General features: G+C 40.9%; 1 protein-coding gene and 1 non-coding gene across 4 annotated transcripts; one reads left to right on the forward strand and one right to left on the reverse strand.

Annotated features, from left to right (window-relative positions):
* Positions 1–3,742: 3,742 nt before the first annotated feature.
* LOC124555814 (protein lap1) lies at positions 3,743–154,698 on the forward strand. Of its 3 annotated transcripts, XM_047129881.1 has the most exons (16): positions 3,743–4,082; positions 17,695–17,758; positions 54,038–54,187; positions 59,646–59,781; positions 64,538–64,827; positions 80,930–81,004; positions 87,658–87,783; positions 99,798–100,017; positions 101,853–102,146; positions 103,455–103,663; positions 117,109–117,243; positions 124,983–125,367; positions 127,713–128,851; positions 137,264–137,344; positions 140,835–141,054; positions 154,195–154,698. In XM_047129881.1, exons 3-15 carry the CDS (start codon positions 54,044–54,046, stop codon positions 141,012–141,014), a joined length of 3,414 nt encoding a protein of 1,137 aa, XP_046985837.1. In that variant the 5' UTR covers positions 3,743–4,082; positions 17,695–17,758; positions 54,038–54,043; the 3' UTR covers positions 141,015–141,054; positions 154,195–154,698. The 3 variants fall into 3 exon arrangements, with proteins under 3 accessions (XP_046985837.1, XP_046985838.1, XP_046985839.1); XM_047129882.1 differs by lacking the exon at positions 17,695–17,758; XM_047129883.1 differs by lacking the exons at positions 3,743–4,082; positions 17,695–17,758 and adding an exon at positions 21,548–21,656.
* Positions 35,678–35,752, reverse strand: Trnat-ugu. The gene has a single exon. It is a non-coding gene; the product is annotated as a tRNA-Thr (tRNA).
* Positions 154,699–288,358: the final 133,660 nt, after the last annotated feature.

Here is a 288,358-nt window from a genome sequence, read left to right on the forward strand (position 1 = left end):
ATACTGAGCTGTTATCAGAATCGCACGTGTCAAAACAAACCACTAGCTGACGACAGTTTAGAATCTCGAACGTTCGTAAAAGTCGATAGGTGTGTTAATCGACTAAAGCGTGTTACGTCATAATGACGTCACATCATATCCAGGTTGGGTGAACTTAGCATCCTCCTCTTTATACACTGAAACTCCAAAGAAATTGGTATACGTCGTTGTTGTTGTGGTCTTCAGTAATGAGACTGGTTTGCTGCAGCTCTCCATACTACTCTATCCTGTGCAAGCTTCTTCATCTCCCAGTACTTACTGCAACCTACATACTTCTGAATCTGCTTAGTGTGTTCATCTCTTCGTCTCCCTCTACCATTTTTACCCTCCACACTGCCCTCCAATACTAAGTTGGTGATCCCTTGATGCCTCAGAACATGCCCTACCAACTGATCCCTTCTTCTAGTCAAGTTGTGTCACAAATTCCTCTTCTCCCCAATTGTATTCAATACCTTCTCATTAGTTAGGTGATCTACCCATCTAATCTTCAGCATTCTTTTGTAGCACCACATTTCGAAAGCTTCTATTCTCTTCTTGTCCAATCTATTTATCGTCCATGTTTCACTACCATACATGACTACACTACATACAAATACTTTCAGAAATGACTTCCTGACACTTAAATCCATACTTGATGTTAACAAATTTCTCCTCTTCAGAAATGCTTCCCTTGGCATCGACAGTCTACATTTTATATCCTCTCTACTTCGACCATCATCAGTTATTTTGCTCCCTAAATAGCAAAACTCCTTTATTACCTTAAGTGTCTCATTTCGTAATCTAATCCCTCAGCATCACCCGAGTTAAGTCGACTACATTCCATTATCGTCGTTTTGCTTTTGTTGATGTTCATCTTATATCCTCCTTTCAAGACACTGTCCATTCCGTTCAACTGCTCTTCCAAGTCCTTTGTTGCCTCTCAGAGAATTACAATGTCATCAGCAAACCTTAAAGTTTTTATTTCTTCTCCATGGATTTTAATACGTACTCCGAATTTTTCTTTTGTTTCCTTTACTGCTTGCTCAATATACAGATTGAATAACATCGGGGATAGGCTACAACACTGTCTCACTCCCTTCTCAACCACTGCTTCCCTTTCATGTCCCTCAACTCTTATAACTGCCATCTGGTATCTGTACAAATTGTAAATAGCCTTTCGCTCCCTGAATTTTACCCCTGCCACCTTCAGAATTTAAAAGAGAGTATTCCATTCAACATTGTCGAAAGCTTACTCGAAAGTCTACAAGTGCTAGAAACGTAGGTTTGCCTTTCCTTAATCTTTCTTCTAAGATAAGTCGTAGGGTCAGTATTGCCTCACGTGTTCCAACATTTCTATGGAATCCAAACTGATCTTCCCCGAGGTTGGCTTCTACCAGTATTTCCATTCGTCTGTAAAAAATTTGCGTTAGTATTTTGCATCCGTGACTTATTAAACTGATTGTTCGGTAATTTTCACATCTGTCAACACCTGCTTTCTTTGGGATTGGAATTATTATATTCTGCTTGAAGTCTGAGGGTATTTCACCTGTCCCATACATTTTTCTCACCAGATGGTAGAGTTTTGTCAGGACTGGCTCTCCCAAGGCTGTCAGTAATTCTAATGGAATGTTGTCTACCCCCGGAGCTTTGTTTCGACTAAGGTCTTTCAGTGCTCTGTCAAACTCTTCATGTAGTTCGTATCTCCCATTTTATCTTCATCTACATCCTCTTCCATTTCCATAATTTTACCCTCAAGTACATCGCCCTTGTATAGACCCTCTACATACTCCTTCCACCTTTCTGCTTTCTCTTCTTTGCTTAGAACCGGGTTTCCATCTGAACTCTTGATATTCATACCAGCGGTTCTCTTTTCTCCAAAGGTCTCTTTAATTATCCTGCAGGCAGTATCTATCTTACCCCTAGTGAGGTAAGCCCCTACATCCTTACATTTGTCCTCTAGCCATGCCTGTTTAGCCATTAAGTATGTGTATTCAAATAGAGATATATGTAAACAGACAGAATACAGTGCTGCGATCGGCAACGCCTATATAAGACAACTAGTGTCTCGTGCAGTTGTTAGATCGATTACTGCTGCTACAGTGGCAGGTCATCAAGATTAAAGTGAGTTAGATCATGGTGTTACAGCCAGTGCATGAGCGATGGGACACAGCATCTCGGAGGTAGCGATGAGGTAGGGATTTTCCCGTATGGCCATTTCATGAGCGTACCGTGAATATCAGGAATCTGGTAAAACATCAAATCTCCGACATCTCTGCGGTCGGAAAAAGATCCTACGAGAATGGGAGCAACGACAACTGAAGAGAATAGTTAAACGTGACAGAAACCTTCCGCAAAATGCTGCAGATTTCAGTGCTGGGCCATCAGCAAGTGTCAGCGTGTGAAGCATTCAACGAAACATCAGCGATATGGGCTTTTGGAGCCTAAGTCCCACTCGTGTATCCTTGATGACTGCATGACACAAAGCTTTAAGCCTCGCCTGTGCCCATCAACACTGACATTGGACTGTTGATGACTGGAAACATGTAGTGTGATCGAACGAGTCTCATTTCTAATTGTATCGAGACTATGGACGTGTACGGGTATGGAGACAGCCTCATGAATCCATGGAACCAGCATGTCAGCAAGGGACTGTTCAAGCTGGTGGAGGCTCTGTAATGGTGTAGGACGTGTGCAGTTGGTGTGATATGGGACCCCCGATACGTCTAGATACGACTGATGAGTGACACGTACGTAATCATCTTCTCTGATCATCTGCATCCATTCATGTCCACTGTGCATTCCTACGGACTTGGGCAATCCCAGCAGGACAATGCGACACCCCACACGTCCTGAATTGCTACAGAGTGGCTCCAGGAACAGACTTCTGAGTTTAAACACTTCCGCTGCCCACCAGACTCAACAGATATGAACCCTATTGTGCATATCTGGGATGTCTTGCAATGTGCTGTTCAGAAGAGATTTCCACTCCGTCGTACTCTTACGGATGTATGGACAGCCCTGCTGAATTCATGGTGTCAGTTCCCTCCACCACTAATTTAGACATTAGTCGAGTCCATGCCACTTCGTGTTTCGGCACTTCTACGTGCTCGCGGGGGCCCTACACGATATTAGGCAAGCGTACGAGTTTCTTTGGCTCTTAAGTGTATGTGCCAGATAGCTTTTTACTCTCCGTTCTATCCATGGAATATGACGTAAAGTGATATGTTCTAAACCGGAATAAAGAGACACGTCATTCAAAATATAAATTATTTTAATGCAATCTGCGTTACCTCCGGTGATTATTTCTTGTCTTAATATCGTAGCAGTTCTTAAGTTGTTTTGTGTATCCCAGTATGAAGAAGACGCTCCGGACTGTGATCTGATAAAAATTTGTAACTAGGCACACGGTACATAAACTGACTTTCATGAACCACATTTAATACACTTCTTATGGATGCTGTCTTTCGCACATCTCTCCATAATTTCTTCTCTCATTATTTAACATTTTACAACAAAATTTCTTTCCCAGTATATTTTATGACTACATTATATTTTAATAATTTTAAAATGAATAATGGATAAAGTAACCCATGACTATGAAAATAAATTCCCACGGTAAAGGAAGAAATATACAGTGAAATTAATGCGTGTGTGGTATACAAACTTTGATACCTTGCGCATTGTTTACTTGTTGTTGTTAGTAATAATCTTTGGAGAAGCGGTAGGATCCAAATAAACAGTAGAGACTGGGAGTTTGACTTGAGTGAACGAGTAAGACAGTTATTGGATTTGTTGTTGTCGGATATTTTTCTTATGGTGTGATTCAGCCCCGTGAAGTTTAGTGTTAATCGTTACTAGTTGCAGTTAGACATCATTGCGATAGACCACATATGATGCATTTATTGAAAACAAGCGCGAAGTCTTCAGGATGTGGATCCGCCCAAATTATTTTGAAGGTTCAGATATTGCTCAACGTTTATATTTGAGCTTAGGATTCTTACTTGTGGGTGGATCCTGCCCCATATTGCTGGTTTTGTCATTGATCAGCGGTAGTAACAAGTACGGTAAGACTTTTACCATTTCTTTCCTATATTCAGCTTAACAATACTGCTTGGTTCAGTTGCGATTTGTGTATCGGACTCTTTGAACTGAGACGACAAAGTTTCTGAGTTATTGAGGTGAAGGTACATTTATTTTTACTTCGTGTTTCTTGAATCAAATACATCTCAGTTGTTGCAAATTTGGTAATTTTAGAATGCTTTTTATTATTATTTTTTATTATTATTATTTTTTATTATTATTATTTGATACGGAGCCCAAGAAATGGCGTAAAGTACAATATTGTCTCGAAGTAACATTTGCAGCATCTCGGTGATACTGGTTGTTGTGAATACATCTGTTAAATGACTTTGAACCGCCGTAATCATTTGAATCACTTTGCACAACCGTGTTTTACAGTATAATCATTCACTCAGCTCTTAATTACAAATCTGAAGTGGGAAAAACAGAAAGGACACTGGGAAAAGGAGTGTAGATCAGGAGATACAGGGGAAAATGGGTGAGAATACAAGGACACAAATGGTGTGAAACGAAGTGCCAGGTAACAGAATATTTACGATAAATGTGTAAGGATTTCAACAAAGATGATCAGTAGTTGATAGCTGGGGAAGCTGTAAACTGCCTGCCAAGACTCCTAAGATCCAGCATTGGGTTGACATGGGAAAATTAAAGGCAGTTACTGAGCACACAAATGTGGGTTTTGTGGAGATTCTATGGCGCCATGAGCAGTCATCAGTTAAATCAGGTTTCATTGAAATAGGCTAAATATGTAGCTGACTGGTTTCTTCAGGTAAATGCAAATTCTGAAATTGGTGCTGCCCCAATAGTTGCTATTGGGAGATGAGGATAGCCTATTCATGGCCTACACATGAGTAGTAGGGGCAAGGAAACATTAGCAAATCCATTAGCAGAAAATACAATGGAACCTAAAAGCCCACAAAGGCAAATCCCTGTAGTTATTGGAGTCAGGTGAGAAATTGTATTTAGGTCAAATTCAGGCAGATATTGTGAAAGGAAATTAATATGACTGAGATTCCCAGTTCAGCTTATAATAATAAGAGAAAGAAGGTGTAACCAACTTGCTTTGTCTGAATGTTAGGAGGGGGAGGGATTAAAAATGAGATGTTAAAATTGTATGTCTGTTTGAAGACCATATTGCTGCAGTGAGAGAAAATTTTTTGTAAGTGGCTATAAATTAGCTGCATATTCATGTAGCTTAGATCCAAAATGGGTGAAGGAGTTGTTGTCACATTTTGAAGAAAGGAACATAAACATGAGAATGTAGAAATAAATAAATTCTGCATAAATCAAGACACACAAGCATGTGCTTGTGAGTTAGTATTGGGAAATTTAATAATTGTTTAGGTTACAGTATACAGCTCTCTACTGGATGATTCAGAAATTTTGGTGACAAATGTTGATGGTTTGTTGTGCTGTCTGTTACACAGGAGAATGCGATTATTAACTTACAACTTTAACGTAAATTTCTTGAAGGAATATGATAAGAAGAGTGATCTAGATGTGTTATCAGCCACATATAATTTCTTGTCTCATAAATTTCCCTACCCAAGTTGCTCAAGATATTAGTACCCTTATAGAGAATGTATTAATTGATATGGAGAAATTAAAGAGACACATGCCTATCCTATGGTAAATGAATTGTCAGGTAATAATGTACTTAGTTGCATTACATAACTTAGCCCCATGTACAGACCAGAAAAACACAATGAAGTTAGTGGGACTGATTAATGACTAAACTACTGAATATTTTGCAGAAAGCTTAAAAATTATTGACTGGAGTGAAGTTTACAATGAGCCTGATGCCAGCTCCAAAATCAACATACTTCTTAATGAGTTTATATTCATTTTTGAAAGAAGTTATCCTAAAAAGATAGTTGAGTGTAATAAATGGAAGTCATTGAATCAGAGCCTCTCCACAACAAAAAATGGACATATATCAAATAGCCATTAGAAGTACTTTTATATTATAAACAGTACAGTAACCAGTTAAGAAAAGTCAAATATCCAGGGGTATGCACATCTTGCCTGAAATTAGCAGCTCAGACAATAAGATCAAATCAGTGTGGAATATTGCTAAAAGAGGGTCAGGGAAAAAGCCATAGATGATGACATTTCTTCTGCTAAAGGGAGTGAGATCATTGAGAAAGACAGTTCATGTATAGCAGATATTTTTGATAAATACTTTTTAAAACTATTTGAAAAATTGGTTAAATAGTTCAGAAGAGGAATCAAAACAGTACACCATAAAAGCAATATAGAGACCATTTTGTGAGATAAAAATCTCACATCCCCATCTGAAATGAGGTAGGTCATCAGGGCCGTTCATGTAAAGGTGTTTTCCGAGGTAAATTGAAATGTGCAATTGTTAGACTTCTCAATAAAGAAGACTGACTCCATGCCTATCAGTAACCAAGTAGTTCCATGAGTAACAGAATGACACTCAGTGATTGTTTTCACACTTTAAGCATAGAAAAGACCAAGAATCATAATAAGAGACAAAAAATTTAATACTGTATTTTCTACATAAGCCAAGGAACGCAGTTTATTTAATTTAATAGTATAAGTTTCATTCATATAGTGAGACGTAAAAAAAACGTTCTGGTAATTGAATGATGTAGTTCAGACACTCATATTGTTCCCATTTATAATGCAACAATAATTCAGCTCACCCATTTCCTAAAAAAAATTCACAAAAACCATGTTATGAAGAGGAATAAATGGGAAACAAAATGGCATAGAAGATACATGCATTAAACTAATATTTTACTAACAAAATTTTAAAAAAGTTCTGGTAGTGGAATGACTCTTAATAGTAACGGAATGACACTTTCACTTGAAAATTACATTTTATTGTGCACTGCTGGTTGGGTAGGGCAAATGTAGTTATTCCATTTGCATCATTCATTCTAATAAATGAAGTTTTGTTACCATCTTCAACATAAATCATCTGCCCCACAAAAAATCTTCATCTGTTTCTTCCAGCATAGGAAACCAGAGCAAAATCCCATTGATGGAAGGCTGTATGATGTTAATTCCTGTGAATTTTCTTTCACTGAAGATCGTTTTTTGAAATTGTGCACAAACCTCTGGGGACATAGTGAGTAATGCTTGCACTCAATAATATTTGGAGCGGTAGTTGTAACAGCATGGAGGGTTTTGTTCTGGTCTGTTGGAACTATTCCCATCCACATTTGATCTAATTCATCCTTATTCTCTGGAATTTGCAAGTCAGAGATATAAAAACGTTTATGCCACAACATCTTTCACATGCAATTTTTGCAAAGTCCTCAGCACCAGATAGTGTGTGTTTCCCAGCCTTGCAGATATTGCCGACTGCATGCTTTACAGTTCCACCAATCCCATCCATGAAACATTTGCCATGTGATGTGACTAAGAAGTCCCATGAAATATTTATTCTATAGGTTTCTTTGAAATATGTCAAGTTGGCAAACAGGAAATGCTGCTTAAATTGACTGGCTGCACCATCACTCTTGAATGTGACAGATTATACCTCTGGGTACATGGATATAATGTGCTGTACAATCTTACTTAGGTAGGGATACACTGAATATTTATTATGATCAAGTTCATCACTAACAACAGCACAAGAATATCCATTGTTTTGTGGGTCCCAGACATATGCTGTAAACAAAGTGACTTGTGGTTTTGACCAATGGGTGCTCTGGACTTCATTCTGCAGTTGAACAGTAAAATATTTTGCAAAATCTACTTGCACCAAGATGTTCTTGTTTGTAGAATTGTTTTTGTTTTCAGAAAAATTTGATTGTTGTCTTTTAATAAATGTATGTTGTAAGAATTGGGGTAGCATGTTTGAAAGATCATCAAGACTCTGACCAACAGTACCATGAATCTCTTTCAAAGTGATTTGCCGGTTCACTGTTTGCCATTGGGCCCATTTGATCAGCTTCTTCATTAAGTTTTCATCCAAAGAATACTTATCTTTCAAAGATACATTTGCACACTTTTGACATCATGCAAACTTCTTTCTTTTGATGGCAGACTATTGTGCTAATGAAGTCAGAAAATGTGGTTTACACTTTTGGAACAATTTCGTTAATAACTGTCTAAAATAGTTTTACGTTCTTGTGGTAGCTGCACACACACACATTGTGCAGTGTACCTTGCAAGGTGCACACAAACGTTTGTCTCAATGCACAGAACTTGGACAAATTTTATTGGCTTGTCTGGGAATTCCTCTTGATATATAGCATGTGCTTCTTTCAATGTCATGATCATGTACCTGTTATGGACTTTGGTTTTTCTACTTTCCTTATCCTTCATTACCACATAATCTTTCATTCCAGGAGTTTGCCATGAAATGTCATCTCGAACATAAAAAGTAGCAACAGCTTCTTCTGTGCCTGGATTTAGGTGTTGAATCTGATTTTTCTCCTGTTGTTATTTTACTAAAACTCCATGAGAAGCAGCTAATTCCAAGACAACTTTCTTGCATTTTCTTGGACTTCTAGGTAAACAAGTTTCCACACATTTAGCTGTTTTCCTTAATGTAGCTGGAGATTTATATGGACTATTGGTGTAGATGATGCAAGCATGACCACCATTGCCTTCACTGCTGCCTCTAACTTTATTTTTAAATTTTCTTTGATTAAGTTTCTCTTTTTCCCAATGCTTCTTCAGTGGAGCAGCAGCTAAACTTTGCCATTTCAACCTTTTCCTTTCCCTGTCCTTTCTCTTAATCTCATCGCTTAACCCTTTCTGCTTGAGTCACTTCCAGTATGCTCTCATTTTCTCAGCTGATGTGAGAGGCATGATAACAACTGTAAAAATGAAATATTTTGTTTGAGAATTATTGTGGAAATAGTGTAATTGCTACAAGTAAACCAATACCTATTTTAAATAAAAAAATTCTATTCAACATGGTGATCTAGCTACACAATACATAAAAGTGTCTCTTATTATTTAGGCATAATACATAGTGACTTTCAAAGACATCAACATTGTGTTGAGGTACATAGGAAGTCAGTGACTTTTTTTTCTATTGGCAGGATTGAGTTTTTCTTATAATTTGGCATTGCCATCACTTCCCAGACATGGCATAGGTTATGGAAGAAGAAATACTGCTTATCAAAATAATTAGCCTAACTCTATTCTGTATGTAATATGCAGCCATTTAGTCATTTCATTGTAATCTTTACTAAAGAAACTTATTAACTCACCTTTCAGCAGATACTGTTCATACTCACTGAGTATGTTTCTTCTGTCTGAAAAGTACATTCTTGGTTTTTAGGACTTCTCCACTCCCCCTCCAGTTTTTACTAACACTAGCTGGCCGAAGTGGCCGAGTGGTTTTAGACGCAACAGTCTGGAACCGCGTGAACGCTACGGTCGCAGGTTCGAATCCTGCCTTGGGCATGGATGTGTGTGCTGTCCTTAGGTTAGTTGGGTTCAAGTACTTCTAAGTTCTAGGGGAATAATGACCTCAGAAGTTAAGTCCCATAGTGCTCAGAGCAATTTGAACCATTTTTTTTACTAACACTATAACCAACATACAAAATTGGAGTATAGCCAGCATATAAATGTATTTGACCTACATCGTAAGGCATGTCAGTCAAATACACTTATAAAGTTATTGTCATTCTGTCACCCCATTTATGTCATTGTGTTACCGCATGTGTGTCACTCTGTTACCATTACAAAATGTTGTTTATAGTTAATATTTTTTTCTTAGCTGTGAGACGTTTATCTGTCTCATGAATCTGCATTTGCATGTGTATCTTCAGGATCATAGAAAAATGCATTCACTCTGAAAAACAAATTTCAGGATTTTTTTGATAATGGGATGACAAGAGATAACAACAAAAAATAAATCAGCATGGGAAATTTGCTGATTAAATAAAGTCAATATAAGCTATCAAGATGGCTGGATTAAGATAATTGTAAAGTTTTTCACATATATTCTGTTAATATATTACTTTATGATGCATCATCATAGTACTTCTAAAAACGAATTTCTTAGAGGGTCCAGAAGCTGAAATTTTAAGGTTTGTGTACATGTTCTCATGGAACAGCCCAACTACCATCAAGCTTCTTAGAGGGTCCAGAAGCTGAAATTTTACGGTTTGTGTACATGTTCTCATGGAACAGCCCAACTACCATCAAGCTTCTTAGAGGGTCCAGAAGCTGAAATTTTACGGTTTGTGTACATGTTCTCATGGAACAGCCCAACTACCATCAAGCTTCATTTGATGGTAGTTGGGCTGTTCCATGAGAACATGTACACAAACCTTAAAATTTCAGCTTCTGGACCCTCTAAGAAATTCGTTTTTAGAAGTACTATGATGATGCATCATAAAGTAATATATTAACAGAATATATGTGAAAAACTTTACAATTATCTTAATCCAGCCATCTTGATAGCTTATATTGACTTTATTTAATCAGCAAATTTCCCATGCTGATTTATTTTTTGTTGTTATCTCTTGTCATCCCATTATCAAAAAAATCCTGAAATTTGTTTTTCAGAGTGAATGCATTTTTATATGATCCTGAAAATACACATGCAAATGAAGCTTGATTCCATACATTTATGATGCATCATCATAGTACTTCTAAAAACTAATTTCTTAGAGGGTCCAGAAGCTGAAATTTTAAGGTTTGTGTACATGTTCTCATGGAACAGCCCAACTACCATCAAGCTTCATTCCATACATTATTTTTCTGGGTATTTTGAGGAAGTAATGTAATTCAGCATAGACAGCAATGTAATTCAGGGTTTTTATTCACCTATGTACTAATATGATACATAGTCGATCACACTTTGGATTTCCAAAAGACTACTCTTCCATTTCAGCAATTTATGCATTTATTGGACACATAATAAAATCTTTAAGTAATAAATGATCACTCTTTGGTATCTTATGTGGGTTACTGAAGGCAGTCATAATACTCCATTATAGAAGGTTTTTTTTATGGAATACACAGTTCAGCACATGCCTGTTTTTATTTTTATTTAAGAATCACGATGTATAAAGTAACCCTACACTGTTCAAGTACTACAAAAAATGATGTCCTGTGATTTGCGTTACAGTGGGAGTCCCACAGGGTTTGACCACTGGACCACTACTGTTCTTGCTTTATGTTAATGCTCTGACATTTTATTTGAATCAGGAGGCATTAGTAGTTCTCCTTGCGTATGATTATTTTGAAACCAAACATAGAAGCATCAGTGGAGAAAATAGTAAATGATGTTCTTGTGAATATTACAGACCGGTTTTACGTAAATGAGGTGGATTTAAAAACTCTTCCAATTTTGTACTGTTCAAAAAAAAAAAAAAAAAAAAAAAATCCTATCTCCTTTTAATCTAGTATACCAACAAGATATAATAAACAATGTGGAAAGTTCAAAGTTCTGAGGTGTGCATACTAATGAAAAATTATAGGCTGACAGGAAAAAACATTCAGGAGACCTGCAAAGACATAAGTTTGGCTGCTTTTGCCGTAAGAATAGTTAGCAACTTTGAGGATATGAAAATCAGTAAGTTAACATATTTTGTGTATTTCCATTCACTGATGTCTTCTGGGATAATATTGTGGCTATCTCCTCCCTTAGGCAAAAAGGATTCATTGCACAAAAGGAAGTAATTAGAATTACATTTGGAGCTTGCTCATATGCATCTTGCAGGCATCTCTTTCAGCATCTGGGTGTATTGATCATATCCTCATTTTATGTTTATTCACTTATGAAATTTATCAACAATAGGCCTACATCTGAGTTTGAGAATAACAGAGATATTGATAAGTGAATCACTGGAAGGAAAAAAGATATGCATTACCGTTTAATGAATCTATCTTTTGTGCAGAATGGGGTGAAATATGCAGCTATAAAAGTCTGACAATTTCTGAAAGCCAGTACAAGTGTTTTCAAATGTAGGTTAAAGATGTTTCTCCTTGGCATCTCATATATCGCATAGCTTCTTCATAAAGGGTGTTTCACAATTACTATTACAGATGTCTGCGCGTTGTGGAAGAGGCATAGTAGCTAAAGTTTTGATAAGAAACCCATGCCCTGAAATGTAAGATTTTTGCATCACTTTCCAATTTCTCACTTCACAGTAACAGTGGTGACCATGAGCTCTTACCTCTGTGCCCTACAGGAGCTGCTCCACTTGGCGACCCTAGGTGTTAATTGCACGAGGTGTATCTGTGCCACATGCTTTAATACACAAGGTCCACAAAACCTGGTGGGCACCTGTGGAACTCCACAGCCAACCCACCTAGTTGCGAATGTACCAGTGTCTTGCTGCTGTTATTGTAGTCATACGAAAATAGTATGTGATGGACTGAGCTGATCCAGAAAATGTTTGCAATACATATGCGTTGGGCAGCTCTACCATACCTTGGAGTGGAAGATATAAAAGTGATCCAATTTCCAAACTTATTTTGTATCCAAACTGTACATTTCGAGGTGTGGGTTGTTCTACATCACAACATTTATCATGAATATGAGCTAGAGAACAAGTAACTATCAGTGGTGCAGCATTTCACTTTGATGAAAATTTATGAGAAATAAAAGTGCTTTACACCATGTACTGGACAAGGCGGAAACATATGTAATTAGCACACCTGGGTAGCTGTTATGTGTAATCACTTGCTGGTATTTTCATGTGCTCAGCAGTCTCCTTCGAGCCTCTGTGCTGCTCCCCATCTGCCAAAATCAAGTTTGCAAACAGTGCGCTACTGGTTTTCATCTGTGGCCGGTACTTATTAGGCTTGCACTCCAACAATTTCTTTCAGATTTGAATAACATTTTTTCATTGGAGAATATCTTTTTATATGGAACAAGAAATTTGGTGAAGTGAAACCTGGGCTTAGAGGATGGGTAAGCAGCCTGGTGCAGCATCCTGGATCAGGTTCTGCTTGCATGTCTTGGATAGTTTTAGACACCTTTAACAAATGAGTGAATATTTAATTTACCTCCATCTGTATGAAGTAAGAAGGCTTTGCTGTCTATTAAGAGTAGAATGGGACCAAGGACAAAATGTGTGGCAAACAAGAAGACATTTCTTGCCTTTCATAAAAAGGTGGATCACATAGCTACGCTGCTGGAGTTACCTAGGGTACTTTTCTGTTTTAGTTGGTTAGTTTGATCCCTTAATAATTTTTGCAAAAAGTGCTGTGATGTGGTGCTAACTAATTAAAAAAAATGCAGTTACAATTTACAGGGTGTTTCAAAAATGACCGGTATATTTGAAACGGCAATAAAAACTAAACAAGCAGCGATAGAAATACACCGTTTGTTGCAATATGCTTGGGACAACAGTACATTTTCAGGCAGACAAACTTTCTAAATTACAGTAGTTACAATTTTCAACAACAGATGGCGCTGCGGTCTGGGAAACTCTATAGTACGATATTTTCCACATATCCACCATGCGTAGCAATAATATGGCGTAGTCTCTGAATGACATTACCCGAAACCTTTGACAACGTGTCTGGCGGAATGGCTTCACATGCAGATGAGATGTACTGCTTCAGCTGTTCAATTGTTTCTGGATTCTGGCGGTACACCTGGTCTTTCAAGTGTCCCCACAGAAAGATGTCACAGGGGTTCATGTCTGGCGAATAGGGAGGCCAATCCACGCCGCCTCCTGTATGTTTCGGATAGCCCAAAGCAATCACACGATCATCGAAATATTCATTCAGGAAATTAAAGACGTCGGCTGTGTGATGTGGCCGGGCACCATCTTGCATAAACCACGAGGTGTTCGCAGTGTCGTCTAAGGCAGTTTGTACTGCCACAAATTCACGAAGAATGTCCAGATAGCGTGATGCAGTAATCGTTTTGGATCTGAAAAATGGGCCAATGATTCCTTTGGAAGAAATGGCGGCCCAGACCAGTACTTTTTGAGGATGCGGGGACGATGGGACTGCAACATGGGGCTTTTCGGTTCCCCATATGCGCCAGTTCTGTTTATTGACAAAGCCGTCCAGGTAAAAATAAGCTTCGTCAGTAAACCAAATGCTGCCCACATGCATATCGCCGTCATCATTCCTGTGCACTATATCGTTAGCGAATGTCTCTCGTGCAGCAATGGTAGCGGCGCTGAGGGGTTGCCGCGTTTGAATTTTGTATGGATAGAGGTGTAAACTCTGGCGCATGAGATGATACGTGGACGTTGGCGTCATTTGGACCGCAGCTGCAACACGGCGAACGGAAACCCGAGGCCGCTGTTGGATCACCTGCTGCACTAGCTGCGCGTTGCCCTCTGTTGTTGCCGTACGCGGTCGCCCTACCTTTCCAGCACGTTCATCCGTCACGTTCCCAGTCCGTTGAAATTTTTCAAACAGATCCTTTATTGTATCGCTTTTCGGTCCTTTGGTTACATTAAACCTCCGTTGAAAACTTCGTCTTGTTGCAACAACACTGTGTTCTAGGCGGTGGAATTCCAACACCAGAAAAATCCTCTGTTCTAAGGAATAAACCATGTTGTCTACAGCACACTTGCACGTTGTGAACAGCACACGCTTACAGCAGAAAGAGGACGTACAGAATGGCGCACCCACAGACTGCGTTGTCTTCTATATCTTTCACATCACTTGCAGCACCATCTGTTGTTGAAAATTGTAACTACTGTAATTTCGAAAGTTTGTCCGCCTGAAAATGTACTGTTGTCCCAAGCATATTGCAACAAACGGTGTATTTCTATCGCTGCTCGTTTAGTTTTTATTGCCGTTTGAAATATACCGGTCATTTTTGAAACACCCTGTAAAACAAAATTATATATTTATATGGCTACATGCTGGTCATTTACAGAATAGTATTAGAGTACTTATTTTTGTATATAGATAGAACTGGCAAACCATAAGAGATTTTCTATGCCTGCACATTACTTGTGAATGTGACTGACCATGTATAGGCCTACATGATATGTTTCTGTTTGTGGATGTGCAGGCCATTTTGAGGGTACTGGCTTAAATTTAATAAAAATGAACATATGGCCTATAGTTTTTGTTACTACTCCTATTTCAAGTGAAAAACAGAGTTAAAAACAAAGTAAACATTTTTTTTCCCTGCTATACTACACATGACATTGGCATTTAGTTAAATATTTATGGCATAAAAATAGTTTCCAAAATACGTGGATTCAGATTATGCACAAAGATTTTTGTGGCTGCTTGGTCAACCTCTTTCTGGTCCACTGGCACATTTAGGTGTAAATAATAAAGGGAATGTATAGTGTCAATTAAAAGGTTGTGCCAAATCAAGGCTTGCACCTTTATTTCCTTGTAATTGTGAGTGATTGCGTGGACCATTTATACTATCTGAGCACACCGTCAGGCTTGACTTGTAGTGTGAAGTGGTGACTTGCCTAGTTTGTGTCAGATTGTAACACAAAATTAATGACATCGCTTTTGGCACCTGAATTGATTTTGACCTTGGACATATTTTAGGGTATTGGTATAAAAATTGATTTAATTGTAACTGACAGTATGTGATAACTTCTGTTAGTGCATAAATAGTAGGCCTAGTTATCCAGCAATTGATCTAAAAGATTTAATGCAACGGCAAAGTTTGCAAATATTAATGAAAGTGCATCATATTGCAGGGTGGGTTATAGATGGGTAGGCCTACTGATGGAATTGTGCAGGTGTGTTATAATGTTGGTGTGGGCACACAACAGTGCAGTCATTAGTGCACCTTCATAAATAAATGTTAGATGTATAAGGTACTGGTATAAAATATGAGAAAAGCATGAAAATCGTATAATTTATCATTGATTGATTAAAATCATTTTAGGAACTCCATTTTCCTTTGTAGTAATTTAGATGTGAGTTGTAAGTTCATACAAATATTATTTTTAGTTGTGTCTCACAATTTTGTAGGTATGTGTCTTGCCAAGATATTGGCTGTCTTTTTATCAGCGAATGCAGTGCATCGTGTCAAAATGTAATGTACTGAAATTTGTACACTGGATGCATTGCATATTGTGAGTTCTCTATTCACAGGAGATAGGAGTGTGTTGGGAGGGGGGGGGGGGGGGGGGGCGACGGCAACATATGCTCTGGAGGCATATAAGGGCTTACTACTTCCAACTGTTATACCAGAATGAGATGTGACTTCACTAACTGCTGTTTGATGTTTCTCACATTTTATCATTTCTTCTTCTACTCACTTATTAACCTCAAAGTTAAACATGACTGTGCAACAGTGACTTTCTGTATCACCAGATCTAAGACTACGAAGATTAGTGTAGATAAATATTCACACTGTCACCTTCCAGTGTAACACAGATGTCCGGCTACACTGCAGATCAGTCAGTCACAACAACCAATATTCCAAAAACTAATACAGATGCAAAAGAAATGTTGTCAGTGTTCTGTTGTCCTTCCATTTCTGCACATTATGTCACTCGCCACAGTATCATTACGTTATGAGACAAAGGTGGCATCTAATATCAGTAAGTTTAGTTGACCTCAATTGTTGGGAGGTATGCTAAAATTTATGTGTAATTTGATGCTTATGAGCACATTCTTTATCATTTGATGAGAGCTGATGTGGTTTTATTGCATCAGTTCCAAATATTGTTGCTTTTGCTGCTTCATTAGTACCCCCTTGTACATGAAATGCATTTCTTTAGGCATAATTTCAGTCTCATGAAACCCCGTTTATTGTACTGACAAAGCTGGTACAAGCTGGGCAGCATTTTTCTGCAAATCGTTCTGTTAGAAATACCATAGTTCTGTGTGGGAAAACAAAGGCGATGCCTGTATCTTGGTAGTTAAAAGGATTATGGAAACACACTGGTTATTAGTTTGAGTCCCTTGTTGACTATTCATCAGTATGAAAATAGCTCATTCCAATGTTAAATGTATTAAAAGTACATGCACCAAATTATGGTTTGTAGTGGATGCAGTTGATTACTTACCATTTTCCACTAAAATGTGCAGTCTGGTGATGATGGTTGGACTGAGTGTTGATAGCCTGTGGAACAGGTTAGTTATTAAATTAGTCCCCTGTTTTGTAGAAACATGTGAACTTTCATTACAGTTTATATGAAGGACCATTGATAGTCCTCTTGATATTTGTTGCCAAGGAATTTGATTGATTGTACTAACAAAAATTGTTTCATTGCTCAGTCACTTGGTTTTAAAAATATTTTTGTCCTTCACTTAGGAGCAAAGTTTCTGTTACTGTCCTTAAGTGTCTTATCTCATATGGAAAAAAGAAATCACCTTTGTAACAAGTATCTGTGCAACAGTGCTCTGCACCAATCTTTCATAGCCATGTCATTGTAAGTGCATGTATACAATTTCTTCCTCATCAATTACACATCACTACAACTGTAATTGCATCTATCTTGATAGCTGTCTTGTTATGGTCATGCATTTTGTACTGTTTGTGTATCTTGGTGATATATGTACTTAACAAAAATTAAGAACCATTAAGGATTTATATATTGTTTGATGTTCTTATTTTGTTGTATAATTGTTTGAAAATATTGGTTTATTCATATTCTGTAAATGTGAAAATCACTTGGTGATAACAGCCATGCTGTTTCTCAAACCAGAAATGGGCAATTAGTACTTCACTTGAAACATTTATTTGTTATGTAGATCACACCATATGGCTGTCCAATTGACCCAGAGGGCCAACAGGAAGATGTGGCGAGTAATGTGTGTAAGTGCCTGATGCCCAAATGTCAAAAAAGGAGGTGTTGCCTTCATTTGTTGCACCTACATTTATTCTGTTTTAATGCTGTTATTCATCCTGTTAGCTACATCCAGGTGGCAAGCAGCATGCTGGACTTTGTATATTATCCTGTTAACAGCTGGGTACTGGTTTTTGCACATTAGACATTTTTATGTGGAACAATATATATTAAAAATTTCTATATGCTTGTAATGGGTGATCTGCTCCTTGCACAGTCTTTTAGAAGTTCTTTCTCTCACTCTTTCCACCTAATTTTGTAGGTATGCATGAAGTATAATATTTTTAATATGACTAGCATGTGGTTTTCCCTTATTAACTCAATGGTGTTTACTGTTTGGTATGAAATTGCGACTATTAGATCACAGTTGTTATGGTGCATCAACCTCTTATTGTGCAGTTTCGAAGTATCCCATATTATTTCTTTATAGGAATCAAAGGAAAACTGTTGCAGGAGACTGTACAAAAGTAAGAAAACGAATAGAGTACACTTTAAAAGTTTTCTTGGTAATGTGTGGTTACATAATACAAAAAAGAGTGTAGTACTGACTTCAGAAGATGCAAAAATTGAAATTCAGAAAGTGGAGACATCAATCCTCCTATCGATAAATGGGCACAGATTATGGTGACCAAGTGGTAACATCCCATGGAGATGTTACAGTGGCAACTCACGGGATTTTTGTTTAGGAGAAGCTAATTCAAGTTGCAATCTCTCCACATAATTTACATCTTCTGTTGTTTCCATAAACCATTTCAGCAGATACCAGAATTTTTCCTTCATAAGAACCATATCCATTTTTTTCACATGTAATGAGTCTGTGTACCTTTTCTTCTGATTATAATGGTGATAAAACTTGACCTGTGTAAGTAAAAACAAAATAAAGAAAGGTGTAATAATGATGCACCACTCACACCAACAGGAAGGATGGAACAAACACTGAAATGGGAGAGAGATATAAGCATGTGGCTGTAAATGAAAAACTGGTAAATATGACATGAGAATTGGGTGGAGGTATTACAGATTTTTCGTGCTGCCACCAAAGCTAATACAGAAATAGTGCTAGCTGAGTTTTTACAGACAGAGGAAGGAATTGGCCTTATCCTTTTTTTAAGGAGCCATAAGTTCTTTAACTTGTATACTGAAGACCACTATGGAGAAAATACTTTCCATATACTGGAGCCAGTATACCCATTTTTTGTGCCTCGTGCTAAGCATCTATGAAAGTAAATATAGCAAACATTAAAATATTTCATGGAATTTAATTTGAAAATGCTTTATTGATATATTCAGTATGCATATTGCATATTTGTTACAAATTACACATTGTTTCTCAAAAACCACCTGTTCATTAATGGCTAATTCTTTTCTACTGCACATTGTACTGTGTAACCAGTGTTTTTTTTAAAAAAAAGGTGACTGTGTACAAAACACCAGTTTCCTGAAGTCTTTCAGATTGTACTGATCTGGGATTGGGGATCCAAAAATAAAGTTTACAGATAGTACAGCATTCTTTGCTGTTATTCTTTCACTTTTCATAGGCTGAGCTTGGAAAGAATGACTTCTATCACTTTATGTTCCCCACAGTTAATTTAATATTTTCCTTATAAGCTCAGTGTGAATCTTCTGTGGAGATGTAATACTTGTTTATTTCCATCACTAACAGCCAGTTATTGTAATTTTGGAAATAATTGTTTCAATTTTTTTAAAAAGTATGAAGCACTTCAAACTTCTGAAATGAGTGGTACAAATGAGTAATTGTATTTCCTATACTTTTTTTACATTCAGTGTTAATCATCCAACTTGACAGATCCACTTATTTCAGCAAGTTTGAGGCTAAATTATGCAGATTTTTTAAAGCACAGCTTTCATGTACAAATGAATTCACAGCATCCTATTAGTGGTTTGACACCTAACACTGACGTCACTTCCTGCGTAGTGAATATGATTTTTTTTTTTTTTTTTTTTTCGTTGGTGGGCCAAATTGATGTTTAGCAGAAAATTCATGCCTATTGGAGACAGTTGAAGCATATCACAGCCTCTGAAAGAGTGTTTCATATATCCTTCTAATGCCTCAATTTGTAAGAACTTGGCAAAGAATATCGTATTTTGAGGTAGATCATGTAGATCTGTTTTTTGCAGTGAGTGACTCCCTCCCATTCTTTTCCCTCAATTTCATTCTGTCTGCATTGGTGAGGGTAGATTTCTGTGTTTTCTGTACTCTATGTGTACAGATGTTGCCTCTCGGTGACATTTCTGTCATCTTTATAATACTGAAGCATACATCATTGTGTTTAGTGAGTTTATAACAATTAAATTTGAACAACTGATGGTCAGACGGTATTTTGTCACCACTCAATATTGTTTAACATTGGACAGTGTCTTTTAGAAAAATTAAATGTGTGTACATAAACTTTATCAATACAGTTATAAGTATATTCTAGTGTGCACCCTTATCAATACTCCCTTGTCTAATTACCCAGCATTCCTTTGGTTTTCCATTCATGGAGTAGTATGCATGGTTCTTAACATTGTATTGTCGTTAATGCTTGTCTGGTTCGAAGTTGGTGTGTCTTTATAGTTGTCCTCAATTCTGGACGAAACAAAAGTTTGTTGGGCAATTCCAGGGTGTATAGTAGTACAAGGATGTTTGTTATTTCTTGTTTAGGTAATAATGTGTTGTTGAGTACCAAAATTAATTTCAGGTTGTTACTAGTTCTACCCACTGTCCCCACACAGTGCCGTCTGATGCTATTAATGGCAATGGACAAAGATGGTAATCATTTTCCCACTGACTGCAACAATTCTACAAATGCTACAAGATTTTAATAGAAACTAAAGTCATGTTTCCTATAATATTGTGAAGTTCTATGCAGGGCTGCTTGTTGAAGAGTGTGTGCTCACATTTAAAGGTGATATATGCTGCTGCTGTATCAGTTCCCATTTTATGACATTTTTAATGACACTCACTTTCTGCTCTAATTATTGTTCTGCAGTAATCCAAGAATTTTTTAGCAATAGTAGATTCAAATGACAACCTGATACATGTCCTTTTCCATGACCATGTTGAAACAGTAAAAGATGAACTGCTGGCATTGTAATGGACAGTAGTGGTGCTGAGTATTGATGTCCATGTTTTATTATTTGTCAGGCAGACAGTGACTATCCCCACTGGATATTCTTTTTGATGTTACACAGAGTGAAGTTTTTCCCATAGTTTATAATATATGTCAGACGTTGACAGGAAAGTCATGTATGGTGTGGATGATGTCCAGCGGAAAATATGTTGCCTCTGACCTGGCAAATTAAATTTTAGTTTCACTGTGAACTCGGGTAAAGCACCAACATTAGTGTTGTGGGTTGCTGGCCAAAAATATGTTGTATTACAAATGGACAGCAGTAGAGCCGACCAATGTGCTCTGTGCATTTGCTGTGGGTGAAACTGTAGTTCAGGCATGGCAATGTATAGCTCGAGAGACATTCCTCTCCAGTGAGTGCTGTTCCCCTCCAGTTCGACACGTGCAGTGGTGTCACAGCCATGGCGTATGACTGTCAGTCATTGTGAATCGTGACCTCTGTAATACCAACACCCTGTACCTAAATACCAAAAGAAATACACTACTAAAACATTGTTTTTTATTTTGTTTCTTGCTCCCAACTCTTATATCTACATTAAAGTGATATTTAAATACTTAGGTTACATTTATTTAACTTGGTCTTTACATGTTCTAAATTTCGATTTCAGTTTGCTTGGTAGCAAAAGGAAGTGAGTCTTTCAACGACTCATTGGAGACTACTGCATTGAGAAAATTTAATGTTCTTCATTGAAGAACATGTATGTTGATTGGAAAAAGATATTTTATGAACAAGGTCTGTAGTTTTTAAGTACTGATCTTATGGCATAAAAAAGACATCTGTTTCTGTTCTGGATAGTATGAGTAGATGATTTTGTAATCTGCAAACTTCTAGTTGAGGATCACGTCTAATACTTCCAAGACTAATTTTCATTGGATTATTAATGAAAATGATATCCAGCTTTATACACTTAAAATCTTTAAACAACTATGAAACTTACTGGAAACTTCACTAATAATGGTTGTAAATCTTGAAAATTTTACTTCCATTTATTTTTGTTTCAGTTCACAGCAACTCAGAAAATAACAAAAGTTTTCATTGTTGTAATTTACACCAGAATCTGTTTATACCTGTAAACATATCACAAATACTGCTTTTCTTTCCTTGCAAACATAAATTCGTATTAATTAAATCATTTGTAAATGTAAAATATGTTAGAAATGCAAATTCTGATAAACGAAAAGCCTTCAGCCTATTCTCAAATTCCGTAGCATCTGATTTTACTTCTCTACTCAAAAACTTGAAAAGTTGTGTTCTTTGTAAGAGAGAGAAAGGAGAGCAAGATAAACATCTTCCTGCACACAACCAGTTAATTTTAGAATGAAGAGGTATGTCTCTGTATTCTATGTCAACTTCTACCAAAAATTGTTTAAATTTTTGATGAGATAATGGTCAATTTCCTAGGTGTATTATATTCAGAACTTTTATTTCAGCTTTTGTTGCAAACTGTAACCTTATATTTTTCCCACACAGTGCTTCATAATGAATAATGCAATAAAAAATCAGTATTCTGTTTTTCCTTAAGTGACCAATGAAGCCATATTCGCTACCGATCACAGCTTTTGCACCATCAGTACAATTTGCAAAATATTTTTTAAAACCACCAATTTTGTTAAAACACTTTTTAAAACCACCAATTTTATAAAAATATTTTTAATTACATAAAAAAATATCCAAATGAGCATTAGAACTAAAGCGAGTAACTCTTCATGTACAGCAAAGTCATCCATTATTATGAGCAAAAAAAAAAAAAAATTAGCAGTAGACTAAGATCTGTCCAATAAGTGCTGTCATGCACGACCCCCCCCCCCCCCCCCCCCCCACACACACACACATGGAGGGAGGGAGGGAGAGATAGTTAGTTTCACATATCAAGAATTCACAGTGTTACATAACAAAGGAGCTGTTTTAAAATGTACAGTGGCATCATTGTAACCAAATGCTTTTGCCATTTCTGTTGCAGACTCTTTCACAAGTAAGACATCACTGAAGCACTTCTGACCTGTTGCTAATTTTAAGCCTACGACATACAATAATCTTTAAGATTTCAGAGTTCGGGCTTTTTAAGTTGTCGACAAAAGGCCATCATTCCTCATGAGAGTAACATCCATGTGTTGCTTCACAGAATGAAGAGAAATGTCAAGCAAGGTTCCTACCTTTGTTTTGTATTACCCATGGTTTTCGTATTAAACATGGTAATGACAACCTAAACAAAAATTCAATGTTAGGAAAGTAAATCTGGGCAAAACACGGCAAACAAGTGAACTAACGAAACAGCAATGCATCTTCCAAGTCGAAGAGGTGCTGCCCCACTTGATAGCTTCTAAACATATGAGCCAAAGGGTGCAGCCAGGCCATGGCAACACCGCCTGAGTAAAGTTGGAGGAGGAAGTGTGCATTGAAGGGGAATATTTCATGAGCCACGCTTTGCCAGGCTTGATTTAGTTATTTCAGAATAAATCTGCTTCCGCGTCATTGATGATCTGCCTTATATACTTCTACCCTCGCATTTCTTTTCCTTTACCATGCCATCAGCAGTGACTCATTGTAGTATGTACCCAACCATTATCTCTCTTTGTTCCATTGTGTTTTCTATTAGACTTGTTTCCTCATTGACACATTGGAGGACATCTTCATTCCTTGTTCGATCAGTCCATATGATCGTCTATAGTCTCCTGTAGCACCACATTTCAAAGGCTTCTAATCATTTTGTTTCTGTCTTCTTAGTTGTCCATGTTTCGCACTCATTCAAAGTTGTACTCTAAACAATCTCGTGCTCCAGTTTAATCCACCCATCATGGCCCCCAGCTTACCTTAGTTTTCTCTTTGTTTATGTGCATATTATAATAACCCTTAGCTTGCACATGTTTTGTTTTATTAAGCACCTAACTCAGTTTCTGTTTACTTTTGGCAACTACTGCTTTGCCATCAGTAAATCATACAATGTTGTTTTCTGTCCATGACAAATAATAACTCCTGCATTGAGATAGTCCTTTGCTCCTCTCATTGCCTCATTTATATACAAATTGAATATTGATGGTGATGATTAATGATCCTAGTTTACTTTTAACCTGATTTTGGTCTCTTGTAGCAATCCATCAGTGAAGACTGCTCCAGTTTGCTTTACACAAAGAAAGGGAATTATCCTTCTATCCCTGTAGTTGACATCACACTGCCTTTGACTGGAAAACATTTTATTTCATTTCACATTATCAGAATCCTCCTTCAAATCTATAAATGCTATCTTCTTCCTGTATCTGCTCTCTATCATTAACCAAAATGTTAAAATTGCTTCACAAGTGCCCCTGCTCGTTTTAAAGTCAAACTGAGTCACCCATAACCTACTTTCAGTGGTTTCTTCCAGTCTATAATAAATGTACTTGTGATTATTTTTTATGTATGCGAGATAAGACTGATCCCGCAGTAACTTTACACATCTATCCACATCTGGCAGAACTTGCCCAGTTACATTAATTTCATTCACAAGCTTGCATATTTTCTCCTCTGCCTTTTGCACTGATGACCACAAGAATTCCTCTGGTATTACATATATTTTCCAGTTCATGCAAAACCTTTTAAAATTCAGGAAATGTTGCTGCATGTTTCCACTCATCTTATTGCACCATTTCTTACTTTTCAATTGGCCTAATTTCTCCTAGGTAACAATAAAATTTCAGCACCTATTATTTCTGTCTTCTAGTCTTATTTTTCTATTTCCATCACCCAATTACATTTATTATCTACAACTGTTTGGCTATTCTGAGCTGCCTAAAGTGTTTCTATGTAAATTAGTCTGTATTTTCACCATTTTTGTAATTCCAGTTTCTCATCTGTTATCCATGGCAGCCTCTTTTCTGCCTTCTTCAATCCTAGTACTTTCTCAGTGGCATTTACACCACTTCTTTCAACAACATTCCATTGGTTGTTCTCACTAATAAATCCATGAAGTGTCATTATTTCTTTTGTCACACACCTTTCTGTAGTAGGCTGATTTTGTAGTTCCTTCAATGTGCCTAGTTCCAGTGTTTCAGCTACTTTGCCTTTAATGTCTAGAATTTCAATTGGTATTAAATTAGTACTGGGTTATTTCAGCTATCAGTGTCAGCACCTGGAAAAACTCAAAGTTCTTAACATCTAGTTCTTAACTTTAATTCATGGCTGTTATTTTCTCAACAACTGTAGTGTGTTATATATTTGAGAATAAAATTCAGTCAGTAGCTGCACAGTTATTTTTATTTCGCTTTCAAGAAACATATATAAAAAAGACATTACACATAGCTCCACATAAGCTATTCCTGACATCAATATGCAGAATGAGAGGGATCCAACTGACAAATTTATCAAATCTGGGGTAGATAAAATTCAGTGTAATGTATGTCCAAGTTTTTATATATGACAGACAGGGAGAGCATTTAAGACCTGTTTTTCTGAGCAGCTGCTCAGCAAAGATGGTGCAGGTCCAGATATTTTTTTTAAATCAGAACATCAAAAAATTGAGAAACACGCTCTTCCTCTTCTATTGTTGCTTGACATGGAAATTCTGCACATAGTTGACAAGGGCTACAAAACTAACCTTTTGGACAAGTTTGAAATATGTAAACATTCCTACCTTAAATCTAAAGATTATTGAATGATCAGTTTGCACTGGAAAATGGACACTATCTCTTATAAAATGGTGAAAATTAACCCAGTCCTTTCAGATATTAATGTCAGCAATAACTTAAGTAGGACTATGTGAAATGTCTTTCAAATGTACAGAGTTATTACAAATGATTGAAGCGATTTCACAGCTCTACAATAACTTTATTATTTGAGATATTTTCACAATGCTTTGCACACACATACAAAAACTCAAAAAGTTTTTTTAGGCATTCACAAATGTTCGATATGTGCCCCTTTAGTGATTCGGCAGACATCAAGCCGATAATCAAGTTCCTACCACACTCGGCGGAGCATGTCCCCATCAATGAGTTCGAAAGCATCGTTGATGCGAGCTCGCAGTTCTGGCACGTTTCTTGGTAGAGGAGATTTAAACACTGGATCTTTCACATAACCCCACAGAAAGAAATCGCATGGGGTTAAGTTGGGAGAGCATGGAGGCCATGACCTGAATTGCTGATCATGATCTCCACCACGACCGATCCATCGGTTTTCCAATCTCCTGTTTAAGAAATGCCGAACATCATGATGGAAGTGCGGTGGAGCACCATCCTGTTGAAAGATGAAGTCGGCGCTGTCGGTCTCCAGTTGTGGCATGAGCCAATTTTCCACCATGTCCAGATACATGTGTCCTGTAACGTTTTTTTCGCAGAAGAAAAAGGGGCCGTAAACTTTAAACCGTGAGATTGCACAAAACATGTTAACTTTTGGTGAATTGCGAATTTGCTGCACGAATGTGTGAGGATTCTCTACCAGCCAGATTCGCACATTGTGTCTGCTCACTTCACCTTTAAGAAAAAATGTTGCTTCATCACTGAAAACAAGTTTCGCACTGAACGCATCCTCTTACATGAGCTGTTGCAACCGCGCCGAAAATTCAAAGCGTTTGACTTTGTCATCGGGTGTCAGGGCTTGTAGCAATTGTAAACGGTAAGGCTTCTGCTTTAGCCTTTACCGTAAGATTTTCCAAACCATCGGCTGTGGTACGTTTAGCTCCCTGCTTGCTTTATTCGTCGACTTCCGCGGGCTACGTGTGAAACTTGCCCGGACGCGTTCAACCGTTTCTTCGCTCACTGCAGGCCGACCCGTTGATTTCCCCTTACAGAGGCATCCAGAAGCTTTAAACTGTGCATACCATCGCCGAATGGAGTTAGCAGTTTGTGGATCTTTGTTGAACTTCGTCCTGAAGTGTCGTTGCGCTGTTCTGACTGACTGATGTGAGTGCATTTCAAGCACGACATACGCTTTCTCGGCTCCTGTCGCCATTTTGTCTCACTGCGCTCTCGAGCGCTCTGGGGCAGAAACCTGAAGTGCGGCTTCAGCCGAACAAAACTTTGAGTTTTTCTATGTATCTGTAGTGTGTCGTGACCATATGTCAATGAATGGAGCTACAGTGAATTTATGAAATCGCTTCAATCATTTGTAATAGCCCTGTATTATATATAACTTCCTTTATATACCTTAGCTGTACTTTTTATATGCTTTTGTTCTCTGCTGCTAGCACAGCTTCACTGTGTAAATAATGTGAGATATTGAATGTAAATTATCACTCTGTGGTTATGATTATCACATACAATATGTACATTTTTGGATATGTCATGTCATTATCCTTCTGTGAAGAAGATAACGATATCTGTTAAACCAATATTAAATAAGTTTTTGCAATACACTTCATATACTTTACATAGGTGTATGGCCAAGTTCTTATGATATGTATTATCCCAAATTGTGTAGGCTTCTGTAGATGTCAGATTAATTTGTTGAAACAGTAAAGCAAAATAAAAATTGCTCTGCAACTGACTAATATCTAAACCTTTGTTTTGCTAAAATGTAGTCAATCTGAGATCATCTTCGATCCACTGGTGTATTCTATGTATATATCATTGTCTTTGGATGATAATTTTTTTTTTTTATGTGGTTAACTCATAGCCTGCACAGAATTATATTAATATTTCTCCTCTCTCCTTTCACCTGCTTAGACCAAACTCTCAAGTTATTTTCTGTTTCCTACCTTCACCTTTGACTGCCTTCCAGTCTCCCATTGTGATCAAGTTCTCATATACTTTGACGTATTTTACAGGTTTTTTAATATTGTCATACAGGTCTTCAATTTCATTGCCATCTGCATTTGCAGCTGACATTCATAATTGTGTGATTACTGTGTCTGTGACATCTCTTGAGTTTTCTTTCTGTTTGGTGCAGTTAACCCATTAAAGGATTCCTTATGTGGTGCAAAAAAATTAGTGTTCAATATTAGAGGACATTTCATCCAAAAAGGATAAATTTATAGTGCCCAATTCCAGTGTTGTAATCAGTCCATTGTGTGGACATTGTTATGTGTTCTTGCAGTTGTAGGCCTTTGACAGTACAGGAATCCAACCCCTGATGCTTGAGCTGTGGAGTTCTCACAGATTCTATGGAATATGTATCTGTCTAATTTGTGATACTGGGAGTCTTGGCAGTGGGTAACAAATGCAGTGCAACTGCTGTGGGTGGATGTTGTTTGTGGGACAATCTTAGATCAAAGTGATCTACAATGAAATGGCTAAAACTTTCATTTTCTCCTACAGATTGGCTGAGGTGTAACTGAAAGTTTTTTCAAGCAATGTCCAACTTTCCCTGCTAGTGAGTATGCATGGTAAACTTCTCAGTTACCTCCTTGGTAAGTATTTTGTCCTGAGAGCATGTATCCTACAGTATTGTAACAAATCTTCCCTCCAGCACTCAACAAAAACACAAGTCTGGAAGTTATCTATACACTGAAGGATCTATAGTCAATGATTGTGTTGGTTACACACTTGTGCATGTTGTTGTGGATTGACAGTGATCCTTGTGAGTTTATGCACCATGCATAATTTCAAGTTGGCAACCATTGCTAGGGCTTTACAAGACATATAAGCTCAGAAAAGTTATAATAAATCTTCTTTTGTGTTGTCACTCCATGAAACTTTGCTTGTCAATGTTATCATTAGTATGGCCTAGTGTCATGTATTCCTGTTTCACTGGTCAAGGTATGTGGTTTGGGCACCAAGATTACATAACTATGGGTGCTGACTCACATAAATATTCCAGAGGAAAAAAGTTACTGACTGAAATAAAATACAATTTATGTTAAAAGTTCTTTTACATGGCGTGGCTAGCCACTGGTACTCCAAGACAGGCTAAGAACAAGTTAGGAGATCACTGCTTTCTGGTGTATTTTTTTTATAGAATTTATTGCATACTATAGATACATGTTGGCCATACATATTGCCTTTCATTTTATGACATGACATTGATCTCTGTTTACTTGTGCTCAACTGTCCATGTCAGTAATTTATGCAACATGGAATGTGCTTCCTCTGCTCTAAAAATTTAAGAAAGTGGGCAGCGTATTGGTCACACAAAAAGGAAGATATTAATACAGGTATAGTCCAACATACACCATATATCACTTCAAAACTGTGTCAAAGTGCAGTTACAGCTATAATTCTTCCAGATCAAGTTTAATTAACATTGTCTTGGAGCTACTCACACCATCAGATCTTTAGTATAGCGAAAAAGTTTTGTGTTAATAAAGCTTTGATTTATGAGATTCAGTTTAAAATCATGTTGTATTGGAAGTTTGTCCGTCAGTTCTTTGTGTAATTTAGAATGATGGGGCCCACAGATATGACAGGAGTGGTTGATTTACATTTAGGTTGCCCAGCTCTTACCTTTTTAAAAAATACCTACAGAACTTTTTAAATAAAAGCTGAAATACTATCTGCTGAGAAATATGAGAGAGAAATGTTTTGGCACATTCCTCACATGATCAAATATTGGCTGTAACTCTTTAAACAGACACTGAATGCTGTCTGACATTGCCTACACTGTGTCACAAGCAGTGAAATCAAAAAGCATACTAGTGTCCTTTCTAAAAATAAGTACAATGTCACTGATTTATCTCTGACACTGGGAGTGCTCTCCTAATGCACATATTTTCCTTCTCTATGACATTAGTGCCTGTAAGTGGTATCTCATGGTTACTATAACTACAGTATTGTCAAAACTTGTTGAAAGGGTTGATATTCCAACAGTGAATATATCTGCAAATTTATTAAGGATTTAGTGGCACCTGTGTTGTGCTGGGATATAACAGAAATAGCTTTAATGTAAAGCTCTATTGTATGTTCATTATCCTTTTATAGAATAATTTGGATTTGATGAATGGGTATGCACTGTATTGCGTGGTAAAAGAAGCATCTGGATTACAGCTAAATTGACACACATTGCTGCCACATATCCACTTGTTTATAAACATTCACACTGAGGCTGGTAATATTCACTGATCAGCCTAAACCATGTGACCACCAACCTATTATCGACATAAACCCATCCAGGCAATAGCAGCATCACCTGGCAAGGAACGACTACTAATCAGACACACACATGGTGCATGTAGTATCAGTGAGTGTGCTGTTCGTGTGTATTATGGGGAAGGCGTGATATCCATTTGAGTTGACCAAGGGCAGATTATGATAGCCAGTATTTTTGGCATGAGCATTTCAGAAACTGCATGACTTGTTGGGTGTTCGAGGAGTGCTGTGGTGAGTGTTTTCAATATGTGCCAAAACCAAGGTGAAACCACATCCACATGTTGTTGGGTTTGGTGGCCACCCCTCATTACAGATATTGGATGTCATGGGCTGGGCAGACTGGTAAAACATGACATATGGCAAACTTTGGCAGAACTAACATCAGAATTTAATGCTGGGCAGAGTGCAAGTGTGTCTGAACACACAGTGTACCGAAAACTCCTGACGATGAGCCTTCACAGGCAACAACCCATGTATGTGCCAGTATTAGCACCACAACATCAGCAACTATGACTGGAATGGGCACACAACCATTGGCATTGGACGTAAGCACAGTGGCAGAGTGTTGCATGGTCTGATAAATCCTGATACCTTCTTCATCATGCTGATGGGAGGGCACAAATCCATCATCTTCCAGGGGAACAGCTCCTTGACACCTTTACTGTGGGACGGGGATGAGCTGGCAGCAGCTCCATTATGGTCTGGGGAACATTCACGTGGGCGTTGATGGGTCCAGTGGAGCTCGTGCAAGGCACCATGACAGTCAAGGAGTATCGTACACTGGTTTCAGACCACATACGTCCCTTCATGTTTCCCATTGGCAGTGGCATTTTTCATCAAGATAATGCACCATGTCACCCGGCCAGGAGTGTGATTAAGTGGTTCTAGGAACACAACAGTGAGTTCCAGTTGATATGCTGGTCCCCATTTCACCAGATCTGAATCTGAAGGAACATATCTTCTAGTACCTTCCGCCACGGAAGTCGAACACGCGCAAAACAAATGGACGTGGTCAGTCCATAGAGGGCTCCACCTCAGCGGCAGCTATTCCGCGCAGCAGCTCTCGCGCAGCGAGGGCGCCACCGCTAAGCCACGTGCAGACAGCGGCCAATAGCCGCTCCCTCCGGTTTCGTATATAGGGACCCGCTCCGCCCTAGTCCAGCCAGTCTGGTACTCGCTCTGGATTTCGTTTCTGTCTCGGCGGTACTGCGTTCTGGTCGTTGCTCGTTGTTGACATTTGCCTGGCTCTGGTTCCGAGTGGATTTACGTTTGGTGTTTGGTGTTGTGGTTTCCACAAACCTCCGTTATTTATCTCTTCCTTGTTGTGTCGCTCATAGTCAGTCGTGGTCGGTTCTTGTCAGTTGTCGTTGGTCTGTCGTCCGACTCGTCCTGTGTTTACCCAGTGGTGCGTGCTCCACCACCGGCGGCTCCCCCGTCTGGCGGCTCCGATCCGCAGCTCAAGGCATTCCCGCTGTTGGTTGTGGTTACTACACATCTGGAATGTGATTGAATGTGGTGTCAGAGCTCATGGGCCCCTGTCATAGAATTTAGGGGAATTAAGTGACTTGTATGTGCAGATGTGGTGCCCAACTCCTTCCAGTGACCTACCAAGGCCTCATATCTTGCATGCCATAATACGTCACCACTGTTATCCATGCCAAAGATGGACATCCCTGCTATTAGGTAGGTGATCATAATGTTCTGGCTGATCTGTGTTGGTACAGGTTTTGGTAATTGGGTTGTATAACGTCCTTCACACATTGGTAATCATCATTTATCTGTGCTGTAAATGGATATCTAACAGGGCTCTTATTGGCATCTGATGCGTGCAGCCACCATTGTTGTTTCTATGACTCATATTATGCAGAAAGTTTGACAGGGCAGCATAGTAGAATCAACCTCTTGTGTGATAGATACAGGTATGTCATTCCATCCTGCTTCAACTTTGTTCATCAATCATAGTGGCTAGTGAGTGGTGACATGCCAATGTCTCTGCAACCCACGACCTGATGTTTTCACTGGGTGAGAGATATGGAGAACAAGTTGTAGGTTAGGACATCATGAGCGCCATGCAGTCTTGGGCTGTCTTCTTGTAAGATAATGTCACAAATACCCCAAAGATAGGGCATAGCCACTGGCCCTAACACTTCAAAAATGTAATGGCTGCTATCAAAATTACCACTATGTTAGTCAGAGGCGATCATATTTTGTTCCCAATGGAAGCCCGCACCATCATGGCAGGCAATGGCCCTGTATGATGATGAAGAATGCAGTCCAGTAACACTCATTCTCCTTAGAAGCTATACACATGGATACATAAATTGTGGTACTGTATACAGAAATGGCGCTCATCCAAGAATGCATTGTGGTGCCACTCCTGTGAACAGTGCTGTTGTCGGGTGCACTACTGTTAGCCTGCTTCTCGCTGTTGCTGCGTAAAGGGAAGCTGCAACAGCAGTTGCTGTACTGACAGTCTGTGCACTCCAGATGTCATCGTACTGTCCTTGTGGATACTTGCCTTGCTGCAAAAAAGCTCATTTCCTGACTCAAAGTATGTGATGTGACTGTACGATGTTGCATGGGCGAGCAAACAATATGTCTATTGTCTCGGGTGCTAGATGTGTAAGGCTGTTGACATATTGCATGACAGTGAATGTGGTTGCCCTGAACACACAGATTCCAGGTTTGCATGGCAGTTGCGGGATCCTAGCCTGTATGACCAGCAATATCGTGGAATGATAAACTGCAGCCTCAATAGGGGACACTCCTGCCACTGTTAAATTCCGTGTGCTGGTAGACATTCTCCCTTCTTATTTAAGGCATAAAATGATATTTCACAAGCCTGCAAAACTCAGAGGAAATTTCCTAGTGAGAAACCTGCTGTGTAATCTTTCCTTATACGCATAATGTATGTGGCTTTACCCCTTTGTACTTTGTATGGTTGTGCTGAAATACTAATAGTTCACATATTCAAGCATGTAGGACACTTCATGCCTGTTCCATGTTCACTGAATGCTGTGTTCATGCTGTTGGAGTTTTATTGGTCAGCTGTGTATTTGCCCCACCATTTTTGCTTGGGATAAAATTATGAAATCTTGTGTGTGGCAGTCATATTATGTAATTGTACAGAAACAGGCCTCTACAGTAGTAGACAGACGAGAGTCTCCAAGGTTTTGCTGTTCTATGGAATGCTTCAAGTTTTTGCTGGTGTTATTGTTTGAGGAATTCAGTGAACATACCCTCTGTACTCCAGTGTTATCTTCTATGAACATGGTCTTTTATTATATGTGTAATAATAATAATATAATCTGTTCTGTCATACTTGAGTAAGTCAGAAAGGTTTATTCCACAAATTTATCTTTTTTGTGCCTCCATTAGGCTGGGCTCTCATTATTTACAGTCTTGGTAATAGTGTGGAGTGGTGGTAAACGTAAATTACTGTACATGACAATTTGAGATGTGTGTCTAGATGGTTGGCATAGAGTGGTGGTCTCTTGGAAAACTGTGCTGTAAAGGTCCACAGTGAAGTGAATCATATTACATGAATGCTGACTTTTAACTTCGTGCAGAGAGAAAGACTAAGACTGTGCTCACTTACTGAAGAATGTCACCATGCAGACACGTTCAACACATGCTCTGTGTGTAGTAGCAGTAATACACAAGACTGCATTACATATTCCGTCCCAGGTTGTACAGCTGTCTCGCACAAATATTTCTAGCTTCAATTTCTCAAAATGCACCTAAATAGTAAGACTCGTTTTTTCATATTACTAACTGTTGGGAAAGGGGTTCTTAAACACTGGAAAATGTGAAGAGATTAAAAACATTGATTTCAAAGAATTTACACCATAGAGGTAAGTGAAGACTGTAATAAGGTGTTAAATGCACACCTATAAAGTCCAAATTATAATTCATTTGTGTGGTAATGGAAAGTTGTGGAGAATTTAACTTGCATTATTTTATTGTTGAATGGGGGCGTTGGAATTGGGGTGTAATGTTGGGCAGTTTATTGAAATCTGACAAAAAAAAAGTGAGCCCCAGAAGGGAATAGAACGCAACTTCATAGGTTGAGAGAACGTGAGATATAATTTCAATGATTACAAAACTGAGTCAAATTTACAAAGAACTTAGTGATATGAGTCTACTTATCAGTATGTTGTTTCACTCCCTTGGCCCAGATGTAGCCACCAATATCTGTTAGAAGGGGTTATAAAGCCATTGTATCCTCTTCTGAGGCAAGCTGACCCACAACTGTTGTAATTGAAATTAGAATTATATTAATACTGTCAGCTGCTCATGGGCATTCATATACACTCCTGGAAATTGAAATAGGAACACCGTGAACTCATTGTCCCAGGAAGGGGAAACTTTATTGACACATTCCTGGGGTCAGATACATCACATGGTCACACTGACAGAACCACAGGCACATAGACACAGGCAACAGAGCATGCACAATGTCGGCACTAGTACAGTGTATATCCACCTTTCGCAGCAATGCAGGCTGCTATTCTCCCATGGAGACGATCGTAGAGATGCTGGATGTAGTCCTGTGGAACGGCTTGCCATGCCATTTCCACCTGGCGCCTCAGTTGGACCAGCGTTCGTGCTGGACGTGCAGACCGCGTGAGACGACGCTTCATCCAGTCCCAAACATGCTCTATGGGGGACAGATCCGGAGATCTTGCTGGCCAGGGTAGTTGACTTACACCTTCTAGAGCACGTTGGGTGGCACGGGATACATGCGGACGTGCATTGTCCTGTTGGAACAGCAAGTTCCCTTGCCGGTCTAGGATTGGTAGAACGATGGTTTCGATGACGGTTTGGATGTACCATGCACTATTCAGTGTCCCCTCGACGATCACCAGTGGTGTACGGCCAGTGTAGGAGATCGCTCCCCACACCATGATGCCGGGTGTTGGCCCTGTGTGCCTCGGTCGTATGCAGTCCTGATTGTGGCGCTCACCTGCACGGCGCCAAACACGCATACGACCATGATTGGCACCAAGGCAGAAGCGGCTCTCATCGCTGAAGACGACACGTCTCCATTCGTCCCTCCATTCACGCCTGTCGCGACACCACTGGAGGCGGGCTGCACGATGTTGGGGCGTGAGCGGAAGACGGCCTAACGGTGTGCGGGACCGTGGCCCAGCTTCATGGAGACGGTTGCGAATGGTCCTCGCCGATACCCCAGGAGCAACAGTGTCCCTAATTTGCTGGGAAGTGGCGGTGCGGTCCCCTACGGCACTGCGTAGGATCCTACGGTCTTGGCGTGCATCCGTGCGTCGCTGCGGTCCGGTCCCAGGTCGACGGGCACGTGCACCTTCCGCCGACCACTGGCGACAACATCGATGTACTGTGGAGACCTCACGCCCCACGTGTTGAGCAATTCGGCGGTACGTCCACCCGGCCTCCCGCATGCCCACTATACGCCCTCGCTCAAAGTCCGTCACCTGCACATACGGTTCACGTCCACGCTGTCGCGGCATGCTACCAGTGTTAAAGACTGCGATGGAGCTCCGTATGCCACGGCAAACTGTCTGACACTGACGGCGGCGGTGCACAAATGCTGCGCAGCTAGCGCTATTCGACGGCCAACACCGCGTTTCCTGGTGTGTCCGCTGTGCCGCGCGTGTGATCATTGCTTGTACAGCCCTCTCGCAGTGTCCGGAGCAAGTATGGTGGGTCTGACACACCGGTGTCAATGTATTCTTTTTTCCATTTCCAGGAGTGTATATCAACGGGGATAGGTAAAATGTGTGCCCTGACCGGGACTCGAACCCGGGATCTCCTACTTACATGGCAGATGCTCTATCCATCTGAGCCACCGAGGGCACAGAGGATAGTGCGAGTGCAGGGACTATCTCGCGCACGCCTCCCACGAGACTCACATTCTCACCTTATATATCCACACACTATGTCCTTAGTGTCCCACTCCAACACACTCATTACTCGTGGAAGACATTCTTTCCAAGTCCCGTAAGAGTTCGGGGAATATGTGTGCATCTGCACAGAAGAAGAAGGTCATGGCCGGTATTGCCAGAACTATATATTTATATGGATACGGTGTGTGTTCTTTCGGACAAGTCCAAAAGAACAGACACCATATCCATATAAATATACTGTTGTAATTGGTCAGATATCCTGGACACTGGAACTGGGACAGGGTTGACATCCGAACTGGCCCCCCTATGTGTTGTATTGGGGAATCTTGCTGGCCACAGGAGTGCCTCAACATCACACAGACAGTTCATAGAGATGTTCCATGTTTGGACAAGCATTGTCCTGTTGAAAATGGCACCACAATAATGTTGTGTGAGAGGAGGTAACTCATGAGGATTCAGTAAGTCCATTACGTACCAACGTGCCATCAGAGTTCCCTCAGTCGCTACCAGCCGTTACTTGAAGTCACACTTGATGGCTCCCCACTCAATGACACCAGGAGTAACACCGCTGTGCCTCAATGAAACACTGTAAGAATGGGACCTCTCTCCAGGTTGCCACCAAACTTACCGACAGTGGTCATCTGGGGTAGTACAGAACTGTCATTCATTGCTGAACACAGTGCAATTCTATTTGTCACCAGTCCGTGCTTTATGGTCAGGACACCACTTCAAACACAGCTGTTTGTGTCGTGTTAATGGTAGCCTTGCATGGGACTGTAATTCCCTAGTCTGGCCACTGTTAATCACTGACAAATGGTGCAGGATGATGCAGAATGTCGCAGGGAGCCCATTACATGTTCTCGGACGGCAGGTGCAGATGTGGAGGGCTACAATATACTTGGTGCACAATATGCCAATTCTCCTTTATGGTGATTATATGTAGTCGACTAGAACCTTGATGCCGAGTGTGGCTGCCTTTCATTCCTATGAAGTGCAACGTAGGATCACTGTCACACCTGAATGCCACACAAATCTGGATCTTGCATGACTCATTCAGTTGGCAAACTGGAATCACACTATGAGGCCAATTTCAAATTTTGTCAGCTGAAGATAACACTGTCTCACATGAGTGTGTGGCATCTCCATGTGATGCTATTCACACCCATTAGACACTCTACCAAGCCTTGTAATAACACTAGTGCACTCTGATGGCCGTTTTACCTGTCACAGAAAATTGCAACTGTAATCATTTACGAGTAAACCACCGCCAGTGGTGTGTCTGTGTACAAAGTTACATCAACATTCAACAGTGTTTTCTGGTTGTTTCAATTTTGCTATCAGGCAGTGTAATTACATCTATGTTTAAAATTCGTGTATTCTAAAATATGCAGTTAAATGAAAACTGAAAAGATGAGTTCGATTTTTTCTCTATTTTCTTTTTTGTTCATTAAGAAAATATAGAAAGCAAAAATATTTTTTATTATATATTGGTGTTAACCGAAAGAAGTGCTGCATTGTTGTTGTTTTTGTTGTGGTAATAATAGTTGTTGCAAATGGGCAGATTGTGAAAGATTGCTGATGGGATTAATATACATTTACGAAAACAAAATAAAATTGCAGGCAGATTTCAGTGCAATTGTGTACTAATTATATAATTATGAGTTTGCCATACTCTGTGTTCATAGTGCTTAAAGTGAACAGTGCCATATTCTTTGCTCTCTCTCTCTCTCTCTCTCTCTCTCACACACACACACACACACACACGCGCACAGAGAGAGAGAGAGAGAGAGAGAGAGAGAGAGAGAGAGAGATATGGTGATTGGTGATTACAAAACAGAGGAATTCTAAACTGTCTGTACATGGGTGACAATGGAAAACTATCTTTATGGCCATATATATATATTTCCATGTAGTTCTCAAGTGCTTTTTACGTCATTCACAGTAACATGTGCTATATTCGTAATGGAGAACTCCTGTAACCTTAAGCTGCAGCTGAATAACCGAGTGTGTTTAATACCATCTAAATTGGCTATGTCCTCTCTCTACCGTTGACTTCCTGTTTGAAGCTTGTACAGGCTTCGTTCACTCAATTAGTCTCACCCTCATATCATCTTTATATCTTCAAGTCCCACCATAAACTGCAAATCCACTGTCACTCAAATACTTTTTACCGTATTTACTCGATAATACAACGAGGTCTTTTCCCAGATTCTCGATTCGAAAAATACAGGGTTGTATTATATTCGTAGATTGAACAATTGCTGCTGTGATTAACATTTTTACCTCGTTTAATAGAGTACATGGAGATCGTCTTGCATTTGCAGATGAAACTTTGTCTATTGAGGTCACATGCAAATTTATTTTAAAGAATTCGTAAGGGCAAGGCTGAGGAAATTATGCTCGCGTTAGAACAGACTCAAGATTTCCCGATACACCGAAGCGCTTGATACAGTGTCGATGGGCTCGACCACGTGGCATTTGACTCACGCGGCGCTTGTGCCAGGGATACGCGAACTAGTCACTATAATATACAATCTACTGCTATGCTTAAGACCTCACAAGAGAAAATAGCTCTAAATTCTATCATCTTATAAACTTTTGTTGTATCTGAACAGCTTTGTAACAAAAGTTCCCATACTTGTATGGATACCCTGTACAAGCTTTAATGCTGCTATTTAAATAAAGGTAACATTCGAAAGCGGAAATGTTCTTCAAAAAACATTACGCGACTCTAAACCCAGGTCAATATTTTATTTGATTATGAGAGACTGTAATGATTTAGTAAGTATTAAGTGGTTGCAAATGAGAAATTCGGTCGCGTTTAACATATCAGAATACCCGTTTACCTTACCAGCTTTATAACAGGTGATGGCGACATTCAGATGAAACAAGAAGGGAAATTAATGTGAAATCTCTAATAAACGAAATAAATCATATTAAACTGACTAATTGTTGTTGCGACAATAAATTACAGCAGCAAAATGCGTCTTGGAGATAGTACCTACAGACGTCACTAGATCGCAGGACCAGCGGAAGTTCTCATATTGGACTGAATCTTTATTGCGATATTTTATTTATGTATGAGTTGCTGTTGTTACATATGACTTGCGCCCCCAGAAGATACTGCAGTCCCGTGTTTCACAGTTGCTGGAGCACAGTGCCACGGAAGGGTCGGAGAGGAGCGTTGATTGCAGCCTGGCTGTCAATTCGATTGAGGGTGGAGAGTAGTTAGCGGGCAGTAAATTACGTCAATCTTGACAAATGTGGGCATATATAACGCTTACTTCGGCTTTTTAGGAACATCTAACACGTTTGAACTGTAGTTTGCGTGTCTATTTGCAGTCGGAATTGAATTGCCTTTAAAATTGGACAGATACTCAACAATAGTATACCTCTCTGCTGGAGACTGTAAAAGTCTAGATTATGTGATTCATGCGCTCACCATGACGTCTTACGTACGACGGGAATGAAGGGGGCGGGGGTGTCAACTACTAGTTCTACGCAGCCAATGAGAGAGTGGCCGACGGGCGATTTCTTTGGTAGCAAGACACATTGCAACAAACGTCAGTATTCAGATAAAAGCAACTGTGTGCGCACGTTCCACGGTAAGCATACCCTCAGAAATTGCAACATATTCGGAAGGAAAAAAAGTTGTTATTTTCATTAGTTAGTATATGTTAAAAAAATTTCTCTAGAAACCTCTTGGGATAAAAAGGGTGGTCTTATAATCAGGGCCGTCGTATAGTCGGGTAAATGTGGTATTTTCTTTCCGAGGTACAAATTCCCTTTCCCCTTCCGCTATGGCCTTCATGTTTTATAACTTGTGTTTCTTTATTGTCATAACTCCTATCCCTGGTAAACAACTTTCGCAAGCTGTCCTCACACAGGACGTAAAAGCGCTCGAGGACAGGAGCGTGGTCGAGTTTTGTGACGTCACAATGTGGAATTTCACATTCTACAACATTCCAGAGCATGAAAGACTGAAAGGGACAAGTCCTATTTTTGTTTCGTGGAGAAGAACATGGCCAATGAGGTGTAAGGTCTCATTCTAGTCACAAGCAGAACTTTGGGGAAACGCCATATTAGATTTCATCATTTTTCAGACGAAGTCCATATTTCGTGGGTTTTGCATTATAATGTACGCCGTATGAATATACTCTGTTTCAAAGCAACACCACATTAAGGATCTCTCGAAAATGCGTTGTTTTTTATATAGTTTGTTTTAACAAAATAATGAGAAATGTCACATAGGTGGTTAAAGAATTTAAAAATGATAACATTGCCCAAGGAGGCTGTAATCTATTTATTGCCCATACTGATAGCTTAATTTTGACCATTTGTCATTTTCAAGCACTCACCACAAGTCTTAAGCTCCACATCGTATTTGACTAAATAGCCAGTACATATGGAATGGCACACACAGTTTTCATGTGGTGTGTAGCACAGATACAATCCAGTAGTGCATTAGATATCATCCGCATTGGTAATTGACATAATCTAGTGCCCTATTGGATTATATTTGTGCTACACACACACAAGAAATTGTTGTGTGCCATGTGTACTTGCTATTTTGTCAAATATGATGTGAAGCTTGATGCTTGTGATATGTAGTTGAAAATGACAGATGGTTGAAATTAGCTAACCGCATAGACAATAAATAGATTACAGCCAGCTTGGACCATGTTTTTGTTCTTAAAAAACTTCAGGCTGTGGACCTCAACAAGAACAAAAGTCTAAAGAAGTTCCATATTTAGTTGTTTTTGTGTTATAACTTGCATATTATGAAAGTATGCCATTTCAAGACAATGACACACAGAAAGTTTATCAAAAATGTTTCATTCTCAATATGATCTGTTAGAATTTAATGCCAGTTTATAACATATGAATGGTTAAAGCTTTTAGAAATTTACACTAATAATAAAACTGTAAAACTGTTGTATCTGTCTGTCTGTGCTAATCTTTAAAATGACTGGACCAATTCTTTTTGTATTTGAGGGTGATTTGGATTCCCCACCTAGGCCAAGTATCAATAGAGAGCACTTGTCAGAGATACTCGGGCTCCAGTCGACAGCCGCAGCTTGTGCTTGCATGGAGCGCAGCTGCTGCGGGAAGCACGTGAGGTTGCACAATCCTCTGACTGCTGTTTAACAATATGCCGCAGCCCAGCAACGGTGGCCAGTTGCTCAGTATTCACTGAAGTCTCACGTGTGTGCCATTGGATAGCAGAGTATTTTGACCTTGCCCGATTACCGTTTTGTGATTTGGACTTTATCTTGGATTGTGATACATGCTTAGATGACTCGGTTACACTCTGGACTTGGGTTAGTTGTTAATCCATCATGTGATGTCTGTTGTGGGTCACCACTGCAACCACTTGTTTCATTCCACTGGCCTCCTTGTTGTGACCAGTGCAAGTAATCACGAAGTGTGCTTCTATCTACGCAGATTAGGATGGAAAGGTTTTCATGGGGTTTTCACAGGTAATGTGAGCATATCTTGTGTCAATGTATAGGCTTTATTGCATCAAAATCACATCGCAAGGAAAAAAGATGTCATGTTTTAAAGTTTTATCTAAAATCATTATGTCTGTCTGTCTGAACACGCTAATTTCCAAAACCATGAGATGAAATTTTATGGGGTTTTCACAGGTAACTTGAGTGTAGCTTGGGACAATGTACAAGCTTTATTTTATCAAAATTTGACCATGAAAAAAATCATAATTTAAAGTTTTAGGAGTCTACTCAGTTTAATAGTTCAGATGTTTACCTTAGTGATGGTATAGTAAACCAAAGAAGCTTCAGTGACAAAAGTATTTTCGGAAGTTTACGTCAGTGCCAGAGTTAAGCACTGTAATCTTATCTTTATGAATACTTGGCTAGGAGATATGGATGTACTGATTTCACTGGGTGTATTAAAAACTAAATGAAATCACTTTGCTTGTTTTGATAGGTTTTATTTATATTTTACTTCTTGGCTAGGAAAAATGAATTTATTGACAATGCGATCCCCTAACGGCACTGTTTTTACCAAATGAGATACGGAACCCTAAAAAGTGATTGTCTCCAAGGCTCTCCTTAAACTTCAGTGTGCAGTTAGGTCTGTAAACAACGAAAGATTAAGTCACGGGTTTCTCATTTGGGAATTTCATTGGATATTGATTGTTTGTGGGAAAATCACGTTGTGCCCATGTGAGAAGAAGTCATGTCTGTCATCTGTCATCCAAGCTCAGTTCCATTCAGTGTGCACTGGGATTGGAGCCATTGTTGTTTTCCGAGATGGTAGCTTTGTGTACTAAATCTTGCACATTGTATTCCCCCCAAATGTCTACAAACTGAATCATGCATTCTTCCTATTATGCTATACTGTATACATTAATTTCCTTTCTTTGGTATCTGTAATGGTGTCATTTATTATTTATTTTTATTTATTTATCTATCAGGTTCCATGGGACCATACGAGCCAGAATTACGTGGCCATGGCACGGGGTGGCAACGTAGTTTACAGAGTACTGTTTAGAAAATTTATAAGCAAAGAAATTAAATAATTAATAAAACACACAGAAGCTGTGAGGGATTATACAAATAAATAACATATTAAAGAGAAAATTTCTCAGCTACTGCAGTGAACTCCTGTAGAGGATAGGAGGAGTGAACCGCAAGGAAAGTGTGTAAATTGTATTTGAATATTTGGTGTTTGTCACTCAGTTATTTCAGTACTACTGGAAGTCATTTGCAAATGAAACCTTCTGAATAATTCACAGCTTTTTGTACAATGCTTAAAGAAGTGTGATACAAGTGAATATTGTTTTTCCTTTTAGTGTCACTAAATGAAATAGCATTTTCTTCTGAATGAGTCAATATTGTGAGCAACAAATCTCATGATGGAGTATATGTACAGATATGATAGAGCTAGAATTCAGAGACTCCTGATCAGCATTGTGCACAAAATGTGCAAACTGGCATAGCAGATCAGTGAATCTACACTTTTCTGGGCTAAGAACATTATTGGTGAGAGCACAAAGTTGCTGCAAAATAAAAACCATATGAGGTAAGAGGCTGAAAGTAAGCGAAGTACACAAGCCTCACCCTTTCTGTGTCGGATAGGGGAGGTTGTTCTGATAGTGAAAATAGCAGCATGTAGTTTCTGCATAAGATCTAAAATGTGGTGCTTCCAAGAAAACCTTCCATCTAGCCTCAGTCCTAAGAATTTAAAATAGCTGACTTTACCGACTGTTTGACCACCTTGGAACAGTAAAATTTTGTTTTTACAAGAGTGTCGTATAAAAAACTATAAAAACCACATAAGTGGAGAAATGTACGAGACCATAAATAAGTAAAGCCATATATGCAATAAATGAAGTCTATATCATGTCTGAGAGCAGTAATAGATGCTTAAAGCCAGTGTTGATTTTTGCCTACGATTTCTTATAATAAAAATTTCCACGCAATTGCAGCTAATGATATTAGAAAACTATGTATTTTTGACTCTTACTCTGTGGAAACAGTGCATAATTCAATGGTTGTGTTGGTTGAATCTGGCTGTTTATGGGAGGGCTTGAAAGACATATGCTAAATAAATGCTCTCTGTATGAGACTGATTCAGTTTGTTTATAACTTTCTGAACAACATACAGTAGTGATTCTGAGTGGCATGGATTTGACGAGTCCACAGGCGGTTTGCAGAGATATGGGGCTTTAGATGTCTATGCACAGTTAACGCAGTTCCCATGAATTATAGACTGGTGATTTGTGCATGGAGCTGGCGCGCAATGATATTCTGGATGTGTTCCATTTGGTACAGATCAGGCAAATTTGATGACCAAGACGTCAGTGTTGGTTCACTGTCATGCTTCTGGCCATAAGATGGTGACAATTATCCTGCTGGAGAATACCATCCTAGTCAGGAATGGATAACATTTTAATAGCCTCGTATAGGTTGAGAGCATTACAGATATTGTAACACCTCAGACTGAAACAGAATGGGGAAGGAAATAAATGGTGTCTATCTGAGAGGAACTGTCCCAACATTTTCCGTAAGTGATTTAGGAAAACCAGTGAAACATGAAATCAGGAAAGCCCGACAGGTGTATGAACCCCACTACCTCCAAATGCGAGTTTACTATCTTAACTGTTCCACGTATGTCCATCATTTCTCGCAAGGCTGATAACGTCAAAACATTGGTGGGAAAGCTTCAGTGGAGTTTTTTTTAATGAATAGAGAGTAATTAGAGGCAAGTTCTAGATTTGAATCATGCAGTTGTACATTCTTGGATTGTTCAGGTAGAAGTAAATTATCTACATAGGGTGTGCTTGAGAAGTTATGATTGTTTTCTATTACTGGCCAAATGGACATTTTTAGCTTGTTAGAAAAGGTAAAAATTAAGCTAAAAATTCCCGTAATAACATTTCATGAGGATGTTAAAATCATATGATATCCTTATATAAGAACTTAATGAGTAAAATTTAAAGTGTATGATCAACAAGTTTTCATGGAAACTGCATCAGGAAATTATATAATGTAATGTTGATTGCAATTTAAATAATGGAGGAATGAAGCTCCCAGGACACACTGTTAATCACCCTCTTTGATGAACACAATTGTCTTCTAGAAGCACGTAGATGATATAGAACTGCTTCCAAGCATTCACGTGCACAATCCCCACTGATGATCCAACAGAAAGGCAGAAAGGAGTTATCATGCTTGATGTGTGACTGAGCACATCATGATGAAGTTGCCTGGTTTGTTGGTGTACCAACAAGGACTGACAAATGTGTCTGCAAGAGGAGGTATGCCACTCACAGCCATGTAACATGGCACATGAACGATTGTAAAAATATCTCAACCAGTAGGGACCAGCCTTGTCAATGACAATTGCTTTTCAGTGCAACAGGAGTGTAATCCAGGTAACTATTTTACAAGTGAGAATTTGAAGGGAACTGCATTCAATAAAAATTTAGAGTCTGGTACCTTCCTAAAGGCCATCACTCACAGCGGCACATGAAGCACCAGGTCTACAATGGGCCAAACAACACAGACACTGGACAGTGCATGACTGAAGGTGTGTAGTGTGGTCACGATTTTGTCTTATTTCAAATAATTCACAGTGTAAAGTGCAACAAAAGTGTAATCGTGTGTTTAACCTGCAATAAGTGTACAGTGTAATTCAGACGAGAGGTGGTTCTACGGTATTTCCGCAGTGGTGACTTGGGCCTCCCATTCAAGTTACCGTAACGTGAACCAGGATGTTTATTTCAACATTCAGCATAAACATGTTGTGATCCAGTGTTAACTCAATTCTCATTGGATGCTAGAGCTGCCACCTCAGTCAGATCATAAGTTTTACAGCTTGACCTATGTACTATAATTTTGCTTCGGTCTGTTCCAGTGTTGACATATTTAGCATTCTTCTGTAGAGAAAGAAGAAATTAGGGTTTAAAAATCCATTGACGATGAGGTCGTTGAGAAGAATCATAAGCTCAGATTAAGGAAGGACTGGAAAGGAAGTCAACTTTGACCTTTCAAGCTAACAATCCTGGCATTTGCCTTGATCAGTTTGGGGAAATAATCGAAAATGTAAATCTATATGGTGGGATTTCAACCATCATTGTCCCGAGTGGGACTCCAATGTTTTTCCACTGAGCCACATTCAAGTGTCAGCAGTAATTTTGGGCATTAGGATGATCTTCAATTCAACTTTTAACTAATTGCAGACATTCATGCAGGGTGCACACAAATTACTACCACAGGCTCCTCTTGTGCTTGGTTCTCCTGTTTCTGTTGTTGCATTACAGAGACAGGTTTTATAAGTATAAACCCACCTAATGGGTGTATGTTAAGCATGCTCACTGTAGTGTAGTGGGTAGAGAGGCAGAGTTGTGAAATCAAATGTTGTTGGTTTGTGTCTGACTGTCTCCAAATATTTTTTTGTTCACATTTGTGTTTTGTAAAAAAGTATGGGAGTTTTTGTTAATCTACTAGAAGTATGACCTGCAATATTCCATGTTATGTACATATAAGAGTGCTCTCTCTCTCTCTCTCTCTCTCTCTCTCTCTCTGGAATGAGTTTGTTCAATCTTATTACCATGGCAGGGAATATACATCAATGAATTGTAGCATTGCTTTCTACTGCCTGATTCAATCATAATTCAGTATTTATTTATTCATCCAAAAAGCTTTCCAGATTGTAGGACACACAGTTCCTTTATAAATATTGTGTATAACTGTATGTACTGTTGTGCAGCTGAATAATTGTACTCTTCACATTTAAATCTTTTGAAGAGTTCTACCAAGTAAGGTCAGGACAGAGAAGGCTAGCTCTGGGCTGGTGTGCAAATCGGAATGTCAGCAGGGTGTACCACCGATGCAACAGATGTTAGGTCATGAGGTGAACATTGCCACACATTCTCAGCATGAGGAATGCAGAAACACTGATGTTGCAGTGCTACATAACAAGGCACTGTGCAGTAACAGTACATAACTTCAATGCCAGAACACCACTGCAAAGGTAAACATAGGCAGATAAACCTGAACTCAGCAAACCAGAATAATTATTAGATTACTACAGTGAGGTGAGGAGTACTGACAGAACTGATAAATGAGGGCAAATGCGTTCGTACACCCAGACCAACTGCGTTGTAGGTGCAGGTTGCACCCTTTAAATAATGAGGCTTTCAGAGCTCAAAGAGATGTAGTTGTACTGCCATTCTGTCCATGTTGCTGGAATCAGGAAGAAGGCCTGTGTTGAGTTTCAGTGAAACCACAAGAAGCTGATGGTCCACCTGCTTGCTGACTTTGACACTGAGACACAGCCAACCTGATGCATACCAGAATTGTGCTCTGCCATTCCTGTCTACTAGGAGATAGCACATGAGAAGGCTGGTATTCAGCCAGCCCTCTTCCACTACAGAGATGATCTGCAAACTGACATCTCCACACGAACCAGGCATGGTGCGTTCGCACAACCTGCTGACTGACTCGTGAAAATCTGCTGCATTCTTGGTTGATCCATGGCAGATGACCAGGGCCTATTCTTCGCGATGACTGACATCATTGACCACAGTTGGCTACCCTCACCTTAACGCGCGATGGTCTGTATATGAGAGTGCTGAGGTTGGAGCTGCACTGTATCGCTGCATGTCGGGGCAGGAAATGCGTTCTCGGCCCTCTGCTGCCACCAGCACAGCATACAACCACAGTTCACTGCCCTGCAATGCAACACTACATCTCGCTTACAAGGCATCTGCAAGATATCGCACCTTGCTGATAAGACATCAGTACTTCTCCTCAGTGTGCACTTATACCAGCCCTCCAGCTGCCACCATGAAGACACTGTACTATGAACTCAACAGAATAAATAAATGATCTGCAGATACTACTGTGTCACTAAGGTCTCCTGGCATAAACTGGAACACTCGCCCACACTTCATGCCCAGCCTCCTGTTTACAAGGTGAACGCAGCTCCCCTGGTCACAACGTTGGTGTCAGAAGTGGCTTTCACCTCAGCACTTTGGGGGAAGTAAACCTATATTTACAGCATCGACCATCATCAAGCTGCACCAGCAAAATGTGATGTGGTGAATAAATGTATCTGTTTGTGTCATGTCAAATTGCATAGGCATCAATAGCTCTCTTAAGGCGTCATCTCTTAAACCATTAGAGCCTGTGGAATTGTCATTGTTGAGAGGGAATGTTAGGGAAACTTACTTAACACCAGTTCAGTGTAAGTTTTGTAACCTGTCAGCTCATGAATTGCCGTGTACCAAAGCTGTACCATTCATTTGTAGTACTTGTAGACCAATTGGCACAGGATTGTTGTGAGTCTTGTTGGGTGATGATGCACTGAAGGGGATAGTGTGTAATTACTGTTTATGTGCTGAACATGCTGCATCTCTATTTCTCTTGTTGTTGTTGTTGTTAATGGCAGTGGTAAATTACGCAAAATGCCGGACACACATTCTGCTACTACGGGTGAGTGTGTTACCTCTTTAATGGAATAAGCACAGGCATTGTCAGGATTGAATTCCCTGCAACAGCAGTAAAAAGAGGAGGTACGTAGACAGGTAGAATTTCTACAAGCTGTGGTTCAACAATTGCAGTTGGGGTATGAGGAAAGCCATTGCATTAGCATCTGTATACATCACCCCTCTTGATCCCTCAGCAGCTTCATTAATAATGCTTATTTATGGCAAGTCAGCAGAGGACATAACTGCGTTCATTGACAATGTTAAAACTGATGTCACAATGAGTGGTTGATCAAATGATATTACTCTCCGTGTGGCCAATTTATGATTGGTGGGTGAAGCAGAGACATGTTGCTGTGCCATGAGGTTCTTGGTAAGGCAGCAACATTCTAGCAGTTAGCTGATGGTTTACAACAACGTTAGCAGAAGCAGAAAAGCACTAGGTTTTTCTGGAAAAAATTGACTACATCAACACAGAAACATAAGGAATCAATGAAAACCTTTCCAGATAGGATCCAGAGGATCAATGTACAGACATACCAGCTGATGCAAAACACAGAAGTGGTTAGAGTCTTGCCATGGGAAGCTGAGAACAGGCGTCTCTATGTTTTTCTGTGTGGTATCCCCACTGAGATGTTACATGGGATAAGGATGGAAAAGCTCAGAGTGTAGGCTGTGGCTCTTCATGACACAATTAGAGGAGATATTCGTTGCTACAGACCACATGTGGATCACTGTGTTTTTTTCCTGCAGAAGTAATGTGCTGTGAATGTGGATGTGAAGGTCACATACAGAAGCAGTGTCAGCAACCTGAATGCAATAAGTGTGGCCAAGTGGACACACAACAAAGGATTCTGGGAAGTGTAGACAGCAAAAATAATGTCAACAGAAGTAGCCATTAAATGCAAATGGGAATATTTCAACCATTGAAAGGTATTCTGCACAAATAGATGCACGGATGGAATGCTGCTCGTCAGGCTTTGCGAGAGGCAAGGAACATAAATTTCTGGTAGACACAGGAGTGCTCGTCAGTTGTCCATCAGTCTGGACCTTATGGGCAGGAAGAGACTGGTGCCCCCACGTCACAAATTTCTCAGAGTGCGTGATAATAATATACAGTCATTGTGTATGACATTGCTCAGTTTCAGTATCGGAACTAGGGATGTTCTTGAGCATATGAAAGTGTTACAAGGTGTGAATGAGGGGTATTTGGCAATTCTTGGGCTAGATGTTCTTGACAGACATCATGCTAAACTGCAAATACATACGCTAACGATTGGTTCCCATCATAAAATACCAGTAGGTACAGGGAAGTTAATGTGAGTTTCTATTGTTGTTGATTTACCATATGGAGCATTGTGTGTGTGGTAGAGCCATTGAGGAAAAATGAAGAATTAAACAAAATGCATAGTTCTATTTGCAGTAGCACAGTACATGTAAGTAATATTAATAGTGAATTTATGGTTCCTGTAAGCTTCGATATCTTCGACATGGATATGGTTGTTTGCCAAAGGACATAATGATTGCTACTTTTAAAGTTGTTAAATGAAGAAGATATAGGTAGGTCATGTGATGACCAGGACAGCAAGCAAACAATCAGTGCAGCAACGTTACATGAAAAGGTGGGTCACTTGTGAGGCAGTGCTCGGCAGGCAGTGGAAGCTTTGCTACTATGTTTACAGATTTATTTAACACAAATGTCCCTTTACTAGCAACACTGGTTACCCAGTGCCGCTGCAAGTAATGATGGGCCTGTTTACCTTGTGACATAGCAAAGTATCTTGAACCTTAATGGAGGAGTTTATAGAGCAGCAATTGCCAGAAGGTATAAAAACATACAGTAGTAACCCATGGGGCACAAATGTCGTCATCGCGCCGAAAAAAGTCAACAGGTGGTAGCAGGAAGTACATATTCTGTGTAGTTACCACTGCCTGAATGCAAAAACGGTGACAGATCTGTATCCCATCCCCAATATTACAGCAATGTTAGACAATCTAGGACACTGCCAGTACTTTACAACAATTGATCTAAGAATTGGATATCACTAGCTAGAAGTAGTCCCAGAAAATAGATCAAAGACTGATTTTGCAGTCCCATGGGGATATTACCAGTATAAAGGTACACTGTTCAGGCTGACAAATGTGTCAGCCACATTCCAGAGGTTATTAGATGGAGTCTTGTGTGGTTTAAAGCTGAAAACTTGTTGGGTATACTTGGACAGCATCATCATATTCTTGAAGCATACACCATGGCATGTGAAATGTATTTGAAGATGTAGACTGTGATCCACATATCTAACGCTTATCAAAGACAAGTGCCATTTTGCATAAACACAGACAAACTACCTTGCTCATGTGATCAGCACAAAAACTGTTCAAACTGGTCCTCGTCTAACAGAGGTGGCCCAGAACTTCGCATTGCCACAAACCACAAAACAACTGAAGTTATTACTAGGTTTATGCAGTTATTATCACAAAAATTTGTAAATAATTTTGCACAGATTACAGAACTTTCAAATCAGTTGAGGAATGGCATGAAATTCCAGTGGTCAGCAGAATGTCAAAGAATGTATGAAGCACTGAAGGCAGCATTTGTATCTGAACTAGTACTGGTCTTTCTTGCTTTGAGAAGAAATGTATCCTCTCCTGTGACATCAGCAATGGGACAGCTGGTTGTATTTCGAGCCAGAATATGGATGAGTAGGAACATCCAGTAGTGTGTGCAGAGTGTAACGACTCCACTATGGAAAAGGAAATGTTCAGTGTTATATGGAAAAGCATACCCTTTACACTGTTGTATATATGGACGAAAGTGTAAGGTTTTCGTGGACCACACACAATTAAAGTGGTTGTTGTGACTGAAAGATCCATCAACCAGGTTAATGACTTGGGCACTCAAATTCAGTTAACTTGATTATGAGGTGATCTGTAAACCATGTGGAAAACACAAATGTAGGTACACTGAGTAGGAATGTTGCGGTGCTGAAAAAGTGTAATAGAGTGGCAGAGAGAAAAAGCAGCTGATGAAGACTGTCAGGCATTTAGGTCTCAACCACAGTCCGTGATGCATCTGTGGAATGATGAAGTATTGCAACAAGTGCATGGCCGTGTATTGTCAGGTCATGGCGGATGCCGAACAGTAGACTGAAAAGTAGCAGAAAAGTTCTGATGGCGAACAAGAAAACGTGATGTTGAGCAATACATGAAGGACTGTGTGCCTTATGCACAAAGAGCTGATCTTAGTCATCAGACAATCCCTTTGCAAAGAATACCAGAAGAGTTTAAGCCCTTTCAAATGATTGAGCTCAATATGTTAGGACTTTTTAATAGGATACACGCTAGAAATAAATATGTACTGACAATTATAGATTATCCTTCAAGGGTCTTGGCAATGGTAGCAGTTCCTGATTAGCAGATTAATAAGTAGTCCAGCTGGATACTAAAATTGGGGGTGCCTCATACGTTAATTACAGATCAGGGTATGAATTTTTTATCAGACTAGATGAAGCAATTATCATGTACTTCTTATCCAGAAATTATGGACAAGTTCATTCCATCCACAAACTAATAGGAGAATGGAATTTTACAATACCAACTCTATAAAATGTTGATTTATTATGTTAATAGCTACCATACTGACTGAGATACATGTCTACAGTACATAGTTTGTGCATATAACTCTACAGTACGTACTGGTGCTAGTCTGCCACCTTTCAGAGTGGTGTACAGTGGAAAATGCTATCCCCCTTTGATATGATAATTCCTAAATTAAGACTAAACTGCAAATTGCTTAGAAAATTTGTAAGAAGATTTCAGAAAGTAAACCAAGCCACTACTATAGCTTTGGAACTACAGGAACAGGCCACACAATGGATGGGGAAAATTGCCACGGTATTGAGTGGGTCAATGGGTATTTGTCTCACATCTAAGGGAAAAACAAACACAAAAATCTTAAATAAGTCTGTGTCCTCATCAAGTCATTGAGATGACTTCTCCCGTGAATGTTAAAGTGAGATTCTGGGTAAAACGTTTATTGTCTGTGTACATTAGGTTGCAGAATAGCTTGGTAGGTGATACCGAGCGAGGTGGCGCAGTTGTTAGCACACTTGACTCGCATTCGGGAGGATGACGGTTCAACCCCGTCTCCGGCCATCCTGATTTAGGTTTTCCGTGATTTCCCTAAATCGCTTCAGGCAAATGCCGGGATGGTTCCTTTGAAAGGGCACGGCCGATTTCCTTGCCCGTCCTTCCCTCAGCCGAGCTTGCGCTCCGTCTCTAATGACCTCGTTGTCGACGGGACGTTAAACACTAATCTCCTCCTCCTTGGTAGGTGATTCCTTCCTGTCCCCCCGCTGCCGCCAGTGCAGCACATGGCCATGGCTCACTGGCCTGTAGGGTGATGTCATGTCTTGCTAATGTGGCATCAGCACCTCTTCACGGTGTTCACTTACACCCTGCCACTTACCACCCCAGTGAAGAGACAGAATAACTTTGTAAACTGAATATGATAAATAAATGTTCTGGAGATACTTTTGTGTCACTGATGCCTCTGTGTGTAAATTAGACCACTCACCGACAATCCGTGACCAGCCTCCTGGTCACAATGTGATCCTAGTGCCCCGGGTCACAACAGCACACAAGCATGTACATATGCTTGCACTACCTGCAGTAGGGTATTTTGCACTTTCATGTTTAACATCTTGTATCTTACATGTCCTAAATTTTCTGCTAATGAATAGAAGCAGTGATCCAGTAAAAATGACCTTAAGGTTTCATTAAAGAGTGAGAAGGTGAAGTAATTTTTATATTATGTGGAGGACTGTTGTACATTTTTAATGGAAGATTTAAAAACTGATCTCGCTACTGGCTAGTGGTGGAACATTCCATTTTGCCTTGTATCATGTTCATGAACATTGAAGTTTTTATTTACGTATTCTATAGCCAGAATAAAATGGCTAGCATATGGAGAAGAAAGGAACTGTGTGTTTTGATAGAGCTAATTTAGCAGTTTTTGGCACATCCGTTTTCATGAACAGACTGTGATTTCCAAGCCGGATACAGCTTAAAACTGTGGTTGGCGAGCAGTATGGTTGCAAATTGTGATGAGGAGCATGTTGTGTGTGATGCACCATTTCGTTTCTAAGTGTGCATCAACCCCAGTAGAAACCATTTCTGGTATTCTTCACAGAGAGAAACATGTCTCATGTTAGAACAGCTTCTACATTTGCATTTACATCTACATCGATACTCTGCAAGCCACCATACGGTGCTTGACAGAGGGTACCCTGTACCACTTCTAGTTATTTCCTTTCCTATTCCACTTGCAAATAGTAAGGGGGGAATGACTGTATATGTGCCTCTGTAATGGCCCTAGTTTATCGTATCTTATCTTCGTGGTCCGTATGTGCAGTGTATGTCGGCGTCAGTAGAACCTTATCGCAATCAGCTTCAAATGCCAGTTCTCTAAATTTTCTCAATAGTGTTTCTTGAAAAGAACATCGTCTTCTCTCCAGGGATTACCGTTTGAGCTCCTAAAGCATCTCGTAACCGTTACATGTTGTTCGAACTTACTGGAAACAAATCTAGCAGCTTGCCTCTGAATTGCTTTGATGTCTTCCTTCAATTCGACGTGGTACAAATCCCAAACACTCGAGCAGACTCAAGAATAGGTAGCACCAGCATCCTATATGCGGTCCCCTTTACAGGTGAACCACTCTTTCCTCAAATTCTCCCAATAACCTGAAGTCGACCATTTGCCTTCCCTACCACAGTTTTCACATGCTCATTTCATTTCATATTGCTTTGCTACGTTATGCCCGGATATTTAAACAACTTGACTGTGGCGAGCAGGACACTAGTAATACTGTATCCAAATATTACAGGTTAGTTCTTCCTAATCATTTGCATTAACTTACATTTTTCCACATAAAGAGCTAGCTGCCATTCATCACACCAACTAGAAATTTTGTCTAAGTTGCCTTGTTTCTTCATACAGTCACTCAACTTCGACACTTTACAGCACACCACAGCATCATCAGCAAACACATGCTGATTGCTGCCCATCCTGTCTGCCAAATCATTTATGTATATAGAGAACAGCAGCACTCGTATCACTTTCCAGTGTGGTGGCTGTCTATTTAAATTGTGTGTTTAAATTGTCTACTTATCCTCATTCCCGTTTCTCTTTTGACCTACCTTTGAGCCCCATCCATCACCTTTTTATATTAATGCTTTGTAGTGTGCAAATATGTATGTATATACCTTTTTGCTCTACAGTGAACAATGCCCAGCTGGTTCAACTGCTGTAGGCAGCAAGAGGAAGAAGTTAGACGGTTGGATTTCCAGCACTGTGTACTAAATGATGTTCCAGCACAGGTGTTTGCATTTGAAAGGACATTGGAGGAGCTGTATTTGGATTCTAATAGGGTAAGTACAATTTGCAGGGCAAGTCTAAGGAGAAATGAGGGAATTTAGTCAATTTTGGAAATAATGTCTCAAGAATAAATTATGAATTGAGAGAAGAAACATCCCATCCCAACTACCGTAGCCACTATGGGCCACATTACCCAAACTGATCACACACAACACAAGAAAGGATGAATAGTGTAATGCCCAAAATATACATTTTCAGATAAGCGAGTGTGCCTAAAACCCAAAGGAAATTATTAATTATACAAGAAAATTTTTTCTGTCTCTTCATCAGTTAATACAAATGACTCGGACACAATAGATGGGGACAGCAATATGGAGACCAGTACAAAATGTTCCAATACCAAATCACTACCTTACCCTCTCTGACTATGATGACAACAATTAGAAATTTTAAAGAAATATGAAGTGGCTTAATAACTCAGGATATTTTACCTTCAAAAAATGAAACTGACCTGACAACACCAAAAGTTATCTTGAGGACCTGAGATTCTTCAAACAGCTTTTAGAATGCTCTCTCAGAAAAATGGCCACGAACAAAAGCATGAAATTTTTATAAACTGAAGGCTTTCATGTCCAGTTATCTGGTAAATCTTTTGGGTTGTATGGCCATGTTCCAAGAAACATTTTGGTCCCTGACATTTTGTCCATATCTGCGCTGGACTTTTATGGAGGTGCCTCTGGCGATGGTGAGTCTTGCCAACACAGTGTTTATGTCACCAACTCGTCAGTTGGCAAGACAGCGTCATGAGGATCACCTACAATGATGTCCAGCGCAGCTCTGGATGAAACATCAGGGACTGAGGTTCCTTTAACCACATCCATACAAGCTGGAAGACTCACTAACTACGAGATATTCACTTCCTTTTCACTTTCTTGAAAAGAGAGAAAATCTGTGAACTACATCCAGTGAAGCCATTAAAAGTAGTTACCAAGGGACTTCTTACAGACATGTCTCCTGAAGTAATACAGAAATGTCTTGTGGCTTTGGATAATACAGGGGCAGCTAAGTGTTTTTACAATCTACACAGTTGACTCCATCTTTAAGTGATAGTGAATCCTGTAGAACCACTAAAGGCGTAACACAGTGTCATAATTGCCAGCTATGTTTCCTCAAAGCCAAGAACTGAAACTTTCACTCCAAATGTGTCAAATAAGGACAGGACCATAATTCAATTGACTGAAGATCAAGCAAGCTTATTCTAGTTGCAAGGTCCATCACAAAACAAAGTACACAAAATGTCCAACATACTTAGAAGTTCTTTATAAGGACAAGGAAAGAAGAAATAAACCATTTACAAATCACGACAGGATGGGCTAATATCGCAAGCTCGTGCAGCTTCATCTGACCGGAAGCAGTTTCCTGTGCTGCCTAGGGGAGACTCGTTGCTTCTAGATTTTACACTCTATGCCACAACCAACCAATCTGCTGCAGCTCTATCACAGTAATGTCAGCATTCTGTTAGCAACGAACAAAGATTTCTTCAGAGGAATCACATCTTCACAGACAAACAATGATTCATATTTCTGTGCTACCTACAAGCATAGTGCCTGATGTTCAATTAATTGTAGGCATAATTTCCAAATGCAATATTCCAAAGTTCTCTCTACTATTCTGGAAACATCAGCCCAACTCCAACAAACCACTAACCTCTTCATTTAAATTACCATCTTTTTTACTGCAGCCTAAAACTTCCTCAGTGGTACAGACAAATAGACCAATACCTACAATGAACTCTTAATGTCAATGACATTCTTAACCAACGCTTAGAAGTTGAGAAATTCCTTGATACTCAATACTCATCATGTGTGCACTGATCTCATAAATGAAACTCATCTTCACACCGATCAGAGATTCTAGTTAGAAACTATGTTGCCTATGATAGAGAGACTTAAAAAAAAAACAGGGTAGCCCATGGAGAAGTACTAGAATCAAACCTCATAACAACAGAAGCAACAGCATGTGAGATGTGCGTTAAAGATAAACAAATTATCCTGGTTGCTGCTGCTTATAATTCTGCAACAGGGCTACAGCTTCTAAATAATGACCTAGAGGCATTCACTAACTCTGGAAAGACCATTATAGATAAAACTGTAGCTCTAAACATGTCTGGCACTGCAGAGCAACCAGTAGAAAATGCAAAATTCTTCATATTTCCAGTGAAGACTCTAGAAATACTACAATCATTGCACCAAATGTTTCCAATAACTTTTATAATAACCATTTACTTTAACCCTACTTCTGGACATTTTCTCACTTACAACATCCTGTGCCTAAACTGAGCTATCAGTTACAAATGATACAGAATTTGAGCACAATCATGTTATTCTTACTCTGGGGGGGGGGGGGGGGGGGGGGGGGGACCCATCTCACCACAATGTTTGCAGAGCAGTGTTGTAGTCACCTCAAAAATGATCCAACATTCCAGCTGAAAAAAGACATTAGAGGCAGTGCTGGCAAAACTCCCCAGATACAGTGGACCAACAAAGAATGAATAAATTATGCAGACACATTAGAAATCACCTTCAACAGTCATGAGACTTACAACTTTTTGAAGAGGAACAACATCCTGGGACATTTTGGCAAACCAGAAAAGCTAGGAAGCAGCAAGAATACAAAAGATCTTCATAGATGAAAAGGGGAAGTTAATAACTTGCAGGATAGCCTGAAGCTGTTGCTGATTTCCTTTTACTCCATCTCCCTCCCTCCCCTCAATAACAATGCAGAAAGTGACAATCATGAGGACACTACAATCAGAAAAGTTTTAAGAGCTTTTAGTGTTCATATATCATATCATTTCTGCAATTTAAGCCAAAAACTGTAGGCATGTCAAAGCCTTGGGTGACAATAAGGCCCCAGGAACTGACAATAACAACCCGTTAAAACTGAATCATCTACCTCCAAACAGTGTTGTTTTTCTCACCAACATCTACACATCATATCTTCTTCAATTTTACTTCTCTAAATCTTGTAAACTAGCTTGATTTGTAATGTCACTGAAACCAGGAAAGGAGCAGCTATTTCCACACAATTGTAGACTTGTTTCTCTGTTAAACTATTTTGGTAAAATATTCAATTAATTGTTCTAAAATTTCTGCAAGAATTGATAAATTCCAGACAAATCATCTTCCTACATAGCTTGGATCCTGCGAAAAGCACAGCTCTATTCATCCAGCAATGAGATTCCTGTAATACATCATCACAGCCTCTTAAATAAATAAAAAATTAAAAAAACACTTGTGCTTTATTCTTGGATATTGAAGGGGAAAAGAAAACATTTGATTAAATTTGTCACAGTTGACTAATTTTCAAATTGCCTCAGTACTATTGCCTACCGCATTTATTCAAAATTCTCTCTTAATTTCTTTTAAATGGGTAGTTTTAAGTACCCATTCAAAAATCAAATACTTAGCCAAGACAAATGAAGCTGACATACCTTAAGGTTCATTTACAGTCCCAACCCTGTATACCATCTATACTGGTGACAGATCACAACAACGAAGAGGTTGGAGATGACACAATTACTTACAGAGGCAGCTTGAACCTCAAATACATTGCCTGCAACTAGCAACAACATCTGGAACAAAACCACAGTATGTATCAGTAAAACACAAGCAATTATCTTTACTATTAAAAGAATAAATCAAGGGCATTGGAGTTGTTACAGATGGAAGAGTTCTACCAGTGTTAAATTCCTAAACCTCAGTAATGACTCTGAACTTTCATCAAAAATGCATCAAATAAAGTTAATGCACTTAATATTAGTAATATACTGAGAATTATTACTAAATTTCATCTTGTTATGACTAACACATGTCTGATATTGCAGACACCAATTTGAAGACTGTGGAAGTCATACAGAATAATTTTTTACATGTCACCACTGATGCTGCCTATTAGCTACCTAACACTATATACAGGAATCCACATCCTTAAAATTCATGAAATCATCCACTAAGACCAAAAAGTTTCCAATCAAAGATACGAATTTCCTAAAGTGATTCTTACTTGCCAAATCAGCAGATTGCCTTTAAATCCTACAGAAACACAATAAAATAACACTTATCATGAAATACGACCTCATTTTTGTAACCTCTCCAGCTCAGCCATGCTGTCCTGTTCCAATAATCTTAGTGGGTCTTGAACCTGTCATATTGTTCCGTTGGTTGGTAGTGAGTCTCTTTAGGACATATAGGATACATCTCAATAGTAAGTGCTAATTGGCTGATAAAAAAGGTCATATTATGAAGTCCATACTCATAATGTTTGCTCATTTTTCTTCTTAGTCACTGTTACCCTTGATGCAGTGTTGACACCATAGGATAAACTTTTTTAAACTTGTTGCATGGAACTCTGCTGCCTATGGTTTCAGACAGCCAAGAATTGCACTTTTCAGGACTTAAAGGTGGTGATCATTGTGTGCAAGATTAGTGCTATGAGGTAGGAAGAGGTAAGTGGATTTGAACTGTTCCCACAGGAAATTTTGACTAATCTGAAAAGTATGGACACAGTGTATAACTGTACATTGTCATGAATGAATCTTAACAGTTCCATTCCTCTGCTTTCTGTATTGCCATATCTGAATAGCCCATTTTGGTTTTGAAGATATTTGTCACAACAGTTTACATGTTGTTGGTGTTATGGTATCCACCACAAACACAATGCTTGGTCATGAAAGAATGACATTTTGTTGCTTTTCACTTTTACATGTAGCTGTAGTTGCTTTCCACATGGTTTGAGCTGCAGCCCCAGCACAATAGTGTAGTGTAGTGTAGAGAGAGAGAGAGAGAGAGAGAGAGAGAGAGAGAGAGAGAGAGAGAGAGAGTGTGTGTGTGTTATAGCTCTGAAGAATGCTTCAGAGGAGGCTTCGTGTGTGTGTGTGTGTGTGTGTGTGTGTGTGTGTGTGTGTGTGTGTGTGTTATAGCTCTGAAGAAGGCTTCAGAGGAGGCTTCTTCCTAAAGCCTATCAGTGAATCAGTGACAACTGTTTCAGGAGTTATTGCTTTTACTCTGTAAATTATTGAATTAAAGAAAGCGGGTAGTTTGAGGTTTTATTTATTAAATTGTGATAGGTCATTTGTGCATGACTGCAGTTTTATTGCTGACAGAGAAGAGATATTCTGATACAGGAGGAGGGGAATTACCATGCAATGTTGTTGTTGCTGGTGGGAACTGAACTGTATGCACTGCTGAAAATTTTATGGTGCAGTTCTGTTCCAGTCCCATACTGCTATCCAAGTCTGTGATATTGATGGAGAGCCTTGACAGGTATATATTTCTTTCAGAGGGATTGGGAAATTGTTCAAGAATGATAGCATTTCTGCTGAACTTTTTCGGTAAATACGTTGTGTAGGCTATCAGCTTGTGAATTTTGCCTTATATTTGCTGGCCATTGATTACTCCACCTTAAAAATTTCTGAGACTGTTTGTCATATTTCTCATTGTCTCCTTACAGATTTGTGACCTTCCGAGACCATTGTTTCATTGCCATGGGTTGAAAGTGTTATCCCTCAGTGACAATGAAGTACAAGGATTACCACCTGCAATAGCTTCCCTAATTAACCTTCAGTACCTGGACATCAGTAGAAATGGTAAGTATAGTGTTTAATATCGCTTAGTAATAGAAAAATCTGGGCAATTGCAAATAGGACTCGCTCTCTTATGTTCTGTACAAACTTAATGTATATTTGTGTTTGAAGAAAAGTTGGCGTTTAATGTTGTTACCAAAATTCTCGAGAAGTATGTGACTGATTTACTTCAGATTTTTGCACAATACTCTAATAAATGTTTGGATGGACATAGGCTACAATTTGTTATAATATATGGCATACAAATATATATTTAAAATGTACAAACACAAGTTGATATTTAATATTGTTGCCAAAAATCTCAAAAAGTTCTTGACTGATTTACTTCAGAGTTTTAAATGGAAAGAAAATGCTGTACTGTGATAATGTGCAGTGCCGTTTCTATGACAGCAGGACATTTAAACCATTAGTCAAATTGTTTCTCCACATACAGTGTGAGTCAGGAGGAAAGGTACATGTTTTGACGGATGATAGCATTAGTGATTCTGAACAAAAAACTTGATGTGGATATATGCCCTATGCCAAATGTTTTCCAAAATACATCACATTTTATGTACATTTCTGTTTATTTTCTGTATTATTCATTGTCATTGTTTACAATGTACCACAGTAATATAGAGGCAGTTGAGACGAACATTTTGATACGGGACGCTTGTGGTCTATCAAGTCAGAAAACTACCTCAAACTGACCAACAAAAAGTACCTAAGCTACAGCGCAAGCGCTTCGCATGAGATTTTCAATATTCTCGCGATCTCTCCACACAGACTGGTAGTCTAGACAAAAAATAAACAGGAAATTGTTTGGGGCAAATTTAATTTAGTTTAATTGTGTACTGAGACACGTTTTCGTTGGAGTGTGTGGTTTTTGAGTTACTAAAGAAAAACGTACAGAAATGATATTAAACATATTCTATCTCGGAAACCATTCGCGATAGGGCATATGTCCATTTGAAGTTTTTTGTTCAGAATCACTAATACTATCACATTTCAAAGCATGTACCTTTCCTCCTGACTTACCTTATATATTCTTCATCCTTATGCAGTATTATGAGAAGGAAAGTTGCTACTCGCCATGTAGTGGAGATGCTGAGTTGCAGATAGGCACAACAAAAAGACTTACAATTAAAGCTTTCAGCGAATGGCCTTTGTCAACAATAGACATGCACAATTCCCCCCCCCCCCCCCCCCACCTCTTCCTCCTCCTCCTCCTCCTCCTCCTCTCTCTCTCTCTCTCTCTCTCTCTCTCTCTCTCTCTCTCAAACAACTTTTCTAATCAACAGGGGCTCATAACTTTTAAGGTATGCATTTTAAAGCACATGTTGTTTTGGTCTATTCTACCGCTTCCCAAAATATGGAAAGCAAAGAGCTTGCAGTAGAAGAGATTTGTTTAACAGTATTGAAGATCAAGAATTGGCCATAGGTCTTAAGGTATGCGTGTTAGAGTCCATGTTTACTTGACTTTTTTGTTTCGAATGATCATTCCTGCCATATCTCTGAATATTGACAATCACTTCTGAAACATACTGTATATAATTTTAAACAAAAATTGTATTAACAGCTGTGTGCTGTTTTGTTTTCTTCATTGCTGTTGGTTTCAACAGAAAACATGAAAGTTGTATGTATGACTTATTGCCTTATGATTAGAATACTACTACAGAATCTGTGTCATGTGAAAATTTGTAATCCTACCCATTTGTAGGTTAAAACTGTGTGGAATACTGTTATTTGAAGCTGCTATCCTCGGAGATCCAGAGTAGATCTCTTGCACCCCATATACCAATCATACCAACTGATTTACCCAATTATTTTTGGCAACTTCTGTGCCAACTCAAACTTTAATTGACTATTACAATAAACAAGGCTTAAGGTCAGCAAGAGGGGGGAAGCAGAGATGTACAGAGACAGGTGGGGGGGGGGGGGGATGGACATACAGAGGGGGCAGGAGGAAAGAGGAGTCGAGAGAGTAGGGGGAGGAGGGGGTGGAGAGAGAGAATGGGAGGTGGTGGTGATGGACTGGGGGGGGGGGGGGTGTATCAGGAGATCAGGATGCAAGGACATCCACCCAATTCCCATGCATCTTTAGGAATTGCGAAGCATTCTTGAACCCGCAAATTATGTATATAGACAATTAATAGTAATTTTCTGTGGCTCAGTGGCCTGCTGCAGATCCTTCTATTGGACACCAACTCAGTGACTTGTGTGTCCTTAACCGACCTCAGTTACCTAAATGGGGAAAAGGGGACCTATTGTTTAAAGTGGAAACTAAACCACATGTTGTTTCTGGCAACTACTCACATCATAATGAGGTGAAGGGTAGGTTAAAATGAACACAGAAAAATCTGTCATCCGACCGAGATTTGGTCCCTTAACCTCTCAGTTTCCAGGCACACACTTCACCACTAGATAATCAGGCTTGACATGTATATATTTGATTGGTGCATAGGTTCATAGCATTTTTCTTTTGCATGGTGGTACTCCAGTTGCTGTGGGTTTATTTATCAATTATTATTTTCAGAATGAGATTTTCACTGTGCAGCGGAGTGTGCGCTGATATGAAACTTCCTGGCAGATTAAAACTGTGTGCCGGACCGAGACTCGAGCTCGGGATCTTTGCCTTTTGCAGGCAAGTGGTCTAACATGTGAGCTACCCAAGTATGACCCACGCCCCATCCTCGCAGCTCACAGTTTGAATCTGGCAGTAAGTTCCATATCAGCGCATACTCCACTGCAGAGTGAAAATCTCATTCTGGAAACATCCCCCAAGCTTGGCTAAGCCATGTCTCCGCAATATCTTTTCTTTCAGGAGTGCTAGTTCTGCAAGGTTTGCAGGAGAGCTTATGTAAAGTTTGGAAGGTAGGAGTCAATGTACTGGCAAAAGTGAAGCTGTGAGGACGGGACGTGAGTCTTGCTTGGGTAGCTCAGATGTTAGAGCACTTGCCCGCGAAAGACAAAGGTCCCAAGTTCGAGTCTCGGTCCGGCACACAGTTTTAATCTGCCAGGAAGTTTCAATTGTTATTTTGTATTTGTAGTTAACTGTTGCTATTTGAGTTTACATATTGTCATATGGAGATTGTGAGCAGAGCTGTGGACACTAGAAAATGGAGTTCCAAGTGGAGAAATCAATACATTTCTGACATATTCTTCTGCTCGAGTTCAATAGAGGGGCGACAGTAGTGGAGACAGCTAGAAACATTTACATCTTGTATGGGGGAGAATGCCATTGGACAGAGCATGACAATAAAATAGTTTTCTTGTTTTAAGAAAATAGTTTTCTTGTTTTAAGAAGGATCGTTTTGACATTAGTGACTCTCCACTTGCAGGAATACCTTCAGGTTTGATAAATATTGTTTAAATGGATTAGTCCACAATGATCCATGTCAGTGTTCTCAAGAACTGGCAGATGTAAATAACTGTGATCTTACCACTGCTGTGCAACTGTTACACACATTGGGTAAGGTCCAAAAGTTGGGCATATGGATACCATGCACTCTAAGCCAAAATCACAAAAATCAGCATCTCTGCTTGATTGTCGTCAATTGGCTTGTGAATGTGACCATTCCCATCCTGTATCATTACTGGTGATGAGAAATGATGTCTTTATGCTAACATAAGGAAAAGAAAGGAATGGTTGAACCCAAACAAAATGACAACTTCCCACAAAAAGACCCTCGTGCATCCACAAAAGATAATGTTATTCATCTGATGGAACAGTGACGGTGTGGTGTGCTATGAATTGCTTGCCCAAGGTGTAACCATCACTGCTGACATTTATTCTCAACAACTGAGATGTCTTGCAGACACAGTCGAAGAACAGTGACCAGGAAGACAACATGAAGTGATGCTACTCCACAATAACGCCCACCTGCATTCTGCGGCACTGACAAAAACAACTACACAGGAGTCTGATTGGGAAGTCATTCCACACCCACGTTATTCACCTGTTCTTGCACCCTCAGATATTTCAACTTTTTCATTCTTATCAAACAACCTTCAAGGAACTTCCTTTCCAAATGAAAATGTGCTCTGAATGTGGCTCGATGAGTTCTTTGCCTCAAAACCACATGATTCCTACAGTCACGGAATTGAAAAGTTACCCCAACATTGGCAGACTGTTGTAAATAGTGAAGGATAATCTCTGTTGTGTTTATTAAACTTACAGAATGATGCTACGAACTCGTGCACCAACCCAGTAGATAGCTCATCTATAGGTTTTGATGAATGATTTTGAGAGTTTCAAAATATGTGACATACATGGCCATATCTTTTGATTGCATTGACTTAGAAGCATAATTTTTTTACACCACCAAGGAACTGTAGACCTTATATCCAACATAAATTTCAACTTGAGACCTCCATACACATTTGTGAGAAAAAGGTCTCTTATAAAATTGACAGACGGACGGACGGACAGACAACAAAGTGATCCTATAAGGGTTGTGTTTGTACCAGTTGAGGTACAGAACTTAAAAAATATGCTCAATATTGTCTGTAAGCTGCTTACGACTATAAATGCTTTTCATCACATTTGTATTTAACTAAAGTGACTCTTTTGTTTCTTTCTCACATTTATTGTTGCCCGCAACATACAGTTATCACTAAATGAAGATTTTTCCCTATAAAACTTCCCGTAATCTTACGTTTGTATTTGACACTAGACAACCAGTTCATTGCTGTTTAAAAGTTTCATAGAAGTTGTAAAACAGATCAGTGTCCTCAAACTACAGAAATTAATAACTGATTTATTGTCTCTCTTTTTCAGCTCTTGGAGATATTCCAGATAACATAAAGGGATGCAAACATCTCAAGTATGTTGATGTTAGTGTCAATCCTCTAGAAAAGTTACCAGAAGGCTTCACACAGCTTATTGCACTAGAAGAATTGTACCTGAATGATACATATCTTGAGTATCTGCCAGCCAATTTTGGGCGCTTAATGAGACTGAGGATATTAGAATTGAGAGAAAACAATCTGAATACCCTTCCAAAATCAATTGTTCGTTTAAGATTCTTACAGAGACTGGACTTAGGTCAGAATGATTTTTCAGATGTTGTAAGTATCTTATTTGTATTATTCAATAAGTTTCTACTTCTGGTCTTAGATATTGTTAATTGTGGAGTTTTTTTCATTAAATGAAAATGTTTTACTTGCTTTCTAACCTATATGGTTATGTATAGAATTTCATCTTTGTTATAAAATGGAACTTATTTGAATATTCAAATAACTTATAATTTTCAGACTTATATGCAGTATGATTTACAAGACATACATAAAATCCAAACTGACTACTGATGCTGAGCATGATTGTCATGAAGGAATGGAAGAAGACAGAGGACCAGGAAAGGAGAATTAGAGTATGGAAACTGAAGGAAAAGGGAGTCAAAGAAGAGTATCAGGAGATTATAAGGGAGGAGGATGAACCAAAAGCAGGAGAAAAAGAATGGGGACAATTTAAAAGTGTTGTGGTAGAAGCTGCAGTAGCTGTATGTGGAAGGAGACACCATGGTGGAATGAGAGAGTCAAGGAGGTAGTGGGAAGGAAGAACAAGGCTTGTAGACTGTGGTTCTGAGAAAGGACTGAATTAGCAAGAGAGCAGTATAAGAAAAAGAACAAAGAGGCAAATAAGACAGTGGCTAAGGAGAGAAGAAATTGGTTGGAAGAATGGACAATGATGATGAAGGTAAATAGCAGAGGGAATAAGAAGTACTATATGGAATGGTCAAAAGTAAGAGGTGGTTTGAGAGAGTATGGAACAATGATAGATAGAAATGGGAATGAGGTTAATAACAAAGAGAGAATGAAGACAATGTGGAAGTAGTACTTTGAGCATTTACTAAATCCAGATGAACTTTGAGGTGAGGATAATAGACTAAATAAGGTGGTAGAAGAAGTAAACTTTTCCGGGGAGGGGGGGGGGGGGTTTGTAGAGTGTAATGACCTGACATGGAAAAAAGTGGAAATAACACTGGACACAAGATGAAAGGTGGAAGGGCACCAGGTATGGACGAAGTAAGAGTCAAAATAGTGAAGGCAGTAGGGGAGGTTGGGAAACAGTGGCTGTATTGTGTGATGAGAAGAATAATGAAGAAGACTGTAAGAGGATACTGATTGCCTCCATATTCAAGAAAGGGAGTAGGAAGGATTGTAGAAACTACAGGAGAGTCACACTGATACCACTCTGTGCCATGGTGTATGAAAAGATCCTGGTGAGCAGAATCTGATAAAGGATCAAGAACAAATTTAGAGAGGAACAGTGTGACTTCAGACCTAGGAGGTCAACTGTTGACTACATATCTGCAGTTTAACAGCTCCAGGAGCCCCACTATGAATTTGGCAAAGACTTCATGATGGCCTTGCTCAATATAAAAAAGGCATTTGAGTGTGTATGTAGAAGAAAGATCTGGGGAGCACTAGAAAAGAAGGGAGTGGAAAAAGAGACAACAAGTAGAGTGGATGAGATGTACTGTGGAAGTCTGAGTTGAGTGAAAGTGAGAATTGAAAGGACGGATTGGTTCCAGCAAACAAGTGGTGTGAAATAGGGCAGTGCATTGTCACCTCAAGATGGCTTAAAGGCTGAAGAAGACAAGATGAAAGCAGTGGTGTTCACGGATGACTTGATGATACGGGGAAACAGGGAGGAGGAGCTTCTGTAACAGCTGGATGTTTGGGAAGAAACTGTGAGGCAGTGTGGGATGAAATTTAATGTAAGGAAATATGAGATCCTGGTTACAACTAGAAAGTATGATAGACCAACTAGCTGAATTGAAGAAGATGGAAAATGTCAAGTACTTGAGAAGTGTGATAGAGGAAAATGGAAGAAATGAGAAAGAGATCAGTAAATGTGGCAGACAGGCAGAAGCATTTCTGTGAAGTATTAGGAGCCTGTTTAGAAACAAAGACAACCCACAATAAAGAAAAGTATATAAAAGTTACTACATCCCGGTATTAATTTATGCATCTGAAATATGGGTAATGGAGAAAAGAGTAAGCATGTGAAATGAAGTTCCTCAGAAGTAGGAAAGGGGTAATGAGGAGAGATAGGAGGAGGAACGAAAGGGTAAGGGAAATAGTGAAAGAGAATAGGAACACTTGCAGAGCAGGACTAAAACATCTAGGCTAAGATGGTATGGGCAGTTAAAGAGAATGGAGAACAAGAGGATTCCAAAGAAGATACCCGAAATGGAGATATAAAGGAAACAACCAAGAGGAAGACCAAGGGATAGTGGCTGAAAGGTGTGGAGGAGTGTGCTGAAAAAGAGAGACAAGGACTGGACCAGAGTGAACACAGAAAGACGCTCAGAAAACGGGACTAGATGGCGAGGCTTATGGACCAAGCCTGGGGCTGGAAACTGTTTGAGATTATGATAACATAAAATCTATGAAGATTGCAAATGAAAGTGCAAACAACTTCAACTTTTGAGATTAACTGACTTCTAAATTTTTCTAGCAAGTCCATGCAATTCTCTCATTATATGACAGGCAATTACATAAGATATATTTTGCGTTAAAGCTTCAGAAGAGGCTCATGCGTCCATATCCTACAATTTGGTTCTTTGTTAGTAATTAAAAACTTCTGTTAGGCAAGAATAAATAAAATTACCGTCTTCAGATGACTGAATGTGTTAAGTTTCATCTTCTTTTTTTTTTGGGGGGGGGGGGTTATTGATGTGAGATTGATATAAAGGAGGAGTTAAATTTGACAATGTTTTCTTCCCCTTCACTTTCGATGGTTAAGCAGTAGGCCATTGAATTTAAACTTCATCATGCATCCATTGAAGATGATGAGCCCACAAACGTCCAAAAACTCTCACAAACAAGTTTGTAGCAAAAATTCACATTGCTACACTCAGTGATTTTGATTGAAGGTACACAAACCTAATAACATTGCAGAGTCCTCAACAGACCATATCCAGAATGATTTTACTTTTAAGTTCTGGGTATATCAAAACTTCCTGTTTAATGTGTGCATTGTCTGTTAACTGTAGGCTTAAAAATCATCACCACCACCATCAACCATTGTTGTTGTTATGGTCTTAAGTCCTGAGACTGGTTTGATGCAGCTTTCCATGCTACTCTATCCTGTGCAAGCTTCTTCATCTCCCAGTACCTACTGCAGCCTACATCATTCTGAATCTGCTTAGTGTATTCACCTCTTGGTCTCCCTCTACGATTTTTACCCTCCACGCTGCACTCCAATACTAAATTGGTGATCCCTTGATGCCTCAGAATGTGTCCTACCAACCGATCCCTTCTTCTAGCCAAGTTGTGCCACTAACTCCTCTTCTCTCCAATCCTTTTCAATACCTCCTCATTAGTTATGTGATCTACCCATCTAATCTTCAGCATTCTTCTGTAGTACCACATTTTGAAAGCTTCTATTCTCTTCTTGTCCAAACTATTTTTTTTCGTCCATGTTTCACTTCCATACATGGCTACGCTCCATACAAATACTTTCAGAAACGACTTCCTGACATCTAAATCTATACTCGGTGTTAACAAATTTTTCTTCTTCAGAAACACTTTCCTTGCCATTGCCAGTCTACATTTTATATCCTCTCTACTTCGACCATCATCAGTTATTTTGCTCCCCAAATAACAAAACTCCCTTACTACTTTAAGTGTCTCATTTCCTAATCTAAAACCTTCAGCATCACCCAACTTAATTCGACTACATTCCATTATCCTCGTTTTGCTTTTGTTGATGTTCATCTTATATCCTCCTTTCAAGACACTGTCCATTCCGTTCAACTGCTCTTCCAAGTCCTTTGCTGTCTCTGACAGAATTACAATGTCATCGGCGAACCTCAAAGTTTTATTTCTTCTCCATGGATTTTAATACCTACTCTGAACTTTTCTTTTGTTTTGTTTATTACTTGCTCAATATACAGATTGAATAACATCGGGGATAGGCTACAACCCTGTCTCACTCCCTTCCCAACCACTGCTTCCCTTTCATACCCCTCGACTGTTATAACTGCCATCTGCTTTCTGTACAAATTGTAAATAGCCTTTCGCTCCCTGTATTTTACCCCTGCCACCTTCAGAATTTGAAAGAGAGCATTCCTGTCAACATTGGCAGAAGCTTTCTCTAAGTCTACAAATGCTAGATACATAGGTTTGCCTTTCCTTAAGCTTTCTTCTAAGATAAGTCGTAGGGTCAGTATTGCCTCATGTGTTCCAACATTTCTACGGAATCCAAACTGATCTTCCCCGAGGTCGGCTTCTACCAGTTTTTCAATTCGTCTGTAAGGAATTCACGTTAGTATTTTGCAGCTGTGACTTATTAAACTGATAGTTCGGTAATTTTCACATCTGTCAACACCTGCTTTCTTTGGGATTGGAATTATTATATACTTCTTGAAGTCTGAGGGTATTTCGCCTGTCTCATACATCTTGCTCACCAGGTGGTATAGTTTTGTCAGGGCTGGCTCTCCCAAGGCTGTCAGTAGTTCTTATGGAATGTTGTCTACTCTGGAGGCCTTGTTTTGACTCAGGTCTTTCAGTGCTCTGTCAAACTCTTTATGCAGTATCGTATCTCCCATTTCATCTTCATCTACCTCCTCTTCCATTTCCATAATATTGTCCTTAAGTACGTCACCCTTGTGTAGACCCTCTATATACTCCTTCCACCTTTCTGCTTTCCCTTCTTTGCTTAGAATTGGGTTTCCATCAAAGCTCTTGATATTCATGCAAGTGGTTCTCATTTCTCCAAAGGTCTCTTTAATTTTCCTGTAAGCAGTATCTATCTTACCCCTAGTGAGATAACCCTCTACATCCTTACATTTGTCCTCTAGCCATCCCTGCTTATCCATTTTGCACTTCCTGTTGATCTCATTTTTGAGACGTTTGTATTCCTTTTTGCCTGCTTCATTTACTGCATTTTTATATTTTCTCCTTTCATCAATTAAATTCAATACTTCTTCTGTTACCCAATGATTTCTACTAGCCCTCGTCTTTTTACCTACTTGATCCTCTGCTGCCTTCACTACTTCATCCCTCAAAGCTACCCATTCTTCTTCTACTGTATTTCTTTCCCCCATTCCAGCCATTTGTCCCCTTACGCTCTCCCTAAAACTCTGTACAACCTCTGGTTTAGTCAGTTTATCCAGGTCCCATCTCCTTAAATTCCCACCTTTTTGCAGTTTCTTCAGTTTTATTCTACAGTTCATAACCAATAGATTGTGGTCAGAGTCCACATCTGCCCCTGGAATTGTTTTAAAATTTAAAACCTGGTTCCTAAATCTCTGTCTTACCATTATATAATCTATCTGAAATCTGTCAGTATCTCCAGGCTTCTTCCATGTATACAACCTTCTTTTATGATTCTTGAACCAAGTGTTAGCTATGATTAAGTTGTGCTCTGTGCGAAATTCTACCAGGCGGCTTCCTCTTTCATTTCTTGCTCCCAATCCACATTCACCTACTACCTTTCCTTCTCTCCCTTTTCCTACTACTGAATTCCAGTCACCCATGACTATTAAATTTTCGTCTCCCTTCACTATCTGAATAATTTCTTTTATTTCATCATACATTTCTTCAATTTCTTCGTCATCTGCAGAGCTATTTGGCATATACACTTGTACTACTGTCGTAGGCATGGGCTTCGTGTCTATCTTGGCCACAATAGTGCGTTCACTATGCTGTTTGTAGTAGCTTACCCGCATTCCTATTTTCCTATTCATTATTAAACCTACTCCTGCATTACCCCTATTTGACTTTGAATTTATAACCCTGTATTCGCCTGACCAAAAGTCTTGTTCCTCCTGCCACCGAACTTCACTAATTCCCACTATATCTAACTTTAACCTATCCATTTCCCTTTTTAAATTTTCTAACCTACCTGCCCGATAAAGGGACCTGACATTCCACGCTCCGATCCGTAGAATGCCAGTTTTCTTTCTCCTGATAATGACGTCCACTTGAGTAGTCTCTGCCCGGAGATCCGAATGGGGGACTATTTTACCTCCGGAATATTTTACCCAAGAGGACGCCATCATCATTTAACCATACAGTAAAGCTGCCTGCCCCGGGGAAAAATTATGGCTGTAGTTTCCCCTTGCTTTCAGCCGTTTGCAGTACCAGCACAGCAAGGCCATTTTGGTTAGTGTTACAAGGCCAGATCAGTCAATCATCCAGACTGTTGCCCCTGCAACTACTGAAAAGGCTGCTGCCCCTCTTCAGGAACCACTTGTTTGTCTGGCCTCTCAATAGATACCCCTCCGTTGTGGCTGCACCTACGGTACGACTATCTGTATCGTTGAGGCACGCAAGCCTCCCCACCAACGGCAAGGTTCATGGTTCATGAGGAGGCATCAACCATTATCAGACATTTATCATCCATTGCTGGATATAGGCCTCTTCCATACATTACGATCTTCCCTGTCTTGCATCCAAGTTTTTCTTGTTTGTTTCTTTATGTCAAATCCATCTTTCATCCAGTCATCCTCTAGGTCCTATCACAAGGAATCCAACACAGAATCTCTTTATTACATCTCCCATCATTTCATCTTGCTATATACCAGTCCCATCTCCATTTCAGTTTTGTAATAGCCACTGTCACATCCTCTACTCCTGACTGTCCTTATCAAGTATCAGTTCCATAAGCTTTTACTGACAGTATGTACTGGTTGTAGACTTCTTGTTAAAGGTACATTGGGAAATTACTTATGAATACAGCATGCAGTTTACCAAATGAACTCCAAGGCACTTGTGTGCTTGTCTTCATTTCTTTTAAGTGTCTGTCCACTTGTCGTTTCCAGTTTCCTGAGTTTACAAATCCATCAGCTGTTTATAACTTCATCATTAATCTTTACCATTCCTCTTACTGGCATACTGATTGTGCATTATTTTCATCTCACTATAATTAATGAGTATGCATTCTTCATCCCATTTTAATGGTTTGAAGACCACTTCCAAGACAACAGAAAACAGTTTTGTTGGAGTCCCCTTTGCCCTTGTGATGTAGTTGAACACAAACTGTGGCCTAGTTGTACATAATCTTCAACCACCTGATTTAGGTATATTCTACCCTGTGGTGCAAACAGCATGATTTTTATTGTGACCGAGTCAAATGCTTTCTCAGAGTCAGTAAACCCACACAAAGTGTTCGCTGATATTTATTGCTTCTATCTATAACTTCACTGATAAGCTGTAGAGTGGTCCATTGTGCTATATCTACTTCTAAATCCAACTTATTCTTTTGCCTGCTTAAAGTTTAATGTTGTTTATAGATGTTTAGTAAGTATTTTTCTAAAAACCTTATGTACTGCTAATGAAAATGTATAGTTCTTCACATCTTGTAAATTAGTGTGGTTGTGACTATCTGGCTTTGTTCTTTTTATGCAGACATTCTGAGAATAACTGTGGAAGTTCTGCTTTCACCACTTCACCCCTCCCTTTTATCATTTCTAATATTATTTCATTATTTCCTGATTCTATATACCTAATTCTTCCTACTTCTTCTGGTAGTACTTTCAGAATGCGCTCAGTTTCATACTCTATTATGTCAGTGTTAATTTCCTTAGTTGTGTTAAACAAATTTTTAAAGAAATTTCAAACACCATTAGTGTGGTCTCTCAGTTCATCGTAACAGAGCTGTCTGATGTACTGACTCATGTGATTTGATGTGTATCCTGCATAAGTGTGTGTTACATTTTCTTCATACTTTGGTTGTTCTCTATTGTCTACCTTATAGTCCTGTTAGAAAGTATAACATTTTCTCATAAATATTTCTGAATGCTTTTGTTTAGTTCAGTTTGTTATATCTGACTTCAAACATCATTAACTTTTAATTCATTTCTCTTCTTCATCAACCGTCTTGTGTCCTCAAAAATTTCTTTTAAGCGAGCCAGAATTATAGAACAGAAAGAAGTCTCTTGGGACTAAATCTGGTAAATAGGATGGATGAGGAACCAATTCAGAGTCCAGTTCATGCACTTTCACCATTGTTATCACTGATGTGTGGGATGGTGCATTATCCTGGTGAAAGAGCACTTATTTTGTGTGCCAACCTTGGTCTTTTTTCAGCCAAAGCAAGATTCAGATGATCCAACGATGAAGCATAACAGGGTCCAGTTATAGTTCTGCCTTTTTCCAGGTAATCTATGAGGGTTATTCCTTGGAATTCCCAAAAAACATTGGTCATCACTGTACCAGCTGACAAAATGGTCTTTGCTTCCTTTGGTGCACTTTCACCAGCCTTTGTTCATTTATTTTGACTGCCGTTTTGACTCTGGTGTGTAATGATTCCAGGTTTTATTAACAGTCTCAGATTGGCACAAGAAGTCTTGCGGATTGCAGTTAAACATTGTCAGACATTGTGTTGAAATGTTGTGCCGGGTATGCATTTGGTCAACTGTGAGCAATTATGGCACCCACCTCACATACAGCACCTTTGTAGTCAATTCTCCATGCTGGATATTATGCACTCTCTCAGTTGAGATGCCTGCAGTCTCAACAATCTTACAAATTTTTATTCAGCAGTCTTGCATTACCATATCATGGATCTTGTCAATGGTGTTCTTTGTGATGACCTCAATTGGATGATTGGAGCGTGCTTCATTATCAGTGGTTCTCCGACCATTAAACCAGAAGTAAATGGTTTTCAGTGATAGTGCAGAATCAGTGTGAACTTATCCATTTCTGTTTTTATTTGTGCTGCAGTCCAACCCTTCAAATGAAAATCTTTAACAACAGTGTGAAATTAAGTTTTCTCCATTTTCAGTTGCATTGACACGCTGGCCAGTTCAGTTGGCTGTCAACAATGAACTGTACATCATACATTGTTGAAATTCCTTATACAATCCTTGTTATAAAGCTTACTAACCATGAAGGCACAACAAAAATGTTCCATTCTATCATTAAAATATATCAGACTTACCAAACTGTCCTCATATTGCACCTCACAAATAGACAAATTGAAGGATACTGTTCCAGTTGAATGTCCACAGCGTACAGAGGAAAAAGTCTTAGATTATTATTGTAGAACTGTATGACATGTATATCAAAAGTGTATCCACATCTGCTTTATAGAATTTAACTCTCAATCTTACATATTGTTCTTAAACATGAAGAAATTACTGTGTATGTGAATATCCTCAAATGAATAGGCTGAATTTGAGAAAAATGCTAATTTCCAAAAGACAGATGCTTGCTTTTTTTTATTTTATTTTTTTAACTGAGGTCATTAAAAAGTAATCTTTTAAGATGCAAGGTGACTATGATAGAGAGGTGGAATGAGCATTATATGATGAAACTTGGAAATTCTCCCAGCAAGCAAAGGTTGCACCATTACCTTACAAACTTTGCTAGACTGTTGATGACAATCTACAGGAGCACCACATCACTCTCAATTGAACAAAGTACCGTGTGACAGAACTACCTCTGTGTGACCTACCCTTAGTAGTTGTTAGGGAATTTCTGATGATAGCAGACAAAATTCTTATTGTAATTACTCCTTCACCCTTATTAGATTGCACGTATTACCTATTCAACAATAATGCTACTTGTAGTTTTTTGAGCCTGTTTTATAACGGTGGGTACTTGTGTTTTCCAAGTCGTGAGTGTTATTTGTTTCATGTTTAAAAGCATGACGCCATGTAATGTTGCCTTTGTAAAAGATATTTATCATATGTGACCGTAACTGGTTATGAGTAAATAATTTACAAGGCAGCACTGTGTTCATTATACATCTTTCCAAATATGTTGACAGTGTTAGTTGTCTAAAGATAATGTTCTAATTGTATTTGAGACAGTTACAATAAATATTTTAAAAATTTATACAGTTGAAACATTTCTCTTGACATATGTCATCCATTATCAAAAACCATGTTCATTGTATCACAAGCCATCTTCATCCTTACTCTAAACTTCATCATCTTTCAAGGCCTGAACTGCAAATAAATCAGGCGGTAGCTACTGGAGCCAAGTTACCTTTTCCTATGCCATCTTTCTCATAGATGTCATGGAAGAAACATCTTTTAACTCCCAGGAGCTTTGTCCCCTGCTTAGTGTAGATGTTATTTGTGGAGTAGTTGAGCCTTTCTTAGTCTTGAAACAGTCTGTTCATTCCTGCACATCTGTTTCATTTGTTTAATCAACCATCTGATTTGGAGTGGAGAAAGCCCCGCTTTATTAGTAATAGGATATACCATGCAGTGAGAAACTTATTCTGAGAATAGTATAACACTCAAGTGCTGATGTTGATTTATTTAGCAATACCAGACAATTTTAAAAACAAATATTACAAAGATAGTAAATAAATAGAGTTGTCTATGAACATTATTATGTAAGCATGTCACTGTGCAGTTCATTGTACATGTTAGTTAGCTTTCTTTTAACTATCACTATTTTTTATGTATAGTGCTAACACACATTTATTTATTATTTCATGCTGGCCTTGATGTATCTCATGTAAGTGGGTCAGTTTCTGTACCTTCTTTTTACTTCAGAGTGAGAATTAATATTTTTCCACCTGTAGTTACAGTTTTGTGCACACAGGGAAAATTGCTTTCTATCCCCAGTAAATCAAAAATAATTTGTATTTGCATTTCTTGTGTTGAAATTACAAATTACTCACATCAGAGTAGCATTGCAACTTATACACTACTGAAGAGCTCCAAGCATGGTGTTATACAGTGCCCAAGTTGGGTCACATTAGTCTTTCAGGCAACATTAAGCCCATTAGTACTCCTTTTTATTGTTATTTTATTTGTTTTGTACTTCATTTACTTATTTTTATTTATTCCTGAAAACATAATATTGTTACATCATAACCAGAATCAAGTCCAAATCTGAAAAACAGTGTCATCAATGAAAATCAATATTTAGCACAGAAAGCACTTCTATTGTGAACAGAAATGTACAGTAAAAATGGAACTGAACTACTCAAAAGAGATTGCTGCTATTTTACAAACATCGAATATTTTAGAATATACAAATGTAAGAAATTTTTAGAACCTTCCAGAAGTTATAAATATTAAATAACAAATAATTGCTGGTGGTAGAGTTCGAATTGGTGACCAACAACATGCCAGTGTGTGATGCTAGTTGCTATGCCACACTTCATACAACACAGATCACAGCATTGCTGCCACTCCTGGAGAAACAGCAGCCTATTGTTTCAGAAGGTCTCATTGGAGCTGATCACAACACCCTGGATCTAGATCTTACCAATAGTCCTCTGTATGGCAACACTGGTGAATCCTTAGGTTCTGTTAGTGTTGGTACATCCTCTTCATTGTGATGAGCTTTGGAGGTAGTCCCTCCTGTTGAAGTTTTGCAGTTGTAGAGCTGGTCTTCAGTTTCCTTGGACGATAAGCCCCCATTGTCAATCTGCTCATCATGAATGCAGTAGTACTTCATACAGAGGACATAAATGATATCTGCATGCTTATATCTTCTTGATGAGGGCTGAAAGGGTCATAATCTTCAACTTTGTTTGTAACATCTTGCAAGCTATGAAGGCTAAGATACAACCCAAAGTACCGGTTTAGTAACTTTTCCAAAAGTCACACTTTCAGTATAGACATAAAAATCCATGCCAAGTGTACTGGGCTGTATCTTACTGACCGGTGTTTGGCGTTATAGAACTCTTGGTATTTTTCCTGGAAGTTAAGGGTCCATATAAAAGCCACCTGTCTTGATTCTTTGCTCCTGCTGATGAAGTGATCCTGAGGATCATCTGATTGAAATGGGGACAGTGTGTCTGTTGCCATTTTGACCTTGTGGCCATTGAGCAGAAAGGATGGTTTGAAGCCTGTAGTGCCTTGCTTTGCTGTGTTCTTTGTGAATGTAAAAACAGGCGATACTGTGTCTCAATCTCTCTGTTCGACATCAATGTACATCGAGAGCGTATCTGCCAATGTCTTATTAAAGCGTTCTGTGAGGTCAGTTGTTTGTGGATGGTAGACAGTTGCCATCCTGTGGGTGATGCCGCAGTGTCAAAGTACAACTGAGACTAGCCTAGACTGGAGAACTTTTCCACGATCAGAGATCATCACACAGGGTGCTCCATGCGTCAAAATGATGCCTCATACAAGGGACTTGCTAATTTATAGAGCTTTGGCAGTTGGCACAGCTTTGCTAACAGCATATTCAGTGCAGACTGTTATGCAATGACTCTTATTTGTTGACTTTGGGAACCTCCCAACAGGTTGATTGCAATTTGGTAGAATGGCACTGCTGCAGGCGGAATTGCTATTAGATGTACCAGAGGTAAATTGCGGCACATCCTTCTGCCTGTGGCATTCCTTACAGTGGCTCACATAATGTTTTAACTGGTCAGTAGAGACCTGGCTGGTGATACCTGTGTTTGATTCTGTCTAAAGTATTAATGACTCCCAAGTGACCAGATGTTGGAGTGTCAGAGAGAAACAACAGGAATGATCAGATTATAGTACCTCTTATACAGTGTTCCATTTAGTATTTAGAATCCTCATTTGGCTTGTTTCTCCTTCTTCAAGGCTTCTATCGTTTTCGTCAGTGGTGGGTCTTCTCTCTGTTCAGAAGCAGTGACATTTAGTGCAGCAATGACTGTGATTTCATCCACACTGCTGTGTTCCACCAGAGGATTCCTTGAAAGGCAATTGGCATCACTCTGTTTAGATCCACATTTGCATACCACTGTGACACTGTAATCCTAAAGCCTGATCACTTCTCTCGCCAATTGACGTGATGGGTCCTTCAGGCTAGTCAGCCAGCATAGCGAATGGTGGTCTGTCACAAGGGTGAATGGTTTGCCAAATAAATACAGCCAGAACTTGCCTCAAGTAACTACAAGACACCCTTTCTCTGTTTTGGAGCAGTTCATCTAGTACTGAGAGAGTACTCTGGAAGTATATGCTATCAGCTATTTAGCACCTTCATAAATTTGGACTAGAACTGCACCTATCCCATACTCACTAGAGTCACTGTTAATGTCTGTCTCAGGATTCTCTTCATTCAATTCAAGGACTGGAGAAGATTTTAGTGCCTTATTAAGGACAAAGAAAGATCTTCCTTGTGTCTTGTTCCATGGAAGTTTAACGTCTCCCTGCAGTTGTACTTGCTATGGATGTGCCTCGGTACAGAAGTCCTTTATGAATTGCCAGTAGTTCGAGCTCATTGTGAGAAACTCCTCATATCGAGAATGTGCCAAGGAGCCACAAAATCTGTGACTGCTCTTATTTTCTGCAGATCACTTGTCTCCATTGTCATTCACTAAATGCCCCAAGATTTTTACTTCTTGGGTGGCGGAGAGACACTTTTTTGGATTTAGATGGTTTCTCTAATACTCACTTAAATGTGGGATCAACAGCAGTGTGCTTTAGGCCCTTATGGATTTCAGCACCTCATTTGTATTCTAGTCAAGTGACCATATTGGCAGACATTACTACCTGGGTTTAATCATTTCCACAAACGGCAGTTCGTGTTTGGAGTTGGTTGTATGCTGTGCAGGAATCAGATTTTATTCACAGTGTAAACATGAACTATGTTGAATCTATTTTAAATGCTGACAGAAAAGGAAAGTTGTGAGAACACGTCGTGAGTCGTGCTTGGATAGCTCAGTTGGTAGAGCACTTGCAGCAAAAGGCAAAGGTCCTAAGTTTGAGTCTCAGTCCAGCACACAGCTTTAATCTGACAGGAAGTTTCATATCAGCACAAACTCCACTGCAGAGTGAAAATTTCACTCTAGAAACAGGAATGTAAGTTACCGGGAAAAGTTAGTCACAAAGGAACTAGGGCCTCCATGAACAGATCCTTTGATTGAGAGAGTAATGAAATCAAATAAGCATGACTACAAGCGAATATTTAACAACAAAGTGTCTAGTTAGCACAAGTTGTTGTGTGTATGCAACCTAAGAATATCTGATTTTCAGCCTGGAAATAAATTCGTGAACTAATTCATCTTTTAGGGATTTTGTACATTTGTCCGAAAAAATGGAAAAACATGAAAACTCCCACTCACACAAAAATGCAAAACAGAGAGTTGCAGAAGCTTACTTATGATCACTTTCATATCATGGAACATAGTCTTCTTTTGCTGATGACAATAAGTATTCGAGATTACGGGAGAGGGAGCCCCCTGAGTCGACTAGAGTCTGGACAGGCTGGTCATGAGTGATAATGTCAGTGAGATCTCCTGTCATCTTTGTGACTCGTCCATGGAGGATTTTCATCTGTGGTGGTCTCGCTTAGTTTTCCTAGGCGAGTGGCTGGTAACTAAGTAGCACAATGGGGAATGGCTACAGCATGTTGGGGAGTGATCTCATCCAGGATACAGTGATGCACTTCATCCCACATGTTGACTATATTCTTTTGCACATGACTGATGTGAATAGAACAGTAATTGCCTTGCAGGTTAATAGTCATAAAATACACATCTTCTTTCTCTGCAGTAGTGTGTCCAGGGCATCCACCGCAGAAACACAGGTGTGTTCTCCTCCCTGCTTCAAATGTCTGTTCTTCTGTGGGGTGTTTTGGGTACTTTGGGTGTACCTGCATGGGCCGGATACTGTGTTGTCATTTGATGGCTATGGCGTAAGTCCAAGTTGACCATGCACATTCTTCATGCCATGTTCAACTGGTGGTGGAGATCAGCGCTAAAGATTCAAGTCTATTTTTGTACTCGGTCCAAAATTTCTGCATGGTCAATACTTGTTTTCAGGAGGTATAATTTTAAGTACTGCCAATAGACACATGCATTAAAATAGATTATCTATCCTTCCATCTGGAATCATAACTTCTTTTCTCATGGAGGAAAAAAGGGTAGGTTAGAAAGTAGAGGCAGTACACTCAGACCCTAAGATGAAAGTATTGAACAGCAGTTTGGGGTTCGTGTCACATGCCCTCCTTTTTAACCTTTTGCGACTTATCCTACTTTCTTTCTGGAAGTTAGAACTAGCAGTTCTTGGTATACCCACCGGATTCCTGTATCTCAGACGAGAAATGTTTCGTGGGGAAGGGTCAAAGTAATCTGTGACTATGCCATAAGCAGTGTCAATGTCACATACATTGAGTACAGCCTTTGGAGGCATAGCTCTCCTTGTATGACCTTGTAGGCTCATGAGTCCAGTCATATGCTAGCTCTAGCCCGGATTCCTGTTTACCTCTGTCTACATTCATTTGCTTATGCATTGTTCAGTTTTGAAGCTGTTGCATGCTTGCAGTTCCATGTTTGACCCTGAATGTTTTTTTGGACCCTCTGCTCATGGTCTGTGGGACAATCGGTGTTTTTTGCAGAAGCTATGTGCCATGTTTCTCCCCACTCGTCCTGAGCATTTTGCAGATGCTATCGTCTCGCTACATGAGATATAACAAGTTCCGAAAGCTAGCATAGTTTTTTTCTACTTTTATATGTTTCTGTTGGCAGCACTTAAAATTTCACGTCCTTAAGGTAAGTACAACCATCCATTCTGTCTTTTGGTTAATATTTTAGTCATTAAATTTTCATTTCACTAAACAATACTATACAGTTGTGAAACATAGGACTGATAATGAAGAGCAACTCAGTTGAAGCACTAGCTTAATGTTTCTGCTTTAGATTTTCCTTATTTTTTGCAATTCATGGTTAGGTGAATGGTGTTCCGCAGCAATCTTTGTCTAGCTGAGTGAATATTCTGTGTCTAATTATTTTAATACTAAATGTTAGGAAAATTAAGAAGATAATTAATCTTTATTTCCCTTTGCATGTCACTTACTTCTACCCATTTTTTGTTGCCTGCTGAAGCTAAATGATGTTCAGTTCATTGTTTTTAACACATTGGAAATAAAACTAAAATTTTAGTTTTAATAATTGCAACACAAAGCTGTGTCTGTCAATGCCTGTCATATCCTATTCTCTGTTACCTCTGCTGTCTTTATGCATATTTTTATTTCGTAGTCTTGACTTGAAAATTCGCTTTCAGAGACTCTAAATTAACATTTAACTAGGTTATACTGCTGTGACTTCTGCCCAAATAGTTGTCCTTTGTGAATAGCAGCTTTGTGCCTGTAGGATACATACCAAGCAAAGTAAAGTTAATGTAACTCATGTATGTTTTTAAGTTTTTTTTTTATTTCCATTTTAATAAACATGTATGTTTCTACTTTTATATTAAGATGATGTATAAACATGCTGCTGTGACGTCTCCTCTCAGAACTCTGTCTAATACTTCATCACTTTTTAATTTTGTAGCCAGAGGTAATTGGAAATCTACCTAATATTACTGAGCTGTGGGTGGACAACAATAGAATACGATCAATCCCAAAGGTATGTTTTGAAAAATATACATACTAAAAATATATTTACATTTTTAGACACCTGTGATAATGTTATTGTTATATTAACTTTTAAGCTGTTCTCTGAGCTGCAGCAGAGAACATTGTTGTTATTTTATGTACATATTTTGTTTTGTATTGAGCAGACAGTAGAGTTGGCATCAGTTTGTGTTTAATTATTCTCAGACCATTCATGCATTTAATAGTACATTTCTTCTATATGGTACATTTTGCCAAGATGATAATTGTTTTATCATGTGGTGAGAGGGTAATTTAAAGATGCAAACTGATTATTATATAATATAAACAGCCTCCATAGGGAATTTTCTTCTTACATGCTAAGTCAGTTATAGGAGGACCTACAGTTTAATGTGGTACAACTCATAAATTTTTACATTAACAAACATTGCCGTAGATGAAAGAAGTGACAAGTGACATTTGAAAATCCTAAGGGTGACTTGCTATTGAATCCTGACCTTGGATTTGTTGCATGTCACTTTGCCAGAGAGCCACAGAGATGCACCTTGTTGGTTATGAATCTGAAATCCACAGGTTTCTGATCTAGGGGATCATCAGTGCTTCCCATTCTGTGATAAGCTGTGTGCTTGATTTATTGGCCATGGGTGGTCACGAAAGTGACGCATCATGTTGTATAGAGGATGGAAAATTTTGGTCTCACTGCCTGTTTTGTAAAGGTGATAGAAACATCACTGTGACAAATTTAAATATGTGATGAATGAGTACCCAGGTAAAGTGTCCATAAGCTTACAATGTTTGTGATCTGCATCACAGTCTTTCTGTCACATGAGGCCCAGTCAGGGCAGAGTTTTTTTGTGTCTTCCTGCACTGCATTGGCCTATGGTGTACCCAGAACTACTACTTGTATAATATCTGAAGAGAGTAACAATGTCTCATATAAGTGGCACAAGAAAGCTGCAGAGAAAGAGAGAGAGAGAAAATTGGTGAACAACTCCATCAAACAAGTGACCTACAAGTGCTCGTTTTCCCTTAGGGGCTTAGGATACACTTTCTTGTGCTGTGTAATTGTAGCTCTTGACCTTGACCACTTCCTCAGTCCTAGCCAGACTAGGAAAGATGATACTTCCCTTGAAGTCACAATAGGATTCCAGTTAAACCAGCTGTCTTAAGAAACTGCACATAAGAGGCCTATAGAAGGACTGTGAATTGATCATTAGCTTTCATGAGTTTTAGAGATAAACAATTTTATTAACTGGTGCCAGTTTACATTCAGATAGCATCAGTCCATAATTGACAGTTATACCCTGTAGGACAGTTACACTCAACTCTGCCTATGTGAAAATCACCTAGTAGGCACTTTTCTACTGTAACTTGTGTTGTAAATTTCTATTTGACCCACCTCCAAAGAAAACGAACTAATCTTGCAGGCTGTTCGGAACCAGAGTGATAATTATACAAATGTGTTGTCAGTAGTACATTATTTGTTAATAAATGTAGTGGGCTATTCAATACCACTGAGCAAGATGGTGCACTGGTTAGTACACTGGACAGAGTCCATTGGGAAGTTCACAGTTAAAATCTGCATCCAGTTATCCAGATTTAGATTTTCCATGATTTCCCTGAATAACTTACAACAAATACCAGGATGGTTTCTTTGAAAAGAGCATGACTATTTTCTTCCCCAAACCAAGCTTGTGCTTTGTCTCTAATGATCTTATTGTTGACAGGATGCTAAATCCAGATCTTCCTTCCTTCTTATTACTATTAGAGCACAATTTTCTGTATAAAATTGAAGATTCCTATTGATAACCCACACTTAACTAACAAAACAGCTGATGCAATGATTTATCCTACCCAGGATGTAGAGAAGTCAGTCCCTAATGACTTCGATGTCCATGAGATGTTAAACCCTAATCTTCCTTACTTCAGAGAAGTAACTAATATATCTATTGAAGCTTTAATTAGTTTATTAACTCTGTGGAGATAGGCCGCTTAGAAGAATACCGAGTGTATAAAACCAACCATTTATGCCCTTATTTAAAGTGTTACTGGCACATATGTAATTCTTCGAGAGTAATGCGTACTGAAAAAAGACCAAGCTTTAAAATTTGTTTTTTCTGTTTACTTTAGTTCATTGATAGGTTAAAAATTTTAAAATAATGATGACAAAGTATATCATTAAACAGGACATATTTGTAGCAGAATTACAGAAAACTGTAAAACCTAACAAGTACACACTCAAATTACTGCCAATACAATTATGTATGTTAATGTTTCTTTTGAAATAATTCCAGAAATTGATAACAGAAGCCAGCACAGTCAAGGGACAAATGGCAAGACATCCATACATTCTTCTCATATGCAGTGAACCCATTTTTTGAGTGACAGATGGCTCGCACGTCGAGAAAGTCATGGCCTGACCCATACTCAGACACAATCTTTTTAATACAAAGTTGTGGCTTGAGCTGTGTTAATTAAGTGTTTCACTTTACTGTGTGGAACTTTGTGATCACTGCAATGATGTTCTCTGGCTCAGCTGCCTGAATCATGCCATGTTTTATTGTGAGCTGATGTGAAATAATTCTGAGTCTCTGTTTGCTTCTTACAATAATAAGCCCATACACTGTGCACTGCAGCTACAACTCATGAGCCCATGTTCATTACTGAAAAAGTTTTAAATCTCAGCTTGGTTTGCCCATGAAAACCTCTTAGTAACATTTAAAAAATGTGAAATACAAAACCATATTACCTAAAACCTGACTGATGTACATCGTGTTTGTGGAAATGCTGGTGTGATGATAACTCCACCACAATGAGCTCAACCCTATACATTCCTGAGGATGACTACAGTTATCACGCTTTCATTAGTGTGTATAACAAAAAATCGAAGGGTTTACATGCAGTTCATGTTCTTTGACATTAACATCTTATTTGACTATGCTTTATTTGTTACTATACTTCATTAAATTGAGCATTAATTAACACTTCCAGCATTCCTTTTAATTCAAGTGTCATGCTAAAGTTTTGTTAATGGAGAATACTTGGTGAAATATGAATAATGGAAGGAGTAAACAGTTGATGTGTTGAGTACTGGGGAAGCAAGACTGAAAATGTTGGTGAGCTTTTGGACTCTCTCTCTCTCTCTCTCTCTCTCTCTCTCTCTCTCTCTCTCTCTCTCTCTCTCTCTCTCTTCCCCCCCCCCCCCCCCCCCTGGCTGATGGCTAGGGGAGAGAGGTAGCGAGTGCCTGGGATAGGAGTGTGGCACCAGTGAGCTTATTCTGCCACAGGCAGGAAGAGCTGTGGTGCACAATGATGTGGAGGAATGGAGTGGGAAGGGGAGGTCGAGCAGAAGAAAGAGGATGGACACTGCTGTGATAGTAGAAGGGGCATAAGAGGACAGGGGAGGGTCGGTGTGGGGGCATGGAGCTTGGTGTGGGACAGTAGCTAGTGCAGATCGAGGCTAAGATGATTGTATACATATTCTGGCTCAATATAAATAATTTAAGTTCCACTGGAAATTTTTTGCATAGTATGTTGTAAGGCAATTTTCATAGAAATTGTGGTTTTTAAACAAAACTACAATAAGTATGTCTGCAGCTCGTGGTCTCCCGGTAGCGTTCTCGCTTCCTGAGCACAGGGTCCCGGGTTTGGTTCCCGGTGGGGTCAGTGATTTGCACCTGCCCTGAGATGATTGGGTGTTGTTGTGTCATCATCATCATCATCATCATCATCATCCATCCCCATTATGGTCGAAGGAAGGCAACGGCAAACCACCTCTATTAGGACCTTGCCTGGTACAGCGGTGCGGGTCTCCCGCATCGTTCCCCTACGCTCTGTCAAGAAGTATGGGACTTCATTTCCACAATAAGTATCATATATATCTTCATAATTTTTTTGTTTGATGGTAGTCTTTAACATTTTAAAACAGCAGTGTTACATGAAAAAATGCATTTTTAGATTTGTTCTACTAATATTCTGAACATTAACCAGACATTAGCTATACAGATACAGCTTGTTATGCAAAGTTTGTGACATCACCAAATGTTACTTAAATACACAGTGCCGTCCTTTGATATCAGGTGTACTTTATTACCTGCTTCCATATCTGTTTGTGCACTGGCACTACCAGTCGCTTTTAATAACTGTGGTAGTAGTAACCACTCTGTTGACCAGCATGCTATCCATTCTCTAAGTTACCTTCCTGCTGGTGTCATCTACTTCCTCTGCCAGCAGTTGCCATCATTGCTGCCACCTGCTTCTACCGCTGGAAACATAGCATAACATCTTCAGCAGGTTACGTTGTATGTTGGAATCTTTATGTTGGAAACATCTCTCCTGCAGGGCAACAAACATTTGTCTTGGTATGTTCACACGAGGAAACAGTAAATGTGTGGTGCTGCATTATTAATACTTGAAGGTTCACACAAATAAAATGAAATCATCATCATTGTTGGTGGATGGAACTTAGTATAGAACAACTGGCAGGAGTAACTTGCTATGGGACCTGAATATGGAAGAAGGTTTCCATAACCACTTGATGTCATCTACCACTTTTGAATGACTGGCAAATATGGTAGCACCATTTGTTTTGAAAAAGACACGAATTTCAGGAAAACAATTACAGACAACCCAAGACTCATTGTTACTTTTTGTTATTTGTCAACAGGAGACTCATTTTAGAGCCTTGCATATTTACTTCACATTTTGAAGCAAGCTATATCTCAAATAAATAGTATCTGAAATGTGTTGGGCACTGGTGGAAGTCCTGAAGGATTATGAAGAACATTGTTAAATATGCATATTATCTAATTATTCATTTGGTATGAGTTCTCACAAATCATCGAAAATTACTTCCAGAACAGTGTCATGAGAGGGCATCTACATGACTTGTTGATTCAGCTAACAGATCCACACCCACTGTCAGCTCCAAACTCTCAAAATAGTTGAGTTGTTCTTTTATGAGAACAGCATTGAGCTTTGCCATGGCCTTTGTTCTCTGCACATGTGGCAGTTTTTGTGGCATACATGCTGGCTGGAGCTGCCCCATTTGTCTGTATACTGATGATCCTGTTTTTTGGGAAGCGGCATTATAGGCCCCGTTATCTTGCTTCCCACCCACTTGTCTTACTTTCCTCAGTGGAGGAGACAAAGTAGAAGGGCTGGTAACACCCCCTTCATTTTCTCCTTCTAGCAATTTTTCTAAAACTTGAAACAGTATTTACTTTTTTAGAAAAGACTGTAAATTTTACTGAAAACACCTGACGTGAAGTAGCATGTGTGTTCTGACAGATACTTTACTTCTCCCATTGTGTGGGAGCAATTGATGGGAATCATATAATCCTACAGTGTCCTGTTGCTGGTAGCAGCAGATTTTACAATTACAAAGATTCATTTATCATTATGATACTTATGATTGATGCTTGCTACAACCTGTTGTACACACATATTGACTGCTAAGAAAGCATTTTAGATGATGCTGTATTCAGGAACATGACCATAAGTGAACTGAATCAAAAAAAGAAACTGAATTTGCTATAAACTGAATGCTTACCTGGAGGGACAAAGCTGTACCATATGTTTTCATGGCGGATTATGCATTCCCTTTACAGGGAAACTTTATGAAACCAAGCCATGGGAGACATGTTCAAGGTTCAAAAGAAAGAGTTATTAATTACTGGTTGTATAAGGATATAATAGTTGTAGAGAATGCATTTGGTATCAAAGCTTTGGTTTTTCATGTCTCCTGGAAAATCTGTGTTGTTGTGGCAACCTGAGAGTTGATCCCAGGCACATGGGGATTAGCTGACACTGCATCAGTTTTTACTACACCCCCAGGATATACCATGGATGGCTAGTAACACAAACAAATAAATTCGAGACGAGTTTGCAAATAATTTATAAGCCCACAAGGGCATGTACTGTGGCAAAATAACTATGGATGAATGTTTCTGCACAGTATAAAATACAAGTAAAGAGAAGCAAGTGTAATCTTTGTACCTCTTTGTCCACAGTGTCTCTAGTTTCCTTTGGCTTGTGAGCATCATCAAGAAATTGTAGGAGTGGGTAACTGAACCAATTTGGTTTGTACACAGAGTCTGCACCACTGTCTGATGTTTTGCTCTTTTCGTGTTGATACACAACAAGAGACCATATTCTCTTTTCTTAGCGGTGTTTGTCAGTACCAGATGTAGAAGCAGTTCTCTACAGAGCATCTCGTTTTTTACTGCTCTTGGACTGCTTGTATATTCTGCAACTGACTTTACAATCTGCATATGCCCTGTCTCAAAATTATAAATGAAAATCACAGAACTATGGATGTTCTCCAGTATTATTTATCGTGTTAACAATCTTTTGCCTCCAGATTATGGAGGAACAGGACTAGTTACACAAAAGTAATTGTGATTCATACAAAAGTACATGTCATAATGGTCTATCAGAGAAACATACAGCAGAGAAACATGGTTCCTATTTGGAATAATTATTTTTTCTGGATTAAGGGTTGTTTTTAAAACTTAAATCTTTCTTTTGCATGACTAAAATTACCAATGAGCATTTTATCCATGTGCTGCATTTCTGAGAACTTTCAGGTTCCATGTAATCTTGACTTTGAACATATTTTTAGTAAGTAGCCAATTTTGTATGTTACTAGTTTGATTTAATTTTCAGATAATTGGAAATCTGAAAGACCTTGTTCACTTCGATGCCAGTGGCAATAACATAAAATGGATAGCATCTGAAATAGGACACTGTACAAAGCTTGTTGATCTGACACTTTCATCAAATGAAATAAAGGTAAAAAAATATTTAGGTTCAGGTAAATGGAAACTGTATTTTATTCTTTATGAGATTAAATCAGAAAAGCAAGGGACCAAACCATTTGAGTCGTGCTGCTACAAACAAGTACAAAAGAATTATAATGTAATGAAGATTCTAGTCATGCAAATGGACAGCCATTAAGATGACAATATTTGACTTACTTTATGATAGGCATATGAATCTTTGTAAGATAAAAAAAAAAGACAGACAATATTATTCATTGTGTAATTTGCGCTGGAGTTAGTCGTGACCATATTATTAAATAAAACTTTCCTTATGACAGAACTATAACCTACATGTAAGTGGAACAAGACATTTGTAATAAGTTATTGTAAAATGATAAGTTTTGTTGTAAACTAAAATTTAAGATTTTTAGAAAGAGCAAATATTTTTGAGATATTACTTCTTAATCTGAACTTCTTAAAGTGGATGAAATGTGTACCTGTGGTGATGCCACCTACAAATACTGCAACAGTCATTGAGTAAATACAAAAAACGGAACCTATAAAATCTGCACAATATACTGTTATTTTAATTACATAGTTTTAATGATGATGAACTTTTTTTTAAAGAAGAGTAAACTACCATTGGTCTGTTTATTACTGTATTTATCTTTTTTGGTATCTCCACAATGGCACAAAAGCCAAAATAAAGTGCTATGATAAAAGTTCTTACACCAATAACATGTCATATCTGTTAAGGCAGTCCAAAGCAGGTAAACAAGACTGACTCCTGCTTTTAAATACGTGCCTGAGTGAACTAATATATTACTGCTAAGCAGATCCGTCACATCTAAGTGGATTTTCCCCCACAGCTCAAATATTATGATGAAGAATTTGTTGAATATGGCACCATGATTTCCACCTCGTTTGTCATTCATATTTTTTATTCTTGTTAAATTAGCAGTTTTCCAAGTGATTTTACAGTTTACACCAGAAACTTTCTATTTTTAGTGCTTTTGTATTAACATTTTTGGATTTTGCAATTTGACTTATTATGTTGACTCATTTGTTAATACCATTGATATATCAAATGCTGTCAGTTCATTTAAGTGGCATAGTGGTTAAGGCACTGGACTCACATTCAGGAGGTGCAGGCTTTGAATTTCTCTTTGGTTAGTCAGATTTAGGTATTCCTTGATTACATGTATTGATAAAGACAAATGCCGGCATGGTTCCTGTGAAATGAACACTGCTGATTTACCTCCCCACCCTTGTCCAGTCTGAGCATGTGCTATGATTCTCATGACCTCCTTACTGTGGAGAGATTAAGCTCTATCTGCCTTCCCTAATTCTTAAAGTAGTGAAATTGAATGTATTCCAGAATGAAACGAAATAACAGACTCTTTGTGACTGAATCACTTCTTTGTAACTAAGTCTTATTAAAGCTTGTACTTCAGTGATATTACTTATGGTTCAAATAGTTTGGCATTACATTTGCATGCTTTCTGGGCACACTTTGAAAAATGGGCAGCCTTAGTTTCTGACATAATCATATCGTCAACACAATTCTTATGTTTGAGTAATAAGAGTGTGTTTCAGCATCTCAACTTTAGATGCGTTTTCTCGTGTAGGAACATTCAAGGTATTTACGTGAAGTATAATCATATTTTGGAATTAATAGTTCTTACTTTCCATGCTTGCAAAGAGAAATTGGAAAGAAATTCCACATTATGCACGGCACACTTTGTTTATTTTCATTTTACCCATACATGTTTCAGCAATTTTTGTGCTATCTTCAGTGGGTTTTTGTTAATTATTATTATTCGTTGTGAAAATTTTTGTGAGTAGATAACATATTGTGAAGATTCATATGGAATTCAGCTCAACTCTATTTCTGTACAGTGTGTTTCTAAAATGAATGTAAAAAACGAGAGGGCCGTTAGAATGGGTCATAACAAGCAACTTTCCTGTAGTAACCCATGTCAACATCCCTTAGCATTCAGCACAACATGTCATTTAGCAGGGTCACCTGCCACCAGGAAGGGAGACACACAACTCGCCATCCAAGTCAAAATGGTAGCAGGTATTCTGGACAGGACAACACCACAAGGCATCCTGCAGCATTTGCTGGGATTCCAACATGCATTTGGCAGCTAAGGTGCCTGTCTGATACGATATCGCACAGAGGGCTGCACATGTGCATGCTGCAGAGTCTGATTTGCCCTGTGTCAGTGTGTCAACAAATGGGGGCACTCTTGTGTTTGGTACTGTGCAGAGCAGACAGAAAATGAGTGATTTTCTTGGTAGGAAAGGGCAGACATGCACTGTATTATGGGGCAATGGATGAAAATGCTCTCACGGTGCTCTGTGGTCACTCAGCGGTTTCCGAATTGTCAAGTGCCAGATCCACACATGTTCATTGCCATCCCTTGGTCCCTAAGAGACAGGTGCACTTGAGGTGAATTGTCTACTTACAAGTTATTGTAATGGTGCATGTGCATTTAAGTCCTACATCAAAACCCAATGCATTCATTTTGTGATGCAGGTGTGAAGGCGGGACAGACGTGGTTGTTAACACACAGTGTGTGCACCAGAGTTTAAAGAAGAACTGCAAAAAACACATCTTATAATGGTCTGCAATTTGTGTCACAGGAGTTTGGAGACTTTGGCATTTGCAGAGGTATTCAGCACCTGATTACCATCCTGTTTCACCTGCTGTCTAACTCTATGGTGGACCACTTCATGCATACATTTGAGACCCATATGAAGAAGTCCATGTTTGCCTCATCCCAAGATGATGGACAGTTGAGTTTTTTGGCTACATAGTGGGCAATACTGCTTAATGGGTGTAGTCCGTTGGAACTTGTGCATGGGCACCAAAAGCATGGTATTTTGGATCTGTTGCACTCAGAGTTGCTTGCCCCGGACTGTTGTGGTCTGCCGTGTTTTCCTCACAGTGCTGCTGCTTGGGCCCGATCTTTTGGATGAAAGCAGGGATGGCTGCTGGGTGTATGCAAGTCAGGAGCAGCTGATCTGTCACTCCAACCAGTAGCAGGTGTGACATGTTATAACCTTGACAGCACCGCCTCCAAATCAGATGGACAACAGGGTCAGATGTGGCATTGTTCTGGTGGAGGTTTTGCTCATCTGGGGTTCACTTCCCCGGGCTTGCAGTCAACCTGCCATCGGCTAGTATAGTCATAATTGTGTCAACATTGGCAATTCTGTGGTGTTGTCACACCTGGATGGCTAGTGAGAATAAAATAAATGGGTATAAGCTATTCCACTGTCTGGTGTGTGTGGAATGAAGATGATTAGCACCCTTACCATCTTCAGAAAATTGAAGCCCTTAACCCAGAAGATTTTCTGTGTCCCATTGGCTTCTGACATTGGTTTTTGCAGAAGTGTGCCCTTCGACCCGAATTCCCACACATTGTCCTTTTTATGGATGAGACATCCTTTACTAGGGAAGGTGTGTTCAACAGCCATGTGAGCATAGTAAAATCCACACACCACCTTTGTTCGTGGTCAACAAGAGTGCTTTGCCATCAACGTTTGGGCTGGTTTGCTAGGCGATAATCTGATCGGTCCATGCACGATTCGCCGCCCAGCCCCGCTTCCCACCCAAAGTCTGGATGCAAACAGACACTTAATCTTCTTAAGGAACACTGCCAGAGTTATTTTAACATGTCCCACTCACTGTGCAACAGTGTATGTGATACCAGCATGATGGTACATCAGTGCATTTCACTCATGCAGTGGAAAATCATTTGGATGAGAACTGGATAGGATGCAGTAGACCAGTGTCATGGCCTACACATTTACCCAAATTGATGCCCCTTAATGTTTCATCAAGACAGATGAAGAGTTGACAGTGTGAATTATTGCAGCCTTTGATGCAATCCCCAGTTCACCAGGGGTGTTTGAAAGAGTGCGACGGTCATTGCATGGTGTGCCATCAAGCAGAAGAACGTTATTTTGAGCAGTTTGTGTAGCTGTTTGAAAATATAGGTCATGAAACATCAACCCAACCTCTCTTTTACCCCACTGACACAAAGAAATTGAAAATGTTGCCCTGCAGACCTGCTATTGAGTTGATTCAGATTATGGGTTTTATGGCTACCTTCCTGGCGATGCACGATGCTGTTAAGTGATGCTTAGTGGTGAACACTAAAGGATGCAGACTTGGGTTGCTGTGTGAGAGTTGCTTATTATGACCCACTCTGTCATCCCTCTAATATTTTATATTCATTTTAGAAACGACCTGTATACAAAGGAGTGATAATTGGGTGTGTAGTATATACATTAGTATACATCCATAGCCAAAGATACTGATTACATAGTTGTGCCATAAACTATGTATGTTAAGACTTAGGCCTAAAATATTAATTTGTAAAATAAGAATTATATTTTGCGTCATGTTGAGCTATCAGTTTTTCAAACTGAAAATCTCTCATTGAGGAAGGTGTCAAATGTCTGTGGTGAACAGACTGAGAAATTCTTGCCTGGGTGCTGTTAATGTGGTCTGTGAGTGTTGTGAATTCTCCATCTCCCACAAGATAACAAAAGTCTTTGACTGCTAAATATACTGCCAACAATTCAGGACTGTAGATAATAATAGTGACGTGTGTCGGTGAGAGACCAGGACAATATTATAAGTAGTTCAGATGTTACTTTTGCAGGTGGTGTAATGAAGCACCTCTAATGCAGTCAGGAGTATCAACCATCAAAATTAAGGGAAGAACTGTTGAGGGATGAGTAAGCTGAATTGCTTTAGATAGTTCATCTTTTAGCTTCTTGAATAATTTTTCTGCTATTTCAGTCCGTGGAATAGGGCAGTTGTCCTTTTTCGTTGTATTTTTGCACAATTTAAACAAAGTTTGCTGGGTTTTTGTTGTATGTGTAGAATTTCACTAGCCCTAAAGAAAGACGTATTATGCTACTCTACTGTTTTACAACGAGGTATGTCTTTGATTATTTTCTCCTTTTATTCTCACTACCCACCCAGGTGTGACAACACCACAGAATCGCCAATGTTGACACAATTGTGACTGTACTTGCCAATGGCAGGTTGGCTGCAAGCCCAGGAAAGTGAACTCCAGAGGAGCAAAACCTCCACCAGAACAATGCCACATCTGACCCTGTTGTCCTGCTGACTTGGAGGCGGTGCTGTCAAGGGTCTAACATGTCACACCTGCTACTGGTTGGAGTGATGGATCAGCTGCTCCTGACCTGCATATACCCAGCAGCCATCCCTGCTTCCATCCAAAAGATCAGGCGCAAGCAGCAGCACTGTGAGGAAAACACGGCAGACCACAACAGTCCGGGGCAAGCAACTTTGGGTGTAACAGATCCAAAATACCATGCTTTTGGTGCCCATGCACAAGTTCCAACGGACTGCACCCATTAAGCAGTGTTGCCCAGTATGTAGCAAGAAAACTCAACTGTGCATCATCTTGAGATGAGGCAGACGTGGACATCTTCATTTGGGTCTCAAACGTATGCATGAAATGGTCCACCACAGAGTTAGACGGCAGGTGAAACAGGATGTTAGGTGCTGGATACCACTGCAAATGCAAAAGTCTTCAAACTCCTGTGGCAGAAATTACGGACCATTATCACATATGAGAGTCCAGGGGCAGCCCTAAATGGCAAAAATTACTATCAACTTGTGACACCGACTATAATGTGGAGGACAGTTTGGTGATGTATAGGAAATTTGACAATGCATCAATCACCAATGACAACATGGTTCCCAAAAAAAGGACCTGCAAAGTCGACATGCACACTGTCCCAAGGGTGCTCCAGGATTCACCAAGGGGAAAAAATGACATGGCAAGACAGTCTGGTTTTGTGCACAAGCCATGCAAGTCCACACAGAATGTCCAGTACTGTGGTTTATCATGGCCAGTAGATGTGATGATGTGCTGAAGCATTCATACGAGTTGTACCCCAAAGCGACGCATGCAGCAGCTGAGTTTGTGAGGATGCAGTGCAAGAGGGACAACCAATCGACAGTTTTGCTAGTCCATGGCGAGCATGAGGACCCCCTGGACAATAGTGAGTCGATCACATGTGAGAAAAAATGTATGTCATGGTGAAGGTGCCTCCAAGAGAGCACACGTAGGCCACTCCACCTGGACAGCTGAAACGATTTTCCGAAGAAGCAGTTTGCCAGCCATGGTGTCTGAGATCTTCTATGCCATTAAAGGAAAAATCCATCAAAATGTGCTACAAGTCATCATCCACAAGGTGAAAACGAGAACTCCTGGTTCGGTCCCACTGGTAATTGTGACCATGCGTACACATTTGCATGCTGGGCAGTTGACACAATCAAGTGTTATAGCAATAATTACTGAGAAATAGCGCCCTTCTCTACTGTTGGTCAGTGGTCCTATCCAGTAGCTTGGAATGAAGACTGAATAAGGAAACTATTGGCTTGTGATGGTGATGAGTAAGAACTTTTCCCCATTCGAGAAAGAACGAAACTTTTTGATTGCAAAAACGATAGCCAGTGCCTCCTTTTCCATCTGTGAATAATTATGTTACACCACAGAAAGTGCTTTCAGTGCATAAACAATGGACTACCCGGTGTCATCCGAGTTCTGATGCGGCGTGACTGCACAAATGCCATACTGGGGTGCATCACAGGCCCGAGTTAATGGTTTACCACACCTATATAAGCCAAACAGGGAACGAACCCCAAACACTGCTTAAGGGACTGAAAAGCCTTTTGACATTCCGCAGACATGACAGATTTGTCACCCTTTTGGTGAAGCCAATTAAGAATGGCTAATGCTGGTGTCCTGGGGAATGAGTGTAGCGTAATATGAAATCTTGCCAAAAAAGAATTGGAGCTCTTTCTGGTTCTTGGGCACCAGCAAGTTGACAATGTCTTTCACGTGCTCATCCACGCAGATGAGGCCGTCTTTGCTAAGCACATGACCTCAAAATGCAGCTTTGGGGGGAAAAAACTATTTTTCCAACATGCAACAAAGGCTGTTCTCCAGAAGATGTTAGAAAACTGCCTGTAGTCTGTGTAAATGCTCCTCTCGCATGGAACCTGTGACCCATATGTCATTGAGGTAGCTTACACAACAAAGATTGCCTTAAATGAACTACCCCAAATTGATAAATTCTAGTCGCTGAGCGGATTCCAAAATGCAAATGATTAAACTGATAAAGCCCAAAGGGGTTGTTAAGCACTAAGAAATGCAGAGAAGTTGTGGTCCAATGGCAACTGGAGGTGTGTGTCGCGCAAGTCGATATGTGAAAAATACTGCCCTCCCCGGCAACTTTGTCAACTACTCCTCCAGCTGCGTCATCAGATACAAATCCATGAAATATTGTGCCTTGAACATCTGTTTAAAAATGCCGCAAAGGCGCACAGTGTGTCTAGTTTCTGAACTGCCACCAAAGAGGTGGCCGACTGACTCAACAAAATAGAAGACATGATGCTGAGGTCCTGCCAACAGCCTTGACCTTGTTGCGCATCATGAAGGAAATGGCATGGGGGCAACAAAATTTAGTTATTGCAGGCGGCTTAAGGGAGGTGTGTACCTTGAAATTTTCTGCTTGGGCCAAGGTGTTCTCAAACAACTGTAGTTAAGAGTCCAAATCTTGAAAGGTGGACTTGATGAGACCCTAAATGTGCTTCATAAACTCTCTGGAAACCAAAAACAGAAAAGGCATTTAAACAAAAAATATTTTGCTTCAATGGCGAATTCACCACTAGCAGCATAGGTTGCCTTTCCACATTCTTATGATGTGGAGAGATGGAGGATTTCCCCCCCTCAAAGGAATACATTGTTTACTATAAGACACAACATGATGTAGTGATATTTGCAATGCAGGGCAGCCCAAAAGCTTCTGTGTATCCAAGTTAATTAGGCTGACCTGTAGAGGACAGGTGCACGGCACACAGAAACACGTAATAGACACACTTAACATTAGCTTTTGAGCTCTCTGTTTTTTTTTTCTAGTAAGAGTACACACATTCAGACACACAACCACAGACACTCAAGTGTACGTGTTTCCGAGCATCACGCACCAATCCTCTATAGCTAAGTGGTTGCCTTTCCCTTATTTTACATTTTTTTCATCCAGGAATTTCCATTATTGTTATTAATTAGTCTAACTTTCATTCTTATATCTACCTGAAACTCAGATGGTCGCTCATCCTTTACCGACAACAGCAGAATATGCTGGGGCAATGCTTGTGGGGTGTCATAGGCAGCCTCCGAGTCCAGGCCTCTGACGACTATCTTGCAGCTCGCTGGCTGTCACAAACAGTTGCTAAATGACATTTTTTGTGTCAGACCCCACATGTGCCCTCCATGTATGGGCAGTCCTGTTGAACATGTACCAAATGACAATCTGAGCAGGACCACTGGCTTGCCTACTGAGCGAAAACAGGTGTGGAAAGAGACTGACACAAAGAACCTGAAAAACATCACGAGTGAGGATTACGACTCCTCAGTTTACACATACTCAATGAGCCTGACATTGGTGACAATGGGCAGCACTGTAACGTTACCGCACTTGAGTTATCAACATGTGTCATGTCAGTGGAAGATATGGTTGCCTGGCTCACCGCACGGGGTACCGGGAAGTTTTTACTGTGCATGTCTAACTTTGCCACCTGCCAATTGTCAGAAAGTTTTTCCTTTGCCACTGCTATAATATCAAATGATCCAGCAATCTTAGCAACATTGGCTAAAGAAGGGTAGGACAAAGTCAATGCCATAGTTTGTACCTCCGGGTCAGGTGTTAACCATATGATTGTATTCCTAATTAGTGAGTCCACATACGAGGTAGCACACTGGGGCCACTTAAACCAACAGTAGTGTGAGAACTTGTGGGTCAGCAACCCACACCACATATGACTGCCCGGGGCACTTGTGGTGTTGGTTAAACTGTAAATGTGCCACCAACATGTGTGTTTGATGACCAAAATACTGCGTGAGCAACGAACAGAGGTCACCAAAGTTAAGTTCTTCCGGGTCAGTTAAGGGCTTCAGATTCTGTACAACCTCCTATAATCCCCAACTGCTGGACAATAACAAGGCAGCCTTATCAACTGGACAGATGATACGTCTTACCTGGCAGTACAGCAAGAATGGGTGCATGTAATTCTCTCACCTTTCCATTGAAGTCGGTGAATGGGGTCATGGGACAACATGGCATGGATATCAAGTAATTGTGCATTATGTTTGGGCAGTTCCTGCATCTGCTCCAGCTTTTGGAGGTAAAACTATTACTGCTAGCATTGCAAAAACACCGGGTCTGGGTTGATTACAAGCCCGGATAGCTGAACCCTATAAGAGGCAACAAATGTCGATGTGCAGGTCAATCTACAGGAGAGCAGAGACTCTGAACACCATGTGCAGAACAAGCACGAAGGGAAACACAACACACGACCGGGGCAAGAGACTTACATCTGACCACACGGAAACAGACCACTGCATGGGGCGAAGGCACGGTCCGTGGCCATTCAAATTAGCATTAGAACTGCCGGGCTATGTGTGTTGTCCCTGGCATGTAAACATCTAGGTCAGTGGCTCTGTCCACACACTGTCCGTGAGAGCATTCTGTACTATTCCACTGCAATAACCACACCAGCTCTTCTGTATACATCTCAATGTCTGCTGGTCGGAGTACTAAATATTATAAATGTGAAAGTCGTTGGTGTGACACATGATAACCCAAGAATGATATCTCTTTCTTGCCAAAAGTGCATTATCATGTGTTAAATTTAAGTGATATTCACCCAGCCACTCGAAAAGCTGTTGCATATTTGTTAAAAGTTCTTCCTCTGATGCTGAAGCCACTAGAATATCATTGAAGTAGGAATACACATAAGGCAAATAATGCAAAATGCTATGATGGGGAATGTTGTGCTGCATTGTTTAGACCAAATGGCATTTTCAAAAATTTGGAAGTCCCAGTGGTGTAATCACAGTTGGTTTAATCACATTTTCTGATGCAACAGTAATGTGGTGGTAAGCTTGAATAAGGTCAGTTTAAGAGAATATATTTCTGTTGGAGAGATGACAGTTGAAATCTTGTAAAAGAGGTATTGGGATTAGCCTGTCACCATGACAGCATTTAAAACTTGATAATTTCCACAGTGACACAAAGTTCCATCTTTCTTTGAAACAAGTTTGAGAGGACTAGATTTGGTCTTTTAGAAAGACAAGATATTCCAAGGTTGATCAACTCTAGAAATCCTAATTCTGCTTGAACTAATTTTTGTTGGTTATAAGCATCTGGCTTGTGCATGCACAGGAGGTCCGGTAATTGTGATCATGTTTTGAACATTAACTTCAGGAAACAGTAATTAGGTTTCTCTATGAGAAGGTTAAGACATATCTTTAGCAGACTCCTGATATTTGTGCTGTGCACCAATCAGAATCACTAAACTGCCAGTAGGTACTTCCGCAAAGCCTGTGCTAGCGATTAGAGCTCGTTGGTCAAGCAACTTTTTGGGCTTTATCAAGCAACAGAGCATATTAGCTCAAAAACTCAACACCAGTGATTGGCTGATAAACATCTGCAAGAAGAAATGGCCATGGAAATCTTCTTTGAAGGTCTGTTTTCAGACTCGGTACTTGTTCACCATCTGGGCATGTGTATTACATAACCATTTGCAGCTTAGTGTTGCTGTTTCGGAATTTTTTTGCGATCTAGTACTGTTTTTGGCAGTATGGAAACATCCAGTTCTGGAATCACCTAAAAATTGAAGATTTTTTGTGTCAATTATGAATAAACAACGGGACAATTTAGCCTCCTGACTCTATACCATGTCAAGTGGAAAGCATTTTAGGTCTCCATGTGGGCCCTAGCAGACGGTCAAGAAACAAATGAGCATGGTGGTGTGCGTTTCTTCATACTCTGCTTGAATTTATAATTGTATCGACGAGAAAACCTGTGATCTTGAGATAGTGGTGAAACAGTTTTGGTACTATATATAAACTGACTGAGTGTCGTGTTCTCATAAGAGACTTTGTTAGCTATAGAAACCATTGCATCTAGACTTACATCTTGATTAGCTGCTAGGATAGAATGTTCATTGGTTGGTAGTTGTTGAAGGAGTACAGTTCTTAAAAAAATCATTGCTTAATTGTGTTCTAACAAAAGAGCACTTCTCTGTAAGCAATGCAGATGGTTTTTGTCTCCTTGTTCTACCTCAGTTAGAAATTATTTTACTTTATATGACTGATTCCTCAAATTCTGAGGAGTCGGGGTTTTAGGTTTGTGTATGAGAAAGCAGACAAAGATGATATGGAATCAGAAATTGGGCATCCCTAATGACTCAGTGTCGATGGGCCATTGTACCCTAATCTTCCTTCCTTCCGAAATTAGCTCAGCAACTCTGCTATCTAGTGGTCATGAAATGCAGTGATGTTCTGTCATATCGTTTCTTGTATTTGTGATAACAAATTGAGGTTCCGCTTCTAAAAACCATATTTTTCACATTTTCCCACCAGAAAGATCACAGCCTTAAATTGATACAGTAAATTTGAATAATGTTTGTGATTTTTAAATACTCATCTCTAATTTGTGTCAACAGTTGTGGTTCTGGGTAAAATAACTATTTATTTAGCACCACTTTTTGTTACACAGAACAGCAGCACAAAACTATAATGAATGCACATATCTTTTAACGGTAATATTGCAGTGGATAGACAATAACAAAGAACTAAATAATCAAATGTGCATTCATACTTTGTCATATTTTGTTACATCATTTGCGGTTACAGTGACATGTCTTCAATACTACCACATGTTTCCATACAACATGCTCAAATATTTTATTAAATGTCATTGACTGAATTACTAAACTAGGAGTTAGAGATATATCCTATAGTGTTGTCTTGTTTTGTATACACTGTGTGATAATAACAATTTATAGTCGTAAATGGTTACACTGAGGTAAAATGTCAGTGAATTTATTGTTTGAGATTACCTATTCAAATTGTGCTATATGTGAACTGTGTTTTTACCTTTTTTCATTAACACAACTCTTACATGAACCTTAATTTTTAGACTGTCCCTGAAACCCTTGGGAATTTGAAGGCTTTAGTCACCCTCAAATTAGATGACAATGAACTTGTAGGATTGCCAAACAACATGGGCAAATTATCCAGTTTGGAAGAGCTGATTGTGAGTCAAAATGACTTAACAATGCTTCCAGCTTCAATTGGACTTCTGAGGAAGCTTCACATTCTGAATGTAGATGATAACATTTTACAAGAACTTCCACCAGGTAATGTTGTGAAGGAATTTAAGTAAAACTTATTTAATGCTAATTAATGAAAATTAATGTCTCAACTACTCCCTGTTTCACTCCTCACACCACTTTTTCATGAAGCTGTATCTGTAATTGAATGTGAATTCTCCCTGTGAGTCTTCCTCTTCCAAAACACTAAAGTTTATGTGTAAAATCATTGTGTTTTATGTAGTTATAAAATCTGTTCAAGTAAGCCTCCATTTTTTCTGCTGTCCCGTGGACACATAGTCCAAGGCTACAGAATTCATTTCATGACTGTGAGAATATTATAACAAGTACAGTCTGTTCTGTTTTTATAGTATACAGTGAATATTTTATGATATATGAAAAATGTTAAGAATTTATTCAGATGTTTAGTGAAGCACTAATCATCCATTTTAATATGTTAGATGGACATGCAGTTTCATTGAGTGCAGACTGTAGTAATCGGCCATTTTAGAAAACGATGCTCAAGCCGTCAGTCACGTCGCAGCTATATGATGAAGGGCATTTAATCTTTAGATAGGGGTCTCCACTGTCTCTATGGCATATTTTGTGGACCTTTCTCCAAGGGGAAGTACTTGTTTTTAGTTCTCTTTTCTTCCGTTGATTGGGCTTACTGTATAGTCACTTTTATTTTTATTTACATATTGGTGTTCTAAAGCTATGACCTGGGTGCTTATGACCTCAGTTTGTGTTTGAGCTCTAAAACAAAAGAAAAAAAAGTGCAACAGGAGAGATTTTGATAAGAGACAGTGCACATTTTTTGCCATTTACATTTTCCTTTTCTCTTGGGAACCTGTTAAAAATAAAGGCTACAGAACAATACACTACTTTTTGTTAGTTAGTTTAGGAAGCAAAATTGTGGTCAAATGATTATTGTCGCATGTTTACTGTGTATGGTACAGTAGCTTCTCAGTGGTACAGATACAAGTAGCACTTTGAGGTCCAGTCACGTAAAAAAAAAAAAAAAAAAAAATTGGGTCCAGAAAACCAAGCCATTTATGCCATTATTTATAATGTTTCTGGCACATTTGTATAAAACTTATGAATGAAAGTAACTTTCGCTTGATGTGTCACTGACAAGTAACATAGCTATGAAACTTGGACCATACTGCTACAGCATAGCACAGAAGCTAACTGAAAGGAGGACATAGTGATACAAACAGAATTGATATTTTTGTTCAAAGACAATAATTACACTGAAGTCATGGTCATATATGAAAGTTCTCTGGACAATTACAAAGGGTTGGACATGGTTCTTAATATGGTGTGTGATCACCACGGACAGCAATACATGCTCTGCAACCTGCTCCCATGCTGCTCACAAAGTTGATAAGGAGTTCGTGTGTTAGGGCATTACAATCCTCCGCCACTGCAATTGGCAGGTGCATAGGGATACTGCAATATGTCTACCCAACTTTTGCATCCCACATGTGCTTGATGTGGTTTAAGTTGGGGGAATGGGCAGTCCTGTCCATTTACTGAATACCCTCTCATTCCAAGAGCTCCTCCACCAGAACTGTTTGATGCATTTGTGCATTGTCAGACTGATTCCTTTGGATATCCATTTGCATTACAAGAAATAATGAACACATTGTTCAATAATGAGATAAACACTTTTTTTTTTTTTTACAGACATTATGATTATTTGCATAAGGGAAACTGGTTTTCCTAAGTGACACACTATTCATGAATTTGGAGGAAACTAGTAAGATACCTAATGGATTGAAAAATATGTTTTGGTAATTCTTGTGGAGTAGTTGTTTTCTTGTAACATGTGTTTGGTGTGTGAATACTGTGCTGAAATAGTTAAACTTTTTTAATTTTAGAAATTGGAAGCTGTTCCAGCCTGTCCATATTAAGTGTGTGTGGAAATAAACTCCATCACATCCCTGCTGAAATTGGACACCTGTCAAAATTGTGTGTATTGAATTTGAGTAAAAATCGTCTGAAAAATTTACCTGTTTCAATTCTGAATCTCACACAACTTAATGCTCTGTGGCTATCAGACAACCAGAGCATGCCTCTGCCCACTTTGCAACAAGAAATGGACAGAGAGACTAATCAAATGGTTTGTGTGAATTTTATGTTACCACAGAGCTCCCAGAAATATCACATTTCAGGTGAGTTTTGACTTCATATACAGTATGTAATTGTTTTTATTTTATTTTAGAATGTATTTGACATAGATCATTTCATTTTGTATTTGTAATGTATGGATGATGACAACCCCCCCCCCCCCCCCCCCCCCCCCCCACTCCTCATTCCCGTACAATTCCTTCAAGATCTTTCGTACCCCACCCCTCTCTTTCGCTAGTTCCATAGAATTCCTTCAGTGGCAGTGGTGATAAGGAGAGTTTTTCAATTGGAGTTTGCAGTGGAATTATAACAGTAAAATATCATACATTATTTGTGTTACTGTGCTTGATGAATGTGGAGTGTACAGATTCAGTGTACCCATCTCTCACTCAGAAATTGATAGTTCACTAAATTGTAATATCATAAACACACGAAATATTCTAATTTGGACCTTCTGCTTTCCATGAAATCCTGGTTTCAAATATTCTCCGTAAAACTGTACAGTCCACTGCAATTGAATTGGAAGATACTAGTTGCTGCATTGAGGGGGCACAGTCCTATGTTGTGAGTACATTGATTCAAGGAAACCATCAGTAAATGCCATGGCCAACATGTTAATGTTTAAAAAATTCCACAATCATATATTGTTTCAAAGACTTTGCATAAGATGAATGATATTTAGAAAGAAGAGAGTGCATCTAGATATGAATGACATTATGGAGGACATAAGCATGAGTGACAACAATATAAATCCTCACAACTGAATAAGGGTAGCTGCCAACTGAAGCAGAAAGCATTTCTTTCATAAAACATCGTCCAGACATTGTTTTTATGTCTACCCTTGTGTAATTTTGTGTGTGTGTGTGTGTGTGTGTATTTCCTTTCTTTCCCTCTCTCTCTTTTTTTGGGGCAGATAGAGAATGACATCTCGGTTTCACTTTTTTCTATGAACAACTGCAGTAAGAAAAGTACAATACTGTAATGATCATGAATCTGCTTATTCTGTCATTTACAACAAACAAAGTAGTCTGTTGGCAAAGCTATGATTGTCCTTTGCATCATAAAATAATGCACAATCATTTCGAAATGGATGTAAATTGTAAATGGATGTTCATCAATAGACAACATACAAATACCCACTGATATTAAGAGAACCTTTTTCTAGTATTTAAATAAATATTATGCAGTATTGCTGGAAATTCAGTTAAAAGATGAAGTGCTTTTGGAATAGAGTTTTGGTTTTGTGTGGTGTGGCATAAGCAAGTGGTTTGATGGAAAATATCACTCATAAGTATGTACTTGTCTCCCTTTGTCATTTTATGTTGTTATCTATCCACATTATTATATTTCAGAGATGGAAAGAGTAAGAATACAGGAAATAACCAAACGACCAGATACCAAAACAAGGCGGACAAAACAACATATAAGCTTTGCAGCAGATGCAGTTGCTGAAGAACCAGGTCGCCTGATGCGAGCCCCAACTCCATACCCAAAAGAACTACGTGCAATGGCTAAGCATGCTAGGGCAATTCAGCAGATCCAAAAAAAGACTGAGAAAGAGGTGAGTTTAAAGTTTACAGTGCTACTATTTTTAGTACTGTACAGAAAGGGAATAAAATTCTTTGCAGTTTATTCCCTCTTGTTGAAGGCCACATAGCAAAGACCAATGACACATATTCAAAGGGAGCATTTTTGGCTGTAGTAAACCTTTTCTCAAGTATAGCGTGATGCTTCCATTGTTTTGATCATTTAGAGGGCATTTAACCCCAAAAAAGAACATGAATTTGAAACTTACAACTGTAATTAAAAACTACATCTACATCAACATGGCTACTCTGCAGATCACATTTAAGTGGCCAGCAAAGGGTTCATCAAACCACCTTCGTAATAGCTCTCTATTGTTCCAATCTTTAACAACACATTGAAAAAAATGAACACCTACCTCTTTCCATGTGAGCTCTGATTTCCCTTATTTTATTGTGATGATCATTTCTCCCTATGTGATTCGAAGTCAACAACATATTTTCACATTTGGAGGGGAAAGTTGGTGATTGAAATTTCGTGAGAAAGTTCCGCCGCAACGAAAACGCCTTTCTTTTAATGATGTCCACTCTAAATCCTGTATCATGTCAGTGACACTCTCTCCTCTGTTTTGCGATAATACAAAACATGCTGCTCTTCTTTGAGCTTTCTCAATGTACTCTGTTCATTCTGTCGGGTAAGGATCCCAGACCATGCAGCAGAACCCCAAAAGAGGATGGACAAGTGTAATATTAGGCAGTCTCTTTAGTAGATCTGTTACATTTTCCAAGTGTTCTATCAGTAAAATGCAGTCTTTGGTTAGCCTTCCCCACAACATTTTCTATGTGTTTTTTCCAATCCAGGTTGTTCATAACTGTAATTCGTAGGTATTTAGTCGAATTTATGGCCTTTAAATTTGACCGATTTATCATGTAATTGCAGTTTAACGGATTCCTTTTAGAATTTGTGGATGACCTCACACTTTTCATTATTTAAGGTCAATTGCCAATTTTCGCACCATACAGATATATTTTCTGCGTTGTTTTGCAATTTGTTTTGATCTTCTGATGACTTTACTACATGATAAATGACAACATCATGTGCAAACAACCTGAGATGGGTGCTCAGATTGTCTCAAAAATCATTTAGACTGATAAGGAACAGCGGAAGGCCAATAACACTACCTTGGGGAATGCCAGAAATCACTTCTGTTCCACCCAGTGAATTTCTGTCGATTACTATGAACTATGACCTGTCTGACAGGAAATCGCAAATCCAGTCACATAACTGAGATGACATTCCATAAGCATGCAAATTGACTACAAGCTGCTTGTGAGGTACACTGTCAAAAACCTTCTGGAAATCTAGAAATGTGGAATCAATTTGAAATCCCCTGTCATCAGTCTCAACACTTTGTGTGTGTAAAGAGCTAGTTGTGTTTCAAAGAGCAACGTTTTCTAAATCTGTGTTGACTGTGTATCACTATACTATTCTCTTGAGGTAATTTATAATGTTCGAACACATTATATTTTCCAAAAACCTGCTGCATATTGATGTTAATGATTAGGGTCAGTAATTTAATGGCTTACTCCTACCACCTTTCTTGAATATTAGTGTGACCTGTGCAACTTTCCAGTCTTTTGGTACAGATCTTTTGCTGAGCGAGCAGTTGTATATGATTGTTAAGTGTGGAGCTATTGCATCAGCATACTCTGAAAGGAACATAATTGGTCTGGACCAGAAGACTTGCTTAACTAAGGTGAAAAGTTCATACCTAGACTGTGAAATACTTATATGTCTAGATAGCCAGTACTTTTTTAGGTAGGTACCATTTTTCCATCACTTTTTGAGTTACAAGAGTGTATTCTCGATAATTGTGGAAAGTCTGCAACATATCTGTGTACATTTGACCTAACTTATTTACTTGACTTGAAATTATTTCAGCCGTAATTTTTTTTTATTTATTTTTAATTATTTTTTTTTTTTTGTGTGTGTGTGTGGGGGGGGGGGGGGAGAACAGAAAATTCGGAGGGTACCAGATCTGCTAAATAAGCTGGAGTCCATAGTTTTTCTATTGCCTAAGTAACTTTATGGGCAAATGCATTGCCCTGATAAGATGATTTCCCCCTTTTGCAATCCAGGCTGCTGCTTATTTATTTATTTATTCATCAATTTATTCAGTTGATGCAGGAGATAGTGTACATTTTGGCGATTGTACTCTTAGTTTTATGCTGCACAAGGTAATAAATACAAATAATTCTCTTTGGGTCCCAGAAAACATTGGCCGCAAGTTTTCCAAGCATTAGTTTGACTGGTGTGCGGCTCCTGGTGTAAAGTAGATGCACGTCTCATGTGCAGTAATCAATCAGGATACAAAATCAACTGGATTATTTTTTTATGTTAAAACAACACTGAGAAATTAGAATTCAGTCTCTGTATCTCAGCTGTTGAAACTGGAGACTCCCCACTAAATGGGTACTGGGTGTTGATCTACACCCCACTGATGATTTCCCAGTCTGGTTCCAGTTACCAGATTGAGTAGCTGCTGAAAGGAGGCTACCAAAATTTGTTCTCAGTAGGATCAACATGATACTCTTCAGCCAAATGGCTATGTTTAAACATTAAAACAACACCAAGAATATGATGAAACTTATCACTAACAAAATTTACCAAATAGCTGAGAGATCTGTTCCAAATACCTCAAGAACTATAATGAATCAACCTGTCACTTTGTGAAGCAAAGAATATGCATCTGCAATCAGTGGGTAGGCAAATGGAATTACTATTGTTCAAGTACAGACCGTTTGTGCACAACCTCACAATGTTTCAAGTTTTAGGGGCCTAATGCACATAATCAAATGAGCGAAAGTGAAGCTCAGAACACGCTCTTCCAGTTTGGGAGTGGGATTTTCGACAGGAGCACGAAGATGGTAATTGCTCCAATATTGAAACAGGATATTCCCATCTAAAGTCATCAGTCAAATATTTATACATTATTACTAAAACAGTGAACTAAGGTCCACCTTTCACCTGCTGTAGAAAGATGTGACTGTAATATCAATTTACCCAGTAATCAGGCGTGGAACTGGTACTGTCTAAGGTGCATGGTACCTGGTGCTGAACTAATGCTTTATATTATGCTGACCAAAAGACATCCCCCTAAAACTTTTATTGAGAGGACATTTCCTCAAGTCATGAAACAAGGCCATATTAATCGGTGATATAAATGTTTATTATGTGGTTAAAATGCAGTGGTATCCTAAAAAACTGTTACAATAATTAACAGACAACAGAAAGCTTAAAGGAATGTGTCCAGAAGGATGTGTTTAATCTGACAGTGTTAATTCCAAATTTGATCCGAGTATATATGCCCCGGGATAACCAGGAAATCTGGGAAAAATCTGAGTATTTTTTCATCTGGGAAAAAACTGGAAATTTTTTAGATTTCCAGGAATTTTTTGTTGATTTCGTTTTCATTTAATTCTCGTAATTTTGACTGGTAAGAACTGATACTGTAACAGAGAATATTACTTTAGCCCAGAATAAAACATAAACATGAGAATAACACTAAAATAAAACTTTAGTTGCTAAGGAAATGCACCATTTACAACAACAAAACACAGTGCACACACAGGCATCTGCCAATAGTAAAATGTGTCAAAGGCTTTAGGATGAAGACTATGCAACACTTCATGACAATAAACTGCTTTCGATGAGCATGACTGTTTACATTTCTAAACAGCTCCATACACGAGTGATGGATCATAGCAATCTGTCTCATAGATGATCAGTCACTTCGTAGATCATATGTGTGGGCAAACCACAGTAATCAATTGCCGACCACTGTCCGCATGAAAATCCCAATCAGTCTGATGGATTGCATGCAATTCATTCCTTTGCCCACATTGAGTAAGAAATTTGCGTTAGAATTTAAAGTTACCCAGAGACCACAAACTACTCTTGAGAGGTGTAGTGAAAGCTGCAGTTGTCCTTTATATCAAGAAGTAATACAAACTACACTTTCTGATTTTTCAGTGATTTGCATGTTGAAGCTTGTGCTATAGAAGAAGAATTGATAGGAAATTCATAGTCATGATGCAGTGGACTTCCTCTTCATGATTTTGAGTTATTTATGAAATAATTATATGCGTTATTAAAATTTTTAACTTCTAAACAGAATGACATACATACCTACTGTAAAGTTAACAGGATTTTTAATCTAAATGTTCAGGGAAATCTGTTATAGTTATACTCAAATCCTATCTCATTTCATACAATGTAACTCTACCTGACACAATTTATAAAAGAGTTTCGGTAATCAGTAGTTCTGCTGTTGGCAATATCTCTATAGACACATAGAGTAAACTATGTAAATACTTGCAGTTAAATTGTAAGACTAATGAATAAAAAGGAGTTGAGGAGTAATGGTAGTTAAATTACGAGGGTTGGAACTTAAATAGTGGGAACTATTTGTTCACAATCGATACAGAAGAGTTACATGTTTGCTCCTGTTACTGTCCTTCAAAGAAGTCTCCAGCATTGTGTAGAACCCATTGCCAGCTATGTGGAAGGCGTAGTATACCATTAGCAGAGCCAGTTCTGTTGATGGTGCAAATGGAGCGGTCTACTGCCTGTCGAATCTCTGAAACAGTTCTGAAGCAAATGCAGAAAAGTGGTTCTTTCATCCTTGGAATCAAATCAAAGTCACAAGGACTTAAGTCTGGGGAGTATGGTGGATGGTACAGTACTTCCCAGGGCCATCGACCGAACAGAGCAGCCAAAGTTTGTGCTGTATGCACCCGCCCATTGTGATGCAAAATGATGGATGGGTTGCGCAGAAAGAGTCAACGCTTCTTTCACAAAGCTGGTCGCAGGTGAGGGTGATTTTGATTTGATTCCGAAGATGAAGGAACCACTTCAGGGCATTCGCTTCAGAACTGTTCCAGAGATTCGACAGGCAGTAGACCGCTCCATTCGCACCATCAACAGAACAGGCTCTGCTAACGGTATACTATGCCTTCCACATTGCTGGCAGCCAGTTCTACACAACGTTGGTGACTATTTTGAAGGGCAGTAACAGGTGCAAACATGTAACTCTTTTGTATCGGTTGTGAATAAATAGTTGCTACTATTGAAGTTCCAACCCTCATATAAGAGAATTGAGGACTAAGAAACGTAAAACGAACTATGTTGGAACACTAAAAAGGTGTACACGACCCATTTTGCATCAGTAAAGAACGTAATATAGTCTGTAAAGTAACCCACAGTTCCCAAGAAAAATGTTTCAAAACAAGTGTAATAAATTCTAATTCTCATTTACTGGTGTTTTAAATTTATGTTTTACAAGTATTCATGAGGATATGGAAGTTAGCTGCAACTGCTGCAAAACTCAGCAGTTCATTTTCCATAGCGGAACTTCTCAACACAGTGATGTTCATAATAGTGACTGAAATTGCTTGGCAAATCACTTGTGTGTAAGATGTCAGGGGAAGTGACAGATTACAGGCAATATCACATTTTTCGGATTGCTGCAGTCCATCATTTGTGTGCGGGGCATTTAACAGGTTCCAGGTAAATATTGCAGATGGTGATTTGAGAAGCATTACTTTCATAGTAAGTTTCCTTTTGTGCAAGATGTATTATGTGGCATGAAAGTGTGTGAAGGTTTTCGTAAATCACAGAGCATTTGACTCTCATTCAAAACTTAACACTTTGAGGCCCAGCCATGTAGGAAAGTGCCAGACTGAGAAGACCAGTCATTTATGCCAGTATTTAAAATTTTAGTGGCACATTTGTATTTGATCTATCTTAAAGGGTAACACACACTGAAAAAGACCAATATATTATGTGAAAGCTTTGCTTTTATTGTACCTACACAGTATGTATATTAATTTAAATCCTTAACTTTCCCATTTGATTGTTCACGCTACTTAACTTTTATGTTGCTATTGGCTGACTACATCGTGTGTCCTATGCTCTGAATATCTGCTGTCATTGGCTGGCTAGATCACGTGACATGGGCTATAACTGGGTGACAAAAGCACATTGCAATTTCAGTGCTTCGGAAGCTGCTGTGCTGTATTTGGAGGAATTCATATTTATACTTCTGTGATGTAGTAATACAGTGTACATGTTGCTGCGTATCAGAGATCTTTCCAAAATACTTTATATTTTGCTGGTTTTTGTTTTTTAAAGTTCTGGGAAGTTTTACGCCAATGTATAAAACCTTTGCCATTCAAAGAACTGACAAGTTTTACAACTTCAAGGGAAATATGTAATTTAACACGGAAAAAGAGTATTTTTAACTGGGAAAATTGCAGGAATTTTTTCTGTGCTTGCTTGTACACCCTATTAATGTGTTCATAGATGGTTTTCTATCAGTCTGTAACAGCTGCTTACCCAAGAAAACCATAAAGAATGCTACTAATAAGACAAAGGAATCAAAACGTCGTGTGCAAGGAAAAGGACATCATTTGAAATGATTAGGACAAATAAAGAACTGACTACATATTATAAGAAGTACTGTGCTGTTTTAGGGAAAGTGATTAACAAAGTGTCTCTAGAATGTCTTACATCAGTACTTCGGATAATGTAATTAAATCTATGTAGACAATAGTACAAGGAGAAACTGGGAAATCAAATATGGAATGTGAGGACTTATCATTAGAGAAAATATGCAATTAGTAAATGATAGCTGTCAGGTAGCCAACATATTAAATAATCACTTCCTTGAAGTAGCTCAGAAGATTAGCATGGACAACCCAACTCAAGGGATAAAGCAATAGAATATGTGAAAAAATTAATTTCTCACTCAAAACATCAAATTACAATTACACCATATCCTGCCAAAGAAATTAAGAATGTAATTAACTCCCTCAAAACCAAAAACTGTCACAGAATCGACACTATATACATAAAGTACTAAAATTCTGTTCTTCCCATATATTCAAGGTATTCAGTCACATAAGCATCTCATCACTATCACAAGGGATATCACTACAAAAACTGAAAGAAACGATTATCACATTCCTTCACAAGAAAAGTACTAAGACCAACCAGGCTCACTACTTATCTTCTCCTCAAAGGTATAGAAAAAATTATGTATGCAAAAACCATAACACACCTCTCTCTAAATAAGAACTTAGCTTCAGTTTGGTTTTCAGAAGAGTCTCCCCAGTGAACATGCTGTTTTTCAATTCACAAATTAGATTATACAAACTTTAAGTGACAAAATATTCCTAAGTCGTATCTTTTAAGGCTTGTCGAAACCGTTTGGTTGTACAGTTCACGATATTCTCATAGAGCAGCTCAAACAGTATGGTATCAGAGATCTTGCCGATAACTGGTTTTCATTCTGTCCAATTAAATGGAGGCAGATGTTTCATTAAGAAACTATGCGAGTATACACAATAAACAGCATCTTTAGAGTGAGGATTGATCACTACAGGTGTACTTCAGGAATACATACTGTTCCGCAAAGCTTTAGCATAAGATAAGTAATGTAACATAACACATTAACTACTCTCTTTTGGTCTCCCATTCAGTGCACTGTAAAATGGACGTGACATGGTGTGAGGTCAGTGTGGCTATAATGTCAACAACATGAGATAGTTAAAGGAATAAGGAAAAGCTGATGTGTCGATCAGCAAGCAGTTATGTTGCACTGTGGTGGTAGTCTTCACCACAACATGGCCCAGAGGCACGACTTCAGGTGGGGAAGAATTGTCTGGAAACTGTAAGAAAGGCAAAGTATGACAATGTAGCCCAGGAGTTTGGTATTGTTCATAGCATTGTTTCGCACGGATGGTTAGCGTTACACATCAGGGCACTGCTCTCCAAAGGAGAGGAGGTGGTTGACCATAGTCAACTACAGCAGCATACGATGCATTACAGTTTGCAACAGTCAAGAAGGAATCCATGTTGTTCAATGGTTGCAATTTCAGTAACATTTAACATGATTGCAAGGCATGCAATCTCATGCATGGGACTGCTTGGGGTTGTTCTGCTGTATTTTGTGTTCTTTTGATACCTGCACATCAGCAGTACCCAGAAACATTGTCAAACATGATCGTTTTGGTGATCCAGTTGTTACGATGCGGAGAGGCATAATGTTGCATGGGCATACCAACTTCAAATCTTTGAACACAGTACACTCATGGGTTCAGTGTTATTTTGACTCTGTACTCATTCCCCATGTGCATCTTTTCAGGAGTGCATCCAACCCAGTGTCATTTTTATGCATGACAGTGTGTGACTGCATCAAATCAAGCAGCACAGGTGGAGGGGTGCTTGGAATGAAGGGACATTTCTGAAATGAACTAGCCTGCCTGTTCCCCCTACTTAAATCACATCAAGCACAGATGAGATTTATTGAAGAGACGGGTTGCAGCACATCCTTATGCAGCAATGACCACCTAGAAGTTTTCAGACCTGCTGGTGGAGGAATGTAGTGCTCTACCACAAGAACTCCTTACCAACCTTGTGGCCAGCATGAGAGCACACTGCAGAACGTGATCACACACCCTATTAAGAATCATGTCCTGTCTGTTGTAATGTCCAGGGGACCATAATAAATTGCCATGACTTCAGTGTAATTATTGTCTTTGTATATAAGTGTAATTCTATGCACCTCTGTGCATATTTCTCTTCTGCACCATACTATAGCAGTTCTTTCTGTGTATGGTCCAAGTTTCCTCAAGCTGTGTTACTTGAAAGTAACACATCATGCAAAAGTTACTTTTGTCCTTAAGTTTTTCATACCAGTGTATAATGAATGGGTCCAATCTTATTCTTGTTATACATAAATGATCTTCCATCACATATCCAAGAAAAAGAAATAGTTCTCTTTGCTGACAATGGAAAAATTATAATCATATGTAGCAGAGTAATTTCAACAATTGAAAATGTAAATAATATTTTCTTAATAATTAATAATTGTTTCTCTGGAGATAGACTGTCACTGAATTTACGTAAAACAAAATCCAAGCAGTATCGGATTTTTGACATGCAAATGTCAAAAAATTGTTGTACTGTATATATGAAGACAGTAACTGTTCTCGAAAGAACAGAATACTGTTGATGACCGTTGTACTGTTCCTATTTTCATTCACAGATGGTTTCGTGACTCACTTTTCTAAGGTCACTTGCATAGTACACTGCATCATGGAACAAAAGTCGATAAAGTCACAATAAAATAAAATAGTTGTCCTGAGCAACAATAAAATTAAAAGGATTCACACAATTAGTTCGCCGTGCATACAAGCTAAGCTTAAGACAGGTAAGTGAATGGATAGTAGAACAGATGTGGTGATACTGAGAGATGGTGGTGGAAACCACCACAATAGTTAGTACACATAAGTATACCAGTCTGTATGTGCCGAAGTGTAACCGCACTCCAGCAATCTCACACACAGGCTTGGTTAACTTGGATAACAATAAGAGCTGATTGATTACCTGGTAATGTGTAATGATAATTTCATGATCTAGGGAACCGTTGCTTAAAAGCAGAATACAGCATTGGTTAACTCGTAGAAAATAAGTGAGAGTTCATGGCCTCTTGGGCTTAAATCACCCTAGTTGATGTCACACGATCGCTTGGCCAGAGATAATGTGTGTTCCTCGCTGTCAGCACCCTCGCTGAACATAGACATAAATGACTGAGGCCAAAACTGGGGAACGTTGGAAGCAGTGTGCATCAGTGTTGTTATGGCAGCCCTGTCAGTTTATCTGATGGATGAGGTGGATCCATTTGTGTGGCTACTCCCTGTAGTAGGTGGGATGGAAGGACCAGCCGTCCATTGTCTTAGGTGAGCCGTTGAAGAGCCCAGTTCTGGGATGTCGATGTTGCAGCATCTCAAGCTGGTTGCAGTGTCTGCACAGTATCGAATGTGCAGCCACTATCACAACCACCTGGTGTAATTGCTGTGCTGCAGTATACCCCTAAATACAACCAGGGGACTTCCTGAAAGTGCGTGCCCACATCGGGGCCTCCACAGGAAGTGGTATTCATTCCTCTTTGACTTGCTCAGATGGTGGGAATTGAAGATCCAGCAATGATAGATGGGTACGCTCATGGAATAGTTATGCCGGGCTATGGCCATGTATGGTTGTCAACCTGTAAGAAGCTAAAAAGGTTTTAAGTGCTGAATCTGCTTTAACTGGTGCCATAGCTTTAGCCATTTGCATTTTGAAAGTGTGAATGAAAAATTCTTGTAAGTCATCATCCCACCACTAGCTCTGTCATCTGGATGGTCCTCCAGTGCGACTAGTAGAGTAGCTGCAACACCCATTGCTGCAGGGATGACGACACCACCAACAGACAGTTGTCATTTTCTCGCATTAGTAGCAGGATACCCTGATGAATTTGAAATTGCGACAGATTCCTGGTGGTATTGTAGCTAGCAGCTTGGTGGGCCATCCCATGCGAACATGCTGGAGGACCAGTTGGAGCAGTGGGCCACACCTGGATGCTGCTGCATCATCTTTAGAATTGATTGAAAAATCTTCGAAGGATTGCTCTATTTGGGTTCCCATCCGGACTGTTTCCTGCCTGCTGATGTCTGAGGCTGGGCCCATGGGAAGTCGAGACAAAGTGTTCACATTTGATGTTCGTTGGATTGACAGTAGTGAATACTGTACAGATAGTTTTCTAGATATAAGGTCCACTAAGCCTTGAGCCTGTACAAGGATAATAATGGCTTATGATAATTAAATGGAACTTATGACCATACAAAAAATATGAAATTTGTGCTCACCAAAAATGTTAGCCAATGTCTGCTTTTCAATCTGGGATTAATGGGCTTGATTTAATGTTTTGGGTGCAAATGCAATAGGCTTTTTGGTACCATTGCAAAACTTATGAAGCAGGATGGCTCTGATGCCATGCAGTGAGGTATCTGTAGCTAGGATTAATAGTGAATGAGGCTGGGATGTCATTAAACAGGGTGTTAATTGAAGGCACGATTTGAAGGTTGGAAATGCCTTTTGGCAAGCGTTCGACCAGTGAAAGACAACTCACTTTCGGCAAAACTCTTTGATTGGGTAAGTGACATCAGCCACCCATGGGATAAACTGAGTATAATAGTTAACATTGCCCAAAAACACTTGTCAGACTTGTACTAATTTGTGGACTGGCATTTTGTGTATTTCTGTGATGTACCCATGCATGGGCCGAACGCCCTCTTTACTGAGAGTGAAGCTGATGTATGTAACAAAAAGCTGAGAAAAGAACCATTTTGTTTGCGAGCACCATGAAAATAAGATGCAAATTACATAAATGTTCTTCGTTAGTATGCCCCATTGCCAAAATGTCATTCAGGTAGTTTACACAGTAGGGGATGCTTGTTCCAAAAGTCTTCGAAATATGGAAAGTGCACTAGCTACTCTGAACAGTAATCGATTGTACCACTAGGTGCCAAACTGGATGTTCAACATCAAAATTTTCCTAGACTCGTCATCTAACAGAAGCTGAAAATTAGTTTCTGTGAGATCGATTTTGGGAAAAGTTGACCTCCCAGAGAGAGCTCATTGGGAAGTGGTAACAGGTATGGATCAACTTCTGCTTGCGCATCAAATACAAGTCTAAAACCGCCACACAAGTGAGAGGAGCCATCTGGCTTTCATACTACCACCAAGGGAAGACTATTGGCTGAAGGAGATGGGGGGAAAAGCACTTCTTGGTGTTACAGTCTGGCCTGTTGTAACCTAACTTCTACTGAAAGCTTGTAGAATTTGATGGGTTTTAAAGAACCATGGTCTGTCTGAAAGTTTTGGTTTTAACTCTATATGGGCATGAAAGTTCAAAGCCTTCCCTACTCTGGCTAAAACAATTGTGCCAATTGAACTATTTCACATGGCACTGAAGGTTGAATAGAATGCACAGAATGTAGAGTATGTGTCCAGTCTAAAAATGCTTTCCATGGGTGGGTCTGTAACTACCAGGAACAGCTGTGTCCGATTGATTTTTTTGGAAATTGTTCCAGGAAATACAGTGATCTGTTAATATTATAACTTATTTCAATACACACAGTTGTGATCTCATTTAAGTTGTTTATTTTTAGATGACTAGTTTTGATCGTACAAGAGATCATCTTCAGATCTTACATTTCTTGATGACTGTAGGAACCGTTGGCATGGTGCAGGTCCATCTGTGCAGGTATGGAGAACAGTGCTCAGTACACTTACAGCAGTGTTCTCCACGCCTGTACAGGTGGACCTGCTCCACACCAACACTGCTCTTAGTGCACTGAGCGCAGTTCTCCATGCCTGCACAGGTGGACCTGCCCCATGCCAACAGTTCAGTCATCCAGAAGTGTGAGATATGAAGATGATCTCTTAGAAGATCAAAACTGGTCATCTAAAAATAAACAATTTAAATGTGATCACAACTATGTGTATTGAAATAAGTTATGATTTGGTTATATTTGATCAAAAGTTGCACTTTGCCTCCCAGTGGACTCTCTTGATGTCCATACACCCATAATTTTTATTTTACATTGTCCAATGACAGAGCACCAATAATGAAATGTGAGGATTGATTTATGAAAATAGACATACCAGTATCAAAGAGAATTGTCACTGACACTATCTGTAACTCTGCGAATATCGTCCTATCTGCTGAACGATCACTGTCTGTCAGTGAAGATCAGAGCATAGCATCGACTGACTCACATAGAATGAGAGGTGTCATGGCCGCTTGGGCTTGAATTGGTTGGCTAGCTGGTCTCACGTGATCAGTCAGCCAGAAATAATGTTTGTTCCCTCAATGACAGCACCCTCATCAGATGTAGATGTAAATGAGACTCCATAGTTTTGTGTCTTCTGTCAATACATGTAGCGAGCTTACAAGAGATGCTGTATGTCATCCTATTCTGGGGTAACTTGTCATTGAGCAAAAATTGTGCAAATGCATGTAATAGGGAAAATGAGTGATTTTCATGCTAGAACCCTCCTGTAGATAGTTTTTTAAAAAGTTGAGCATGCTGACAACAGCCTCATAATGTGTTTACTCCCTTACAAAGATTTTTGTCAACAATCAATCACAGTTCAAAAACTACTGTAACATGAATAAATATAATTCTAGAAGAAGAAATGATTTACACTGTCCATCACTCAGCCTGTGGGTGCCACAGAAAGGAGTGGCTAAAGCAAGAAAATTGAGACAGAATGTAAATCATTTGGAGCAAAGGAGACCAATTACAGAATAGCAGAAACATTGAGTTGTCGATGGGCACTCACGAAAGAGAAAGAAAACTTGCAAGCTTGGAAGCCGAGATTTAGCGTAAGATGATTGAAAACATGAGTGTGTCATAATAGTTATATGCAGGTGTAGTCATGTCAGTGATTTAGTGAACCCAAGAAGATCATCCTCCTCCTCCCCCTACCCCTCCCCCTCCCCCTCCCCCCCCCCCCCCCAATCCCCTTTTGATAAGGGTTTTTTTTCTGATAGATGGTGTCTGAATTGACAATTTTTATCATCATTTTCAGGTGGAAGAAGATTTACCACTTCTTGAAGAGATGGTGCCAAAGCCAGTCAGTGATGTTGTCATAAAGGAAGCAAAGGTTAAGAAACCAGCCATACCACAGTTTCCAAGTACTGTAAATTCACAAAATGAATCCAAGGTTGGTTACACAGTTGTGTATGTTCCTAATATTTCTTTTTTCATAACTTCCCATTATTGTTAAAATTAATGTTTTGAAAATATTATCTGCTTCATAACTAGAGGTGGCTTTGGAAGGTACTGAAATTGTCAGAGATGCTATGTCGATTGATGTATGACATTGTGATTATGATCCTATGCAGTAAAATCTCATTTAGACACTGTTAAGTAGGGAAATGTCTTAAGCGGGAAGTGCCATAGCAGTTGCTTCTGTCAGATGTAATATAAATATCCAGCTACACAAATAAAATCCAGATTGTGTAAAAAGAAGTATAAACACAATTATAATCAAACTTTTGTTAATTCATGCAATAAAATACAAATTGCTTTTTCAGGAACACAGAAATTACAGTTTTTGAAAAATTGATCAAGGGTGTGTTACTTGAGTCCTCACTGGTGTTTAAGGGGTAACACCACTGTAATATCCTTAGAAAAAGTGATTCCTTGAACTTTTTTTTTTAGGGGGGGGGGGGGGGTTAGTTATTGAGCATGTTAGTATATTACAAAAAATTTTGTCGGAAAATATTACAAATGGGGACACTGCAGCAATTCTCCCAAGGCAAGTTGACTTTGAGGTGATCTGTCGCATACACTATAACTGATGCCAGTGTGAATCTTGGGGGGGGGGGGGGGGGAATTGATTTTTGTGCAACTGGAGAGTGTTTGAATAAAATCGTTCAGTTTTCACAAAAAAGGACAGTCATTTGTTAATAAATATTTTTTTAATTAACTAATTGAAAATCCGCTATGTGGTTCACTTTGGAATGCTATTTCAAAGTTGTGGTTAAATTTTTCAAATAAAAAGATTGAAAAGTGTTGGAGTTTTGCTGGGTGCTGAGGAGAAAAACACGTTTGAAGTTTTGAAATGTATGGATATGAACAAATGAAAAAATTCTATTTTTAGAAAACTCGTACGATTAATTTGCTGTCCAAGGACTTGCCTGTCATACTGTTGCTGTTGCAATCGAAATTATATCAATGCGTTGATCATAGAACAATTGAAATATTGGTTGCAACAATTCCATGAATGCATGAATCTTTTGACAGTTGATTTTGTATAAGTTCCATATAAGTTTACTACTTGGTATAACAACTTCTTGGCGGTTTCGACAAACAATAATTGTTGTGAAGCTAAGCCTCAAGGACTTCATTCTTGCAGTGTGTTGTCTGCACAGCACATTTTATATTTCACATGTTGAGAAATAACAGAAAAAACAGGAAGAAAATTTATAATCCTATAGTTCAATCTGCAGTTCACATCAAAATCCTGGTCACTATCTTTCAATTTCTTAGCAGAGGTACTGACTCCTTCCAAACTGCTCTCAGCCCCATATGTATACTTTGTACACTTTGATGACATACTGCTTTAACGTCATGTTGAATATAATGTTATGCTACCTTTTCTGCCTGCGTACACTTTCTTATCACTCATTCTTACTTGAAAGACAAAGCTGTATACTATAGGATCACAAAGAAATAAGTCAACACATACTGAAGCCAGGCTAACGTATTATTGTTTTCAAATGCTTCTAACTGTACCCAGACACTACAGGGGGTATTGAGTTGACACAAGTAGGCTGTTGTGTGTCAACTGAGGTGCTAGTGGAGTAGCTCTGAATTCCATAGAACAAATTTGTTTTCAATTATTAGACTTTTTGCTTCATATTTTAGAGGGTTCAGTGCCTCTTAAAAAAAGACTTTTTGAAAATTCTGTTGTGGTGTTACCCCTTAAGCAGAGTTTTTTGTGTGAGCTTTAATGCATTGGTGCCATGGCTTGTGCAATGCTCGCTTGTTGCATACAGCTAAACTGTGGCCCACAGTACAAATGTTCTCTCTCCTTGTGTGGGCCTGAGAGAATGTGGGTGGTGATAAACTTTTCTTACACCCAGCTAGAATTGCCTTAACAGCAAGACACTTCCTGTTGGGAAAATTAATTTCTTGTTATCCTGAGAATCTTATTGAGTGTGTAATTGTCTAACTGCTAGACTTTTAAACATACTATGTGTGATTGCTGACATGCAGGATTTTTGTACTTGACATGACATTTACTAGACAACTGTATAAGTTCTGCCACCCTGATGGCGTGAGAGGGATTTTCATGCTTCCAACAGTAAAATTTTTTCAGACACAAAGTGACAATAAGACTCTTTTGTTTATAACAAGATGACAAAATAGTACAAACCTAAGAAAATTCATGAGTTTCTGGTTCATCTCGTGCCTGCTATTTGTGGAGGCAATGACATGAATTTTGAGTTCGTCTGTAGGTGTGCATGCTTCGAAATGTAACAGCAGTTGACAATGGTAACTGTCCCATTCTTTCTCATCCTGCTGGAAAGGTGACAAGCTGATGCTATGGTCTGTCCGTTTGCTGCATTAACTGCAGAGAATATTTCTATTATAATTGTGACAGTGTACAGGTCCCATCAAGGAAACCTTCAGCTATTTATGAGAAATCTAGATGTGTTATTGAGCTACCTGGCAGACAAGACGAACAGTGACTAGATTGTTTTACAGACAGGAAAAAATAATTAGAGTTATTATTTTGGGTTTCAGTTTAATTTCAGTAGTCAGTTGTCCAACTCTTGTGCTGCAAGGTAGTAGGACACCGATTCATAACATATTACAAAAACTACTGTAGTATTTTAAGGAATGTCATTAAAATGTCCAGAAGTATGGATGTCCAGACAGAATTAAATAATACAGATAATAAGATAAAAACTATATTGGATATTGTCAAACGTGTGACAGGACAGCCTGTCAGGGTAAAAGATATCATAACAATTAAACTAAATGAGAATCTTCTGACTGATAATTCATAAGTTGAGGTGCTTTTAACACCATTTTCTAAATGTAGCAGCAAAAAGAGGATTGAATGGTTCACTTGAAGAAGCAAGAGAATATATTAAAAATTTCACTCCACAAAATTTTAAGCAACTAGAAGTAGCATCTGCTGTGCGGTTCTAGGCACTTCAGTCTGGAACCGCGTGACCGCTACGGTCGCAGGTTCGAATCCTGCCTCAGGCATGGATGTGTGTGATGTCCTTAGGTTAGTTAGGTTTAAGCAGTTCTAAGTTCTAGAGGCCTGATGACCTCAGATGTTAAGTCCCATAGTGCTCAGAGCCATTTGAAACCCCCACCCCCCTTTTTTTTTTAAGTAGCACCACCATCCTGCACCAAATTAATATAATTATAAAAATTCTAAGAAACAAAAGCTCATGTGGTGTTGGTGGTATTTCAGACAGAATTTTGAAAGTTGTTCCAATTTAAGAAGTAATATCCTTAGTGATATATCCATTGTGTCACTACTGCAGGGAATTTTTCTAGGCAGATTAAAATATGCTATTGTTAAACCTCTTCATAAGAAATGTGACAAGGCAATTATCATCCAGTTTGCTTACTGACATCTTTATCCAAAAGATTTGAAAATGTAATGTACTACCGAGTAGTCTCACAGTTAAGTGGAAATGGTTTACTTAGCAGATCACAGTTTGGATTCCAGAAGGTTGCTTCACTGAGAATACTGTGTATACATTCACCCATCAATTCCCAAATTTGAAGAAATGGCAGGCGGGACAAATATTTTATTCAAACGAAGTGGTGATTGCAGCAACTAATTGCTATTTTGCAGACTTGGACAGTTCTTATTATTCAGAAGGGATCAACAAATTAGAACAGCATTGGATGAAGTATATAAATCTAAAAGGAGACTATGTCGAAAAATAGAAAAGGTTTACCCCAAATGCGTAAGTAGTTTTTATTTTTGCATGGACTTGTTCAAACTACGAGGGGAGTTTGAACTTCAGAATGAATTTACTATTCAGCAAGAATTGTCTGACTTGGCACTTCTGACATGCAGCAGCTTGGAAGTACTCTGGTCTGCTTCAGATGTCTTCAGTGGATTTTCAATCTGACTGTCCTCCGTCACAAGAATGAATAAGTGTACTGTTACACGTGCAGTGAAGACAAGGCCAGACACCGAGCTGACGAGGCAGTGTTGTGCTTAGTAAAATATTTAAATGCCTTGCCTTTAAAATTGTGTTATATGTGGTGGTCAGAACAAATACTTGCACATTTTGCAATGCTGTTATGAGTTGTTAACGATGACGCATCATTGGAGGTTATTGTCCACAAATGTTTTTAGTGCCAGATCATTTGCATATTGAATGCAACACAAATCACTCCATAATTGAAATCCCGAACAAAAGGTAGAGGTCCTATCCACCCCAAAGATTGTGTCCAACATCTGAAGGCAAAAAAAGAAAAAAGAAAAAAGAAGCCTTGGAAAGTCCATCATCCATCTCCCCCACCACCACCACCACCACCACCACCACCACCACCACCACCACCAGTACTTTTCAAGCACTCATTACAAATGGAAAAAGTCTGATGACCATGGGGAAAGTTTCGTACAAAAAAATGTGAAATGGGTCAGATTTACAAAAGAAAATATGTCGATTTTCTACTCAGGAAAACTTTCGGAATCTCACAGTCTTTCTTTAAAAAATCTGGGATATTTAAAGTAGTTAATGTGATCATGATACACTGAAGCAATCTTTTAGTTATCAGGTCCCTGTCCCCTTTAACAGAGAGAAGAAAAAAGAACTTTTTGATCTGCAACCTATAGTTTATGGTGCTTTCCTGTCATATTGCCATAACTTGTTCTCAACAAATGTAAGGAATGCTGTCCGGCCCTGTTAGCTGAATGGTCAGCATGGCAGAATGCCACTCCAAGAAGCCCGGGTTCGATTCCCTGCTGGGGCAGAAGATTTTCTCTGCTCAAGGACTGGGTGTTGTGTTGTCCTCATCATCATTTCATCCCCATCTCCAACGCGCCAGTCGCCCAATGTGGCGTCGAATGCAATAAGTACTCGCCTTGGCGGCCGGACTTCCCCGAATGGGGGACTCCCGGCCCACAATGCTGTACGCTTATTTCATTTCACTTTGTCAGGAATGCTCTCCAAGATGCCTATTAGATGACTCTGAAGAAGTTTACCAGGATGAGAGTGTACCAGAAGGAAGGTTAGAATTACCTATTGAGAGCCCTGTTATGAATTTAACCTTCATGAAAACTTGCATATCAGAGGTTTTTAGAAGGTGTAGTTGACTTGTTTTTGGATTTCTGTTCTGAATGTTACTGCACTTCTGTAGGAACTAAGTTGTAAAAGAATAATGTGAAATGTTTTTCTTCCATGCAGTGCAATAATTCAAAATGTTTCCATTAGTATACATTCTAGGAGAAGAATGGTATGCTAAACATTATGATGCTAATGTATAAAATTAGACCTCAGAGTAGAGAAAATGAAAAAATCTGGTACTAGAGTTTAGTCAGATGTTATCTGGACTTTTTTGTCTCCTGTAATAGTGTGGAAATTGGAGTCACACCCTTCAGCCCAAAGAAGAATTGACTTACTCCCTTGACAATTTGGTAAGGGTATGAAAGATGATAGCTTATGGACAGACAAGTCACTGATTTTATGTCATATTTGAATGGGCTTGTTATATACATTTTCTTTAAAATGCTTCATTATTTTGCAGTCGAAAATTTGCAAGTATGGAAAGGTCGTACAGAACTGTAAGAGGCATACCCTATGCTTCCCCAGTTTGCTTTTGAAGATACTAAATGAGAGAGATTGTACCTTCAGAACCCTTTGGTTCAGCACCTAAGTAAACTTGAATAATAATAATAATAAAGAAAAGAAAGGCCCAGAAACCTCATTTAATTTTTAAAACTGTCTTGATGGCATCATCTCACTACGATAATTCTGAAATCAGCATTGTGAATAACATCAGCAGTGACATTTTTTCAGTAGCAGTGCTTTTACCTACTTTTCCAGTCTCATCAGTTTTTGATGGTCAAGTTGGTAACTCGGATGAGTGGAAAATAGTGTCATCAACAAATGAAGAACACTACACAGGACCCTTTGCAACAGATATTGTATTGTTGGTGGCTACATCAAAGACAGTTGTATTACAAGTGGAACTTGGGGGTGGGACATGATTTTTCAGTTCAAACCAATCAGGTATACAGGTATGAAAATGTAGTTAGAGGAAGGGCTGAATGTTAGGTGGTATCTATTGTGGCCTCACAGACAATAACACATCACGCTGCCTATACAGAAAAGCCCATTGTCTAGTTATCTTCAGAAAGAACAGCTTACAAAGTTAGAAGAGGTGCCTTTTGAAACCACATTTTCTGCCAGGAGATCCTTGTAGTCTAAGATTCAGACAAGGTGACAGTTCGCCATGTTCTCCAATGTCATCTTGCAACCCCTCCCTCATTTATTTTATTGTTTACAGTTCACTCGGTTTTAGTGGCAATCAGACAAGTGAAAGGGGTGGCATTAACATTAGATACATAGAAAGTTATTGAATTTTACTGTGTACCTTAGCTGATCTATGCTTGTAGAGGTCTATGCTTAATCACAGTACTGTATCGATGGAATTGACTTAATTTTAACGCAGTTTGTGTGTCCCTGCAAGAAATACATGGTCATAGTCAGTCTCACATCACTCTAGACAAAAGATTCAAATGAAAGTTACATTCAGGAAGATTTCATTGTCTCTCTAGCTACCATAATAAGTTATAAGACTTCTTCCAGTATCCAACTATGTCGATGGTCACCTTTACAATATTCAAATTGTCGTGTGCCATCAGTGGCTGCCACTGATATATTACTCTACAATCCTCCTTTATTGCTTATAATTTTCGATACTTTACTTATAAAATCACAAAACTTCTTCCACAGTTCCATAAACACTCCTCCGTTTTCAGTAAAATTTATATTTCCTCAACTATCGAAACTTATTCCGACCATTACCTTCAGCCACATGTAACCTGCTGATGTCTCTCCAACATCTCCCATGAATGTGCAGTCTAATAGGGGATTCCCTGATTGTTGGCATGGAACTGACCTGTCTGAAACCTTCTAGAAGGCCAACAATGTACTAGTCTCCAGAAGCTGATGGCTGTTCTCACTTATTAGTAAGGGTATCGATAATGGTACACTTACAGTCTCCATGCAGTTGTTAACAGCAGTGATTCAGTAAATTGTTTGAAAAGTGGGGTTATAACTGCTTTCGTGACTCACATGGTTTTGCAAAAGTCTAGCAGAATTTCTGTGCAACATGCTGTATGTTGTTTCATCTTGCTGTTGTGTATATTGTCCTTACCAGATGTTGTATTACAACCTGTAAGCAACGAGCACACTAGCTCCTTTATGGCTGAAATTCTCAGTGCAATCTTTATCTTCCTTGTGGTGTGTCCTTTTTATTCATTACAGGATTCCCTGTAGTAATTTAAGGCATTGATCTATGCTGTTGTGTACACTATGACAAAAGTTTTGCTTTTAATTTATTTGAATATATCTGAATATCATTCATTTTATAATAGTGTCAGTTGCGGTTTACAGTACAACCCTTTATTAACTGCAAAATAAGCATCTTGCCTACTGTATACTGTTTTATTCTGTTAACTATATATGACGACTTGTTCCACAGCCCTGTAACCTTTAGCACATATGATCTCACAGGACCTTGAAAAGTACACAAATAAATAGGAAAAATAACAATTTCCTAATTTAAACAGAGATTTGGTAAAGTCCCATTTTTTATTACTGTAACAACTTTAAAAGAAGGAATTTCTTGACCATAAATTGTAATTATTAGCAGTCAGTTCATTAAAAACAGCATTATTATTTTCAGGAGTCTATGGGAAATGGTAGGGAAAACGAAAATCTTGATATTTCTGATAACAGAGTTGAAGTCCCTCAAGATTTCAAGCAAGGCTTAGTTGTCAACAGAAATAAGATTGATGATTTGGATGCAGCTAGTCCAGTTGTAGCTGTAGGAGGAGGACCTGTTATCCGTGAAGCAAAGTATGTGAAAAAATCCACAAATTCTTCTGCAGCAGAAGAAATGTCCATGAGCAGTGTAGTCTCCTGCTCACCTTGTGAGCAGGGCCAACCTCAACCTCCTCCATATTACATTGCTGCAGCATATTCAAAACAAGCTGCATATTTTAGACAACAAGAAAATATGCAGATGCAGAATAAGCAGAAAGCCCAAGCGTCTCCTGAGGATTATCAAGGTAAGCGTAAATGTAAATTAGCAAGGTACTTGACTTAAAGCCACTACTAAACTACCCAAGCTGCAGCTCATTGAGCAGCTGATAGTAAACTACAAAGTAATACTTCTGGGAGATCTGCCTGAAAAGTCATTTTCAGCTCTGCTAGTTCCTACATCTCCTGGTGACCCATATTAGCAAATCCCTCTTTCTTTCTTTAAAATTAGTATTTATGTGTTATATTAAACCTTTCTGTACTTACATTTTTCAAATAAAGGCTTTAAAGTTACATCCATACACAGGATACTATTTTGAGAATGGGGTGTGGCATCAGGATAATCATTTTTTGGCCTTATTTGCAAATTATGACAAACATATACCTGTATATTTAATATACTTTTTCATAAAGTAGTGTGAAATATTGGAGAGGTTGGTGGGAAAGTAAAAAGTTTGTTTCATACAACAGTGGGCCACTCGAACTGAGTGCATTGGCAACCAAATGAACACAGAATGGAATGTGATTATCTGTATGATAATTAATCACTACTCATCAAATAGAAGAGTTGCTGAGCAACACACAAGTGCATAGAAAATAACAATTAAATGCTAAGCTGTCTGATTTTATTATCCTTTCCTACAGACATCTATTGTTCAGTGCCTCTTATTTCTGATGAGTGTATTATTACCGACACTTGTTTATACAAAATGTAAAGAAATGCCACATATATTATATTATTTCCTTACACATACATACTTAAAAGTATCTTGTACAAACAGAAATGTGTTAAAATTTTACACAAGTAAGTATCATACCACTGCATATGTGAGGTGTTATCCAAAAGTTCAACAAATGTATTAGTTAAAATTATTACATCATATTCAGATCTTATTCTGCACTATCACCTTCAATTTAATCCCTTTGGGAGTGAATACATCAATCCTAAGATTTCTGCCATGTCTGAAATGCATCTTGGAAGTCATTGTTAGGATGTGATCTGTGATTCTGCTTGAATCTCCTTCACTGTAGCAAATCAGTCAATACCCATTCTACTTGATTTTCATCTTGGAGAAGAGGAAGAAGTCACCCAAAGCTAGTTCTGTTGAATGCTGTGTGTGAGAAACAAGCACCATTAATTTTTTGTCAAAAATTCATGATTACTGTAGACTATACACCATTGTGTTGTTGTGGAATACCCAGTCATTCACATGCCATTTCTGTCGATATAATCTTAATGCTTCCACAGCTGAATAAAATGTGTGTTAAGCTGTTATTTTAGGTGCATTTATTAAGTCACAGCTGGTTTCTTGCTGTACCAACATCTTCAGGCGACAAATGTGATAGTAGTGTATAACAGAAGTGAAAATAAGGGATTAATGCAAAAAATAAGGGACTTACTTTTTCCCTCTCTTTGTGACCTACCAAGACATTTTTAACTAATTAGTCACTGCTGCACTAACTAGATTACAAAATGAGCAACACAAAATAAATAATGACTATAAGCCTATAATTCATACTCCTTGCCCAACTTTTTCGCATGTTGAAGACAGCCTGTGTTGCCACCATGTGCAGTATTAAAATCCTCCTTGCAGAAAGAATGTGTTTTATGGTGATTATTCTTTATATGTGCAATCCATGAGTATTGCTCCTAATTAGTGTGACACACACAAGTAACTTTTTTATTTTCTTCCTCAGTGAATTTTCTTCTCCACTATACTCGCCAGCATCATCCAGCTTAACTTTTTACAAACTATTTCAATGCCTAAGTGCTGCACATTGTCCTCTCAGAACTCAACTACAACAATTGAAGGATAGTGAAAGAGGAATTCCTCGTCATGTATCAGGCTGATATAACACTGAATGGAAACCGTATTTGTGAGCCTAAATTAATTGATATGGGGGCGGCGGGAGGGGGAGGGGGGAGCAAAGGAAAGGGAATGACGAAGAGCATCAAAGGAATCATCATATAATCTATCTAATTTAAAAGAATGAATGGCGGGAATTCTGAAAATACAGGATATTTCTTGAAAAATAGGGGACCCAGGATTTTCATCCATATTAGGTGAAAATATGGGATTTCCTGCAACGTATGGAATAATTGACAACCCTAGTTGGAATACAACAAGTGCAATGTTTCACTTCATTTACAGTGCTTGGTATAAACACAACAAGCAGTATGCATTTTGTATAAAACATTCAGCGCAGTACTATGCTGCTGCTCGCTGTCCCCCCCCCCCCCCCCCCCCCTTTCCTTTCCCCTTTTTTTTCCATACAGTTATACACATAGTCAAAAAGGTGTGGTCTTGACCTACTTTTAAGTATTTGTTGAAATGGTAATGTAACTTGTTTGAAGTTATTTCGTAATTTTCAGGAATGTTGCCACCTACACCTGTGCAGAACTCAAATTTCCAAGATGAGGAGAAGAACCGTAATTCATTTCTACTCGTCACAGATAAGGAAGATATTGCTCCTGATAAAAATTTTAGCGGCCATTTGAATGACGAATCTGGTTTGATACATACTAAATTGAGTGCATTGGAAGGTGATGTCACTAATCTTGGTGGGTCTTACGATAATTGTAAAGAACGACATGAGAAATTTACTGAAGAGTTGCCCAGTTTGTCTCCATTCATCAGCGTAAAGACAGAAGATAGCAGTAAAATGGGCAATTTTATTTCTGGAAGCATATTGAATCCGGAACAATTGAATGAAACAGTGGACTCAAATGCAACTGGTTTCCCTGCTGACACAGATAAGAATTGCGTTAATCAAAATACAGCATTTTCACATACAGACTCACTAGAATCAGATGCTGAGAAGGATATAATGGAACCAATGGCTTTTACTCAAGAAAAAGCACATATAACAGAAAACGTGATCGTACCGACACCACAGCGACCAAATTCGAGACTGTCTAATACCCCTACGTGTGAATCAAGCCTTTGCAACCCTTCTGTTAATTCGGCAACTTTATTGCAGAATATAACACGTGGTTCTACAAATACGGCAACAGTAAAGTCTACAAAGATTCCTTCTCTAAGGTTGCCAGTAAAGCAGGAATGCAATGCAGTGACCAGGGCTGATAAGACAACTCGTACTTTGGGTCCTCCAGTGACTTCAGGTATTCCCCTGCCAGGATTTTATTCAAATATTGGCTCGAAGAGGAGCTCGTACAGCTCACAATCATCAGGAAGCAGGCCCAGTTCTGTAGCTCCCGCAAATGTTGTGCCAGATACTTCTCTTGCAGAATCTGTGTTGAATTATGCAAATCTTCCACCTGTTAAGTTGGCCTCCAGTGCAGTTGGAAATGGCTTCATAAAAAAAGATGAAGATGTATCTGATAACAGATCTCCTGTACCAATGAAGGCCACCCGGACTTCTCAGACTGACCATAATCGTAAACACAGTCGTATACCTGTTGGAATGGGATCTAGTGCACAAAAAGCACCTGAAGTTACAGCAAAACCAAGTAAAGTTTGGATGTTTGGTCTTCACAAAAATGCTACAGTGGTAAGTAACTTTTGTTAATGGAATATATTCTTCCTCTATATTTTTAATTAAAGGAACATTTGCATTTAATTGCATTGTAATCTTTATACTCTTAGGAGAAGTGTAGTGTTTACTTTAGCACCCAATGAATTCTCTAAAAATTTTATTCTCATTATTAGTTGTAAACATACTCATTTTGAAACTTTCTCATAATATAAACTGTATGAAATACTGCCATTTCAACTAAGCCCTTTACCCTTTGCCATGAATGCTCACGATTGACAATGCTACGCTATGCAGGCATGAGCAGTGGTCTGACAAAGCCTGAATGTGCCAATACCCCTGTCCCACTTTCCAAACTCTGCATAGACCATCGTGGATATCTTAGGCCTGTTTCACACTGGGACACTGGTGACGGTCACCAGTGAAGGTCACCGGTGACTGGTGAACACTCTCGGATCATTAGTATCCGACACCGCAGGTATTGCCAACTGATTAGTGAGTGAAATGGACTCTTACAGGGGTAGCAACTAAATTTCAATAGCCTTTTATGGTCCGAAAAATAAAGTATTAAATTTGAAAAAAGAGCATACAACTTACCAATTTTGTTGTTCTTACCCATGCCCTTCTCATTGAAATCATGCACAAACTTCTTTATAATTTCTTGCCACGTATTTGTTTTCATTACTACAGCCATCGCTTTTGACATCCCAAATCCCGAGTTAATCAGATCAAAACTCATGTGTGTACAGTATAATGAACAATGAATATTTCACGTCACTGTCTCAGAAATGACTGTCTGTCAGTTGGCAAATCTGCAGCGCTGTGTCTGTGATCAGTGTTCCAGTGTGAACACTCCAATTCAAACTAGTGCAGGTCTGGCAGTGACTGCTGTAAACACAGTGACCTTGTCCATCACAGTGGATCGGTGAGGCAGTGTAGTGTCCCGGTGTGAACGCGCCAGTTCAAACAAACGTATCTCAGTCGGTGACCGTTTCTGGTGACTGTCACCAGTGTCCCAGCGTGAAGCGAGCCTTACTTTGCCCTGGGAGAAAGGCGTCTGTCACTCAGTAAGAGCATTGCTTGTAAGGGATCTGTGTTGAGTCATGGCTGCTACATAGCTTCTGTAAGTGAAAGATTCATTCCGGAAATATAGGCATTTTTAGTGAAATCTTGTTAATGAACATTTATGCATGTCCTTGTTATGCCTCAGTGACTGGACTTACTTGAAGAATATCATGGCCTTTAGCTTCCCTCGTCCTTATGAAACTAATGAGCTTGCTATCAAGGGGATATCAAAATGAGACAGATAAGAAATAAAATTAATGATCTGCAAATCTTGTGCAACAGAATTGTTCACAAAAGCAGATTGTGTTGGACCAGACTGTGTGAGCATTGTGTTGCCTCTATGTGCTAAATATGCCTGTTACAAATCTTTCTCTGGAAGTACTTTTCTATTTTTATACCACTGCTAAGGATTGTTGCTCAAAGAACAATACAATAGTCACATATTTTATCAGCCTTTAACTTTATATGATGAAAAATGATAAGTAAACCAGGTTGATGGGTCACTGCGATTAACTTTTAATTCTTCAGTTTAGCTCCTTTCTACATGGGTTAATGTAATGTTGTAAGCACTTGTGTTGATTGGGTCATTTAGAAAGTTTGCAGTAAACTGCCAGTAACTTTCAATTCTTCAAAGAATATTCAGTTAACATAATTCTTGAACAACCAAGGAAAAACTAAAATCATATGATTTTTCTGCTTGTAAAATTCCATTTAGACACTCCCTGATGGTGAATCATACAATTGCCGATACTTTAGTTATTGTTTTGTCAATAATGTTTAGTAGTAATGTCAGATTTAAACTGCAGAAGCAAATCACAAAACAGAATTGACTTTACATCCCTGAGAGCAGTCTGGTAACATCCCAAATTTTAAGTCAACAGTTGATGATAGCATGCAGCACACTACAGTAAGGGAGTGAGTGAGTGCTACTCAGCAGTTCCCTACTGAATCTATTGTAAAGAAAATGATATAATAATGTATGTTATACAGAAAGGTGTGCAGAATGATTATTGGAGGAAGATATGTATGGGGTGGGGGGATCAAACAGACTCTTTAGTGGTCAGATGACAGTTTTTGGACATAGTAAACTCTAGACTTTATACTTCATAAGTACTGCAGCGAGTTCCAAGTGTTATCCAGCGTACATTGACAATTGTATGAGGGTGTGTTGAAAAGTAATCGTTCCAAATTTTTTTATGTTTCCGGAAACTCTTAGAGCTTTTTAAGTAAAATTGTTATTAACATTATACATTGTTATTCTTCATGTCTACATAGTTATTTCTCAACATAGTCACTCTGGCAAAGAACACAGTTCTCTCAAGAGACCAGTTTGTTGATACCATCACTGTAGCATGTTTGACTTTGTTGACGAAGCTACGACCTCACCTCTGCTTGCACCACTTCATCACTATCAAAGTGAAGTCCTCAAAGGTGTTTCTTACAGTTTTTCAATTTCAGTGTTCACTAAATGCAAAGAATAATGCAAGGTTGTGAACAGTTGTGTGTTGAAGTGTCCCATAACTAAATGCAAGAATTTTGGCAGTTCTGTCTCTTGTCTTCTGTAATAAATAATAATAAAGGCATATGAATTAGTTGTGAACTATTGAAACATGGTGGTTGGGGGATGTCAGCAGCATGTTGTATCTCTCCTTTAAAACAGTAGTACAATTTTCAGTAACCAGTGTTGCTGTATAGAATCGATCTTCTTGTAATAGTGAGGTGAGCCAGACATGGATTGAGTGGACGCAGTAGATTAATAACTGGGTGCAAGTAATCCTGGCAGCCTGATCATGGTTTCCAGACAGTTTCCCACACTTGTTTTGGCAAATGCTGAGCTGATCCCCAAATTCTGCCTCGGATACTACAACACGCAAACAGTTGTTATACAATAACAAAGAAAACAAAATTTCATGGGAAGTATTGACATCAGCTGTGATTAAGTGTGGAGATAATTCAATAACGTAAGTTGAAAGTTTGTGCTGGACAGGGACTCAGCCTGGATTTCTTGCTTTATGCTAACGGTTGCCTTAACTGCTTTAGCTACCCATGCACACTTAACAGCTGACCCTCATTCTCAACTTATCGCACACTAAAAAGTAGTGCATTAGTGTGCACTACTAATTCTTTTACATCACATTCCCATAGTCATTAATGGACATACATATCAGTATTCCAGTTTAAAATAAAGTTTTTGGAACTTCGGTTACATGCTGTATGCTGCAATGTGTAGGCTGAACAGAAGCAAATAGTAGATCCTTTTTTAATATAAGAAAGATAATGCATTTATAAAAAAAACTCCAGAAATAAAATTGGCACACACTTGTTTACATAAAAACGTTTTTACAAAAATGAAATTTGAAAAGCCAATCTCTAGCTACTGGATCTGGCACATAGCTAGAACTGTGAACAATTGTGACTTGTCACCAATACCGCAGCACAGAGCAGTTCTTCGTATGATGGAGATCTTAGCATGTGTGATAGTCCTGTTTGGGAACTATGTGTCTGCAACAAAAATTAGTGGGATCTATTAACATTTCTTATAATGTGGTAGGTTTGAAAATAAAATTAAACTTCGATATGAGTTGGGTGGAGAGATCAGTTCTGTTTTAAAATGACTGTTATTCATTCACGTCATTGGTAATTCAGTGTACTTTTTCATTCCTTAGTTCCATCATCATTGTGTGGAAAAGAAGCAAATTGCCTGCTTCATTTCCTGGCACTTCTCTGAAGAAAGCCAACTGTAGTTTATGTCAACAACTGTATTGGGTCAGAAGAGGATCCACAACAGATTTAGAAGGGGGGAGAGGAAGGAAAAAAGTGCTACCAAAACATCAGCCTACCTATGATAGTTTATTTTCATGATTGCTGCAGTGTACCAGAGGTTTGTTGACTGTCACTTCAAAATGTTCAAATGTGTGTGAATTCCTAAGGGACCAAACTGCTGAGGTCATTGGTCCCTAGACTTACACACTATTTAACTAACTTATGCTAAGAACACACTCCTTCTTCCTAAAGGATTTTTCTTTCTTTGTCAGTTACCTTAGTGACAAATGGTGACCCCACAGAGTGAGGAGGCGTTCCTGGTGTTTTGAAGAGCTTTTGAAGACCTTATCCATGGAAATGCTATAAAAGTCATTGGCCCTCATTGTTTCCATTGAGAAATGATGATCGCTTGTTGTTGTCATCACAGATGCAGAAAATTCAAGCAGAAAAACTTCAGTACTTGGTTCCACAACACAACTCACAAGGGAATGGTCCAATAAGACATGTCAAAACCTACCCTGAATTTTTTTTACACAGAAAGAAGACAATGAAAGAAATGCTCTGCCAAAATTTTAGCTGTTAAGAGCCACTGCAAGTATTTTGCAAAAAATGTTGAAGTTACACATTTTTGCCACACGAAGAACAGCTTATAACAGTGGTTTGTACAGCCCTGCACGCCTAGCGCGTGACTCGGCAAATCACTCACGCAGCAACCCGTAGTGGAATTACCCAAAGTTCACAGACACCAATTGTAAGCGCCTAAAGCGTGGTTTACAATGGAGTGAACGGAAGCAAACTCGTGCAAATGAGCATTTGCAGAAAATTCGCTACCATTCACTTTTATATGGGTAGTCATTTATACTAGAGGGAACGGAAGAGAACACGAGGTAGTGAACATTGCTTGTGAAAGCTGTGTTAGTTTTTAGTTTTTGGAGCTAATATTCAGCACACAGGATACAACTCTATCTTGTTAGAGCCACAATGCAAAGCTTCACTATTCAGTGAGGATTATTTTGCATGGCGAGTGCATTGTTCTTGACAGAGTATGCGAAATGGCACAAGGAAGGAAGAATTTACATGTCAATTTGTGTGGATGCATGACATGCATGGAGATCTTGCTTTTTACACGGAATTGCATCTCCATCTCTCGTTAGCACTGGTCCAAAATTTTCCTTGTGTGTCAGCTGCCATTTTTCCCTGGCTTCTCATTACCATTGAGGGGAAACTTATAATGAGAACAATAATTACCGACATTGAGCATCATATCAAGAGGTGACACAGCTACCGTTTCCACTACATGTGTAAGGTCTAATGGTCGTATTCTTTTCTGTTTTCTTTTTTCTAAAACAAAAACGGTCCAGTGGCAAACTGCACGCTTCATGATCCAGAGAGTGTGGGATGAAATCCCGTCCAGACCACGACTTTTTCACTATAATTTTTAACCGAGCATTCACTTCTCACAGATGTTGAATGGCCATGAAAGACATGTGATTCAGATTCCACAATAAACCTCAGGTCTCCATTTTGAGATTAGGTAACTTGGGAAGGTTAGGGACTTGTAAGTAGCTGCAGTGGTTTCCAGTGGAAAGACCTGCAAGAGACCTACTGGGTACACCAGACAGAATTCTCTTTTGCTCATGCTTATTAACTTGTTTGCTTTGGTGAAAACCTGGCTTAAACTATACAAACTTTTTTTTATTAACGTCTATTGACAGTTCAATTCTTGCTCATGTAATTCTGATAAAAGTGGCTAGTAGAGAAAATAAAATAATGGCAGTGTTTGATGTCACAGACTACTTCCATCAAGGAAGACTTTTAATCTGTTGAAATGAAATGTGTCTCGCAGTACTACATTTTATAACAATTCCTGTAGGCTATTCCTTATAATAATGTTTGAATGTTGCACAGTTGACTATCAGCGAAACAGTTCTTTGTTTACTCCCTGTAGTCATCACAAAAAATGCAAAGTGTCTATTAAATGACAAAAGCAAACATTTTTCTTGCACCAGGCACACTGGACGCAGGGAAAATTGATGCAGTCAGGCACGCCATAGTAACCACCAGTTTTATGTAGACAGAACTGGGATGGAGTCAGAAATGCTCCTGGGCATTGTTCTGCATATTGTGCTGCATACCAGGCATACTTGATCAAATTTGTAAAGTGTGGCGAAAGCAACTGGTAATGCACAAATGATTGGAGCTTAAGAATACTGTTCTGCTGACAAATTTGAAATGAGTGAGAGGTATCAGAAATTATATTGTCTGATAATTTCCTGAAAAATGCTTTCCATTGTCGAAAAAATTCTTTATCGAGAGGATGACTCACACTGTTAGTTCCAGGTGGGATCCACATTACATCTAAAAACTTTTCGTCGTCGTCCTCCACAAAAACAGAGGCATTATGTCCAGACCATGAATCCAACAAAAGCTATGAATTAGTTTCTGCATGGTAGGAATACCTGTTGAACAAAATGTTTAAATTATTCTTTCCCATTTCTCCTGATTTTCATATGATGATTGCAAGACTTTTGCAGCTAAACAGTCCATTTTTTTATTTTTGGTTCTAATTTGCCTTGAAGGCAGATATACAGCTGCGGAAACAGTAAACCGTTCATGCTTATCACTGGCATTATCGTACATGAAATTGTCATTGCATTCATTGTTGGGGCAACTGACTGCATTTTTTCTTCACCCTGAAATGATAAAGTGTGGTGTGCACACAGTTCTTTCATGAAACATGACTGATCAGCATTACAAACAGTAGTTGCGGGGATGACAGCAAGTTTTGTCCTTATGTCGGCTATGAATTTCTCTATAACATTGTCTATCATTGGTAGCTGCTCTACACATTTACATGATGTAAACTTGGTAATTTTGTGACTTCCTATTCTGTACAATTTCTTGAACTTGTGTGGCCAGGTTGACGAAGCCTGGAAATTAGCAATGTTCATGTCAGATGCAATTTGGAGGGCCCAGTCTCATAGAGCACCATCGGTAGTGGTGCATAGCCTCTCACGAGCAGTTCTAAATCTTTTGAAGTTTTTCATTCAGATGGATTTGGGTTTCCGATTGGCGCATATTTCTTACTTCATGTAATTCATGAAAGGGGGGGGGGGGAAGTATTCTTATTCAGAACTGTTAACTGTTACTGGCACAATTGATGTCGTCTGAACCACAATCCATGGAATCGTCGCAGTTATTTTCTATTTCTTCTAACGTATCGACAATTTCAAATGACATGTCGATATCGTTTGAATGAATGTCAAGGAAATCAGCTAACAAATGATGCAGAAGTAGTTGATTTCGGTTGGAAATCATATTCTTCATATTTTGTCTTTGCTAAATTGAGTATGTTAATTGGATTCCATATTACTGTGAAACTAGAAGAGAAAAAGGTACTCTTACAAAAGCATAATAAATATTAGTTCAGCTTTACCTGCATTGTCAATTCTTACCAATACTGCAAAATGCAGCTGAGAATTTGTAATAGATGTTACTTGAGTGGCCAATTCAAGAGAATGGGTACTGTGTACTGTTGTGTCAGAGAAACTATCAACGAACAGTAACCTGAAACGGCCTTTACAAATTATGATCGGGTTGTGTCGTGTTTCCTGTTTACAAATGTACTGCTGACCTCGGCTGTGTGTATGCCTAGTTGTGCATGCACCACTAGGGGTGTACATTTCCACCGCTGCCTGGTGAGCTATGAATTTGGCAATATTAAGCTTGCCTTTTTAAAAAAAAAAAAAAATACTTGCAGTGCCTCTTAGCTGCTAAAATTTTGACAGTGCATTTCTTTTGTGTTCTTCATGTGTAAAAAAATTTCAGGGTAGGTTTCAACATGTCTTATTGGACCATTCCCTTTTCAGAAGAAAGGAGTATGTAAGTGAAACTAATAGAACAATAAAAGAATACATTAAAGAGCATGAATACCACACATGTCTGGCACTAATTGTGACATCTGCAGTAATGAAACACCAGGAAGACTATGGATAGGGCATATATTTTAATAACATGAAGAGTGCTAGCCAAAAAAATGTAATATTTGCAGAAGGAAGTCCAAAATGCAGTTAATACTGCTTTGAATGTGTGTAATTTAAATAGAGTTGATGGCTGTATGCTTCTGGTTTCTAGGGTTGCACCATCAAGAAAGTAACTACACAGATATGGGGCATGAGGAATATAAACAACTATTAGGAAGCCACAGCAGCACAACACAAGTAATATTTTGTGAACATTCTCCACCTTTTCCACTACCAGCTATCAGTATCTAGCCAACAATAATTACCTACTTAAATGAGCCTGTGGCAACTTAGCGAATAACTCCACTTCTTGGGAAAAGCGTGAGAAAAACATCATTTCATTAATGAATTCACCACTGGTTTAGACTGTGTTCAGTCACCCAGGGATATTAGAAGACTCTTAGCAAAAAAAACCAGCAGAGGGATCAGAACACTGATTTTCAAGAAGTTGCAGAGCAGTTTTCCCCGCAGTGAACAAACAAAAGAACCAATTGCCACATCTATCTCATTTTGTCATATAGCAGTGCTGTGCTTGTGTCAGCAGTATGTTTCCAAGGTTTATATAGTTTTTTCTTTTCAGTTCCCTGTAACAATTACCAAGAGTCCTGGGCTTGGATTCAGTATAATGGGTGGTGTGAAACGAGCAGATAGGCATGATAATGTAAGTACCTTTTCTTCTCACCATATATTTTATGACAAAATGAAAGTGATCAACCTTGTAACAATCTTAAGTCCTGAAAAGTGTTCATTTCTGTGTAGTTTTTTTGTTTTGATATGCCTAACTACAAACTCTTCATGAAGGAGAAAAAGAAATTATTGACTAAACCTTTTACATGAACAGACCAGCTTTTTCTCATACTCGGAGAAGATTGTTACCCACCCTTAAAGATGATTTATAAGAATAGTATTTCATTTGCCTGAAATTCGTTTTATTGTGGAATTATCCTGTTACTTCTAAACCAGTTATGTCCCATGAATGTTCACAAACAGTGGAAGGAGTAAAGGTAACCACTTTTCATGTACTTGAAGTGTTGAGTGAGACAGGCACACCACTGTGTGATAACTTCTGTCTTGATTATGGGCTTATTTGTGACTCAACATATCAGCTATATGGGGTTTCAGTACCAAACAAAGGAGGATTTTTATTTTCCTGGTCTAATTTTATCATCAAAATTTGACCCTTCTGAAGTGCATTTCGCTTTTAAATTAAATTTGTTTTAAAATATTCTGCTTTTCTGGTTTCAATTTTTGGTTTAACCGACAACATTGCAAAGGTTTTCTACAAAGAAAATATGCCTAAAATTCAAGATGATCCTTGTATCAGTTTAATGCGTTTTCCAAGAATTTAAATTACATAGCATGAAGTGGTTCGACATTGAAATGTTTCAAGTCAGTTTACTTTCATCACACATCACATAATCAACAAAACATTTCACCAGAATCTGAAATGTTAATGTTTTAACTTATGTGACCCATTTGCAGACTAGATAAATATTGAAAAACAGTGAGCTACAATGTAAAAGATAGTCTTATAATTTTAACTCAGCGAGAACAAGTATGGATGGGGTATGACGGAAATAGTTCAGACACTCAAAATTAATCCTGTTAAGATCATTGCAGTGTGGCATTTTGCTGCACAAAGCTCACTATTATTCATCTCACATGAAGCAGACTCTAGTAATGATGTCCTTGGGTGATCCAGCGGGCATACAAATACATACTCTGGTCGACGTTGCCGGAGGTGGTAGTCGTGTGTGTGTGTGTGTGTGTGTGTGTGTGTGTGTGTGTGTGTGTGTGTTTCTTTTTGTGATAAAGGCTGTGGCCAAAAGCTAATGTGTAAGTGTCCTTTAATTGTGCCTATCTGCAACTTAACATTTCATCTTTACAGGAAGTAGCAATCTATATTTTTCTTACATTGTTAATACTTATTTAAAGGCTTTCAGTGACATAAGCTGCATTTGGGCATTGATTTGTAGGTAGTATTGAAAATATGCTTTGAGAATTACCTTCCTTCAGTAAACTACAAAATGTTTGTCTTAAAACAGTTATTCTTACCAAGCCCTGAATGTTACTCCCTTGCAAGAAATTTTGAATTGTATTTCTCAGTGTAACACTGCATAAAAGACCAAATATAGTGCAGGGTTTAATTTTTCTCTGGGACTTAACATGAAAAGTTGGTGATGCAAGAGTTTTACTTCATATGTCGTGTATGTCTAGGTCACCGTACAACAAGGTTGACAGCAGAGTATTCATACTTGGTTTTGGGAGGGATCCACTTCTGAGAAAGTTACAATCATGGTCTACCATTGTAATGTGAATCTGTTTTTCTCATCCCTGGTGTGATGCTTCAAATGCCAATGCTTTGAGAATGTGTTTTCCAATTGTACAAACAATCCAGATTGTGGAGACTGGTTGGTCACTTCATGAAAACTCATCTGTGTCAATTGCGGAGACAGTTGCTGTACCTCACACTTGAAAGAACTTAAAAGACAGAAACTTGAGGTCTCCAATTGTATCTCATATTTTGAAGTGCTGAAAAATTATGATGACCCTGTCCCAGTGGAATCAAATTTTTTGCTCTTACAGCAGTACCTGAACACTTACTCCCTCCATTCCCTCTATGTTAGATTCCCCATGGAGGGGGATGGTTCCTGTTCTGGTAGCATCATCTTTGGGGACCTCAATTCACCCATCTGGTCAGAGAAGCAGCATCTCCTCCAGTGAAAGAACTCCCAGAAAATCTAGACCAGCAACTCTAGAACAGCCAGCAGTTAAAGAAACTGTGGACTACAGGTCTCAGGGCTTCCCACTCCTCTTCAGTTCCTACTGTCACAGTGGATAAGCCCCTGCAAGAGTCCCAGCCATCTAAAGTAGTTAACAAAGGAAAGTAATCTTTGGAGAAAGCTACTCTGGTGAGCCTAGAGATCCGAAACACTTTGTGTCAGTGATCACTTCCTTGTGATCCTGTCACTTTCTTGTTAGGGTGTGACAGACCAGTTGCTTCTCTGAAGAGGCCAACTGGCAGTTGTGTGCCTCCAATGTCCCCTTCATATCCTTTCCATTGGACTTCATTGACGAGGTTGTTGGAGGTGTCTGCACCACCATTGCCTACACTGATGGAACTGCTACTCCCCTTTGTATAAGCCCCTCCACCAGCAGCTGGTACCATGCTGGCCCAAAGACATTGCAACAGCTGTTCAGGCCCATCTCAAGTGATATCCTTTGCAGACCACTGTCATCACTTTTAAGCAGCTCCATGCAAGTGTTCACTATCTAATTAACTCAGTAAGAAGGAATGCTGGGAGCTCTACATCTCTTCCTAAGGAAGATATGCGTCTTTATTCCAGGTGTGAGTCAAGCTCCGTAGTGTACTGGCCGAAGATCAACAACTATTCTGGATCTCTACCTTCATGATGATATTTCTACTAGAGCTTTGGTTCTTCCTGAACGTCTCACAACCCATGTTGCGATTGTTCCTAGATTCTCTTCTCACCCAGCTACCTTTCAAACACACAAAAGACAAGTTGAAGACGCCCTCCTATCCTTAACATCCCTCAGTTCATTCAATTCATAATCATATGATCCAGTACCTAAATGCAACTCTCACAGATTACATCTACTTAGGGTCTGCAGTCGTACTTGGCTAGCTGGTGTTTTGCAATGGGGAGAGAATGTCATCATCTCAGTCCTTAAACCAGGCAAAAACTCAAACATTATTGACAGCTACTGGCCAATTAATCAACCAATGTGGTTTGGGAACAGCTTCAAAAGATGGCAGTTTGATGAGTATGCTGGGTTCTCAAATTACGGTGCCTTTGGTCCCCTATCAGTGTAGTTTCTGGGAGAGACAAGCCACAACCATCTGGTTAGATTGGGAACAGCATCCCAATAGGCTTTCACTCACCTTACTTCACTGTTGTCACGTGTACTGGTGTTCATTACGTTTTTAGCCTTATTTCTCATCTCCGACATCAATACTAGATAAATTTTACCACTCCAACATACTATTCTAGGTGATTGCCGATCACGAAAATCTTTAACGTAGAAAATGACATTTTAAGCGAGATATTCTGCATGTAATTGACTACTCCTGTTACTATTATTTTTTATTATAGAGTAATATATCAATATTTGGATATTTTTGTTCATAGGGAATTTACATAACGAAAGTTAATCCAGATGGTCCAGCAAGTGGCTTATTGTTCCCAGAAGACAAAATTTTAGAAGTGGACGGGATTGATTTTACAAAACTAGAGCATGATGATGCAGTAAGGATTCTAAAGCAAACTGGAAACATAGTAAACATGATGGTGTCAAGACAACAGCCATAGTTTTGCTGTCAAGTTTTCAATGCAGCTTCATATTACATGTGTAAGTTTTTTTTTTCTTTTTCATTTCTTACCTTACGTATATAGTGTTTCTTGTGCAAACCTGATGAGAGAAGATTCCTTGATGCATATAAATTGGGAGAGTGTCCAAAGTAGCTTTTGAGGGAACACTGCACCCCAAAAAGGTCACAACATGAAATTTATTATTCAGTAATAAATTAAAACCATTTTCTACAAAGTAACAAAAGTTGACATATAGGCAAATATTCTTTAGATATCTTACTCATCTCAAAGCATTGTGCGGTGAACAGAGTTTCACTCACTGAAAATTGTAAACCTGAACCAAAAGCAAGTTCATATTACTTATAAGATCATGGACATGAGTGAAAGTCGTAGTAAAGGTGTAGGACAGTAATGACAATGGCTGTAAAACAGTTTGTTGGTCTTAAATAATAGTCACAAGGTGTTTCTGGACCCATTTATTATTCATTACGTGTTTTGGGTACTGTCCATCTTCAAATCACCTGGTGACAAAGTAACAGAAAAAAAAATTGAAAATTATTATTATTATTATTTTTTTTTTTTTTTCAATCTTGCAAGATTACGTAAGTGTTTTAAAAGAGGATATATGCTACAACATAATTGAACACACAGACATTTAAAACAAAATACATACTTTTTAATACAGAATCAGTGTAGAACTTTGGCAAGAATGTCAATTAATGCTGAAAGAAACAAAAAGTGTACCATTCCACACAGCAAATAACTCTATGACCTAACATGTGTACTACTTGTAGCCGAGTAATGGGGCTGGCAGATAGTCCCACATAAGAGAGCTTGTTGTCACTAGATGGTGTAAGTGTTGTGGTGCTGCCCTGTATGGCTGATACCTAATTACAAGTGGTAATTTCAATACCTATTGCAATATTTATACAGATTTTTCCTACAGTATAAATAAACATTAATACTAATGTTAGAAAGAAACAAATTTAAGAAACATACAGGGTTGTATCCCACACGAGAGAGGTTATTGGTGCTGAATGGCGAAAGTGCTGTGGTGCTGCCATATGTGGCCAGCACATAATTACAAGTGGTAATTTCAGTACATAATACAATATTTAGTGTAAAATGTATGCAGATAGTCTCTTACATTATAAGTAAGAATTAATACCAACATGAGGCAAAGACAAGTTTGAAATATGTACAATTTTGTGCAGTGAAGATATTTTTGGTTGAAGGCATACAAGAGAAAGAGGAACAAAACTAGAAGCCTGTGTTAAGAGGCAGAAGTTGACAAACAAACCATAAAATATACAGAAGAACATAACCGAATGCAATCAAATATGGAAATGTAGATTTTTGTTCATATTTTTACCTTCTATTTGTTCATAAACAACTCATCAAAAATTCTAAAGAACTATTGTGTGCTGCTGTAACGAAAAAGTGGATCACTAGAGATCCTCAAAGAGACTGAAATATACACTGACTGCCGTTCAACCCCAAATCTGATCATTAATGAACAGAATGAGATTTTCGCTCTGCAGCGGAGTGTGTGCTGATATGAAACTTCCTGGCAGATTAAAACTGTGTGCCGGACCGAGACTCGAACCTGCAGGAGAGCTTCTGTAAAGTTTGGAAGGCAGAAGATGAGGTACTGGCAGAAGTAAAGCTGTGAGGTCGGGGCATGAGTTGTGCTTGGGTAGCTCAGTTGGTAGAGCACTTTCCCGTGAAAGGCAAAGGTCCTCAGTTCGAGTCTCGGTCCGGCACACAGTTTTAATCTGCCAGGAAGTTTCAATTAATGAACAGATCACCAGCAGCAGTCAATGGTTCCTTAGCATTTCTGAACAAATACAGGGCAAAAATGCGAACAAAAAATTGCATTTCCGTACTTCATTGGGTTAGGTTGTGTTCTCCTGTATATTTTATGGTTTATTTATCACCTTTGACCTCTTGGCACAGGCTTTTAGTTATCTGTTTTTGTGTTTGCTACAAAAAATATCTTTATTGCAAAACCCTGTATATATATTTCAAACTTTTCTTCGTCTCATGTTGGCATTAATTTTTATTTATAATGTGAGAAAAAATCTGTTTACATTTTATGTCAAATGTTGTAATAGGTATTGAAATTACCACCTCCAATTACATTCCAGCCATATATGGAAGCATCACAGCCATTTGGCATCAACAAGCTGAAGCGCTCTTGTGTGGGACTATCTGCCAGCCATACTACTAAGCACACATGTTGGGTCAAAGTTATTTGCTGTGTGGACTAGTAAACTTTGTTTCTTTCGATGTTCATTAGGAGTCTTATTAATGTTTATATTCATTCTGAACTAAATGGTGTGTCTTTCATTTTAAATGTCTTTGATGTTCAATTATGTTTAAGTATATGTCCTCTTTAAGACACTTGTGTAATCTTGCAAGATTGTAAAAAAAAAAAATCTGTTACCAATTTGTCATTAGGTCATCTGAAGATGAATAATAAGTGAGTCCAGAAACATCCTGTTACTATTATTTTGTGACCAACCAGCTAGTTTAAAGCCACTTTCATAATTGTGACTTATAAGAGCTAATCCTCGTTATTAATGCATAAGTCACATTTTTTATGCGCAAATAGGTTGTGCGTATTGTAGCCTACACAGTTGACAGTTCTTCAGTAGGTGTACCGTGGGCCAGAGCTATGTAACTGGCCATCTGTTGTAAGGCCTTGATATGCTAAAACGTTCTCAAATTGATGTTTACTGGAGACTTGTGCATTCACTGCAGTTTGTAGTCATTTGTGTGAAAAAATGTACTGTACATGCAAGTTGCCTTGATGTTGGCTGTTCGTGTTTACAATAGATTCCATACTTTCATGTTCTTGAGTAGTTATCCCATCATTAACTTTGCCAGTGTGTGTTGAAATTTTTCCAACAATGTTGTTAAAAGTTGCCAAGTTCTTGCCCTCTTACTTCTGGGTAAGATTTAGCTGAATACTTTTTATATCACTTGTGACCAGCTTAACATCATAGATTTCAGATGTGGACACTGTCTGTTTTTGTCTAAAAATTTACTGTATACATGTAAAAATTAATAAAGTGCTTAATACTCACAGAAGTGATGAGTGGTGTCCAATGGTTACTACCTGAAGATGGGTTTCAGGAGAGTTTGAGATCAGGCCTTGTTCAGAGGCAGGCAGCCACAAAGAGCTCTATTATGATGATAGTTTTGATTGGAAGTGATACCATTTCAATCAGAAACAGCCCTTAAGCATACTACCTGAACTATGGAGAACTGAACTTGTGTGTTTCATTTTCCACTTTTTTGTTTGCCCATAAAGCAGTGAAATGCTTGAGCAGCAGACAACTACACCTACTACTACTACTACTACTACTACTACTGGTTCTGTTTGTGCAGATCGTGGAGTTATCAATCCTAATAGCAGTTTAGAGTTGCGTTCGCCATAGGCTACAACCTAATGACTGCAGCACCTGGCAAGTAGTACACTTTTTTTTTTTTTTTTTTTTTTTGCCCAAGACTTGACATAATCATAACTGAAGGAAGTGCAGTCAGGTATATGGCCATATATACTTCACAGTCTCACACTAAAAAACATCTTCCACAGATGGAAAAATTCCAGCCTAACATAAAATTGAGTTTGCAAGCCACAGTAGCCCCACAGTAATGTTGTGCGAACATCACAAATCCAAATATCATTACTCACATTTTAGTGTCTGTCTATGTGCAGTGCCAGTGCTTATGCAGTATACGTTTTTTTCCTTTCATGGAATAGTTAGTATAATCACAGCCGAAAAGACACCAGGCATTGTCGTTGCCATCATCAACATCAAGCTTCCATTGTTTGTAGTTCCTAGTCTGAATTTGTATGAATTCCCTGTACCTGCATCACTACATTCATCCAATATGATCTCTTATTACAACAGCGTGACAGTCCTCATTTAGATTGTCTGATGTCATTGCACCGTCCTACACGCTCAGTCACATCGCTATCCCATTATGGTCTAGCAACAGATATGGTGTGCTGCCCCAGTGCCACTTATTTTGAGACTGACAGTGACTGGCAGCTCCAGTGTGAAATAGATAATAGATTTAGAAGGAAGATCATTGTGTACTGTCTATGGTTGCTAGGGGATTTCACAGAAAAATGGAAGTGACTCTGCCGGCAGCTATTAAATGCACTATTTATAATTAGGATCAAATTGTAACTCGCATCTGCACAACTGACACATGTCACTTGGTTTCAGATTCCACCTACAGTTCCTGTGGACTGATGACTAAATTAGTCTCAACAACTATCTTTGCATGTGGGGTGGAAGCACCACTCACTGTTTGCACCATTAGCCTCAATCATAGACATGAACTGTAAGCTTAGACAATTCTGCATTACAGATCTCTTCATCTACACTGTTGAGTGGAGAGTTTTAGATAACCCCACCCCTGAACAGATCAGACATGCATTGTACACAGAAAATAATTAATTTGGCAGCATAGTATTTGGGGTGCTCACAAGAGAATATTTTCAGGTTAGAGTAACCTATCCATATTCTTGACAGCTAATTCCACACAATGATGGGAGAAAGAAGTAGATTAGCTACATTAATTACAGAGACATTCACTCTTGCAAATCAGGAAAAGAACATGTTTGTAAAATGCAGGAGCAACCATAGTGAAGACCAGAATTATTCACTTATTAACAATAATAACAGCTGGATATTAAATTCCAAGCCATGTAGAACTCAATAATATTTATTAAACTATTACATGTTCTGAATGAGAAATAATCAGTCTAAGGAAAAGATCCAAACGTGGGTTGAATGTGATGATTGGACACTTTTATGGATCACTTGTCTCAGGAGCTGCAGTAAAATAAAGTTTCAGAGAAAATCTCACATAAAATTTCTGATGAGACTACAGTGATAATGGGAAATTTCAACTGTTGACTGTGAGGCTTTTGAAATATTTTCCACCTATTTCTGAAAATCACCTTGAGCAGTTAATTAGAGAAACTAGTCATGACAGGGAATGTCTTTAATCTTCTAGTGACAAAGAGGCCTAAAATGTTTGATTCAGTTACCGTAGAGATGGGAATTGCAGACTTATTGTGACTGTGTTAGTATCAATAATTACAGGTGTTACTAAGCAATTCCTTCCCTTTTAATGTATACATACCTAGCATTTCTTACTACTACTATGAGGGTCATTCAATAAGTAATGCCCCACATTTTTTTTTCTCTCCTCAGAACACATTTATTGTTGAGAATCAGAATTTGGTGACAATATACATCAACATGTCTTGTCCATGTCCTATTTTTCTACAGAGTCTCCGTCACATTCTATGGCCGTATGCCAACGTTGTGGAAGACCATGTATTCCCTGCTGTTAAAAGCTCTTGTCCTGTAGGCATAGCCATGTTTTCACTCCATGACTGACACTCTTGTCATCTTCAAAGTGTGTTCCCTGTAGAGAATCTTTAAGCTGCCCAAAGAGGTGGAAGTCAAAGGTTGCCAGGTCTGGATTGTAGGGTGGATGAGGTGGTGATGTCCAGTCCAATTTGGCCATGTTTTCCCAGGTTCTCCGACTTGTGTGTGGGCATGCATTATTGTGTTGGAGCAAGATTTCTGCTGGATTCTTGTCCAATCAAACACATTGTAAACGGTTCTTGAGTTCATTCAGAGGCCTTCATGTACGTCGCTGAATTGATGGTTGACCCTCTTGGCACCACCACCATGAGAATGACTCCATCACAATCCCAGAAGACTGTCACCATGACTTTTCCCACAGAAGGGGTTGTCTTGAATTTCTTCTTTTGTGGTGAATGAGGATGATGCCACTCCATGGACTGCCTTTTTGTTTCCGGTGCGAAGTGGTGCACCGAGCTTTTGTCCCCTGTAACGATCCGTGACAGAAAAGCCTCTCTGTTGGTCTCAAAATGCTCCAACAACTCGGATGAAATGGCCTTTCTTTGAATCTTGTGATTCGCTGTGAGCATTCATGGAACCCATCATGAGCCCCTCTTTGAATATCCAAGAGTCTCGATCATTGCAGACGCACTTACAATGCTGACCAACAACTGTAGAGCCAATTGCCGTGTTGCGATGTGCTGGTCGGTACAAATGATGCCATCTGCACGATTCAGCATGTCTGGAACAGTGGCTGTGACAGGACATCCTGAGTGTGACTGATCATGGAGCTCTGTTTCTGCGTTTCCTGAGGCTGTAAGTTACCTTACCCATTCCCCAACAGTACTCATGTCAACTGCAGCATCGCCATACACTGCACACAAACATTTATGGATGTTCACCTCAATTTCTTTTTCTGCACACAAGAATTCAATAACAGCACGTTCTGTTTAGCCAAAGTTTAAAAATGGCTCTGAAATTTCCAGGATTCATGGAATATTCTGTCCCATCACAACCTCTGAACGCTAGCTCCTGCTCACACACAAAACTTGTGATATCAATTAAAATTTTTGTGATGTCTCTTAGCATTCACTTCAGTTTGTGCTGTTCATTAAGTGACTCTGAAATACTAAATACTTGTTTGGTAGTTCATTACATGAAATAAAACTACTTAGATGATCTTTAGACGAAGCATGCCATGCCATGCCTTTAGACTGATTCTTCAGATTGTCGAAACAATCAGTGGGTCATACAATTTTCTTGCCCTTAAGAGCAAACGTGGTCAGCAGAATAATTTCCCTTTTGTAAGCTAGGACATAACTTTTATGCTGCTCATACCATGAACTTTGTAAAGCACTCATTTTGAACTTATGTTTCTGAAGAAGATGTAGTGTCAGCATTTGATGTCCTCTCTTCAAAATTTCATGTCATTTAGTTTCACACCACCTTGAAAACGACATCTCCCGCAAGAAATTAATGATGTCCTCACTCAGAAGCATTACATCAGTACTTATACGAGGTATACAAGGTTGGACTACATCCATATTCATTGTACATGGGACAACTACTGTACACAAGACAACTAACTTAACAGAAACATAGAGGGGTGACATAAATCCTCCATTGCCCAAACAGGCTACAGTTATTGCTCTATTGCTTAGTCCCCTAAGAAATCAAAATCATTCACTCACCTTTCTGAAGATAAACACACAGTTACTTAAACAGAAAACATTCTCCAGGTTTCAGAACTTCCATAGGATAGTGCAATGATCTTATTGGAGTAGTGGCAGACTCATGTTCACAAGAATACCTTTCTCTAGTTAATTCTAAATGAGCTAATAGTCATCCAGCATGACCTTAAATAATTTCTACAGTGAGCATAATGTGGCCCTTGCCTAATGCAAGCACACCTCATAGCAAAAGGCTCAGACAGAGGTGCCCATAAAGATAAATTAGAATATTTTACAGAATTTAAACTATATGGAAGAATTTCAAATATTTTCCACATGCAGTCAACATTTATAGAACTGTTGGTATGAAGTGATGTTCTTCAGACAGGTGGTAGACCTACGCGTGTCTGTTAGCTCCATTAGCAGGGGTTTGACAGCTTCCAGAACGCTCAGAAATCTGAGCCTAAAGGAGTCATACCAACATCCACATCATTCTCACATTCCACTGTTTATAGTGAAGGGGGAATCAACAAAATAGCTGAGCCTTTACTCTCAAATCCCTATCTCTGTGTGACTATTATGCTTTGATGTGTCATAAATTAATGTTTTGAAAGTGTGAAAGATCCTTTTTTTGTTTCTGTAGTAAAGGCAAGCTAAGTATGTAACTACATCACTTGAGCACACTAGAATATGGTAACATAAGTCACCTAGTGAGAGTTTCACAAGCGATCAGATGAAACTAGGTCACTCTACATGTGCCATTAATTTCAATTGCTAATGAGTTCCTTGCTTGCTAACAGTGTTTTCTTGATGAAGTGCGTTATTTGCAAGTTTATTTCTGTTACTTGAAGTGCATTTTAAATAGTTTTCACAATATGTACAAGGGTCATTCAATAATTAAAGAGACAAATTGTTCTGGAGGAAAAATCTTTTATTTTTACAAAACAATACTTTTTCTACTTAATCCCCTTGAACATTTATGCACTTGTTCCAAAAGGCTACAAGCGTTTTTATTCTGGCTGCAAAGAACTCTGTATCTTGATGTTTGAAACAATTTCCCACAAACTTTTTCATGTCCTTGTTGTCTTGGAACCTCTTCCTACATAATGCCCCCTTCAGTGCACCAAACAAATTGTAATCACTATGTGCTAAATCAGGACTGTAATGGGAATGAAGCAGTACTTCCCAGCCCATTTTGTCAATGGTTTCATGGGTTAGTTGAGCAATATGAGAATGTCTGTTGACTTGCTGAGAATCACACCTCTCCTGTGAGATCCACTATGTCTCTCTCTCATGGCTGGTTTCACCTTGCTTAAAAGCAAATCCAAGCAGTGTTTGCTGTTCATTGTATGCTGCTCTTTGAGATAATCACAAAAAAACTGGACCTTCTGCATCCCAAAACACCATCAACATTACTTTTAGTGCTGATGTTTGGGTTTTGAATTTTTTCTTGACAGGTGAGTTGGTGTGCTTCCACTCCATGCTTTGTCTTCTTGATTCTGGCTCATAATAGTGAACCCAAGTTTCACCACAAGTTAAAATTTTGTTGAGGAAGTGCTCACTGTCTCTTTCAATGTTCCTGTAGCTCTATGCACTCTCTCAACCTTGTTTCCTTGTGTAGCCACGTCAGCTCCTTTGGGACACATCTTGCACATGTTTTGCGGTACTTCAGCTTGTTACAGATAATGCAATGATGAACTGTACCAGTACTAACTTGAATCTTATCAACCATCATTTCCACAGTCACATGGTGTTCGTCACGAATAATGTCATCAATTCGACTTTCAAGTGAGGGAGTTTAAACTGCAACTGGTCGGCCAGAACACTGTTCGTCAGTCACTGAGTCACGACCATTTTTGAACTGCCCTATCCACTTGTAAAAATTTGCATGATTCATACAACCTTCATCATAAACTTCAGACATTCTGATATATATATATATATATATATATATATATATACACTGGTTTCTCACCTTCAGCAAGTTAAAAAACGAATAACAGAATGTTGTTCAACTAATGTGGACATTTCAAGTGGACTTGCCATCTTGAAATGTATTTTTGAGGTTATAAACAAAACAATGTTGATACATCAGCTAATCGGGGCTCATCCCAGTGATGCCAACATAAAGCCATAAAAGTATCAAACTTGCCCTACTAACAGTCCCTCCCCCCTCCCTCCCTTAGACCAGTTTGTCTCTTTAATTATTGAATGACCCTCATATATTAGACAGAACTGCCGAAAACATGTATTTTGTCAGTAGAACAATCCAACCTTGAGAAATTGACAACATTACTCACAGATTTGCAACCTTCCGCCAATATGGAAACCATGAGCCACTTCTTGTTCAATGTTTAATAATACATGCAGTCAGTATTTGCCTAGTATTTTGTAACTTCTAACTAAATTGATTATACAATTTATGGTATCTTAATGTGATATTATATGCCTGTATTCATATGTGCATAATTTATATAATTATTATTTACTCAGTAGTGTGTATCATATTATTCTCTTAACTCACATGTACATAATATTGTACAAAATGGGCTCAGGTAATATTGACTGATTAATATGAAATTTGCTTGTGTGGGCAATGTTTGTTGTATCTTCTGGTGTCACATCATAGCAATGAAATATTTTATTGTGCCCACATCTTTTTATAGTGTCTGTAATTGTGTTTGGTGCATCAAAATTGTAGAAGAATTTTGTTCTCAGTTCTCGCATGAAGTTGGAGAATGTGTTGAGACCCCCTAATGACTGGTTGGGTACAAGAAATGAGAGAGGTGCTTATTTCATCATATTTAGATGAACAGCCTAGTTTCATCATATTGCATGTACCTAAAATTTTGTTTAGAAAAACTGCATTCAATTTATAAGCGCTTCTCTCAAGAAATTACAAACATCATGTAATACCATGTCATTCTGCCCCTGGACTTGATAACTACTTGGTTTCAGTTACAAAGTGAGTCCACAAGGTTGTGCAGATGTATCACATCCAGGTTAAGCCACTCACTGAGGATGTGATCATGCATTTCCACCAAATAATGGGTATACTGATGTTGGCATTTTAAGTGCTGTTCCAACATGCTGTACAGAATTTCTATGGAGTTCAAGTCAAGTGATTTTGCAGGCCAATCAAGATGTAATAGGATAGAGGAGTGTTCAGAAAATCAGTCAAATATTCTTCCAGCCCAGTAAACTTGTTTCTGTTTCATGTTAGTGGTTACCTCAGGGAGTGGGCCCAACTCATGATAAGAAAAACACCTCCAAAACATCACAGACCCACTTCTGGCTTGACCCTGACCTTGCACAGACTCAGACTCAGGATGAAATGCTTCATTTGGCCTTTGGTGCACTAGACGATGTGCGTCATTTGAATATAGGCAAAAACGTGATTCTTCAGACCACATTATGGTCCACCAGTCAGCTACTGACCACTTGCAACATCAAATATGCACATCTTTATGTGCCCATGTTAGCAGTGACCTCTTGCAAGCTAACCAACTTCAAATTTTCATTGCATGTCCAGTTCCTGTCACAATGTTCTCCCACTAACAGATGCGGATGGACTTTCATTCACTGACTGCAACAATCCCTGTCGTGTTTGGCATTCGTTTTGATTCTCAAGCTGTGAAACACATCACTGGACCATCTCAGTCAAGGTCTTTTTCAACCAGAACTCTGATGATATGTTTTGCTGCCACATGTGAAGCACAGATGCGTGTATACATGTTGAACATTCCACCTTGAAGCATCAACAAATACAGCAACTTCCCACACATTGTATAGTCATAGATGTGGCTAAACACAATTGCGTCTTTTTTTCCACTGTATCACATCCTTAAATTTATCCATGTTCATGTACAATGACCACTTGGAACATAAATGTGTCTCTGATTGCTACTTCCAAATGCTCATGTAGAATCGGTGCATACACAGTTGAGCATGTGACTGTCACTGCACCATCTGCAAAGGCTTAACAATTCATCTGTGCATGTGCACTGGGGTGATTGATTTTTTGTCCAGTTATCTTACGAAGACAGCATCATTCAGGTGCAGACAACACGTAAGTGGCTTATCAAACTGATTGGTTAGTAAGTGCAATACCATCCATTTTAAATGCCAAGTTGTTCATCTCAGGGCACATACCAAGAGGAGACCTCACAGAAAATCCCTGCTGCGGCCATTTGAAAATGTTCAAAACTTTCATCTTTTAAAATTAACTTACATGTGGCTGGTTGCTGTTCTCAGTTGCTTGTGCTGGAGGCAGTTACTTAATATGTTTGAATTTGTCAAGATAGCTTTAACATTTTTGTAGATTGCAAAGAACTATAATGGAACGTCCTGAAGGAATGGCCACATATCAGTGAAGTTTCATTCACATGCTCTAAAGGTTGTGTATGATAATTGTCATGAGATCAGACATCTATGGATGTATAGCCTTTAACACTTATTTCATTATCTTGTATAGTGCCCTCTAACTACAATAGTGTCCCACAATCATGCAGAGAAAACAGTCCTAGAGGTGTTGGATGTCATCTCTCCAAATAGTGTCCATTCTACCCCCCCTTTAGTACCAATTGGTCAAGGAATTTTGCACTAATGTAGACAGGAACAGACATGGTCCGATCCTGCTAAATGGGGGAGTGGTCCAATAATTGTGCTGGTTAGGGGAGTTGATGAATATCTTACAGGGTGCACGGGAATATTGTCCAGAGAGAAGAGCACAGTAACAGAAGGGCCTTCCAAGGATGTATGCTACACTTGTCTGCACACCTTTCAAGCACCAGAATCTTAGTAGGCTGTATTTCCACACCCATGATGCCCTGTGTTGGTAACATTGGAAATAATTAAACAGATTTAACAGAAGTAAGAAGTTTTATACACAAGTTGCAGACAAACTGGGTAATAATATTAAAACTCAGTTGCAAAAGAATCAGAACAACACTATTATGATAAAATTGCATTACAGAAGCTGGAACAGAACAACAACAACAACAACAACAACAAGAATAAAGCATACTGGTAGCCAGTGTGGGACCTATAGACTGCACAAAGAGTAGGTAATTAGAAGGATAAAACTTGGTATAAAAAACAATTTTAAGAGAAATGAGAGGGTCACATTCTCTTGCTGTCATTAACATCTGATCCTGTAAGTACACTATTGGTTCTCAATAAATGCAGTTCAGAGATACGGTATGGACAAGAGAATGTGTATAGGAATTTTCTTTTATTCCAGGCAGCAGCAATTAGAGTCTCTGATTGAGCCTGTGGGCGTGGGGGTGGGGGGGATGCACAGTTCACACAGTACACCATATTCTCAAACTCTATCAGTATGTTAAATAGCTGTGAAGGGCATAGAATTACTGAGCTGCAAATTCACCTAATTCCATATATGACTGTGATCACTGATAGACATAGAAAAATTGATTGACCATTACAACAAGACTACATTACATGTATTTGATTGGCAATTAAATCATACACCTGACAGTCACTCAGTATATTTAATCCCATTTAAGCTACTCACCATGTGAGTTACTTTTAACATTTTCTGTTTGTGTAATTTTCATCTATTCTGTATTCATTGGTGGTTATTGGAAAAATGCATAGTCACCCCATGGTTTGTAGTCAACTTTAAAATGTACAATGCATGCTTGCACCGCCCCCCACCTCACACGCATGCACACACGCACTTGGAAACGAATGACTGCTGCATGGAATGAAAGAGAGCTGTTGTACACATTCTCAAAATTTGGATTATTGCTTCTTGGAACTGCATTTTATCTCAACCATTAGTGTAACTGGCTGGGTAAAGCAGTTCAAAAGACAAGATCATACAATCTCCTGTGGGACATTGCATAGTAAAGCATTACATGTTTAAACAAACTTTCGGATTTAGGATAGCTATAGTTTCTAAGCACATTACCAAAGTTTCAGTTCATTTCATGTGGATGATTGTATTCTTATCAGTCTTGGCAGTGTTGTAAATTGTAAAAGTCCACAACTCCTTAAAAGTAATGATGAAATAAGTGTCCTGTATAATTTTTGTTGCACGATCCAAGTATTTGTGTTTGCCAATTTTGATTTATTCCTTTTCATTTTTTGCAGCGTGAAGTACAATGTTTCATTTGTTGATGTTGTATAGAATAGCTATTCTGGCTTCAGTTGAAGAGTACTGAAGAATCTGTTTGGTGTCGTCTATCAGCAAACCTGCCAGTGATATTAATTTGACATCATCGCATGAAGAATTTTACTGCAGCTATCTGTCAAATGCTGCGATTATGGAACTCCAGTGTAACAAATTTGTGCTATTCAGTTGTTCCTATGTCCATTGAATCTGTTATTGCATTGATAATTTTATGAATCTCACAGATACTCATACTTTCTGGTTGTGATACAGATCTTGCTATATTACTGTTGAACTGTAAAGAAGTCAAAATATTTATTTTTAATTCAAGTGTCCTGTAATAACAAATAATACTCTACACAGCTGTTGTTCGTCCTTGAATGTTCTAATAAATATATGATTGTTATAGTTATACTTTGTCATGTGACAAAAAAAAAAAAAAAGGTGTCAAATGTCTGCATGCTTTGTGTGTGTTTGTGGAGAGAGAGAGAGAGAGAGAGAGAGAGAGAGAGAGAGAGAGAGAGAGAGAGAGAGAGAGAGAGAGAGAGATCTAGATTGAAAATAATATAATCGTGTTATTTCTGACCTTTGAGTTAAAGGCCAGCTGATATCACGCCTTTATTTTTTACATTAATCTGTATATTCGTATAATTTGTGTCTGCTACTTTATGGTCTATTTTGAATGTTTTGAGCAGATTGGTGCAGCTGAGGTTCAGAGAACATGAGAATGGATAAGTATTTAAATGTGTGTATGTGGGTGTATGCTATTTAATTATTTAAATAGAAATCTAATGTGTTCATTTCCGTGCTGTTGCATTTAAAAGCCAGTTGATATTATTTAATTTTTATATGCTATCTGAAGACTTTATCATGTGTTTTTCAATTAAAATGAAAAGTGATGTGATCAACTTAATTTTATAATGTTGCATTTAAAAATCAGTTTTACAACTGTTATTTTCATGTGTCAATGTCTATGCATTATTTGGAACTTCAGAACTAATTGTGTCTCTGTTACATAAAATGAAATATAATGTGTTTGTTACATTTTTATAAAATTATAATTAGTCAGATAATGTTTGAATGTCCTCTTGTTTGTTTTTTGTCAAACATATTAATTTTTTTACCAATAAATTTTGTTTACCTGTGTGGCAGGTGTTTTCTTCACTTGAGACTGATTTTTATGAGTAGTGAATACACAGAGTGAAAATACTTTGTGAAAAAAATCTGTTCTTTTTTGTACATACATTATGGAACACACATTAATTACCAAAAAACTTTCCTGTACAAAAAGCAGTAGGGTATGGGAAAAGCAATTATTCCAAATGTGTTGTAGTGGAATGACACATTATGGGATAATTGGAACCATAAACAGCATCCAGTGGTTAGAGAAATTGGAGAGACAATTATTAATCTAATTTTGTGCCGCGTAAACAGAATTATTGTTATAGAACAAATGTTAGTTATGATTTGATAATGGTGGAAGAAGTACTGCACAATAGCTTTGTTTATTCAAGCATCTTATGGCAATACTTTAAAGATATAATGGGAGATTCCTTTCCTTATTGCCAGATCAAGGTTCGAATCCAACTCCTTCAGATTTCGAGCCATTAATTTATGCTCAATATGTAACAACAGTCATGATATAGAGCAGTTTTTGTGCTACCGTGGCCATCATTTCTTTTCTGTTATTTCATCTTGTTTAGGTGGTATTTGTTCTTACACTTTCATATCTGACTGTTTTAATATATTTTATATAATTTTTATTGCTTTGTACATCCTTTATGTATGTTTCCCTGACCCGCTGCTGATGTGTTCTCTGGTTTACATTTAGGTTGTCTTAATTTCTTTCTTATCCATTTGTATTTAGTTATTTTCTTGCCAGGCCCCGCTTGTTATATATTATGTTTTCTGTAGGTTTTACCATTTTAATCGTGTTGTTGTCTCCTAATTTTTGGGAATTTGGTAACAATGCACTACAAGAACAGTAACAGTGTTTCTGAAAATTTTTCGCTTTCCAGTAATTTTTGACATTTATTACAAATTCTTGTTTTTCACCCAGAATTGCTTAAAATTGTTCATTCGTCCTCATAATTTGGGGCAACTGTAATTGTCTCCAAAGTTGTGGAAGAATTTTTCCAAACCCAACCTGGTTGTTGATTCATTCACTGCAGTCTCAATTATAATTTCTTATTCATTATTACCTGTCTCAATTATAATTTCTTATTCATTATTACCCATACAAAAACGTGCTACTAGATGATATTTTCTGTACGTTTAGAACCAGTTGCACTTCCAAGATACAGGTCAATTAGCTGTTTGAATTGAATAACAAATTTTTTGAAGAGGCCACTGCTTATTGAATACAGAGAACAGATAAGACATTATGACTCCCGCTCCCCCTCCCTCACTTTGTACAGTTGTAGGCAAGGATATAGAGGTAGCATTTGATGGGGAGAATTATTGCAGTAAGGCACCTGGAGAGGATTCAGACTGTTACCTGCTAGTTGGAACAGTACACATGCACTGAAAATTGTTGGATATTCATATGCTGATTTCAGGATTACCTCTCAAACTTGTATGAAAGATTTTGAAATGGGTTGTAAATGAGAGGGCAGTGTAAGCCCATACCTCATCAGGAACATGACGTTGAAGATTTGTCAGGTCAGTAAATTGGAAATTGTAGTGGAATACAATTCTGAGGAATGCTTAAGTGCTTAAAAGCACAGTGTTCAGTGCCCAACAAGCCAGCAATATAAGTTACAATTGCAGTGGCCCCAGGAACCTCATGATTGGAAACCGTGTTTCTGATCTATTTTGAACCCATGATGCAGAAGTAGTTGTTGCTGTTTTTGAGAGAGAATGTTCCTCTTGCCAAGACAAAAGTGTATATATACCCCTGTCATGTGACTGGGGTGTCTGACAGTTGAGAGCAGGATGGGTCCGATGCAGAATTTTAGTGGACATGATCACAGCTGGTTGGGACACTCCTATACTTAGGTGATGCTGACACTGGGCGCTTCACTTGCTGCCACTCAACAATGGACCACGAGTATCTTGATTCGGGTAAAACCATCACTGCCAAAGTTACTTGCCATGAGTAATGGCATTCTTATGATAGGAGTAGTCAATGATTATTGCAGATTGCCACAGTGGATAGACAGACATGCTTTAATTCAGCAAATCACCAATTCAGTGGTGAACAATGACTACTAGTTTGGAAATTACCATCCAGAACAGCTACCATCATTGCTGTCCCACATGTGTACTTTGTCTTCTCACATGTTACAGGGCAAGGAGGTTGACGGCATAGGAACTCCATTGTTGGACACTCAGGAAAAAGTCACCTGTAGCAATGGTTAGCAGTTAACATTCCTACAAAACATTGGCAGGTTGGAAGTATGTCAAAAGTATGTGGCATACATCCTACTTGCCAATGAGACACAGTTGAAGAAGGTGGTGGAGGTACTCTCACGATGATGTTTACACGGGATTAAATGGTGCCCAATGTATGCCATATCATATTACTAGCAGACTGTAAAGTTACTTATTGTTCAATTATGTGCATCCATTTGTTATCTTACATCACTCCACATGCAACCTGTACTTCCAGTAAGACAATACTCTATCTCATCTCTACAAATTGTGCCAGAATGATTTGAGGAACACTCCATGGCTATGAAGGTGCTATCAAACCCACAAAAGATGACATTAAATGAGATGTGTGCACCTTGGACCCAGCTCCAATGTATCTCTGCAATTTTCGGCAGTTGAATGGTTACAGGTTCTGAGAATGGAAAATATTGGAGATCCATTCCAGAGTACATGCCATGATGTCTTATGGCAATCATCTTGGGAAAAAAGGATGTTATATGCTAGTAAGTATCTTGTGTCTAGTCCAACTGCTGCTTAGCGTACATACTAGTAATGCTAGAATTATGAGAGATTTACCAGGACTTCGCTTGGACTCTTGGCAGTTATGTGAGGCAGCAAGAGAACCGTTTATGTCAATGATATTGCTGACCACTTGCATGCCTCTGCCGTTGATTTCTCCTGCACTGGATAGGTTATTTCTCCAGGAGGACAGTTGTCCATTTCACAAGGTCATAATTGTACATCACCATGATAGTGTAGTTCAGTGGTACAAATCAAATGGCTGTGAGCACTATGGGACTTAACATCTGAGGTCATCAGTCCTCTAGAACTTAGAACTACTTAAACCTAACCTAAAAACCTCACACAGACCCATACCCGAGGCAGGATTCGAACCTGCGACCGTAGTGGTTGCGCGGTTCCAGACTGAAGCACCTAGAACAGCTAGGCCACACCAGCCGGCAGTCCAATGGTTGTCCTGGCCTCCATATTCATTGGGTATTAAATTTAAGAAACATATTTCAGATGTCATCAAGTACCAGTTCAAAGTGCTATAACATCTTAATAAGCTACAGGAATTGTAAGACTTGTTTGATATTGGGTGCCACACAATTTGTGTTTCACCATATAGTCTTAAAATTCATGCTTCCATGAACTGCAGGAGGGTGGGATTCAGTAGGTAATCGATTTTGGTGTCTAGAAAGGTAGAAAGGAAAATCGACAGAAGATGTGAGCTAGTAGCCAGAAATCTATCTGTAGTGGCCTTCTCTCTTCTGTTGCTGAAAGGATATTAAATTTGCAGGCTGCATAATGAGGGCAAGCTGTTATTTCACAGTGCTGCTATGAATGGAAAGAACACAGAGGTCCACATATCTGAATTTGCGATTTGCGAATTTTGGGATATTCAGTGCAATGTTCACTGAATGACACTGTCGGGGAGGGGGAGTGAGCTGCAGGAAGATTGAAATTATATAAAAGAATAACAGCCATTTCAAATGCATTGTGCTCAGTGAAAAAGCTGAAATCACACTACTGAAATCTTGCTTTAATACTTAAAGGCAGAATAACATGATGGCCACTATTGTGGTAATAGAAGCACAAGTTTGAGCAAAAAAGGAAAACTGATATTTGAGTATGCATCTTGATGTTATTTGTGCGCTTAGAACAGAGAAGATAGGTAATATGAAAATAGATTACTGCCGTGAGTCTAGCTAATGGCACTTAACAATGAAGCTAAGAAAAGACCAGAGGGTAGATTTGAATTATGTCATACATGTGTCTTCAGAATTAAGCAAGTTGTGTTCTGCAAGAAACAATGGGACATTGCATATTTCTGTCTTAGTAGGTCTAAAAGATAAATTGTTGACTAAGGAAGCAATTGTTTGACGAACTAGGATACATACTGTGACATTTTATTTTTTACTGAAGCAGATATTGAAAATGTCATCATGAATATCTAGCAAATCCGATGGGATAGGCCCAAAAATCCTGTATATTTACATAGAATATGAACAAGACTGTGAAGGAGGAAGCTTAATGTTTGATGTTCTTTTGATGATGAGGTCATTAGAAACAGAGAAGATGCTTTGGTTTAGCAGAGATAGAGAAGGAAATGGGCTGTAGTCTTCTCAAAGGAACCCCCCTGAAATTGTTCTTAATCAGTTTAGGAAAACTATAGAAAACATTAGGCACAGCATGTAGTGAGATGATATGATATGACGCAGAAACAACCCACATTGTCGGAGGGTGTAGAAATGCAGTTGAAGCAACTTCTCTGGTTCATGGTGGGATGACAGTGATCCAAACCCAGTATGATTTTCTGTTGTATCACCCAGTGCAATAAGGAATTACGGTTGCTCCGGACAAAGTTGAATTACTTTTTCGTGGGGGGAAAGTAGTAGGAAAACTGAAATTATGATACACTGGGCTGGAAATTTCATGTTGTGTGATGTATCTTAAAACTTCTTGTGTGTAGATGAAGCAATGCTACAGCCATATTTGTAGTTAGTTTCTCACTGGTTTTGGCATTCACTGTATTCTCTGCTATGCCATCATTCTCATTTGATTTTGAGGAAACTATTTGATAAAATAAAAATTGATTTTTTTGCATCTTGTAGGTCTGATATTACAGCTTGATAATTAAGTGGTTTTCTTTTCACTGTTGCCTGTAGTTATTGTGATACTTTGAAATTAAGTAAAATGCAGAGCTTATTTTGGAACGTCTGCAGTAAAAGAATGAAGCCACTGGGCAGTTAACATTTGGTGCATTTTAGGTCATACCACATTGGAGTTTCATTATGGAGAACAATGGTTGAAACTCTTGTCCAGTGATCTTGATCTATGTTTTCCGTGATTTCCTTAAATCACTTGAGGCAAGTGGTGGGATGGTTCCTTCCAAAGGGGATGGTCACTTTCCTTCTCCATCCTTCCCTGATCTGAGCTTGTGTTCCATCACTAATGACCTTTCCCTTCCAGGTATGAAACACTTATCTCCTCCTCCTACTCCTACTCCCTCCTCCCCCCCCCCCCCCTTCCTCCTCCTCAGGCTGTGCATGCGTATCAAATGTAGCTAAAATAACGAAACTGTTTTAACACGGGAAGAGAGCCATACCTCTTCCCAGTCACACGTATAGAGGTGATGTATCTGGAAGTTGTCTGTCAAAAGGCTGGCAGTGATGTGCCACAAGTGAGATTATTACCGCCTGGTGTGTTCTGTTGTTGTCACATTGCTCCTGTGGAAACTTGAGTGTTTCACAGATAACCATTGCATTGTGCGATCTTTATTGCAATGTGCCATACTGCATATTGTATCGCCTCAGTGAGAACTGCGGAAGGCAGGACAAAGATTTGAACCCTGGTTGTAGCAAAGGAAGGATCTGTTAACACACATCATGTAAATTGCTGGAAAAGTTTTGTGCCACCCTCATGACAGTTTTGTTTTTCACTTGGATACCCATTTCCCAATACTCTTTCAGTCACAGGAAATTTGTATGTATACAGCTTGACTAAAAAAGTCAAGCACTGACAAGGGGAGGAGGAAATAAAACATCATGGCTTGAGAGAATATGTGATGTTATTACAGTAATTACAAAGTCAAGGGATGAAGCTGATGCCCAAGCTGGTTCCTCTATTATGGACAGATCTGGGTATCCTGCTGGTCCTAGAGTACCTTAACAGGCTGAGACATACGACATGAGAGCACAGACTTTTCATGGCATACAGTTCTGTTGTCAGAGTTCCCCCAGTCACTGCCAGCTGTGACCTGAAGTCATACCTGATGACTTCCCACACCATGATGCCAGGATAACACCACTGTGCCTCACTGAAACATTGAGTGGGAACCTCCCCAGGTTACTGCTATGCTTGTCCATGGTTGTGCAGAAATGCAATTCATAGCTGAACACAATGTGTTGCAATTCTTCAGCAGTCCGTGCTTCCCAGTCACAGCACCATTCTGAACACGTCTGTTTGTGTTGTGGAGTTAGTGGCAGCCCACAGATGGGATAGTAATTCCATAATGTGGCTGCTGATAATCTCTGGCTAGAGCTGTGGGATTAGAGACAGCGTTTCAGGATGTCCATTATTTGTTCTCGGATGGCACACATAGATGTGAAGGAGTTCAATGGACACAGAGCACAATCTGGCAATCCTCCCTTGGGGAGCACAGAGCTGGTCAACCGGAACCCTGACAATGAATACGCCAGTCCTCATTTTCCCATGTAGTCCAACTTTGGACCACTGTCACATCCAAATGTCCCACAAATGTGGATATTGCACAATTTGACCAGTTGGCGAAACAGATACCTACAATGAGGTCCCTTTCAAACTCTGTCCCTTGTGAGTATGCAGCTTGTGTATTTTTCACGGTGATCATTTAATATCTGATGCTGTTCACACCCCTTACATACCCTACCAAGCTGGGTTACAACATAAAACATGAACAAATCTAATGCACTCTGGTGGCAGTTCTGCCTGTCAAAGAGAATCACAGCTTTTATCATGTACATACCTGCTGATCTGTGTATATGTATGGTGTAACACTAACATCTGACTTCATCTCCTGGGTGCTTCAGTTATTTTACTGGACAGTGTACATCCACCTGCATAATAAGGAAAAAGTAAAAATCAAACAAATGGAAACTCCAGGTTGGAATATCAAGAATGTAAGAAAAAGTTAGATTGCTAGATCCTGTAAAAAAATAACACATTCAGTTGCAGACAGGCACAAACAAAAGACGTTTACATATTAGCTTTTGGCCACAGCTTTCATCAGAAAAGATAACGCACACATCCATTCACACAAGCAAGCACACCACAGGCACATGTTACTGCTACCTCCGAGAGTTCAGACCAGAATGCATTTCAGTCCGAGCTGCAGGAGAAGGCGGTCATGTGTGTGTGTGAGGTGTGCTTGCGTGTGTGTGTGGGGGGGGGGGGGGGGGCACGTGCATGTGTGCGTTGCTTTTTCAGACAAAGGCTGTGGCCAAAAGCTAGTGTGTAAAATGTCTTAGTTATGCCTGACTGCAACTTAATATGCCGTCTTTACAGTAAGTAGCTATCTATCTTTTCCTTACATTGTTGGGTGTAAAAGTAAATGAATCCTAATGTAATTTGATAAAGTGTGCTGTGCCTTGAATGTGACTAAGACACTGCAGCATGTGTTCACTGTCTAATCTCTCACTATGCTTTGAAGGGTCATTTCGAGCTTAGACTGTGTGTGCACTGCAACTCTATGGCAAGAAGGGTTGTCAGCATGGAAGATTAGGACTGTACAGAGTTATAGAGTATATGTGATGTCTTCCCAGCAAAACTTTTGCAGCGTACTCTAAACAACTTTGGCAACATCTTTGAGAGCTTACTGTTGCCGAGTTTGTTTCAACTACTTTGCAGAGGTTTCACTGGTAAGCTCCTCCACATCCTCCATACTGTCCCTATCTCTCCCCATGCAATTTCCGTATTATTGGAGCCCTGGAGAAAAACTTTCATAGCTATCAATTGGTTTCAACCAAAGAAGTGCATGTCTAGACACAATCATGATTCCGTAGGCAACTGCCAGTATGTTTCCATGAAGGCATTGACCATCTTGTCTCTCAGCAAAATAAATGTATTAATATTTATGGTGATAATCAGTTTACTTTCTTTTTCCCATCTGTCACATTTTTCATTTGATGGCCCATGTACATTTGTGAATATAGAAGTAGTGCAAAATATTTTGACCAGTTCATGTAAATGACCCAGCAGATAACATCTGCAAAATCTGTGAAGCTGTTTGCGTATGATGAGGTTGGGTACCTAAAGGTGTGTCTGTTTGGAAAGCATTTTGAAAAGCAGAGAGATGTTTAATCAGTGACTGGTGCATTGTTGGCAGCTAGCTCACAACAAAAATAAATGTAATAATGCACATAAATAGGTAATATTAGATAATTGGAAATTAGTCAAAAGTGTGAAATATCTGAACATAGCAATTTAATGTGGAGCCACTGTAAGGGAGATGGATGTCAGACAGGTTTATTGGATGCATCCTAAGAATGTGTAATTCAAACATAAAGAACACACAAAACTCTCATTCAGGCAGTCTCTGAGTATGTGTTAAATGGCATAGGACTCTTACCAAGTCAGATGACAGGAGACAGGGAAAAATTAATGAAGAGTTGTGTCTATTATTACAGGTTCATTTAATTAGTGAGAGAATGCTCAACAAACTCCAGTCGAGGATGTTACAGGAAAGACATAGCACATCACTGACTGCTTCACTTAAAATTCCAAGGGCTCATATCCTGAAATGAACCAAGAAACATATTACATAATGCAATATGGTCACAATGGTAAATTTAAAGAAATTCACATACAGAGCTATATCAACAGTCTCTCTTCCTATATAGCATACGCAAGGGAGGGATTATTTTGTTATATTATGGGTCATTTGCCATACTTGGGGAGTACAGATGTATATTTAGAAATACGGTAATGGAAAATCTGAGGTCAGTGTTAATGACCACAAACTCAAACACTGTGCAACAACATCAAAGGGCAAGTGTTACGGAACAAATGAAAATACAAAGCAAAACAGAAAATCACAAAACATTGATCAATAGATGGAACTGTAAGCATCAGAATCTGCACAACAGGCATGTGGCTAATGGATGTTCCACAGTTTGTGTCCAAGATTCTCCATGAAGGATCACACACTGTTGATAAACCTCTTTTACAAGAATGGTGACTGTATGCTAGTAAGCCCAGCAGAAGTTCCACACACTGAAGGGTATTAAAAAAGGCACTGGTCCGACGTCTGCTAAAGGTCTGGAGAAAATGATTACAAAATTCAAAAAGACAGGTTCTTTTAAAGTGCAATGTGGCAGAGGTAGAAAAGCAGTTGATTTGATATCTGTCAAAGATGTGACCACAGCACTGCAGGAGGGGTCAAACGGTGGCCCACAAACATGCGGTGCATGGTGGATTGCCCAAATGTTGGACAGGCCTGTGAGCACAATGCATAAAATTCTATGAAACACCATGCATTGATATCCATATAAAATCACCCATGTTCAAGAGTTCCTTCCTGCTGACCTGCCAGCAAGACAAGCATTCGCTCTGGAATTTCTTGCTCGTATGACAGTGGACAATGAACGGCAATGGAACATTCTGTTGACAGATGAAGCCTATTTATATCTCCAGGGACATGCCAATACAGGGAACTGAAAAATTTGAGCAGTGGAAAATCCACACACACATCAACCAATACCACTTCATTATACAAAGGTGACTGCATGGTGCCGCGTGGGATTAGGCAAGTGGTCTAAGGCGCTGCAGTCATAGACTGTGTGACTGGTCCCGGCGGAGGTTTGAGTCCTCCCTCGGGCGCGCGTGTGTGTGTGTGTGTGTGTGTGTGTGTGTGTGTGTGTGTGTGTGTGTTTGTCCTTAGGATAATTTAGGTTAAGTAGTGTGTAAGCTTAGGGCCTGATGACCTTAGCAGTTAGGTCCCATAAGATTTCACACACATTTGAGCATTTGTTTTGACTGCATGGTGTTGATTGATGGCATTATTTATCATAGGGCCATATTTGTTCAAGGAGATGAGTCCTGCAGCTCCTGTTACCTGTACCATCACTGGTAAATGCTATGAGAGTCTTTTATACACCACTATCATTCTAACCTTTCAACAGCATGGATGGGTGTGTATGATCATTTTTAGGCAAGAAGATGCTCCTCTGCACATTGAACAGCCAGGGAAGTGGCTGTTGCAGAGGTATTTCAGAAATACTAGAATTATCAGCCATTATTTCCCTATAGACTGGCCATTCAGATCAGCTGATCTTAATCTGTGCAACTTGTGACAGTGGGGTTATTTGAAAGATGTTATGTTCAGTGCTCCAATAAACAACATAGCTGAAATGAAGGCATGCATTGCACAATACATTCTGAATGTGAACCCTGAGACACTCTGATCAGTTGTGGAACATGCTGTTTAATGATTTCAACTTGTGTCAGAAAATAGTCTCATGACCATTAGAAAACAATGTCATTTTGATTTTTATGTGGTTTTTGGCCCCAGAGTAATTAGAAACCAATATCATTTTGCTTTTTATGCAGTTTTTATTGTGAAGACAATTAAAAACCGATTTTTCCCATCCAATGTGGCACGACCACACACACTGACAGTGCCACAACTGTTGAATGCCGAACTTGTGCTGTCATGCTCATTGAATTGTACAGATGGTGTAATGTGCATCTCAAACCATAGCCATCATATTGCAATGCATCTGTCATTTGTAGCCAACCCCATTTACATTAAGATGCTTAAAGCGCCACCTACTGGTAAATTTTTTTGTTCCATAATGCACCCCTGCATCAATAATAGTTGTTCAAATTTGTCTTTCTGAGCAGTGGCTCTCTTTCTACAGCATTTTGAAGCAGGACCTTTAGTTATGGACAGCCTGTACTTGTAATAGGGTGTAGTCTTTCAAACACTTCGATGTTGCAAAAGATAGGGAACAGGAATGACCCAAGGTCAAATCAGAATATTTTGTAGTTTGGACTGGTATAGGAAAGCCACTTTTTGGGATATTAGCAAGTAATTTGAGGAGGATAACTCTCAGCCCTGAGCACACTGAAATAGACTGTAATTGTACTATTTGGGGCCACTGTTGGAGGGTAGTTCCTTTTTTGAAGGCATGTGTAGGGACTTCAGAATACTGAGTGGTGTAGCTCTTCAATGCAAGTTCACTATTCACAGATGGCTAGCGGTAGCACTTATTGTGGAAGTGGTTCCAATAAACAAAGCAAAATGAAACAGAGTGAAGTGGGACAGTGGTAAGACTCTGGACTCTCATTTGGGAGAACAGCAGTTCAGATCCCTGACCAGCCATCCAGATTTAGGTATTGCATTGTTTCTCTAATTTGCTTAAGACAAATGCCAGGATTGTTCCATCGCGTAATGCGTGGCTAATTTCCTTCTCTAAATCTGAGCTTCTGCTTTGTCTCTAATGACCTTGACATGAGTAAGGAGCCAACCACCATTTGCGCAATGCTAGCAATGTAAACTGTTTGATTGTTCATTGTATTAAGAGCTTTTAAGTCACTTATTTGGATTTGTCTTTGAGGTATTCCAATTTAATTTCAATTTTTTGTGCATTTGTATATTTATGATGCATAGACTTGCATATATTAAATGTGTAGCATAGATTTTCACAATTGTTAGTATGGATAGGGGCTCTGAATGCTGTGTTCAAATGTGAAGTGAGATGTAGGCCCTCCACTCATAGCTCCAGCTTAAGGGCAGTTCCATGAGCATCACTGTGGGGTACCCAACATGGAGATCCACTGGATATTCAGTGTGTCTGAAGCATCTTCTGAGCGGTCTACTGTTGTTGTTAACCTGGTTACTGTCTGCATTCACCTTGGTAACTTCGTCTGTGGTCAAGTGAGAGGTCATTTCTACATTTCTAGGTGTGGCAGGCTCAAAAAGACTTTCCTAGTTCGTCTGACAAACATGTTTCAGGTGCTGTCTATGACTAATAATGAATCTGGACCAGCTGTAGTTATTTGCCCTGTTCCAGAGGATGCCTCTCACTTTTCAATGTTTCAACATTCACAGAGGGTGGGATTATTGGTAGTTTGGAGCTCTAGTATTAGGTACATGATTGACCCCCTTAGGGATATGGGTGCCATGGAGGGGAAGAAATCCGGTGCGCATACAGCAGGGTCATCACCAATGTGGAACGGGTCCTTCAGGATGCTGTGAAGATACAAGGTTCGGCCAACTACAGATGATGGCTCATGTCAGTATTAACAGTGTATGTCACTTAAGATCTGAACAAATTCTCTCTGGTTTCCATACCCATGCTTGCAAGATGATGGTGGAGTTCACCGTCTGCAGAATCACTGACAGGATCATTGTGGACTTCTGGTATAGAACAAGCAGAGGGCAGAATTAGATGCTGAGACAGTTCTGCAGCTGTGTAGGCTGCCGATTCCTTGGAGAGGTGTCAGGATCCATCAATTAGGAGTCCACTACATATAGCAGACAAAAAATTGAAATATGTTTTATGATGTGATGATGGCCAATGAAAAATGAAACCAGTAATTTTGTCTGAAATCAGTGTGACTGTGCTTGGCAGTAAATTATTTTCAAAACAATTAACCATTGTGGGTCACCAGCTGCCCCCCCCCCCTCCCCCTTAATGGGATATCATCTAAGGGAACTAAAGTTGTATGTTCCAAAAGGAAGTGTTATAGGCCCTCTGCTGTTTTTAATTTATATAAATGATTTAGGAGCCAATCTGAGCAGCCCTCAGATTGTTTTCTGCCAGTGCTGCCACTTACCATCTACTTAGGTTATCAGAGGTGCAGAACAAATTACCAAATGATTTAAAGGAGGGATTTATATGGTGAAAAAGTTGTAATTGGCTATGAACAACATAAAGTGTAAAGTTTTCCATATCAGTACTAAAATAATTCTGTTAAATTTTGGTTACATAGTAAATGATACAAAATTAAAGGGTGGAGATTCAACGAAATAGCTAGGGATTATAATGGGAAACAATTTAAACTGGAACCATCAAACAGAAAATATTTTAAGGAGGCAAACAAAAGACTGTTTTATTTGCAGATAAGTGAGTTGACATAGCAAACATTGAGACAAAGATGTTTTTTATGAGGAGATCTTTTCATAAAATTACAATCACCAGCTTCCTTATCCAAAAGCCAAAATATATGGTTGACTCCTACCGAATTAGGAAGAAATGACTATCATGATAAAATAAGAGAAATCGAAGGTTATACAGAAACATTTGGGTGTTAATTTTTCCCAAGTGCAATTTGAGAGTAGAACATTTAAGTGTGAATTGCAGAGTAATCATATAGATGTAAACTTGATGGGATGTTAAACCCTAATACTACTCCCTTTCCAGGAAAGTGAATGTATTTTAGTCGTTAGTTGGCTTAATAGGGACAAACATTCTTAGTTAGTAACATGTTCCATAAATCATTTGAATGAATTTTTTATTGAAATGATGTGAAACAAGTTAGTTTATGAAATATGTATACATGATTAGTTTTAACATCCTCAAATGTGCATCTACACTTAAAACTCCTTTTTTCTTTTTGCGGGTTACAAGTTTTTAAGTGGAAGTTGTGTGTGTGTGTGTGTGTGTGTGTGAACCAAGGCCAAGTGGACCTTATGTACTGATGGACAGCGACCATTGAACATTGCAGGGGATGATGTAAAATGTTATATGAAATCACCAGAAGTAACCACGCGTGAGTTCTAAGGGCCTACCATCAGTCTACCTAGCACAATGACTGTGCATAGGGAATTTTAAAAAAAAAAAAAAAAAAAAAAAAAAAAAAAAAAAAAAAAAAAAAAAAAAAAAAAAAAAAAAAAAATGGGGCACAATGGTGAGCATCTCATAAGCTAAACATTTCTGTAGTCAATACTAAGTGATATTTGAGGTGGCGTAAAGCGCAATGCCGCTGAACAGTGGATGACTGGAAATGAGCAATTTGTAGTAATGAATCATTCTATACCCCGTAGAATACCGATGGAAGGGTTTGGGTTTAGCAAAGACCTGGGCAACATTACCTGTGATCATGTGTAGAGCCAACAACAAAGCACAGAGTTGATGTCATGGTATGGGGAAGTTTTTCATGTTTAGGGTGTCATCCCCTTGTAGTGTGTAAGAAAACCCTAAATGCAAAAGAATATGAACACATTCTACAGCAATAGTAGACGAAAAGTTTGAAGGTGGTGATTGTATTAGTGTGATGGTGCACCCTGTCATGAAGCAGCACATGTAAGGTAATGATCTGTGGACAATAACATTCTTGAAATGGAGCAGCTAGTCCAGAGTCCCAACCTAAACCCAATGGAGTTAGAATGTTGACTTCACTCCAGATGCCAGCATCCAACATTACTACATTCTCTCGTTTCAGCCCTTTAGCTGCCATTCTTCCACAGACATCCATGCACTTAATTAAAAGTGTCCTCTGCAGAGTTCAAGCCATCAAAAAGTCGAAGAGTGAACACACCACATGTTAATGACCACAGATAGGTGTCTGGATATATGCAGTGAAGGTGGAGTTAAAATGCCAAACTCCTTGAAGGGTACCTGCAAGATGATTGTGGGTGAACACCATATATTATTCTTAGTGCTTGCTTTTGTACAATCAATATTTTCTTTCTAAGTTATGAATTACTGCAGAAAATTATTCCATAAAACACTATTTAGCTGTAATATCCAAAATACGTAGGAGGTTGATTATTTTGTTTCCAAGACTAACAATTATATGAAGAGCAAAAGTAGCTGAACTTAATTTTTTGTGCAGCGAAGTAATATGCTTCTTCCATCTTCCATTATCATCAATAAGAACACCCAATAATTTGGAGTGTTCTATCCTGTTTACTGACTCCTGTTCATTTGCTACATTAATTGTTAGTATGACTTTGTTTTCGGGTTGTACACCAAAAATTATCTACGGTTTACTCAAACTATTGTTTCCTATTCCTGGTAGATGGTGCTGTGTAAATGTAAACTATTGTGTTCTAACTGTTGGTATTCATGTTCAAATGTTACTTGAGTAGAGCAAATGTTATTGTACAGTACAAATAATATGGCTAGACACTGAAATTTCTGGCAAATAAGCTATATGTATGGTAACTTATATTTGTGTTTGATATATTATTATGTTCTGTGATTTGGTGGCCACCCCGCCATCATCAGGGTGACTGATTTCGGTGTGTGTTTCCATCCAACTGCCATAACTCTCGCACAGGCCACTGTGCAGCTCCTGCTGGAATGTAAACCACAACCATTTTAATAAGGCAAAATGTCCATGAATGAAATCAAGCATCCCAAGGGTGAGAGGCAGTGGGATTCACCAGTATCAAGCATCCTGATGGGAACATAACTATTACATCCGTGTCATTGTTCCTGGACATACTAAATGTAGTTTGTAACCAGACACTGAAATGGGTAATCATATTGTACTTCACAATCAAATTTGCAATGCTAAAGGAAGTTTTGGACATAAATATCAACTGTTAGAATATGAAAGTTTACATTTACATAGTACAAGAAATGTAGAACCAAATACATCGTTCCTTAGTTGCAAAAACAGGCACGCTTGATATTTGTCAATTACAGAACCACTTACCATGAATGGAAAACAGTGGCTTGAGTAAAACATACATATTTTTTGCATAGCATTCAAATATGCAGTAAAAATTGTGGGCTCCCATTTGAAAATACAAAGTTGTCTTCACCCATGCAGGACGTATAGGTAGGAGGTGACCTGTTGTAGCACAGATAGATGTCCTCTTTGCTAATAGTAACTTTTCACCTAGAACATTTTTGCATATGATGTGTCATTTGATCTATTTAGTTGTCTCAAGGTAAAACAAACACCCTAAATATATAGGACTAGACTTGAACTCTGGGAGACTTCCTTTGTGATTGCACCCCAGTCACTACAATTTTCTTTCTTTCCAGTATTGTTTGAATTATTCAGCACAATGTTTTGCATTCAGTTTAAGTATGATCAACCAGTTGTTTCTAAAGCCACCAGTTCTGTAAAACTTACATTCACTCCTAGAGAGTAACATGATCTATGCAGTCAGTTTCCTCGGAAAGATCATAAAAAATACCAACTGCCATCATTTTATTATTTAAAGACTGTAATATTTGGTGGGCAAATGTATAAATTCCTCACCCCAGTCTTCCTGCTGATATGTGGTCTTAGCAGTGTGTATTCAGTCAGCACAATATAGCTGTACTTGTATGTGTGGTTATGTATGTGTACCCTAGCTTGTAAAAGGATTCGTCCAAAAGCTAGCAAAGTTTTCAAACTTGTTCATGTGCCTCTTGATGACTCACAAGTGGAAAACACAACAATCAGATTTTTGTAATTTTTTATCTTTATTGTATATGAATTTTGAAACTTAAATATCAATCTTATATAGCAGTTTGAGGCAACTATCAAACATTCATGAGAAAATAGACTTTGGAGTTCCCAGAGCACCTGTAATTCACTAAAGGTAAGACGATGTTTGACGGTCCACTCTGTTGTATCGGTAACACTCGATAATAGTAATTGCTGGATCACTCATTCTTGTCTCACTTCAGTCTTTTTTTTCCATTCAGTTCAAATATCTACCTCATTTTTGTACAAAATGCATGAATTATATGTTAATTAATTTGTATCTATCATTTTTGTGGAAACATAATTGACTATTTGTTACAAACTTTTTTGTGTAATGTTTGTAGTGTATAATGGGACAAATCGTCTTGTAGTAGCACTGCTTCTTCAGCAATTACAGCTGATGGTGTTGGTGTGGAAAGATTATTTTCTGTGGGGATTTGCTTATAATATACTAGGACAGCTCTTAAGTGTAATCTTGAAATTTCACTGCATAGAGTCCTCTCCTCAACAGCATCTTGCACCGTTGAAAGACCTGGCATATTGCGTTCATCCACATACAGCATCTCAATCTTATTTTTCCTTTTGTCATATTAGAAAATTTTGACCCACAATGTCACAAACAACTCTCTGCTGCTTTGACAATTAACACTGAAATGCTGCTACAGCCACAGCTGTCCCTCGCAAAAGGTATCATATCTCTTCCAGCCATTGTGGAATTTGCGAAAAGCACCAGGCCAGTGGCGTGGGATCTCAGTTTTGTCAACCATTGTCAATATCATTGACTAACAGTAACGTGCATACTGCAAAGTTTGTGAACATGTGTAGATAATGATTACTGTTAACTCTCTTCATACAGAAGATCTGATTTTCTTTGAGAGATGCATGGAACTGCTTTGGAAAATAGATATTAGAATTCTGAACTTCAGAACCACAAATATAAAAAATTTCAAAAATTCGATTGCCATGTGGTCTCCTTGTCAGAGTTTCAACCATCAGGTGAGTTGCTACCTTTACCATGAAATTATTTATGCTCTTTAGAATTCCATTTGAAACTCCATCAATACCCTATGATGCTTTTATTTTTCAGATCTTTCATAATTCTAGTAATTTTAGTAGTGGTTGTTGGTGCTATTTCTAGTTGCTTGAAGTTCTGTAGAATGACACTTCTAATATATCTTCTAGCTTCTTTGACTGAACCATTTAATCCCATTTTTGCTAATATATTTAGAAAGTGATTATTAAAATACTCACAACTTGGGAATTATCAGTCACAACACTGTCATTTACTTTAATTGTGGCAGTATTTTGGGCACTAAGTGATTGTCCTGCCATTCATTTCACAATAACCTATATAGTTTTAATCTTATTATCTCATGAGGTGCATATTTCTGTTCATTTTAATGACATTCCTTAGAACATTACAATATTTTTTGTAGAATGCAAATAATATTTGGTCTTGACTTGTTCTGATCCTAAATAAATTTCCCTTTCCTCTTACATGATATTTTAATTCCTTTAGTTTTCCCTGGCTTAGTTTTTTATTTGAGTTTCTGGATAATTTTTCAGGAGAGCTATTTTCAAACATAAACAAAAATTTACTATGGAGTATATTGAATTTCACATTAGACTCTCCTTCCATATATACTTAATGGAATACTACCTCTTAACTCGTTGTGAAAACATTGTATCCTTTTATCATTAATAAACCTCACTGCTTTGTATGAACATTCCTCAGAGGTGTAAGCTGCTACATTGTTTATTTCTATTAATTTTATATCATGGTCAGATAGTTCATTAACAATAAGGACACATTGTTTGTTTCACCCTGAGCTCTGTCATAAAAATGTTATCAGTCAGGGTCCTGCTATCTTACTGCATGTGTTGAAAAATTCTCTACTTAAATCAGAGTGAAACAGCCAGATAATGATTCATGTTCACTGTTCCTGTCAGAATCTTAAGAAATGCCCACTGAAGTTTTCTGGAGTTAGGAGTCACCCCCTTCCTGTCAAAGGCCTTAGTAAAAGATATGGAGCAGCAAACAGATGTAAAGAGTATCTTCTTGCCTACAACATGGGAAAACTGAAACTGCTCCTAAAGACAGAATAATAAGCCAGAGGGACAGCAGCCTTTTCAGGCAGGGGTACTAGCCTGGATAAATGACTGACCTGACTTGGTAATATTAGCTAACATGGCCTTGCAATGTTGGTACTGCAAACGGCTGAGGGTAAACAACAGCAAGGGGAAACTACAGCCATAATTTTTCTTGAGGACATCCAGCTTTCCTGTACGGTTTAATCATGGTGGCATCCTCTTGGGTAATATATTCTGGAGGTAAAATAGTCCCCCTTTCTGATCTCTGGGTGAGGACTGCTCAGGAGTATGAAGACAACAGGGAAAATAAAACAGACACAGTGTGGAGTGTTAGATCCCTTTACTGGCTGGATAGGTTAGAAAATTTAAAAATAGTGATGGCTAGATTATAACACAAAATATCTAACACAAAATAACTAAAGCAAAATACACAATTAAAAAACATCAATCATAGCAACCAAATCATGAGATTAAACATTTTTCTTTCACTTCATGAAATATCCACACTGAAGAGCCAAAGAAACAGGTACACCTGCCTAATATCGTGTAGGGCCCCCGCGAGCACTCAGAAGCGCCGCAACACGGCGTGGCATGGACTTATGTCTGAAGTAGTGCTAGAGGCAACTGACACCATGAATCCTGCAGGGCTGTCCATAAATCTATAAGAGTGCGAAGGGGTGGAGATCTCTTCTGAACAGCACTTTGCAAGGCATCCCAGATATGCACAGTATTGTACATGTTGGGGGAGCTTGGTGGGCAGCGGAATTGTTTACACGGGCGTACCCAGCGAGGGGCAGGGGGGGGGGGGGGCAGAAGATATTCGCAGTTTTTCACTAGTTTACTGTTTTATTTAATAAGAAATGCTGCATGTTTTCTCGGATTGTACAAGTGCGTTCTTGTATTTAAAATGTTTATTAAAAGCAGTTTTTCACTGGTTTACTGTTTTATTTAATAAGAAGTGCTGTATGTGGTCTCAAGTCCTTGTTTCCTGAGACTAGTATGGCCTGCCCCCCCCCCCCCCCCCCCTCTCCCTCTAGTTCAGATCCTGGGTACGCCCTTGATTGTTTAAAATCAGAAGTGTGTTCCTGGAGCCACTCTGTAGCAATTATCGACGTGTGGTGTCGAACTGTCCTGCTGTAATTGCCCAAGCCCGTCGGAATGCACAACGAACATGAATGGATGAGGTGATCAGACAGGATGCTTACGTACGTGTCAACTGTCAGAGTCGTATCTAGACGTATCACGAGCCCCATATCACCCCAACTGCACAAGCACCACACCATTACAGAGCCTCCACCAGCTTGAACAGTCCCCTGCTGACATGCAGGATCCATGGATTCATGAGGTTGTCTCCGTACCCGTACACGTCCATCCGCTCGATACAATTTGAAACGAGACTCGTCGACCAGGCAACATGTTCCAAGTCATGGGCGAGGCGTAAAGTTTTGTGTCGTGCAGTCATCAAAGGTTCACGAGTGGGCCTTTGGCTCCGAAACCACATATCGATGACGTTTCGTTGAATGGTTCGCTCGCTGACACTTGGTCCAACATTGAAATCTGCAGTAATCTGCGGTAGGGCTGCACGTCTGTCACGTTGAACGATTCTCTTCAATCGTCGTCGGTCCCGTTCTTGCTGGATCTTTCTCCGGCCGCAGCGATGTCGGAGATTTGACGTTTTACGGGATTCCTAATAATCACGGAACACTCGTGAAATGGTCGTATGGGAAAATCCCAACCTCTTCGTTACCTCGAAGATGCTGTGTCCCATCGCTCGTGCGCCGACTATAACACCACGTTAAAAGTCACTTAAATCTTGACAACCGGCCATAGTAGCAGCAGTAACCGATCTAACAATTGCACCAGACACTAGTTGTCTTATGTATAGGCGTTGCGGACGGCAGCGCCGTATTCTGCCCGTTTACGCACCTCTGTATTTGAGAACACATGCCTATACCAGTTTCTTTGGCTCTTCAGTGTATATGTGTAGTACTCATTTCTCTAGGGCAACACTTTTGTTACTTTTCGTGATTAAAGTACATGCCTGTAAATATAAATTTTAACTGCTATGGACATATTCATTTATTGCCCTGTGGTGTTCATCCACAATATTTTGTCCTTTCTTTAAATAAAATCATTATTGTTATCATAATACTCTAACACATTAGAAACATTATTGCTTGCAATGGTCATCACATAAACCACAAACAAGAACCGACGTGGTTTCAAGGCACAACTAGTTCATCACATGAGATATCACGGTCACTGTCCGATTAAAAGAATGTTTCACTAGATCAGCAATCACTGTTCATTCACAATCTATTCATTTTGCCATCATGATTAGGGTTCAAATTGAAACAAGCTAACCTATTGTTCATAATGTACCAGTTGCCCATAGTTCATTGCACACTTATTGTTCAATGTTCAAATTCTTGAAATGCAAGTGACATACATTGCATTCTGGAAGCTCATGTCTCGAATCAGACAACGGCTGGGTGTATGAAAGTTCGTATTTGCAAGTGTTGATCACATCATGGATTGTCTTCAGTTGATCAAGGTTAATCTTTAGTATTTTGTATTGGTGACAGCAACTAGTGTTTATGTAGAACGTTGTTGGACGTTGGCATAACACATAGCTGTAAGTTCTGAGGTACATTGTCGTGAAATGCAGTGTCAAAATGTTCTCCCAACATGACGCTTGGTCCCACATAGGCTGACAGTGTGGGGAATACTGTCAGCTGTGTAGATAGTGTGTATCTTGTCAAAGCAGACAGTATTGCAGCGAGCGACATTGCCCTTGCAACTCTTCCTCATGTTGGCTACTTTCTCCATGTCGTTGACAAGTGGTCACGGGGTTCCAGCAATGTTTGTGACTGGCAGCTTGTTCCCCTGCTCAGTTTAGTCTGTGATACCTTTCATTTCCTTGGTCAGCAGTTCCAAATGGTAGCCCATGACAGCAGCCACGCACCAGCTGACCAAGTTTGATGAAGTTTTGAGGTATGTGCATCCTTCAGGTCATCCAGTAAATTCTGTCACCTCTTGTCTGCAAACGCCCTCATATTTCTGGTTCTCGTGTAGTTTGTGAAATCTTGAAATAAGTTACACACAGTAATGAGTTACACAATTTACATAGGACTAATACACATTATTACCATCATTACACTCACAAATATTATTAATATACGCAATTTGATGAAGCCTTCTCGGGTTATTAGCTAAGTCAAGGCATCATTCTGCAGCAACGTTTCGACAAGTTTCCCACTTGAAATCTTCAGGTGAAGTGTCGGGTCCATGTCCAGTTTGTATCTTTATAGATACTGGACTGCAGACTCGTCTGCCTCGTCTGCAGTGGCTGAGCCAATCGCACGGTTCCAGAAGGGATGTCGTGGACGGTGGTGGGGGAGAATCACGAACGGCGGTGGGGAAAACGCTGGCGTTTTCAAAGGTCCTGGCTTCGCGTCCTGGTACCGCCTGTCTATTTCAACTGCTGCTTTCGCCACTTCCACATCAGGGCACTCTTGGCGTATTCTTGCTATCACTACATTCCATACAGAACTCACTTTGAAACCACTATTCCGGTTGACAAGATCATCATGGACCCATATCTCCATTCCCTCTTTGATGATCAAGTCTCAGAAATCGGTGAAAGACAGCCTTACATTTGATTTTGATCAGACAGAGGTGTTGTGCCGGACAAATGGACTCTGGAACTCGAGCATCAAAGACACAATGGAAATATGGGTCCATGATGTTGTCAACTGGGATAGCGGTTTACAGGTGAGCTATGCATGGGCTGTAGCGCTCTGATGTGAAAGGGGCGATGGAAGCTGATAGAGTAGACAGACAGCACCAGGACACGACGCCAGGGCCCTTCAACACGCTGAGCGGCTCACTTGAATAGCACATCAGCCACACTGACCTCTACTACCTCTCTGAGACTGGAAAAAACTTTTAAAAAATTTACAGTTCGTGCACTGTACTTTTTCGAAGTACAGCATGCCTCCCCTTTTCGAAAGATTCCTCCGATTAGTCTTTCCTTAAATTGACTCATAACCAACAGAACTCTGTACCGTGCTGATGGCAACACCCAGCTTTAACCATGATCTCTTCCACGTAGATTTCTCCTATATCCACTACTACATGAGCTTATTCTTGAAGTGATGCTTCCAAAACCTTATTGCCACACAATCCTTGATGAATGTGTACACTACTTAAACACAATGGACTTACTTCTGTCAAATGTTCCCTCAGCCCATGCTGGCTAGCCACTCAACTGACAACAGATGGATCTGTAGACTGTGCAATTGTAAGTTTGTTGCAGAAATAGAATATGCGAATTCCTACTTGAAACAAGCAACAAATGGTAACTGAATTGCTTATCGATACAATCTTATGCTGAAGATTTTCTTGAAAATTTTGAACATGTAACTTCTGCTGCATTGAAATTTTCTCCTGCTGTGACTCGATAAATTTGTCTAAATAAGTTCCAGGTTGGCGGTGGCATTAAAATGAGTTAATTGGTGGGAAATACTATTGGTGAACCTTTTGGCCAAAACAACGTATTCTGCGTCAATGCCATGATATTTGGACCAGTGAGAGTAGCCTGAACACGCAGATCACTCCCGATTATGTCACAAATCGTACTGTTCATGATTACACTACTTTCCTGGAACTCTAAATCATCCTCTCAGGTCTCCCTTTTTCATAGCAATTTGTCAACACAGCTGCTGACAAGAAGACTGGGTACAGCCAATGCATACACATCTTTTAGAAGTAAGGCTGTGTGGGCAAGATTTCCTTTTCGCAACTTGGCTCATTCGTTTTCCCCAAAAACATACTCGCCTCACGTGTCTGAATATCAATCTGTACCGGTCTGTCTGGACAGACAACAGTACTCCCTCGAGTGCACTTCTCCAAGTCTCCTAACAACATAACCACATAATCACATACGGAAGATAGGTATTGCAGTCATCATGTCTAGCATTCACTTAGAAGCTTAGCATCTTCTGAATGGCCTTATGGAATTGCTCCGTCCTACCGTTTGTTTGAGGGTGGAATGGACTTGTTCTTATCTTCCAATTACATAACACATGGCATAGCTGCTTCATAAGTTTTGAAAAGAAGTTTGTACAATGATCCGTGGCTAAGGTATCAAGCACTCTACACTTCAATATGCAACGGTTAACTAATGCCTGTGCTACAGTATTGGCCTGTTGGCCTGGAGTTGCTACCATTACTAGATACCGTGCAAAATGGTCGACGATCGTGGGTACACACCTATTTGCTACAGTTGCTTTGTTGAATGGACCGCAAATGTCCAACCCAAGCATTTCAAACAGCTTCGACGTTTCTGGTAATGTTTGCAAATCGATTTTTGATGTGAACTATTTGCTCTTTGTGTGCATGGTACACAATCTCTGACATTCTGCTCCACGTCGTGCTTCATGTTTCTCCACCGAAACCGTTACACAGCACACCAATCTGTTGCTCGTCAGCCACCATGATCTGCCAACAGATGTCCTGTTCCTGTTGAAACATCTCCTTTTGAAAAACTGCCTGGACGATGACATGTGGGCCGGCCGCTGTGCCCGAGCGGTTCTAGGCGCTTCCGTCCGGAACCACGCTGCTGCTACTGTTGCAGCTTCGAATCCTGCCTCGGGCATGGGTGTGTGTGATGTCCTTAGGTTAGTTAGGTTTAAGTAGTTCTAAGTCTAGGGTACTGATGACCTCAGATGTTAAGTCGCATAGTGCTCAGAGCCATTTGAACCATTAACATTATTTGTGCTTGCTATGCTTCTGCGCACAAAACAGTGTGAACCATTCAACTTCATTGTTTGAGAGTGTATCAATCACGCACAAATTCCCACAAGGCAAATTTGTCCTCACTGAAACCCACACTAGTTTCCCCATACCTGCCAGTATTCTATCCTGTTGATCAATCTTTAACGAACTCGTTGCAGTTTAGTTGGCGAAGATGGACTGATAAGTGCGGCTACAGCTGGATCAAAAGAACAACAACCACCCATCCCCAATTCTGCTTATTCCCCCCCCCCCCCCCCCCCCCCCCTGCGGACTGCGAATGAACCTGAACGGCTTCCAAAGCCTCAAATCTACAAAGGAGTTCTTCATGCTCCTGCTTCTTGATTTGTTAACACCTGAACTTACTGCCAGAGCAGCAACAGACTCTGTAACAGTAACTCATGTGCTTCTACCATTTTGTGTACTTTACCTCTCGCCGAAATTAATACCAGAACCACAAATAACTAATGTATTTCGTATTCACAAAAACTTATAAAGTAGTTTTTTTCTGGTGTCTCATCGCCAGTCTACACTCTGAACAATCGCGAGCCAAATGACCAGCACATCTACAAGTAAAACATGTGACTGCCACAACCATAGTGCACGGCAATTGGTGCCCTGTAAGACTGCAAAATTGACTTTACTGGTAATAGATTTTCAGGTCTACCATTACCCTAGAACAATAAGTCCACGGGTTACATGGCTTCGCAAACACAACCTTAAATATAATCTATCCAACACTCACAAATCTATAACTGAGAACAGATACTGAATCAAACACAAAGAAAGTGAGACTCACTGCATCCCATTATTCTAAGCTGATACTGCTGAACTGGAGATATGGCAAGTACCACTGTTCGTACGTAATTTCCAAAATACCCAATCCTACTACTCGACACCAAGCCACAGCGTTTGAGTGTCGAGAATTAACCAACAATCCCTTCTCGTACCAAACTGTAGCATTTGGACGTTGGACGACACTTGTAATGACCAATCACTGACACCAACTGCAATGATCCGGCCTATTCTGGCCGCTGCGCGTCAGGATTGGCGAGAGAAATTGTGTGTGAGAGAGAGAGAGAGCAGATTCATGCCGGGGCGTACAGTTAAATAGAGGCAGTATTGATATGCGTTTATTCAAGCGGCCTTACACAATACACCGAATGGTGTCAGGGCCGCACTGTGTGTGTTCAGACGCTGCCGATTGTGGAGTGCACTGACGCCCCTGTCACGCCGATGATGTCGGTTGTCCTGGGTCGCTGGTGATTGCTGCCGCGACGTTGTATGGGTCGCTAGCAGGCAATTAACGAGCGCAGCCGGCCGAGGGCCTCATGAACTTCATCGGCTACGCACGCCCGCACGTACTTTTTATTCCCACGCCGCGAGCTTGGGTGCGGTAGCAGACATTAGATGGCGTAATGCCGAGAAGCAGTGCCCTTGTCAGCCCCCACGAGTAGACCTGGACGGTGGACGATGACATCTAGGTGGCTAGGAGACTGCAAGGGTGCACATCCCCCATCCGGGCGGTAGACAGCTCGCAGTCCATCGGCTGAAGTCCCTCAGAGGGCGGTGGTTGGCCGGACACGAGATCCCCGCATCGGTGAAGTAAGCAGCCGCCACGCCACAGGTATGCCGCGCCTCTCTCCAGAAGTCGGTGACTTAATCAATAGATAGGCTGCCAGCTGATCTTCACTCAGTGTTAACCGTGGTTTCTGCGAAACTCAGAAGACCGTCATTCTCTCCTGTTCAAGATGCAGGCACAATGATGGCACAACTGAATGGTTTGAGCCTCTAAGCTCGATTAGTTATACGCTTAAAATAACGCTTCTGACGTAGTCGTCCTACTGTGGTGGGGAAGTGGGGTGGGCCGTAGGTTTGCCATATACCGGGTGTTCAGAAAGTAACTATTCAGTGCCATGTTGCGGTGTGCTAAGTAATGATTAATATTATTGTCGATTATTGATATAACATTTTCCATCGTTTAACATATTTGAACCATATTTGACCACGTATTTGTGTTTGTTCGCAGGTCCGGTTTGATTGAAGACCAACGTCTTTTGTGACATTATTGTGGTCCACGTCATCATGCTGACGATTGAACAAAGAGTGTTTCCTGTGGAGTATGTGTTCCGCAATGGAGACAAGTTTACCTCAGCAGTAGAAGCTGAAATTCCCAGCATTGAAGATGCCTAACCGTAATGCTGCACAGAACTTCATCTCAAAGTTTCTAAAGACTGGAAGCGTTCATAATGCTCCAAAATCAGCCAGGCCATCCACATTCACGACCGAAGAGAAGGTGGCGGAGGTGCAAGACATGATGCTGTGAAGTCCAAAGAAATCGGTTAGACGACTAGCTCAGTAGGCCCACGCGTCTGTGGATGCCGTTCACAAGATTCTCCGGACCTCACTGTCCTTGTGTCCGTGCAAAATGTCGGTCGTGCATGATCTGAGAGACACCGATCGCCAGGCGCATGTGAACTTTTGCAACTGGTTTTTGTCCTTTCTGCAGGACAATGGTGAGGGGATTCTTGTCACAACGTTTTTACGGATGAGGCATAGTTTCACCTCTCCAGTTACATGCATAGCCAGAATAGTCACGTGTGCACTACGGAGAAACTGCATGAATTTAAGGTGTCCCCACTGCATGACGAAAAGGCTGGTATTTGGTGAGCTGGGACTCGTAAACGCATCATTGGCCCGATCTTCCATCACAAGGGTAATCGTGTCATACTGTGTGTGTGTGTGTGTGTGTGTGTGTGTGTGTGTGTGTGTGTTGTACCAGGGGCCTAGCACTCAGTGGTTCCCTTCTTGGGAACGTCTCATACCGGACGAGTGTAACCCCAAATGTTTGCGTGGTAGAGTAATTATGGTGCACGCGTACGTGGAGACAGTGTTTGCGCAGCAATCGCCGACATAGTGTAACTGATGCGGAATAAGGGGAAATAGGCCGCATTCGCCGAGGCAGATGGAAAACCGCCTTAAAAACCATCCACAGGCTGGCCGGCACACCGGACATCGACACTAATCCGCCGGGCGGATTCGTGCCGGGGACCGGCACGCCTTCCTACTCGGGATCAGCGCGTTAGATCGCGCGACTAGCCGGGCGGGTTTTCTCATACTGCTTACTTCATATTAACAGTACCTGGGGTTATGTAAAATTTTCACATCGTATTTTCATTAGCACATAAAATACTCATTTAAATCAGCATATTGCCCTAATCATCCTCTACCCTAAACATACAACACACTTCGCACTCGTTAATCCTCATTTAACCTCATAAATCACTTCTCACCACCCAGCAGTGTCCTTTGGGTCTGCTAAACTTCATGAAACACCATTTTTCACAAACTTCATAAACATTTTTTCTCATAACTATTGGTACTCAATGTACTTGTGCACTTACAACCAACTATCGTCCAACTTTATTTTCTTGTGTATGTCCCCATCTCTGACTTTTTCTGACGAATTCGTTTATGACATACATTTTCAAATATGTTTTCCCTTGGATCACTTCATGCTGTTACAAATATTTCTTGTCCTTGGGTGACAGATTACAGACTCGATGTCAAGTCTCCATTAACGCTCTATTATTCCTTAAATATTTTAATGGATGAAATGTGATATTCTCCCCTGGCCTACTCTCGAATCTCCATAACTTTTCTAATTTCACTGTCCAAAATTCTTGTAACTTCCAATTTCCAAAATTCTTAATCCGCATGACCACACACTGTTCTCTGTACCTGTGACATTCCAAACTCATATCCTAAACTTAGTTACCTCTCTCGTCTACATATGTCATTAACATCTGCCAACTTAGTGACCCACGCCTTCTTCCAACACGCTCTCACAACATACACCTATATACTTAAGCTAAATACACTGAAGCGCCAAAGAAACTGGTATAGGCATGCTTATTCAAATACAGAGATATGTAAACAGGCAGAATACGGTGCTGCGGTCGGCAACGCCTATATAACACAAGTGTTTCGCTCAGTTGTTTGATCGATTAATGCTGCTATAATGGCAGATTATCAATATTGAAGCGAGTTTGAACGTGGTGTTGCAGTCGGCGCACGAGCGATCGGACACAGCATCTAAGGTAGAGATGAAGTAGGGATTTTCCCATACGACCATTTCACGAGTGTATCGTGAATATCAGGAATCCGGTAAAATATGAAATCTCCGACGTTGCTGCGGCCGGAAAAAGATCTTGCAAGAACGGAACCAACGACGTCTGAAGAGAATCGTTCTACGTGACAGAAGTGCAACCCTTCCGCAAATTGCTGCAGATTTCAATGCTGGGCCATCAACAACTGTCAGCGTGCGAACCATTCAACGAAACATCGTCGATATGGGATTTCGGAGCCGAAGGCCCACTCGTGTACCATTGATGACTGCACGACCCAAAGCTTTACGCCTCGCCTGGGCCCATCAACACCGACATTGGACTGTTGATGATTGGAAACATGTTGCCTGTTCGGACGAGTGTTGCATCAAATTGGATCGAGCTGATGGACGTGTACGGGTGTGGAGACGACCCATGAATCCATGGACCCTGCATCTCAGCAGGGGACTGTTCAACCTGGTGGAGGCTCCGTAATGGTGTGGGGCGTGTGCAGTTGGAGTTATATGGGACCCCTGGTACGTCTAGATGCGACTCTGACAAGTAACACGTACGTAAGCATCCTGTCTGATCACCTGCATCCATTTATTTATTTATTTATTTTTTTTGGTGGGGTTTAAGGGCGCTCAACTACTGAGGTCATTAGCGCCCAGTCACCGTTGTTAGAGCTCATGGAATGTAGTAAAACTCAAGGGGAGGGTTGGGGACACCAGAAAGACCTGACAAAGATGCAGATAAAATAAGTAAAAAGGTTAGATGTCTTTGGACAAGCCAGTCAAAGTTATAAAACGCAGAACACCAGCAGCTGCTCGAGCGTCATCAGCTAAAATATCCGGTAAAGTAGATGGCAGGGACAGGACAACACGAGATTGACTAAAGCGGGGACACGACAATAAAACATGGCGCACTGTTAATGCCTGACCACAAGGGCACTGCGGGGCTGGGTCACCGGAGAGCAGGTAGTGGTGGCTAAACCGGCAATGCCCAATCCGCAACCTGGTCAGAAGGACCTCCTCTCGCCGAGATGGTCGGGAGGAGGTTGTCCAAGCAGTTGGGAGCGGTTTTACTGCCCGGAGCTTGTTTTCTTGGAGGGATGACCAAGCATCCCACCACAACGACACAAGCCTCTTACAAACATCCCCACGAACGTCAGATGACGGGACACAATGGGAGGCTGGCCGAGGCAGGAGGACTGCAGCCTTGACTGCAGCATCCGCAGCCTCATTCCCAGGCACTCCTACATGTCCGGGAACCCACAGAAAGCTGACAGGAGAACCATTATCAGCGAAAGAATGGAGGGACTGCTGTATCCGTTGAACCAAGGGATGGACCGGATAGGGAGCTCCAAGGCTCTGAAGAGCACTGAGTGAGTCAGAGCGGAGTACATACGATGAATGGCGGTGGCGGCGGGCATACTGAACGGCCTGGTGGAGAGCAAAAAGCTCGGCCGTAAAGCTCGAACATTGGTCGAGGAGCCGGTATTTAAAGGTGGCGGCCCCGACGACAAAGGCACAGCCGACACCATCGTCAGTTTTGGAGCCATCGGTGTAAATAAAGGTGTGACCGGCAAGTCGAGCACGAAGTTCGACAAACCGTGAGCAATACACTGCAGCTGGAGTACCCTCCTTCGGGAGTGAGCTGAGGTCGAGATAAATATGAACCGGAGCCTGGAGCCAAGGTGGTGTCAGGCTCTCACCCTCTCTGAAGGTGGTAGGGAGAGCAAAATCCAATTGTCGAAGCAGGCGACGGAAGCGGACTCCGGGGGGCAGCAGGGCAGAGACATACAACCCGTACTGACGGTCGAGAGAATCGGCAAAGAAGGACTGGTAAGAGGGGTGGTCGGGCATAGACAACAGCCGGCAGGCATACCGACACAGCAGTACGTCGCGCTGGTAGGTCAATGGTAATTCGGCAGCTTCAGCATAAAGACTCTCGACAGGACTAGTGTAGAAGGCTCCGGTCGCAAGACGTAACCCCCCATGGTGGATGGAGTTGAGACGGCGTAAGAGGGATCTGCACTCGTAATCAGCGCTCAGGGATCGGCAAACGGGTGCGACTTAGTTCGTCAACAGCGTTCAGGGGAAAATCAGCCGCGACTGAACGTCATTAGCACCCAAGGAGCGACAGGGAGCATGACGAGTAAACTCGTCAACAACAGTCAGGGGAATTATAATTAAGAAAGGGGAAAAAGTGATGCGACTCGCGAAAAGAGAAATAAGGGTAACAGGAAAAAGAATCGAGCACATTTTAAAAATAATACTGGCTTTCGGAACGTGCCCATATAGCCTTCTCAAAAGTGGAAAGACTATACGACAGTGCGTTACAATTCAGAAAATTCATTAGGGTCAAGCCTTATCCTGGTACGAAGTTACATAGACTTGCCATGTGACGACGTGCAGGAGATTTTCGTGTCCGGTATGACGATACGAAGGGAAAGACAACACAACAACCAGTCCCAGAACGGAAAAATCTCCGATTCGGCAGGGAATCGAACCCGGTCCTCTTCAGTTAGCAACGAACCGCACTGACCCCGCAGACAAAGCAAGCATTTGTTTGGCTGTTTGAGAGAAGAAAATGGCCATAGACCCTATTTATTAAGTTTGAGGGAAAATGGAGTGCCTCAGCTTTCTCTAAAATCCAACAGGTTACTTGTTTGTGCACAGATTTCAGGGTAGCTTGTCCCAGAGGTGGACTGCAGCATTGGAGGAGATTGAGAATGTTTTTATTTTTTCAGTACTAGCTGAGTACCTTCGTTTCCCTGGTATTTACTTACTCTTATCTCCTCCTTCCACCTCTCTCTGTCAGTCTCCACCACTGCCCTCTCTGTGCACTTACTCTACCCCCCTCCCCCACACTCTATCAATTTCCTCCTGCCCCCTCTCCGTTCATCTCCTCCTTCCCCTCTTTTTGTCAATCTCCTTCTCACCTTTCTCTGTCCATCTCTTCCTCCACCTCTCCCCGTTTCTCTCCTTCCCTTTCCTTTCTGCGTCCATATCCTCCTCGTCCCCTTCTCTGTCCATTTCTTCCTCCCCACTCTCTGTTCATTTATTCCTCCCCCATCTTTCTGCCTGTCTCTTCCTCCTCCTATCTGTGCGTGTCTCCCCGTCTCCCCTTCTCCCCTCGCTGTTTGTCCATCTCCTCGTCCTCCCTTCTCTCTCCACGTTATCATACTCATCCTAATAGGAGGCTCGTGGTTCTTACCCCTACAGTATTTCTTTCTAGTTTTTAAATAATATTTGTACCAATTCTAAGTCGTTCCAGAGTTTAGGGAGAGCCTTTTACCCGTGACTTTCCTCGCTTACGCACATGTTAAATAATTTCGCACATATTTAACAAATTTCACTCTTATTTTTACACACATTTCACTTGTATGGCTAGCGGATTTCACCCTGGAGTTTCATTTTCATGCAGCTCAATTTTTATGACGTCATATCTCCTTCACTGTGTGCTGTACAGGTACATCCTGTGTTATATGCGCCTACTGTCTGCGAAATGTGTTGCGAATAGAGTTAGAACCACAGGAGTACTACACTGAAGGGCCAAAGAAACTGGTACACCTGCCTATGCCTAATATCATGTAAGCCGCCCCCCCCCCCTCCTACGAGCACGAGTGAATGGTATGGATTTGAATAATGTCTGAAGTAGTGCAGGAGAGAACTGACACCATGAATCCTGCTGGGCTGTCCACAAATCCGTAAGAGTATGAGAGGATGGAGATGATCTCTGAACAGCACGTTGCAAGGCATCCGTGATAAGCTCAATAATGTTCTTGTCTGTAGAGTTTGGTGGCCGGAGGAAGTGTTAAAATACAGAAGAGTGTTCCTGGAGCTACTCTGTAGCAATTCTGGACGTTTGGGGTGTCACATTATCCTGCTGGAACTGCCGAAGTCCGTCGGAATGCCCAATGGACATGGATGGATACAGGTGATCAGACAGGATGTTGACGTACGTGTTATCTGTCAGAGTCGTATCTAGACACATCAGGGATCCCATGTCACTCCAACTGCACACGCCCCACACCGTTACAGAGCCTCCACTAGCTTGAACAGTCCCCTGCTGACATGCAGGGTCCATGGATTGATGAGGTTGTCACCATACCCGTACACGTCCATCATCTCGATACAATTTGATACAACACTCGTCCGAGCAGGCAACATGTTTCCAGTCATCAACAGTCCAATGTCGGTGCTGACGGGCCCAGGCGAGGCGTAAAACTTTGTGTCATGCAGTCATCAAGGGTACACGAGTGGGCCTTCGGCTCCGAAAGCCCATATCGATGATGTTCCGTTGAATGGTTCACACACTGACACTTTTTGATGGCCCTGCATTGAAATCTGCAGCAATTTGCGGAATGGTTGCACTTCTGTCATCGTAAGGGAAAATCCCAACCTCATCGTCACCTCGAAGATGCTGTGTCCCATCGTTCGTGCAACGACTATAACACCATGTTCAAACTTACTTAAATCTTGATAACCTGCCATTGCAGCAGCAGTAACCGATCTAACAACAGCGCCAGACACTTGTCTGATATAGGCGTTGCCGACCGCTGCGCCGTATTCTGCCTGTTTACATATCTCTGTATTTGAATACGTATGTCTGTACCAGTTCCTTTGGCGCTTCAGTGTAAATTGAAATGTCTTGTATGATGCGGCAGTTCTCTCTCTCATCTCGGTATTTGACGTTATATCCCCTGGACTATGTGTGATACAATGACATATTTTTGTATGCACATTCAGCGGCAGATGTGGATACTGTCTGCGAGAAATGTTGGGGGATAGAGTGAGTAGCAACGAAGTAATAAATTTAAACGTGTTGCATGATCGGTAGTTTTTCACGCATTCTGTGTTTATGAAGTCATATCTCATGAAATATGATGGAATTTTTCTAGTTCATTCAGTGGTCCATGCGAAAACAGTCTGTGGCTCTGAGCACTATGCGACTTAACTTCTGAGGTCATCAGTCGCCTAGAACTTAGAACTAAGTAAATCTAACTAACCTAAGGACATCACACACATCCATGTCCGAGGCAGGATTCGAACCTGTAACCGTAGCTGTCGCGCGGTTCCAGACTGAAGAGCCTAGAACCGCTTGGCCACACCGGCCGGCAGACAGTCTGTGAGTCCGCAGCTCGTGGTCGTGCGGTAGCGTTCTCGCTTCCCGCGCCCGGGTTCCCGGGTTCGATTCCCGGCGGGGTCAGGGATTTTCTCTGCCTCGTGATGACTGGGTGTTGTGTGCTGTCCTTAGGTTAGTTAGGTTTAAGTAGTTCTAAGTTCTAGGGGACTGATGACCATAGACCATAGCTGTTAAGTCCCATAGTGCTCAGAGCCATTTGAACCATTTTGAACAGTCTGTGAAATGTGTCACAAGTACAGATAGTAGTAAAAAATAATAAATTCAAACGGCAGTTTTACCACACGAACAGCGAAAATTTACCAAGCGATAAACTTTTTGCCTTTCGTCATTTTATGGGGTCGTCAGCGAGTAAAAGTGCCGCATAGGTTTGAAATTATGTGCGAAGTTTGTTGCACGATTGAGTGCTCTCATTCTCAAATACAGGTATTCTTGTCTCTCATCCCCATCCCCAACCGAGCGAGGTGGCGCAGTGGTTACACACTGGACTCGCATTCGGAAGGACGACGGTTCAATCCCGCGTCCGGCCATCCTGATTTAGGTTTTCCGTGATTTCCCTAAATCGCTCCAGGCAAATGCCGGGATGGTTCCTCTGAAAGGGCACGGCCGACTTCCTTCCCCATCCTTCCCTAATCCGATGAGACCGATGACCACGCTGTCTGGTCTCCTTCCCCAAACCAACCAACCAACCCATCCCCATCCCCATCCCCACCCCCACCCCTGCCCCTGCCTCCTTTGACAGGTGGCTGGTTCTTAACTCACAGTGGCTTTTTGCAGATAGTAAGTGATGTGTGTATCAAGTTTGGTTGAAATCGGTCCATTGGTGTAGGAGGAGATATGGAATATATATATGCCTACTACAAACATACATACATTTTAATAATTTTTACGAATTTTTTTACGAAAAAACACTACGCCAACGCTGATCTTTCAGCACCTGAGGCGGCGGCGGCGGCGGCGGCGGCAGCGGCGGCGGCGGCAGCGGCGGCGGACTCTGAGACAGCTGGTTACAGCGGGCAACCGTTGCAGGCAGGCAGACTGCAGAGGCCCGGAACGAATGGTCGAGCCACGCCCAGAAGGGGTCGACCGGCTCATTTCCAGGGACCCAACTGCAAGAACACCGCGCTCACTGCTGTTAGCCTCAAGCTATTACGTACATCTACTGCATTTAAAGCTGGGTTTCCCCTCAACTTCTGTGACCTCACTCGAATATTAGCTTCCAATTGAGTCTTTTTGCCATCGTAAATAGCATCCAACACTTCACTCAAGAACTTCGAAATTGTACTTTTCGAGTACATACTGGACAGATTACAGTTAACTGCCAAGCGTGAAATATTGAAGTGTCACGTGTAGTTTCACCGAACCATGCAATGCGATCTTAATGTGAGTACCGGATTTTTTTTATAGCGTTCGATATGCAGCTGAAAAAGCACTGGAAATTTGCTTTTGTTATTCGAAAGTGGTTTACAAATGGATCTCAGTTTACGAGTGCGACTTCCTTTATAAATTCAATACAGAAACAGCTGAAGTTGCAAGATTCACTTTTAATTTAACCGATCTCTAGTTTCGTGTTACCTGAGCCCATTTCAAATCGTCCTGCGAGATGGAGAGTTAAAATTAAAATTTATACAATAAACTGTTGCGAAATTACTGAGTACATATAAGAAGGTACAAAATGTATCGTACCAGTATACAAGTATCAGGCAGACAAAACAGGATTTTCCGAAACAGGATATACAACATGTTAAGATTATACATATAACAAAGTCAAGTTTAACCACCAACAGTAACGGAATGAACGTATAACTAACAGTGAACTTCCTCTGCAGCTACGAGGAATCCTTAGGTAGGGGGCGCCCTATCAGGATGTATGGAACGTCATTATTACAACTTTCAATCATGAACGATAAAACATTTAATACAATTAAAGTACAAGTAAACTATCGCACCTAAGCTCTTTAAATTTTTTCCAAAAACAGCAGGATGGTTTGAAACTGACGAACAACAGACAAGCCGGCCGCTGTGGCCAAACGGTTTTAGGCGCTTCAGTCCGGAACCGCACTGCTGCAACGGTCGCAGGTTCGAATCATGCCTCGGGCATGGATGTGTGCGATGTCCTTAGGTTAGTTAGGTTTATGTAGTTTTAAGCCTAGGGGACTGATGACTTCAGATGTTAAATCCCATAGGGCTTAGAGCCATTTGAACAACAGACAGCAGCCACATACGGCGTGCACAAACAAAATTCATGTGCTGTAGAGACACGTAACATCATTCATTGTGAACCATAAAATAGTGTGGAAAGAAACCAAAACAGCCTGACAGTGAAAAAATCATCATCTTTCGAAATACATCATACTCATAAAACACTTAACCAGAAACAAACCGAACAGGATACATGTAACTATAAAAACCCTTTTAAATTACACTCCATAAGTAAGGGCAGACATTAAAACGCAAGATTTTATCTTACACTGAACCAAATTTTAGGGCCCACAACGGCACATAACTTGATGTGTATGTAATCAAACAGTAACTTAGGAATATCAGATACGTAAAATATATGAGGGGCTAAAGGCAAAGGGCAGCGGACATTCCAGGGAGAGGCAAGGAATGGAACAACTGCCGGGAAAAAAAGGGGGGCTGTAATTCTGGGCTAAATACACTTACTGATCCAACATTTTTGCTTTCTTTTCTTCTTATTGGATTCTTGAATCGATTCTGAATGAAAATACATGTGTATATCCGAATAATCGCAGACTATGTCATATTGGAAACTGTGCCACGAGAATTTTGACAGAAATGTGTCGAAACAGCTGCAAACGGCGCCACTGTCAGACGTCATGTGATTTGCTGTGGCGTCACTTTGGGTGCATGTCGAAACCCGGTTTAACACGGTACTCAGTTGCATTTGTTTGTGTATAAAGACGTGCATTGAGCCGCTAGCTGCATTTCTGGGCACAACAATTACAACAGCATGCAGGCGGCGTGCAGAAGACATATAACTGGCATGGAGTGTGCTACACGCTTACACACGTAGTCAGAAACTGTTTCAAAAGCTTGTAAGGGTGTTGCTGGGTAAATTGTGCTGAGAAATAACTGTTACGAAAAAAATCCGCCCTTTCCGAATTAATTAACTCTGAGGTTAGTCAATTAAGCCGTTTCGTGCGGAAATTCAAGCGGCCCGCCAGATACAATTACTGTCAGTTGTTCTCATAGCGTGAACGATAGGGCACGCGACTGCTCAGTCTTTAGCTCGGGTTGAGTCCTTACTGTCGTCCCATGTCGAATTTTTATACTGCTCTCTTGTTCGGTTTTAGGAAACCAAAGGAGCACGTTAGGCAGCCCGTCTCCGGCGGGCCGCTTAAATTTGCGCGTACAACGTCCTGATTGGCTAACATCTGTGGAAATTAACTCTGAAACGGCCCAACGTATAGAATTTTTTTCTTAATTATTCCTCATCACAACCTATCCTGTAAGCTTTTCACACTGTTTCTGACCACCCTGTGAATGCGAATGTTTAGTATTTCAGCTCAACCGTACCAAGTAGGTAAAAATTAGAAATAACGCCATCAACAATCTGTATATCAGGGAAGATTACACGACGACTTTCTCATTAAGAAATCAGATTTTTATGTTGGCTAGTGGTGAAACATTGGGTTATACCTCGTGTAAGGTGGGGGGGATATTGGTCCTACGTAAATTCGCTAAGCGTGTCGTTCTATCCAATCACTCGAACTGTCTGGTGTGGCTATAGAAGACAGTAAAATGAAAACTGAAGTTTCAAATTTTGCGTTTAAGAAATCATTCGTGCAGGAGTATCGCACGAACATACCGTCCTTTGACCGTCGCACAGACTCCCTTATGGAGGACGTAGAGAGGCATCCATGGCGTAGAAAAGCAACTGAAAAATTGAAAGCAAGTAAGTCAGCAGGTCTGGATGGAATCCTAAGTTGGTTCTACAAGAACTACTTTACGGCATTGGGCCCTTACTTAGCTTGCAATTATCGTGAATGTTTAGCCCAGCACAATGTCCCATGAAATTGGAAGAAGGCGCAGGTGACTGCCGCATGTAAGAAGGTTAAAAGAACGGATCCGCAAAATTACAGACCAATATCTGTAACGTAGGTGTGCTGCAAAATTCTTAGACATATTTTGAGTTCGAGTATAATAAATTTCCTTGAGACGACGAAGCCTCTGGTTCGCAAATCAGCACAGATTTAGAAGGCATCGCTCCTGTCAATTTCATCTTGCCCATTTCTCACATGATATCCTGCGAACCATGGATGAGGGGCAACAGGCAGATCAGATATTCCTAGATTTCCGCAAAGCGTTTGACACCATGCCCCACTGCAGACTTAACGAAGGTCCAAGGCTATGGATTAGGTTCCCAGATATGTGAGTAACTCGAAGACTTCTTAAGTAGTAGAATTTTTTCCTCTATATTCATAAATGATCTGGACCAGCAATTTACGGCTTTTTGCCGATGTACGGAAAAGTATCGTCGTTGAGTGACTGCAAGAGGATGCAAGATGACTTAGACAAAATTTCCAGTTGGTGTGATTAATGAGAGATTGCTCTAAATGTAGAAAAATGTAAGATAATTCAGACGAGTAGGGAAAACAATTCCGTAATATTCGAATGCAGCTTTGTCAGTGTGCTGCTTGGCACAGTCGCGTCGATTACATATCTAGCCAAAACTTTTCAAAGTGTTTTGAAATGAAAGGAGCACGTAAGGGTGGTGGTAGGGAAGGCGAATGGTCGACTTCGTCTTATTGAGAGAATTCTGGCGAAGTGCAGCTCGTCTGTAAAGGAGACCGCGTACAGATCACTATTGCGATCTGTTCTGGAGTACTACTTTAGTGCTTGAGATTCCTAGCAAGTCGGATTCAAGGGAGTCATTGAAGCAGTTCAGCGGCGAACAGCTAGATTTGTTACCGCTAGGTTCGATCAACACGCGAGTATTATGGAGATGCTTCGTGACCTCAAATGGCAATACATAGAGAGAAGATGACATTTTCATGAACTAGTATTGATAAGATTTAGAGAAACTGAATTTGAAGCTAACTGCAAAGCGGTTCTACTGCCAACGTTCATTTCGCGCAAGGACCAAGAAATAAAATAGGAGAAAATTAGGCTCGTGTGGAGGCATACAGGCAGTCGTTTTTCCACCGCTCTATTTGAGAGTGGAACAGGAAAGGAAATGATTAATTATAGTATAAGGTACCCTCCGCGATGGCTTGCGGAGTATGTACGCATATTTCGACGTAGAAACGTCTACAAGAACGTGTCTAAATTCGATATCGGCAGGATCGTGATCAGTCGAGAATGCGGTTTATCGTTTGTCGATATTGCTGTTCGCATTGATCGGGATCCCACAACCATCACGCGAATATGCAAGACAAGTACCCGCACGTACAGTGCAACGACCTCTACAGGACCACGGACTGTGAGCACAGCGATCATTGGTGCGGTTTCCCTTGACGCGGCAGAAGAGAGGCGCGCCGACGGAGGTGCATCCAAAGACAATACCATATACAGGAATTGCACCATTTCGAATCTTCAGACGGAGTTCCTGTTCTGCGTCAAGTTTCACGATGGGTGTATCCGTGTGCTGAGGCTCTGAGGAAAATGGACGTTGCCAGATGGAATTCGACATTTGCATAAGGGCCCAATATCTGGTGCGATGGTATGAGATGCCATTGGATACACAACCCGATCACCTCTGGTTCACATAACCGTTGATTTGAACAGCAGCCGCTACATTTATGATGTGTTTAGGCCGGTGACTGAGCCACATCTTAGAGTTCACGGGTTGTCGAGAGCTGCTACGCTAACACTCATATAAACCACGGCATGGAGTTTAAGCAGCACAGAGTTACGTACCCTTACCTGTCACTCACAGCAAGTAAAATTGCGCTTCCAGGCGTTGCCGTTTTTATGGACATCCGTGTACATATACATCTATACTCCTCAAGTCACCTTACTGTGCCGGCCGGGTGGCCGAGCGGTTCTAGGTGCTACAGTTTGGAACCGCGCGACCGCTACGGTCGCAGGTTCGAATCCTGCCTCGGGCATGGATGTTTGTTATGTCCTTAGGTTGGTTAGGTTTAAGTAGTTCTAAGTTCTAGGGGACTGATGACCTCAGAACTTAAGTCCCATAGTGCTCAGAGCCATTTTTGAACCTTACTGTGTGTGACGGCGGTTACTTAACCGGACCAGTGTCGTTTCTCCAGTTCTCTGTTTCATTCGGAATTTATGTAAAGGGGGAACGACGGTCGGAAAGCCTCCGTATGATATCTAGTTTCGCTTATTTTCTTGTCTTGATCATTGCACTAGCCGTATGTCTGAGGAACTAATATATTCACTCCCTCTTCTTGGACGTACGCTCTCGGAAATTCAATAGCAATAATTCTCCGTGATGCACACCGCTTTTTGTAGCGTCTGCCATTAGGGTTTCGCGATAACCTCCGTACCACCCTCGTGCTTATTAAACGAACCACGAAGAAACCCGCCGGTCTTCCTTTGATCTTTTTCGTCTCTTTTTTAAATTCTACGTGGTAAGGGCTCCAAACTAATGAACAGCGCTCAAGAATCGGTCGAATCAATGTTTCTTAAGCCAGTTCTTTCGTACATTAGTTATATTTCCTTAAAATTTAGGCAGTGAATCTCAGTCTGGCATCTGCTTTTGCTAGAACTGGTTTTGAGTACTCATTGCACTTTATGTCACTTCGGGCGGTTACTCTCAAGTGATTTGCCATTGCCATTGTTTCTAGGAATTTATTGCCGCTTTTGTAGTAGAACAGTAGGTCACTTTGCCTCTTTATGCGCGATACCTTTCGTTTATTTACGTTCGATGCTTTGCAGGTCCGCCTACATTTCGCTACGATTTCTGTCTTCCTGTAGACAAATTCATTGTCCGCTGTTGGTCGTTCTCATGCTTTTACGTTAGAAAAATAGATTGTCTCGATCTTATGTACACCTTCAACTAAATTAAAATGAGCGTTTGTTGCCATAGTGAGGGAAATTTTAAACCACCTTGATACAAACACGATCTTATCGACAATGTTTTCATAGAAAACATGCTGGTGTTATAGTGACGATGAATATTTGTTTCCAGGATAGCTGGTAGGATATCAGTGACATTACAAGTACAAGTTGAACTGAGAACATTTCATTCTTACGAAAGTGAAAGAGCTGTGATCAAAGTTCAAATACGTCGTAAGTCACGCTCATGATACGTAAGTAGCAAGTAAGTTATTGAAAGACGGCTAAGACCCACCTTTAGATTATTAGTTCACTGTAAAATCACTACATTGAGGAGCTTTGCGTGAAGCCACTGTAAATTCCATAGTGAAACCTTGCCGAGATATCTTTCAGAAAAACGTAGGGTGCCATCCTTCCGACTGAAGAATTGCACTAAGTCAGCTGTAACAACCCATTTTCACCAAACAGGACACAAAATAAAAAACATGCAAAAAACGGCGACCATCCTGCATACACAGCCAAATGACATGTGGTGAAGTATCGTAGAGTCACTATAAATCTATAATAACCAAAACCTACACGCGAAAGTAATCGTGAGTGAATAGATAGATAATGCTCAGACAAATGTGAGAGGGAACATTATCAAGACAGTCCAGGCCTCTTCCCTAAAACTTCCTCATGTGTAGTTGACCGAACTTAATTTTACTATGTATCATATTGTTACACATATAACAACAGTACACATATTTTTTCAAAACAAATAAAAATTAAATCCAGTATAATTTATTAAATGAATCATCCATTTTCCACTTAAGCTGTATTTATTTAAAACATATGTACATAAAAATCCTACGTCAAGGTCGCAATTTTCTTTACTGATTACCGGTTTCGACTCGTTACCGAGCCATCTTCAGATCGATCTAATATGTTTCCAGTTTGTGAAGCTCATTACACATCGTCGTCGTATTTTTTGGATGTAGTTAAATACAAAATCTTGAAGTGAAGAACTTAGTTGGTGATTTAAACTGACAATGTTAATCACTAATCAAATATGAGGCAAAATGGGCATTGTAACAACAACTGCTTAGTGATTAACGTTGTCAGTTTACACAACCTACTAAGATTTTAACAAGTTCCGATACAGCTGTTGTCAAAAGTCCCTTCCCTTCCTCCCGCCTCCACCTTCAATTTACGTAGTTGATATTAGTGGCAGTGGTGTCGAGAAACAGTTGAAATCGCTGAAATTTAACGAAACTTCAGTACCCGATTTAATCCCGATCAGAATCTATACCACGTTTCCGTCTGAGTTAACCCCTGTCTCAACCACAATCTGTCATAGATCCCTCGAACAAAAAACGATGCCCAGTGTTTGGATGAAAGCACCCATCAACAAGAAGCGTATCAGAAGTGAATCACGAAACTAATATCCAATGTAGTTGAGATCCATTTGCTGTTGAATCTTAGAACATATTCTCCCCTCAAAAGTAATGAGGTATCTCCTCCGTGCCAAACAACATGGATTTCGAAAACATCGTTGGTTAATTGTTGGTTGGTTGATTTAGGGGAGGGGACCGAACAGCGAGGTCATAGGTTCCCTCGCATTAGGGAAGGAAGGGGAAGGAAATCGGCCGTGCAATTTCAAAGGAACCATCCCGACAGCTGCCTGAAGCGATTTACGGAAATCATGGAAAACCTAAATCAGGATGACCGGACGAGGATTTGAACCGTCGTCCTCCCGAGCGCGAGTCCAGTGAGCTAACGACTGCGCCACCTCGGTCGGTCCCCGAAAACATCGATCGTGTGGGACCTAACTCCCACTTTTCTCACAAGACATACTGGAAGCCATGGCTCTAGGCAGTCAGGTAGCTGCAATATTTTTCTGTTTCGGAAAAACATTAGACTCAATACCAAATCTAAGCTTACTATCAAAAATACGTTCGCATGGGGTATCAAGCGAAATTTGGGAATGGATTGAGGATTTTTTCTTAGGGAGGACGCAGGAAGTTATCTTGGATGTGAGGTCATAAACAGAAGTGTAAGTAACTTCGAGTGTGGGGACCTCTGTTTTTTATGAAGTATCGTAATTACTTTCAGGACAATATATTAGTACCCTCAGATTTTTCGCAGATGATGTAGTTATCTACAGGGTGTTTCAAAAATGACCGGTATATTTGAAACGGCAATAAAAACTAAACGAGCAGCGATAGAAATAGACCGTTTGTTGCAATATGCTTGGGACAACAGTACATTTTCAGGCAGACAAACTTTCGAAATTACAGTAGTTACAATTTTCAACAACAGATGGCGCTGCGGTCTGGGAAACTCTATAGTACGATATTTTCCACATATCCACCATGCGTAGCAATAATATGGCGTAGTCTCTGAATGAAATTACCCGAAACCTTTGACAACGTGTCTGGCGGAATGGCTTCACATGCAGATGAGATGTACTGCTTCAGCTGTTCAATTGTTTCTGGATTCTGGCGGTACACCTGGTCTTTCAAGTGTCCCCACAGAAAGAAGTCACAGGGGTTCATGTCTGGCGAATAGGGAGGCCAATCCACGCCGCCTCCTGTATGTTTCGGATAGCCCAAAGCAATCACACGATCATCGAAATATTCATTCAGGAAATTAAAGACGTCGGCTGTGTGATGTGGCCGGGCACCATCTTGCATAAACCACGAGGTGTTTGCAGTGTCGTCTAAGGCAGTTTGTACTGCCACAAATTCACGAAGAATGTCCAGATAGCGTGATGCAGTAATCGTTTCGGATCTGAAAAATGGGCCAATGATTCCTTTGGAAGAAATGGCGGCCCAGACCAGTACTTTTTGAGGATGCAGGGACGATGGGACTGCAACATGGGGCTTTTCGGTTCCCCATATGCGCCAGTTCTGTTTATTGACAAAGCCGTCCAGGTAAAAATAAGCTTCGTCAGTAAACCAAATGCTGCCCACATGCATATCGCCGTGATCATTCCTGTGCACTATATCGTTAGCGAATGTCTCTCGTGCAGCAATGGTAGCGGCGCTGAGGGGTTGCCGCGTTTGAATTTTGTATGGATAGAGGTGTAAACTCTGGCGCATGAGACGATACGTGGACGTTGGCGTCATTTGGACCGCAGCTGCAACACGGCGAACGGAAACCCGAGGCCGCTGTTGGATCACCTGCTGCACTAGCTGCGCGTTGCCCTCTGTGGTTGCCGTACGCGGTCGCCCTACCTTTCCAGCACGTTCATCCGTCACGTTCCCAGTCCGTTGAAATTTTTCAAACAGATCCTTTATTGTATCGCTTTTCGGTCCTTTGGTTACATTAAACCTCCGTTGAAAACTTCGTCTTGTTGCAACAACACTGTGTTCTAGGCGGTGGAATTTTAACACCAGAAAAATCCTCTGTTCTAAGGAATAAACCATGTTGTCTACAGCACACTTGCACGTTGTGAACAGCACACGCTTACAGCAGAAAGACGACGTACAGAATGGCGCACCCACAGACTGCGTTGTCTTCTATATCTTTCACATCACTTGCAGCGCCATCTGTTGTTGAAAATTGTAACTACTGTAATTTCGAAAGTTTGTCTGCCTGAAAATGTACTGTTGTCCCAAGCATATTGCAACAAACGGTGTATTTCTATCGCTGCTCGTTTAGTTTTTATTGCCGTTTCAAATATACCGGTCATTTTTGAAACACCCTGTATAATGAGGTACAACGTGAAAAAAATTTGCATGAATATTCAGTCAGATCTTGATAAGATTTCAAAGTGGTGCAAGGACTGTTAATTTACTTCAAGCGTACAGAAATGTAAAATTCTGCACGAAACGAAAAGCTGTAGTATCCTGTAACTACAATATCAACGAGTCAGAAATGGAACCGGTAACCTCATTCAAACACCTTGGTTTAACAGTTTGTAGTGTCATGAAATGGAACATTCACATCAGCTCAGTCGTAGGTAAAACAGGTGGCAGACATCGGTTCATTGATAGGATACTACAGAAATGCAATCAGTCTACACAAGGACTGCACACAAAAGACTCGTGCGACCCATGTTAGAATACTGCTCCAGTGTGGATCCGTACAAAATACGATTAACAGATGATATTCAATGAAATAGGGAAAGGCAGCTCTAATGGTCACAGGTTTGTTTGAGCAATGGGAGAGTTTCCGAGATGCTGATGAAACTGAACCAGTAAACGCTTGAAGATCGAGGCAAACTGTGCCGTGAAAGTTTAGTTAGTAAGTTTCAAGTGGTGGCTTTAAATGATGAATCTGGGTATATACTACAGAGCCACTTGTATCGGTCCCGTAAGGATCGCGAGGACAAGTTTAGACTAATTACAGCTCCCACTGGGGCGTTTAAGCAATCACTCTTCCCACGCTCCGTACTTGAATAGATCGTTATGAAACCTTAATAACTGGTGCAACTGAAAATACCGTCTGCCACGCACTTCACAGCGGTTTACACAGTACGGATATAAATGTACAATTGCTGTTATAAAGGAAATTATTTTTAGTTTTATGTCACATATAGAGGACGCGCACACTTAGCGCTAGGAGTGAAGAGGAAGCAACATACAACTCATGTCACCTACTTAGGATGAAACAGAACTCCACCGACTAAATTTCGGAGTTTGTTCACGGACATTTTCTAAGTATTTTGTTGTAGTGAACTGTGGTCTCCGGTGGCTCGTTACAAGGTGATTATGTAATTTTTACTTATTTGGTTTTGTTACCAGAACAGTGTTTCTTTCTGCGAAAAGACTACTAATATCGAATTAGCAAAACGTAATAAGACGAAAGGATCCGGTTATCCGAGGGCGCCTATGTACAGATGCAAAATTACAGTTACGTGGTTGTCGTCGTTGCGGAAACAGTGAACCGATAGACAAGTCGCATATCGGCCGATTCTTTATCAGTAAACCTATCCACAACGTTTTGTATCACTGTTAACGTACAACTAACACTGTCGGAAGAGTCAACGTGAGATTGGACCAAGCAGTACTGACTGAAGCTTGAGGGCGCAAAGTAAAGTAGGCATTACTGTTGTCAATAGTAAGTACCGTGAGTGAACGGAACAAGCTTGTTTTCGAACAAGAGACACAGCGCATACCGTCGACATTTTCACCGATGTGCAGATATTTTCAATGCAATACCAATAAAAGGGCTAAGAAATCAAACGAAGTTTAATTACTCTGTGACGAGCTACCGGAGACCATGGTAAGGGTTGCCAGTTCCCGCCGAAACAAACGTTTTGCGTTTACACCGGTTTTTTCGTTTCCAGTTTCACCCAACTGTTGAAACTGTTCAAAATACCGGTTTCTGAAATACCAATTTTCGTTATTTTATTGCTATAATTTCTAGCGATAAACGTAAACATCGAACAAAGATTGAAAAATTGTAAGACTCCCTCAGACGTTTGCTGAATCCGTTTCAAGATATATATTCAGAATAACACATAACCTTTTCAGGTTGCAGATTTCACTGAGTGCAGGATATAGGACACCGTAACTGAATGTTCGATTCCTATACTCCATCATAAGAATAAACATTATGTAAACATTACACTATGTATTCTTCCGCATTTGCTGGACCTCATTGGGTGTCGTTTCACATGGGGCGAAAGCCAAGCTGTCTCTAGTACAGTCAAGTACGATAATGAGGATACGTTTTATGCTGTGTTTTACGCGTACTTCGACTCAGCAATAATACGGGGCAATTTAGACATCACTGGCCAGGCAAGTGATCCAACTAACGCACAGGGATGTGAATAGTTGCAGTAAAGACGTGAAAAGAGGAGAGTAGAGAACAATATAATTTTGAATGTCATTTAATTTTTAAACACAAAGAAATAATGTATGGTAAAACTCAGGCGATACACTTTTTAGGTAGTGGACGGAGAACATATGCTGTCGATCTTAGCTAACGAAGTATTGTAATTAAAGACAAGAGTGATGAAAATTCCTGATGTTACCAACGGTAATTTTTCTGCACGAGGTGTGTGCGTGTACAAGCGCACTGCTGGGATTTCACCATGTAGTAAATATTGAAGTTACTGAAGGTATTACAGTCAGTTGTCTGGTAATCTCTGAACACTTACAAATCGGACTCAAGGAATACATTTCAGTATTGCAACGTTGATAACGAGGCGATCAGCAACAGAATCCAAAGTCACCAAAAACACGTTTCCTCAAAATGGCTCTGAGCACTATGGGACTTAACTTCTAAGGTCATCAGTCCCCTAGAACTTAGAACTACTTAAACCTAACTAACCCAAGGACATCACACACATCCATGTCCGAGGCAGGAGTCGAATGTACGACCGTAGCGGTCGCGGTGTTCCAGACTGTTGCGCCTAGAACTTCTCGGCCACCCCGGCCGGCCACGTTTCCTCCTTTTTTTTATGACGTACTGTTCTGCATTTCGCCATCATGCAGGAGTGAAGTGTCACGAAGCTTCGTGCATTAGTTCCAGTGCGTTTGTCAGCTTAAGGTCTTGTTATTTCTCGCGACAAATACCTTAACTTGGTCCAAGATCAGTTCTGCTGGGTTCAGATTGCAGTGTTAAGGAGAAAACTGTGCTCGATGCCGTGACAATTATTGTTTTCCATCTTTCTACGACGCTTATCACTATGGGTCGCGTGAGGCCACATCTGTCCTACGCAGTAATGGGCATATTCAAAGAGCATTTGATTTTTAATTTTTCTCCTAACAATGTAATTGTTTAATATTTTCTTAACCCCAAAAATCTTCAACAGTCTTTTATAAAATACCGATAATTAAGAACGTGTGTTTTCAGTGAAATCCAGAATTTTGCGTACGACGGTTAATTAGAAACTAGCAGACGTGCATTTTTCTTGAAAAATGGTGGTTAAGAATGAATTAAATATCATGCAGTTGATGTACTTCATATTTACATGATTTAGGTATTCAAACCGCGCGCGCGCGCACACACACACACACACACACACACAATTACAGACCCTAACGAGTTGCGAACTGCCGCCCGTACGCACACACATACGATTACGTCACGCTTATGATTATAATTCTCTTCCTTATTTTTGTTACATAATGTTTCTCGAAAAACGTCAAAGCTGATTCTTCTCTATACTCTTGTGAAAAACTTTGGCAACAATTTGTTCCTCGCCATTAACGGTTTCCCACGCGAGTGTTTCACTACGAAGCAGGATGCAGTGTCAGTCCATTTTCACGGTACTTATGAACAGCGAAACAATCAGAGCGTAAGTAGCGCTGACAGAGACTGTACACGATGTTTTAAATAAAAATTACGTAGCTAAAGTATGATTAAGGAAAACTCTGATGGCTGTTGATACATCAGAATATCTTAAAGTTTCATTTACAGTCACATTGTAATAAGATCTCTAAAACATTACTTGGACCTACTTCTAGGAGCGAAACAACACAGCTGCTGACCAATTATCGCGTTTGTGTTTGTTTAAATAAGGTTTGTTCCTACGATGAACGAAGTATAGAAGCCGGAGTCCTCCGGTGGGGAAAGTCGCAGAGGTGGCACGTCGCATTCAGTCTTCCCAGAAGGGCGAAGCGTGCACAATGACCACAGCCCTCAGTGGCTTGCAACAGGGAAGACGCAGTACTGACAAAAAACGCTTCCTCTCCCTTGTTTCGTAGCCAGCGTGCTAAACCTTCCTCTTCGTCAGAAACAGGCGATCGCTGTCATCCCCAGAAGATATACTTGACAGGCCACGTTCTACGAGCCGTCTGTAAAGAGTGTGGCAGAAGGCACTTTAATTGTAACAGGTATTAAAATTTTTTCTCGTTCTGTTTACAGTATCGTGAGAAAAATAACCGCATGTACGAGTAACTATAGTAATTTTTCTGCACGACCGCTACGCGTAACGGTACGTAGATGATTGAAAAATATGCTCAGAGTCTACCCTGGAAGTTTATGCTTAGAATTTTCAGAGTTTTTCGAGCGCTATATATTCAGTGACCTTTCACACTGATATTTGTATACTCTCGATTTCCCCCGTCACTCACTATGTTTACATGAGATCAAATGGTTTAAATGGCTCCAAGCACTATGGGACTTAACATCTGAGGTCATCAGTCCCCTAGACTTAGAACTACTTAAACGTAATTAACATCCATACCCGAGGCAGAATTCGAACCTGCGACCATAGCAGCAGCGCGGTTCCGGACTGAAGCGCCTAGAATCGCTCGGGCACAGCGGCCGGCTACATGGAGATCTCAATATCTGATTTCGTAAACCGATTTCCGAATACCGCTTTCGGTTGGCCAAGTGAACATTTCAAAACCGATTCCGGAAATGAGGCTCTCGCTACCGGATTTCCATTTCCACAATCTAATCTCTCTGGCATATAAAGGCACAACCGTTTCTGACATGTGCCTGGGTTGTCAGGTTACATCTCGTGTTCAAAAATTTTCAGATGATCTGGATAGAGAGAATTTTTGTGCAGTGACGCAGAAGTGGAAGTATTGGACTGAACATAAAACAATCCATCTTCTATAATGTTGCCTAATAAATATAAAAAAACAAATCTGTAATGTCTTCAAAAGAAAGAAGTACGGCATTCTTTACTGAAATAGCTCCATTTGATTTTGCATCTCTGCTGTTTGGAGTTTACACCAAAAATTGTCGATTTCTTATAATTAATTCTCGCAGTTGCTAAAATACAGTACTGCGAATTTAAAGTGATTTGCTGGTGAACTATCTTGAACTACAGCCTTCAGTACAAACACTAGCTTAATTACGTGACCCCAGTCAATATATCACTACTTCTGTGAAAACCATATCGACTGAAATAGTGTAACGAAGGCAGATAGTCACGTAAGAGGGGGGGAGGAAGAGGGGGAGGGGGGGGAGGAAGAGGGGGAGGGGGGGAGGAGAGGGGGGGGGGGAGAGAGAGAGAGAGAGAGAGAGAGAGAGAGAGAGAGAGAGAGAGAGAGAGAGAGAGAGAGAGAGAGAGAGAGAGAGAGAGAGAGAAAATTTAAATTCATTTCGGTTTATCATTCATTGAACTTAGCACTAAGCTAGAGGCCAACCGGCAATTAATAACTGTACTACAAAAAAAGAGAGAAAGATTGAGTAAGCTGGAGCTGCCGTATGTCAGCGAAACCACATATTTAAAAACATCTGAATTGCAGGGCTTGCGCTCATCAGCTGGACGACTAAAGCGTCTTATATTAACAAAAATTTTAAGCATGGCACAACACTAAGACAGTAATTTTTTAAGAAAACTATTTTACGTGCAACACCAGCATGATGATGCTGATCGCACTGCGAACTGTCGTTTCCGACCACGAAATGTGCGGGAATCGATGCCCCAAGGAAACAGGTGGTTTCATTGTCTTTCTTTATGCCACCCCACGAGGCCTTTTCGCGTCGGTTCTGAGCCATGGTGTTTCTAAACTGTCTTCCTCGGCCACCCATAAGAAAACCGCGTGATTTCAAAGTTGGGCGTCACGGTTCTGGTTTGCATCGCAGAGGCATCAAAAATGTGGGCAAGAGGCGATGTGACGACCTTACTATTTTGTGACAAGTCCACGGCAGAGTCTAGCATCTCGCCACATTTACCCGCTCGAGCCAGCCTGCGGCCGACCGATGCATTCCGCTGCCAGCACCGCGGGTAGTCGGGCTCAACTGTTCCGGGAACAGAGTGCGCGAGCCACGATGCGCCGTCTTTTGTATAGGATGAGAGCCCTACGCGCCCACACCGACGTGGTGACCAAACCAAAAGTTCTACAGTCACCTCCGTATAACATGTTAGTTTTCGAATCAGGAGTTACAGGATGCGGTCTGTGATGTTGTCCGTGCATCTAGGTAGGATTACTCATTGACATGGTCCGTCAGGAGACAAAGTGGACAAAAGCTATGGAAGGGTAGCGGTTTGTTACAGCAGAGGGGAAAAAAGTGCCAAGGGAAAAAAAACCTCCGCGACAGTAGAACGGGTAGTAACGGCAGTAGCGGCTTGCTAGCTGCGACAGTGCATGCAAGGTGAGGTTACGTTTGTGGCAGGTATCGTGCATCGTTACCTCTGTTGCTGCGGGTGCTCGTTGTAGATGGGTCAGGCTTCCCTGCGATTGCCTGTTTTTCTGCGGGTCGAGCATCTGAGATTACCAGTAGCAGCTGTGTTGCAGGGACTCGCCAGTACTGTCGTGTTAGCGTGCTATGGACCATAGATGTTTAGTTCCTTGCTGATAGTGTCTTTGGTCTATTATGTTTCCATCTATGGTGTGGTCGTAGTTCCCCAGAGAAAGAGTAAACGGGTTACGCGAGTGCCTCGTTTTACTGTACAGACGTGTGGAGAGTTTTTGGAATACCTGCAAGAGGGTATCTAGCCGATATTCCCGGCGAAGATCCGCGGTGCGTGTGTAACACGGAGCATTGCTTATGATTCTGAGTACTTTGTTCTGTATGAGCTGCAGACGGCGCATGGGTGTGGGCGCAGCGTATCCCCAGACGGAAGCAGCATACGTCATCTGAGGTCTGCGTCATCAGAGGTCTGCGTGGTTTCGCAGGCCATGGGAGTGGGGTCGTGTTGTTTGGGAGAGTTGTTGTTGGTACCAGTGCGGTTGTAGTGTTTTGTGTTGGCTGAGGTGGTTTTGTTGTTGTCGCAGCGGTTGTGTTAGGTGCGTCTGATGGGCACAGAGGTTCCGCGGCCCGCCCCGCTCCTCCAGGGCGCGTAGCCATGGCAAACGAGACACCGTTCCTGACTGGGTTTGGTGCGGGCCTTGGGGGTGGTATGGCGTTAGGTGCTCTCAGTTTGTGTGTTTCGCGCCTCTGCGCCTCTTTGTGTACATCGCAGCCCCTGTAGTTGGCTGTGTGGCCTTGACCACAGTTGGCGCAACGGCGTTCGTTTTAGTGTGCGAGTGTACATGTGTTGGATGCGTGTTTGCCAGCGCATCCGCGGCAACGGGGTGCCAGGCCGCAGCGAAGGGCCGAATGACCGAATCGCTGGCTATTGTTGCATTGTTGGGGGACGTGTGGTGGTTCGTGTACTTTGACGTCCATCCGCAGAAGGCTCTTTATCTGCAGAAGGCAACGGGAGGTGGCCGTATCGGCCATCTCGACCAAGTAGTGTGGCAGTCGGGCGTGTGAGGGGAAGCCCGTCATCTGGGAAGCACTTTTGCAGTCGAATCCCAAGAAGTTGAGCGCCGCTTGAACTGTTGTGTTTGGGGTACTGGGGTCCACTCCCTTGTCCATGTACTACTGTGTTCTTTCATCTAGTGTCCTGTACGTATATTCTCGGTCCCCTAAACTTTGAGAAAGTTAAGGAGATCTTTGAGAAAGTTAAGGAGATCTTTGTATTCTGTGTTGGCGGATAAGTACAATGAGGCCCTATCCCCAGAGTACTTGGTGTGAAGCGTGCAAGGTGTGCGCCTATCTGCGAATGTCCTGTTTAGGACACTAAGGTCCCTATAGTTCTGTATTACGAATGGGGGAAAACCAGTCTTTTGTTGTGCAGACGGAGTTGCGGTTGGTGTTTATGTGTTGCTAATCGCAGGTCGGTTCGTGTTGGTAGGTGTGTTTGTGTTCCTAGTCGGATTCAAATGGCTCTGAGCACTATGGGACTCAACTGCTGTGGTCATTAGTCCCCTAGAACTTAGAACTACTTAAACCTAACTAACCTAAGGACATCACACACACCCATGCCCGAGGCAGGATTCGAACCTGCGATCGTAACAGCAGCGCGGCTCCGGACTGGAGCGCCTAGAACCGCACGGCCACCGCGGCCGGCTTCCTAGTCGGAGGTGCGGGTTTTGGTGTAGGCAGCAGCGCCTTTCGGCTGCCTAGCGAGTGTGGTTGCTCGCTTGTTTGTGTTGTGTTCTTTTGTTTGCGTCGTGAGCCCTCCACCTGCTAGGGTTCAGTGTAATGGTGTTCTGGGTCCGCATCTGCCGCTGCTGATTGCGCCGCTGGAGTCAGCGGCTGCAGCGCGACGGTAGTGCAAAACTCCAAGACTCACCAGTTGCAGGGGAATGTAAAGTGATATGTGGTGTGCTGGTTCGTGTGGGGGGTGGCTTGCGCCGCAGAGGTCGGTGATTATCCGGCGCTGGTCGCGCTGGTCGAGCAGTTCGAGCATCTGCCGATCTTTGCCAGCCAATACCTGCTCTACGACAGCAAGCGGGACGCTGACGTCGACAGGAACAGCCGAGTCACGCGCCTCTTTCGCTGCAGCCTTGCTGCGGGTGAGGGAGGGGGAGATACGGTGGAATCTGCATCTTGGTATTGTAGGGAGTTTTATTTGGAAGGGAAGGGTACGACAATTTGCTTTTTCTCAAAAGAAAAGAGCTAACTATTTGGTCCTACGGAAGTGGTGGTGTGTGTGTGTGGGGGGGGGGGGGGGGGGGATGCCCTACGGCCTAGCGTGCGCCGTTAATGCAGTGGCGCGGCACCTAAAGGAGGTGCGGAGGAAGGAAGTGGCCTACAGAGCGCGGGGTGGTCTGACGTGAACGGGCCCCTGGCACTGATTAACTTTAACGGAGAATGAGATAGCCTCGCTGGGGAAGTTGGTAACCGAAGTTACGGGGTATCTGCGAGTCTAGGACTCTCCACGACAATCTGATTCTCCGCGACTATGCGGCTTTTCGACGAAAGGGTGCAAGGCTCTACCCTCCGCCGACCCACCGGATGCTACGGTCGCTTCGCGAGAAGACTCACTGTAGATCAGAGCGGTCAGCGAGGCCTAAGCCCCAATTGCTAACGATGCACAGGTCATCACCGGCTGAGAGCTCCTTCCGCTACGAAGGCCGGAGCGCGTCTATGATGCGCCGTCGATGCCTGCGGTTCTTTTGGGGTACCCGGCCGACCCTGAGAGCCAGCCGGCCAGAGTGGCCATGCGGTTCTAGGCGCTACAGTCTGGAACCGAGCGGCCGCTACGGTCACAGGTTCGAATCCTGCCTCGGGCATGGATGTGTGTGATGTAATTAGGTTAGTTAGGTTTAAGTAGTTCTAAGTTCTAGGGGACTGATGACCTCAGCAGTTAAGTCTCTTAGTGCTCAGAGCCATTTTAGCCACCTGAGAGCCACAGGGCCAAGTGCAACAGGACAACAGGTAACGCTGGGGAGGCAGGAATGACTGGCCACACACGAGCGGAATTGTTTTCTGAATCGTCGGCACTCCTTTACAGTTTATTTTGACTATTCAGAGTATACATTAGTTTAAGTCGTACCCTGGCACTTAGTTACATACCCTTGACAAAATAAAGATTCCGACATGAAACAATCGTTAAGGTCTGATATGCTAGGAAGAGAGCGTTTTTGATGCTTTGTAAAGAAAAATATCTCGTAATGTAAAATAATTGATGCAACAGTTTAATGCACATAATACACTGTAGCCCCAAAGAAACTGGCATAGGCGTGCACATTCTAATACAGAGATATGTAAACGGGCAGAATACGGCGCTACGGTCGCCAACGCTTTTATATGATAAGTGTCTAGTGCAGTTGTTGATCGGTTACTGCTGCTACAATGGCAGGTTATCAAGATTTCAGTGAGTTTGAACGTGCTGTTACACTCGGCGCACGAGCGATGGGACACAGCATCTCCGAAGTAGCGATAAAGCGCGGATTTTCCCTTACGATCATTTTGAGAGTGTACTGTGAATATCAGGATTCCGGTGAAACATCAAAACTCCGACATCGATGCGGCCGGGAAAAAGATACTGCAAGTACGGGACCAACGACGACTGAAGAGAAATGTTCAGCCTGGCAGAAGTGCAACCATTCGCCAATTGCTTCAGATTTCATTGCTGGTTCATCAACAAGTGTCAGCGAGCGAACCATTCAACGAAGTATCATCGATTTGTCTTCCGGAGCAGAAGGCTGGAAACATGTTGCCTGGCCGTGCGAGACTCGTTTCAAATTGTATCTTGCGGATGGACGTGTACGGGTATGGTGACAACCCCATAAATCCATGGACCCTGCATGTCAGCAGCGGCATGTTCAAACTGGTGGAGGCTCTGTAATGGTGTGGGGTGTGTACAGTTGGAGTGACACGGAACCCCTTATATGAGACCCCTGGTACGTCTAGATACGACTTCGACAGGTGACACGTACGTAAGCATTGTGTCAAATGGCCCAAATGGCTCTGAGCACTGTGGGACTTAACTGCTGAGGTCATCAGTCCCCTGGAACTTAAAACTACTTAAACCTAACTAACCTAAGGACATCACACACATCCATGCCCGTGACAGGATTCGAACCTGCGACCGTAGCGGTCGCGCGGTTCCAGACTGTAGCGCCTAGAACCGCTCGGCCACTTCGGCCGACAAGCATTGTGTCAGATCACCTGCATCCATTCACGTCCATTGTGCATTACGACGGACTTGGGCAATTCCAGCAGGACAATGCGACACCCCACACATCCCGAATGGCTACAAAGTGGCTCCAGGAACACACTTTTGAGTTTAAGCATTTCCGCTGGTCACCAAACTGCCCAGATATGAACATTATTGAGCATATCTGGGATGCCTTGCAACGCGTTGTTCAGAAGAGATCTCCTCATCCTCGTACTCTTGCGGGTTTGTGGACAGCCCTGCAGGATTCATGGTGTCAATTCCCTCCAGTACTACTTCAGAAATTAATCGATTCCATGCCACATCTTGTTGCGGCAGTTCTACGTGCTCGCGGGGGCCCTACACGACATTAGGCAGGTGTACCAGTTTCTTTAGCTCTTCGATGTAATAATTAACATAGTACGAGCTACTTTTTATTGGTTTATACCATTTATCCTTCCCTTTTTCCGCTTCTTCCTACAGCTTCCACCTTTCTGAGCTCTTTTCTTAAATTATATCCCAAATTTTGTATCTAAATGTTGTTACACTTCGGTTCACCGTTGGAATATGGTACAGAAACGTTTCAGCCAACTCTTCTTACATTATGTTTTTATGATCTTGTTCATATAATAAGGGTTTGTTGCGGCACAACTTTTTAAGTTTTTCGATGTGGTGATTCGTACACTCCTTCGCCATACTGGATGCAACTGGAACTCGCTGTCACGTCTAAACCGCAGGAAAACTCATGGGCTTTCTGCACGTGGCCTGGCCCATTGCTGCAGAAAACCGCAAGTGTGCGCCCAGCGAATGAGACCAGATCGGCTGTTCCGAGAACTGCAGCTGACGGCCTCCAGAGTAACATGCAAGTAATTGAGCTCGAACGAAATGGTTTAATAGTGCTAAAACTTTCATATCGTTTGCATTCCAGTTGTATCTCATCAGGTCTGATGAAGGCTTTTTCACAATGGGTAGGTCTAGTATGCAATATCTAAGTATTCTACACTTTTCCGTTAATCTACAAGTTCTCGTTGTGGAATTAACTGGCTCAGTCCTTTCCTGGAATTCGGTGAGAAGGATCCACTTGCTTTGCAAGACACACAACTTTAAAACTAACAGGGGAACCTCCCCATCGCACCCCCCTCAGATTTAGTTATAAGTTGGCACAGTGGATAGACCTTGAAAAACTGAACACAGATCAATCAAGAAAACAGAAAGAAGTTGTGTGGAACTATGAAAAAAATAAGCAAAATATACAAACTGAGTAGTCCATGCGCAAGATAGGCAACATCTATGATAGTCTGAGCACAGGAGCGCCGTGGTCCCGTGGTTAGCGTGAGAGCTGCGAAGCGAGAGGTCCTTGGTTCAAGTCTTCCCTCGAGTGAAAAGTTTACTTTCTGTATTTTCGCAAAGTTATGATCTGTCCGTTCGTTCATTTATGTCTCTGTTCACTGTAATAAGTTTAGTGTCTGTGTTTTGCGACCGCACCGCAAAACCGTGCGATTAGTAGACGAAAGGATTTGCCTCTCCAATGGGAACCGAAAGTATTTGATCGCAAGGTCATAGGTCAACCGATTCCTCCACAGGAAAACACGTCTGATATATTCTATACGACACTGGTGACTGCATGTGCGTCACATGACAGGAATATGTTGTCGACCCACCTAACTTGTACACTTGCCGAATGGGTAAGAAGATTCTGCTACCTTGCCCGATTTAGGTTTTCTTGTGGATGTGATAATCACTCCCAAAAAAGTGATGGAAACATAAGAGTTTGTCACATAAACTGCAACAAATGAATGCAACAGTTTCACAGTCGCACAGTTTTCCCTGTGCTCTGTCAAAACGTATGTTTTTGACGATTTCAAATTTTTCCGTCTGTAGACCGTCAAATCCTGCATATGTCCAAGCAAATCTGAACATGTCCTGGAATTTTGGAGAGCGAAGTTGATTGTGTGTGAGTGCCTGAACTTTGGTAATTGTCTGAAAATAGAAAATTAAACCTTTCACTCGAGGGAACACTTGAACCAAGGACCTTCCGTTCCGCAGCTGCTCACGCTAACCGCGGGACCACGGCGCTCCTAATCTCAGACTATCCTTGATGTTGCCTATGTTGCGCATTGACTACACAGTTTGTATATTTTGCTTATTTTTTTCATAGTTCCACACAACTCCTTCCTGTTTTCTCGATTGATCTGTGTTCAGTTTTTCAAGGCCTATCCACTGTGCCAATTTATAACTAAATCTGAGGGGGGGGGGGGGGGGTGCGATGGGGAGGTTCCCTTGTAAGAACCACGAAAGTTAAATATAGTCTCAAATTACTTTCGGCGACAGGTTTGTTTCTGTATTTATTTTAGAAATTTATTCACAATTGCGAATACTGACTGCCATCAGCTGTGTAATAGAATGACTACAATGAAAATTTATGGCGGACCGGGACACTGGACACGAATTTCTCGCTTATCGCATGTCAGAAGGAAATTTGCATCGTTATTCGGAATAACACAGGCAGTGCAATATTATGTTTATTTTTCATATATGAATAAGAAGGAAAAGCCTTTTCGCATAAATACTGAAACATCCCCTTTGAAAAATTTATGTAAATGGCAGTGCTGGAAAACTTCTACGTTATTTGATTTTCAAACAGTTGTGCAGAACTAAACGTACTCTGACATTTCTCTCTTTACTTATTCTGATCAACACTAAACTGACACACATTTTTTTTTATCGCAACGCAGTCTGACTTTCAATAATCCCTACAAAAGAATGGCCCTGACCAACAATAACCTATACCTTACATGAATCACCTCACAAAAACTTTCGTTACTCAAACTACTGCAATACAGCGAGCGCCAATACTGCCAGCAAAGTAAAAGATTCTAACTACTGAAAGCACTAACTACTGATAGGCATAGTTAGCAAATGAAAGATTTTGGTAGAGAACAAACAATGTATTTACTTTAATAGTGTTCAAAAGTCATCATATGTATATCAGTTTATGACATCCAGTCTTACAAACTTCGTTTTTCTGACGGACATACGTTCAGATCGTCCGCTCTCAAAACTCGGCCATCTCTCTTCCCACATCCACCACTGCTGGCGGCTCACCTCCAACTGCGCAACGCTACGCGCTGTTCACATCCAACTGCCCAACACTACAATAGCAAATATTGCAACAATGCAAACCAGCCACAGACTGCACACAGCACAGTCAGTGATTTTCATACAGAGCGCTACGTGGCGTTACCAACATAAAAACCTAAACAGCCTACTTACAATATGTAAACGTGACAGTTAGCGAATTTTTACATGTGTATTTGGTAGCACTGGGAACTCCGCCTTTAAGCTTAACCAGAAACTTGTCGGTGACAATATTTACAGCGATTCTGTGATTTAAAGTCACTGGAAGCTTCGAAAAGCTGCTCGTTTTAATTTGTACATTATGTGGACTCCAGAATTATTGTTCTTGCGAGAGATTGAGAATACATTTGTTATTACTCGACAGAGCCGGGAAATAGTCTCTGGAAGTTCTTCCAAGCCCCTTCCAATGTTCTTTAATTATGTTCTCGACTTTTCGCCCGAAGTAGGGTGAATTTCTACTAGGAAATCGTGAAGGGCATCGACGTTTTCATTTTTATGACGGACTTGCCAAACTATAAAGTTTTAATAAACCATTCGATACGGCCTTGCATAGTAAAACAGCACTTAACAATACGTTGATTTAACAATTACAAGCAACAGAGGAGATTTAAGGGATCTTCTCGGTCCTCATGTTCCAGCCATCAGCTAATTTAGTGGAAGACCAGAGGTAAAATAATGTGTCGGCAAATACCGTGCTAAGTAAAAAAAAAAAAACTGCTTGCCAACGGGCCACAGAGGTTTCGTTTTGCATCCGCAACAGCGTGGTGCCTGCCGGACGTCCGATGTGACGAGCAGCTGAGTCATACGGCAGACTGTGACTTTGGCGGGGCACCCCACTGCACGGCAGGACTCAGTGCGGCTCCACCAGCTGACAGGGCAGCTCAAGCCGAGGCACGCCCCGCAGTGATGGCTACGGTCGTGGGTGGGCCGCTCAGGCTCGTTGCACGCCGCTGTGGGACCAGTGGGAGATGATCAACCCACCTTACACCCGACAACTTCTGAGCTCTGGCTTTTTCTTCGCTAGTGAGGACACCGTGTCGTTTGAAGCGTCACCGAGCGTCGAAGGGCGCCACGCTTTTGCACAGTTACAGAGGAAGCTTGTAGGCACATTTGAGTCAAATTTCGAACTTCTGTATCGCAGTGGGAGACAATTACGCGGTTTCGAAAATGTTCCCCTTTAACTGTGTTGCGTAGTGTATATTCGCAAGCATGGCCCAACTAAACACTATCGCTCTAACAGACTGTGAGCGCAAGTTACGCGCTTCCATTGCACTGTCTGAAAGACGCACAAATACAAGAACCTACACCTTATATAGACTGGTTACTGAACGTCTTTGCGAAATGTTAGCCAAGACTAGTTGGTGAATTATTGAAAGTAAAACTGTTGAGGAAATTGAAGTGCTGTTCTTTACAAGGGCGCCGGCCGAAGTGGCCGAAAGGTTCTAGGCGCTGCAGTCTGGAACCGCGCGACCGCAACGGTCGCAGGTTCGAATCCCGCCTCGGGCATGGATGTGTGTGATGTCCTTAGGTTAGTTAGGTTTAAGTAGTTCTAAGTTCTAGGGGACTGATGGCCTTAGCAGTTAAGCCCCATAGTGCTCAGAGCCATTGGAACCATTTTACAAGGGCCTTCCGCAACCCGTGCGGCAGCAGATCACAACCTCGTCGAACAATAAGTGACGCCTGTCGTACCTATAAAGGGGAAGACGACATGCAGCTTCTCGAGTTCCATAACTCAGTTTGCCACTCCATCTGCCGTCCAGAGGCATCTTGCAAAGTCGACAGGTCACCTCGTCCAGTATAATCCGCTCCCTGTAGAGAATATTTGCGTGTGCAGAACTGTACTTTCCAGGTCCTTTGTGCAAGCAGGTCCTGCTAAGCGGCCGTTGAAAGCGGATGCGCCAAGTAGCCTGCACACACCGCAACGAACGTAAGTTTGTCTCGGCCTGCCAAACAGTGCAGCGGGCAGACATGTGTACTACGCAGTAATCATCGTGGAGTAGAGATAGGGGGTTGGCAGTTAGTCCTCAAGTACTATACGCTTAAAACTTAAGTATACCAATACATGACCAAAGGCCTGCAATTGATCTGCGTGTACAGCTATATTACCAAGCATCCCTGCACGACTGTGGTGGTCATCTGGTGCTTACCACAGAAAGTTCTCGGCCACCAAGTGTCGTCTCCGCATGAACCACGGACGGTTCAGGGTTCAACTTCATCAACTATAACTGATTGACTCGCCCCTATGTAACAGTTTTCCGACCGTCCACTGCAACACTGGGTGACAACAAATTTCCTGTGTTGTTTAGTTCTTCGTGGACAACATCCCACAAGAATGAAGACGGTACTCACAACACATGATGCGTCATTATGTAAACATACATGTATCTTTTTATCGACTGAATATATCATGATATAATTGCTATGTTTACAATGTAAATTCTCTCTCTCTCTCTCTCTCTCTCTCTCTCTCTCTCTCTCTCTCTCTCTCTCTCTCTCTGTGTGTGTGTGTGTGTGTGTGTGTGTGTGTGTGTGTGTGTGTTTGTTTTTTACTCGTGAGAGGTAAAAGCAGTGTCTGAAACATCTGTAGAATCATTATCTTCAAAATGAATCACATTCTCTGTTTAAAATACGCACCAACTTGAAAATTAATAAGCAGAAAAGAATGGTCTTGCAAATGCGAGATCGACGTTAGGTCACCCGGTAGTCAATAAGTCTGTAACAAGAAATTTAACAGTGGCAGCTGCTGAGAGTATTTTACAGTCGGCAAAGAACGTTTAGTGAGTTTCCCCAAGTCAGGGACAAATTAGAAACATTTTTTTTCAGCCAACGAAGGAATTACAGCTTATTGAAATGACTTGTTAGTCGACAGACCACGGCTTGGAACTGAGTTCCACCAATCAAAGTGTGACACCCGAACTGTCCTGTAATGCCGTCATGCCACAACAGAATGTCAGTTGCCTTCCAGTGTTCGAGTGGTTCAGTTAATGCGGTGGCGTAATCCGTTGTGGCTGTGGCATCGTGTCCGCGCTCTATTTGATCGTCGCCGGTCGCAACAAGCGGGTGGTCTTATGCAAAGTCCTTCGGCTCGAGAACCGTGCATTTGAACGTCAACATTGCGCGTGCCTAGTTTCTGATGACACAGAGTGGAAAAAACGCACTGGGGCGACTTTCCGACGGTGCAGAGCCATATTAAGCATGAAACATTCTAAACGTGATTTTGAACGCAGACCAATGAGAAGGAAGAACGCCACACACGCACGCCATCTCTTTTCAGTACAGAGACTGGAGACGCCGTATTGGCTTTCAGTTGAAGCCTGTATTTTGTGGGTTTCATATTATAACTTACGTCCTATGGAAATATGCAGTTTTAAATCACCAGCATACTGATCTCTCGAAGATCCATCGTTTATTGGTACGATTTGTTACGACAAAATCACGGGAAAAGTCATATTGGTGGTTTAAATAATTTTCGAGTTGCAATTTGCGTATTAAGAAAGTAGGTCCGATGACGTTTCAAGGCAACGGCAAATTGAAAATCTATCAGAAACACATTTTTCTTGATTATAATTAAATGTCAGTCAATAACATACCTGAACTTAAACCCTTTAGAAGGTAGTCACATACAAAACAAAGTCGTATGTTAGGTAAGTTCAGTATAGCGTGATGAATGGAAATGCACAGTTACAAGGTGAAGGGTGATGTGTTGCAGATTCGTGTCTCAACACGTCCATATCTTTCTTACTCACCTTCGCGTTTTCTAAATTGTTATGAAACTTCCTTATTAATTTAATAGAACTATTTTTTATAACGTTCGATGTTATGTGAATATAGGTGCGCTTTCTCTCAGGGGTGTGTGTGTTCGATTGGCTTTGTCTACAAGAGAGCTTGCACTACTTGCATCAAGATATCTGTGTTTTCTCGTTTAGTCTTATTTCCTATGGTCTGAGGATTCTGCTGCTGAATAGAAAGAGTTTTACGCCCGTTCAACTTGTGAACGACGTGTGTAACTTGCGAGCCAGTTACAGCCGACATCTGCCGCTGGAGCGCGTATCGATCATGTATACGAATTTGAGACGCGCGTACTGTATGCAAAGCCGCATCGTTTCTGAGCGTTCAGCAGAACGTTGAACTCTACACGCTCAACGTTGAATTTTCGAATGCACGTTCAGTGTGCCGAAGGCTTAAGGGATTCTATCACACCTACCTTGTTCAGAATCGGAGAAGATTGAAACATTGTTTTGCATGTGAGCTACAAAGTGGAACTCACTATAATATAATATTGTAGTGCCCTACCAACGCAAAAGTTGCCATTATGAGGAGACAATCGTTAGAGACCAGAATGCGTCTGCTGCGGAATTAAAGGAAACTGGAAGATACTGCGTACTCGTAAATACAGATTTCAGAAAGGCATTTGGTTAGTAATTACGCTCCCACGCACTAAACGGTAACTTTAATTGTACTTTTTGTTCAGTAGCATAAAATTTGTAGCGGAATAGTTTAGATTTCTTGCTTAAGACCTGAATCTTAGGTTAGGTAAGCTTAGACGGAAAGTAGGAGCGTTACATGGAAGATGCCCACACTTCTGTAGAAGAAGTGGAGACCCATCTAGGGAAGAAAAAGTGGCCACTGGACGAGGTACAAACGATGGTAAGAGCTCAGTTAAGATTAAGAGTTTGTAAAAGGCTGTTAGTAACACAAAAAGTAGATTTACACGGAAGTACCAAAGAAACTGGTACAGGCATGCGTATTCAAATACAGAGAGATGCAAACAGGCCGAATACGGCGCTGCGATCGGCAACGCCTAAGACAAAAAAAGAGTCTAGCGCAGTTGTTAGATCGATTACTGCTGCTACAATGGCAGGTTATCAAGATTTAAGTGAGTTTGAATGTGGTGTTATAGTCGGCCCTCGAACGATGGGACACAGCGTCTCAGAGGTGGCGATGAAGTTGGGATGTTCCCGTACGACCACTTCACGAGAGTATCGTATCAGGAATGCGGCGAAACATCAAATCTCCGACATCGCTGCGGCCGGAAAAAAATCCTGCAAGAACGTGACATACGACGACTGAAGAGAATCATTCAACGTGACAGAAGTGCAACACTTCCGCAAATTGCTGCAGATTTCAATGCTGGGCCATCAACCAGTGTCAGCGTGCGAACCATTCAACTAAACCTAATCGATATGGGCTTTCGGAGCTGAAGTTCAACTCGTGTATCCTTGATGACTGCACGACACAAAGCTTTGCGCCTCGCCTGGGCCCGTCAACATCGATATTGAACTGTTTATGACTGGAAACTCGACGGACTTGGGCAATTCCAGCAGGACAATGCGACAACCTACACGTCCATAATTGCTACAGAGTGGCTCCAGGAACCCTCTTCCGAGTTTAAACACTTCCTCTGGCCACCAAACTACCCAGACATGAACATTGAGCATATCTGGGATGCCTTGCAACGTGCTGTTAAGAAGAGATCTCCACTCGCTTGTACTCTTACGGATTTGTGGACTGTCCTGCAGGAATCATGGTGTAACTTTTCTCCAGCACTACTTCAGAGATTAGTAGAGGCCATGCCACGTCGTGTTGTGGCACTTCTGCGTGCTCACGAGTGACCTACACGTGTACCAGTTTCTTTGGCTCTTCATTGTATATAGCAGCAGCTCATCTCATTTTAGTACCGAGATTACATGTGACAGGATAAGAACAAATTTCATAACGCTAGACGGCGTTCTTGAGGCCACCACTGCGTTGCTTCCCTCCTTGGTTGCCCAGAATATCTCAGTTACTATTTTGTATATGTTACACCAACCTACTACGGTGCTACCAGCGTGTCCCAGAATTCCTTCGATATCTGCTGTCATATCTACATGAGAAGCACCCTAAAAACTGCATCTGTACTCTAGAACAGGCCATTCTAGAGTCCTATTCAAGGTTTCGTTTACGGATACAACAGTGTTTCCCAGATTCCTACCAATTCTGAGTCTTCCAGTCACCTTCCGCAGTACTTGTACTACTTATTACAAGCGTTCGTTCTATTTCATATTGCTTCATCTACGCATCCTCCTTTATTTTCTTTTATCATTGGCCTTCTCACTGGTTTGATGCGGTCTGCCACGAATTCCTCTCGTCTGCCAGTCCCTTCGTCGCAGATTAGCAGTTACATCTAACTCCCACGGTTATTTATTGAATATTGTGAAACCTCTGTCTCCCTCCCAGTTTTAACCCTGTATGGATTTCTGAAACAAAACGGAAATTATTCCTTGACGTCGTAACACATGTCCTGTCATCCAGTTCCTCCTCCTTGTCAGTGTCTTTCCACATATTACTCTCCTTGCAAATTCTGCGAAGAACCGTTTCATTTCTTATCAGTCCACCTACAGGGTAATTCTCAACATCTCTCTATAGTATCACATCTCAAACGCTTAAATTGTCTTCTTCTTCTCTGGTTTTCGCAGAGTCCACGATGCAACGTTCCAACCTTGCTTTCACACAAATTTCTTCCTGAAATCAAGTCTTATGTTTGATACTAGTAAGCTTCGTTTTGCCTGTGATCGTTTGCTTCTTATACGCTCCTTGCTTCGTCCGTGAGCGCGTAATTTTGCTTCCAAGGTCACTTCGTCTACATCGTGGTCACCAATTTTGATGTTAAGTTTGTCGCTGACCTAGTTTCTACCAATCCTCATTATTTTGGTCTTTCTTTGGTTTACTCTAAGTCCACCCATTAGACTGTTCGTTCTATTCAACAGGTCCTGCAATTCTTCCTCACATTCACTGAAGATAGCAGTGTAATCAGCGATCTTATCATTGCTATTACAGGGGTAATACTGAGAGGTGGCAGGCTCCAGAACTTTATCACGAGCCTGATAACTGGATACTGCAGGGATAATTTTTTTCTTTTCTTGGGCGTCTGCGTTGCGTTAGCAAGGACATGCCATCTGGCCACAAAAGTAGCGCAACGCCAGAAGGAATTCCTCGGGCTGGCACAGGAGAGGGAGGGAGGGAGGGAGGGAGGGAGGGAGGGAGGGAGGGAGGGAGGAGAGAGAGAGAGAGAGAGAGAGAGAGAGAGAGAGAGAGAGAGCGCTGAGGATAGATAAGATTGAGTGAAGAAGGGGAGTGGCGGAGAGAGGAGTTATGGAAGGGAGGCAGAATGCGAAGCGCGAGAAGGAAGGAATACTCGCTTGCACGCAGCACAGACGCGCTAACGGAGCAGCCGTTGATGTGTGTCTGAATTCTTTCCACACCCAAAACAGCGAGAGGCAGTCAATACATTCTCACTCTTAGAAAATCATCCACGATTTCTATGGAGCTGTTCTGCAGAGCACACTAAAACTGGCAGAAATAAGCTCAGACGCAAAAAGAGAAAGCACGTATTTGGATTACTCTGTGTCGGTTTCTTCCCAACAGAACTGTAACCTTAACGAGCCATTCTAGTAAGATCTAAAAAAATTCACGTGTACAAGCGAATGTAAATAATTGCCGACATCTGGCGAACGTTGCTTCCTCGTAAAGCGATGCTCGCAGGTTCAAGTCTTACTTCAGGCACGGGTGTGGATTTCTGCGTATTTTTGCAGTGTGCATTTTCTAAATATGTAAAGTCGCCATTCGGAGAACACTTTGAATCTGAACTTCACTTGTGAGACGGTGGGTCGATAGGTGATGCCTGGAGACCAAAACCCATTAAGTTTCTCCTTGTAATGATTAAGAGTACACAGTTGAAGCAACTATTTCCTTGATTTGGCGAAACAGCGTATTTATGCTTTTGTAATGAATGATAAATGGCGTGTGGCTCCCCGTCTTGCGGTAGCCTTTCCGTTTGGCCGCGTCAGCTGCTTGTATTTCTGTTTCGCGGCTGACTGAATGCAGCAGTCGTTCAATTTGGTCCTACGTGGTCCAACATGTATCATTCCATAACCTCTCATCCTGTAAAAAGCGAAGGGGTAGAGGGAATCGATCCGTGTCATTCGCCGTCAGAAGCACCAGACCTGAGGGCAAGGATAGTCTGCACCCCCCCCCCCCCCCCCCTCTCTCTCTCTCTCTCTCTCTCTCTCTCTCTCTCTCTCTCTTTCAGCTCTAAAGGAAAGGTAAAAATTTAGTGTACCCAGGTGTTTCTCCTACGCAGGTTCTAACAGGGTCGAAACTGTAACTTTTACTTACAAGTCGCCATTTGTCTTCCAAAATATTAAAAATACTCCTTGGGGGAACCAGTGTGATCAAATTATTGTGTCCGAGCAATGAGGCGTAGCGGTTATGACTTGAATTCGGGAAGACCGGTGTACAGTTCACCGTTCGACCATCCAGCGTTAGATTTCCCATAGATTAAACCAAATGTAGAGATGATTACTTTCAAAAGAACACCCCCGATTTCCTTCCCCATCCTCCGTCTCCAGTGACTTTGCTGTCGACGAGACTTTAAATCCTAATCTTCCTTTCGTCCGTCATTCCCTCCTCCTTTCCTCAAATATTTGTAACTCGACAGACCTTTTCATTTTTATAATTTAGAAGCAACACAAAGATCTCAACCTTCTGCTGTAATTGCTTCGGGTAGCCCTGGTACTCGGAAAAGATACACCCGAAAAACACAACTGATCGCAAATTTTGAAAATGTATGCATTGCACACGATATAGCTACTTCGAAAACGTTTCTGCACTCTCTTACGGACCAGACTTATGTAAGCTGCTGCCATCTGATAAATAATTTTTCTTAGGAGCCTTACGTTGGCATGTTAGCTCTACTGACTTGTAAACTAGTGTGATGCATGTTTGGTTGTTTATTTACAAAACAATGTAGTTTTATAATATTTGTCGCTTCTGTTAAAGTCTTCCACCTCTTTGTAATTTTGTATTATATTATGTTGGCGTTTATGGCGAGCACATCATTGACTCCCAAAGAAACTGACTTGAGCATTTGTTTTATTTAATAAATGGGTAATTATACATCTCACGAAAATTGAGTGTGCTGTGGCACGCCGTTCTTTAAACATGTAAGTGGTCAATGCAACTCCGCCTGTTAAGAGACGTATAGATTCTGTTTGCCTGTTTTAATATGTTGTTTGTGATACGTTTTTTTACACGAAACCACATAACTATCTGGCTTATTCTTCGTTTTTCATTTTACCATTTTGGCCGGATCTTTTACAAGCTCCTTTGTACTGAAGTATGAGAGTGTGTTGTTTACGTATAAATTATGAATTCTGATTTCCTTAGTTTGTAATTTGGTGCACTTCGTACTTGACCATGTTTAACGGGAGGACGCCTCTGTCTTGTTTTTTGGTCTTGAAGATAGCCATCACTGATCGAAATTAATTAGGTTTTGTATAAGCTTGTGGTCTGTTACTGGAATAAAAGATATGAACGGTTACGTGAAGGTATAGACGTTACGAGCCACCCTTTCCGGAAAATGTCTTAATACCACTAAGAGATCGCAATAAATATTCATAACAAATGGAATAACAACTATCACTCTTGATAAATGGGAAAGGGAGGAACAACAACATTTATTTGAACTGGTTCACATAAAAACATTGTGATCAGGTATGACGTGACAACGTTTGCCTGCGATTAACGGAATTATAATAATTCTTCCGCTTTTTTTTAAATTTCTTATTATACCCATTTGCTACTCTTACTGTAGCTGATTCTAAAATGTAGACCACATGCATTCATACACATCCAAGGTTGTTTCACTCATTTGAACGAGTGAGCGTGTTATCTTAGTTTCACCTCTTGTCTCAAACGTGTCTCCAAATTAATTCAAAATAGCACGTAATGCACGTGCCCAATAATGACTTCCGATCATCCTTCACTGTAAGCTTTGTGCAGATGCGCATACGACACTGCTGTCGTCTTTGCAGTAATTATAATTAGGTAAGAGACTGTTCTCAAGCAGTGCTTTACCAGGCACGATTCTACTGGAGCATCAGCGTTAACTAATCACACATTCTTGTGTCGGCTTGTGCCCATGAAATTCTCTTGCTGCACAGTAAGAAAACATACATAGGCGGAAATTAGTTACCAAATATGCTGTAGATACCACGTATTATTATTAGTAGTACCTTCTTGAAAATATGGTCCAGCTACGCAATTAAATAAAATACTGTTTGTTTTTATGCCATGTGCATTTCGCTTCTTTTTACTTGCGAAGCATCTTCAGTGGAATTTAATACATGTTTGACGTACTTATTTAAAAATGTGTTTGCAGATATATTATTACAGTTTCTTCGTTATTCTCGTGTTGATACGTAAAAAAAATGAAATGAGCGTATGGCATCGTTGGCCGGGAGGCCCCATCCGGGGATGTACGGCCGCCAAGTGCAAGCATTTCAGTCGACGCCTCATTGGGCGACTTGCGCGCCGGTGATGATGATGATGAAATGATGATGAGGACAACACAACACCCAGTCCCAGAGGGGAGAAAATCACCAACCAGGCCGGGAATCTAACCCGGGCCCGTTTGTATGGGAGGCGAGCACGTTACCACTCAGCTAAGCAGGCGAACGTTGATATATAAGAAACATCATTTTCGAGCGCAAGATTCGTAAGATTAAATTGCTGCTTAGTTCCACTTACGATTTTTGTGAGATCTTGTTATCACACGGGTTTAGCCCTGGAATTGTACCTAGTTGTCCTGCGTACGCAAGGATATCCGATTTTTGTGAACACATTTACCCTAAACACTTCACTTTCAATGTATGTTGTTTATAAACATGTCGGTTGTGTGTGTTTGCTGTTTATAGTGTTCCCAACTGCCGCTATGTGGTTTTCGGTCGTCCTCTATTTGCGTTGTGGTGACAGTGCATTTTGATATTCGTTCGTTTGTTATGTATGTGCGTATGATATTGTGTGGGGTCGACGATACTTTGGGCAAAGGCGGAAAAATAATGAAGGGAGCAGAATTTATCTTTTCTTTCATTTTTTCGTAATTGATGTGTCAGCGGCGGTTAGATTGGGTACTTATTATTTAATTTCGTTACGTTCTACATCTCGACTTGCTATTGTTATTGTGGCTAACGTGATTAGTGAATACCTACTTACATTAATCTAGTCATATCAGTTGCAAAAACTGACTAAATTTCCAAGAAGACTAAGGAGAAATAATAATAATATAGGAGCTATTAAGAAACGACAGAAAACATGAATATGACGGTGTCAGTCTGTTAGAAATACTCGAGGACGGAAGTCGCCGAAATGGCACTAACTGAAAGGTTTGCATTCCCCCTTGAGGAACTCCCACTCAATAATGCCATACTACTACTTATTTAGTCGAGAATAGATAAAATTATTTCTGAAACTTTAGATTTCTCGATATTTATCGTTTGGAGTAAAACGTAAAGTGAAGAGGACTGTGTCTTATGTCTCTGTGGAAGTGCAGATATTGAACTTGTTACGAAATAAGCGGATAAAAGTTCAAGAACTAGTCGCGCCATGCACTGAATAATCGTTATTCCGGCAGCTACAGTTTCCAATTCTGCTCTAAGGAAATTCAGGTGTTCCTTGTCAAACGTGTAGAGCGAGTGAAATCTGTTAACGAGCGGTTTAATCTATATCAAGACAAAAAATATATTTAGTAAATCTTTTGCGTGGACTGTGCTGCTCTATGGAAGTAAGAGATATTCAGTAAAAATGGTAAAATAGCAGTCACAAGCGATGAAAGTGTATATGCAGTAGAAAGAGACAAGAAAGAGCTGCTTCCAGAAAAAGAAAAATTAAGGAGTTGCTAAGGGTACTGTAAGACGTAAATAAAGACATGCTAGACCTCGAGGAAAGATACTGAAGAAAGACAAGAGTAATGGGCCGATAAACATATAAATCGATGAAAATATTTTTGCTGAAAAATTCAGGAAATAATTCGATGATCTGAAGAAGACGCTGGGAAGTGATGAAAAGTGACGCTCGAGGCCTATCGACGTCATCGCTGGAACAACGCCAAGTCCTTAGAATATTTTTTAGTTATATTTGAAAAGGAATAGTAGGGTTTGCCTCGTTGACGACGAGTCATTGGAGACTGAGCACAAGGCTAGGAAAGAAATTGGGCGTGCCATGTTCCAATGAATCATTTTGGCTTAAGTGATATCGAAAACCTTAAAATGAATGGTCTTTTGAACCGCTGGCCTCCCGAATGCGATTCCAGTGTGTTAACATTGCACGCGGTCGAGTTATACTTCTAGTTGTCAAGAAACTCGCACAACCTGTATGCTTGTTTTACTCATCGGTAAAAAGGTCTGTAAGGTAGAGGATTATATTTCCGTTCCCTGAAAATTCAAATTTTGTTGGAAACCGCTCTGAGTCGTTGGCTTGTGCGCTGTGACAGTTGCTCGTTCGCAGCGTTCTCCCACAAACAAAGATAAACTCGTGGTTCTGCGTAGTCGGTGACGGAAGTGGGAGGTGCCGAGCCCGCGCGTAGGTGTGGTGGGGAAGCTAGCTGGCACGCGATTGGCGGCATAATTATCTGCTCCAGCTGAAAGACAGGAGTGTGGTAGGGGGTTGGGGAAGGCAGACGAGGGAACCGAGGACTTTGCGCGCCCAGACTTTCCAATAACCGGCAACACGTGTCGTGTGGTGAGGCCTGAGAAGTGCCACTACTCCTTTGTCCACGTTGCGAATGTTGACTCAAAGCGGCGACCGCAATACCATCGCTGTGCTTTAACAATATCGAATCCGTTACTTAATATCATACGGGGAGAGAGAGAGAGAGAGAGAGAGGGGAGGAGATGGGAATCAGCTTTTCTAGCTTTTCTTTTCAAGTGCTCTAAATCAGTCCTGCATCTCTCATTCCATCACGGCTGTTTTGTTGTACGCATCACCACCACACAAGTTACCGAAGTGGCGTCAATTAAAAGACTTGCACTAGGCGACCGGACACTCTGAAAGGGTACTCCCGGCCAAAATATGCCACACTAACGTTTCATAACATACTTCAGTAAAAAAAAAAATTGTAAGATTTATGTACGTGGCAGCTGGAGAACTCCCTGCGTAATCTGATATGTAAACAAGCTGGTCATAGTGGTTTGCAGTTAAAACCTGAGTTCTAACAGCTGTAATTGGACGCGATCATAATGTAGGCTAAAACAGAAATATCACGTGGCAAACATGTGTGACATGGCGTTGTGTAAGACGTTCTGTCATATGCCAATCATGAATAAATTTACAATTTTACATTGCGCTTCTCAAAAACAGAAGCAAGTTTTATTACTAACGTTACCCATTTACAGTGATCAGTCAGAACATTATGACCACCGACCTACTATCACCGATATAAACCCGTCCAGGCGATAGCAGCGTCACCTGGCGTTGAAGAATGACTGCTAGTCTGACACACGCACCGTGCATGTAGTATCAGTGAGTATGTTGTCCGTGTGTAGAATGGGGAAGGCGCGCGATGTAACTGAGTTTGACTGAGGGCAGATTGTGATGGCTCATAGGCTCGGCACTAGCATTTCGGAAACTGCACGACTTGTCGAGTGTTGGAAGAATGCTGCGGTGTCTTCAACATGTGGCGAAACCAAGGTGAAACCACGTTCTGACGCCGCGGCGTTGGGCGGTCACCCCACATTACAGATGTCCGATTCTCAGGCTGGGTTGATGAGTAAAATAGGACAGGCGGCGAACTGTGGCGGAACTAACATCAGAGTAATGCTGGGTAGGGTTCAATTGGGTCTGAACACATAGTGCACAGAACACTCCTAATGCCGGGCCTCCGCAGCCGAAGACTCGTGCATGTGCCAATGTTAAAACCACGACATCGACACTACGACTGAAATAGACACGTGATCATCGGCACTGGAACGTCGGCGCAGTGGCACAAAGTTGCATGGTCTGGTGAGTCCCGATACCTCCTTCATCATGCCGATGGGAGGGCGGGAATCCGTCGTCTTCGAGTGGAACAGTTCCTTGACGCCTGTACTACGGGACGGGACAAGCTGTCGGCGGCGGTGTGCGGACATTTACCACGATTTTACCTGCTCCGAAGGGTTGGCTCCCTTGTCTCCTCCTCCTCCTCCTCCTCCTCCTCCTCCTCTTCTTCCTAATCGCTTACTGAGCCTATTCGCTGGTTTACTTAACATAGAATCAGAATCTCTTTGGATTTTCCGCCACATTTCTAGAGAGAGTTTCGTTGTGGAAACTATTAAATGCATCTCGCATTGAAATCGGCACCAAATTTCGAGCCTCAGTAAAACTTCGCCAATCTGGGAGATTTTGCGTTCGTCTAAATTATACTTGCCTTTTTCGGTGCTCCTGCAGCAGCTTTCTGTCGTGTTTTGTGTACCATGGTGGATCAGTTCCGTCTCTTATTAATTTATTTGGTGTGAATCTCTCGTGTGCTGTTGATACTACTTCTTTGAACTATAGTTTGGGAGGATTGGAGACTGTCTCTTAGAAAGACGTCAACCGAATTTTTGGTTGCTTTTATAAATAGATATATTTCGCGTTTAGTTTTGGTGAATTTCTTTGTTCCGGAATTGAGCCTCGCTACGACTGTGTGTTCACTAATCCCTGTATCCGTCGTGATGCTCAGGATTATTTGTGGCTAAGAGGTCAAGTGTGTTTTCGTAACCATTTACAATTTGAAAGGCCTGATGAACTAATTGTTCAAAATAATCTTAAAAAAAGCATTTAGAACAATTACGGAAGTTGTTTTCTATCTACAATAGGATCTGAAAAAGTATTTTTGTCAACATACGGAAGGTAGATTGAAGTCACTGCCAACTATAATTGTATGAGTAGGCTACATATTTATGATGAGACTCAAGTTTTCTTTGAACTGTTCAGCAACTGTTTCATCTCAGACCGGGGGTCGGTAAAAGGAGCCAGTTATTAATTTATTCCGGTTGTCGAATATAACTTCTGCCAATAATAAGTCACAGGAAATATCTGCTTCAATGTCGCTTCTGAGCTGACACACACATTACATTATTTTTTCTTAAATTGTGCTTCTTGTTTCTGTTGTAGTGCAGATAATTACAATTACGGCTTTTCTCTCCAAAACCTAGGATGCTTTCTCTGTGACCCTGTAAATACCAGAGGTAAACAATGTAGAACAACAACGTACGTTACAAGCATAGCGTTCTGTATTACTTCATTTCCATATTTCTAACATTTCAAAAATGTACGTCGACTTTAGATGACATGTCAAACATAGATGTTCTTATCTCAATTTAGTGAACGTATTTTCAGTTATGTTTTGAACATTGTCCCCTTACACATTGCATGATACTTGCTTTCCGCACCCTCGGCAGGCCGCCTCAATTTTATAAATGGGACCTGTACTATAGAAGACGCCGGCGGCCATTTGCAGCAACAAGCATCAATACTCAAACTAAAGTTTTATTCGGTGGTTTTGATCAAGTTAGAATTAGGATCTTATTATAATGAAGTTTTAATACCACCTTACAGAGTTTATTAAATGAAATGTGCCCATGAGTGGGACATAGACAGGTGATTAACTAAAATACGCATACCAAATATTCTGTGAAATCATAAAGGAATATGGTGTGGCTGGGAGAAGTCACTGTAACATATTTATATAATAACACAATCACATTTATTCAATAAACATTACCATCTCAAATATTCCCTCTCACTTATCACGGAATGGTGGCGTGATACAAATAGTATATCTAAGTAAACTTAGTTAAACATCCGGCTAACATGCGCCGTGAATCGACAATGACTACCGCCTGCACATTTCTATCATCATTTAGACACACACACACACACACACACACACACACACACACACACACAAACAAACATTCACTCTATTCATTTTATCTAACAGATAAAAGAGGAAGGTTCCCATACACCAAGTGGGACAACATTGGGAAAGAGCACATGGTTCCAACTGTAACTTTAATTCGGGCAATTCCCGTCTTCACGTTTAACTAACTCCGCGAGTTTTACTGGATATTATGAAGGAACAATTAAATCACACGCGTGAATTTACGTAGAAGAACCAGCTCGAACACGAAATGTGATTACGTCGAGCTGAAGCTTCTCACCAAGAAATGCACGGGGTCTGCGGACCACGTGTTACAAGTCTCTCCACAATCAGGAGTCAATAAACACATTTAAATAAAATGCACTTTGCATATATACTTCACACTCACACTGAAATGCAAATTAAGCAATTCTGAGCATTACTCGGCAATGAGCGCCTGTTCACTCCCAAGTGCAGTGAACACAATTCCCATGAAATTACTTGGCAAAAGAAATCATCTCCCTATCTCTCCTAACCGAGATGATTCTAGGAAATACCATAGTGGCTTTCTTCAGCAGGGAAGCTGCTTCCAAGTTCAAAGTGAACATGGAATTCTAAATCTTCGCTAACTATCTGAGCGATAGAGCAGAGCGTGCTTACTCACCCAGGTCTTCCCAGCAACAACCCCGAACAGTCTCCCTCGTCCGGGTCCACACATCGTAGCCGCAGGGACTCAGAGATACCGCACACGGTTATTTGCCAACCTAACGAGCGCTAATGACGCGCGTGGAGCTTATGCCTCTCTCGTCCAGTGCAGTCGCGCTCTACTAGATTCGAGGTTGGCTACACGTCCACTATGCCTATAGCATACCCACAGAGGACATCTCACGCATACCTCATCATACGTTCGCATTCACACTTTGCAGACAATTACCATATCTAATATTAAAATGATCGTCTACATTTAAATAACCCTATCTTACTAATTATCATCAGACTCTTCCCTGAGTGTCGGAAGGGCACTCAGGTGTCTCTAGTTGTGGGGTCGAGCCATGTAGCGGCTTACATGGAGCCGTTACAATGTGCACAAATGAAGGAAGCTACATTTATTTACACTGATGGCTCAGAAACATCGTTTGGTGTAGGGAGTCCCTATATTGTTGGCGACACCCCAAATCGATTTCGGCTTCCCAACCAGTGTTCGGTTTATACTGCGGAGCTTTACGCTGTCCACCCTCTGGTCCACCGGATTCAGGACTGCCTACACTTGCTCCACTTGGGGGCGTATCTGTGGCGTTCCTCTGGATCCCAGGACACGTTGGTATCTGTGGAGGTGAGGCGGCCGATATAGCGGCCAAGCCTGCAGTCTCTCTTCTTCGGCCAGCTATTCGCATGATTCCCTTCGCCGATCTACGGAGTGTTTTATGTCGTCGTGTTGCTCTTTTATGGCACGCACATTGGTCGACACTTCCCAATAATAAATTGCGGGACATGAAAGCTCTTCCCTGTGCTTGGACCTCTTCCTCCCGAACGCGTCGTCGGGAGGAGGTAATTTTAACTAGACTCCGGATAGGGCACTGTCTTCTTAGCCATCGACAGCTTTTAAGTGGCGATCCTCCGCCATTCTGTCCCCACTGCTCTCAGCTGTGGACGGTAGAACACCTTTTACTTGAGTGCCCCTATTTTACTCCGTTACGCGCCCGTCTACAGCTGTCGCCTGATATATCTTCCATTTTAGCAGATGACACGCGCTCAGCCGATCGCGTTCTCGAGTTTATTAGTGCCAGTGAGATGACGTCAGTCATTTGAAGCTCTTTTTGGGGACAACCAACACCCTTCTATAGTGGTTTTTTAAGCTTTCCTTCTGTTTTTAGTTTCTCCAATTTTTTGAGTTTCGTTCCCATTGTTGCTGGCTTCCAGTTTCGTTTTTTTACCTTTTCGAAAGTCACAGGCCGGGCGCTAATGACCGTAGCAGTTTTGCGCCCTAAAATCATAACAAAAAACAAAAAAGACGAAAACAATTCCTCTGTATCTTGCTAAATTGAATTAAAGGGTTCCAGCTCTTGCCCGAGGAATCACACGACCGCCTGCATACACACTCTACTCAACTAGGTTTTTCTGCCCGTTTTTGCAGCCATTTGTGAGCTGGTGACCATTGTTAATACAAATGTAGTTTTGATTCTTGATCAGTCTGTGGGGCCATCTAAAATGGTCATATCTGCTTATGTGCAAACATCTCATACTTTCATCATGTAGGGGTTACCAAACTATGTATTAGAGATACTTATAAGAGAAAGCTTTTGTAATAATTTCGCAGATTCCACTCGTCCGCCTTTTATGTAATCTTTTTCCAGTGTTGACTGGTTCAGTTCTCCTTCAACTGTTAATAGCATGTGCCTGCCTCCGTAGCTAAGTGGTTATCGTGTCTAAATACTATGCGGAGGGACCAGATTCAGTTTCCCATAATTCTAGCCCCCCCCCCCCCCCCACCAGCCCCCATTGGTGAGAGGACTCACTGGCTCCATACAGCCTCGTGATGCCAACTGAGGAGCTACTTCAAGTGAAGTGTACCGTCTCAGCCGGCCGCTGTGGCCGAGCGGTTCTAGGCGCTTCAGTCCGGAACAGCGCTGGTGCTATGGTAGCAGGTTCGAATCCTAGCTCGGGAATGGATGTGTGTGATGTCCTTAGGTTAGTTAGGCTCAAGTAGTTCTAAGTCTAGGGGACTGATGACCTCAGATGTCCCATAGTGCTTAGAGCCATTTGAACCATTTGTATCGTCTCCAACATCTGGGAGCAGACAATGAGCAGGAGAGCGGTGTGATGACACCATGTCCCTCCATACCGCATCCGAATGACACCATTGGCCGAGGGTGACTCAGCGGTAGGGCCAGTCCGCGTAGATGATTATTAATGGCGTGGCTGTGGCATGGATGGATAATAGCACTGAAATTTTGTGTTTCTGCAGATTTTTGTGGCAGCCGATAGAGGTACGCAGCTAAAAGTTGTAAGATAACATTGCTCAAATCACTTCATTCGAATATATTTTTTTTTTCCTCGTATGGCTCAAGTAAGGACGACGCACCAGTTTCAATTCCTTATTCGACGTTCTCTTTTTTTCTTCCAGTACTCTTTTATACGTTCGCTATGTGTCTTCCTTTCTTCCTGTCTTCTGAACACTTAATAATAGTTTTTTCACCCTCCAGCCTTGGAATCATCTACGACTGCACTGACACCAGAAGTTGCGGGTTCCGGCACGCATTGCTTGCTGGACGGACGAAAGTCTCACTCCGACAGGCTGCTCGCCCATAGCCACCTACATCACAGAGACCGACAACCTTCTCTCCGGCTGCAGCTCCCTGTAATTGACACGAGTAAATAACTGTTACAAAGGGAGATGTTTTGCTAACAGCCGGCCGGAGTGGCCGTGCAGTTCTGGGTGCTACTGTCTGGAACCGAGCGACCGCTACGGTCGCAGGTTCAAATCCTGCCTCGGGCATGGATGTGTGTGATGTCCTTAGGTTAGTTAGGTTTAATTAGTTCTAAGTTCTAGGCGACTGATGACCTCAGAAGTTAAGTCCCATAGTGCTCAGAGCCATTTGAACCATTTTTTTGCTAATGTTTTGGTTCGGCATACGATTCCAGTCAACACCACCTCCAACTGCACCTCTAGCTCCACCTCCGCCTCCACAGCCTACGTCCTGGGAAGCAAGCAGTTCTCGATTTGCCATCAGGCAATCCACCCGTCACTATAGGGATCACATCCCGACCCCGAAAGTTTATCCTACAACCCTAGCTAGACTTCATACTTCATTTTCAATTTTTTTTCTGAAAATTCATCAGTCTGAAATGTTTTCACTGTAGGCCACCATGCTAATTAAAGAATTAAACAGCTGATAAACAGTTTGTCCCGTAAATACAATGCAGCCATCTGATGGTGAACAAAGCTTTAGAAATGACTGATGGCAAGAAATAATAAAACGTTCTCAACGGAAATGTCCTCAAGGTAGCAGTTGGCCGGCCATTACAGGCTGCATCTGTGAAGGTAGTACTTGGTAGTTTCTATAACGTATCACATATGTAGATGCAGCAGCAGATGTAATCCCTTGAAACGTCTATAGGCAAACTTTTTCACGCAATTTGTGGGTATGAAGCACAATCGCGGACACCGAAATGAAATCTTTGAAGACTAGTCTCTCGATAGTTCCGTATACGAAACAATTAATTTGGGTTGAGGGGCGAGCGCAGCGTGTCGCACAAAGGGGACCTTTTATCTGTCCCCGGCCTTGACGTGAGGCCAGCGCCCGCGCCCGCTTCCTACTGGCACCACACGTGTGGTCCCGCGCCCGGGCCCTCACAGACACGGACCCATTCATTTCCTTTCTCGCGCGCGTGTACATTTTACGGCCCGATAAAGAACTTGGTGACGGAGCACAAAAGAGGGCACGGCCTTGTCTGCAGAGTGAGGCCCTGGTGGAGCCCTCTCTTAACTAAACGGTGGGTTTTAAAGTATTCCGAAAATTATATACTTTTCTGGAGATAGAATTTCAAGCTAAAAATGTACTCAGTGGACATTTCGAAGCTTGTGACTTCTTATTTAATGTGAAATGAGAGACATTATAAATAGAACACTGACTGCATAAAATGGATCAAAATAAGAAATATCCCTTTCCTAGTACGAGACTTCCAACTTCCAAATTATAGTCCTACTAAAATTTTCAGGCGACGACGGAAATATAATTTTAAGTAACTTTTATGTTTTAATTGAATTAAATCCACTGAAATGGATGGAATCAACGGGAATAAAATCAGTTAAATGCGATCATATAAAACAATGCCAGTGAAATCCTTTTAGGCGAATCTGTAAATGCCGGCTGGAGTGACCGAGCAGTTCTAGGCGCTTCAGTCTGGAACCGCGCGTCCGCTACGGTCGCAGGTTTGAATCCTGCCTCGGGCATGGATGTGTCTTATGTCCTTAGGTTAGTTAGGTTTAAGTAGTTCTAAATCTAGTGGACTGATGACCTCAGATGTAAAGTCCCATAGTGCTCAAAACTATTTGAACCATCTATCCTCTCCTCTTGTAGCTTTTCCTTTCACTCGTCAATGCTTGTCTTCTTTGGGACTACTCCGACGTGGGTACTTCCATAATCTCGAAAAATGGAATCTTCTAGCTGCTAAGGTTGAGTTATACTTCTTCCTAATTAAGATGGTCCATTTCATAAATGAGGATTTACTACATTAAAATACAATTTAACTCTTGAATATTAAGGGGGGAGGGGGAGATGTTATATTGCTACTAAACCATCGTAAAGTTTACTACGCCGGATTTTATTCAAAGGAAGTCATAATTTATAGTTATACTGTAGTTAATTAGAACTATTAGAGCCCCAGCGATATGTTACATACCAAATGAAGTACAAAATGTCCTGTTTCATACCCTACTGTGATCGTAAATTTTACGACTAATCTAGAGTTAAAAGCTTCTCCCTTCACAAATTAGAATTTCAATCTTTTTCCTTTGAGAAGGAATAAAAATTTAGCTCAGTGGTTAAGTTATGTCTATACTGCTTCCTGCTCTTGGCATGTTCATTTGCAGAGGTGCATGGGTGTCAATGGAACTCACTTCGATCATTTAATCGGAAAATAAATCGTTTACGTAGTTTTAAAAGGATTTGTAGATCTATGTAGATTCTTGTTTACCTTGTATTTTTATTTTTTTGCTGCTGTTCGTGTATTGAGATGCCCATGTCCTGAAATCAGTATGAAAATATCTCATGAGGCTGTTATACTAGAAGAAAACTTATTTTGGAGGGTTTAATGTTATGAGTTTTGCCATTTGGGTAGCAAAATAGCTGATAATGTCCGAAGTAGAAAGAATATAAAATGTATGTTGGCAATGGCAGGAAAAGCATTTCCGATGAAGAGAAATTTGTTAACATCGGATATAGACTTATGTTTCAGGAAGTATTCTCTGAAGGTATTTGGGGAGTGTAGCCTTGTATGGAAGTCAAACATGGACTATAAACAGTTTATACAAGAAGAGAATGGAAGCTTTAGAAATGTTGTGACACAGAAGAATGCTTATGATTAGATGGTCAGATTGCCTAACTAATGAGAAGGGGATGAATAGAATGGGGGAGAGTAAAAAATTTGGGCACAACTTGACTAAAAGAAGGGCTCAGTTGATAGGCCACACTCTGATACATAAAGGGATCACTAATAGAATATTGAAGGGAAGTGAGGGGGAGGGGGGTAAAATCGTAAAATCGTAGATTTAGACCAAGAGATGAAAACACTAAGCAGATTCAGAAGGCTATAGGTTGCAGTAGTTCTCCGGAGATGAGGACGCTTGCACGGGATAGAGTAACATGGAGAGCAGCATCAAACCAGTCTTCGGACTGAAAACAACAACAACGTTATAGCGGTGTAGGTCACTGTTTCCCATGTGGATGATACACCTATTTGCTTTTTGGCAGACAAGGACGCCGGCCATTGTTTATACCGGGAACGCACCCACACGGACCAGTATCTGCACGCTACCAGACAGCTACTACCATCCATAGCGGAAACTTTCTGTTCCGAGGATCTACGTACGTCCATAGCGGAAACGTTCTGTTCCGAGGATCATCGTACGTCGAGTGGAAGCCATTTCAGACGCTTAAAACCTGCCAAAGCAACTGAGCCACCAACGGAAAGTATCAAATGAAAACGGCTACAACAGTCGACAGGCTTAGAAAACCATCTCCCAGAAACTGTTGCAGAAACAACGAAACAAACATGCCAAATTTAAACAGACACAAAATCCCCAAGATTGGCGATCTTTTACAGAAGTTCGTAATTTAGCGCGGACTTCAATGCGAGATGCTTATAACAGTTTCCACAACGAAACTTTGTCTCGAAACCTGGCAGAAAATCCAAAGCGATTCTGGTCGTATGTGAAGTATGCTAGCGGCAAGAAACAATCAATGCCTTCTCTGCGGAATAGCAATGGAGATACTATCGGAGACAGTGCTGCCAAAGCAGAGTTACTAAACACAGCCTTCAGAAATGCCTTCACAAAAGAAGACGAAGTAAATATACCAGAATTCGAATCGAGAACAGCTGCCAACATGAGTAACGTAAAGTAAATATCCTCGGAGTAGTGAAGAAACTTAAATCACTTAATAAAAGCAAGTCTTCTGGTCCAGACTGTATACCAATTAGGTTCCTTTCGGAGTATGCTGATGCATTAGCTCCATACTTAACAATCATATATAACCGCTCGCTCGACGAAAGATCCGTACCCAAAGGCTGGAAAGTTGCACAGGTCACATCAATATTCAAGAAACATAGTAGGAGTAATTCACTAAATTACATGCCTGTATCGTTAACGTCGATATGCAGCAGGATTTTAGAACATATATTGTGTTCGAACGCAATGAATTACCTCGAAGACAACGGTCTATTGACACACAGTCAACATGGGTTTAGAAAACATTGTTCTTGTGAAACACAACTAGCTCTTAATTCACATGAAGTGCTGAGTGCTATTGACAAGAGATTTCAGATCGATTCCGTATTTCGGGATTTCCGGAAGGCTTTTGACACTGTACCACACAAGCGGCTCGTAGTGAAATTATGGAATATCGTCTCAGTTATGCGACTGGATCTGTGATTACCTGTCAGACAGGTCACAGTTCGTAGTAATTGACGGAAAGTCATCGAGTAAAACAGAAGTGATTTCAGGCGTTCCCCAAGGTAGTGTTATAGGCCCTTTGTTGTTCCTTATCCATATAAACGATTTGGGAGACAATCTGAGCAGCCGTCTTCGGTTGTTTGCAGATAACGCTGTCGTTTATCGACAAATAGTCATCAGAAGATAAAAACAAACTGCCAAACGATTTAGAAGAAATATCCAAATGGTGCGTAAAGTGGCAGTTAACCTTAAATAACGAAAAGTGTGAGGTCATCCACACGAGTGCTAAAAAGAACGCGTTAAACTTCGGTTACACGATAAATCAGTCTAATCTAAAAGCCATAAATTCAACTAAATACCTAGGAATTACAATTTAAATTGAAAGGATCAAATAGAAAATGTTGTGGGGAAGGCTATCCAAAGACTGCGTTTCATTGGCAGGACACTTAGAAAATGTAACAGACCTACTAAGGAGATTGCCTACACTACTTTTGTCCGTCCTCTTAGAATACTGTTGCGCGGTGTGGGGTCCTTACCAGATAGGACTGACTGAGTACATCGAAAAAGTTCAAACAAGGGCAGCACGTTTTGCATTATCGCGAAAAATGGGAGAAAGTATCACAGAAATGATACAGGATTTGGGATGAACATCATTAAAAGAAAGGCGTTTTTCGTTGCGACGGAATCTGCTCACGAAATTCCAATCACCAACTTTCTCCTCCGAATGCGAAAATATTTTGTTGACACCGATTTACATAGGGAGGAACGATCACAAAGATAAAATAAGGGAGATCAGAGCTCGTACGGAAAGATATAGGTGTTCATTCTTCCCGCGCGCTATACGAGACTGGAATAATAGAGACTTGTGAAGGTGGTTCGATGAACCCTCTGCCAGGCACTTAAATGTGATTTGCAGAGTATCGATGCAGATGTAGAAAACACGTATGCCGAAGGCCATCGATAAGACCACGAAGAAGCTTCCGTTTTTGCCCTTCGGTGGCTCAGTAACAAGAGGGATTAGCAGACTCCTAAAGAGGCCTAAAATAGACACGGTCTTCAGGTCTCCAGCAAAAATTAGACAACTTATGGGGCCTGTAAAAGACGAAATAGGCCTCAGGATACAATGAGTATATAAAATACTCTGTAGGTGTGGACAATTTTATGTCTGACAGACTGTGTGAATTACTGAACAGCGTTGTATAGAACACGAGAGGTTTTTCCGCCTCCATAGTACCTTGAAAAAAATCAGCTGTAGAAGCGCGTGCTTTGGAAAACTGACACCAAATTGCATTAGACGGCCAGTGTCATTAAAAAAGGGACCAAGATAAAAATTTGTGACAACACCCTCAATAAAATAATTTGAAGCGATATAGACTATTAATCGACCGTGACTGTTTCAAAAATATGAACAGGTTTTCAGACACCGCTACCAATCACAAAATTGTTGACTACTAAATTATTTATTTAGTGACATGTTTCGAGGTGATACCTCATCCTCACACTGCAGTGGCATTATAAAAACGTTTAATGTAAGTGTATACAGGTATTTAAAATTTCTATAAATGAGTGCTGTGTTCATCCTGGAGAGAGAGAGAGAGAGAGAGAGAGAGAGAGAGAGAGAGAGAGATAACCTAGTAAGAGTAACATTACCTCTTACTAGATTGTCCTTCTCTCCCCCTCCCTCCCTCCCTCCCTCCCTCTCTCACCCTCCCCCCTCCCTCCCTCCCTCCCTCTCCCTCCCTCCCTCCCTCCCTCCCTCCGTCCCTGGCCGGCCGCCGAGGCCGAGCGGTTCTAGGCGCTTCAGTCTGGAACTGCGTGAGCGCTACCGTTGCAGGTTCGAATCCTGCCTCGGGCAAGGATGTGTGTGATGTCCTTAGGTTAGTTAGTTGTAAGTCGTTCTAAGTTCTAGGGGACTGATGACTTCAGATGTTAAGTCCCATAGTGCTCAGAGCCATTTGAACCATTTGAACCTCCTCCATCTACAGGATGATCGCAGCAGTCATGTAAATAAACTTTAATGACTGTATACACTTACGTTAAATGGGTCAGCCTGCTTAGCTGGGTGGTAACGTGCTCGCCTCCCATACAAGCGGACCCGGGTTCTATTCCCGGCCGGGTTGGAGATTTTTCTCCACCCGTCGACTGAGTGTTGTGTTGTCCTCATCATTATTTCATCCTCACCACTGACGCACAAGTCGCCCAATGTGGCGTCGATTGAAATAAGACTTGCACTTGGCGGCCGAACTTCTCCGAATAGAGCTTCCTGGTCAACGATGCCAAACGCCCATTTCCATTTTTTAAAATGTTTTTGTAATGTCACCATAACCTAGGGGTGACGTATCACCTCTAAACACATCGCTAAATAAACAATTTAGTAGTGAAAAAATTTTGTGACTGGCGGCGGTATTTGAATACCTTTTCATACCCACAATAAAGAGGTCAGCCTGCAGCTAACCAGAGGTTGGGATCGGCATTCAGAAGGTTGAAGCGGACACGGCATGTGCGCAACGGAAACGTTACCATACATGGCACTGGAATGAGCACCAGTGATGTCACAAGACAGTGTGGCGACATAAGGACGGCAGCAGCAATCGAACCATAGCCATCACCTGAGAATGGCACAGGAACACCTGGCTGAAAGCTTGTGGATTTTAAACCATTTGCCGTGGCTGGAAGCCATATTAGCCATATTAGGCAAGTACACCAGTTTCTTTGGCTCTTCAGTGTATTATTGTACGCTCTCTGAAGGCCAGATTTTACTGCAATTTCAGGAAAAATTTTAGTGCCATTTTTGCATCCTTTTCATTCTCGTGTATCAATGACGAAGTCTACTGTAGGGTTGTTCTATTTTGTATCGAATTTGAATGCCTTCAATAGCCATGGTTTTGTTTGCGTGCGTCTGATGTTTACATATAAATCAATAAACCGCAAGCCACCTGATGGTGTGTGGCGGAGGTCTCTCTAACCGATCCTCCCCCACCGCTTGCTACATCCCTGTGCCATTCACCTCCACACACGAGATCAGCATGTTGTGCTGGTATCACATCAGCTTCATGTAAAACTGACTGTATCGAGTAATGAAATGAAATGGTTCAGCCCTCTCCTCCCTCCCCTCCTCCCCCCCCCCCCCTCTCCGACTTCCCCAATTACTGAGTCGTGCCTGTGCTCAGTCAAATTGCCCCGAGATAATATTTGCCTTTATTATCCAATAATAAACGTAAATGTTTCCATGTATTAATCCTTCAATCAGTTTGTTTTCACTGTGACCGTATATCAATTTCCTGGACCAGCTCCAGTTCACCACATTTTAGAATCCAAAACTGGGTGATTTACATGTTAATTTCTATTAATCAATTTGAATTCCGTACAGTGCATAAATTACGTACTCTATTTAATAACAAAAACTTACCTCAATGTTACTGCAAGTTTTGCTTCTGCACAAACACGCTCTCATAATGTATTTTCTGCATTTTGCACGTTATTTTTAATATTTGACAACAGCAATTCGAAAGATGCTACAGACATAGGGCAATAATCAAAGTATTTGTACGGATAATTCCTCAGTTCCTTGTTTAACAATACAAATAAGGTCTACAGCTTTGCTTCCACTATTTTTTCTCGACGTTCGACGCTTTATTGTGAAAAATGAAGAATTTGCGATTCAAAGTATTGGCTATCGCTGGTCACTACTTTCTCCCATCTTCCGGGCAGCATATGAATCTCGCGGTGGAAGACAGGGCGTCTTCTGAGGAGATACACGAATCGATCTAATTGTCCATATGACCGGAAATTGTCGGCCACACTGAGTGCCAGTGATCGAAAAAGATGGTAGTCAGAAGGAGCAATGTCTGGCGAATACGGTGATTGGGGTAGGACTTTCAATATCAACGTTTTCAAACAAGTTTTAACGGGTTTCGCGAGCACTGACTTGTTGAAAAATCACCTTTCGATGTCTATCACTATATTGTGGCCGTTCGTCTTTCCGTTCTCGGTTCAAACGCATCAGCTGCTTTCGGTAACTATCTCCTGTGATTGCTGCCATCGGTTTCAGTAGCTTCAAACAACCTTCTCTCTTCCACCGCCATGCCGGTCTACGAATTCAGAATCACCGTTGTTGAAGCGTTGAAACCATTGTCTGCACTTTCTTTCACTCATAGGAGCCTCACCCTAGGTGTTACGCAGGATTTTATAAACCTCAGCTGCAGATTTCTTCATGTAGCAGCAGAAAATTAAAACTTCACGTAAATTACGGGAATTGGGCTCGTAAATTGACATATCACAAATCGACTAATATTTGATGGCGTTTGCAAATGCCGAAGCTTATTTAGGACATTGCACCACCCCTTACTGTTGCTGCTATCCATTGCAGAATGGCGGAAGCAGAGTTGTAGACCTAATACATCCCCTGACTTGGACGACTCATAATTGAATGAGTCGTCGAATTTCGTACGTGGTTATGTCTTCTGCGACGACAACACATGTCACTAAAGCTACACATTTAAGTTTAGAATGACAGTTGATCTCTAAAGGGGTGTCTCGTATGTGTCTGCAACACATCTGCAAAGGCCACAGATTTTTGCCCCAAGTTCGATACCCAGCTTTTATTTTGCCGTGACTTCATCCATAACTAGGTGTGGCACCTTTCGCCAAGAGTTTCAATCGCAAATATTACTGACCAAAGAAATTCACACATCATGACATTAGCTTCCATGTGGGGAAAATGTTACTGCTGTAACACGAACATATCTTAGCAACCAAACAGTAAAACGTCATACTCCCCTTATGTGATATATAAAAGCGATGAACAGCAGGTAGAAAGTACAATTTGAAATTCAATTTAGTACAGTTTGTAAAAACAGTGAAATAACACAGAGAAAAACTCCTTAGTGAACTTCAAATTGGATCAGCGGAAAGCTAGTGCAGAGAGAGAACGGGTAGCAAAAAAACCTGACAGAAACATACAATGCACTATCTGCGTATAGTTTATATATAGTGAAAGCGTATTTCTAATTTATTAAGGTCTCCGTCAGAATTTCACGTAATATTTCTATTAGTGACCAGATTCAGACATTTTCGTTCATTCTCAAACATTACCTACATTAAAAGGTGCAATCTTATTAATAAAACATGAGATACAAATTATTTGGTTACATAAATAATTTTCAAACAATAATAAATGAAAAGCGCTACTTTCATTCTGTTCTAGAGTATTAATTTTATTGTGTTAGCCGGTTTTCAGCTTACAAGACCATCTTGAGATATTTTGTGTGAACAAATTACGATAGTGCAATTAATCATTTATGATGTACCTGCATTTGCAATGTTTCATTGTATGTGATATATTTATTTTTACATCAGATCAATAACAACAAATGTTATTTAACTGTAGATTGATTATCTGGTACATTTAAAATTAATAGACAAATTTAGTTCTTTGTGTATTAAAATTTGACACACACCTTCAGCTGTTTATTAAGTGTCCGTATGCTGTCTCTCCAGAGAGCATAATGTTAAAAGTAAATACGTGGATACTGTACTGATAAAGGTCTTACATATCGTCGCATTATTTTATAAATTACTGATGTGTATGATCATCAGCTAGCTGCTTTATTGAACCATAAATATTTTTTTAAAAAGATGAAAAAATAATAATTTATTTAAACTCTGGCTGTTCGTTCATCAATTTGTCCGGCTCCTTCATGGGAAATATACAGTGTGTTCGAAAATTCCCTTTACAAACTTCTAGGACTTGTCGGGGGGAGTGAGCGCACAATATTTTGAATTTGGAACGCATGTCCGGAAACATCATCTAACAACGCTAAAGAGCGTCAAAGTTATAGGTTCCGTGATGATGCTACAAACTTTCAAGGATGATCAAGAATAAATGTATCAATGTGAGGTACGGGACCCTGGTCCGTAAATCATCGAGTCGAAAGTTATTAGCGAAAACTGTTCTGATATCTCTGCCAGTATAATACACGTACCGGTACTGTTATTGCTGAGATTATAGGGTAGGCAAATTTCAGAGATGGTAGTAAGGACAAAAACCAAAAAATCTAGTAAGCATGTGCTCTAAAACGCATACCTTAAGAGCTATGATCACTTTTTCAATAGAGATGTTTCACACTAGCGAAGTGTTCATAGTTCCTCAGGTGTGCATTTTAGAACCCATGTTTATTGTTTTTTTTTTTCTTGTTTTGGTCCGTACTATTACCTGTGAATGTCGCACACCCTGAAACCTTAGTCACAACAGTACTGGTACATACATACCACTGTCGGAAGTATCAGAATGATTTTCGTTGTAACTTCAGACTTTTTCGTTTCCGAACCGGGGCTCTTATCTCAGATTGATACATTTACTCATCTCCATCTTCGTGAAAATTTTGTAACTTCACCACGGGATCATCCTGTATATGCATACATTTATAGGTGCCGGTGCCTATAACTGTGACGCTCTGTGGCGTCGTTGGATGATGTTTCCGGACGTGGGTTCCTATTCCAGATATTATGTACTCCCTCCCTGCTGTAAAGGGAATTTGAGAACACCCTGTATATTTCCCATAAAGGAGCCGAACAAATTGATGAACAGACAGAGTTTAAATAAATTTTCTTTTTGGTCTTTTAAAAATGATTTTTGATTCAGTAAAGTAGTTGGCTCATGACATTACATATCATTAATTTATAAAATAATGCGACAGTGTCTGAGACCTTTATCAGTACAGTGTCTATGTATTTAGCTTTAACATTTTGATCTCTGGAGAGACAGCGTACGAGCACTTCATACGCAGCTGAAGGTGTCCGTCAAATTTTAATATACAAACTACTAAATGTGCCTATCGAATTTGAATGTACCGAATGATCAATATATAATTAAATAAAATTTGTTGTTTCCGGTCGCATGAAAAAACAAATCTATCATGAATTATTTTTGAATACATTGTGGGAGTGAACAGAGATCAATGTGTTACAAATATTTACTATCAAAAACAGTCTTGATCACAATTTATTTATTACGGTGACCTGTTTCGACCACTTCTGTGGTCATCTTCAGACCAATGAGTAAGAACCTCCTTCGCTACTAGCGATTTACTACCAGAAGGAGGTTCTTACTTATTGGTCTGGAGATAACCACAGTAGTGGTCGAAACCGGTCGCCGTAATAAATAAATTGTGATCAAGACTGTTTTTGATAGTAATAAAAATCTATCATATATAGTGAAACTTTACAAATGCAGGTATATGATAAATGATTAATTGCACTTCCGTAATTTGTGCACACAAAATGTCTGAAGACCGCCTTGTAAGCTGAAATTCGGTTAACACAATAAAATTCTCTAGATCAAAAGCAAACTAGTGCTTTGCATTTATTATTATTTGAAAATTACTTATGTAATTAAACAAGTTGTATTTCATTGCACCTTCTAATGTAGGTTATGGTTTGAGAATGAACAAAAATGTCCGAAACTGGCAACTAATGTAAATATTACATGCAACTCTGACAGAAACCTTAACGAATTACAAATTGCTGATCCTGATACCAAGGCAGTGTTCGAATTACATGAAAGCATATTATTGTTATTTGTCATATAACCAAATACTGAAGCCACAGAAGGCAGTACTTAGTCAGTTGTCAGATAACGTCTCAACTCGATTCACATCAGAATTCGACCTATCCAGTTAACAACTGTAGCTGAAATCCGCTGCATTGATGAGGAGTCGATCAACAGCAGCATCCATGAGGTAATTCAGTTTCCACATATGCACCTTCGACTGCACAGCACATCAAACAAAATCATCAAATTATCATAGTTGTCGTCTCTTCTTGCCAGGAGTAGACATTTGACCAGTGTTCTATTTCTCTTCTACATACCAAATACACTCGACACCAGAAGACATGACCCAGTCGACAGATTGTTTTATATAAAGGCTTCTCACAAACATTAAGCAAAATCTCTTCCTCCCCACTCTTTAAACCCCCCCCCCCCACCCCCGAAGAGGGCTCACATCTGATAAGAGTAGGCCTACGTTCTTGGCCAAAACGGGGCCTGACCCTTTCAACACGACTTTTCTTTCCACGTTGCAAGTCCATTCTTCTACTACATTTTCTCCTCTTTCCCTTTCCAGCGCATGGTGTTCTTCATACTGCTCATACTTGGATTTGGTTTACCGTCCAGAACTTCACACAAGTTTCATTCTTCACTACAAGGTTCCCATCGGTGTTTGACCTACCATTGGGAGGTGTGGGTTGTGTAGAGAACGTCGCCCAATGTGGTGTACAGTTCATCTTTTGTTCCTTTCCATTTTCGCGCCCTTCCTTTCTGGCAAAAGTAATACATCCAGAACCCAGCAAGTTAGAAACCGTGTGTGTGTGTGTGTGTGTGTGTGTGTGTGTGTGTGTGTGTGTGTGTGTGTGTGAGAGAGAGAGAGAGAGAGAGAGAGAGAGAGAGAGAGAGAGAGAAAGAATGGGGATTGCACTATTCATGCTTGTGATCTAAACACCTCACAGATACCAAGGAGTATGTGCCCATTGTGGCTGGGGCACAGGAACTCTGGCCAACAGTTACTCAACCAGGCAGCCTTGCTGTGACTGGGTGGCGCCTGTAGCGAGAGCTCCCATTCAGAATGGGAGGCACCAAGGCGGATGACTCGCAAAATTTGTGCTGCTGGTAGCTGGCATGACCCCAGCAGTATCTTCTTAAGAAAGGGATTACAACAACATGGGGAGATATGACCCTACAATATTTCCTTCTCTGCCTATGGAACGGGAAGCATGTACAGCCAAGGGACAAGAGGAGAAATACTCCCCACAATACTTGGTTTGCTCTAGGACCAATGAGGAGTTCCTTTTGGCCACAAAGTCATTGTTCTTTGTTGAGCACAATGAGGAAAAGCGTGAGGAAGTAGCAACGATTTCGAAAATGAAAAAAGGTTGTTCTTATTAAAACGGCAGCCTCTGCTCAGTCATAGACGCTGCTCGCCTGTGCCAACCTGGGTGACAGTCACATAACTCTCTACCTCCATAAGTCTCAATAGGGTACAAGGTATCATCTTCCATCACGACCCCCTCTTACAGACTGATGAGGATTTACATGCCAGTTTGGAGCGACAGGGTTTGCATTTTGTGTGTTGTGTCCAACAGACAACTTTGTGCCTTCCATGTTGAGCCGCTAGGGCTACTTGACTACATCAACTCTCCTGGTGGTTCGGGGCCGCCTCCTACTGTTTCACCCACACCCCTGGTCAGAGAAGCAACACCCTCCTCTGGCATCTCTTACCAGGAAGTGGTTGCTTGGGACACTCCTGATCCAGGGTTCTGCTGATCTGTCACCAGGTACCAGCCAGTGGCTGAAGGAGCCATAGGTTGCTTGTTGTAAGGCTTTGTGTTTCTTCTCTGTCCCTCAAACAATGGCAGACATGCCCTTGCAGACATCAAAATCATCCAAGAAGAATAGGGACAAAAACAATACGTCCAAATAAAAGGAGGTTCCGTCAGTCCCCATGCCACCTGACTTCGTATGTTCTTGCTCCACACCTGAGGAGGAGTTTCTGGTCGCCCCTGTGGCAACCGCCCCCCCCTACTCCCCCCCCCCCCCCACCACACACACATACACACATGCTTCAGAACTAGTGTGTATTGATGCTGTATCTCCACAACCAGTGGCAGGAGGTGACCCTGGGGCATGATCCACCTCCTTGGTCCCTTTATGCACCACAGGATACCAATATCATGATCTTCCAGCTGAGCTGTAGCGATTTTTTTTTCACACCTAGCTGAGCTACAACGTATCTCGTGCATTTCCCCTGTTTTCTTTATTGCCCTCCAGGAAATGTGGTTCCTGGCAATGCAAACCTCCACCCACCACAATTGTTAGGGCTATTTTACAAATCAGGATATCTATGAAATATTCTCAGGTGGAGTTTGTACATACATTCTGGACACAAACAGAGAACACATGCCACTCGTTACAACGTTGGAGACTGTGGCTGTTCATGTGAGGACCTCTTTGGATTTTACTGTCTATAAAGTGTCTCTCTATCCTGATGGTGAAGGTTCTGAGAACCTGTTGTCTGCATTTACTCCCCAGTTCCACTATCCGTCCTCCTTTTGGGTGACTTCTATGCCCACAACCCTTTGTGGATTGAAACTGCTACCACAGGTTGTGGTAAAGCTATAGAAACTTTACTTGCAGAGCTCGATCTTTTTTCCTTGAATACTGGTGCCTGCACGCACTTCAGCCAATGATCTCTCCATCTGCAGCCTTCGTCATCTCCCATCTATCCAGTGGAGAGTCCATTGTGATCTATGTGACAATGATTATTTTCCAATTTCAGTGTCCTGCCTGAGCATCAGTCACCAGGTGTCCACCCAGACAGGCTCTGAACAATGCTGACTGGGATACCTTTGCCTCTCCTGTCACCCTTAGCACCCTGCCACTTGGAGGTGTTGATGTGGCTGTCCACAGCGCAATCACAGCCATTCTGTCAGCAGCAGACTCAGCGAACACCTATTCCTCGTGATCCTCCGAATCAGAAGATAGAAGAAACAAAAATGCTGGTAATGGTACATTACTGCCATTGGGGGTGTATACCTATCATTTGTAGGTTTGGGCAAATGTTCGACAGATCTATAGACACTAGTCTCCCACAGGTGTACCTGTTGCCTCCCTGACTGGTCATGTCTACACTGACCCAGATGCTGTCACTTAACATTTTGCCCTATGTTACACTTGAGCCTCTGTCTCTGAGAATGACAAGCCTGTATTTCGTGTTCTCAAACAGCAGGTAATGTGAATTCACTTAATTTTCCATTACATATCCCCTGGAGCCATATAACGCTGCATTCAGTGAGTGGGAATTCCTCAATGCCTTATCTCTTCGCCTCACATGGCTCGATAGCCAGACTGCATCCACAGCCAACACCTATTGGTGGATTGTGTCCTTGCTATTTTCAACCATATCTGGAGCGAAGGTGAGGTCACATCTCATTGGCGAGAAATCGTGATCGTACTGGTACTGAAACTAGGTAAATATCTCCCTGAGATGGACAGCTATCGTTAAATTAGTCTAACTAACATTCTTTGCAAGTTATTCGAACGTATGTTGAGACCTTGAGTCTCCAGGTCTTTCGGCTCCGTGCCAGGGTAGGTTTAGCCAACGTCATTCTTCTGCTAATATTTTGGTCTGCCTGGAGTCTACTATCCAGTCTGTTTTTCCCAGCATCAACACCTAATCAATGTGTTCTTGAACTTGCAAAAGGCTTATGACACCGCGTGACATCATCACATATGAGTAACACCACATGAGGTGGGTTTCTAGTGTCTCCTCCACATTTTTGTCCAGAGCATCTTGTCACAGCATAATTCCTGGGTTCCAGTTAGTGTCTCCCACAGTATCCCCCATATACAAAAGAAATTGGTCCTGCAGGGCTCTGTATTGAGTGAGGCCATTTTCTAGTAGGTATCAATGGTCTAATTGAAGCTGTGGGGTCTACGGTGTCTACCTCCCTGTATGTTGATTTTTGCATTTACTACTGCTCCTATATTGTGAGTGTTGCTGAATGTTGACTGCAGGATGCCACACAAAACACGCAGATCTGGTCTTTCACCAATGGCTTCCGGTTGCAGCCATCAAGACATGCATCATAGACTTCTGCTGCCATTGTACTGTCCATCCACTACCAGAATTCTACCTCGACGACCAGTTGCTCAGTGTGGTGGAGCCTTTCGATTTCTGGGACTGGTCTTTGGTGCATGGTTGTCATGGCTTCCCCATCTTCGCCAACTTAATATTCTCCACTATTTCAGCAGTACCAGCTGAGACCCAGACCGCTCTACACTTCTGAGGCTTTACAAATCTCCGATCCTGTCTGGTCACGATAATAGGAGTCTGGCGTATGGTTTTGCACCACCTTCAGCATAGCAGATGCTGGATCCAGTGCACCATTGTGGGCTCTGATTTGCAACTGGTGCCTTTCAGCCCAGCCCTGTGTACAGTCTACTCGAGGAGACTGGGATCCCTCTGCTACATACGTGGTGCTAGCAACTGCTGCTCAGCTATATGGAATACTCTATTTCCTGCTCTCCTGTGCATCAAAACTACAGTGCTCTTTTTCTTGGTATGGAGATACACCTCCCACAGCAGCGGGCCAGGACGGGAGTCACGACCACAATTCGCATACAGTGTCTCTGCTTTGAACTTCAACTTCCCCTGCAGTCGCCTCTGGTCAGGGAACAATTGTCTAAGCGTTTATGGTGGTATCACGTCCTTGGATCTGTCTCGACCTATCCTTTGGATCGAAGACTATGCTGACCCCATTCTTCTTCACTGACTGTTCCTGGCCGTCCTTGCATTTCCAGGTTCGAGAGGGGTATACACCGACAGCTGCACTGTCAATGGATAAACCGGTTTTGTCTACTCGCATGCAAGGTGCAGTAAACTTTGCTCCCTACCAAACAGATGCAGAGGAGTCACTGCAGAATTGGTGTCCATCGTTTGAGCTCTCAATCACATTCGTTCTTGCACTGATGAGGTCTTTTTAAGTCACAGTGACTCCCTGAGTAGTCTTCAGGCTATCAACCAGAGCTACCCTCAACACCCATTGGTTATCGCTATCCAGGATATCCTATCTGACATCGATCAAGCTGGACAGTTGGTTATCTCGGTCTGGACCCCAGGCCACATTGGGATCTCAGGGAACAAACATACTAACCAGTTAGCCAAGCTGACTGACAGGATGCCGACTCTGAAAATTGGAATACAAGAACTGGACCTTTGGAGGCCTGGAACATGGATTGGTGTGCTCTGGTTTCTCGAAAAAAAAGCTGCGAGCAGAAAGGATGATCACGGCAATGTGGCAGTCCTCCCTTTGTGCCTGAGAGTTTGGACAGGCGGATGGGGAGGGGGGTGGGGGGTGGGGAGGAGGAGGAAGAGGTTACCTTACAATCTGCCCAGACACACAGGGCCTATGGCTGTCCTTGCTCAATGGTCTGCCTAATGGTCCTGCCCTTCCTATCTTTTTAATTATTTTTCTTTTACATCTGTCGTTAATTTACTGTTTCGCCGTAGTTTTCTCTTTCCTGAGATTTTATCAATTAGTCCACATTGTTAGTTTTCTTATGGTAATGGAGGGTGAGGAAACACTTGTCGGATGCAGAGAGTGCTTGTGTCATCGAATAACATGTCCCAGGGGTCTCCAGCTGCTTTCTGGGAGGAGAAACTCTCACCTTCGCCATTTTACCCGTCTCTCACTTGCACTTTCTTCTATCCCTTGGTCTTGTTGATTCTTGGTTACAATCGAGTTCATCAGGATTTGTCTTCCGTGTTCATTCTTTCTGAGGACTCTTCCTGGCTTGATGTATATGGGATGGGGAAGCTGAAGACTTTGTATTTTGATTCCTTTAACCCCCATTCATCCAATCCTGCTGTTTAACGGATTTCCCTGTGTATATTTCTGTATATAACGTAAAACAACTTCACACTTTTCACAGCACATACGAACGACAGCATCACAGAAGCACGACTGGCGGGACAGGGAAAGTGTCTGTTCGCTGATTTGAAACATGAATTACGCAAGTTGAATGTTCAGTTCAGTGACTAGCAAAAGCAATGGCATCTTCCAATGATTTAGCGCACCTCAGTGTCACTCACGTTAGAATAACAACAAAAAAGCTGTTACAAGTAGGGTCTATTTCCAATAGTGTCAGAACATCAGGTGTAGGTGCACTGTGGCTGACGACAGGTCGCTGAGTGTGCTGAATGGGCGTTTGTTTACATTAAGGTTGTATTTATTATGAACAAGGTACATTACGTCCAGGTAGCAGCTAAAGTTTGCAGTAATTGAGTCTCCATGTCTTAGACATTCGCTACTGACAAAACAATCGGATGGATTCAGCTATCATTTGATGTTGGCTGCTAGCCGTTTCCTGTGAGTCACCGCCTCCAGTTCCCAACGCGCTGCAGCCTTGCGCAGCCCGTTTTGTAACCTGAAGCCACACACTCTACCGTCGAGCTTATAGAAGTACGCAGACCACGGACTCGTGCTCCCATTCCAGAGCTGAAGTTGAGCACCTCGTTAAAGGCGACTTCCAATTACGATTCGTGCCACTCCGGCCCCCCCGCTGTGGCTAGCGTCCCTCTACCGCGCTGCAGATCCAGGAGCCGCAATCGGTAACGCATTTTCGCCAAGCCACTTAAAACTTCTTTTCAAGTCCGGTTTCGCCGGAAAGAACACAAAAGTACGAGCATTCTCTCGGGTGTAAACGGTAAGTGAGAGCGAGCGAACAGCATTCGGTCCTGTTCGGATCGGATTCGTAGATGCTCGCTTGTTTTTCCTGGTTACAGACCTTCAGTGAACCATCAGAGGAAGCAACTTTGCTTTTCGATTCGACACTCTCCTCTCTGCGAACAGCACAGAGAACTTTAGGTTTCTCAATATTCGTTTCGTAAATGCAGACGCGTATTTTTTGTGCTGACATATATTTACTTCCGTGGCTCTGAGCACTATGGGACTTAACATCTGAGGTCATCAGTCCCCTAGAACTTAGAACTACTTAAACCTAACTAACCTAAGAACATCACACACATCCATGCCCGAGGCAGGATTCGAACCTGCGACCGTAGCGGTCGCGTGATTCCAGACTGAAGCGCCTAGAACCGCTCGGCCACACCGGCCGTCTATATTTACGTTCCAGGCACATTTCACATTTTATATTAAAAGAATTCTTGCTGGTTTACTTTATGGAATAATGCAGTTTTGTTTTTTCGTATAATACTTAGATACGAAACAGCTCACAGCAATAAACTTCGCTCTTAAAGTTTGCTCTTTTTCGCGTGTGAACTTCCTTTTCTTATTATGCACACCAAATACCTTAAAAAGAAACACTAACACTTCATTTATCAGGTTCCACGGGACCATACGAGCCAAAAATTCTTGGTCATGGAATGTGTCAGTACAAGTGCACAGGATACTAGTAAGAAAATTTGTTTTTGTTGTGGTCTTCAATCCAAAGACTGGTTTGATGCGACTCTCCATGCTACTCTGTCCTGTGCAAGCCTCTTCATTTCAGAGTAACTACTGCAACCTCTGAATCTACTTACTGCATTTTTCTCTTGGTTTCCATCTACGATTTTTATCCCCCTACCCTTCCCTCCAGTACTAAATTGGTGATCCCTTGATGCCTCAGAATGTGTCCTACCAACCGATCTCTTATTCTAGTCAAGTTGTGCCACAAATTCCTGTTCTTCCAAATTCTATTCAGTACCTCCTCATCAGTTACGTGATCTACCAATCTAATCTTCGGCATTCTTCTGTAGCACCACATTTCAAAGACTTCTATTCTCTTCTTGTCTAAACAGTTTATCGTCCATGTTTCACTTCCATGCAAGGGTACACTCCATACAAACACTTTCAGAAAGGACTTCCTGACACTTAAATCTGCTGCTTGGCGTCTCATTTCCTAATCTAGTTCCCTCAGCATCACCAGACTTAATTCGACTACATTCCATTATCCTCGTTTTGCTTTTATTGATATCCATTTCGTTCAACTGCACTTCCAAGTCATTTGCTGTCTCTGACAGAATTACAATGTCATCGACGAACCTCAAAGTTTTTATTTCTTCTCCATGTATTTTAATTCCTACTCCAAATTTTTCTTTTGTTTCCTTTACTGCTTGCTCGATATACAGTTTGAATAACATCGGGGATATGCTACAACCCTGTCTCACTCACTTCGCAACCACTGCTTCCCTTTCATGCCCCTCTACTCTTTTAACTGCCATCTGGTTTCTGTACAAATTGTAGACAGCCTTTCGCTCCCTGTATTTGACCCCTGCTACCTTCAGAATTTGAAAGAGAGTATTCCAGTTAACATTGTCAAAAGCTTTCTCTAAGTCTACAAATGCTAGAAACGTAGGTTTGACTTTCCTATCTCCTAAGATGAGTCGTAGGGTCAGTATTGCCTCACGTGTTCCAACATTTCTACGGATCGATGCTGATTCTCTCTCTCCCCCCCCCCCCCCCCCCCCCCCAATGTTGGCTTCTACCAGTTATTCCATTCGTCTGTAAACAATTCGTGTTAGTATTTTGCAACCGTGACTTATTAAACTGATATATCTGTAATTTTGACACCTGTCAGCATTTGCTTCCTTTGGAATTCGATTTATTATCTTCTTCTTGAAATCTGAGGGTATTTCGCCTGTCTCTCACAACTTGCTCACCAGATGGAAGAGTTTCGTCATGGCTGGCTTTCCCAAGTCTATCAGCAGCTCTAACGGAGTGTTGTCTACTCACGGAGCCTAGTTTCGACTTAGGTCTTTCAACGCTTTGTCAAATTCTTCACGCAGTATCGTATCTCCCTTCTCATCTTCATTTACGTCCTCTTCCATTTCCATAATATTGCCCTCAAGTATGTCCCCCTTGTATTGACCCTCTATATACTCCTTCCACCTTTCTGCTTTCCCTTCTTTGCTTAGGACTGGTTTTCCATCTGAGCTCTTGATAGTCATGCAGGTGGTTCTTTTCTCCAAATGTCTGTTTAATTTTCCTGTACGCAGCAGCTATCTTATCCCTAGTGACATACGCTTCTACATCTTACATTTGTCCTGTAGACATTCCCGCTTAGTCTTTTTCCACTCCCTGTCGATCTCATTTTTTAGACGTTTGTATTCCCTTTCGCCTGCCTCATATATTGCATTTTTATATTCTCCATTCGTCAATTAAATTCAGTACCTCTTGTGTTACCCAGGGATTTCTACTAGCCCTAGTCTTTTCACCTACTTGATCTTCTGCTGTCTTGGCTATTTCATCTCTTAAAGCTATCCATTTTTCTTCTATTGTATTTTTTCCCTGTTCTTGTCAATCGTTCCCCAATGTTCCCTCTGAAACTCTTTGAAACCTCTGATTCTTTCAGTTTATCCAGGTTCCATCTCCTTAAATTCCCACCTTTTTGCAGTTTCTTCAGTTTTAATCTGCAGTTCATCACCAATGGATTGTGGTCAGAATCCACATCCGCCCCTGGAAATGTCTTACAATTTAAAATATGGTTCCTAAATCTCTAACCATTATACGGTCAATCTAGAACCTTCCGGTGTCTCAAAGATTCTTCCACGAGTACAACATTCTGTCATGATTCTTAAATCAAGTGTTAGCTATGATTAAATTATGCTCTACACAAAATTGTACCAGGAGGCTTCCTCTTTCATTGCGTACCCCCAGTCCATATTCACCCACTAATTTTCTTTACTTTCGTTTTCCTACTAACGAGTTTCAGTCCCCCATGACTATCAAATTTTCGTCTCCCTAAACTATCTGAATAATTTCTTTTATCTCATCGTACATTTCCTCAATCTCCTCCTCACCTGCGGAGCTAGTTGGCATATAAACTTGTATGACTGTGGTGGGTGTGGGCTCCCTGTCTATCTTGGCTACAATAACGCGTTCACTATGGTGCTCATAGCAGCTTATCCGCGTTCCCATTTTTTTTTACTCATTATTAAACCTACTCCCGCATTACCCCCATTTTATTTTGTTTTTATAACCCTATACTCACTTGACCAGGCGTCCTGTTTCTCGTGCCATGGAACTTTACTAATTCCCACTACATCTAACTTTAACATATCCATTTCCCTTTTTAAATTTTCTAACCTATCTGCCGGATAGAGAGATCTTAACATTCCACGCTCCGATCTCTAAAACGCCAGTTTTGTTTTTCCTGACAACGACGTCCTGTTCAGTAGTCCCCGCCCGGAGATCCGAATGGGGGACTATTTTACCCCCGGAATATTTTACCTAAGAGGACGCCATCATCATTTAACCATACAGTAGAGTTGCTTGTTCTAGGGAAAAATTACGGCTGCAGTTTCCCCTTGTTTTCAGCCGATCACCGTACCAGCACAATAAGGCCGTTTTGGTTAATGTTACGAGGCCAGATTAGTCAATTATTCAGACCGTTTTCCTGCATCTACTAAAGGGGCTGTTCCCTCTCTTCAGGAACCACATGTTCGTCGGGCCTTTCAACAGATACCCCTCCGTTGTGGTTGCACCTATGGTACGGCTATCAGTATCGCTCAAGCACGCAAGCCTACCAACCAAAGGCAAGGTCATGGTTCATGGGAGGAGAAAGAATTAATAACACACACAAAATTGATTATTTGGGTAAGTAACACATTACAGGGAGTAGTATTCAAATACATAAAGGAACACCTGTGCAGATTAGGAGTGTGCCAAAAGGAAACCTTTCATCGTAGATTTGAATACTTGATGCGTATCGCTCATTTTTTTCCATTTCTGCTGAAAGACTGTTGAAAATAAAACTTGCTGGATAGTGCACGAAATAACTCTCGACTTGAGGAGGCTTTACCCTGTTTCATCCGTGACTGGACTGCTATCGAAATGGAAAACGACAGAAGGAAGGCCGAAGTACTGACTTGGGTCTTCCGGGATTGTCTCACAGCAGAAGACAGATAAATTACCTTCTCAATTGTACGAACACTCAAATGCAGGACATCGCAATAAATGGTGGCGGAATACAAAATAATATACTCCGCAGAGAGAAGGTAACTAGACCTGATGATATTCCTGTATGATTCTACACATTATGTGAAAAATCTCGCTCCCTTTCGAGCAGCAGTTTGTCGTAGGACACTGCCCCCGAGTTCAAAAACGGTTTTAGCATAAATGTGCAAAGCTATAGACCTCTTCCAGTATAAACAATAGTCTATAACATCTATATCAACCTCTGAACAATTTCTGTGCTCGAGTATTACGAAATTATTTGACGACAGTCTGCAGTGATCTCGTGAATGTAACTTCTGTCCGAACGCTCACACAATAAAGAACGCAGCAGTCCTATTCCTTGGCATCCGGACGGCATTGGCAGCAATTCTACACTTTCGCCTACCGAACACCATACACTGACGGGAAAAAAATCGCAACAGCAAGGAGGAGTTGTGCGTATTTCTACATCTGAAACATGTCTATTCAAACTTCACACCAGTCACATAGGAGTGATGCTAGTAGCATCACTATGAGAGTGCAAATCTGGTTTTAAATACACGCTTTAACGGTCGTGAGCGTTAGTTACCTTTGAGAATGAAGGTGGCGAGTTTATGTTAATCAAGAAAGCCTTTAAAGCAACAAAGATGTCATTATCAGCACCTCACTGAGTCTGAACGAGGTGGTGTAATAGGGCTACGAGAAGCTGGACGTTCTTTCTGCGCTATTGCAGAAGTGTTTGGCAGGAATGTAGCTACTATACGTGGTTGCCGGTAGTGGTTGTCTCAGGAATATACGGTCCCAAGAAGACTGGGCTCCGGACAGCCACGTGGTACTGCGAGAGAGACGACCATCGTGTTCGGCGTATGGCTCTGGCGCTTCGTACTGCATCTGCAGTAATAATTTGAGCAGCAGTTGGCACCACAGTAACACAGTGAACTGATGCAAATCGGCTACTTCAAGGACAGCTCCGAACCAGACGCCCTGTAGCGTGCATTCCGCTGACGCCAAGCCACCGCCATTTGCTACTTCAGTGGTTTCAAGCGAGAGATCATTGGAAGGTAGGGTGGAGGCCCATTGTGTTTTTATGATGGTGTGTTGGTTAGGAGGAGGCCAGCTGAGGGCTTGCAGCCAGCTTGTCTGCTAGACATACTGGACCTACACCTGGAGTTGTGGTCTGGTGTGCGATTTTGTATGCATGAGCACTCTCCTGGATATCCCCGCATCTTGACTGCAGATTTGTGCGGCAATCTGGCTGTTCGACCTGTTGTGCTGTCGTTCATGAACAACATTCCAGGGGGTGTTCTCCAACAGGATAACGCTCTCCTCCATACCGCTGTTGTAAACCTACATACTTTAAAGAGTGTCGACATGTTTCCTTGTCCTGCTCGATCAACAGATCTGCCTGCAATCGAGCACATATGGGACATCACCTGACAAGTCCAGCGTTATCCACAAGCAGCGTTAACCGTCCCTGTATTGACTGACTGAGTGCAACAGGCATGGGTCTCCATCCCGCAGACAGACTTCCGGCACTTGTACAACACAATGGATGCACGTTTCAATGGTTGTATGCAACTTTGTGGCGGTTACGCCAGTTATTAATTAATGTACCAGCATTTCACATTTACAATGGCTTATCTCGCGCTTACATTGATCTGTGATCTTGCAATTTTAATCACTTAAATACGGCACCTAGACAAGTGTATTTATGAAATTTCATTACTTTACATTAATTATTTTTTGGGTGCTGTGATTTTTTTTCCGTCAGTGTATAAGTTAATGGAATATTAGACAAAATGTGTGAGTGGATACAGGACTTCCCAGGAGACAGAGTTCAACATACCATTCTTGACGGGAGGAAAAGTCAGATGTAAAAGTACCTTTGGGCTTACTCCAGGGGAGTGCTGAGAAGCCGATGTGTATAAAGCAACTAGTGGATAACGTTGGAAGCTCCGTGAGGATGCTCACGGACGATGGTGTTGCATGTACGAAATCGCAACGCAATTGTAACGAAATTGACACCAGCAGTGGATCAACAATGGGTGCATGTACTGTGAGTATACACACCAGGCGGAAAGCAACGTTACTGTTTATTTATACGATGGGCTATCAATATCTGTAAGCAGTAAGAACAGTAGAATACCTGCAAGTTTGCGTCAGAACGGTCTAAAGAGAAACGACACATCCGAAATAAAATTTGGTTGTAGGAACAGCAGTCAGCAAACTGAGGTTCGTCAGAATAATCCTTTGGGAATATAGATCGTCCATGAAAGAAGTAGCTTACAAAACACACGTTCGACCGATTCTTGAATAATGTCGTCAGATTGATACTCATGGGAGGAAGGTAAATAAGAATCAAACAAAAGTGTTGGGTTTCGTCTAGTGCGAACGACATCGTCATAGAGATGCTCATGAAGCTCAAGACACAGACGATTCAAGAGGTGTTGTGCAACAAGGAGAGGTTTAATATCAAAATTCCGAGAGCCTACATTCCAAGGAGAGTCCAACAACATGAGATCTCCTTTCCCACGCAGCTCGCGATATGATCATGATGAGGAAAATCAGATAGCTTCGGGTTGCTTCATTTACATCTACATGATTACTCTGCAATTCACACTTAAGTGTCTGTCAGAGGATTCATGGAATCACATTTGGACTGTTTCTCGACCGTTCCACTCCAAAATGGCACCTGAAAAAAATGAACACCTAAACATTTCCGTGGGAGCTCTCACCTCTCTTACATTACTAAAATGATCGTTTGTCACTATGTAGTTGGAAATAAACAAAAAAAATTTTGGCGTTCGGAGGAAGTAGTTTGATTTTAGTTTCATGAAATGATCTCGCCACAGTGAAAAACGCCTTTGTTTTAATCATTGCCGTCACAACTCGTGTATCATTTTCGTGACACACACTCCCCTATTTCGCGCTATTACAAAGCGAGCAGCATTTCTTTGAACATTTTCAATATGCTCCCATTGATCAGGATCACATACGGCTCAGTAGCACTGGAGAGGACGAACAAGCGTAATGTAAGCATTCTCCCTTGTAGATTTGTTGCATCTTCCAAGCGTTCTACCAAAAAACGTAGTATTTCGTTCACTCTCCCCATAACATTTTCTATGTGATAGTTTCAGTTCACTTTTTCTGTAATGATAATCCACAAGTATTTAATTGAACCGGCAGCCTTTAAGTTCCCACGGTTTGCAGGTACTACGTGTAGACCACTTTTTAATTCGTTTCCATCTTCTGATCATGACTTTAATAGACAGTAAACAACAGCATCGTCTGCAAACACTCTGAGAGAGCTGCTCCGATGGCCTCCTAAATCATTTATATCTATAAAGAAGAGCAGAGGGCCTACGTGTAAGGCTTCCGTGGTATACAACAGACAGAGCTTCGATGTCACTAAATAACGAATCCAGTCGCGTAGCTAAAACGATACTCCATATGCATCCAGTTTAAGAGTCACTTAGGAGAAACATCGTTAAAAACGTGTATGGAAATCAAGAAATTTGGTAAAAACTTCAAATCTCTCGTCGATAGCCCTCATTGCGAATAAAGAACCACTTGTTTCCACAAGAACATTTTCTGAAACGGTGCACTTTGTGTGTCAATGGTTAGTTCCCCCTAAAGGTATTTCATTCTAATGGAACATTTTGAATGTTCTAAATTCCTACTACAAATCGCTGTCTATCATTTGGGTCTATAATTCAGCAGAGTACTTCATTCTTTACTGTATATTTGTCACATGCGGAGTTTTTTGGTATTTAGGTACAGATGTTTCATCGAGCGAACTAAAGAGGGAGTTATTTCATCAGCATAATCCGAAAGAAACCTACGTGGTATACACCCTGGACTGGGAACTTGCCTTTATTATAAGAGTTAAGTGGATTCACTGTGCCGAGGATATCTGTGCTGAGATTTGCGGTCTGAGGGTGACAGTGTACGAGATGCCTGGGACCTGTATCGCGTGGACCAGCCAGCTGGGACCTGTATGACGTTACGAACGTATTTGCCTGGCTCGTGCCCGACGCAGATGGACTGGTAAAACTGTACAAGATTATGCTGTGTAGATCTGTAGCAATTGGCAAAATATTGTCTTGTTCTACATTTACATCCATACTCCGCAAGCCACCTGACGGTGTGTGGCGGAGGATACCTTGAGTACCTCTATCGGTTCTCCCTTCTGTTCCAGTCTCGTATTGTTCGTGGAAAGAAAGATTGTCGGTATGCCTCTGTGTGGGCTCTGATCTCTGATTTTATCCTCATGGTCTCCTCACGAGACTTCATTATTCAGGAACACACATTTTCAATAACTTGCCAGCGCCATAAAAAGCTTAACAACCAATGAAATTCAGTTTAAGAGAAGCCTAAAGGATTTATTGGTGGCCAACTCCTTCTACTCCATTGATGAATTTCTTAGTAAAACCAACTGATTTGTATATAAGTACAACATAACTTCTGCACAATTTCAGTGCAGTAATGTGTTCATTGAAAATTTGTTTGTGTGTGTGTGTGTGTGTGTGTGTGTGTGTGTGTGTGTGTGTGTGTGTGTGTGTAAGTATAATCTAACTTCTGCACCATTTCAGTGCAGTAATGTGTTCATTGTAAATAAGTATTACAGTAGTTGTATTACATGTTTATTACCTTATAAATAAATAAAAAACTTTTTTATTTTATATTCAGTGCATTAGTATTTGTAAAATGACTCTTAGTGTTCATTAAAACATGACGATCATTCCACTTGGGAACTGTGGAATGGTACATTAGCTTATTTGTTTATTTGTAAATATTTGTCATGTATTGTTGTTTTTCTGACATGTTCCACATCCTGGAGGACCTCCTCACTACGGATCAATTGGAATGAAAGTAAATCTAATCTAATCTAAATCTAAACAAAGACATACAAAGAAACGAATGCACAAGATACAGTTGTTCACGACGACCTGAATACGACGTATATTCTCTCTATGGGACGCAAACCTCGTTGCCAAAGAGTTTTGCTTCATAATAGTACTTTACATCATCAGTGATTAGGTCAAAACAAGATGTTTTATAACTGGTGAATCATAAAACGTGTAGTGTCCCTACCCAGTCTTTCAGCAAAAATAACACACTGAAGCGGCAAAGAAACTGGTATATTCAAAAGAATGGTTCAAATGGCTCTGAGCACTATGGGCCTTAACTTCTAAGGTCATCAGTCCCCTGGAACTTAGAAGTACTTAAACCTAACCAACCTAAGGACATCACACACATCCATGCCCGAGGCAGGATTTGAACCTGCGACCGTAGCAATCACGCGGTTCCAGACTGTAGCGCCTAGAACCGCTCGTCCACCCCGGCCGGCCATGTATATTCAAATACAGAGAGATGTAAACAGGCAAAATATGGCGCTGCGGCCGGCAACGCCTATATAAGACAAAAAGTGTCTGTCGCAGTTCTTAGATCGGTCACTGCTGGTACAGTGGCAGGTTATCAAGATTTAAGTGAGTTTGAAAGTGGTCTTATAGTCTGCGCACGAGCGATGTGACACAGCATGTCCGGGGTAGCAATGAAGTGTGGATTTTCCCATACGACCATTTCACGAGTGTACCGTGAATCTCAGGAATCCCAGAAAGCACCAAATCTCTGGCATCGCTGCGGCTGGGAAAAGATCCTGCAAGAACGGTAACAGCGACGACTGAAGAGAATCGTTCAACGTGACAGAAGTGCAACACTCCCGCAAATTGCTGCAGATTTCAGTGCTCAGCTATTAAAAAGTGCTAGCGTGCTAACCATTCAACGTAAGATAATCGATATGGGCTTTCGGAGCCAAAGGCCCACTCGTGTACCCTTGATGCCTGCACAACAACAACAACAACAACAACAACAACGCTTTACGGCTCGCCCGAGTCCGTCAACATCGACGTTGGACTGTTGATGACTAGAAACATGTTGCCTGGTTGGACGAGCCTCATTTCAAATTCTATCGAGCGGATAGATGTTTACGAGTATGGAGACAACTGCATGAATCCATGGATCCTGCATGTCAGCAGTGGACTGTTCATGCTGGTGGTGGCTCTGTGAAGTTGTGGGGTGTGCACAGTTGGAGTGATATGGGACCCATGATACGTCTAGATACGACTCTGACTGGTGACACGTAAGTAAGCATAGTGTCTGACCATCTGCAGCCATTTCTGTCCATTGTGCATTGCGACGGACTTTTGCAATTCCACCAGGACACTGTGACAGTAGTGGGACAAAACTTCGTACCAGTGCATTTTGTTAGTGCTATTTGCCTACATCAGGGGCAGGTATCCACTCAGGGGCAAACTTATTGTTCTCCTTTGATTGACAGGTACTTAACCTATTGTTATCCTTTGACTGACAGATACTTAACGTATTGTTCCCTCACCCCCTCCCACACCCCTCCTTCAGAAAACCTCCAACCCACCCTCTCCCTCTCACTGCTACAGATACACCTCTGATATCAATTTGATTAGCCATTAATTAAATTGATCAATTAATTAACCTCTCCCCTCTGGTAAACAACCTCCCCTCCCGCCCTGCCTCTGGAAAATTTGCGGAAAAAGGACTCGGCCGGTTCTGAGCTGCTGGAGAGAGGAAGGAGTGTACTTATTTTGGAACAGTTTATTTAGGGATGGATTTCATGTAGTTCATTTATTACACCGATACAAAACACTTGCCCTGACATGCTTGGGGTCGCGCTACATAGCCTACAGATCTGCAAACTACTCTACTGGTAAATCACCGAAATGATGCAGTACACTGATGTACAGACACGCACACAACTCGTAAATTGTCAAACAATAATGCATGTAAAAGGCTCTGCAAACAGGCTCATAACGCTTAAACAGCCGAAAGTAATGCAGTGCACAAACATTCACTGCACGTAAAAAACGCTTTCGAACTATCGTCAACCGTAGCGTGATAGGCGCGAACGCGACGCCGCCGCCGCCGCGAGCTACCGACGGACAGACGAATGCAGGGGCGCGAGCTACTGCTCTCAGGCCGCTACCACATACAGCCAGTAGGTGGAAGTTGCTTCTAGTTTCAGGTCTACAGCTAGAATTCAAGCGTTATATTGACGTCACGTGTCTATGTAAACAAGAGCCAAGTCACCCTCTGGACGCGTGTTTACCGTTGCTGCCGCAATGACTCTCTACCTGCACTCCAGCGTAGATCTAATTGCCGAGTGACTCGCCCTCGCAGACGCAGCTAAAAGGTTCTCAATGCTATATTGATGTCGCAGGTCGCGCAATAGAAATCTGTTCATATCTGATCACGGTTCAGAAATTATACTATGCCCACATCAGTGCTATATAAAATGATCGTTAGTAATAGAGGAAGAGAATACCTCTTACAAGGAAACAGACGGACGCATAGCAGCAGTGTCTGACATGTGAAATTAAGTCATGCCACCACCAACTCTGTAAACAGAACATCTGTCAAGCAGACGAATACATGGGGATTGCACTGTCTCACAAACACTTGTCTTAGTTATGAAACTGAAGTCTCGATTTTACACCCAAGATGTGACAGGGAGGTGGAGTACATCGCATAAATCTTTGTTCGTTTAAAGGAATGTGTCGAAACAGGATGGTCACATTTCATCACACGAGATGGAAGTCCTCTGATGACCGAGAGGTTTGCCATTAACGATCGCAAGTAGACAGTGCTCTAAATCACATACAGAACACATGGTTGTATAAGAGTCAAACAGTGTCACGTGACTGATGCAGCCTGACTGAACAGCGGAAAAAGGTAGCCAAATGACCTGCAGCTACATCTCCCTCTCTAGAATGCATCATCTGTCTGCCATTAAATCGTACCTCATTACAGCTCCATCTCAATCGATCCCCCCGTCCACTCTCTGTTATCCTTTAACGCAGATGAATGTAAGTTTAGAGGCAGATGGTTCTCTGTATTTCTGAAAAGCGTCAGATACAGTAGTGAACTCGTGTGTATGACTTACCTCAACAGACGCGCAGTAGAATGCTGTCTCGACGGAATAAAGTGACTGTTTCCCTGGTTCCCTTTCCTTCGCTTCCATGTCGAATTTTCTCAGATTCCTCTTGATGTCTCATACTCGTTCCCATGTACAAATTGTTCTGCGCCAACCAGAAGACACGCAAGCACTTTCTCAATTTCCCCACGTTTTGGTGTATATTCCCTCAATTTATAAGTATTTTCCCGTCATTTTTCGCAATTCTATCTATTTAATGTCAGTTTTACCCACCCAATCAAGAGATAACCCGTCGTTCCATGTTCTAAAATTGTTTGTAAATGTAGTACAGCTGCCAACATCTAACGCAAATCCGCTATTTTTCTGATCGGGAGGCATAGTATAGCACTGTACTCTATTGCATCCAGTCGCCTCCACCCAACATATTCCACATTTGCTGAGCGTTTACTCTGTTTTCTGTATGTTTGTGTATATGCATGTGTACATGCATAGTATGCAATGGACGTATGTGGTTGAATGGAAGACTTGATTCCAAATCCCAGACATTATTTCTACCAGAAAGTGTAACACTAGAGATCTGAAAAGCTAGCGTACATTTCTTCTGACATTTATCAGCACACCATCTACTGTTTGTGATCCTTCTCAACCAACCATCACCTGTAACCCAGTCGATGTATCACCGAACCTCTGACGTGGCATAGAGACAGAATGCGTTACAAATACTGGAGAATTATCTTGCAATGGCGTGAGGGAGTTGCAAATACAAGTTTCATACAATGTTTCTTAGCCGAATCACTTACTAAATTCAGTAATTTTATTAAGAGATTGCACCGTTGGCGACGTGTAGACGCACTGTTGGTCTGGTAATATACACTCAGTGATCACCGTCTGTACTCAGTGTCACGGTATTTGTCTGGAAAAACCACTTCATTCGGAGTTAGTGCCATATCGCGATTTATAAAGTAGGTATAGCTTTCAACATAGATATTTGTGTGCACCTGTAGAACCAAGACCGACTGTGATAGTACAATGGTCATTGCGATGGTTTGTTTTTTTTTTTTTTTTTTTTCAAAAACATCTGGCGGTTTGTAGGACGATTACGCCTCTCTTTCTAAGACACAGTGGTACCACTCGCAAGAAAAAACTTTGAGACACGTCCACTCATCGCTGATTTTCGGTGAGTATTGTTTCGTATCACCAGCAATCAGTTATTGGCCAAGTATTATACTTGGTAGTAGGGGGTGTGTGATAGGTTCGCCATGAGCATCAGGCTTATAAAGTGAGAGAGAGAGAGAGAGAGAGAGAGAGAGAGAGAGAGAGAGAGAGAGAGAGAGTGTGTGTGTGTGTGTGTGTGTGTGTGTGTGTGTGTGTGTGTGTGTGTGTGTGTGTGCGCGCGCGCTCCGACGTGCGCAAAGGAAATAACTATGACCTGTCGTAAGGACGGTATGGATTTGATGTGGAATACTGTGACAGCAAAGGGAAGAGTATGTCAAGTCATACGAATGATACAGATATTTCTGTTTCCAGGGCCACAGCTGTCAGCAGGGTGTATTTCCGATACTTCGTTCATTGTCGAATGTCGTCCAATTGAGACCGAGATCGTAACATTTAATTGTAAGTACAGTGATAAAATATATATGTGGCTGTTTTCCTAGGATGATTCTGTCAATGTGTGCTTTGGCGTAAAGCGCCGGTAGCCTGTGGGGGCAATGATTCACGTTTCCTGGTAACAGCAAGTGCTGTCCGATTGGGGAGGCCTGTTGGGATGCAGGAATGTAACTGTCTTAACTGTGTCGTCCTCTAGACGGCCGAATAGCGAACTAATACTTAGTATGTGTTGGGCAGCTTTCGTGATCGCGTGAAAGTTTGAGAAGATTCAATATGGACGTGTGTTGGCGCTTGGCCATTATTCCCTCCCATGTAAATTGTCCAATTGACTGCGCCTGCACATTTCGTGCCTTCATTTAGTTGAGAGAACAGACATCATCTACCAGGTGAAAGATAGGTGGAAGTCACGTTTGCTGGTTCTCTAGACATGAGACGCACTTTGGTTGACTTTGTAAATTATAGGAATGATGTGTTACATGTCCGACATTGGTATTCGCGAGTGGAAATATCAGTTTCCCCTTTTTTCCCTTAGAGTTTTCACGTAAAGGTCTTCGCATATGGGGTAAGTTTCTAGTTATTCAGTGGTTTACAGCACGCTACACCTCGCTAAAATTTCGGGTTTCTAGAGAAATGATTTCTAGTCTATATTATACTGTGCGAGCGATACTGCTATGCAAGCGATATAGCTATGTGCTTGATGTCGAGAAGTATCGCGTTAATGGTATGATATTCTGGCAAACCATGTGTAATTACATATGTTCTTGTAATCCCAGAGTCTGGAGATGGGTGTAGAAAGCAAGCAAGCATGCAGGTCGGGGCCAGAAACAGTAGCTCATTTGTGCCAAGGGGAACTGATCTGGCCTATTTACAACAGTCTTTGTGATATATGTACGAGTGTATGGCGATCGATAGCTATATCAATGATGGAAAAGAGGCTATTTTGTATTGAGCAGGATACGAATTCGATGTTTACTACATGGAAACGGTACATGGTGATACATTGCCGGGTTGGAGATAGGTTTCACGCTATAATATTCAAGCTTCTGTTCTCAGTGGCAGAGCAGCGTAATTGAGCAAGTGTCTTCTTGTATTTGACCATCTGTAGGCCACTTTAGCAAGGTTTAGCTGCCAGTGCGATACGGCGATCTATACAAAATTGTTTTGCCGGTGAAAGTGTCACATGCAGAAAGAAAGAAAATGGTGGACAGTGCTTCCACGCTGGCAGCGTCAGTAATTTGGTGGATAAATTCAGTAAGAGCCGATCAGAATGCTCCATTCATTCGGAAGACATCCTTTGTGCTGGGACGTAGGAGCCTCTACATCATAGTGGCGAGAACGTTTACCGTTTCCGAGACGTATGCTGAAAGCAGGACATCGAGATTTCCAAGACCGGTAACACGTGATGGACGAGGTGCCTCAATTGGACCATCATCAGGAAGAATGCAGTCAGTGTTATTCTGGGCTATTTTCGTAAACAGCTCCTGTCAGGACAAGAAAAATGTTCAAATGTATGTGAAATTTTATGGAACTTAACTGTTAAGGTCATCAGTCCCTAAGCTTACACACTACTTAACCTAAATTATCCTAAGGACAAACACACACGCCCATGCCCGAGGGAGGACTCGAACCTCCGACGGGACCAGCCGCACAGTCCATGACTGCAGCGCCTTAGACCGTTCGGCTCAGGACAAGAGGTTCCATACAGACAAGCTGAGACATCACGAAAGCTCATACAAAGCGACCGTTAACTATTTCTACAGTACTTCACTGTTTCTAAGAGGTAGACTTGGCTTTTATTTACATAGACCTGTACTATCAGTGTAACATTGAGAACCTTTCAGTTGTACCTGCGCAGGTGAGCCGTTCTGCAGACATCTGTCGCTTGGTGCTGAACTTGCATGTAGAAGTCAGTCACAGTAAACACGTGCGTGGCTGGAGGCGTCTCCCATGTCCCGTTAGGATCGCTAAGAAGAGTGCACCCTATGCTGTTCTGGGAAGCATTGCAAAAATTTCTATTGCGCGACTTGCGACGTCAACATAGCATTGAGAACCTTTTAGCTGCGTCTGCGAGGGTGAGTCACTCGGCAATTAGGTCTTCACTGGACCGCAGGTAGAGGCATCGCGCCAGCAATGGTGAACATGCGTCCAGAGGGTGAGTTGGCTCTTTTTTACATAAACATGTGACGTCGGTATAACACTTTAATTCTAAATGTATACGCGAAAATAGAAGTGACTTTCACCTACTGGCTGTAAGTGGTAGCGGCCCTGCATTCATCTGTCTGGCAATGGGTCGTGGCGGCGCGTGCGCACGTTGGAGCCTCTAATATGCTGCGGTTGAAAATAGTTCGAAAGCGGTTTTTTACATGCAGTGATTATTTGTGCACTGCATTATTTTCAGCTATTTAAGCGTTGTGAACCTGTTTGCAGAGCCTTTTACATGCATAATTTTTTTACAATTTACGAGTTGTTTGCGTGTCTGTACATCAGTGTACTGCATCATTTCGGTGATTTACGAGTAGCTTGCAGGTCTGTAGGCTATGTACTGCATTATTTCGACAGTTCACAATTAGCAAGCGTGTCTGCAGAGCGTTTTACATGCATAATTTTGACAATTTTCGAGTTGTTTTCGTGTCTGTAGACAGTGCAGTGCATTATTTCGACAGTGAGCGTGTCCGCAAGATTTTTACATGCGTTATTTCGGTGATCTAAGAGCAGTTTGCAGCTCTGTAGAGTGCGCAATTCATTATTACGGGCATTTACGAGTTGTTTGCGTGTCTGTAGATCAGTGTAGTGCATTATGTCGATAATTTACGGGTAGTTTGCAGGTCTGTAGGCTATGAAGTGTGACATCAAGCACGTCAGAGCGAGTGTTTTGTATCAGTGTAATAAATGAACTACGTGAAATCCATCCCTAAATAAAGTGTTCCAAAATTAATAAAGTACATTCCTTCCCCTATTCAGCAGCCCAGAACCAGCTGAGTCCTTTCTCCACCAATTTTTGGGAGGGAGGGTGGGAGCAGAGGGGGTTTACCAGAGGGGAAGAGGTTAATTAATTGATGAATTTATTTAAATAGTTAATCAAATTGATTTCAAAAGTGCACCTGTAGCAGTGAGGGGGAGGAGGTTGGGTTGGGAATTTCCTGGAGGAGGGGAGTGGGAGGGGGTGGGGGAACACTATGTTAAGGACCTGTCAATCAAAAGAACGGATTGTTTTAGCAGAACAATAAGTTAAGTACCTGTCAATCAAAGGAGAACAATAAGTTTCCCCCTGAGTGGATGCTTGCACTAACAAAATGTGCTGGTACGGAGTTTGTCCTACTTCTTGCGACACCCCACACGTTCAGAATTACTACAGAGTTGCTATAGGAAAACTCTTCTGAGCTTAAACACTTCTGCTGACCACCAAACTCCCCAGACATGAACATTATGGAGCATATCTGGGAAGCCTTGCAATGTGCTGCTCAGAAGAGATCTCCACTTCCTCGTACTCCTACGGATTTATGGACAGCCCTGCAGTACTCATGGTGTTATTTCCCTCCAGCACTCCTTCAGACATTAGTCGGGTCCATGCCACCTCGTGTTGTTGCACTTCTGTATGCTGTCGGGAGCGCTACACAATATTAGGCAGGTGTACCAGTTTCCTTGGCTCTTCGGTGTAAGTACTGAGAAAGCAGCCATGCAGACGGCCGTGGTGGTCGAGCGGTTCTAGGCGCTACATCCTGGAACCGCGCGTCCGCTACGGTCGCAGGTTCGAATCCTGCCTCGGGCATGGATGTGTGTGATGTCCTTAGGTTAGTTAGGCTTACGTAGTTCTAAGTTCTACGGGACTGATGACCTCAGCAGTTGAGTCCCATAGTGCTCAAAACCATTTGAACCAAAGCAGCCATGCAGCATTGCATTAGCAGCCGCAGGCTGGTAGCCACAATGTGCCGACATATGGGTCAGAACACAATAGACGTAAGGGGATTGCGAAACGAGGCTAGCGCGCTCAACGGAAAACGGCACCATACAGCAGTAATATCCGTTGCAGGCAGGTCTATGTCTTTACACCAGGGCAAGTCTCTTGTTATAGTCTATGTGTTTAAGTGCCAGATTATAGTGAAACAAATGCGTCTCGGAGCAATATAAACACACTATAAGAAAAAAAGACGCACCACAAAGGAATTATTCGAATGGGACGGAAATCGGTAGATGTGATGTCCATGTACAGACAAACAAATAATGATAATTTTAGAAAAATTAGATTTATTCGAGAGAAAGATCGCCACAAACTGCGCAAGCAATAACGCGTTGGTCCACCTCTGGCCCTTTCGCAAGCAGTTACTCGGCTTAGCATTGGGTGCTAGAGTTGGATGTCCTCCGGAGGGATATCTTGCCAAATTCTAATTGGCTCGTTAGATCGTCAGAATCCCGACATGGTTGGAGGGCGCTGCCCATAATACTCCACACGTTCTCAGTTAGGCAGAAATCTGGCGAATTTGCCAGCCACGGTAGCGTTTGGCAATCGCGAAGACAGGCAATAGAAGCTCCTGCAGTGTGCGGGTGGGCATTATCTTGCTGAAATTTAAGGCCAGGATGTCTTGCATGAACTGCAACAAAATGGGGCTTAGAATATCGTCGACGTGGCGCTGCGCTGTAAGGATGCTGCGGACAACAGATGGGGTCCTGCTAAGGAAAGAAATGGCACCCCCAGCTGATAACTTCTGGTTGTCAGGCCGTACGGCAGGCGACAGTCAGGTTTGTATCCCAACGCTGTCCGGGGCGTCTCCAGACGCTTCTTCGAATCGGGGATCATTTCCAAGCTGGACTCATGACTGAAGACAGTTCTTCTCCACTCAATGACGTTCTGGATGTTGATACATCGACAAATCGGCCACTTCACGCACAGTGTAGTCTTGTTCACGTCCTAAGACAATAGCTAGTTCCTTGAACACGGTCACTACCGATTTACGCTCGTATCAACATAAGCTAATGAATTCAATGCAGACGGTATGTTCAACTCCAGTCGTTCTTCTTTAAAAATGAAAAAATAAAAATGTATCTAGTGTTCAGGCTACCATTGCCATTTTATGCACCTCCTCACATAAACTGTAATACAAAACTCGGATTCAGTCCATTATACTTGGAAGTATACCAGGTGCTACAGATAAATGGTGTAGTTAACTTCATCATTTGGTCGACTCTAACGTCAATAGGGAGTGCAACATGATATTGGCACATTCATCTGTTGGTTACGGTGAACATGAACCAGGATGTTTAAACACACATTTTTATTATCCCGTTACTGCCTTTTCTTGTACATCTTCGTGATGAGTATGCTGTGAACACTCTCGTTTTCCAAGATGTCAATAGCCATATCCACAGGACTGTACTCACACGTTCCTGGTTTAACGAACGTTCGGGCACCCTACTCAACCTCAGATGGTCACCAATCACCCGAACGCAGTCGTATAGTGTGTGTCTCGGACAATTTATAACAGTGCGTGGAACGTAGCAATCAGTATCCAGTTTGTTAACTATGCAGAGAATTAGTAGACAGTATGCTGCTTAATATTTTATTTTTGTATATAAGCTTGTTTCGGCTTTATTGCCTTCATCAGTAAATCTGCAAACAATCGCATTTATTTATATTTTACATAATATATAATTTATAAAAGGTTTTTACGTGGGATGTTGTACTCACGTCCTGACGTAGTAAACGGACGTATGTCAAGTTAAAGTGAATTATTGCTGCTGTCCCTTGTTGGTGGAAGTAATATTTTTCAGTGATGTTTTAAAGTTGTTCGATGATTCTGTGTTGCACGCTTATTAAAATAGATTTTTTTATTGTTTTGACAGTTGACAGGTAGTTGTTTACTGAGATATTTATGTTGTTGCGGGTCGTGTATCTGTGGAAGTGTTATTGACGTGTTTGTAATATCTGCTGTTCTGGTTAGCCGTTATTGTTATATAAAATTTAAATAATTTTTCTTAAACTGTCTATGCTTGAAGTCGGTTTGTTCATTTAGTATACCGTGGCGATAATCCTTAGTGTGTATGTATATTTCAAATTCCTCCAAAATACTCATGATAGTGCGTTTTCAATTCTATCAAGCAGGGCCAGCCTTAGGCACGTGCAAACGGTGTAACCGCACAGGGACCCGCGCTTCTAGGGGCCCCTCGCAAAACACTAGAAGGCTATTTGAAAACTGTCAGTCGTAATTTTGTTGTTACAGACAAACTGAAAACATGATGCACATATTTTAACACTAAAAGGTGTTTGTACTTAAAAAATGTTATATATAATTGCAAACTCCTTAGAAAAGCTGACCTAACGGCAATCGAGTTTTTTAAACTTCGTTAACGAACAGGAGTGGCAGGATGTTTATAGTGCTGATAACATAGATTGACATGTACAATGCTTTCCTTAACACATTTCTCGTGCTCTTTGAAAGTTGTTTTCCAGTATGACGTTCCAAAAACTGCTTTACTAGCAGTAAAAGGCAGCCTGGGTGGTTCAAATGGCTCTGAGCACTATGGGACTTAACATCTGAGGTCATCAGTCCCATAGAACTTAGAACTATATAAACCTAACTAACCTAAGGACATCACACACATCCATGCCCGAGGCAGGATTCGAACCTGCGACCATAGCGGTCGCGCGGTTCCAGACTGAAGCGCCTAGAACCTCTCGGCCACACCGGCCGGCAGCCTGGATGGCTGACTAGTGGGATAAGGGTATCATGTAGAACAAAGTAGGAATTTTACCAAAATTTTAGAATTTGTCACAATCGAGCTACAGTAGCCCATTACAAACAGTATTGTAAGATGTTTAAAAATGTTATTAGGAAGGCAAAGATTATATGGTACGCAAATAGAATAGCTAATTCACAGGATAAAATTAAAACCGTATGGTCAGTTGCGAAGGAAGTGTCTGGTCAGCAGCACAAGGTCGACGATATAAAGTCAGTTCATTGTAAAAATATTTCTCTTACTAATAAATCAGATACACACACATCAAAAAGTTTTGCATCACCTCGGTTCCGAGAGTTCCGGAACCTGTACAGAAAATTGAACTACAGATCAATATAAACAACATTTCCGCCGTTTTGCACGTTGTACCACGATACAGCGACACCTCCAGAGGTGGTGGTCCAGATTGCTGTACACACCTGTACCTCTAATCCCCAGTAGCACGTCGTCTTGCTCTGATGCATGCCTGTATTCGTTGTAGCATACTATCCACAAGTTCATCAAGGCACTTTTGGGCCAGATTGTCCCACTCCTCAATGGCGATTCGACGTAGATCCCTCAGAGTGGTTGGTGGGTCACGTCATCCATAAACAGCCCTTTTCAATCTATCCCAGACATATTCGATAGGGCTCATGTCTGGAGAACATGTTGGCTACTCTAGTAGAGCGAAGTCGTTATCCTGAAGGAAGTCATTCACAAGACGCGCACGATGGGGACGCGAACTGTCGTCCATGAAGACGAATGCCTCGCCAATATCCTGCCGATACGGTTGCACTATCGGTCGTACAGCCGTTACAACGCCTTCCATGACCACCAGTGGCATACGTCGGCCCCACTTAATGCCACCCCAAAACAGCAGGGAACCTCCATCTTGCTGCACTCGCTGGACAGTGTGTCTAAGGCGTTAAGCCACACCAGGTTGCCTCCAAACGCATCTCTGACGATTGTCTGGTTGAAGGCATATGCGACAGTCATCGGTGAAGAGAACACGATGCCAATCCTTATCGGTCCATTCGGCATGTTGTTGGGCCCATCTGTACCACGCTGCGTGGTGTCGTGGTTGCAAAGATGGACGTCGGGAGTGAAGTGCAGCCTATTGCGCACAGTTTGAATCTTAACACGATGTCCTGTGCCTGCACGAAAAGCAGTATTCAACACGGTGGCGTTGCTGTCTGGGTTCCTCCGAACCATAATCCGTAGGTAGCAGTCATACACTGCAATAGTAACCCTTATGCTGCCTGAGCGAGGCATGTCATGGACAGTTCCTGTCTCTCTGTATCACCTCCATGTCCGAACAACATCGCTTTGGTTCATTCCGAGACTGGATACTTCCCTTGTTGAGAGCCCTTCCTGGCACAAAGGAACAATGCGGACATGATCGAACCGCGGCATGATCGGCTGTCGCACCACGTCCGTCTAATAGGAACTGCTCACGCATGGTTGTTTACATCTTTGGGCGGCTTTAGTGAAATCTCTGAACAGTCAACGGGACTGTGTCTGTGATACAATGTCCACAGTCAACGTCTATCTTCAGGAGTTCTGGGAACCGGGATGATGCAAAACTTTTTTTTGTGTGTGTGGTATGTACAATATTTATTTCCTGAGCATTGCTGGTGAATTAAATAAAAACTTAGTTCCTACAGGGAATATTATAGCTCTCTTGGAAAATGTCTTTCCGAGATTGATGCCAGAAATACTCTTCTGTGATACTGACAAGGGGAAGATTGAGTCAATAATTAAATCAATGAAGACTAAAGGACTCTCACGGACATGCTGGAATGCCTAGCAGAATATTAAAGTACTGTGCAGCACATGCTAGCCCTGTACTTAGCCATATTTGCAGTTTTTTCTTTAACAATGGTCAGTTTCCTGAACGATTAAAGTAATCAGTAGTAAAGCCACTCTGTAAAAATGGAGAAAGGGATAATGTAGATAATTTTAAACCTATTTCTGTGCCATTGGGGTTTGCTGAAATTATTGAAAAGGCTGTGTATGTAAGAGTAATTGATAATTTTATTTCACATAATTTATCAAATGTACAGTTCGACTTTTAAAAGTGGTGTAATAACTGAAAATGCTATATTATCTTTTCTCTGTGAAGTACTGGATGGATTAAACAAAAGGTTTCGAACGCTGGGCATCTTTTTTGTTTTAACTAAGGCGTTTGATTGTGCTGATCACAAAATATTCCTCCAGTAGTTGGATCATTATGGAATACGAGGAGTAACTCACAATTGGTTCACCTCTTACTTCAGCAACAGACAGCAAAAGGTAATTATTCACAGTGTTGAGAATGGTTGCGATGCGGGTGCCACTCCTGTTCCTTATTTATATAAATGATATGCCCTCTAGTATGACGGGTGATTCCAAAATATTTGTGTTTGCTAATGACACTAGCTTGGTAGTAAAGATGATGTGCGCAACAATGGCTCGGTTTCAAATAGTGCAGTTCATGACATAAGTTCATGCCTTGTAGAAAATAAACTAACGCTAAATCACAATAAGACTCAGTCTTACAGTTTCTAACACACAACTCACCAAAACCCGACGTTTTAATTTCGCAGAATGAACATATGATTAGTGAAACTGAAAAGTCCAAATTTCTGTGTGTTCAGATAGATATTAAACTGTCGTGGAAAGGCCACGTTCTGGATCTTGTTCAAAGACTTAATGCTGCCACTTCTACTATTTGAACGGTTTCTGAAGTAACAAACAGTTCGACACGAATAGTAGTCTACTTTGTTTATTTTCATTCGCATATGACATATAGTATTATATTTTGGGGTAACTCTTCCCATTCTCAAAAGATATTTTTGGTTCAGTAACGGTTGGTTCGGGCAATAAGTGGTGTAAGTTCGCGAAAATCTCGTCGACACCTGTTCATTAATCTGGGTATTCTGCCATTGGCCTCTCAATGTATATATTCTTTACTGTCGTTTCTTATTAACAGTATCATCTTATTCCCAAGAATTAGCTGCTTTCACTCAGTTACTACTAGCCAAAAATCTAATCTGCATTTGGCTCGCACTTACTTGGCTCTTGTGCAGAAAGGTGTGCACTATACTGCTGCATTCATTTTCAATAAGCTACTTCAAAAGTTCAAAAATCGTAGCCGTAATCCAGGCCCTTTCAAATAGAAACTGAAGAGTTTCCCCATGGGTCACTCCTGCCATTCTGTCAAGGAGTTCCTTGAAAAATTAAGCTGATTCCTATGTTATGTTGTTGACTGCGTTTACATAAACTTACGGCTTGTCTTTTTGTGGGTAAATAAACATTTTGTTTTAAATGTTATTACTTTTATGTTGTAATTTTGTGTACTGGCACGTTCCATGACCTTTGAGATTATCCCCTCAATTTGGACCTACGGAACTAGACGTGTAAAATAAAATAAAAACTAAGTAAGTTGTTTCTGAAACTACTTTTAATGTAATGTAACTCAATTATATACCTATCGTGGTACGAAAATAGCCACTGGAGTACGTCTCAGAAAATTATGGCCCCATCGGAGTCAAGGGAACCAAGGACTGTGATGCTGATGCTCTATAGTAATATCTATTGTTAGCACATGACTATTGCACATGCGTAAATTAAGAGGTACGAGAGTCATTGTTTCTCAGCGCCTCTATGCGCGTATGAACTTCTGTTATTGCGCAGATAACAGCGAAAGAGAGAGCCGGAAGTTTACAGATTGAGCCAAAACTGGGAGAAAAGAGAATTGGCAAAAAGGCGAAGCAATTTGATTATGAACGTAACGGCATGATTTGCAGAGCTCAACCTTCACAGGAAAAATACAGAATCGATTTTCGCTATCACTGTCGTTGAAACATTGTTAAAAAGTTTGAAAGATAGGTTTGGTCACCATGCTAAGTATCCCGAAACATTAGACTTTTTGTTTTCCCCAGGAAGTTTAAAATACATTCAGGACGAAGAAATGAAAATGCTATGTAAAGTCCTTGAGAAAGAGCTAAGTGTACCCATAAACGGTGAATGTTTGAAAGTTCGAAAGACATCGTTGTATCAGATCTTTTGATAGAAATGTAACTGTTCAGAGAAATGATGCCAAAGGATGTGAAACCTCCTATGTTAGTATTGAAATACTGGAATGGGATTGGAAACCCACTGTCCAAAATTCATATTGCCTACAGAATTTTACTAACCGTGCCAGTGACTCGCCTGTGCTGAAAGGAGCTTATCAAGATTAAAGCTTATCAATAATTATTTCAGAAGCAACATCTCGCAAGAACGCCTGTGTTCTCTTGCCATACTGTCGGTGGAAGACGATGTGGTTTCAAAATTGAATTTTGAAGATGATATTGACGAATCTGCTCGTCAAAAAGCTAGGGAAAGATGTTTTGTATTAAGTGTGTAAAGCAGAAAAGCCTTAGTGTTTATAACCTACTACTCATTTAATTTCTTGTAAATGTAGAGCACAGTCAAGTGAGGAAAACATTTAAGTGTTGTGTTCCCTGAATCTGACGATGGAACTTCTTCCCGTCTGTTCTATATAAAACGTTGTGCAGTTATTACAGTTAATTTTGTAAATTCTAAACTTTAAGTGTTTCGGGAGTGTGGCGTTTTGTGCTAATATTGTTTGTTGTTGTGAAGATTAACTTCACGTTTGTATTTTTTAGTAGAGCGTTTATTTTATCGGATAGTTTTCACATACAGTTTGTTGATATGCAGATGGTTTCCTTTTTAATATAGTTCTTCTTATTATTGTTATGATTTATGGGGTCTTTTTTAAGGTATATTTTTTGTTGTCTAGCTGTATAAGCATATTAGGGTAATAATTGTTCGTGTATGCGATGTATTGTATTGTAGTGTAGTTATTTCTTTATGCATGGCTTCCTGTTGCAGTGACAGATTTGCGATTCTGTTAATCATGGAATGAAAGAATGTATATTTGTGAGATTTTGGATGTTAAGATGCAGGGTTAATTATCCATCTGTTGTGGTTTGTTTTCTGTAGATTTCAAAAGCGTGTTTGTAGTAGTTGTTGGTTATTGTGAGATCCAGAAGGTTTATCGATTTTTTTTTCAAGTACTGTAATGAATTTCATTTTAGGATGTAAGTTATTGAATTCCTGGCGTATTGTTGGTATGTCGTGGTCATTTCCTTGTACAAACAGCAATGTGTCATCGACATAGCGGTAGTAGTCTATTATATTTTTTAGAAAGGGTTGTTGTGAACTGAAGTATTTTGTTTCGAGTTTATTAAGGAATATATTTGCTATGTTTCCAGCAAAACTCCTCCTCGCTGAATCGATGTTTGATACACAGTTGTCAAACAGTACGTGTAGTTTGTTTTCCATAGCTTTTACCATACTGACAAGGAATTTCAGAAATTACTGCTTTCCGTAAATGCAGAAATCTCATAAAAACTGCCGTCCTGGTCGGTGGACGGAAAATAACATCCACTTTCTGCTTCGCCATTGTTGTAGCTGTTTTTAGTGTTCAGTACCTTCATGGGTAAAAACAGAACCTTTATAGGGTCGCTTTGCTGTCCGTCTGTCCGACTGTTAAGACCCTTTTTTTCTCAGAAACTGGTATAGACATAAAAGTGACATTTGTCACGTGCTAAGGTCTACAGTCCCTTGGTAGTGTCAGTGCCATCAAAATATACTGCCGTTTATGTTACATATTTTGATATTCGCCAACACTCATCAAAACCTAGAGGGTACATCCCATTATCCTATAAACATTAAATCACACAATAGAATGGAGATTTTACAATACAAGTAGAAGAAGAAACGAAAATTGGTAATTTGTTGTTTTAAGACACAAAAAATATTTTTTTCCATTTGTCTGTCTGTCTGTCTGTCCGTCCGTCTCCGTCCGTCCGTCCGTTAAGACCTGTTTTCTCACCAACAGGTAGAGATTGAAGACTGAAATTTGTCGAGTACTAAGTTCTGTGGTCCTTTGGCTATATAAAAAGTTTAAGGTTCTAAGTCAGTCCAGCCAAAAGATACATCACTATATATCACATATTTTGATACGCGCTAAAACCCATAAATGAAGGCTCTTCGCACTCGTCGGACCTGGTAGTCTAGCGGTAGCCGGCACGGTACCTCAGCGTGTTCGGTCATGGGGTTAGCTGCCCTTTATAATAAAAAAACTGAGTTAATCGATCAACAACGAACTTAAAACGGTTGTCTTACGACGTCCGCCCCGAGCAGATGCAACGAACAAAAGCGAACAAAATGGGGGAAAAAAAGCGGTGAAATGCGTGTCTGGAAACCGAGATGTCGCGGGATCCAATTTCAGTAGGACCACGGATATTGCAGTCTTCGTTTTAACCTAGCCTTTACGTCTCAACGATGTGAGGAGTGCCTGAAACAATAAGTGGTTCACATGAAATCCAGTGCTTGGGTTACTCGTCAGTAGAGCACTTGCCCTAGAAAGGCAAAGGTCCCGAGTTCGAGTCTCGGTCTGGCACACAGTTTTAATCTGCCAGGAAGTTTCATACCAGCGTACACTCCGCTGCAGAGTGAAAATTTCATTCTGGAAACACCCCCCAGGCTGTGGCAAGCCACGTCTCTGCAATATCCTTTCTTCCGGGAGTGCTAGTTCTGCAGCATCGCAGGAGACCTTCTGTGAAGTTTGGAAGGTAAGAGACGAGGTACTGGCGGAAGTAAAGCTGTGACGACGGGGTGTGAGTCTAGCTTCGGTAGCTCAGTCGCAAGAGCACTTGCTCGTGAATGGCAAAGGTCCCGAGTTCGAGTCTTGGTCCGATGAACCTGAACAAGCGTCGTGGGACGTCCGTCCCGAACAAATAGAACGAACAATAACGAACAAAATGAGATAACGGTAAAACGCATGTCTGGCAACCGAGAGGTCGCGGGATCGAATTTCAGTCGGACCACGGTTATTACAGTCCTCATTTTAACCTAGCCTTTACGCCTCAACGATGTGAGGAGTGCGAGAAACAGTAAGTGGTACACATTACACATCAAATTGTAGGTCCCCTTTACCAGGTTTGAAAACAAGAGTACATCAGGGCTCGCAAATCGCCGAAGTGGTGTCCAATTGAAGTACTCGCACTAGGCCATTGACCCACGCCAAATTATTATTATTATCATCATCATCATCATCGTCATCGTCATCACCACCATCAACATCTATGTACATAATTGTTCGTGCGGAACACTCAGAACGCAAGCGCTACTCGCAGTTGTTTTCTCCTCGTTGTCAAGTTCATTGCTTTTTTCCTCTCATTAATGGAGGCTGGAATCGAATAAAACTTGGTTTCATTTTCACCTTTCGCGATTTTTCGGCTTTTATCAATCCGTTTTTTCTTTTGCTGCATTTGCGATTTTTCACTTTCTTTTACTTTTGGAAAGCCGCCAAAAGTTGTCTTTCTAAGAATATATCTGTAGTTTCACCTGGTCCGAACTCAGAGGGAGAGAGCGCGCGCGCGCCATCACACACACACACACACACACACACACACACACACGCATACACTGTGCTGAATGCGAAACAAGGCAAATAACAGTAATATTTCTATGACAAGAGCTTTTGACAGGTTTTCCAAAGGTGAAGTGAAGGCTGGATGACCACGCTGGTCGAATTTGCGAAAGTAAAGCTCCTATGGAAGCTTACAGACATTAGTTTTTTTCCTGGGCGCTATTAAGCACCTTTTACACGAGCGAATTTCTGGTCAAAATCGACTACTCGAAGTGCGTGCATATTTTGTATCTTCGCATAAATCAGCAACCAGCCACGTCGCGAGTGTGTGTCTGAAGGCAAAGGTCCATAGATTTTGTATAGTTCTAAATTTCATTGTGTACTGGAGACTGCGCATATGCAGAAACAGCGGACTGCTAACATCTGAGGTTAACCGATTCTGGACGAGCTCACTTCTACTATAGAAATGGATTTTTTGCTTTAATGTTTTCTGTATCTTTCTCGTGTTGTTTACTTTGTTAGCGTGACACATTGAAAAGATTGCAAAAGGTCCTGTCGTTTTTCCTACTGTGTTCTCCTACAACAGAGACGGAATATATCGTTGCAAAATACTTTCTACATTGAGGCAGCCTACGCTATTCGCAAATAAGAACGTAAATGTGTTCTAATGATAATTTTTTCAGCAATGAAAAAAATTGAATTATTTGACAAGAAAAATAATTTTCAATTTAAATGTTAAAGTAAAATGGTACTATCTACTGTCTCCTAGATATTGTTTGATATTTCCAAGGATATATTTTCTCGATCAAATAAATGAATTTATATTGAAATGTTTGGGCGACACTTTTCCTGTTCTTTGAGTTCTCACACGACCTTTGACAAGAATATCCACTATGAATTTTGCTTTGTTGATCAATTAACTCTATTATTATAGCTTTTTCCTACATTTTGTTACTATATTTCGATTTTTTCGTCAAAAGGATAGTCCCACATAACGTAATTTTCACCGTTCAGCGCTAAATTGCGCTGCAGACAACTCTCACAAAACACACAATTTTGCGTTAACGTGTAAACGAAAATGACAACTCGTGACGACAAGACTCAGTACAGGGATTAAACCGCCAGGCGCGCTAAAGTACTCATTTGTCTCAAATACTCAAGTCAGAAAAATTTTATCATTTAAACGGGGCTTTAGCGAATAGGAAAAGAGAGGGATGTCGTGAAATGGTGGTCACTGCACTTATTCGAATAAAGAGTTCACCTTTTTCTGCCATCGGTATTTGTTCAAAGTATTAGATTTCCGATTCAGTTGACGGAATATTTTAATACGTATCTGGACAGCTTCTGCAACAAGAGTTCAACGTTGAGCAGATAATTATGCCTAAGACCACCGCATAAATTTCAATCAGCATGTGTCACAAGAGGCACTACGAATCGGTCCTTGGAAAACATTGTGACGGCGAGCAACATGAGGAGAATGGCGAGCGAAAGCGGTGATGTCCACGTGCTCCCTGAGGCAAAGAGGAGCGTGTCCTTTTGTGCACGGACGGCCTGCTACGAAGGACAGAAAGCAGGCTCCTTTCCTTTCATTTTTTTCCCGCGCAGGTCCCAGTCCCGGCGCGCCCCGCTGAGTAATTTGTGTTGGGCCGCTCCTGCCGAGAACGCTTCACGAGTCCCAGGGACCTGTCCGCGCGGCCACACTCTCACGCAAACCAATCCAACAAAAACTTAAATACTTTGCACCGGATCCTATGAGAAACAATACAACTCATATAGTATGCATAACAAAATACCTACATTTATGTATACTGAAGAACCAAAGAAACTGGTACACCTGCCTAATATCGTGTTGGGCCTCCGCGAGCACGCAAAAGTGCCCCACCACGATGTGGCATGGACTCGATCAATGTCTGAAATAATGCTGGAGGGAACTGAGACCATGAATCCTGCAGGGCTGTCCATAAATCCGTAATAGTTCGAGGAGGTGGAGATCTCTTCTCAACAGCACGTTGCAATAACTTTCATGTCTGGAGACTTTGGTGGCCAGCAGAAGTGTTTAAACTCGAAGAGTGTTTCTGGAGCCACTCTAGAAATTCTAAATGTTTGGTAATGCATAATGGACATGAATGTATGAAGGTGCTCAGACAGGATGATTACGTACATGTCACCTGTCAGAGTCGTATCTAGACGTATCATGGGTCACATATCACTCCAACTGCACACGCCCCACGCCATTACAGAGTCTCCACCAGCTTGATCAGTCTCCTGCTGACATGCAGGGTCCATGAATTCATGAGGTTGTCTCCATACCCGTACACGTCCATTCGCTCGATACAATTTGAAACGAGACTCGTCCAACCAGACTACATGTTTCCAGTCATCAACAGCCCAATGTCGATGTTGACGGGCCCAGGCGAGGCGTAAAGCTTTGTATCGTGCAGTCATCAAGGGTACACGAGTGGGCCTTCGGCTCCGAAAGCCCATATCGATGATGTTTCGTTGAATGTTTCGCACGCTGACACTGATGCCCCAGCACTGAAATCGGCAGCAATTTGCGGAAGGGTTGCACTTCTGTCACGTTGAACGATTCTCTTCAGTTCTCGTTGGTCCCGTTATTGCAGAGTCTCTTTCCGGCCGCAGCGATGTCGGAGATTTGGTGTTTTAGGTCGTACGGGAAAATCCTCACTTCATAGCTACCTCGGAGATGCTGTATCCCATCGCTCGTGCGCCGACTATAACGAAATGTTCAGACTCACTTAAATCTTGATAACTTGCTATTGTAGCAGCAGTAACCGATCTAACAACTGCGCTAGACACTTGTTATGTTGTATAGGCATTGCCGACCGCAGCGCCGTATTCTACCCACTTACATATATATGTATCTGAATTCGCATGTCTAGACCAGTTTCTTTGGCACTTCCGTGTATGTCCTACACGAGTCACTGTACAGTGCATGTGGGAGCTTTCTTCGTACCAGTATTATCAGTTTTCCGCGCTACTCCATTCGCGTGTTGAGGAGGAATAATGGCTGTCGGTATGCATCCGTACGCACCTTAGCTCTGTTTATCTTATTCTCATTCTCCCAACTGGAGACATACAATGACAGCTGCAGAACCGTTGCCCAGTCCTCCTCCAACATCGATTCTTTAAAAGTATCCTTCAGGGTTTCGCGATAAAACTTTAATGGGAATCTTTGGAAGTAAGATAAAGTTCTCAACGTCTTGGTTACACTGTCATATAGGATATACCGACATGTTACGATCCTAGCAGTGTGTGACTCAAAACGCCGGGACTGTATTCTTGAATACGTCGTACTTCCGACAAGTCTCTCACAGTTCGCCTTCGCTATTTTAGGTTTTCGTCTCATTTCATAACACGTAGTATTTCCACTAAATATGAGGGGAAAGTCAAATGAAAACAGACAGATGGAAAAAATTGTGTTCAGCATTTCAAAAGTAATCGCCATAATTGTTCATGCATTCATCCCACTATGAGACAAGACAGTCAATGCCTTCATGGAAAAATGTTTGTGGTTAGCTACGGAACCCGGATTGTACCCGGGCGTGCACATCTTCGTCGGAAGTAAATCGATGGCCACGAATGTCTTTCTTCATGGCTACAAAGATATGGAATTAGCGTGGCGGGAGATCGGTACCGTAGATGTGGGAGGGCTTCCCAGGGAACTTCTGTGGGCAGGTATTATCCCGCAACAGAATGATGCCGTCCGTCGTCATTCCAGGGCCTCTGGACTTCAGTTTATGCCATGTGTCCACGTATCGCTGTCTGTTAATTCTGGCACCGTGATCCAGTCAGTCAATGGACAGCAGGCCCGTCCAGTCAAAGAGAAGGATCATCATAACTTTCCCGTATCTGGCGTGCCAGTTATTTCGACTATGCGGCCGTATTTTCGCTGGAAAGCCCTTACGTTGTACGCTTCGCACGCCGATCTTCTTACGGACTCACCAATTTCTACTAACATTTGCCTGTCAACATTTGTGCGTTCTTTCTTGAACTGAGACTGCAACAATCACTGTTCCCTTAACATTTTCCGAATTGAATATTAAACCACGGAGGGTCCTTTCCATCCTTAATCAACTTGCTTCGCACATACGTGTCCACAGCGCTTACCATCAGTTTAAACTTTGCCCCTAATTCCTCTATGGAATAGCATGGAAGTAGTCATGGACTTCGGTAAAACCGGAAGACAACCTTAATGACGTACTTGAAACTTTTAGCTCAGGACAACAGCATGTAGCGGAACTATGACTCAGGTTTAAAAAAATGGTTCAAATGGCTCTAAGCACTATGGGACTTAACTGCTGAGGTCATCAGTCCCCTAGACTGAGAACTAATTAAACCTAACTAACCTAAGGACATCACACACATCCGAGGCAGGATCCGAACCTGCGACCGTAGCAGCAGCGCGGTTCCGGACTGAAGCACCTAGAAACGCTCGGTCACAGCGGCCGGCTCAAGTTTAAAAGAGTAGTTGATCATGTACTGGATAGGTATGTGCACAGCACAACAGTTCATAACGGGAGAGATCCTCCATGGTATACACTGTAAATAAACTTCTAAAGAAACAATCTACTGCATAATAGGTATAAAACAAAGCGTAGAACTATAGATAGATAGATAGATGCTGAATGAAAGGCATTTGGCAATAAAGACAGCAATGCCTGAAGCCTTCTGTCACTATCGTACCAGAATACTGTTAAATGATCTTTCGCAAAACCCACAGAAATTCTGGTCATTTGTAAAGGCTGTTAGTGGCACTAAAGTGTGTCCAGTCGCTCAAGGACGAGAGCAAAGGAAAGCAGAAATGCTTAACACTGTTCTCAAATGTTCCTTTACAAAGGAAAAGCCAGGTTTACTGCCCCAACCTAATCCTCGTACCACTGAAAACAAGAACGATATAGAATCAGTGTCAATGCGGTTGAGAAACAGCTGAAATCATTAAAACTGAACGGAACCCAAGGGCCCAATGGAATCCTTATCAGATTCTATAACCAGCTTGTAGCTGAATTAGCTCCTCTGTTAACCATAATTTACAGTAGATCCCTCGAACAAAAAACTCTGCCCAATAGTTGGAAGAAGGTGCAGGTCACACCTGTCTACAAGAAGGGTAGCAGAGGTGATCCACAAAACTACCGTCCAGTGTGTTAGAATCTTAATACATATTATGGGCTCGAATATCATGAGGAATCTCGAACAGAACGATCTCCTCCATGCCAACCAGCGTGGATTTCGAAAACAGTGTGTGAAACCCAGTTCGCACGTCTCTCACATGACATCCTGGAAGCCATGGGTCAAGCCACTCAGGAATATGCAACATTTCTCTATTTCCTAAAAGCATTTGACTCAGTAACACACCTGCTCTTACTATCAAGAAGGACAATCATACGCGGTATCAAACGAACTATGTGACTGGACTGAGGATTTCTTGGTAGGGAGGACGCAGCATGTTACCTTGGATGGAGAACCATGGCTGATTTAGAGGTAACTTAAACTGACACTTTTCGCAGATGATGCAGTTATCTACAACGAAAGACATTTTGAAGGCAGCTGTACAAATATTCAGCCAGACCTTGGTAAGATTTCAAAGTGGTGCGGTGATTGGCAGCTTTCTTGAAATGTCAAAAATTGTGGAACACTTCACAAAACATAGAAACATAATATCCTATGAATAAAACATTAGTGAGTCACAGTTTTAATCTTTTAACTCCTACAAACACTTGAATTTAACACCTTATTTGGTAGGAACATGAAGTGGGACGATCACTTAGACTCATTCGTGGGTATAGCAAGTAGCAGACTTTGATTTATTGGTAGAATACTATGAGATCGGTTACAAATCACTCGTGCGACCCATTCTAAAATATTATTTAAGTGTGTGGGACCTATACCAAATAGGACTGTTATGGGATATTGAAAGTATACAGAGAAGGGCAGCAGGAATGGTAGCAGGTTTGTTTGACCAGCGGAAGAGTGTCACTGAGATGCTGAAAGACCTGAACAGGCAGACTCTTGAAGAGAGACAGACAGAAACTACCCTGAGTAACTCCGCTAACGAAGTTTCAAGAACCGGCTTTAAATGCTGACTCTAGGAATATACTGCAACCCCCTGCGTATCGCTCCCATAGTGTTCGTGGGGATAAGGTTAGATTAAGTACAGTGCGCACAGAGACATTTAAATAATTTTTCCCTCGCTCCATACGTGAATGGAACGTGAAAAAGCTCTAATAACCGGTACAGTGAGACGTACCCTCTGCCATACACTTGTGTTTCGCAGAGTATGGACGTATATGTAGCGCCTGAAATGTGGTGCTGTACAAGAATGTTCAACCTTGGGTGTACTGCAAGAAGAAATGACAATGCTCTCCACAGAATCGGCGAGGAGAGGAACATGTAGAAAACGAAGACAAGAAGAAGGGAACGGGTGATATGACATGATTAAGACCTCAAGCAATAACTTCCATGGCCGGCCTGTGTGGACGAGCGGTTCTAGGTGCTTCAGTCTGGAACCGCGTGACCGCTAAGGTCACAGGTTCGAATCCTGCCTCGGGCATGGATGTGTATGATGTCCTTAGGTTGGTTAGGTTTAAGTTGTTCTAAGTTCTAGGGGAGTGATGACCTCTGATATTATGTTCAGTCTATAGCATGGCTCGCGGAAGATCCACATTCAGTTATTTTTGATAAGGAATTCTCTCTTCGTGAGAAACTCTGAAGCTGTACAGCTCCATCTGAGGGACGATTCAGCACCGAAACTAATTATGGCTAGAAAAATCATTAATTCGACGGAATTATGACAACTGCAGAGTTTTTTTCATTACTGTGTTTCTAAACAGTCGCAGAGTTCTCAACAGCTCACAGATACAAGATGTAAACTACATCTGTCATTAGAAGTTGTTGCTCCGAAGACAAAAGCATAAGGACGTTTTTGACTACACATGGCGCGTCTTTGATTACTCATGGCTCTCAAAGATCGGAGGAATTGATAACAACAAATATTCGTAGATTATAAGGTGGTTTTTCTCTTTCATCACCTAGAAGTACGCTGTAATATTTGCTGAAAGCACTTACTTGGGCAGAAGAGAACACAACTGTCAGCAAAAGTGGCTTTGTTTCTTAATTACTAAAACGTAAACACAGCAACCAGTCAGCTTCTTTTACAGCTACTTAACCTTCACGATGCGTTTCTTTACATTACATGTCTGTCGTCGTTTATGCAGGCACAGCTTTGTGTTCAACGTTGGTTATTTAGTCTTCTTTTAAGTACTGCTAATTCGGGACATTAAAACTATTTGTGTGGAAGTTGCTTTACAAACAGACAAATCTCTCTCTCTCTCTCTCTCTCTCTCTCTCTCTCTCTCACACACACACACACACACACACACACACACACACACACACACTATCGTTCACGCTTTAACAGTGATGAGTCATCACTGTAAAACGACGCAGAATGATGGGGCGTGTCGTAACATTTCAGAGTATTACTACACGAAGCCAAAATCTGTGCTCTGAACAGTCTGCTTACTACTGTATACACTGATCAACCAAATCGTTATGACCACCTACCTAATAGCCGGCATGTCCAACTTCGGCACAGATAACAGCGACGATGCGTCGTGGCATGTAAGCTATGAGGCCTTGGTAGGTACACACACACACACACACACACACACACACACACACACAGTCACCTAATTCCCGTAAATTCCGGGGAGGGGTGATGGGCTCTGATGTCACGTTCAATCACATTCCAGATACGTTCGATCGGGTTTAGACCTGGAGAGCTAGGAGACCAGCACATCAATCTGAACTCGCCACTGCGTTTCTCGAACCATTCCATCATACTCGTAGCCTTGTGACATGGTGCATCATCTTGTTGAAAAATGCTACTGCCGTCAGGAAACACAATCGTCATGAAGGGCTGTACGTGGTCTGCAACCAGTGCAAGACACTCCATGGCCGTCATGGTGCCTTGCACGAACTCCACTGGACCCATGGATGGGCATGTGAGTGTTCCCTAGAGAATAACGGAGCCGCCGCCGAATGCCGGACATTTGCCACGCTTGCCCCTTCGCCAGGTAGCGATCCCTCAGGTAAGGGACGCCCTTCCTCGTACTACTTCTGTCCGCTTTCAAACCGCCGACTCCACATCTTACTCGATACAACCAATACGTAAGGGACCTTCTACTTCGACATCTTGGCCAAATACAGAGTTCTTTTCCGATATCGAAATATTTATAACTTTTGGGAAACGAAAGCAATACCGACGATTATGTCAGTATGTAATTAGTTCTGCCAAATATAGAGTCCTCTGTCTGTACGGTACCTTCCTTTCACGCTTACTGATAGAAACAGTCCATCGCCATGGGAGCAACAAGAAAGGAACGATGTAAAGAGAATGCGAATGTACGCTAATCATTTCTTTTTGATCACTGCATTTGTGTCTACTTTAATTACTACAACTGCAGGCCCAAAAGACAATAAGGAAAGAAGAAATGGGTATGTGAATGTTTGAGAAGAACGACACACTCCACATTTATTTACTCTCTAAAATGCGATATCCCTTGCGGTGAAACGTCAGTTAATAATGTTGTAACGGCTCCATGTAAGCCGCTACATGGCTCGACCCCACAACTAAAGACACCTGAGTGCCCTTCCGACACTCAGGGAAGAGTCTGATTGTAATTAGTAAGATAGGGTTATTTAAATATAGACGATCATTTTAATATTAAATATGGTAATTGTCTGCAAGGTGTGAATGCGAACGTATGATGAGGTATGCGTGAGATGTCCTCTGTGGGTGTGCTATAGGCATAGTGGACGTGTAGCCAACCTCGGATCTAGTAGAGCGCGACTGCACTGGACCAGAGAAGCATAAGCTCCACGCGCGTCATTAGCGCTCGTTAGGTTGGCAAATAACCGTGTGCGGTATCTCTGAGTCCCTGCGGCTACGATGTGTGGACCCGGACGAGGGAGACTGTATCGGGGTTGTTGCTGGGAAGACCTGGGTGAGTAAGCACGCTCTGCTCTATCGCTTCGATAGTTAGCGAAGATTTAGAATTCCATGTTCACTTTGAACTTGGAAGCAGCTCCCCTGCTGAGGAAAGCCACTATGGTATTTCCTAGAATCATCTCGGTTAGGGGAGATAGCGAGATGATTTCTTTTGCCAAGAAATTTCATGGGAATTGTGTTCACTGCACTTGGGAGTGAACAGGCGCTCATTGCCGAGTAATACTCAGAATTGCTTAATTTGCATTTCAGTGTGAGTGTGAAGTATATATGCAAAGTGCATTTTACTTAAATGTGTTTATTGACTCCTGATTGTGGAGAGATTGGTAACACGTGGTCCGCAGACCCCGTGCATTTGTTGGTGAGAAGCTTCAGCTCGACGTAATCACATTTCGTGTTCGAGCTGGATCTTCTACGTAAATTCACGCGTGTGATTTAATTGTTCCTTCATAATATCCAGTAAAACTCACGGAGTTAGTTAAACGTGAAGACGGGACTTGCCCGAATTAAAGTTACAGTTGGAACCATGTGCTCTCTCCCAATGTTGTCCCACTTGGTGTATGGGAACCTTCCTCTTTTATCTGTTAGATAAAATGAATAGAGTGAATGTTTGTGTGTGTGTGTGTGTGTGTGTGTGTGTGTGTGTGTGTGTGTGTGTGTGTGTGTGTGGCTAAATGATGATAGAAATGTGCAGGCGGTAGTCGTTGTCGATTCACGGCACATGTTAGCCGGA

The sequence above is a fragment of the Schistocerca americana genome, chromosome X (assembly GCF_021461395.2).
Source record: "Schistocerca americana isolate TAMUIC-IGC-003095 chromosome X, iqSchAmer2.1, whole genome shotgun sequence".
Classification (NCBI taxonomy): Eukaryota; Metazoa; Arthropoda; class Insecta; order Orthoptera; family Acrididae; genus Schistocerca; species Schistocerca americana.

Bases quoted from the DNA above. Each gene is read 5' to 3' on its own strand.
- LOC124555814 (XM_047129881.1), top strand. From the start codon at position 54,044: ATGCCCAGCTGGTTCAACTGCTGTAGGCAGCAAGAGGAAGAAGTTAGA. The intron at 87,784-99,797 runs GTAAAAAAATAT...CTTAATTTTTAG, and splicing joins TTTCATCAAATGAAATAAAG to ACTGTCCCTGAAACCCTTGG. The intron at 128,852-137,263 runs GTAAGTAACTTT...TTTTCTTTTCAG, and splicing joins TTCACAAAAATGCTACAGTG to TTCCCTGTAACAATTACCAA.